A 288358-nucleotide genomic window follows, 5' to 3' on the forward strand; every position below is an offset into this window, starting at 1 on the left:
TATCAAATTACCAATGGCATTTTTTACAGAACTAGAACAAACAATCTTAAAATTTGTATGGAGACACAAAAGACCCCGAATAGACAAAGCAGTCTTGAGGGAAAAAATGGAGTGGGAGGAATCAGACTCCCTGACTTCAAACTATACTACAAAGCTACAGTAATCAAGACAATATGGTACTGGCACAAAAACAGAAACATAGATCAATGGAACAAGATAGAAAGCCCAGAGATAAACCCACACACCTATGGTCAACTAATCTATGACAAAGGAGGCAAGGCTATACAATGGAGAAAAGACAGTCTCTTCAATAAGTGGTGCTGGGAAAACTGGACAGCTACATGTAAAAGAATGAGATTAGAACACTCCCTAACACCATACACAAAAATAAACTCAAAATGGATTCGAGACCTAAATGTAAGACCGGACACTATAAAACTCTTAGAGGAAAACATAGGAAGAACACTCTTGGGCAGAAGACCTAAATAGGCATTTCTCCAAAGAAGACATACAGATGGCCAAGAAGCACATGAAAAGCTGCTCAACATCACTAATTATTAGAGAAATGCAAATCAAAACTACAATGAGGTATCACCTCACACCAGTTAGAATGGGCATCATCAGAAACTCTACAAACAACAAATGCTGGAGAGGGTGTGGAGAAAAGGGAACCCTCTTGCACTGTTGGTGGGAATGTAAATTGATGCAGCCACTATGGAGAACAGTATGGAGGTTCCTTAAAAAACGAAAAATAGAACCATATGATACAGCAATCCCACTACTGGGCATATACCCAGAGAAAACCATAATTCAAAAAGACACATGCACCCCAATGTTCATTGCAGCACTATTTACAATAGCCAGGTCATGGAAGCAACCTAAATGCCCATCGACAGATGAATGGATAAAAAAGTTGTGGTACATATATACAATGGAATATTACTCAGCCATAAAAAGGAACGAAATTGGGTCATTTGTTGAGATGTGGATGGATCTAGAGACTGTCATACAGAGTGAAGTAAGTTAGAAAGAGAAAAACAAATATCGTATATTAACGCATGTATGTGGAACCTAGAAAAATGGTACAGATGAACCGGTTTGCAGGGCAGAAGTTGAGACACAGATGTAGAGAAAAAACATATAGACACGAAGGGGGGAAGCCACAGTGGGGTGGGGATGGTGGTGTGATGAATTGGGCAATTGGGATTGACATGTATACACTGATGTGTATAAAACTGATGACTAATAATAACCTGCTGTATAAAAAAATAAATAAAATTAAATTTAAAAAAGGAATCTGGAAAAAAAAAGAAAATACTCTGTTTGATACCATAATAATGCATTAATTTCTTTATACATTTGTCCAAACCCATAGAACGAACCCTAGTATAAACAACAGACTTTGGTTGATTAGGTGATTATGATGTGTCGATGTAGGTTTTTCACTTGTAACAAAGGTACCATTCTGAGTGGGATGTTTATGGTGAGGAAACCTCTGTGTGGGGGGTGGGATATGGGAATTTTCTGCAACTTCCTGTCAATTTTGCTATGAACCTAAAATTAAAAAAAAAAAGTCTTAATATAAATAAATTGACAGAAACCTGGATATGATGAAAAAGTAGGGGAAGGAGAGTAGGGTGACCATAAAAACACACTCTAGCTGTACACACATCCCTGATATTGTCAGAAACCCGGTGAAGACCGCAGACCTTGGAGAACCCCACTGCAGACTGAGTTAGAACATAGGGAACAAAGCAATCACTGGCTCACACCATATAATACATGCACTGTGGCCTGTGGTTAGTGAACGAGGGTTGGGTGTTCTGCCTATAGTGTAAACTGTGTGGTTTACAGGGCTGGACCAGGTCACTGAGAAGTATGAAATTCATTCATACCGTATAATCATCCCCCTTCATCACACAGGCCAAGGAGCAAAGAAATATGACTTCTCAGAGCTTTGAAACACTCTCTCTCCTTTCTTTTGTTTCTTTTGTTTATGTCCTGGGCTTATTGGTTTGCTTCACACTTTGACTGCAATCCTCATTGCTCTGGGGGTCTCAAGGAGCAAAGTCCCAAAAGGAGAACCTCAATAATGACCCTGAGGGGCTTCCCTGGTGGCGCAGTGGTTGAGAGTCTGCCTGCCAATGCAGGGGACACGGGTTCGAGCCCTGGTCTGGGAGGATCCCACATGCCGCGGAGCAACTGGGCCCGTGAGCCACAATTACTGAGCCTGCGCGTCTGGAGCCTGTGCTCCTTAACAAGAGAGGCCGCGATAGTGAGAGGCACGCGCACCGCGATGAAGAGTGGCCCCCACTTGCCACAACTGGAGAAAGCCCTCGCACAGAAACGAAGACCCAACACAGTCAAAAATAATAAAATAATAAAAAATATATATATAATAATAATGACCCCAAAGACCTCACAGAGACCTTCATCACAAACAGGAGAAACGTTTAAGGGTAGACTTAACTGAAAAGAATCCCAACATGGGAAAGGAGGAAGGCAACTTACAGACAACCTAGCCAAATCCTTTGCTTTATAGTGAGGAACCCAAGGTTAAAGAGGGCAAGTGGCTGAGCCCGAATTGGTCAGCTGGTTGGAGTACAGCCCCACTTGCTGATATTTAGATCAGCCCTGAAACAACTCCACTCACCCACTGCGAAACATGCGTCCACCTCCTTCAACAATTCCACTATGTTCTCTAGGACTCTTTCTGACATGGAGGGAATTAATACTCCTCCAAAATCCAGCAGCCTTTTTCTTCCGCAGAGTGTGTTCCCTGCGCAGGCTCGTGTGAGCAAAACAGAACTTTGACAAAGCCCAAAGTTCCATGGACTCGTGATCAATGGGAAAAAGGAGTTCCAGAAATGAGGAAACGCTAAGGAAAACACCTATCCTACAAGGCTGGCGGAAATTATCGGAAGTCATCATGACAGTGCCAATTGTGATTATACATAAAATTAAAATATGAAGTATAATAAAAAGCTGCTACTCAAAATGTATTTTCAGCAAACAAATGTTTTGTTTACTAGCAGGTAGAATTCCTAAAGAATTCTAAAGGAAGCATTTTCTCTGACCAAATAACACTTTCTAAAGCTAAAACATTTGCTTTTGGGGTAGGCCTTATATTTTGCAAATATTTTCAGAGCTTTTAAGTTTCCCCCGGACTAAACAAGATCCCAAGTCATCCAGTTTGACTAATATCAAAGAAAAGGTGGTGTGGTCTGCTGAATAATGCCCCAAAGATGTTTGGGTCCTGATCCCTGGAACCTATGAATGTGACCTTACATGGCAAAAGGGACTTTGCAGATGTGTTTTAGTGTTTTGAGATGGGAAGATTATCCTGGATATCAGGGCAGGCCCTAAGTGTAATCTCAAGTGGGCTTATGCAAAGGAGGCAGAGGAAATTTCACTACAGAGGAGGAAGAAAATGATGTGACCATGGAAACAAGAGGTTGCAGTGATTCCAGGAAGGGGTTATAAGTCAAGGAATGAATGAGGCCTCCAGAAACTGGAAAAGCCAGGGAAGGTGATTCTCCCCCCAGAGCCTCCAGGAGGACCCAGCACTGCCAACGCCTTGATGTGAACCCAGTGAGGCTGATTTCAGACTTCTGGCTGCCGGAACTGTGAGAGAATAGATGTGTGTTGTTTGAAGCCAAGTGGTTATTTGATACAGTGGCAAAACTTGTGCAAATACAGGTGCTAAACCTAATTAACCTCCACAGGGTGAGCCAAGGCATGTTTTCTTTTTCAGTTGAAATGTAGTTGACTTACAATGCTATATTAGTTTCAGGTATACAACATCATGATTCAATATTTTTATAGATTATACTCCATATAAAGTTACTATAAAATACTGGCTATATTCCCTGTGCTGTACATTACATCCTTGTGCCTTATGTATTCTATTCATAGGATCTGTACTTCTTAATCCCCTTCGCCTATCTTGCCCTTCACTCCTCTCCTCTCTGCACTGGTAACCACTAGTTTGTTTTCTGTATCTGTGAGCCTCTTTCTGTTTTATTACATTAGTTTTTTTATTTTTTAGATTCCACACATAAGTGAAAACATACAGTATTCGTCCTTTCCTGTCTTATTTCACTAAGTATAATACTCCTCAGGTCCATTCATGTTGCTGAAAATGGCAAAGTTTTCATTCTTTTTATGGCTGAGTAATATCCCACTGAGATATATACATATATATTTCACATCTTTATCCATTCATCTCGATGGGCATTTAGGTTGCTTTCACCTAAAGATAAATAGAAACAAACTTTTATCATGTAGGAACTAACAGAACAAACAAAGTAGGAACAAGGCACAGAGGAATTCCACATCTCTGGACTGGCCCTTGAAGCCTCACTCAGAATCCCTTTGCACAGACTCCAGGACATATTTCTCCCACTTCTTTTCTAGGTGCCCTAAGAAAGTTTTCAGGACTTAAGGATTTCCAAATTAATAAATGAGCACAGAATATAATGTTACTGACAAACAATAAACAACAGAGGAACAATTTCTTAGTCACTCCCTTTAGATACTGTTTGAAATAATGAGAAAATTAAAAATATCAACAGTATTCAGCAAAAGTGAATCTTCCCATGGACTTTAGCAGAAAAAGAGTGTCAGAAAATGGCACTGTTCCGCATTTTACAATTCCAGGACTGTCTTTTGAAAGTCGGATATCAGATAGTCGCCCCTGGGAGTAAGGCAGTCTGGTCCTGATCCACGAAAAGCACAAGAGAGTCTATGTTTAGCCAGGCTCTCACCTCCAGCCCACTCTCTGCTCTCTACCTCGGCACCCAAGCCTCAGACTCCAGCCACCACCAGCAGCTATGGAAGAAAGATCACTCCCTTTAGGAAGAATGTGGAGGTGTAGCCACGTGAGCGTTTGTCAGTGGCAGGAGAGTTCGTTTCACCTCTTTATTCTGCTTTTTTTTTTAACACCTTTATTGGAGTATAATTGCTTTACAATGGTGTGCTACTTTCTGCTTTAAAACAAAGTGAATCAGCTATACATATACATATATCCCCATATCTCCTCCCTCTTGAGTCTCCCTCCCACCCTCCCTATCCCACCCCTCTAGGTGATCACAAAGCACTGAGCTGATCTCCCTGTGCTATGAGGCTGCTTCCCACTAGCTATCTATCTTACATTTGGTAGTATATATAAGTCCATGCCACTCTCTCACTTCATCCAGCTTACCCTTCCCCCTCCCTGTGTCCTCAAGTCCATTCTCTATGTCTGTGTCTTTAAACCTGTCTTGCCCTTAGGTTCTTCAGAACTTTTTTTTTTTTTTTTTTTTAGATTCTATTTATATGTGTTAGCATACGGTACTTGTTTTTCCCTTTCTGACTTACTTCACTCTGTGTGACAGACACTAGGTCCATCCACCTCACTACAAATAACTCAATTTTGTTTCATTTTATGGCTGAGTAACATTCCACTGTATATATGTGCCACATCTCCTTTATCCATTCATCTGTCGATGGACACTTAGGTTGCTTCCATGTCCTGGAAATTGTAAATAGAGCTGCAATGAAAATTGTGGTACATGACACTTTTTGAATTATGGTTTTCTCAGGGTATATGCCCAGTAGTGGGATTGCTGGGTCATATGGTAGTTCTAGTTTTAGTTTTCTAAGGAACCTCCATACTGTTCTCCATAGTGGCTGTATCAATTTACATTCCCACCAACAGTGCTAGAGGGTTCCCTTTTCTCCACACCCTCTCCAGCATTTATTGTTTGTAGATTTTTTGATGATGGCCATTCTGACTGGTGTGAGGTGATACCTCATTGTAGTTTTGATTTGCATTTCTCTAATGATTAGTGATGTTGAGCATTCTTTCATGTGTTTGTTGGCAATCTGTATATCTTCTTTGGAGAAATGTCTATGTAGGTCTTCTCCCCATTTTTGGATAGGGTTGTTTGTTTTTTTGATACTGAGCTGCATGAGCTGCTTGTAAATTTTGGAGATTAATCCTTTGTCAGTTGCTTCCTTTGCAAATATTTTCTCCGACTCTGAGGATTGTCTTTTCACCTTGTTTATGGTTTCCTTTGCTGTGCAAAAGCTTTTAAGTTTCATTAGGTCCCATTTATTTATTTTTATTTCCATTTCTCTAGGAGATGAGTCAAAAAGGATCTTGCTATGATTGATGACATAGAGTGTTCTGCCTATGTTTTCCTCTAAGAGTTTTATAGTGTCTGGCCTTACATTTAGGTCTTAATCCATTCTCAGTTTATTTTTGTGCCTGGTGTTAGGGAGTGTTCTAATTTCATTCTTTTACATGTAGCTGTCCAGTTTTCCCAGCACCACTTCTTGAAGAGGCTGTCTTTTCTCCATTCTATATTCTTGCCTCCTTTATCAAAAATAAGGTGACCATATGTTCATGGGTTTATCTCTGGGCTGTCTATCCTGTACCATTGATCTATATTTCTGTTTTTGTGCCAGTACCATACTGTCTTGATTACTGTAGCTTTGTAGTATAGTCTGAAGTCTGGGAGCCTGATTCCTCCAGCTCCGTTTTTCTTTCTTAAGATTGCTTTGGCTATTCAGGGTCTTTTGTGTTTCCATACAAATTGTGAAATTTTTTGTTCTAGTTCTGTGAAAAACGCCATTGGTAGTTTGATAGGGATTGCATCGAATCTATAGATTGCTTTGGAGAGTATAGTCATTTTCACAATGTTGATTCTTCCAATCCAAGAACATGGTATATCTCTCCATCTGTTTGTATCATCTTTAATTTCTTTCATCAGTGTCTTATAGTTTTCTGCATATAGGTCTTTTGTCTCCTTAGGTAGGTTTATTCCTAGGTATTTTATTCTTTTTGTTGCAATGGTAAATGGGAGTGTTTTCTTCATTTCTCTTTCAAATTTTTCATCATTAGTGTATAGAAATGCAGGAGATTTCTGTGCATTAATTTTGTATCCTGCTACTTTACCAAATTCATTGATGAGCTCTAGCAGTTTTCTGGTAGAGCCTTTAGGATTCTCTATATATAGTATCATGTCATCTGCAAACAGTGACAGATTTAATTCTTCTTTTCTGATTTGGATTCCTTTTATCTCCTTTTCTTCCTGATTGCTGTGGCTAAAACTTCCAAAACTATGTTGAATAATAATGGTGAGAGTGGGCAACCTTGTCTTGTTCCTGATCTTAGTGGAAATGGTTTCAATTTTCACTGTTCAGAACGATGTTGGCTGTGGGTGTTTCATATATGGCTTTTATTATGTTGAGGTAAGTTCCCTCTATGCCTACTTTCTGGAGGGTTTTTATCATAAATCAGTGTTGAATTTTGTTGAAAGCCTTTTCTGCATCTATTGAGATGATCGTATGGTTTTTATCCTTCAGTTTGTTAATATGGTGTATCACATTGATTGATTTGCATATATTGAAGAATCCTTGCATTCCTGGGATAAACCCCACTTGATCATGGTGTATGATCCTTTTAATGTGCTGCTGGATTCTGTTTGCTAGTATTTTGTTGAGGATTTTTGCATCTATGTTCATCAGAGATATTGGCCTGTAGTTTTCTTTCTTTGTGACATATTTTTCTGGTTTTGGTATCAGGGTGATGGTGGCCTCATAGAATGAGTTAGGGGGTGTTCCTCCCTCTGCTATATTTTGGAAGAGTTTGAGAAGGACAGGTGTTTTAGCTCTTCTCCAAATGTTTGAGAGAATTCACCTGTGAAGCCATTTGGTCCTGGGATTTTGTTTGCTGGAAGATTTTTAATCCCAGTCTCAATTTCAGTGCTTGTGGTTGGTCTGTTTATATTTTCTATTTCTTCCTGGTTCTGTCTTGGAGGGTTGTGCTTTTCTAAGAATTTTTCCATTTCTTTCAGGTTGTCCATTTTATTGGCATAGAGTTGCTTGTAGTAATCTCTCATGATCTTTTGTTTCTGCAGTGTCAGTTGTTACTTCTCCTTTTTCATTTCTATTGATTTGTGTCTTCTCCCTTTTTTTCTTGATGAGTCTGGCTAATGATTTATCAATTTTGTTTATCTTCTCAAAAACCAGCTTTTAGTTTTATTGATCTTTGCTATTGTTTCCTTCATTTCTTTTTCATTTATTTCTGATCTGATCTTTATGATTTCTTTCCTTCTGTTTACCCTGGGGTTTTTTTTTCTTCTTTCTCTAATTGCTTTAGGTGTAAGGTTAGGTTGTTTATTTGAGATGCGTCCTGTTCCTTGAGGTAGGATTGTATCGCTATTAACTTCCCTCTTAGAATTGCTTTTGCTGCATCCCATAGGTTTTGGGTAATTGTGTTTTCATTGTCATTTTTTTCTAGGTATTTTTTTATTTCCCCTTTGATTTCTTCAGTGTACTCTTGGTTATTAAGTAGTGTTTTGTTTAGCCTTCATGGTTTGCATTTTTTACAGATTTTTTCCTGTAATTGATATCTAGTCTCATAGTGTTGTGGTCAGAAAAGATACTTGATACAATTTCAATTTTCTTAAATTTACCAAGTCTTGATTTGTGACCCAAGATATGATCTATCCTGGAGAATGTTCCACGAGCACTTGAGAAGAAAGTGTATTCTGTTGTTCTTGGATGGAATGTCCTATAAATATCCATTAAATCCATCTTTTTTAATGTATCATTTAAAGCTTGTGTTTCCTTATTTATTTTCATTTTGGATGATCTGTCCATTGGTGAAAGTGGGGTGTTAAAGTCCCCTACTGTAATTGTGTTACTGTCAATTTCCCCTTTTATGGCTGTTAGCATTTGCCTTATGCATTGAGGTGCTCCTGTGTTGGGTGCATAAATATTTACAATTGTTATATCTTCTTCTTGGACTGATCCCTTGATCATTATGTAGTGTCCTGCTTTGTCTCTTGTAATAGTCTTTATTTTAAAGTCTATTTTGTCTGATATGAGAATTGCTACTCCAGCTTTCTTTTGACTTCCATTTGCATGGAACATCTTTTTCCATCACCTCACTTTCAGTCTTTATGTGTTCCTAGGCCTGAAGTGGGTCTCTTGTAGACAGCATAAGTATGGGTCTTGTTTTTGTGTCCATTCAGCCAGCCTCCATCTTTTCGTTGGAGCATTTAATCCATTACACTTAAGGTAATTATCGACATGTATGTTCCTAGTACCATTTTCTTAATTGTTTTGGTTTTGTTTTTGTAGGTTTTTTCCTTCTCTTTTGTTTCCTGCTTAGAGAAGTTCCTTTAGCATTTGTTGTAGAGCTGGTTTGGTGGTGCTGAATTCTTTAGCTTTTGCTTGTCTGTAAAGGTTTTAATTTGTCCATCGAATCTGAATGAGATCCTTGCTGCGTAGAGTAATCTTGGTTGCAGGTTTTTCTCCTTCATCACTTTAAATATGTCCTGCCAGTCCCTTCTGGCTTGCAGAGTTTCTGCTGAAAGATCAGCTGTTAACTTTATGGGGATTCCCTTGTATGTTATTTGTTGTTTTTTCTTTGCTGCTTTTAATATTTTTTCTTTGTATTTAATTTTTGATAGTTTAATATGTGTTTTGGCATGTTTCTCCTTGGGTTTATCCTGTATGGGACTCTCTGTGCTCTTGGACTTGATTAACTATGTCCTTTCCCATATTAGGGAAGTTTTCAACCATAATCTCTTCAAATATTTTCCCAGTCCCTTTTTCATCTGGGACCACTATAATTCGAATGTTGGTGTGTTTAATGTTGTCCCAGAGGTCTCTGTGACTGTCCTCAATTCTTGTCATTCTTTTTTCTTTATTCTGCTCTGCAGTAGTTATTTCCACTAGTTTATCTTCCAGTTCACCTATCCATTCTTCTGTGTCAGTTAATCTGCTATTGATTCCTTCTAGAGAATTTTTAATTTCATCTATTTTCTTGTTCATCATTGTTTGTTTGCTCTTTAGTTCTTGTAGTTCCTTGTTAAACGTTTCCTGTATTTTCTCCATTCTATTTCCAAGATTTTGGATCATCTTTACTATCATTATTCTGAATTCTTTTTCAGGTAGACTGCCTATTTCCTCTTCATTTGTTTGGTCTGGTGCATTTTTACCTTGCTCCTTCATCTGCTGTGTGTTTCTCTGTCTTCTCATTTTGCTTAACTTACTGTGTTTGGGTTTCTCCTTTTCGCAGGCTGCAGGTTCGTACTTCCCGTTGTTTTTGGTGTCTGCCCCCAGTGGCTAAGGTTGGTTCAGTGGGTTGTGTAGGCTTCCTGGTGGAGGGGACTGGTGCCTGTATTCTGGTAGATGAGGCTGGATCTTGTCTTTCTGGTGGGCATGTCCGCATCTAGTGGTGTCTTTTGGGGTGTCTGTGTACTTATTATGACTTTAGGCAGCCTCTCTGCTAATGGGGGGGGTGCATTCCTGTCTTGCTAGTTGTTTGGCATGGGGTGTCCAGCACTGTAGCTTGCTGGTCGTTGAGTGGAGCTGGGTCTTAGCACTGAGATGGAGATCTCTGTGAGAGCTTTTGCCGTTTGATATTACGTGGAGCTGGGAGGCCTCTGGTAGACCAATGTCCTGAACTCAGCTCTCCCACCTCAGAGGCACAAGCCTGACACCTGGCCAGAGCACCAAGACCCTGTCAGACACATGGCTCAGAAGAAAAGGGAGAAAAAAGAAAGAAAGAAAAACATAAATTAATGTTATTAATATAAAAAAACTATAAAAAAATTGAAAAGGAGTAAAAATAAGGGAAAAAAAGAAAGAAAAAAGAGAGCAACCAAACCAAAAAACAAATCCACCAATTATAACAAGTGCTAAAAATTATATTAAAAAAACTAAAGAAAACGGACAGACAGACCCCTAGGACAAATGGTAAAAGCAAAGCTATACAGACAAAACCACACAAAGACGCATACACTTACACACTCACAAAAAGAAAAAAAGGAAATATATATATATAATCTCGTTGCTCCCAAAGTCCACCTCCTCAATTTGGGATGATTCGTTGTCTATTCATGTATTCCACAGACATCAAGTCGATTGTGGAGCTTTAATCCGCTGCCCCTGAAGCTGCTGGGGGAGGTTTCCCTTTCTCTTCTTTGTTCTCACAGCTCCCAGGGGCTCCGCTTTGGATTTGGCCCCGCCTCTGCGTGTAGGTCGCCGGAGGGCGTCTGTTCTTCGCTCAGACAGAACGGGGTTAAAGGAGCCGCTGATTCGGGGGCTGTGGCTCACTCAGGCCCGGGGGAGGGAGGGGCACGGCGTGCAGGGCGGGCCTGCGGCGGCAGAGGCCGGCATGACGTCGCACCAGCCTGAGGCGCGCCGTGCGTTCTCCCGGGGAAGTTGTTCCTGGATCCCGGGACCCTGGCAGTGGCGGGCTGCACAGGCTCCCCGGAAGTGGGGTGTGGATAGTGACCTGTGCTCGCACACAGGCTTCTTGGTGGCGGCAGCAGCAGCCTTAGCGTCTCCCGCCCGTCTCTGGGGTCCGCGCTTTTAGCCGCGGCTCGCGCCCGTCTCTGGAGCTCCTTTAAGCAGCGCTCTTAATCCCCTCTCCTCGCGCACCAGGAAACAAAGAGGGAAGAAAAAGTCTCTTGCCTCTTCGGCAGGTCCAGACTTTTCCCCGGACTCCCTCCCATTTAGCCGTGGCGCACTAACCCCCTGCAGGCCGTGTTCATGCCACCAGTCCTCTCCCGGCGCTCCGACCGAAGCCCGAGCCTCAGCTCCCAGCCCCGCCCGCCCCGGCGGGTGAGCAGACAAGCCTCTCGGGCTGGTGAGTGCCGGTCGGCACCGATCCTCTGTGCGGGAATCTCTCCGCTTTTCCCTCCGCACCCCTGTGGCTGCGCTCTCCTCCGCGGCTCCGAAGCTTCCCCCTCCGCCACCCGCAGTCTCCACCTGCGAAGGGGCTTCCTAGTGTGTTGAAACCTTTCCTCCTTCACGGCTCCCTCCCACAGGTGCAGGTCCCATCCCTAACCTTTTGTCTCTGTTTATTCTTTTTTCTTTTGCCCTACCCAGGTACGTGGGGAGTTTCTTACCTTTTGGGAGGTCTGAGGTCCTCTGCCAGCGTTCAGTAGGTGTTCTGTAGGAGTTGTCCCACGTGTAGATGTATTTCTGATGTATTTGTGGGGAAGAAGGTGATCTCCGCGTCTTACTCTTCCGCCATCTTGAAGGTCTTCCCCTACTCTGCTACTTACTAAATAGAAATAGCTGAGTAGTAAGACTGTGAAGCAAGCTGACAAGGGTTAAAGGCATTTGTTAGAGAATAATCAACCAGTGAGACTCCCATTTCATATGAAAGCTCTTTTGAGGCGTCCCCTATTGTACCTGAAGGCAATAAACATTAATGTCTTATAACTGGGGGGAGTAACGTGAGAAGAGGGAAAATGTTGATATTTCTTGACATTTGAGACCAATATGTCTCATCACTGGCCCAACAATCTGCAGTTTGTTCCGCCCACTTACCCTTTATCTTATTATTATAAAATTTAAACAAAGGTTCCCACGCCACCCCTGGTATAAGCAAACATTGTTATTTTTCAAAACCAGTGGTGAAACTGAACCAAGCAGCGTTCGAAAACCACAAAGCTTATTTCTAGCAAATGTGAGCTAGCTGTGCCTTACCCACGCTGCGTTGCTCGGTGGTTCATTACATCAGGCACACAGGGGTGTCTTTCTCTTTAAAGAATCTTCATCTTTAATTGCATCAGCCTTCTAGACGTTAACCTGCGGTTTTTCTACCTAAAACTGGTATCCCAAAGTTGCAAACTCTTCTTAAACAGTGGCTTTGCCCCAAGGAAAGAAAGTAATGTATTAGAGTCCATGCAAGCTTTCAATGCATGAAGAGTCTGTGAATTCCTATAAGGCAGTTTTCTCTCTGTCCTTCAGATCCTCGTGTGAGTGTGGGTGTGTGCGCGCACGCAGTTTTTTTCTTAAGAATCATTACATACGCATATGTATATATACATATATAATGGTTCTTAAGAAAATGGTTCTCAACAGTCAGCCAGGGGTTATCAGTTAGGGGAAACAGCTCACTTTCACCCAGACAGCACGGTGGGATTTTAGGGGTCAAGAAGGGATGTATGTCTACCTAGGCTGAGACTGTAGTCAAAAGCTGCTGGACAGGGCTTCCCTGGTGGCGCAGTGGTTGAGAGTCCGCCTGCCGATGCAGGGGACACAGGTTCGTGCCCTGGTCCGGGAAGATCCCACATGCCGCGGAGCGGCTGGGCCCGTGAGCCATGGCCGCTGAGCCTGCGCGTCTGGAGCCTGTGCTCCGCAACGGGAGAGGCCACAACAGTGAGAGGCCCGCGTATCGCAAAAAAAAAAAAAAAAGCTGCTGGACAGAGTGAGGGGTCTGCAGGCATCCTGGAGAAGTGGTCCTTCCCCCTCCACTCACCCACCCACACCCCACAGGGGACTTGCAGCACTATTCTTAGAACTGCAGTCTGTTTACTGGCAGTTCACTGCACACATGGTGGAGAAGAATTCAACTCTTGTCAAGAATCCATCCAAAAGTCAGGTGTAAGAAAGGATTTTTCTCCTCCTAGATCAGTTCAATAAGTGATTTTTAAGCACCTGGCCTAGTTGTCCTGGAGGAGTAATAATTACTGCACAGTTATGGCTTCCCACTGGTGTTTGGATAAAGACAAAATTCTGAACAAGTCCCCCAGCCCTGGGTGGCCCGACCCCTGCCGACTCTTCAGCCTCATTTTGCTCAAGCCCCACTCCCGCCTCCGTCCTGAAGCCGTGTGGTCTGTGGAAGAAAACAGCCATCCCAGGGAAAGCCATCTTTTAGTCACTGGCTGATGCTGTACTCAGATCAGGGGGTGGCAAACTTTTCCTGCAAAGGGCCAGATAGTAAATTTTTTAGGCGTTGCAGGTCATAGGGTCTAGGTCACAACTACTCAGCTCTGCCGTTGTAGCACAAGAGTCCACAGATGACAGCTACCTGAATGGGAAGGACGGGGTTCCAGTGAAACTTGATGACACTGAAATTTGAATTTCATATAATTTTCCCATCACAAAGTACTATTTTCCCTTGATTTTCTTCCACCCGATTAAGATGTAAAAACTGATCTTATCTCATGGGCCAAATAAAAGCAGGTGACAGGTCAGATTTGGCCCATGAGCCATGGTGTCCAACCCTTGCTCTAAATGACCTGTCCTTGCAAACTCTGGATGAGGCCTTGACACTGACCGAAAAAGGGTTAATGACAGGAAAGCTCCCTAAGCTACCCCATCAACGGGATAAAATCTTAGGCATTAGATGACCTAGAGTCTATCAGAGAAACTATTCACATTATTCACTCATTAACCCTGTGAGTTATCGTCTCACAAATATGCCTGTATTAATTTGCTTGGGCTGCCATAACAGAGTACCACAAACTGGGTACCTTAAACAACAAAAATTTATTGTCTCACAGTTCTGGAGGCTGGAAGTCTAAGATCAAGGTTCCAGCGTGGTTGATGTCTGCCGAGACTTCTCCCCGGGGCTGGCAGATGGCCACCTCCCTACAGTGTCTTTACATGGTCTTTCCTCTTGGGGTATTGTGTCCTAATTTCCTCTTCTTAGGACACCAGTCATATTGGATTAAGGCCCACCCTGATGACCTCATTTAACCTTAATTATCTCTTTAGAGACCCCATGTCCAAGTACAGTTCTTTCTCAGGGATTAGGGTCGGGACACGAATATATGAATTTTGTGGGGAGGACACAATTCAGCCCATAACAATGCTTTACAGTCATCCTTTTGTCAAGACCCAAGAGCCAAAACACTTGGGGATGATACGCACAGGAAATGACAAGACTGGTCGTTCTCACAGGTCAGCTGGGATTGACCCTTTGGCTCCAAATAAGACCTCCCTGAGCTAATCCCACCCAGAGCGCCCAGTTTCCTGTCTTGGCCAAAAACTCTTGTCAAGGCTACTGATCCACGTGTCCAAACTTGTCGGCCTAAAATAACCTCGTGGAACTTTCAGGCTGGCAGCACATGGACTCTCAAGGTAAGGCTCCCCCTGGCAGCCCCGCGTTAGCCCACCACACTGCACACTCCTCCGAGGAAGCAGGAGAAATAGAGCAGGTGTCACCGAGGCTGCAGTGTGTCTGTGAAAAAGGACAAAGGCTGGGGGTCCTGGGGAGGAGGGTGGATTCTCTTCCATTCACATCCCTGGTTTTCCACTTGACAAAGCTATATGGCACTAAGAATGGGCTCTTTCTCTCCACATTCACGTGCACATTTTCCAAAACGGCCTTCTGTGCCCTGGTAACTCCAGTATTCCAACCTCGTCAGGAAGTTCTGAGACCCTGGGGGAGGGCCGGTTTCGCTTTCAGTCCTAGAAACATACAAGGATCTTCTCCCAAAAGAAAAGGAAAAGATGGGCAGATTTGTCACGTTACCCACGCACGGCGCCTTGACTGTAGCCTTTGTGCCTTGCAGCCTGCTGCTGCCCCTGCCTGGAATGCCTTCCAGCCCAACCTTCCTAATTTCTGCTTCAAGGTCACATCCTCCAGGGAGCCTGCTCTGAAGTCCCCAGGCAGACTGGCGGGGGCACACCTCTATTGTTGCACTTCCCAACTTCAACCACAAGGTGGCAGCACAGGGCTGTGTTTGAGAGCCCAAACTGCCTAAGTTCAACCACCAGTTCGGTCAACTACTAGTTAAATGACCCTGGGAAAATCAACTTATGCCTCTCTGTGCCTTTTTTTTTTTGGTCTGAAAGATGGACGCAAAACAGAATCTGCTTCATAAAATCATTGTGTGGATCATACGAGCTAATATGTGAAAAGTGCTCAGAAAGTCCCACGGTAATGCTCAGTAAGAACTGTTAAATTTCAATTTTCTATTGAGGTGTCTGCCCCTCCCAGCCGACTGTGATTAGTATTCCATGCTTAAACATGAATAGGAGAGAATCTATTTCATAGGAGCTGCTTAATTCTATCCTAGGGTTTTCACATTTTCAAATTACTTGCGAATTTTCCTGGCCGGTTATAATTACCCCCTCTCCTTCCCCTCCCCCCTGCTTCCTTCCACCCTCCGTGAACTGCTTGGTCAAACACTTTGTTTTCTGTTTTGTTTGTTTTTGCGTTACCCGGGCCTCTCACTGTTGCGGCCTCTCCCGTTGCAGAGCACAGGCTCCGGACGCGCAGGCTCAGCGGCCATGGCTCACGGGCCCAGCCGCTCCGCGGCATGTGGGATCCTCCCGGACCAGGGCACAAACCTGCGTCCCCTGCATCGGCAGGCGGACTCTCAACCACTGCGCCACCAGGGAAGCCCCCACTTTGTTTTTTTATTTCCTCATCGGAGGGAACTTTTGAGAGCAGCTCTAATCATGCCACTCCCCTGCTTCAAAGTCCTGTCTGCTTCGCCGTTGCCTGGAGGGTAAAGTCTGACCACCTCAGCTCAGTTTACAAAGGTCCACCGGGGTTCTGGATTAACTCTAGAGAACCATGAGGTCCTTTTCACTTCCCTTTCAAGAAGGGAAGAGGTCAAGTGAAGACAAGAGGCCTGAGACTAGGAGAGGGAGAGAGGCTGGCCCTTCCTGCCACGTGGAACCTGGAGGACCCACTGGCCATCTGAGTGCAACCAAAGGACACAGACATAGGAACCACCAAGCTGAACCCTGCCAGCCCACAGAACTGCAGGGGGTCATAAAGCAGCTGTTGTTTTAAACCACTAAGTCTTGGGGTGCTTCAGTGAGGCAACAGTAGATAATAGAAACATTCTTAATTACTAGTGGGTTTTCTGAAGACTCCCACCTTTGCCTCTTGCTGACTATTCTGAATTTTGACCGAGCAGGGCTGCCCTAGGCTGACGTGTGGTCAATGTCCACGGAAAGCAGACTTTTTAGAAGACCCAGGGTGTCTAGATCTGGCACTAGCCCTACATGCTCCTGGGCGTGGACAGGTGCCCTTCTTCCTTCTCTGAGCTCAAGCCCTGAAAACAATCGGCGCCCATTAAATATGTAATAAATTGAGCTGAATTGAACATAACTCCCTGCAATTTGGCTCTAAGTTCACTATTTCTATTTTCTATGGAAATAAAGAAAAATTGGTAGCCTAAGGATAATCCTTTACATTTAAAAACATGTATTACATTTCCATTAGAAATTGATTGGCTAAAGAAAAAAATAGCATTTATTTGATTAAGCACACTAACAATTTTATGAAATTTTTATTATTTTTTATTTTTTGCAGTACGCGGGCCTCTCACTGCTGTGGCCTCTCCCGCCGCGGAGCACAGGCTCCGGACGCGCAGGCTCAGCGGCCATGGCTCACAGGCCCAGCCGCTCCGCCGCATGTGGGACGCTCCCGGACCGGGGCAGGAATCCGTGTCCCCTGCATTGGCAGGCGGACTCTCAGCCAGCGCGCCACCAGGGAAGCCCAAAATTTTTATTTTTACTCATTTTACTTATTTTTATGCCCCACAGACCCCTGCGTGCTTAAAATCTAAACTTGAGACTTTAGTCAGAGGTGAAATCTAAGTATATGACCCTGACCAGGTAACAAGGTATGATTGTTAAATCTTAGGAGAGAAAGGGAACACAGAAGATTGCCACTTCCTGGTGTCCAGAGGCTGGATGGTGATGGTCAAAATACATGTGTAGACCTGACCGGGGACACCCCAAGCATTACCTACATGGCTGAGAACTCCAGTATTTTGATTCCAGCCATTGCCTACATCAAAGAAGCAATAAAGTCAAAAGCATATAAACGTCATCATCATTTATTCATTCACTCACTCAATAAAGCCTTGTCGATCCTGCTGGTCAGTTTCTACATGCCAAGCCCGGTATAGCTCTGGGCATACGACCTTACTAGCCATGGTTACACATTCAACCAACAGCAAATCATTCTCCAGAGAGATAGTGAACATCCACTGTATTCGTTTTTTATTGCTGCTGTAACAAATTACCACAAACTCTGTGGCTTAAAATACAAATGTATTATCTTACAGTCCCAGAGCTCCAAAGTCTGAATGGGTCTCACTAAAGAAGGTCAAGTTGTCTTCCGAGGCTCTGGGAGAAGATGGGTGCCTTTTAGAAAAGCTGCATTGCCTTGTGGTCCATCTCACTACAGAATTACAGTTACCCAGGAAAAAAATGACAATATGAATTATCAATTCATATTGAAAAATAAATAAATAAATCTTCCCTGCAACCTCTTAGCAAAGTTCAAAGTGGGAAATGGATCACAGAAGCCAGATAAAAACATCCTAAACATCTTCATCTCCTGACTCTCCAGTGCCCTCCACACCAGAGTGTGGCCAAACTTCTCACGTCTCCCCCGTCCCTCAAAACTACCCCCAAATTTCCAAAGAACTCAGTCTGGGCTTTCGTCTCTCATGAACCACCTATTTTCTTTCCTTGTCTAATCCTTCCCTGTTCTCCAGATATAAATTGATTTTGTCTTTTTGAACTTCTTTCATTCTCTGCTCTTAGAACTAGCAGGCAAACTCAAAAACTATGGGGTGGAGGGGAAGATGCCATTTTTACCCATAACTCGCTTTTATCTGTGTAACATATGCGACACCTTATCTAAGATACTGTGCACACCCATATATATGTACCATGATGATCCCACTTCTGTAATTTTACCTAGGAATAGGTGGCATGCAAGGGGCTAAGTGCAAGAAAACAAAGCATCGTCTATGCTTTTGTGAATGTTTGGTTTTAAATGCACACAGAAACATGTTTCCACACATATTCAACAAAATACCTCATGCTCTTTTGAAGACAAAGAACATAGCTGTGACTGTGTTAGTCATTTAAGAAGCTATTTTCTCCACTGTGAAAACAGAGCCTGGGGAAATGTCTGTAAAGATGCTTTACAGCCAATTATGAAACTTGACCCTTTCCTCGTCTGGTGCACTTCACTCTCTTGTGCTGTGTGCAAAGAGTTGACACCCTTATTTTGCATAATTGTAATTCAAGCAAGTGAGCATTCTTTGTGATATCTAGGCAGCCAGCTTTCTTCTGTAGACCAGAACATGTGTGCAGAACACCACAAAAGTGCTCCAGCCCCTAGTAACCATAGCTGATGTTCCTTCAAAGGCAAACCATACCCCATTTAAAGTAAAATGTTCAATGAAAATATACCTGGGACCTGCCACCTTTCATGTATTCACACAGATTTGAGTTGATGACTTCTGCTATCAAATGGTTCCTGGCTGTAGGTTCTGGAAAAGAAAGGGAACATATGAGTCACTGAATACAGGTGAAAGCGTGAACTCTCCTCCTCTTTCACCCCATCAACCTAAAGCACGGAGTGGGGATGGGGTGAGGACACCAAGACCAACCACGATCTTCTTCACCAATTCCTCAGGCCAACCCTCCAAACTACCATCCTGAATGCCAGCCAACTGCCTCTCATAAATCAACATCATTGGGATATAGTCCAGCAACCCTGCACACACCTATGCACGTGGAGGCATCCACATCCTGTGCTCCAGGAAGCTGACTGTCTATATGATTTGCTAAGCAGCTCCTTTGTGCCTTTTCTGTTTGTCCATCCTTGTGTTCCTTAGACCTTAATCATAAAAATGAGATCATTAGGCAACATTCAACTTAGCTCCTGATTTCTGCTCTTCTAAGTATACGTAATACCTCGCCTAACGTGTTGACTCCTTTCCTGGATAAGCAGGAATAAAAATGAAGAATTAAGTAAAGAATGACTGACGCTCTACCCCTAGCTTCCCCTAGGAAAATGTGCAGGCAGACCCTGTGGGTGCAGGCAAACCACAGGGCCAAGAGAACATCCAACTAAAGGTGGACCACGTGAGCAAGACAGCATCCCAGGGAAGATGGGTAGAAGTCAGCAGTCCTGCACGCAATGGAAAAATGACCTCCTGCCTTAATGGTTAACTGAGATTGTTTCCCCTTTTTCTCTTTAAAAATTGTCCTGGCTGAGCAAAATCTTGGGAGTTGGTGTCTGGATGCAAGTCCACCTTCTCCCCAGATTGCCAGCTTGTCTGAATAAAGCATCTTTCTTCTCTACCAAAGCTTGCCCCTCGATTTATTGGTTGTTGAGTGGCCAGCAGCCCAACCTGAGTTCAATTACACTAAGTATCTTCACCTGTAAATTTAGGTTCTGGAAATGGGAACAGTGCTCACTGAATCCCAAACACATCAAGAAATATTGTTGTGATTAGAGTCTTAGCCAAATAATGGCCAAAAAAAGAAAGTTGTCTACTGAATGGAGAATACACATTGACACTGTGGTTGTGAACATATATAAGTAATAAGCTATTTTTTTCAAAACTAATAAAGCTTTGTGTTTCTTTGGTTTTATTTTTAACATCTTTATTGGAGTATAATTGCTTTACAATGTTGTGTTCATTTCTGCTGTATAACAAAGTGAATCAGCTATATGCATATGTATATCCCCATATCTCCTCCCTCTTATGTCTCCCTCCCACCCTCCCTATCCCACTCCTCCAGGTGGTCACAAAGCACGAAGATGAGCTCCCTGTGCTATGCAGCTGATTCCCACTAGCTATTTATTTTACATTTGGTAGTGTATATATGTCCATGCCACTCTCTCACTTCGTCCCAGCTTACCCTTTCCCCTCCCCGTGTCCTCAAGTCCATTCTCTACATCTCTGTTTTTATTCCTGTCCTACCCCTAGGTTCATCAGAACCATTTTCTTTTTTTAGATTCCATACATATGTGTTAGCTTACGGTATTTGTTTTTCTCTTTCTGACTTACTTCACTCTGCATGACAGTCTCTAGATCCATCCACCTCACTACAAATAACTCAATATCGTTCCTTTTTATGGCTGAATAATATTCCATTGTATATTTGTGCCACATCTTCTTTATCCATTCATCTGTCGATGGACACTTAGGATGCTTCCATGTCCTGGCTATTGTAAATAGTGCTGCAATGAACATTGTGGTACATGACTTTTTTTTTTTTTTTTACTTTGGCATGAAACGTATTTTTCACGGAATTGTGTCCTTACTTTTAATAAACGCAAAACTGAAACAAACTTTAACAAATATGGTATGATACCACTTACATGCGGAATCTAAAAAAATGATACAAATGAACTTATCTACAAAACAGAAATAGACTCACAGACATAGAAAACAAACTTACGGTTACCAAAAGGGAAAGGAGGTGGGGATAAATTAGAAGTTTGGGATTAACATAGACACATTACTATATATAAAATAAACAAAAAGGACCTACTATATAGCACAGGGAACTACATTCAATATTTTGTAATAATCTATAATGGAAAAAAATATGAAAGAAAAACATATAACTGAATCACTTTGCTGTATACCTGAAACATTATAAATCAATTATACCTCAATAAAAAAACTAAAACAAGCTTTAGTATTTTGTTTTAATTATCAATGTAAACATTTTTTCAGCTTTACACTTATTAGCCTCTCAATTTCAATATATATATGTCTACATATCTATATATATCTATGTGTGTCTATTCACAACTTTAGCCATTAGGTAATTTTTTCTAACTTTGGTCTGATTAGTTGATGAGGTCCTAATCACAAGACAATGTCTCGTCTTCTTCCTGATCCTAGTGGAAATGGTTTCAGCTTTTCACCTTTGAGAACAATGTTGGCTGTGGATTTGTCATATATGGCCTTTATTATGTTGAGGTAGTTCCCTCTATGCCTATTTTCTGGAGAGTTTTCTATCATATATGGGTGATGAATTTTGTCAGAAGCTTTTTCTGCATCTATTGAGATGATCATATGGTTTTCTCCTTCAATTTAATATGGTGTATCACATTGATTGATTTGTGTATATTGAAGAATCCTTGCATTCCTGGGATAAACCCCACTTGATCATGGTGTATGATCCTTTCCATGTGCTGTTGGATTCTGTTTGCTAATACTTTGTTGAGGACTTTTGCATCTATGTTCATCAGACATATTGGCCTGTAGTTTTCTTTTTTAATGACATCTTTGTCTGTTTTTGGTATCTGGGTGATGGTGGCCTCGTAGAATGAGTTTGGGAGTGCTCCTCCCTCTGCTATATTTTTGACGAGTTTGAGAAGGATAGGTGATAGCTCCTCTCTAAATGTTTGAGAGAATTTGCCTATGAAGCCATTTGGTCCTGAGCTTTTGTTTTTTGGAGGATTTTTAATCCCAGTTTCAATTTCAGTGCTTGTGATTGGTCTGTTTATATTTTCTATTTCTTCCTGGTTCAGTCTTGGAAGGTTGTGCTTTTCTTAGAATTTGTCCATTTCTTCCAGGTTGTCCATTTTATTGGCATAGAGTTGCTTGTAGTAATCTCTCGTGATCCTTTGTATTTCTGCAGCGTCCGTTATTACGTCTCCTTTTTCACTGCTAATTCTATTGATTTGAGTCTTCTTCCTTTTTTTCTTGATGAGTCTGGCTAATGGTTTATTAATTTTGTTTATCTTCTCAAGGAACCAGCTTTCAGTTTATTGATCTTTGCTCTTGTTTCCTTCATTTCTTTTTCATTTATTTCTGATCTGATCTTTATGATTTCTTTCCCTCTGCTAACTTTGGGGAATTTTGTTCTTCTTTCTCTAATTGTTTTAGGTGTAAGCCTAGGTTGTTTATTTGAGATTTTTCTTGTTTCTTGAGGTAAGATTGTATTGCTATAAACTTCCATCTTAGAACTGCTTTTGCTGCATCCCAGAGGTTTTGGGTCATTGTGTTTTCGTTGTCATTTGTTTCTAGGTATCTTTTGATTTCCTCTTTAATTTCTTCAGTGATCTCTAGGTTATTAAGTAGTGTATTGTTTAGCCTCCGTTTCTATTTTTTACAGATTTTTTCCTGTAATTGATACATAGTCTCATAGCGTTGTTGTTGGAAAAGATACTTGATACGATTTCAATTTTCTTAAATTTACCAAGGCTTGATTTGTGATCCAAGATACGGTCTATCCTGGAAATGAGAGGAAAGCTGGTCATTAATCATTAATGGTGCATGTGAAGTTCATCTCTTCCAATCTCACCTAACCTGCCTCTCTTTGGCATTATACACAATTTACTGTTTTGAAGAATTATTGGATCCTTTTCTTTACCATGCATCAAAATAAAATAGGTGGAAGTTTGGGGGAAATGAACATAGAGAAAGGTTTTTCATAAAGTATGCCTTTTTCCTGCAGGAAGAAAGATCTCAGGGTGGATCAGTAGGAACCAATTAGAGAAGCTGAATTCTTCGGAAGCAACAGCAAAGAAAAGTAAACCACCAACATTTTTCTTGGCTCAAGTGCAGATGGCTTTTGTTGATCGCTTATTTTCTTTCTTGCTTATTTATGTTCCACTTTATTTCACAAAGGACTTGAGATAGCTTTCAGAAAACACGCAGAAAGATAAAGTTGAAAAAGTAATGGCAAAGGGAAAATATAGGTGTGTAAATCAAAGCTAAGAGGAGAGATTAATACAGAGAAATATACGTTATTCAGTGCTACCCACCACTAGAGTCAATAAAAAGATTTTAGGCTTCCTTCCAATCAAAGTCAGGCAGAGAGAATTATGAAACCTATTTAACATTGTATCCTTAGTGTTTAAAGTACATACTTTAAAAAAAGTTTTTAGAAGTTTTTTTGGTAGATGACTTTTGCGAGAAGGGGCACTAGACTGTAACCCCTTCTCAATAAACCAGATTAACTGATTCTTTCATGGACCACAAAGACAATCATAAAGTTGCTGTGTCTTTCTGATTTTAAAAATAATTTTTAAAATAATTTTATAGTGTGTATATGTACCCATACCAACGTATAGTAATGTTGAGGAAGGTCTTATATCATTTTGTGAGAAGAATGTAATATTGATTCCAAACTAAGGGTCACGCCAGAGGAGAAATATGCAGGGACATTCCACTTATAAAATTCACTACTTCACTAGATTGAAGGAGAAAATTTAAAAGACTCTCTCAATTTTTTTATGCAGAAAAGAAATTTCATAAAATTTGAAAGCTGTTTATGGTTTATGAAAAGAATATCTCTTATCCACCTAGAAATGTCTAGTTAACTTACAACAAACATTATGTTTAACAGAGAGACTTTAGCTGTATTCTAGTTACTGTCAGAAACGATACCGGGATGCCCAGAAATATTAATAGAACCAACTGATAAATCATTCGATCTACTAAGAGAGCTTAGAAGGGTGACCAGATGTAGGACCAAACAGAAGAAATCAATAGCAGTTCTTTATACACCTCTCTTAAGTGCAGGATATTCAACCCCTATAATTTCCTAGGATTGCTGGAACAAAGTGCCACAAACTGGGTGAGTGAAAACCACAGAAGTTTATTGTCTCACAGTCCTGGAGGCCAGGAGTCTGAAATCAAGGTGTCTGCAGGTCCATGCTCCCTCTGAAACCTGTACGAGAGGCTCCTTCCTCGCCTCTCCCTAGCTTCTGGTGGCTTTCTGGCTATCTTTGGCATTCCTCGGCTTGAAGCTGCATAACGCCAATCTCTGCCTTCGTTATCACCTGCCGTTCTTCTGTGTGTCTGTCTTCATATGGCCATCTTCTTATAAGGACACCAGTCCTATTGAATTAGGGGCTCACCCTACTCCAGTATGACCTCATCTCAGCTAATTGCATCTACAATAACCCTATTTCTAAATAAGGTCACATTCTGAGGTCCTGGGGGGTTGGGACTTCAACATATGGATTTTTGAGGGGGGAAGATACCATTCAGCCCATTACCATGCTCATCTGCAGCAGAATACAGCAAGTGCCCTAAGAGTGGGCCAGGCGAAAGGTAAGAGACGCGAGTGATGCCTTGTACCCCAGCACCCTATGAAAGGCGGAGAGAGCACTTCAAATTGACTTCGTAAGCACTTCCCTGGTAGCGCAGTGGTTAAGAATCCACCTGCCAATGCAGGGGACACGGGTTCAAGCCCTGGTCTGGAAAGATCCCACATGCCACGGAGCAGCTAAAGCCCGCGTCACAACTATTGAGCCTGCGATCTAGAGCCCGCGAGCCACAACTACTGAGCCCACGTGCTGTAACTACTGAAGCCCACGTGCCTAGAACCCATGCTCCACAACAAGAGAAGCCACTGCAATGAGAAGCCCGTGCACCGCAACAAAGAGTAGCCCCCGATCGCTGCAACTAGAGAAAGCCCGCACAGCAACTAAGACCCAACGCGGCCAAAAATAAAATAAATAAATGTTAAAAACAAATTGACTTGTAAATTTGGTGATGGCAGAAAGCATATTCCGGGTGGAGAAAAATCATCGAATTTTTGACATCAGAAATAGTGGAAGAAAGTGTGTGAGTTAATGCAAATATAGATTGAATGAAGAGAAATTGAAAAAATTAAATTCAGAAAAAATGCTGAGGAGGGTCTTGAAGGCATTGGTACTTGAGCAATTAGGAAATCGGACTCTTCCTCGTTTTGGCAGGAAAGAGCCTTTTGCAGGAAAGAGCTCTCTGCAGGAGGCCCCTCTTGTCTCGTCATGAACCTTAAACCAGGCGCCTCCATGCTCCACTCGTCTCTGGCCCTAGCACACCTTTCAGATCTCTTGATCACACAATACCTTGACTAACTGTTAGTTCTTTCCATAGAACAGAGAAGTAGAAATGAAGAATAAGTAATTAACAGATGACCAGATCTCTTCCTTACCTCCTGCTTCAGTCATCTCGTGAAAAAACTGTGTGAACAAAATAGCATCAAATGAAAAATTGCAAGAAGTCGACAAGCCGGCACACTAGCCTGCACACAGTGGGGAACGACAGCTCTGACCCCTTATCTCAATGACTAACTGAGATCACTTCTCTTTTTCCTTTTAAAAACTGTCATGGCTGAGCAGACTCTTTGGAGGTGGTTTCTGGGGGACACTGAGTCCACCATCTCCCCAGATTGCCGGAATTCTGATTAAAAGCAACTTTCCTTTCTACCAATATTTGCCTCTCTTGGGTATTGATTTTCAAGCAGCATTCAGCCAGACCTGAGTCCGGTAACACTAGTCCAATCTCTACAGACATTCAGTTACTCGTTCTTTTTTTCACTCTACTGATTTGTATTGAGTGACCAGCACAAGCTATTCCTGGTTCTGGAGACATAGCACTAAACCAGACTCTCATGACACTTGCACTAAATATGGGAGAGATCAGACCATAAAAGGCAAATTCCTAGCATTTCAGTATGTAAGAAATGCTATGATGACAGTCAAACAGAGCAAGGGCAGAAGGCATCTCTGAGAAAGTAGCTTTTGACTGAAGGATGGCAAGGGGCCAGAAGTGAAAAAATCTAGGGAAAGTGTGTTCTAGGAAGATGGAACAGTAGGTGCAAAGGCCCTGAGGCAGGGAAGATTAACAGACTGCCTGGAGCACAGAGTGTGGGAGAACACTAGAAGCCAGTAGCCAAGGACCAGATCACATAGAGACTTGGTCAGGAGAAGCCTTCAAATGGCAATGAGTTTTAAACAGAAATGCTAATATTCAATTCCCGTTGTTCATGTCAAGGTTTGAGGGGTGTGGAAAAATACAATAATATCACCAACTAATGTCAGCAAAGCTGATCGGTGGGGTGCTCAGAAGAGACCTGACTCTCGTTGGAGTCTCTTTCTTGATTTCACCACTATTCCAAAAAATAAAAATCAATAAGATATGCTTCTGAATGTGAAAATATCTATACTTAAATGAAAAAAGACAGTCGTCTGCTGGGACAGGAATGGGACAGACATCTTGTTTCATACTTCATAAACTTCTATATTGTTTGAGTTTTTCCAGTCTTGTATTCATATACTACCTGTGCCATTTTTTAAAAGTGTGGCTAAGATGGCAACAGCTCATTTTAACTAGTTCTTCAAAGACAGCATCAATTTTAAGCGTCTTATCTGTAAACCCGTCCCAGACATACCTCCCTGAGATTACACCCGTAACTATCTAATCAGATTTCAGGTGTTCCTGAATCCCCTTAATCATACATCCCCAGGCAGTTTCTTGGCTTCGATTACTTCTTCATGAACCGACATCATCATGACTTTTTTTTCCTCTGAAAAAAATGGTGGGACTTCCCTGGTGGCGCAGTGGTTGAGAATCTGCCTGCCAATGCAGGGGACATGGGTTCGAGCCCTGGTCCGGGAAGATCCCACATGCCGCGGAGCAACTAGGCCCGTGTGCCACAACTACTGAGCCTGCACGTCTGGAGCCTGTGCTCCGCAACCAGAGAGGCCGCGATAGTGAGAGGCCCGCGCACCGCGATGAAGAGTGGCCCCCGCTCACCGCAACTAGAGAAAGCCCTCGCACAGAAACCAAGACCCAACACAGCAAAAATAAATCAATCAATAAATAAATTTACTAAAAAAAGAAAAAAGAAAGAAATAGTCACAAGACAAGGCAGCTCCCATTCTACCACGTAACAGCTTAGAATACCATTCACATGTCATGAAAATTCCTAAACATTAAAAGGGAAACACTTTAAAAAAATGGTGCAAAAATTTTAATGTACAGAAAAAGACAAACAGTGAAAAATAAATTTCCCTCTCTCTCCTGTCCTTCAGCCACCAATTCCCCTCCCTTGTCATTATCTTGAGTATCTTTCTAAAACAGCAGTCCCCAACCTTTTTGGTACCAGGTTCCAAGGTTTCCTGGAAGACAATTTTTCCACGGGCAGGGCGGGCAGAGGGGGTTGCTCTGGCCGTAATGGGAGCGATGGAGGGCAGCAGATGAAGCTTTGCTCGCTCACCTCCTGCTGTGTGGCCCGGTTCCTAACAGGTAGCCATCTGTGGCCCTGGGGTTGTGGACACCTGTTCTAAAGCATAAATTACCATTGTGTTCCTCACTTTGAAAGTAATACAGAGACAGCTGCTTCATTTTTGTTCATGGCTACATTTTATTATTTTTCATCTATGTACTGTAACTTAACTAAGTCTCCCTTGGATGTGTCTTTAAAGGTTTCCATTTTTTTCCTTCTACGAATAACGCAACAAGTATCCTGGTACACACATCATTTTGCCCCTGCAGGATGCATAGATTATATCAGAAATCTTCCTAATTTTATTCTTAGAAGTTAATTTTGATTCTAGTTTGAGGCTCCCTTAATACTATGTGTTCTGTTTAAACTACTCCACCTTGGTGGGTTTACAATAAGAGTATGTGTTATGAACTGAATTGTGTCCCCTCAAAATTCATATGTTGAAGGTTTAATCTCCAGTGTGACTGTATTTGGAGATAGGACCCGTTAGGAGGTAATTAAAGATAAAGGAGGTCATTAAGGGTGAGGCTCTGATCCAATATTACAGAGGTCCTTATAAGAAGAGAAAGAGACCAAGGATGTTAGCACACAGTTAAAAGGCAAGAAGATGCCTGTTTGCAAACCAAGAGGCCTTAGTATAGAGAGGCCTCAGGAGAAACCAAACCTCCCAAGACCTTTATCTTGGACTTCCAGCCCCCAGAACTGGAGGTATAAATTTAAATTAAATAAATAAATTTCTGTTGTCCAAGCCGTTCATTCTGTGGTATTTTGTTATGACATCCTTAGGAAACGAATGCAGTATGTACTCTTGACAGATGATGGACTTAGAAGTTACTTAAATTGTTTAGTATGTTACACCATATTTCTTAGTAATTGATCCTTGATATTTATATAATTAAAAACTAAATATTACAATACTTTTTTCTTTATCACTGGAGGCTTAATTCAGTATCACATTATTTTAGGTTAATTAGTCTAACAAATATTAAAAACAGTTATTACTTAAATCAGTTGACAATGTAGGGTAGATTGAGGGCACCATGCTGTTAGTTCAGGTTCTTGGCAAGTTCTAAAGATACTCTCACGTTGACGAAACCTGAGTCACTGATTAATACAGAAAGTCAGTAAGGCTCTGTTTTAACTTCAGGCATCTTTATGAAAATTGGTCTTTTTTCCTTTGACAGCAAAGAGAACCATGAGTCAAGTCCAAAGAGAAATCTAAACAGACCAAATCTCACCTTTCCAAAGTGTAAGGGGTGTGTGTGTATACATATATATATACACACACACACACATATACACACACACACAGTATACAGTGTCTACTCAAACAGTATTTATTAGGAAACTAGAGTATGTGCCAAGCCCTATGATCCGTACAAAGTATGTTTGGGGTCTACAATCTGAATCTAATATTCCTCTTAGAAATGAAGGCAAAAGATCTTGATTAGATAAGTAGACCAAAACAGCGATTTTTTCAAGCCGAGGTCTTTTTTGGTTTAGCCAACATAGCAAATTAAGCAGACCTGCTTCTTCTTGGAACACTCATGCCACTGGAATAGAATAAATACACCATGAATGGGAACAGAATGATTTATGAGAGAATTTCACCTGTAATTCCTTGGACGGCTCTTTTAGGTTGTTATCAACTCCCTTTACCTTTATGCCTTACATAGTGAAACAAACAACCTTAAAGGAAATGGTCAGTCCCTCACCTAATTGTTGTCCCTATTTAATACAAATTTTTAAATGGGTTACCTTGTACAGTATCCCATATCTCTCAGAAAAAAAGAATAAAGACCACCATATACTGTTCCATCACTCTGTCAGTCAGCTTAGGCTGCCATAACAAAATACCATAGCCTGGGTGGCTTACACAGCAGAGATATATTTTCTCACAGTTCTGGAGGCTGGAAGTCTGAGATCAGTGTACCATTATGGTCCGGGTTCTGGTGAGGGCATTCTTCCTGGTTTGTAGACAGCCACCTTCTCACTGTGTTTTCACATGGCAGAGAGAGAGCTCTGGTATCTCTTCCTCTTCTTGTACTGATCCTATCATGAGGCCCACACCTTCAGGACCTCATCTAAACATAACTAACTCCCAAGGACCCCATCTCCAAATACTGTCACATTGAGCGTTAGGACTTCAGCATATGAGTTTGGGGGATACAATTCAGTCCACAGCAATCACCAATGTTATCTCGCCTATGTGTAACGGTAGACACTGTCGACATTTATTGGGGTTTGTACTTGCCCACATATACCCTGGCTGTCCCTACTCTGCCATTGTTTCAAGTCCTTATTGTTTGTCCCAGGATTACTGACATAGCTGCAGTTCTCCCCATGAACCAATTAACTCTGCAGGTTGCTGCACAAAAGTCCCTCCTCGAAAACCTTCACTAGCCTACAGCATTGCTGCATGTCAGAGCTCCACCACCGGCAGCTGCTGTGTGCTTTAAGCAACTTATTTAAGCTCTCTGTGCCATGGGCATAATAATAGTGCTTCTATCAAAACATGTAGTACATTCTTAGAAGAATGCCTGGCTTTTAAGGGCAACATGTGTGCTGGTCAGTGCGGCTATTGTAAATGACAGACCTCGCCTTTTCAGTGCTCATTTCTAACTATTTATATTGATATACTCTGTACTTAGGTCAAACTCATGGCTTGCTAGTTCCCATAGGCGTCTTGAACCTTCCCATCCCTCATTTGTTTGCCCTACTTCTAGAATATCTGCCTCCAAACATCTTCACCTGTCAAAACCTTACTAATTCTTCAAAACACATCTCAAAATGTCATCTCTTTCTTGAAGCTACTCTACCCTTTGCACCCATCTCCCATCCAACCATGAGGAGTCCCTCCTGCCATGATACACAGCATCATGGACTTTTGGTATGTTTATTACTATTCTGTCTTGTGTTCATGGTTATTTGTGTATGGCTGGATTGTAAATCACACCAGGGCATAATTATTTGTGTATCCTTGAGAGCCCCCGCCCATGGAAGACCGTAATTAAAGCTAGTTTAATAAAAATAACTCTAATCATAAAACAAGGGAAACTGTTCAGAATTTATTTTTGTATTTTATTAAGAGATTTTTAGGGCACCATCTAGAAGAAACTCTATGGCCACAGGAAGGACAGAACGTTTATGGTAAAAACAAGAAGACAATGCATAGACAGAAAAGAATTTAACAACAAAGGTGTAAATCGTCACCTCATTTTTTGAGCTCAATAACCAAGATGTTCTCCATCTTTTTTCTTGGATGACATTGAATAAAATATCCACGTGACCATCTTAAAAATAGAAAAAGTTACTTAAAGTCAGAGAGTAAGAACCGAAGAGGGAAGTGTGATAAAGCCCAGGTGGCAGAGAGACAGCGCAGAGCAGACGGACGGATGGAGGGAAGCCTTAGCAGTGGGAGCAATCGGACGCCCCAGCAGCACCTGCAGACCAGCCCGCTTAGCAGCAGCATTGCTTCCAGCAGCAGCTCTCGTGCTGGCAGCAGCCCTTCCACAGCCGCAGCCACACGGGCTGCAGCTCCAGGTGCGGCGATGGCGGCAGACCGCGGGGACGCTGCAGCAGCCCCCAGGGCCGCCGTAGCAGCAGGGGCAGCAGCTGGGGCAGCAGCCGACCCGGGAGCATCTGCACGGGGCGCAGCTGCCGCCACGCCAGCCAAGGCAGCCACCACAGCTTCCACAGCCACAGCTGCCCACGGTGTCGGGAGAGAGGACTCGGGAGAGGCGAGGAGGGAGACCCAGGAGGGGAGGGAGGTCTGATGCCACCTTCTGCTGGCGAGGCTCTTCTATACCATCTTCAGGGGCTGAGCCCAGAATACACAGCTTGTGCCTTGTTGTAGATCCCACTTCCTATAAAAGACCTCACGAGGCCTCTTACGTCCTTCCTTGTTGAGGTCTTGTTCAGTGAATATTACTATTTTAACCTTTACCAGTCTCTTAAGTCTATATTTGAATTAGAACACACTTCTAACAGTGGTGTACCCGTAAGAACTTTAATGTGCATGTACTATATGTTTTGCCCCAGCGTCTAGAGTAGCGCCTGGCCCGTCCTAAGTGTTCAACAGTCAGCTGTTGAATTAGATAAATGCCTGCATTGAAGATTTCAAAACAATCTTCGTTTTGTATGACCATGAGAGTCTGAATCTAGGGCCAGGTAAAGTCCCATATTTCTACATATACTTCTTAGTCATTGCGGGTTAGAAAAAGAAAAGATTGTTTTTCTCTCTACTGGGATTCATTACTAACCCCTAAATTACAAAAACCTCTTGGAAAAATAAGTGAAAAGCCAGACCCAAAAGGGAAAGAGTCAGCATCCCTAAATGTATTGTATCTTACTATACCTCACCTTAGAACACAGCTATGTTTTTTTTCCGGCTCCCTGAGATTCTTTGTTCACCAGAAGAATTGTTTGATCATTAAAAATTACAAAAAAAAAAAAAAAAAAAAAAACTTGTGTGATGTCAGATGCTAAAACTATGATTTTGTGTAGCCTACTCCTAAGTCATCTGCTGAGAGGGAAGTTCCTACTTGTTGTCTGTCTGTTAATTAACTGGGAAAACAAAAATAAAAAAGATTTCATCCGGTGGCTGGCCTTCTCTCATGCCTCTCCAGGTTTAAGAGCTGTGGCCAGCCCAGCGTTTCAGCCCGATCATGGCCCAGGGGAATGTTTATTTGAAATGACTGTCTCCATCTGGCTGGCTCTACCTGTTCAGCATTCTTCTTTCTCCCCAGGTAGCCTGCAGGTGTGAATGGTCGTCCATAGAGATACGCTCTTGCTTGCCTGTCTTGAAAACTGAGGCCTGCCCGGCTGGTCCCAGGGCTCCAGGCAGCTCACAGGGGAGGGACCCACTGCACAGTCTCCCTCGGAGACTTACACTGCAGCTTCTGGATCCGAGATGCCCGGGCTTTGGCGGGTCCGTGCTTCTCCCAGGATGTTGGTGTCCCTGGATTGACAACTGGCACCTCTTTGATAAGTTTACCTTTAAAAAAAAAAAAAATTATTTATTTATGGCTGTGTTGGGTCTTCGCTTCTGTGCGAGGGCTTTCTCTAGTTGCGGCGAGCGGGGGCCACTCTTCATCGCGGTGCGGGGGCCACTCTTCATCGCAGTGCGCGGGCCTCTCACTATCGCGGCCTCTCTTGTTGCGGAGCACAGGCTCCAGACGCGCAGGCTCAGTAGTTGTGGCACACGGGCCTAGTTGCTCCGCGGCATGTGGGATCTTCCCGGACCAGGGCTCGAACCCGTGTCCCCTGCATTGGCAGGCACATTCTCAACTACTGCGCCACCAGGGAAGCCCAAGTTTACCTTTTGAAAGCAAGAGGAAGAAGACTGAAAATGCCCTCCTTTGATCTACTCCTCACCCAACGGCAGGCTGTCAGGACTCTCCCAGCCCTCCAATTCGGGTGCCCGGCATCGTGGAGAAACTCTTCTGCACTTGTGGGAACTCGAACCATCTACGATGGTCATGTCTGAGATGCAGGCAACGTTCTGAGGCCCCTGGGGCTGCTTTTTCCCTACACGTCGGCCATCACTTTTCTACGTCTGAACTAAAGATGTAACACACAACTATTTCATCCCTAACAGAAAACTCAAGGTTATGAGGCTGCTTGCTAAAAATAGCAAGTTATCATGGCACAGGTACTCGAGAAGGAAGTAAATAAAAGGTCTTGGGAGATTCTTCTGTGGAAATTGGGCTAAAAAAGGGGGGGGGCTGTCAGTATATAAGGGCCTCCCCCAGCAGAAGGCGGCACCAGACCTCCCTCCCTTCCTGGGTCTCCCTCCTCACCTCTCCCGACACCGTGGGCAGCTGTGGCTGTGGAAGGTGTGGTTGCTGCCTTGGCTGGGGTGGCGGCAGCTGCGCCCCGTGCAGATGCTCCCGGGTCGGCTGCTGCCCCAGCTGCTGTCCCTGATGCTACGGCGGCCCTGGGGGCTGCTGCAGCGTCCCCGCGGTCTGCCGCCATCGCCGCACCTGGAGCTGCAGCCCGTGTGGCTGCGGCTGTGGAAGGGCTGCTGCCAGCACGAGAGCTGCTGCCGGAAGCAATGCTGCTACTAGGTAGCCAATGGGCTCTGCCTCTAGAGTAAGAGATGCTGGGAGCTCAGCTCACAGCATTTGGTAAGACTCTCCTCCATCCCTCCAGCCCTCTTCCTCCTGTCCCAGGTACCTTGATGCCTTGGAACTGCTCTTCTGCCCCTTATAGGCTTAAGTTTCAGGGCTTGTTCTTTCCCTTCAGTGTGGTGTCATGATGACAATTTCTTCTCCGTGTATCTTCAGAACTTAGCATAAGGAGGTATTTATTCTCTGTCATCTTTGTAATCTTGTCTCCTCTTGGAAAAAAAAAAGATGAAAGACCAGCATACATTACCAACATTAGTGCGTGGGAACACAGCCACTCGTGTCAAAAATCTATTTATATTATAAACATAACGAAGTAAAATCATGATAGGTAATATTTCGTTTTTTTGAAAACATTACATACGATGGATTTTTTGTTCATTCCTGCTGTACATTTACTAACTTTTTCCCCGTTTCTATGTTTTGTTAAAAAGAAAAAGGAACTCTTTCTTAATTAAAAAATGATCTTTCCTTATTCTAATGTGTCTCTCTGTTCTATGAGCTGTATACCAGCCCATGGGTGAGGCCAATGGCGCAAAAGACGAAGAGTGATACTCGAAGATCGGGATAGGTTTCAGTTAATGGGTGATTGGTCCTCTACTGTCCTATATCTGGTTTTACAATAAAGATAGAAATTTGGGGGGAAATCCCCAACCTTTAGTTGTCAATATCGTTGAGGGAAATTCCTGTGCTCTCCTACAGATGCTGTTGTGACGTCTGTGTCTGCACCTGAGTTCTGGTTTTAAGAGTTGACAGCCCCATTGTGGCTGGTCAGAGCTTCACTCTCTCTATGTGTTTTTTACTCACTCATTCAGCCAGCAAATACATACTGTATTAGGCCAGATATTCAGCCAAGCACTAGAGGTCTGAGGCTAAACAACCACTTGCCTTCAAGGAGTCAACATCAGAGAGGGAAATGGAGAGTCAATTACAGCACAGCTTTCTAGTTCAGTTTTCTTTGTCTGGTCACCTTTTCTCAGTGATTGATTCTATATCAGCAATTCAAATAGACTTTTGGGTACATTATTGCTGCCACTTTGATGAGTACCAATGTAAGAGACACTCAATTCACTTCCTGTATAAGCCAACCAAGGGAATAGTTGACACCTTCCACAGGGCTTTTCATCCAGCCTCCCAGCAACAAATGACACAGTTGACCACTCCCTCCTCCCTGGTAACACCACCGTACCCTTTTTTCTCTCCTTCCTATTCAGCCTTTTCTGCGGCTCCTTTTCTAGCATTGGTACCCAAGGCTCAGGACTCTGCCCTCTTCTCCGTCATTCTACACCCTCATCTGATCTCTACTCTTTTTTCTTTCCCATAGTACTCACCACTTTCTAACATACCATAACATTCATGACTTTACCACGCTTACCCTTTGTCATTCTCTCTGCCTCACCCCACACCGAACTAGAATGTACAAAGATTCTCACTCTTGTTCACTGACATTTCTCTAGCACCTAGAACAGTGACTGACATAGTATGTACTCAAGAAATAGCTTCATAATGAACAGATGATTGTTTTAAAACTTTTTTAATCATAGAAAATGTCAAACACACACAAAAGTGGAGAACAGTACAAGAAATTCCTGAGAACCATCACCCAAGACAACAGCTGTTAACACATGGCTCATCCCTTGTCATCTATGCCCTCACCCACCCCCCTCCCACCACTGGATCATACAGAATGGAGTCCTCACATCATCTCCTCAGTAAATATATTTAGGTTTCTATGAATGAAAGAATTCCTCATCATCTCTCTCTGGCTTAGACTATGGCTAAGAGAGATCAGAGAAACACAGCAGGAAACTTCTCAAGGTCCAAGGTGAGGAGGTCTCTCGGGGAGATGTGTAGAGGAAATGCATGATACCCTCACCTTTAAGAAAACTTCAGTTTTCCCTGGGAGGGCCCTACAATTTACTCATTGCCACTCCTGTGGTGCATCCTAGTAATTTATAGGCAGACTTCTTAAAAGTCCCAGGAGGATGAGAATAGAAAATCTAAGCCAATAGGACTTAGTGACCCAAGACACCTGGGGAGACTTTTAATCAATTCCATTCTCACTAGGAGCCTTTAGAAACCAAGCAGTGTTCATCTTTGGAGAGAGTTTTCTATTCCCAGCAACAAATAAAGAGAAAAAGTTTAAAAACAAAAATCTATTTTAACCAATGAGAACTTCATAATGCTTTTTTAAAAATCTCTGCTTAATAAAAAGTATTTAATAAATGGACTATTTGTATTAGAAAATTCTCAAAGCTCCAGAAAACCACCACCTCACCACCGTTCAAAACAAAAACAAAAACAATGGCTATAAACGTTGGCTCTGGAACTAGGATATTCTGACAAAAATCCAGGCTTCTCTATTTACCAGTCTTATTTCCTTCAGCCTCACTTTATTTGCAACATGGGAATCATGACTGAGCCTCTCTCATAAATTTTTGGAATAGATGGATTTATACGAAATGACATATTTGTAAGCAGATGATCGACACTGCATTCTGCTCATCTTGCTTTATTTCGTTGGGTATCAACATACTACTTTCAGTTGGTCTTTTCAGGTACAGAGTTGTTTGCCCGCAGACCGCGGATTCCCGCCTCTAGTTCAAAGGTTCTGGAAGCTTGTAAAGAGCCCACACAAAGCTTTGGGGCGGGGCCACCGGCTCCAAGAAGGGCCGGCCACGCCCTTGCCCCGCCTCCGGGCCCGCCCCCGCTGCTACCTTTAGAGCCTGGCTTCATCATACCCGACTGCTGAGGGTGCTGGTCCCGGGGGCTTGATATCCCGGGCTGCGAGCAAGTTGGCGAGCAGAAATCCCCTCCTGTAGGTAAGAATGTCTCCAGGAGGTAAATTAATTGAAGAAATACCTTCATCCCTCGGCCGCCTCGCCACTCCTTCCCCCAGTTTCGGGAGCTTGAGCGGGGCGGGTACCTGCGCTGTAGCAGGAGGGTTCGGACTGGCCTGGGTTACATCCCTGGGCCTTTGGCGGACAGCTAGCTGCTTCCTGCTGCTACTCGCCCTCGGATCCATAGCTCTGCCATCCACAGTGCTGAGATTTGCCCAAGTAGGTTTGGCTAGAATTGCTACTTTCAACCATCTGGAAAAGCAGATTAAATAAAACCTGAATTCTGGTAAAGGGCCAGCATTTCCCATTGTTACATCCATGGTCACAGCTTTTAACTAAAAAGAAATCTTAGCACACAATTCCAGATCCCCATCCAAGAATGTCGAAAAGGTCCTAGTGAGGAAAAGAAAGGGGACTTTAAAGGTAAGAGATCCGGGACCCTATTGAGACTACTTTAACTGAAATTTTAAAATAATACAGTCGTATCTTACGACAATATTTCTGGAAAGGATACCTAATTCATTAAAATCGTGTAACAATTACTTATCAAGTCCATGTTGCTGCCGTAAATATGCAAAAGGTTTGAGCTCGTGGAGCGCTTAAAATATGAAAAGGGTGAAGGAAATAATGTTTTCTAAAAATACACAGAAGTGTTTTGCTTCTGCAGACAACAGAACATATTGGTGTCTCGTAAGGCAAAATGTATGTCTTTGTTAAGGTACGTGTTTTAAGTAGACCAAAACATAACTTCCAAATACAGACATACTTCCCTTTATGGAGTTTTTTAAATACTTTTGCTCACTTCTGTGTCTCTGCGTCACATTTTGGTAATTTTCACAGACTTTCAACTTTTTTATTATTATTGTATTTGTTATGGTGATCTGTGACTTTTGATGTTACTACCACCACTTGCTGAAGGCTCAGATGATGGTTAGCATTTATTTAGCACTAAAGTATTTTGAGATGCTGTGGCCTTTCCCGTTGCGGAACACAGGCCCCGGACGCGCAGGCTCAGCGGCCACGGTTCACGGGCCCAGCCACTCCGCGGCAGGTGGGATCTTCCCGGACCAGGGCATGAACCCGTATCCCCTGCATTGGCAGGCGGACTCCCAACCACTGCGCCACCAGGGAAGCCCAGCATTAAAGTATTTTTAAATCAAGGTATGTACATGGGTTTTTTAGACAATGCTATTGCACACTTAATAGGATACGATATAGTGTACACATAATTTTTATATGCCCTGGGAAACCAAAAAACTCCTGTGACTCGCTTTATTGCAATACTAGCTTTATTGAACCCACTTACGGTAGCTGGGAAGTACGCTTACATGTTTGTTTTTTTTTCAAGCTGTCTTAGTGGTAGCTGAAATGGACAAAAATACTAATTTCTTTCGGTCATTATTGGTTATGGGCCAACAGTGGTTTCTCAAGGTTAGGTAATGGTAAATGCAATTCAAGCCTAAGTATTTAAAGATGAATTGATTTGGCTCACTGCCCCTTAGCAGTTTAGGTGAAATTAGCTACTGTGTACCTTTCTGAAATTACTGTCTCTGAACTATGAGGGCCCAGCTGTGTTCATTCTGGTTGGATATGCAAGGCGTGTTTGCATGAGGGAGACGGGAAGGAAGCTGTGTTGAGCACCTCATATGGGCCAAGAACCAGATGGAGCAGTTCCTGAAATAACCTTATGGGGTGGGTGTGATTATCCCCATTTTTTTTTAATTAATTAATTTATTTTTGCTGCGTTGGGTCTTCGTTTCTGTGCGAGGGCTTTCTCTAGTTGCGGCGAGCGGGGGCCACTCTTCATCGCAGTGCGCGGGCCTCTCACTATCGCGGTCTCTCTTGTTGCGGAGCACAGGCTCCAGACGCGCAGGCTCAGTAGTTGTGGCTCACGGGCCTAGTTGCTCCGCGGCATGTGGGATCTTCCCGGACCAGGACTCGAACCCGTGTCCCCTGCATTGGCAGGCAGATTCTCAACCACTGCACCACCAGGGAAGCCCGATTATCCCCATTTTTAAGAGGAGGCTGGAAAAAGTTAAATGCCTGCCATCAGCGCGCGGGGCCAGGAGGAACATGGGCTTCAGACTCTAAACCTATGCTCTTTCCACGGGACCACACTGGCTACCGCAAACACAAACCTAGGGAAAAGAATTAAATAAACAAAATATGTACAAAATAGATAACCAATGAGAACATGCTGTATAGCACAGGGAATTCTGCTTCACTTTGCTGTACAGTAGAAACTACGACAACATTGTAAAACAACTATATCCCAATAAAAAAAATTAAATAAACAAGCGTAATGCTGGGTAGTCTGCAGTGAGATGTCAAAAGATCAAAGCTCATTCGGTAATTTAACAACTAGTTGCAAATCATTTAGATTCAGAAGAATAAATTGGAGGTTATTTGCATGGGCTGGAGGCACAGTGAATACTTAAGTATTAAAAGATACTTTTCAGAAAGAGATAGTCATGACTCTCATATAGATTGAAAAATAAACACATGTTAAAAGTTTTATTAACTCATTAATGAGGAAACTGGTAAGGCTGTTAGAACCAGATCAAAGGAGAATCCAAAGAATTGGTAACATTTATAGATCAGGAATGTTGAAATGGAGGTAAAACTGGTTTTCTGTGGAGGTGAGGGGAAGAAGGCTATACCTTCCTTGGACAGCACTCATTTTCATGTCTACAAACAAGAGTTAATTCACATTGCCTCTGAGTTACTACAATTACTGTGCAGAGTTGCAAAATAGCTCAGACGATGCCTAGTTATTCCTTGAAGCACTTTTTCCCTCCACCTCCACCCCACCCCGTGCCTTTGACTAATTACCACCCTGCATTTCAGTGGTTAGATGTGATGGGGTGACTTCGCCAGGGTGATGGTTTGATAGGCATATTCCTCCAGCTGCACCTAAGACCAGATTGATCTAAGCATAGACATACAGAGAATAAACAATCTGGGAGGGGATGATTAATTCCTCAGCATATGTTTCGTGCAAGTAAAAAAAGAGTGCCACATATGATAAAATGGAATGCGAAGGGTATAGTTTAAAGGTCACCTGTATCTACTCTTGCTGTAGTTTTGACCAAAAGCAGAACTATTCGAGCCTGCATATTGAATATCTGGACCTGATTACCTTTTAAAGTTGTGTGGAGTTTTGAAGTTGTGTGCTGCATTTCAGTGCTGATTCCATGGTTTTGGTTTCACTTTGGTTTGGTTTGGGGGAAGGGGGCTACCTGAAGGATTATGAGTGGGTGGTGGGTGATATAGGACTACTTCATAGTTTCCTTAGATTCTAAGTCACTTCATACAAAATTCTAGAGAGACTAAATTAGATTACTTTAGTAATAGCACTCAGAAGGAAGTGTTTTGTTATTTTTACCTCCCTAATTATCTGTGTTTTAGAGAGATCTGAATCTCTTTGTCTGTTTTATTCAATGGCATTCTAAAGAGGGTGGCTACGGAACAGGGTGGGTTCCAGAGTACGAAGCCATCAGAAGGCGGGTGAGGTTTGGTGCATATAAAGCCATTGCTTCTGACAGCTCCATTCTGAAGGAGGAGGGCTTGAAACGCCAATGAAAGGAAGGGGCATTGTGACAGGGACTCGCAGCGGCTGGCAGCAGGAAGGAGCCGAAGCTGGATCTCAAGGCAGGAAACTGGACTAGGTTCAGGGCACAGAAGGAGCAGGTAACTCTGATTCTATCTGTATTACTTTGAAGGATGTTGTATGTGCCCAGACTTACAAAGTTTGTTGGCCTGTCCTAGATTTGATTTATGGTCACTGTTTCCATTCCAATATTCTAGGACAGACCCAGTTTCAAAGATGATGTTCTTTTTTTGGATTAAATAGAGGCCTTGCCCCAATGTAGAATTTGGAAAAACCTTAGTTGTTGCACCAATAAGAAAAGTGCAACTTTTGGGGAGTCCTACACAGCAAAATGCTCTGATGGGGGGGAAGCAGGTGTATTTCTTTTAACTGAGGTATAATGTATACACAATATAAAGTATAGATTTTAAGTTTGAGTGTTTATAATTGTATACACCCATGAAACTATAGCTTATCAAGATATAAGATATTTATCAAGATATTATCAAGATATTTCATCACCCCCAGAAAATTCCCTCATGCCCCTTTACAGACAGTTCCCACCCCACCTGCCCCCAGAGGTGACCACTGTTCTGATTTCTCTCAGTAGTAGAATCATATAAGGGTGTCCCTTTTGTGTCTGGATTCTTTTTAGGCAGCATAATATTTGAGATTTATTTTGCCTTATTCCAAGTATCAATGATTAGTTCTTTTTTTTCAAATTATCTTTATTGAGGTATCGTTTACTTGCGTATAATAAAATGTACATACAATGCAAATGAATTTTGACAAATGTAAGTTTGTAATTGCGCTACAATCAAGATGTAAAGCATTTTCATCACTCCAGAAAGTTCCCTTGTATTCCACTGCAGTCAGTCCCTCCCTTATCATCTCCTACCCCAGGCAACCACTGATCCAATTTCTACCACTACAGATTAGTTTTGCTTGTTTTAGGACTTTATATGTATTAATGGAATCGTACAGTTTTAAGTCTTGATTCTTTGGGACAGCATAATGTTTTCCACATTCAACCAAATTTTTGCAATAGTTCATTCCTTTCTATTGCTGATTAAATCAGTATTGGTTACTTAAATATACAGCATTGTTTATTCATTCACCTTTTAATGGACATTTCAGTTGCTTCCCTTTTTTTTCTTTTGCTATTATGAATGCTTGAACTTTCTTGTATAGATTGCCAAAAGGTTTTCCAAAGAGTTGGTACCATTTCACATTCTCACAAGCTACGTGTACAAACCCAGTTGCTCTAAATCTTTGTGAACATTTGGTATGCTAGTGTTTTTGTACTTAGATCTTCTAGTGGTTGGGAAGTGTTCTCTGTCGTTTTTCTTTCCAGTTTCTTAATGGTATCTCTTGAAGAGTAAATATGGTTTTTTTTGATGAAATTCAATGTATCACTCTTTTTCAAGTTGTGTCCTTGCTGTCACTGCAATGAAATATTTGCCAGCCCTTAGTTCACAAAGATACTAGAGTTTACGAGGTCAAATTCGTTTTTCTGCAGAGAGTGAGACAGAGATAAGTAAAATGCATTTGAAATACAATGAAGTCACAGCTAAAATGCAGTAGCTCACTAGAAACTGCTGCAATCACCCTCCAGCCCTGATTTTGCAGCAGAGAACAGTAACTAAGCGGTTCCCTGGAGTCACTTCCCCGGTCCTTCCTCCAGCACTGCCTTGTCTTGACTTAAGCAGACTGCAGCTCTTTGAGCTGGATGTTTTACTCAAAGTCATATTTTCTTCTGTTTTAGTAGGAAGTAGATTAAAAAGCATAATCAGTTGTTATTCTCAATCAGCAAAAAGCGAATGTTTCAGTTTTCGGTGGTTACATTTTTGATTTGCTTCTAGCTGGTGAGAAGCTTGGCCTGGCAGTGTTGAAAACCCAAAAGGGGAGCGTGAGCTTTTTGGAAAATGTAACAAATATTGGTTCTACCTCTGTTTTTACAAAAGCTTTGGGCCTTGGGGAGTGAAACCTTTTGCAAACGTCATCTACTTGCCCCACTGCCCAAGCCCTTTGGAATTTAGAGGCTGTGAGATTCATAATTATTTTAAATTATCAATCTCTTGCTCTGTTATTTGAGATAGGTGTTCTGACTACAGTGAAGGTTCTGAAAATTATGCCCACTTGTCGGATGCTGGTCGTCTTGTCAAGCACCCTCTCCGAGATGAATGGAATGATTAGTGAGGAGGGGTGGATAGGAACTGGGTGGAGACTGAGGCTTCTAGATAGTTTCCTTCAAAATTATTAGCATCTCATTGAGTTCTGGCAGCATCTTCTACACAAGCATGGAAGAGGATATAATAAAATGAATCCTTTCTGCTGACCCAGTCCCTTATACTCCAGGCCCTCTGTTGTGGGAACCATTGCAAAACCGGTTTTGGGGAAGGTCTGGACCCCTGCCTCAGGGAGCCCCGCAGCTCTGAAAACTTTGGCTCTGGGAGCAGAATTCCATCTTCTGGGAGTGGGTGGGGGGATGTGATCAACTAAGGTCCTTTTTATCTAGGAAATCCACCCAGATCTCAGAGCCAGGAAGCCTACTGGTATGTGTCAATTTCTACAGTTCTTGCTTTTTAATAGCTGCCTGTCCTATGCCACTGGAAATATGTATTTAGAAATTTGTGGCCATAAGAATTTTTATGTATATATTCACAGCCTATGGATTAGGAAATAGGACACTGTCCATGCCTGAAATTTAGATGAAGTCCAAGTTGTCATAGGCCCAATGTGGGTCCCTGTAGTATACAGGAATAATACATGAAAATTTTTATGTGCACAAACATGGAAAATGTTTATTTCACACAATGAGTCTACAAGTTAAGACTAACTGAAGGACATACAGCAAAGTGGAGGGCTCTGGACTCCCTGGTAGAGGAACCAGGAAATGTGCATTCTAGGTTAACCTTGAAACTCACTCAAAATGGGATCCTGGCAACAAAGTCAATATTTTTGTTTGCTTTCCATTAAAAAAAAGTTTTATTTTCCCCATACCATAGAATTATAATGACAAATGAACTTCTTTTGCAGTCAATATAAGAAAAATGGGAGTTTCAGGGATGATATTATAAATTAGGGAAACACTTAGGATTATTCCTAAAGCTATGCACATTCATATAGAAAAGAGTGTTGGCCTGAAACCATTTGGAAAGATTTAAGGATGTGATTAAAGAACAAAAGAAATGGAAAAAGTCAACAACATAGTAATTATTGGAAAAAAAGAGGAGAGGAAAAATTGAACTGATACCAAGACACTAAAAACAGTTAAGAGGTTGCATAGAAAGAAATTTTTCCAAGGCAGATGGAAACAACCAGCCCAACTTGATCATAGTCGAAAGTAAATCTTAATTTTTTTAGGAGATGAAGAAAAGTCTCTGAGCACCTCAAAATGAAGTCAGATTAGAAGGGGATTGTTATGTGAAGAAGGTTACTGTCTCCACATACCTTGAAGAAAGGGAAGCAGCAGTAAAAATGTGGGACCTTCTAGGACTAGATCCAAATTAGAGATTGAGAGATGCTGAAGATTTAACAGTAGAACATGAAGGATCCCTGGTGGGATGGCTGTGGATTTTAAAGAAAAAAAATCATTATCCCCCTGCCAGCAAAAAGAGAAAGGAACGCATAGATCCCAAAGTCATTTAGGTGGGTCGCTTCCCATCACAAAGGTGTTGGTGGTCTTTGGGGTTCGTTCCAGGTCACATGGGCTGGCTGGTCACCCCAGTGGTGCACATGGCAGTGTACGCCCAGGGCCCATGTGATGTGCCCCCCATGTGTGCAGGTAGCACAGCTGGGTCTGGCCTGCGGGGTAGGAGGCACAGGGAGACTGCAACCTGCCTGGGGCCACCGTGGCTCAGGAGTGACGCAGAGGCTAAAGCTCAGGGCTCACCTGCTCCATCTGCTGTGTCAGCTGGAGTTCGCCCTCTGAAGAGTGCGCCAGGGCATCCCAGGCCACCAAGGAAGTCTCTGTGGTCGATGTAGCTGCTCCGAGTCTCTGCTGATTCATACAGCCTCTCATGTTACTTGCGCCGTCTTCACTGTAGATTTTGAGTCACGGTAGCCAGATAGGCTGACTTCTGTTTGGAGACTGTCCTTTTTTTTTTTTTTTTTCTCCTTTAACCTATCACGGTAGCCAGATAGGCTGACTTGTTTGGAGACTGCCCTTTTTTTTTTTCTCCTTTAATCTATTGCCTGCACAGTGTCCTTGTACCTTTTTTAAAAGAGTGACGGAGCATGTGAGTAATATGTGAGAATTACTGCCACAGGAGCAGCTTTGGAAAGGATTATCTTATTTGGAAAATGCAGAAAGGGGAAAGAAAAACATCTTTCAAAAGTGTCAACTCAGAAAATCAACCTGATTCATGTCCTCAGGTTAGATTCAATGAAGCAAAGGGAAGCTTAGAGCTCTCTTTAGAAGGAGGATAATTTTATGGGGTTCAAGTGGAATGATAAGTGGTCAAGTAGCAAAAAACCCAGCCTGTTCCAGAATGGTACGTTGCCCTGAAGGCTGTGGTCCTTCCAGATAGAATAGGTGTTCTATGATGATGTAAACAGGTGTGCTTATGAGGGATGTCATTCAATATTTAGTCTTTTTCTTTCCTCTGAAACTTCTAACCCACTGGCTGTATCCACAGCAATAATGTACAGTGTGGTCATATATACAGTTGACCCTTGAACAACATGGTTTTGAGTTGCACAGGTCTGCTTATTTACAGACTTTTTTCAATAGTAAATACTCCAGTAGTACCCAAGCTGGTTGGTTGAATCCGCGGATCCAGAATCATGGATAGGGTGAAACTGCGAACACAGAAGGCTGACTATTAGTTATACTTGGATTTTCAATGGCAAGGAAAGTAGGCACCCCTAACCCCCCGTGGTTCAAGGGTCAACTGTATTGATATATTCCAAACAGAAGTTTTGGAAAACACAGGCATACTCTGCAGTGCGCTTTGATAGTTAATGTTTTTCTGAAACATTTTTTTTTAATCCTGTTGGCAACCCACTAAAGTTTTTTGATACTGACAATCTGAAAAACACTATTTAAAATAAATTTGAATTGGAATTTTGAGGATATAGTCAGGCACTCTCAACACAGTGTAAGAGGAAAGATTACTGAACTTGTAATTAGAAAAACTGAGTCCAAGTTCAGGTTTTAATGTTGGTTAAATGTGAAAACCGGCACAAATCTTATTGCCTCTGGCCCTCAGTTTCCTTATATATAAAACAAGGACAATACCACCTCCTCTATCTACTTCACAAAATTGTCAAAGAAAAATTAAAATAATTTGCAGCCATTGTGGAAGACAGTATAGAGATTCCTTAAAAACTAAAAATAGAGCTACCACATGATCCAGCAATTTCACTCCTGGGTATATATCCGGAAAAAATGAAAACACTAATTCGAAATGACACCTGCATCCCAGTATTCATAGCAGCACTATTTATAAAAGCCAAGACATGGAAGCAACCAAAGTATCCAGCAACAGACAATTGGATTAAGAAGATGTGGTATGGGACTTCCCTGGTGGCACAGTGGTTAAGAATCCACCTGCCAATGCAGGGGATACTTGTTCAAGCCCTGGTCCCGGAAGATCTAACATGCCACGGAGCAACTAAGCCTGTGCGCCACAACTACTAAGCCTGCTCTCTAGAGCCCGCGAGCTACATCTAATGAGCCCACGCACCACAACTACTGAACCCCGCATGCCTAGAGCCCGTGCTCCACAACAAGAGAAGCCACTGCCATGAGAAGCCTGTGCACCACAACGAAGAGTAGCCCCCGCTTGCTACAACTAGAGAAAGCCCGTGTACAGCAACGAAGACCCAATGCAGCCAGAAAGGAAGGAAGGAAGGAAGGAAGAAAGGAAGGAAGAAAGGATAAGTTAACGTGTTAAAAAAAAAAAAAAAGATGTGGTATGTATATACACAATGGAATATTACTCAGAATGAAATACTACCATTTGCAGCCACATGGATGGACCTAGAGAATATTACGCTTAGTGAAATAAATCAGACAGAGAAAGACAAATACTATATAATATCACTTATATGTGGAATCTAAAAAGTAATACAAATGAATGTATATACAAAACAGAAGCACACTCGGACACAGAAAACAAGCTTGTTTTTATCCAAAGAGAGAGGGAAGGCAAAAGGGACAAATTAGGAGTATGGGATTAACAGATACAAACTACTATAGGTAAAACAGATAAGCATCAAGGACCTACCGTATAGCACAGGGAACTGTTTTCAATATCTTGTAATAACCTATGATGGAAAAGAATCTGAAAAAAAAAAAATATATATATATATATATAAACTTAATCACTTTGTTGTACACCTGAAGCTAACACAATATTATAAATCAACTGTACTTCAATTTAAAATTTTAAAATAATTTTCCAAATGTAAAAATTGTAGAAAGAAATTGCATAAGTGATTTGATTATCATAGTCATAGTCATGATCAGAAAGAGCAGCATCTCCTCAATAAGATAAAAACAAAAGAAGATAACTAGTACTTCCAAGCATTGTGAGGCCAGTAGCCTCAGGCTTCTCCACTAAGAGAGAGGATTTGGGCAGGACCCAGGTTGTTTGGTTGGAATCCTAGAGCCCATATTGACAGCGCTTTTTGGGGTAGCTGGCAAGGAAATGAGAAGAAGAAAATGTCGAGATGGTGGGCATGGTGCCACGGAAGTAGGAGGCATCTACCCCTCAGGGAAAAGTAAGATAAACTTGGAGCCAACAGACCCAACCCTGAACTCAGATTTAACCTTTTTTAGCTGAGTGGCCATGAGCTCTGGGGAGGTTCAGTTCCCACGTCTGAGAAATTGGGGGCCATATATATATATATATATATATATATATATATATAAAATATATATAATATAGCTGCTTTATATAATTATTTGTCTCTAATCCTTAGAACAATCCTAATTTTATGTAAATTTTATATATATAATATATTGTATACAGATCTTCCTTGACTTCCAAGGGTTAGGGTTAGGCCTCAATAAACCCATCAGAAGGTGAAAATATCCTAAGTCAACAATACATTTAATGCACCTGACCTACCAAACATCACAGCTTAGCCTCACCTACCTTAAACGTGCTCAGAACATTTACATTAGTCTACAGTTGGGCAAAATCATCTATTACAAAGTCTGTTTTATACTAAAGTATTGAATGTCTCATGTAATGCATGGAATACTGTACTGACAGTGAAAGGCAGAATGGTTGTCAGGGTCCAGAAAAGTGGTAAGTGTGTCGGTTGTTCACCCTGATCGCCTGGCTGAGCGGAGGCTGCCGCTGCCCAGCATGACAAGAAGGGATGGGTTAGACCACATGTCACTAGCCTGGGAAAGGATCAAAATTCAGAGTGCAAAGTACACTGTCTACTGAAGGCATGTCACTTTCGCACCATCATAGAGTCAAAATATCCTAAGTTGAACCATTGATAAGTTGGGCATTACTGTATTATATAATATATAATTATAATTAATTATATAGCATATTATATATAAATATATTGTATTTTATATGTAATATGTAAATATATTTTATGTAATATATAAACTATATATTATATATAACATAAATATATAAATTTATAAATTTTATAATATATAAATTATATTTATATATAATATAAATATATTATAAATATATAATATAATTTGATATAACATGAATATATAATAAAATATATTAACATTATATTATAATTTAACATAATATATAAATGTATAATAAAAATATGTATACATATTTAAATATATATTAATCGCTGTGGTGACTGAAGGAGCCAGAGCCATGGTGCTTTGTTCAGGGCTGAACACAGACACTGTTGGATAAGCAGTTTAGGTTGGATGGGACAGAACAGGTCACAGACGGAGTGCTGTGTGCGCACCAAGGGGATAGCGGGTGGGGCAGGATTGGAGAGTCCTATCTGAAACGTCGGAATCCCCTGAGGATTCTTCCACTCGTCCTGGACTCTCCAGGGCCTAGAGGTCCAGCAGAGAATTTGGGGGTAATAGGTGTATGTGTAGGTGTGGGAAAGCTCCCTGGATGGTTTCCGCCACCTCCCCCACCACACTGTGGCGTGGAGCTGCTCAGCCCAGTGCATGGATAAGGGAGGAGGGGTTCTTGGGCCTCAGGCATCAGACTCACTCAGCGCCTATAAATGCAGATGCCTAGGCCTCACTGTGCCTACTGAATCACACTTTAGGGCTGGAGTCCCGGAAGCCGTATTTTCACCAAACCCCCTGTGATGATGATGCGAGTCAAGTTCACAGTCGTAGTGACTGGCCAGGGTTGAGAAGGGCTATGCAGTGAGGCAAGTGCTTGACGAGGAGACCCTGGGCAGTGGGTGGGGGGAGGGAGAAGAACAGCCAGATACCAGCAGCCCAGAGTCTCAGAGTCTCCCAGGGGGCAGCAGGCAGCAGGCGGGGACAGGGGCCGTGGCCCTGGAGGCTGAAGAATCGCCAGCAGGTGAGACAGGGTCTCAGAAAGGGTGTAGGAGCTCCTGCTGCAGCTAAACCAGGAGACTCCAGCTGCTCTACTCAGCCCTCCTCGGTTAAAGGACTCCCGCGCGTGTTCGCTTAGATGCCTTCTCTCATTTTCTCCAGCAGAAAAACTAGCTTTGGAGCACGCGTCTGTTTCTGTGGGAAGGGGCTGGAAAAGGAGGAGAGAAGGAAGCCCAGCAACCCCGGGCCCACGTGTGACCCCCCCCACCCAGGTGTTTCTCAGTTGTTTTCAGCTAAACCCAGACACCCTCCCTCATTTTCTCCTCATTAAGCCCGAATCACTGTGGGGCCTGCCACGTGGAGAGAGCCAAGGGAGGGAAAATGACATGTTGGAGCGGCAGCTCTGTGCCCAGCAAGGCGCCAAGTCCCTTCCAGGTATCAAAGCCCTTGGTACGCACAAAAAGCCCACACATGCAGGTAGCATTGTTATCCCACTTTACAGACGAGCAACTGAATGCAAGGTGCTTGTACAGTTGAAAACCTCCTTGGCCTTTACCTGGTGCTACTAGGAAGGGCCCTCAGGAAATCCAGACAGAGCTTTCCTGCTTCTCAGAGGTTCGTCCCCTTCCTTCTACGAGACTTACTGTGTGGAGAGCTCTTCTAGGCACAGGAATAGAGCAATGACCCAAACAGACAAAAGGCTCTGCCCTCCTGCTTACATATACTGTCTTTCTCTGCTTGACCTTCCCAACTAAACCCAAAGGTGCAGCACTATTAGAACAGTTGTGTCTATGGCCCTGGCACGCTGAACGCACCCCATCCCACCTGATGTCGGAAGCTAAGCAGGGTCGGGCCTGGTTGATATCAATACTTGGATGGGAGGACAGTTATCAGATGGAAAGATAGATGAGCCAGGGGTCTCTTCTCAGCCCAGGGGCCACGGGCATAGTCCTAGGTCTCTGAGATGCACAGAGAGAACAATGACTTGTGGAGTTAGTGCACAATCCATGGTCAGCAGATGGAAAGAACGTTCTAGATGTAGAGTCAGCCGATGTCACCCCATTAAGACTACCCTTTGAAAGATGGCCAAGCCTTAGTAATTGCCTACCCAGGATAGCCCTTTCTATAAAAACATTACTCACAAACCCTTGTAGCAACTCAGGAAGAAGATAAATCCCGTGCATTCTAGGCTGAGGCAGGAGGTAGAGGACCGTCAAATCCAATACGGTCTTGGCAAGAAGTTCACATTGTCACATTGCTCACATTAATCCACTTCCATGTCCACATCCTTCCCCTGATCTCTGCGCAGCCTCATCAAGGGTTTTGTTGACAGAAACAAACTCATTTAACTTAAGAGAGGAACGACGCAGCTGTCTGGGACCACCTTGTGAATGGGTCGGGTGGGGGGCAGGCCAGTGGTGTGACTCAGCAGGTCCCCCACCTCCTCAGCCCCTAGCAGAGTTCCCACCCCACCTTGCTCTTGCGGAGTGAGCATCGTCTCCCCTCCCTCTGGCCCACTTTCAACCTGTAATTGCCCCTGGAAGCTCTGGGTATTAAGCCATACTCTTCAGCATGAATGTGTTCATAAAAACACTTCCCTCACTGTGGGGAGAGGATGTCATTAGGTTAATAACAGCAGAGCCAAGGAAGAAGGCCACCAGAATGAGGCTAAGTGGAGCAGGTGACAGGACCCTGGAGCTGGGAGCCAGGAAGACCTGGGTTCAAATCTTGACCATGTGGTTTGAAGCCAGTTGTTGGACATCTTGGATCTCCCATATCCTCACCTGGGAATCTGGGAAATTATTGTGTGTTATAGTTATTATGAGGATTTAGTTAGATTAGATACAGAAAAGCATCATACAGCAGGTTAGTTTCTTTCCTAGGACTTAGAGAACTTAACCACGCGCAAGACCACCAAAAAATGTGTGCCCTTTACAAAGTAATGCTTGATCCAAAATATGAAGGCATGAGGGTGAGCTTTCCCGTTGCACATTGTAATCCCCATGAAAAAGCAAGATGTTTTCAAACGTGGCCACCGTAAAATAAGGGCTTTGCTGTTCTTGTTTTTCTGTGCAGTGATAAATGAAATCCTCTACTGGAGTTTTTGTATGAAATGTGAAGTTCAAGCAATTTTATTTCTGGGTTAGGAAAAACGTATGAACTGAGTATGAACTGTTAATGAGCTACCTGCCCCTCTGAGTGGTGTGAAACTTCAGACTTAGAGATGAGATGGGCCCAGTCAAAAAGAAAAGCGGAAGAACAGTCTAAGACGTGACACCTTCTATTCCCAGCCCAGAGTTAGCACCAGGATGGAAAAGGGGGGAAATATGGAAAAGATGGCAAGTCAGAACTTTATCCAGTTTAAGTTTTTAACTGAAGAATTATAAATTCTCAGATCATAGACACCTAACAAAAATAACTTGGAGGTCTATTATGTGTCAAGCACAATACTAAGCAAGGGAGAGCCTGATGGAGGGAAAAGGTATAAATAAATACAGTGTTTTAAGATTTCTGAGTCAGAAGTTTCCATGCAAAATAAAGTGTGCAGACAGAAGAAGCCTTGAGCAACTCAGTCTCTGTTCTCTTGGTTTTGACCTCCTAGAAGGTCATGTCCAGACAGACCTCGTTTGATTGCACTTGACTTTATTGCCCTTCACAGATACTGCAGTTTTTACAAATTCAAGGTTTTTGGCAACACTGCCTGGAGCAAATCTATCAACACCACTTTTTCAACAGCATTTGCTCACTTCGTGACTCTGTGTCACATTTCAGTAATTCTCACAATGTTTCAAACTTTTTCATTTTTATTATGTTTGTCATGGTGACCCCGTGACTAGTGATCTTGGATGTTAACATTGCAAAAAGATTACGAGTCGCTGAAGGCTCAAATGACGGTTAGCATTTTTTAGCAATAAAGTATTTTTTAATGAAGGTACGCACATAGCTTTGTTAGACATGATGCTGTTTCACACTTAATAGACTACAGTACAGTGTAAACATAATTTCCATATGCAGTGGGAAACCAAAAAATGTGTGCTGTTTGCTTTATTGTAATATTTGCTTTGTTGCAGTGGTCTGGAACCAAACCGGCAGTAACTCTGAGGTATGCCTGTACACCAGTAATTCACTAGCCAATGTTTTACTTACTTTTAAACATCCACTGGTCCATTGTTTACCAATTATTAGTAGCTACTTATTACCATGTTTATGACGGAGAGCACTAAAGAAGTGGGACTCTTCCCACAGCAATAATGAGTAAGAAGTTTGTTGGCAAAGGAGGGTTGACTGATTCTCCTTAGGAATATTTGAAAGCAGTTATTCATCACTCACCTTTTCAGGTCAGCTTCAGATGGATGAAACTTTGTCCTTTCATTAAACATTTAGAAATGAGCTTTTCATGACATCTAGGATGCCAGAAAGAATAAACATCAGTTAATTTTTGTTTTGTTTCCATTTGATCAGCCATGAGTTGTTTCCAAACTTCAGCGAGCCATTCCTGGATTTATCCCACTGTGATCCTCTGCCTGTTTGGATTCTTCTCCACGATGAGACCCTCAGAACCCTTCCTTATGCTGTATTTATCTGGGCCAGATAAAAACCTGACCAGTGAAGAGGTGAGTTAATATACATACATATCTTGATGTGGTTTAATCTTACAGGACTCAAACAAGGACCTAGAGTGACGTTTTCGTTCAACTGGAAATAAGATTAACACACTGACCTCAATGAATCCCATCTTCATAGTATGTGTTATTTTATAGAACTGTTCAAACTACTCTTTCCTCCTCACACTTGCAAAAATGGGAAACCAAAACACATTGCATGTGTAACAAATATTTTCACTTTTGTAGACTTCTAACATTAGGCTTAATGCATGGGAACATGTCAAGTCTTCATTGATTCTATTATACTAATCCTAATTCTATTATACTAATCCTAAAATAAAATCAATGATGCCAGGCACAGGATCTAGTCCTAATAAACTTTTAGCCTGCTGGGGTATAAGCAGAATGTGTTTAAAAATTGTAGGATTTCTTTAGGACACTAACTCCATTTTGAAAAACTATTTATCAGCAGGTGAGACATTAACAGCTTTATCTTCCCCAGAAGTCCCAATTCTCTTACTCAAAGGATCCACCTCTTTTTTTTTTTTTTTTTTTTTTTTTATGACAAGTGCAACAAGAAAGTGCACTGACCCAGTCGGAGAATTACCCTGGGCTGGTTTTATAGTCTCCAGCCATAGCTAAGAAAACACTGTAGAGTGTGTGGCTTCACCTGAAAGGCTCACTGATGCTGCTTTATTTGGTGATAAGGTAGTATGGACGGAAGGGCAAGCTTATTCTATTGTATTGTAAAATCACTTAGGGGCAACTCTGTTTCAAAGTTTCCCGGATGGAAGCATGTCACTATTCAGACAAAGCAAACAACAGATAGACATCCAGAATCAACCAGTGAGCCCCAGGGGTCTGCTTCCTTGACCACTATGGACCAGCTGGACCTCAAAGGCGCAGCGCAGTTACATTAGCCTTTCAAATCACTGAACATTCCCCTGTCATCGAAACAGGAACCACTGAGGTTGCTGGAGAAAGCAGGGGGCACAGAACAAAGTCTAATGCAGCTGACCTGCACCTGTACCCATCACGCCCCAAAGATCAACAACTTCTTCAGTCCTTTCTGTGAATGAACCTTGAGGTGCCGTGCATTTCTGACTAAATCCATGAGATGACCCATATCAAAGTGAGGCCAGAATTGAGTGAGCAGAGACAAATCAGTAGAATTGGAGGCAAACGGGGTTGGGAGCCCAGCAAATTTGGCCAGGAAGGAGAGGAAATGCATTGCTTGTTCCCACACCATAATTCTGCAAGATGATTTACCCTGTGCTGTCTTCATCTGGGTGTTCATCCAGACTTGCAAGGCTGAGATTTTTGTCATAATGATGAATCACATAAAGGTAAAGGTTGCTGGATTATTCTAACACTGTAGCTGCTTTATCTAGTGTTGTTATCTCTGAACAAGAAGAGAATAGTATTTTTTAATAGCCTGAAAAACCCACAAGTGTCTGTTGAACAATTTTTAACTAGTTTACAGGCACACCTCAGAGATATTGCAGGTTTGGTTCCAGACCGCTGCAATAAAGTGAACATTGCAATAAAGCAATCACACAAATATTTTTTTAATTTCCCAGTGCGTAAAACAGTTATGGGGCTTCCCTGGTGGCGCAGTGGTTGAGAGTCCGCCTGCCGATGCAGGGGCCACGGGTTCGTGCCCTGGTCGGGGAAGATCCCACATGCCACGGAGCGGCTGGGCCCGTGAGCCATGGCTGCTGAGCCTGCACGTCCGGAGCCTGTGCTCCGCAACAGGAGAGGCCACAGCAGTGAGAGGCCCGTGTACTGCAAAAAAAAAAAACAGTTATGTTTTCACTATACTATAGTCTATTAAGTGTGCAATAGCATTATGTCTAAGAAAAGTATATACCTTAATTGAAAAATATTTTATTGCTAAAAAAACGCCAAAACAATTACAATAGTAACATCAAAGATTATTGATCATAGATCACCATAACAAATATAATAATAATGAAAAAGCTTGAAATATTGTAAGAATTACCAAAATGTGACTAAGACATGAAGTGAGCAAATGCTATTGGAAAAATGGTGTCAATAGACTTGTTCAATGCAGGTTGCCACAGACCTTTAATCTGTGAAAAACAAAACAAAACAAAACACGATATCTGCAAAGCACAATAAAGCAAAACACAATAAAATGAGGTATGCCTGGGCTCTAGTGTACATACTATTATAAATTTAATATAGCTCAGATTGCACATTAAGCCAATATATTCTTCTACAGAGATGCATGTAAGTATATGAAGTGGGTTTTTTGGTGGGGTGGGGGGAGCTCTCCTTTCCTACTGGGTTCCTTGAAAATCAGTTTTCTATTGTGCTTTCTCATAATATGAAGAATACCCTATTTGATTGGATGCAGACTTTTGTATCCGGCAAGCGACATGTACCTTAGTAATGCACGAATCTGAGAAAGGTAACCCTCTTCACTTCCTGGTGCTTCATGGTCACAGGATCCATTTTTCAACTCTGCAGATCACAAATGAGATCTTCCCCGTGTGGACATACTCATATCTGGTGCTGCTGTTCCCGGTGTTTATCCTCACCGATTACGTCCGCTACAAGCCAGTCATCAACCTACAAGGGATCAGCTTCATCGTTACCTGGCTGCTGCTCTTGTTTGGCCAAGGAGTGAAGACCATGCAGGTCGTAGAGTTCTTCTATGGGTTGGTCACTGCCACCGAGGTGGCCTACTATGCCTACATTTACAGCGTGGTCAGCCCAGAGCATTATCAGAAAGTGAGTGGCTACTGCAGGAGTGCCACGCTGGTGGCCTACACGGCGGCCTCAGTGCTGGCCCAACTCTTGGTATCCCTGGCCAACCTATCGTACTTTTACCTCAATGTCATATCCTTGGCCTCTGTCTCCATGGCCTTCCTTTTCTCACTTTTCCTACCGATGCCTAAGAAGAGCATGTTTTTTCATGCAAAACCCAGCAAAGAAGGTCCTCCAAAGCCACCAGGAAAGGATGCTGTCTTAGAGGAACCTCAAAAGGATCATGAACCAGGTGGACAAGAAGTAGTCACTGTTTCAGGGAACCCATATGATGGTCATTGGAGCAGCCCAAAGCCAGAAAGTGTAGTTTTGAGAGTTTTTGTGCAGTGGTTACAAGATTTAAAGGAGTGTTATTCCTCAAAACATCTTTTTTACTGGTCCCTATGGTGGTCTTTTTCCACAGCAGGTTTTAACCAGGTTTTGAACTATGTTCAAGTCCTGTGGGATTACAAGGCACCAGGCCAGAGTTCCATAACATATAATGGAGCAGTAGAAGCTATTGCAACCTTTGGGGGTAAGTAAACTTTGATCTTCCTTTGATGGGCTACCCCCCACTAAGTTCATTTCTCCAGTTGCTAAATTCTCCATGGTGGTAAATTAGGTCTGTTCAGAAGGCATATTAATCTTTTCCAGGAATAGAAGGCAGTGGGGCAAAAAGAGGGACAGGACATTTCTATTTAATGTGTTGCAGTTACTGGTAACTCAAGAGCTCGGAAGTCAGCACCAAGTGATCACATTCTAGTCAGATTCCCAAGATTCCATTTCATCATCAAGAAAAGTGTTAATAATGCCCCCTGTTCTTTCAGGATTGTTTTTAATATCAAAAAGAAAATAGGCATCTTGTGTATAAAAAAGGTGTTTTTATTATTTTAGAAAATGAACTGAACTTTTAAGACTTCCAAATTATCACTGGAAGGGTTTTTGTTAATAAAGAATTTGATTTAGCTAGTGCCCATCTTTAAGAAATTCCAGGCTCTACACCACAAATTTTCAAAATTAGCTTTCTTATGAGATTTAAATCAGAAGTGGAAGATGTTATGTGAGTCAGGATTCTAATATCAGAGGAAAATCTGCCTTTGAAGTTCCCTCTACAATAAATATTTATATCCTGGTTAATGGAAACTTAAATTCAACTAAGACTTTGAAGGTATTTTTCTAGGAAGTAGGAGATTTCCACACCCTGTTTACATAAATTTTCAGAAACCTCATGCGGTGTCTGTTTTATTATTGTCTCCCTTTTAGGAGATTTCAGTTTAACTCCTGGAAACCAAGACTGTACTAGAGTTAGTTCACTGAAATTATCTCTCCTACATTCCAATTTCTGGGAAGAAAAGTAACTTTATGTCTTTTGCAGTGTGGTTCTTGCCTAGATCACATGTGGAAAAGTTAATCAAATCTCAATAATTTGAAACATAAATATCTCTCACTTTGTTAAAGAGAACTATAATTACTAACTCTAATTACTGTCAATTATTCAACCTCTTAAACTCTGTAAATTGTTCACCCAAAACCTCAAGTAAATTAAGCCAGATCTTGAAGACATTAAGATGGAGATTAGAAGTAAAATTAAGACAGATTAGTTATAAAGACTAAAACTTACTACCTGATGCAACGTATCTGTTACCTATCACTGAGAAAAACAATAAAGAAAGGCAAATATGAACAGGCTAGGTGTACTGCCAGAGCAGTTGTTTCACCTTTATCTATCCCTGCCCTGAGCATGTTGTATTAAGTGACTGAGTTTATGTATCATTTCTCCCCACTCTGTGGGTGGTTAGGAACCTTTCTAGTCCCTCTGCATAGAACAGTGCTTGGCATGTAGTTGATGCTAATTAAAAGTGTGACAACTAAATGACTAAAAGAATAGAAATTAAAGAGAGTAGCCAAAGGAAAACATGCTTGAGACATGGATAAATCCCCATTTAGGTGGATCACACTATTTTCAAGAATTGGGAAAGCAATATGTTTATCTTTCAGAATTACCTGAGACCTGAGTTCTTAAGAGAACATATTGATGTTTCCCGTGGGCAAAGTCAATATGTTGGATCTTTCTTAATGTTTCTTCTTTAGGGGCCCTGGCTGCCTTTGCAGTGGGTTATGTGAAAGTCAACTGGGATCTTCTGGGAGAGTTGGCTCTGGCCATCTTCTCGGTTGTCAATGCAGGCTCTCTATTTCTCATGCATTACACGACCAGCATATGGGCATGCTATGCAGGCTTTTTGTTATTCAAGACCGGCTATATGCTTCTTATCACCATAGCAGTGTAAGTATTACTAAGCATTTCTTCCCAGTCCTAAAACTAAACCATATTCTCTTTTCTGTATTCCTATAATTCTTTTGAGAACTTTGGAAGGATTTTAATCAATTACAATATTAAATGTTGACTACTTCATATTAAATTAGGCACAATTGAGCCACCTTTTCATTTAATTGCTCACCGAATATTGCTAATATTAATCAGCAAGGGAAACAAGTTCTGTAAGTTCATAAACCAAAGGCAATGATACATGGTCAGGTTGTGATTTTTATTTCAAACAGTTTGCCAATTTGCACAGTGTAATGCAATTTGATTTTGAATGATTAAGTTTAGATTACACCTCTGATTTCACTTGGTTGCTTGAGTAATTCCAGGCATATACTTTTGTATGAAACAAAATATTTTCAGCAAGGTGGATACTGAAAAAAGTAGATGCAAAGATTACAAGAAACTATGAATCCCAGAGATCATTTTTTTAATGATTAAAAACATTTGGTTCTATATATAAGTGCAGAGAAAGCTGACTATAGGATATATGCTTTGGTATTAACCAAAAGAGATAAGAAACATTTGAATTTCAAATCACATGAAAGTAGAGCCAAAAGCTTTATAAAGTTTTGAGTTTTAGTCTGTGAAAAATGCTTGATAAGTAATTGACAAAACACGGAAACGCGGACCCTGAGAAAAGATCATGAAACAAAGGAAAGAGATGAAACTTGAGGCAAGTTCATTTTTTTCACCAAAGGGTATCTGTTTAATGTATCAAACTCATGTGTCTTCAGTTTTTTTTAAGGCGAGTATTTTGTTAAGGTAAGATGACATTGTTTCTTTTCATTTTAAGAATATTCAGAACCCAAAGCCTTTTACCTGCATTCCAAGGAAGAACTATAAATAACATATATCTGCCAGTCTTTCGAAAGTGCTTTGTAATAAGATTTCAATATCTATATAATTATAAAAAATAGGTTTCTTATGAGATTTAAACCAGAAGTGGAAGATGATTCCAATTCCAATTCTGGCCTCAGTTTAATATGGGTCATCTCAAAGGAAGAACATTTAGGTTTAATTTCTGGAACCATTAAATTGGATAGGAAGAATTTTGCCATATTTCCTTTAAGTATATTTTAATTCAGCCTTTAAGTATATATTTTTTCCTTGTTCTGCCCGTTTGTCTATACTGGAGGAGATTTAGACAAAAAGTGCTGTTAACAAGACACTGTTTTCTCTTCATTTTCTTTTAAAGATAAGAATCCCATGTACGTTCTCGTTAAAAATCTTATTCTATGTTGAATGACAGGTTTCAGATCGCAGTTAATCTGAGTGTGGAACGCTACGCCCTGGTGTTTGGAATCAACACCTTCATCGCCCTGGTGATTCAGACCATTATAACCGTGATCGTAGTAGATCAGGGAGGATTGAGGCTGCCAGTCCACATTCAGGTAAGCTGCAGTACTTCCATTTTCCTATTCACGCAGTTGGGGGGGGGGGGGATGTAGAATAACCTGGTCATCTCAGAGGGCTTTTTCAACCTTACCACTGGCAGTATTGAATTTCTTGGCTAGGCAAATTTTAAAATAAACCATGCCTTAGGACTTCCCTGGCAGTCCAGTGGTTAAGACTTCACCTTCCAATGCAGGGGGTGCAGGTTTGATCCCCGGTCAGGGAGATAAGAACACACATGCCTCACGGCCAAAAACCCAAAAGATAAAACAGAAGCAATATTGTAACAAATTCAAAAAAGACTTTAAAAATGGTCCACATCAAAAAAAAAAAAAACTTAAATAAAATAAAGTAAAATTAGCCATGCCTTTAACTATCAACTGTAAAACCAAGTAGGTTTTGAGCAGTAATCACTATAGGTTAGCATTTGCCTTTGGTCCCTAAAACCCTATCAGGTAACACTCTTGCCTTCATGTCCCCCTTATGTCTCCTCCTTCCCCCATGGTCCAGTACCACAATATACTAAGATGCAACTGGGAAGGGGTACGTGGCTGCAGAGTTCACCTCCCTTTTAAGTCTCTCAGAGTACTGAGAGACTTAAAATTAGTCCAATTTCACATTTTACATGTGGATCTGAAAAAAAGGGGATAAGTCAAGTAAAAAGTAACCTCAGTGTCGAAAACTCATTCCTGGAGACATTACATATAGCATTGCACTATCCTCCAAACATAGACACGTAAATCAGTGGGATTTAGCGTTTCTTTCACTATTGGTGGCATGTGCTAGAATTTGTATCCAAGCAACCCTGACCCCAGAGCCCACACTCTTAGTTACTGCATTGCTTACCCTTTCATGCCTTGTTCTTCTAAGAGGGGAAAAGAGAGTATTGTGCACATCTAAAAAATCCATATTAAGATCCTGATTCTCGGTTACCCCATCATCCATGTAAATCAACAGCATCACTATGTATTATCAATAACATAGATAGTCATATTTCATGTGTGTCTAACTCTGTTTTTCTCTAGTTTTTAGTTTATGGGAGTTACTTTGCAGTCATTGCTGGCATTTTCCTAATGCGAAGCATATTCATTATCTACTCAACCAAATGCCGAAAGACAGTGCAGAGCTCTGCTACAAGTCAGAATCCATATGGGCCACACCCAGAAGAACCAAAGAACAACTAATGAACAAGGCTCTAACCTCTGTCAACCACTACAGCCTCTGAGCAAGGACTCTGCTGGTCACAAAGTCATGGAGTGCCATAAATTGACACACTTCACAAGTCTGGATTCCAGTGAACCTTTTCAAAGCCAGGAAAGTTCAGCTTTGGACCAGATATCTATGTACCCAGCTGAACTGGTTGCAGCTGTTCAGGTATACCATCTCAATTAAACAGCCTATGTTGGGGAACCCCAGTGAATAACAATGACTGGAAAATTCTGGTTTTGATTGCTTGCAAGGATGTGCAAGTGGCATGGAAACAAACCATGAGAAAACTCCAACCATCCTAGAGTTTGATATTCCTCATTTGTGAGCAGAAATACTAACTGAAGTGACCCTCTTGCTTGGCTTAGATATTTGTTTTATTTTACCCAAAACAGGCAACACAATGGATATTTTTTGTCACATGAGCCATTGCCCTTCTTCTTCCATTAAGTATATTTCTTTAAAACTTACAGTTCCTTGAGAGAATTATAGGGCTTGGTCCCATTTCTAAGGAATCCTTTTCTCTCCTGATAACACAGTATTATTCACAAGCTATTATTTGATAATATCACCACTTAATTTTTTAATCATTACTCCTCACTTTGTGCTCTTCTGAGCTTTGTTGTTGAAACTCTACCTCAGGAATAACTCCAGACACTCCTGTGCGGCCACAGAATGACATTCATGCCAATTCCCAGTGGCCCTAGGAGAGACAATGAGCTTTCTTCTATCATGACCCCAGACAAATGTTTTAATGTCGTGTCAGTGTGATGTCTACCTAAAACAGAAAAACTTAAGTAGAAATTTTCAGGGATTTCTAGAAGTATTCATAAATAAGGAAACACTGATGGGGGGGGGAACACCTAATTTTTAGATGACACAGATTGTGCTAAATAAAATTAATTGGTGCAAAAATATTAAAGAGCTTTTCTGATTTTTTGGTGTATTGTGCTGAAAATTGGCTGAGTTTATCTGTCATTTGAAACTTCAACAAAAATTTCATTGAACATTCTGCCATAGGAATAATGAATGCTGATTCAAGATTTGTGTTTCAAATAGACTTTTCTCCAAATCTCAAAATTCAATCTCTGGACAAAAAATTAAATTCAGTCCAAAAGCCAATACAGTGGAGAAAACTAATAACTAATTACATCAAAAGCAAGAAAAGAATGACTACTGTTATCCTTCTTGGTTATTGTCCTGAAGATATTAGCCAACACAGTTAGATAAGAAAAAAAAATGAAAAATCAAAAGTTGGAAAGGAAGAGGCAAAACCATCACAATTCCAGAGGCTACAAGTATGCACCTAAGGGTCTCAACTAAAAACTGAGTAATATAGAAAGTAAGTAAATAGAAATCAAAAGTTTTCATGATACAACAACCATTTAGAAGATATATGGGAGTAAAAGACCACATTTATAATAGAATAAAAATAAAATACCTAAGATTACATTTAATCTATTTACTCATTTAATAAATGTGTAAGACATATATAAATGTGCCTGAAAACACTTTTGGAGATTATGAAATAACACCTAAACATATGGAAAAGCCTACCTTGTTCTTGGTTAGGAAGAAAAAAATATATAAAGACATCAGGCTTCTTAAATAATTTTATAAGTTAAATCCTATCCCAGAGAAAAAATATATTTTTTTAACTAGTAAAGGTGATTCTAACTTTATTTGGAAATTAACAAAGAAGAATGAGGAAAATGTTTTTTAAGTGGAAAAATGAGATTAAATTATTTGCAAGGAATAAAATCCTACTCTAAATGCTTAATTACAGTAACATAATCAGCATGAAGAGACAGTCCAATGCAACAGAGTAGGAAGTTCTGACATAGTCCCTAATTCATATGGGATTTTAGACTATGATAAAGATAGCACTTCATACAAGAAGGAAAAGATGGAATATTTAATAAGATTGGAACAATTTTTTTCAAAGGAAAAAATAAGTTGGACCCAAGAGTGCTAGAATAACCATCAGTGTGTGGTGTGTATCAATACACAGATGTGAAAAATGAAACTACAAAAGTACCAGGAGGAAACATGCAAAAATTATAACTTCAAACCTGTCTAAAGTAACAGAAAGCCTAGAAGTCATAAAAAAGTGAATTGACAGCATAAAACTAAACTTACGCATGGAAGAAAAAGTAATATAAGCAAAACCAAAAGACAAGTGATAATCTGGAAGAAATACTGCAACTCATCAAAGCTACTTTCCCTAATTTATATAGAACAAATACAAATTGATAAGAAAAAAGGTCAAAACCCTGATGAAAAGATGGGCAAAGATGTGAACGGGGAATTCAGAGAAAGGGCTCAGACATGTGAAAAAATGCTCATAAGAGAAATGTGTACAAAAACTACAATGAAGAAGATGGATTCAAGATGCCAATGTGGGAAGACGTGGAATTAGCATCTCCCCACAGCTAGGGTGCCTGCCAGCTGCTGGTGGGGGACTCTGACATCCAAAGAGATGGGAGGAATCCCAGACTGAACTGGTAGGACATAGTGGGACTGAGGGGGGAGGAGAAGGGGAGGCCAGACAGGATTGGTGCCCCTGAGGTGGGGGAGATCAGGAGAGGCAGGTGGCAGGGACTCTCCAGGAAGAGTGGGAGAGGAGCAGAGGGTGATCACCTGGCCCACTCGGGCTGGGGAGCCTGCTGAGCTCCCAAGCTGGTTCCCCCCCACTCCAAAGGCCACCTGGGTCCTGGGGGCATAGGAGGGAGGCCAAGGGGAGAACAGGAGAGGCAGGTGGGAAGGGCCCTCCGGGACGAGCAGGAGAGGAGCAGAGGACAATTGCCCCACCCACTCAGGCCTGGGGAGTCTGCTGAGCTCCCAGGCCAGTCCCCTGCAATCCAAAGCCCCTTCCAGGTCACATGGGTCTTGGGGTCATAGGAGGGAGGCCAGGGAGATCAGGAGAGGCAGGCAGGAGGGACCCTTCAAGACCCCAAATTGGAGGAGCAGGAGAGGAGAGGAGGGTATTTGCCCTGCCCTCTCAAGCCCAGGAAGGCGGCTGGGCTCCCAGGTGAGGTCCCCTGGGGGGGGCACACCTGGATCCCTTCTGTTCTTTGAGCCTAAGCCCCAACCCCCACAGCCCCCAGGGCCTTTTCCAGCCCTGTGGGTCCTGAGCATTGGCCCTGCCCACCACCCAAACCTCACCCTTGCTTAGTCCCTGCCCTCCACAGCCAAGGCCTTCCCCCCACCATTTTTCTTTTCTCTTCCCTCCTTCTCTTTTTGACTATTGTGGTACTGATGTACCTTCCGGTTGTTGATTCATATATATTTTTATTTTTACATTCTTTCTAACATATCTGTTAGTTTCATAGTCTAATTTTATTTTTTATTTTGTTATTCTTTCTTTTTTCTTTTTCTTTCTTTTTTTTTTTTTTTTGCCACCCCACATGGCTTGCGAGATCTTGGTTCACAAGCCCGGGGTCAGGCAGAAGCTCCTGCAGTGGGAGCTCAAGTCCAAACCACTGGACTAATAGAGAACCTCAGACCCCAGGGAATATTCATCGGAGTGAGGTCTCACAGAGGTCCTCATCTCAGCACCAAGACCCAGCTCTACCCAATAGCCTACAAACTCCAGTATTGGAAACCTCAGGCCAAACAACCAGTAAAACAGGAACATAATCTTACTCGTAAAAAAAAAAAAAAAAAAAAGAGACAGCAAAAAAATATGTAACAGTTGAAGGAGCAAGGTAAAAACCTACAAGACCGAATAAATGAAGAGGAAATAGGCAATCTACCTAAAAAAGAATTCAGAGTAATGATAATAAATATGATCCAGAATCTCAGAAATAGAATGGAAGCACAAACTGAGAAAATACAAGAAATGTTTAACAAATATCTAGAAGAACTAAAGAACAAACAGAGATGAACAACACAATAACTGAAATGAAAAATACACTAGAAGGAATCAGTAACAGAATAACTGAGGCAGAAGAATGAATAAGTGAGCTGGAAGACAAAATGGTGTAAATAGCTGCCCAGGAACAGAATAAAGATAAAAGAATGAAAAGAATTGAAGACAATCTCAGAAACCTCTGGGACAACACTAAACACACGAACATTCGAATTATAGGGGTCCCAGAAGAGGAAGAGAAAAAGAAAGGGTCTGAGAAAATACCTGAAGAGATTATAGTTGAAAACTTCCCTAACATGGGAACGGAAATAGTCACCCAAGTCCAGGAAGCAGAGAGAGTCCCATACAGGATAAACCCTAAGAAAAACACACCAAGACACATATTAATCAAACTAACAAAAATTAAATTCAAAGAAAAAATATTAAAAGCAGCAAGGGAAAACAAAAAATAACATACAAAGGAATCCCCATAAGGTTATCAGCTGATTTTTCAGTGGAAATTCTGAAAAATCCAAGGAGGGACACTACATAATGATCAAAGGATAAATCCAAGAAGAAGATATAACAATTATAAATGTTTATGCACCCAACATAGGAGCACCTCAATACATAAGGCAAATGCTAACAACCATGAAAGGAGAAATCAACAGTTACACAATAATAGAAGGGGACTTTAACACCCCACATACACCAATGGACAGATCATCCAAACAGAAGATAAATAAGGAAACACAATCTTTAAATGACACAATAGACGAGATAGATCTAATTGATATTTATAGAACATTCTACCCCAAAGTGGCAGAATACACTTTCTTCTCAAGTGCACATGGAACATTCTTCAGGATAGATCACATCTTGGGTCACAAATCAAGCCTCAGAAATTTAAGAAAATTGAAATTGTATCAAATATCTTTTCTGACCACAACACTATGAGATTGGAAATCAATTACAGGAAAAAAAATTGTAAAAAACACAAAGACATGGAGGCTAAACAGTGCACTACTAAATAACCAAGAGATCACTGAGGAAAATGAAGAAGAAACTGAAAAATACATAGAAACAAATGACAATGAAAACATGACGAACCAAAGCCTATGGGATGCAGCAAAAGCAGTTCTAAGAGGGAAGTTTATAGCAAGTCAATCTCACCTCAAGAAACAAGAAAAATCTCAAATAAACACTCTAACCCTGCACTTAAAGCCACTAGAGAAAGAAGAACAAAGAAAACCCGAAGTCAGTAGAAGGAAAGAAATCATAAAGATCAGATCAGAAATAAACGAAATAGAAATGAAGAAAACACTAACAAAGATCAATAAAACTAAAAGCTGGTTCTTGGAGAAGATAAACAAAATTGATAAACCCTTAGCCAGACTCATCAAGAAAAAAAGGGAGAGGACAAAAATCAATAAAATTAGAGGGGCTTTGCTGGTGGCACAGTGGTTGAGAGTCCACCTGCCAATGCAGGGGACACGGGTTCGTGCCCCGGTCCAGGAGGATCCCACCTGCCGCGGAGCGGCTGGGCCCGTGAGCCATGGCCACTGAGCCTGCGCGTCCGGAGCCTGTGCTCTGCAACGGGAGAGACCACAGCAGTGAGAGGCCCGCGTACCACAAAAAAATAATAAAATAAAATTAGAAATGAAAAAGGAGAAATCACAGCTGACACTGCAGAAATACAAAGGATTATAAGAGACTACTGCAAACTATATGCCAGGAAAATGGACAAGCACAAAGAAATGGACAAATTCTTGGAAAGGAACAATTTTCCAAGACTGAACCAGGAAGAATTAGAAAATATAAACAAACCTATCACAAGTAATGAAATTGAAACCATAATTAAAACTCTTCCAACAAACAAAAGTCCATGACCAGATGGCTTCACAGGCAAATTCTATCAAACATTTAGAGAAGAGCTAACACCGATCCTTATCAAACTCTTCCAAAAAATTGCAGAGGGAGAAACACTCCCAAATTCATTCTATGAAGCCCCCATCATCCTGATACCAAAACCAGAAAAAGGTATCACAAAAAAAAGAAAATTATAGACCAATATCACTGATGAAAATAGTTGCAAAAATCCTGAACAAAATACTAGCAAACAGAATCCAACAGCACTTTGAAAGGATCATACACTATGATCAAGTGGGATTTATCCCAGGGATGCAAGGATTCTTCAGTATATGCAAATCAATCAAAGTGATACAGCACATTAACAAATTAAGGAATAAAAACCATATGATCATGTCAGTAGATGCAGAAAAAGCTCTTGACAAAATACAACACCTATTTATGACAAAAACTCTCCAGAAAATGGGCATAGAGGGAACCTACCTCAACATAATAAAGGCCATATATGACAAACCTACAGCAAGCATCATGCTCAATGGTGAAAAACTGAAAGCATTTCCACTAAGATCAGAAACAAGACAAAGGTGTCCACTCTCGCCACTCTTATTCAACATAGTTTTGGAAGTCCTAGCCCACAGCAATCAGAGAAGAAAAAGAAATAAAGGAATACAAATTGGAAGAGAAGTAAAACTGTCACTGTTTGGTGATGACATGATACTATACATAGAAAATCCTAAAGATACTACCAGAAAGCTACTAGAACTAATCAATGAATTTGGTAAGGTTGCAGAATACAAAATTAATGCACAGAAACCTCTGGCATTCCTATACACCAACAACAAAAAATCAGAAAGAGAAATTAAGGAAACACTCCCATTTACCACTGCAACAAAAAGAATAGATACCTAGGAATAAAGCTGCCTAAGGATGTGAAAGACTTGTACTCAGAAAACTATAAAACACTGATGAAAGAAATCAAAGATGACATAAACAGATGGAGAAATATACCATGCTCCTGGATTGGAAGAATCAACATTGTGAAAATGACTATAGTATCCAAAGCAATCTACAGATTCAATGCAATCCCTATCAAACTACCAATGGCATTCTTCACAGAATTAGAAATAAAAAATCTTACAATTCGTATGGAAACACAAAAGATCCCGAATAGCCAAAGCAATCTTGAGAAAGAAAAACGGAGTTGGAGGAATCATGCTCCCTGACTTTGAACTATACCACAAAGTTACCATAATCAAGACAGTATGGTACTGGCACAAAAACAGAAATATAGACCAATGGTACAGGATAGAAAGCCCAGAGATAAACCCACGCACATGTTGGCACCTAATTTATAACAAAGGAGGCAAGAACATACAATGGAGAAAAGACAGCTTCTTCAATAAGTGGTGCTGGGAAAACTGGACAGCTACTTGTAGAAGTATGAATTTAGAACACTCCTTAACACCATACACAAAAATAAACTCCAAGTGGATTAAGACTTAAATGTAAGACCAGACACTACAAAACTTTTAGAGGAAAAAATAGGAGAAACACTATTTGACATAAACCACAGCAAGATCTTTTTTGACCCACCTTCTAGAGTAACAGAAATAAAAACAAAAATAAACAAATGGGACTTAATTAAACTTAAAAGCTTTTGCACAGCAAAGGAAACCATAAACAAGACCAAAAGACAACCCTCAGAATGGGAGAAAATATTTGCAAATGAAAAAACAGACAAAGGATCAATCTCCAAAATATACAAACAGCTCATGGAGCTCAATATCAAAAAAACAAACAATCCAGTTAATAAATGGGCAGAAGACCTAAATAGACATTTCACCAAGGAAGACATAGAGATGACCAAGAGGATCATGAAAAGATGCTCAACATCACTAATTATTAGAGAAATGCAAATCAAAACTACAATGAGGTATCACCTCATGCCGGTCAGAATGGCCATTATCAAAAAAACTAGAAACAATAAATGCTGGAAAGGGTGTGGTGAAAAGAGAACACTCCTGCACTGTTGGTGGGAATGTAAATTGACACAGCCACTATGGAGAACAGTATGGAGGTTCCTTAAAAAACTAAAAAACTAAAAATAGAACTACCATATGACACAGCAATCCCACTACCCTGAGAAAACCATAATTCATAAAGAGACATGTACCACAATGTTCATTGCAGCACTATTTACAATAGCCAGGACATGGAAGCAACCTAAATGTCCATCGACAGATGAATGGATAAAGAAGATGTGATACATATATACAATGGAATATTACTCAGCCATAAAAAGAAACAAAACTGAGTTATTTGTAGTGAGGTGGATGGACCTAAAGTCTGTCATAGAGTGAAGTCAGAAAGAGAAAAACAAATACCTTATGCTAATGCATATATATGGAATCTAAAAAAAAAAAAAAAAGAATGGTACTAATGAACCTAGTTGCAGGGCAGGAATAAAGTGGGAAACATAGAGAATGGACTTGATGACATGGGGTGGGTGGGCAAAGCTGGGGCGACGTGAGAGTAGCATTGACATATATACACTACGGAATGTAAAATAGTTGGCTGGTGGGAAGCAGCAGCGTAGCACAGGGAGATCAGCTCAGTGCTTTGCGATGACCTAGAGGGGTGGGATAAGGAGGCTGGGAGGGAGGCTCAAGAGAGAGGGGATATGAGGTCATGTGTATGCATATGGCTGATTTGCTTTGTTGTGCAAAAGGAACTAACATGGTATTGTGAAGCAATTATACTCCAATAAAGATCTATTTAAAAAAAAAACTGTAGGGCTTCCCTGGTGGCACAGTGGTTGAGAGTCTGCCTGCTGATGCAGGGGACATGGGTTCGTCCCCCGGTCTGGGAAGATCCCACATGCCGCGGAGTGCCTAGGCCCGTGAGCCATGGCTGCTGAGCCTGCGCGTCCGGAGCCTGTGCTCCGCAACGGGAAAGGCCACAAAACTGAGAGGCCCGTGTATGGCCAAAAAAAAAAAAAAAAAAAAAAAAAACCCAACTGTAATGTATATATAAAAAAAAAAAAACAACGAAACACTGTTTTTCATCTGTCAGAGTAGAAAGTAATCTAAATGTGTGATGACAGAATTTGTTCTCTCGGAATGAGTCAACAGTCAGTCTCGAAGATTCTTGGTGGGAGTGTACATCAATTTCATTGCTACAAGGGAAAATTCATCATTCTTAAGATTAGAAATGTGTATGCCTTTCCACCTACAGATTTCTCTGATAGAAATATATACTTCTGATATTCTTGCATGCCTGAGAACTGATTTGTTTAAAAGGTTTTTCATTACAGTAAAGTTTCTAAACACAAAGGATTGGAAACTATTCAAATTTCATTAAATGGGGACAGGGAAGATGTATTATGGGACACCAGTATATTCACTTGTAATAATATTAACTAGATAAAAAAATGAGGAATATCTTTTCATAGTGATAAAGGGCTCTAAAATGTATTATTATTATTAAGTAAATAATAAAAATTTATTATTATTATTAAGTGGAGAAAAGTCAAATGCCAAAATAATAATGAATGCAATAGCTCATCATTTGTGTAAAAGTAAGGAGAAAATATCTATATTGGCTTATATACATATACAAGTTTTCTGGAAGTACCAAAAGAAAAAACCAAACACCTAATAATAATAATTCCCTGCTGTGGGGTAATGGGAAACGGAGGGAGATGTCATCTCATCATGGTTTTTGATGTTCACACCATATAAATTACCCACCCCCAAATTAAAATATTAATTTTCAAAAATGCGTTTAAAGTCTTGGGGAATAAATTAACATTGGAGAATAAGGAGCTAGAATTTTTTAGTTTTTTATATGTAACCATTCTGATGTTTTTACATTTTTGGAAATATGCATGGAAAAATAAATGTGCATTTATAATTAAAAGGAACAAACACAGAAGAAAAACATCAAATATTTTTTAAATAAAAATTTTTATTTGGTATCTCATTAAAGAGAAAGATTATTACTCCTTTGAACTAAAACATAGGTTTGCTTTGTAAGGTGTAGGGTTTTGTGACTGGTAAGAACACCTTATGGAGAAATATTTTAAATGTTTTGTTTTGTACATAGAATGACTCAGAAACAGAAACAGAACTCATAGACAAATAACAGAAATAAGGGGATAGAAATGGCAAGACAATAGCCATTTCTGAGAAGAAATAAATAAGGTGATAGTTCTAGCTTGTTTGGACTTGCCCTTTGCCTATATTTAGGCCTTGACATAGGTGAAACCTGTAGATCTGGTTGAGGAAGTTGTCACTGGAGGAATGTGATGCACTTTTGACAGATAAGCAGGGTCACAGGGCCTTTAGGGAAGAGGTACACAAGGTAGCAGGAGTTGAATTATCTTACGGAACCATCCATCTCATGAGATGGGAAAACGGCGTGCGGCTGGGAGGCCTGGACCCCAGAAGCCCTGTGCGTGCATTGCTGTCTCTGCATGTGGGTCATTCAAATTTTTCAAGAAGATGGAAAGCTGTTGCTGCCATAGCAGAATAAAAGCAGAATTCCTGAGGGTCGGTTTTCATGTTTTATTAGGAAATTTAGGCAGGAGCTATGTGATGACTGGAAACAATAGTAATAGGACTAGAGCAGGTAAGAGTAATAGACATAGTGTGCACACAGAGAGGTAGAAGTACCAAGTTGGAAGGCTGCAAAACACCCATCAGATAGAACACTCAGAACTGTGATCCCTTTGGCTGGGTTTACAGCTCTGTAATGGCCATTTCTTGTTTGTTTGGAATTTTTTTCAAACCATTTCTTGTTTGTTTGGAATGTTTTTCAAATAAAAAGGTTTAAGACCATCATTTTGAAAGAGAGGAGCACAGAGTTCAAAAACCAGAGATATTGTCCAAAAGAGTAAGTCCCAGGAGATCCAGGTGACAGCAAGGGGGAAGAGGAAGGGAAGTCTCCTTAACTGCAGAGAACAGCTTCCAGCATCTCTTACCCCAGAAGCAAGGCCGGGCCAGGCCACTTAGAAGCAGCATTGCTTCCGGCAGCAGCTCTTCTGCCGGCAACAGCCCTTCCCAAACCCGCAGCCATACGAGTTGCAGCTACAGGTGTGGCGATGGTGGCAGCAGACCACAGGGACACTGCAGGGAGAAGAAAAGAAAGAAAAATGGCGGTAGAAGGAATGAGTGGACATGTATCTTACCTTCTCCCTGGAGTACTCTGTTCACCTTGAGAGAGTAATGCTAAGTGTCCCCTGGCACTGAGGAAGTACGAGGAGGAGAGCTGGTTGTGCCAGCTGCTGAGGTTGCCAGGGGTTCTGAGGTTGGGCAGGAGTAAAATGATCCTGGAAGTAAGGACTTGAGGGCAGACATCCAGGATTATGGTCAAATGGGAGATACAGCCCATCTTCCAGGCTTTCAGCGGCACCAGAGAGAGCCCACTTGGGGCTGTGTCATCAAGAAAGGACCACTGGGTCTTGACTGAGGCCAGAGAACAGGTTTTACTCATATGTAGGCCACTTATCTTTATTCCATCATCATAACCACAGACTGTATCTAAATCTCCCTATCGTCCTATAAATGTACACCATGGGTTGGTAGGTTGACTTAGGCGAGGAAATGTGTATTACTCAGAGCAAATCATTACCACCTGTAGACGCACAATTGAAAGTACCACCTCTAGACGCACAATTGAAAGTACCACCTCTAGACGCACAATTGAAAGTACCACCTCTAGACGCACAATTGAAAGTACCACCTCTAGACGCACAATTGAAAGTACCACCTCTAGACACACAATTGAAAGTACATATCCTTCTGACAATAATATGGCAATGTCATTCATCCTGTCATCCATATCTGATGTGTTGACTTGCAAACACAAAGATGATCATGGATGGACAAAATAGAATTAAAGAAATTATAAAAATAACTTGTGCAATTGAAATCTTATTTTGTATCTGAACCAAGTTTCCCTTTGAATTTTGAATTCTATGAGAGTCATAATCTCTCTGGTTTCTCCCACTACAGTCTTAAAATGTAAGCCTTAAAAAAATGTAAGCCTTAATTCAGATTACAGGGGAATCTGAAGAAAAAGTGCTAGATGTTTGATCAGTTTCCAAAAATGGGTAAGAGTCTGTCCATGCCCTCAAGATATTGAATGAAAAAGAAAATATATTTATTTACAGAGAGGTACTGTAAGGTTACTTGTCTGTCATACAGAGTCTTTTATCTTTCTTAGTGATAAATGAATGAGTGGTATTTCTTATAATCAATGATGTCTTGGGTTCAATGACATATAGAAATATAAAAAGGTTAATATATGTATAAAGAAATAAAAGAAGCTAATATAAATATGACAAAGGAACACAAGGTTATCAACGATTACAAAATACATTTACAAAAAAAGCAAATTTCTAGAATGTCTAGAAATGAAAAATAACTGACTTTTAAAACCCAACAGAAAGGTTAAACAGATCATTAGACACAGCTGAAGAGAAAACCAGAGACAGAAAACACAGCTTAATAAATTACTTACAATTCAGCACAGAGAGGCATAAAGATTAAAACTATGAAGGTGAAAAGACTTAGATGAAAGAGTGAAGATTTATCACAGTGGTCCCCAAGCAGAGATACTTAGTTTTAGGGGTATTTGGGTATGTCTGAGGCACTTTCATCACAATAATAACATTTAGTGTCTGGGAACCAAGAATGTAAAATGTCCTATAATGCAAGGAACAGTCTCACACAATAAAGAATCTCCTATCCAAATTTACAATAGTACTTTTGTTGAGAAACATTAGTTTAATAAATATCTAACTGAAGTTGGAGAAGACTTAATATTCAAAGGTAGTGGCTGGTCATTTTCCAAAGTGATGTAAGATACCAATCCTCAAATCAAGTATCTCAACAAATACCAAGTTGGAGAAAATCAAAGAAATCCACACTTTCACAAAGTGAAACTGAAGAACACACAAAAATAAAATCTAAACATAGCCAGTTAAAAAAAGAAAAAAGAGAAAATTACCTACAAAGAAATGATTACTAAATCAAAGGCAGATATCTCAACACAATGAAAGTCAGGAGACAGTAGAAGACAAAAGTCAACCAAGAATTGTATCCAAAAGAAACTCCCTTTCAAGTGTTTTTACCACAAGGAAGAAGGATGGTCCCTGTACTGGACAGAATTCATTTGCACGTTCACAGATGAGAATTATTTCCTGTTGCTTTTAGTTATCTACAATATACAACTCTGTGAAATAGCCCACGTGGCAGTGAAAGGCTAGAATCAGGTAACTGGAAGGCATGTGCTCTAGAGCAGCGGTCCCCAACCTTTCTGGCACCAGGGACCGGTTTTGTGGAAGACAATTTTTCCACGGAGCATGGAGGTGGGGGGATGGTTCGGGCAGTAACGTGAGCGATGGGGAGCGATGGGGAGCGATGGGGAGCGGCAGATGAAACTTCCCTCTCTCGCTCGTCCGCCGCTCACCTCCTGCTGTGCAGCCGGGTTCCTAACAGGCCATGGACCGGTACCAGTCTACGGCCCGGGGGTTGGGGACCCCTGCACTAGAGTCTAGATAATGTCTAGTTCTCCACGATGCACAAATTCTTCCCTATATGTCAAAATACCTCATATTCAACTGAAAAGTAAAAAAGCCAGATAAAAGCAACAACATTCTAACCCCACCATTCCGTGTCCCTTTGCTTTGCAGAGGCTGGAAAAACACCACGGGGGGACAGGGAGGTGGGGGGAGTATTCTGGTGGCAGTGACTCTGGGCGGGAAGCTACCCTGGAAATCTTTTCTAAATCTGAGGTTCTAGGAGACTTTAGGCCGCTGAACACAAAATTCCAAAGAAATTCTGAATTAGGTTTCTTTGATCATATCAGTCTGGGGGAAATCTTGGTTTATGCTTTTTTCCCCAGCTACCCATATTTCCAGAAGGAACTGGACCCAAGAATCAAGTTTTTGTGTGACTTTACAAAAGAAGTTGACTTCAGCTGGGTGTGTGCATCGGTGCCCAGACTATGCCCTTACAGTTTAGCAGTGAAGGGGGGGTGGCTACGGGGTCTCAGAAGCTGGGCGATCACAGATACTGGGAGCAGGGGAAGCAGAAATAAGAACTCATCCAGAAAGGAATCAAAACAGGCAGAATTGAGAAAAAGTAACTCCATCCGTTTGCCAACCTCCTGTCTTCCTTGACGACAGAAGAGGGAATCGGGTGATTTGATATGGTATTCTGATGGAGCTTCAAGGGGATTTGTTTTATTTGTGCAGTCAACCTGCCCAGCTTCCCATCCCTGTGCACTGAATGACTTGGGGAAAGATACTCAACATTTTTGTAACTCAGTTTTCTCACCTACAAAATGGGGACAAGAATGATCTTACATCATAAGATTGCTGTGAGGATTAAATGGGTTAAGACATACATGTCATGTACCCAAGAGGGCCCAGGTCACAGTAAGCCCTGGGTAAGTCTTGGCTAATATTACTGTTAATGATTATTTCTCTAAATATGAGATGTTCAGGCATACACGTTTTCTCGAGCTACCCAAGTTTTGACTCAGAGACCGCATTGTTAGCATTTTTCTAGGACAGTCAAAGTTTCAGATATCTCACTGTGCTGAGTAATTACGTAGCAGAGCAGTAGTTTGGGTTTTGGAAACTATTGTCACTGCACTAATGGGAAAATTAGAGGTCTTGAAAGGAGACGGTCTGCTTGAGGTTGAAAATACTGAATTGCTCTGGAGAAGAACCCATCGAAAGTAAGACCTTTTATGTACCAGTAATAAATGGAGTGCTTGATATGAACCAGTCATTGTTCTAGGTCCTGCCTTAATCAGAACCACCTTCCATTTTCCTATTTTCAGCAGAGAAATAGAAATCAAACAGGTTTCTTCTCTTCCCTTAGCATTCTCTTCTGCTTCAACTGGACCAGATTAGATCTTGGCCCAGATTAGGACATCATATGATGGCCTTATCTAAATGGATGGGGGATTTTCCTTGCTTTAACACTAGGAGTAAATTAGAAATTTATTTTATTTGAATGTATATGAAATTCAACTAAATCCTTAAATTTCCATTTTTAGGTATTCAATTTTTGTAGTCCCTACCCCCAGCCCCCAATCTATAACTTTATTGTCAGAGTTTATTCTGGGGACAGTATAAGGAAATAGTGGGTTATGAAGAAGGGTGTAAAACATTGTTGCCAAAATAAGGTGGGCATTTGGGGCAATGAAAATCAATCATTTACAAATTTCTTATCCCCAGCTTAGCTCCTCTAGACCTTTGGAATTAAAAAGGAGGGGAGGAGTGAAAAAATATTGGGGCATTTGGCTGTGTCCACTCCACAGACACTATTATTAGAGGTACTGCGTTTGAGTCTCTCTCCCAGGATGACCCAGAAAGATAAGGGATGAATCTTGAAGAGCAAGGGGAGGCTAAAATTCCCCAAAGCAAATTCTTAAGTGTATTTGGCGGAATGTACATCCCACATCCTGTTCCCTTCTACTTTGCACAAATTGGAATCTTGGCAACACTGTTGTTCCTTTTTGTTTTCTTCATGATCTTTTCTTCCTTCAGATCTTTCAAAATGATTACAGTCAATCCTTCATATCTGAGGGTTTCACATCTGCAGATTCAACCAACCTCAGAGCGAAAATATTTGAAAAAAATTCCAAAAAGATCCCACATGCCATGTGGTGAGGCCAAAAAAGAAAATTCCAAAAAGTTCCAAAAAGCAAAACCTGAATTTGCCACTCCTTGGTCACTATTTATATAGCATTTACATTGTATTAGATATATAAGTACTCTAGAGATGATTTAAAGCATACAGGAGGATGTTTGTAGGTTCTATGCAAAAGTTATGCCATTTTATATAGGGACTTGAGCATCTGTGGATTTTGGTATCCAAGGGGGTCCTGGAATCAATTCCCTACAGATACCGAGGGATGGCTGTATAAAGACAGCTGACCAAACCTAAGAATGTTTGTGGGCTTCAGGGCCATTATATAAAATCCATAGTGCTGACAGGCAAACATCTAGCCCTGTATAGCCATGAGCTATACTCATGTTCAGACAGAGGAATGCTGGCCTGGAGCCAATGCAAATGTCTTAAAGAAGGTGATTCAAAAACAGGTTGTGGGCTTCCCTGGTGGCACAGTGGTTGGGAGTCCGCCTGCCGATGCAGGGGGCACGGGTTCGTGCCCCGGTTTGGGAAGATCCCACATGCTGCGGAGCGGCTAGGCCCGTGAGCCATGGCCATTGAGCCTGCGCGTCCCGAGCCTGTTGCTCCGCAACGGGAGAGCCCACAGCAGCGGGAGACCCGCAAAAAGAACAGGTTGTAAGTGTTATAACAGGAAAAATGAGGCAGCACACTAATAATTGCCGTAAAAGGAGGTAGATGTCTAAATTTTAATCCTAAAAGACCAAAATGCTTTTGCGATCCTGGAAGGAAGACTTTATCAAAGAAAATGGTAGAGGAAAAAACACAACCAACTTTGGAGATAGGAATTAATAAAATGTCATAGAGAAAAAGGACAAGTGTGCAGACTTCTAAAAGTTCAACCCAATTAAATGTTCCAGGAAGAAAACTGTGACTTTAGAAGAGCCCTATGGCATAAGATTAACATATGAAGCTAGTGAAATAGTAAGAATGGGACTGTTCTTCTGGTCACTAACAAAATTAGGTGCTGAGAAAATCCAAAAACTTAACTTCTTCAAGAAGTTGTTAATATAATAGTAGTAATTTATTTTTAATACAAGGAAAAATCAATTCTCTCCAACGCAACTGCAGACATTTCACTAACCTGTGGTAATGGAACTCTGACGTATTGCTCAATAAAGATTTGTGGCAAGTGTTATCCCATCTGCCCTATAGATGGGAACTTTGAGATCGTGACTGATTGCGGCTGGCCTTTGTGTTCCAATGGAGCAGAGTACAGAACTCCACATTCACCTTGTTAATTCTGTTTTTTGGGTTTTTTTTTGGCTAACACTCTCCCTTTGTGGAAAGCCTTCTCTTCCAAGACCACAAAGGTAAGCCCAGACAAGCTTGACTTAATTTGCTGAAAGAGGCAGCTGATGAAAAACATCTTTCTAGTTTTTGCTTCAGACATTGGTTTCACCAAATATCAAACCACTCTTGCTTGATCTTAATACAGTAAAATATAGTACGGAAAAATTATTCATTCCAGAGGGAAGAAAAACTGTTACATCAGAACAGAGAGGGGAATAGCAAAATAGCAGTTTGTATGAATTCTTATTTCTACTCCTCATTGGGTTTGTTAGGGAGAAGGCCTTTACATGAGTCAAATAATGATTTAAATGTCATTGATCTTGTAATTTGCCATAGGTTGGAGAGGGTCTGCAACATATACTCAAAATTATATACCATTAGGTGCAATAATAAAGGCAAAACATTTTCGAAGCAACCTCCAAAACTCTGTTAGTAGCACCAGCAGCAGACTGGAACAGGGGTCCTGGGGGAAGGGAAGAGGCCTGCATCCCCAGGCCTCACAGACACAGGCGGCTCTCAGTGTAAATGCTCCTTCCCTTTCATCTGAACTTTCAATTTAGGAACCCTTCCAGATGGTAATTAACTGTCTTACCACTAAAAGCCTGACAACTGGTAGATGTCACCAGCAGTATAGTCAAGTATCACTTTGGTATAAAGAACAGCTTTGGGGGATGGGGTGCTTAAACTAGTCAAAGATCTTCTATAAATGTCACTGAAATAATCTCAAGAACGCATGCTCCACTTCTTATCAGTTGGGGTGATACATGAACATTTATGATACTCATCATTTTAGATGACAGTCTTAAATTGGGAACTCATCCCAGGTTCAATCTCTAGGAGTAGACAGCAAGGACAGAGGAAGTAAACAAGCTGTGTATCAGCCTGAAAGGAATAAGAGAAAGAAACTGAGATCATCATGTCCTAACCCAGTAGGAAAAAAAAAAGAGTTCAGGCTTTACATACTTACAGAACTGGATTCTAAAATTCTATGACCCTGGGCAAGCCACATTATCTGTCTCTGAATTTCTGTTTTCTCATCCACCGAATGGAGATAATAGCTACTTTGCAAATTTTTCAAAGGATTAGAGACAAGGCATGGAAAGCAAGTGGTATAAATAGCTGTCCAAGTAGGAATTAAGTAAAAAAAAAAAACGGCAATTACCAGCAGTGTTACTTTTATGAGCTTGTTGATAGTATTCGTTAGGAAGAATTGATTTGGGGGTTTTTTTGGGTTTTGGGTTTTGTTCTTTTTGCCACACCTCACGGCTTGCAGGATCTTAGTTCCTCAACTAGGGATTGAACCCGGGCCCACAGCAGCGAAAGCACCAAGTCCTAACCACTGGACCGCCAGGGAATTCCCAGAATTGATTTGGTTTTGATGGACAATTGCGTACTTGGAAGACAAGCTGAACACTCAGAATCTCAAGAAATGTGGACGGACAGGGACAAGCAGACTTAATTAGGTTGCTAGAAGCCATATTTATAGGCAGTTATTAAAATTAAAGAGGTTTTAGAAGAAGACAAGTCGTATTTTACTTGAGGGACTTCCAGGAGGTGTGTAGGTGGTAGAAGTCTTTTGTGGGCTGAAGAGTGTCAGATATTTATGTGCATGTCTCCTTTAGCCAGTGTAGCCCTGCCATACCACTTTGTGCAGCACTAAACCAGGACAGCATGCAGACCTGACACTCAGGTGATCCCTTTCTGGGAAAGCGATCTGGGCAGGGGCGCCAGAGTGGTCCTCAGCTTAGGGGTGGAGCACATCAGAAACAGAAGAATCACAGAGTAGAAGCTGAAACTTGCACATAGGAGATTCTAGTGCCTCCTCTTGGAAGGGCACTCCAGGATCTCCATGAGATATGGGGAAAATGCAAAGTACAATGTTGTAATAAACTCACCTCCTACCTTTGTGAATGGCCATCCTCGTACATACCTCAGGGGCTTGTCTTTGGGAGACCTGGGCCAATGGAGAGGATGAAATGCAGTGTCCCTTGGTCTGCTGCTACAAACTGTGACCACTCCATCAGTAAAATTACTGCTTTGTAAACGTGCAGATTCTTGGACTTCAAACTTTATCTACTCAATCAGAAGCTATAGAGATAAGACCAGGACCTTTATATTTTTACCAAGTTCCCCAAGTGAATACAATGCTAAAAGCTATTCATTACAGTCCTGGTAAATGGCCTGTGTGTGAGAGAATCAAAGGATAAGGCCAGCACATAAATGAATCAACTGGGACAGTCACCCAAACATTGGAATAAAGGTAGAATTGGAGGAGTGCCCACATCTGAGCGTTTGAGAGGCAGGATTCAGGCTCAGAAGCCTCCCAGCAGAACTCAGAGCTGGGGTTGAAGGTCAAAGCCAATAAAATTGCTTCTTACCAAGGAATCCTCTGATGACTGCTGAAAACCTCAGCTCTTCTCTGCAGTCCTGGACTCTGGCCTCTCTGCCCATCCTCCCAAGATCAAAGGTCTGTTGGCTGGTCTGAGCAAATGGTCTTCCTGTCACTTCCCTCTGGCAGAAACACCTGCTCTAGGCACAGTGGACGTGGTCAAGGGTCCGGAGAAATATAGGCTAAGGGAGCCTCTGAATCTCCCCAGAGGTCAACAATGAGCCCTCCACCCCTCCCTAGGCCACTACTCATTGTTTTCATCCGCCAAGACCAGGGTCTGGACCACAGAACACCCACACACTCATGCAGGCAGGTAAACAGTTGCTAGTTATAAAATGGGAGGAAGAAAAAGGGGGAAGAAGGAAAAAGATTGAACGAAAACTATATTGAGCAGTAAATTTATGCCAGATACTGTGTTGGGTTCCTTACATGCACAGATCTCAGTTAATCTTCACCAGCCTTACTCTGAAGCCTATATTACGATCCCTACTTTAAAAAATGAGGCAATTGGGGCTCAGTAGATTTTCCATTCATTTAAAAAATATTTATTAAGCCCATACTCTACCAGACCATTTCCTAGGCACTGCGAATAAACTTGCAAATAAAATAACACACTTAATCCCTGATGTCATGGAGCTTACAGCCTAAGGGAGAACTCAGCTATTAATCCAATAGATACAATAACGAATGTAAAACCACCAAGAAATGGGCTCTGTAAAAACCCCAGAATTGGGGGTTTTCCACACAGGTGTGATCAAAACATTTACAGGCAAGGGAATTTAGGGCATTGGTGTGATTATTATAGAAATAATAAGGAAAAGAAAGAAAGGAGAAGCCTGGGAGATTGGAAGGAGAATAGAGGTATCTTGATGAAGAATGGTGCAATGGAACTAGTTGATCGAGTAATAAGCCAGAAGAGATGAGTGTAGTCAGAGCCAGATGACCGAATTCTCTAATTCACGGGGAATAGGGTGTGGCCATGAGAATGGACAGCTAAAGTAGAATGAAGAAAGAGGTCTTTGCAAATAAGAAGTTCAAGGAACTGGAAAGTCAAGATACATTTTCATGTGGCTGTTGAAGAACTGCAAGATAATAGCAGGACTTGGGATGAAGAGTTGATGCCAAAGAGGTTGATGACTAAGGAAAAGTGGTCAGGAGGTCCACAGATACCAGCAACTAGGAGAAAGTGGTCAAGTTAAATGAGTTACCAGAAAATGAGCTTGTTAATATTTTCTTAAGGAGGTTGGGAATAACTGGAGCAGCAATGAGTAGCAAGGAGAACATCAGTTACCACATGTTAAAAGCCCAAAAGCACAGCTAGAAAAGGGTGAAACTGGTATTTGAACTCAAGAACCTGAACAACCCTGGCAACATTATTGGTCTCCTTATCAATTGGGCAAAATAACTTCCATCTCCCTTCTTCCTCAAGATCATCTTCCTCTATTTCTGCCTGATCCTGACACATTTTCCTATTCAACCTCTCCTCTCTTCAAGGAGGCTCTGGTCCTCTCCCATCCCCATCAAAGTGGGAGATTATGTTTTTTCTATTAGGTTTCTTTCTGATTTTCTCAAGCCAAATTCAGAGGGCAAGAATGCTAGAATCGACAAAAAGATGAGAAAAGACAGAATTTCAGCATCTCCAGGACAGCAGAAATAGTCGTAGGTCCATGAGAGACATGGAGAAGAAAACACAAGAAGTTCAGCTCAAAATTCAACCTTGGACTTGGGCAAACAACTCATGATCAGAATAGATAGAAATATAATGGACAAAAGAAGAGACTGGGCTTCCAGAAGCACAGAAAAGAGATGATCCCAGTAAGGCTCATCAATGACTCATCAGTTACTTACACAAGAAAGACCTGGAAAGCCCCAGAAGCATCCTGCATAGAAGAGCAACTCCCTACTTTCTGTGAAGTAGAGGTAGATGGAAAGCAGTCACCTCCACTTAATCATTGGCAAGTTTTTTTCGTTGTCATTGTTCTCTAGTGACATAATCCTGTTTCTGACTGTCATTGCCACCTACTCTAAGTAAGAGCTTTGTTGATATAAATTGGATCAGTATTTATTTTACCTCAAAGAAGAGGTCAGTTCATCTGATAGGTCCCCAAATAAGACATCTTCATGTGGACCCAGCTTGTAAAAGGGTAGAGTGGGTGGTGAACAATACAGGGTGACCTGGAAGGTCCATCCCACCCAAAGCTCTTCTGCTGAGAGCTGGAACCACCCTCATTCTTTTTTCAGGTGAGTATCATTTTTCACAGTGAACATTATCTCTAACCTCCTTTCAAAGCAAAATTACCAGAGGACTAATCGACTGTCACTAGCAAGTTAGTGTAAATGCATTTATAAAGGTAATTTCATCTCTCATGTAGACAGGATTGCTCCAGCTAATACCAGAAGCTGGGTATTTAACAGGTGAGTTCTTTGACACACCACATCTATTTTCAAGCTTTCTTTTATTTCGGAGACCACACACACACACACACACACACACACACACACACACCTCCACTCCTCAGTTCTATTACTCTATTACCTCATGGTCAGCAGGAGAAGTGTGGGAGGGGTCTTGTGATTCAAGGAGAAAAGATAAAGCCCTCTGAGACTCAGCATGGCGGGCAAGGTAGACCTTATCCCTGTAAGGCAGTTCACCTCAAAAACAACTTGGAAAGATCCTGTGCTTCCTTGTTTGTTGGCAACTCGGCATCATCACTACCACCACCACCTTCCGGGGACCCCTCCCTCCTGCATCGGAGAAGCCTGGAAAGACATTTGCCTGGGTTCACTTCCCTGTAGGGCTGCAGGTCAGTCTGCCCATTCGAGGCACTCCTGTGACGTTCCTAGAGGGGAAGGTTTTTAAATGACCAGTGTTCTCCAAGGCAGTTATCTTTTCTTTTAAGAAAGCTGTACGCTTATTGAAAAATTTGGTGCAGATTTTCCTGAACACATTGTCTTTTAAGGCCACCCATTAAGTCACAATGAGTTCTTAATCCTTTGTCATCTCTTTATTTTCTGTTTGTTAACTTCTGCTTTTAATTATTTCCAACTGTATACTTTCCTTATGTTCATCCTGCCATATATATATATATATATATATATATATATATATATATATATATATATTTTTTTTTTTTTTTTTTCTGTACGCGGGCCTCTCACTGTTGTGGCCTCTCCCATTGCGGAGCACAGGCTCCAGACGCGCAGGCTCAGCGGCCATGGCTCACGGGCCCAGCCGCTCCGCGGCATGTGGGATCTTCCCGGACCGGGGCACGAGCCCGTGTCCCCTGCATCGGCAGGCGGACTCCCAACCACAGTGCCACCAGGGAAGCCCCATCCTGCTATTTTTATTTTTATTTTATTTTCATTGAAATAACACTGGTTATAACATTATTTTTAATCCCAGTCAAACCCGGTGTAGACTTCCTTCTCAGAAATGCCGTTGCATAAATGTAAATACCCATTATCTTAAAAATATTTAAATTCAAACTTCCTGAAGCCTGTAAGAATATTCTCTAACATAACCAGAGGGTATAAAAATTAAATACCATTAAACTAAAAAGTGTTAGATATTATTGGACTTTTAACCCCAGAAATGCAAGTGGAAATTTTCTTATAAATTTAAAGAGTGTTCAGATTATCTGGATCCTGTTAGAACTATTTCATAAAGCACTCCAGTTTTTACCATTTTAACACATTTAACACATAATATTGAACTCCTGTTGGTTCTGTTTCTCTGGAGAACCCTGACTGATACAATAATCAATCTTATATACTTGGATAGCATTAGTTAATTTATCCAAAAAAGGTTAATAAGCATCTACTTAGGAATATAGCAGACACCAAGATGGATAAAGTCCCTTCTGTTAAACAACAAGGATTTACTGTAAAGCACAGGGAACTATATTCAACATCTTATAATAACCTATAATGGGAAAGAATCTGAAAAAGATTATACATATATGTATATAAACTGAGTCATTAGCTGTACACCTGAAATTAACACATATTATAAATCAACTATACTTCAATTTTAAAAATCCCTTCCGTTATAGCACTTCTATTTTAGAAGGAATAAACAGATAAAAACGATTAAGCATATTAATATATAACAGGTGGTGACAAAGCAAGGCAAGAAAACAGAGGATGACATCAGAAGGGCCATATTGAACAGGGTGGTCTGAGAAGTTGTCTCTGATAAGGGGCATTTGAGCACAGTCTGTACCAAGGGATGGGGCATGGCCTGCAGGTACCTGGAGGAAAGATATTCCAACAAGTGGAAATGAAGACCCAAGGGCCCACAGGGAGTTGCATGTGACTGGGCTGGGCACTGTCACTGCACGCAGTCCTGTAGGTGTTTGATCCTGTGGAAAGTCCCTGCCCAGCAGTCATTTTATCTACTGGTCTCTGATTCCTTCTGGAAAAGATGAAGGATTAGGACCAGATCATTGATTCCTGTCCAAAATACCCACAGTCACCCTGCATTCTACAACCCCCTCGCAGTGGTTTCCAGTTGACAAATAAAGGCTCTGAGGAACATTCCAGTAAAGGAACCTGTATAACTTTATTTAACCCAATGTTTCCGAACTTACTTGGTCTCAAAACCCTATTTCCATTGTTAATTGAACTTGGGTTCATTGAAAGCACTTAAGAAATGCTAGCCTCAAAGAGCTAACCCATCTTTCAATTCTAAAGTTGTCTGAATTAGATATCATATGATATCACTTATATGTGGAATCTAAAAGAATGGTACAAATGAACTTATTTACAAAACAGAAATAGAGTCACAGATGTAGAAAACAAACTTACGGTTACCAAGGGGGAAAGGTGCCAGGGAGGAATAAACTGGGAGATTGGGATTGACATATATACACTACTATATATAAGATAGATAACTAGTAAGGGCCTGCCTGCTGTATAGCACAGGGAACTCTACTCAATAATCTGTATGGGAATAGAAAACAAAAAAGAGTGGATATATGTATATGTATAACTGACTCACTTTGTCGTACAGCAGAAACACAACATTGTAAGTCAACTCTACTCCAATAAAAATTAATTTTAAAAAAATTCTTTAAAAATTAAAAAAATAAAATAAAATTGTCTGAATAATGGGACATAAAATCACACACACTCCCCCCAGAGCCCCAGCTCTCCAGATAACAGGACCTATGACTTTACAAAGAAGGGACTGGAGAGAGTGCAGCTTTTAAAGTTATTTTTAGCAGCAGAACCTTTCTTACATATATATTCCAATGTGAAACATCAATAAACAAAACAGTTAAAATCAAAGATGCCTGGGCTGAAGCAGTAGTTTAGACTAGTTGGAAATCACTAGGCTCGATTTAGTGTGTGTACTGTGGTCACACTGCCCTCTAGTGTCTAATCTTCAAAGAAAGTAAAGCTGAAATTAGTACAGAAATCTATTCTTTCAAACTTTCGACCTAAGAGTTGACCAAGATGACTGTCTGCTAAGCAGTGACTCTCAAAGTAAGGTCCCCAAGCAGCAACATCAGCATCACCTGGGAACTTGTTAGAAATGAAAATATTCAGTATGAACCCACATCTCCCTCCCTAAGACCCACTGTGTCAGTTAATGGGGGAGGGACCCAAAAATCAGTATTTAAACACGCCTCCCACATGAGGAGCAAAATCACAACTCAGCCTATCACTCACAGGTGGAGAGCAATTTTTTATACCATGTTGCCTTTAATTAAGAAAAAATGAACTTGGGAGCAGCCTGTTGAAAACCCAAAAGCTCATAAACAGAAGAGTGTCCATACTTAGCATTTGTTCAGCAGTTTTCACTTTATGCCATAGGAGTTGCATCTATTCCAACAAATCACTGGACCCAATTTTTTTGTAGCACTGCCATGAATGACAAAAGAACATTCTAGAATGGATCTGATCGACTTTACTTTGAAAGAAAATTTCTGTGGTGATAACACCCATTGTAAAAAACAGGGATTGCATTGTGAAGTAGTGGTGAAAATCCTATAAAGCTGACCTATGATAAGATGAATAAAGGATGGTATTTCCAGCATAAGTTTTTTTTTCTGGCCGCCACCGTGAATTTATGTTCTGTTCATGACCAGGGAAACCAGATAAAGGTGCATGAATGGATTAAAGCAATTTCACTACAACGACAAGAAAAAAAGTCTTTCTTCCTTCTTCCTTCCCCCAGAGGCTGCCTGAATACTTAGGATGGATGAGGGCTCCGTCGGCTGAAAGCACGAATTCACTAAATGCTCTGGGAGCACAGCCTCCCATACAAGAGGCACCTTCATTGCCACCATGGCACACTTGTTTCCAAGACTTGATTATCTGACAAAGACAACAGAGCCAGTAAAAAGCAGAGCAATGGTTATACACATTAGTCTCACAAGCAGAAAATCAGTATAAGATAACTTTACAAGTGGAATAATGACTAAGCTATAAGTAAATTTATAATTTTTTTATATGAAAATTATGGTTTGCTTAAAAAGGCAGGTCACCTAAAAGGGCGAGGCAGTATCATTTCTGCAATTCATATAACATCAAATTTTAAAAACTAACATTTCAGTCTTTTATGAGAATACTTAAGTTTTCAAACAACCACCATATGGGGTGTAACTGATGTTCATTACTTAGCTAAAGATATTTATCCATAGCTGTAAAAACAAACTGGGAAATTTTACTCCACATATAAATAAAGACTCATTTGTTCTATTTATATTTAACAATAATGAAAGTATGTAAACATGGAAATCCAGGATAGAGTATATTTAGTGAAAATTTTTTAATGTGAAATACATCTTACATTTTGCCCAAATTATCAAAAATTCAAGAAGCCAAACTATACCTTCCACACTGCTTGGAAATCTCCAAGCAAAATACCCAAGTTCATTGCTTACAAGTTCTATTATACTTTCAACAATAGAACAGAATTCAAACATGTTCTCTGCCATTTTATAACAAAGATCACCTTTCCTCCAGCGTCCAATAACACGGTCCTCCTTTCCATCTATGACCTCTACAGAAGCACCTTTACCATCCATATTTCTAACTATTCTGTTCATGATGATATATGTATTCTCTAAGACAGTAGACCCTTTCTCTATAGCCCCTCTCTTCTTCCAAGCCCTCATCAAGAAATGTCTTTAATGTCCATATTTCTACCAACAATCTCTTTAAGGTATTCTAAGTTTCTTCTATCAAGTACCTCAGAACTTTTCTAGCCTTTACCCATTACCCAGTTCCAAAGCCACTTCCACATTTTTAGGTGTTTGTCACAGCAGCATCCTACTTCCCAGTACCAAAATTGGTATCAACAATTCATCAATCCTTGTGATTTCCTGGGTACGAAGGAAACATGCAATTGAAATGAGTCCCTACAGCTAGCTCATAGCATGGACATAGTGAGATGAGTTAACTGAGCATTGAAAGTGAACTAGGAGAAAATCTGTCTAATCACCATTAAAAAATGATGAGGCTACATAGTCAGTGTGTATTAACCAACACTACTGGTTAAAAAGGGCAAGGCAGGGTCCAGACGGAGAATGCTGTTATGGAATGCTGATATACGTAACCTGGGTAAAAAATATTTTTAGCACTGAGTCATGATGAGCTGGAATATAGAGATCATTTCCTTTCAATTCTTTAAAAAGTACATACAGTAAATGTTCATTAATTTAGACTATAAGGAGAAGAATCTAAATGAACTAGTAAAACATCTGAATGGAGAAATATGTGTGTGGACAACATGCATTTTGAGCAGAACCTAACTAAACTGACCAAGTGTTCTTGTAGTGAAAGATCATAAAGATTTGATTAAAGGGCAGATAAATATGACTTACGATTTTTTTATGTAAGTTGGTATTTATAAGGGGTTTTCAGACAAGGTAATTCCTTCAAGAAATAGTTTTTCTTGCAACCTTATTAAACTGTAACTTTACTTTTTCAATCTCTCCTTATTGTCTTAAAATAACCTTGACCTTAATTATACACTTTGTACTAATGATCCACAGTCCAAATTAGCTGGCTCTGATATGAGCTTTTACTTTATCAGCAATTCTTTGGCCCTTGTGATTTCCTGGGTCACGGAGACTAGATCAGATTCTCAAAGAAAGGCAAGGGAAAGACACTGGTATTTATTGTGTTAGGCACTGCTCTGAGCCCTCTCCTATTGAGCTCATTGACTCCTCACAAATGATAAAGTAGATAATTTTTATCTACTTTTTTATTTACCATTTTAAAGTAGATAATTTTTACCTTCTTTTAATCAGTGGGACTCAGAAAGACTAAGGGATTTGAGTAAGTTCAGCCAACTATGATTAAGTACAACAGAAAAAAATATATATATATGTGGTCTGATGGCCCACATCACATAATAGCTGGGATATTTATTTAATTCCCACCCACTCATGGAGTGAGCCAGCTACACAAACAGCCAGGGCCTCCGGGTTCCCAGACTCCAGAGCTGAAATGACGCTAGGATAGATCAGTGTCCTGAAACAGAAGCCCCCCGCTTTCAGTGCACCCAACTTTGCATTTTAACATACTTAGGAGCATATCAAGGCATCTGTTTGGTAACATTTTAACTGATTACCAGTAACCTTTGAAGCAACGGGTTAAAAATTAACTAAAACTTATCACTTGCTTGAAATATTAAAAATTGTACCACTAAGACTATCTGGGATTGTAAATTCAGTATCTGGCCTTTTTTAAAGTTACAACTCCACCCCTAATTTTTAAAATTGAAAAAATAATGTCTTGGAATTAGAAAAAGAGCTCTAAGAAAGGTGTGTTTCATCTTTCAGGTTGAGTTTTTTTGCTCCCTTCAATCTTAGCAGAGACAACAGATCAAGGACTACTGTACTCCTCATGTTTTCAAAGTCCTTCCTAGGGAGCCAGTAGGCTTCCGTAGACCATAGGAAAGTCATTCAATGCAGAGGGGCTGTGCAGGCAGAACATCGATAGGTAAAATAAAAACACACCGTCTTTTTGCAATAAATAAAGATAACAGCAGGGGGCAAACTTGGAGCCTGTCCTTACTGAAGTACTGTAGTGGAAATCTCACATTCGAGAGGATTTGCTGTACTATTTCTCCATGCGATCACTTATTATAGAAGTCTTTTCATGGTGGTGGTAATGGATTCCATAATCTAGTCAAACCAATCCACATTTTGAGTCCAATATTCTGCTTTTACCCACTGGCTGCCGACATGAGGGGTAGAATCGGAAGCTTTTTTCAACATAAAAACCTGAGACATGGTTTCTTTGGAACCAAAGTCCCTGGTCTCAGAAATGACGCTATTTCATCCCTGCCAACAACCGAGGCATAGATTCAGGAGGGGGATTTGAGATTTCCTCGATACAACCTCTATTAGAAACTATCTGATTCTACTCTGCATTTTATTAGTAGTATCACAAGAATTACTACTCTCTCAAAAACACTTTCAAAAACTTCAGTGGGTCTGACAGTGAGAGATTATGAATTTTTATAAAGTGTGCAATTATTTAGTATGTTGCTCTTTCGGGGATTACTTTCTCATGAATAGAAAACTCCCCTGGCTATTCCCCTTAACTGCCAGCAGGACTCATCTGTGTAAAAAACATCTCAATTGCTAAATTCACTCACTTAAAACCTAATTGTCCCAGGTTCTAGAACCTACCCGCAGATTAAGCATGTCCTACTCCAACAGAAACCAGCGCAATGGTGCCAAATGCCACCACTCTCTAGTATTTTCCCTATCCATTGCCACAGAAGTTGGATGTGGATTCTCCAGGTAGAGGCAGGAATCTAGTCCATGTTATGTACCTGCAACAATGACAGGCATTATACCAGGAAATCTCCCCTCAGCTACACTCATGTGATGGACATTACAATACACCTGTGCAGGTGAAGAAAACTGAGGTCCCAACACACTAAGAAACTTGTCCAGAGTCACACGACTCGAGAGGGCAGATTCGAGATTTGAATTTGCTCAACCACAAAGCCGATGTCTTCCAACCAGGAAATCCTCTTTTCCTTATTCCAAAACTGCTCTAAGAGTAGCGTACATATTTTTGAAAATCAAATGGTGTGTAGTTCCCACTCCAGAGAACAACTTTAAATAACTGAACACTTGGAAAACTTCTTGTTCTCATTATTTCGAATTTTTCTGGTCAGTTAGAAACTCCATTTGGTCCAATGGCTGTACTTACAACAACTTTCCAGGAGACCTTCAGTGTGTCAGATCCTGTGCTAGACTCTGGGTGACAAAGATGAACCCCTGCTCCCGAGGATCTCCCAGGCCACGGAGCAGAACTGCACGTCCACACATCAGTGCCTTTCAAAGCTCTCAATGCTACAGACTGTATAGCTCATGCTTATGAACTGGCATTGTTCTACCAGGTACTGATTCATGTAATCCTCACCATATAAGGTAGTTATTATCATCCTCATTTTACACGTGAGAAATCTGTGCAGAGAGGTCCAGGAACTTGCCTAAGATCACATGGCTGTATGTAGCAGCGAAGGATTTGGACCTAATTGACTCTAGAGCCCTGTGTTTGACTGCTGTGCCGTTATGTCTTGCCCAGGGCTGTAACCGAGATGAGACACAGAGTAAGGAGGGAGAGAAGCAGGAAAGAGTCAGGAGGCTTCAGAGAGGAAAACCCAGTCAATGACCAAGTGAGTGAGATTTCGCCTGGAGCTGTGTATTGCCTTTCTTAATGGATGCCCACGGCTTTCCTTTTTGTCAGCCAACCTTAAGGCTTATCATCCAGAACATAAGTTCTCACTTTTCAGTATTAGCAACATAAATGGAAAACAAATAGGAACAGGGCACAGGCTAAATATCAACTCCCAAAAATACTTCTAAGTGTTGTGTTTTCATTTTACCCATGACATGATATTATCTAGATGGCGGGATAATTCTTCTGAAAACAGGTATTAAAAACAAATCAATTCACCTCAATGGATGACAGCTAAAATTAATTAAGGCTTCTTACACTAAATCAAAATCAATGTTCACTTTGAGTTTGATACAGTCGGCCCTCAGCATCTGCGGGTTCCACATCCCTGAATTCAACTAACCTCAGATCCATACCGAGCGTTGACTGAACTGTGCCATTTTATATAAGGGACTTGAGCACCTGTATCCGCGTCCCACCCTTCCCCACCCCCCCGAACCAATGCCCCAGGGATACCGAGGGACGACTGTACTTAGAAAAAGCAAGGGGTCTAACTGCTTTATAAATCCTTACTTCCCAAAGGCCATTTTATTCACCATTTCTAAATACTCAGTAAAATGAATTTCCAGTTTATCAACAGCTACATGTTAATAACCTCTTGATGGGGGGGTGGGGCACAAAGTAGATGTTTTTGCTTAGCAATTATGTCTGTTGGAAACTCTCTTTTCTACCTACATTCTACCAATCTTATCTTCTGTCCATGATTTCTGCCTCAGGAGAAATTTCCTGATTGTTTTCTACCAAAAAGACAAAAGGAGGGTGCGACTTACTCAGGCAAAGCTTGAGAGTACTTTTCTATCAGCGACCCCATCATTCCATCTGAGATGAAATTTAATGTCTTCCAATAATCATTAGTTTTCTCTTTAGACCAAGAAATCCAAAAGAAAAGACTCAAGTTTTGTGTTTTGACCTGTGATACATTCTCACTGTCACAATGGAGCATGGGGAAGAGAATGCAAGTTTCATGAAAAGAAGTCAATTAGATTGATGACCACTCTTCTTACCTGCTTTCCTCTTCTTTCTGCAGTGGTTTAACCATCCTTGAATTGGTGCCCAACGTCACCAAGCCATTCCTGGGTTTCTCCCCCAATCATTCTCTGCTTATTTGGATTTTTCTCAATGATGACATTATCAGAGCCATTTGTCATATTTTACTCAGCAGGACTGGAAGAAAATATAAGCCTCAGTGTGGTAAGTTAGCTACCACGCTGATCTTAGATTTAAGTCCAGTTAGAACCAATGTCTAAAGCCTTGGGTAGGAGCAAAGTATCAGCACTTCCTACATCTCAAATGTGAACAAATGGGCCTGAATGATTTTCATGTATTTGCCATGTAAGACTATAAACTCAAGCTACAACTAAAATAGGGTGGGTGCAGAACAACTTTAATGTTTCAGTTATAAAAAAAGAATACTTGAGGACTTCATTGCTTATTATCATTAACCTAAAATAAAGTCATTCTTAGTTATGAGCACAAGTCTCAGAAGATAGTGTAAGATTTAGAGGGGAAGAAGTTACTGGAAAACCATGTGAGAAATCCTCTGAAGATTTTCCCCTCTTTATTTGCAAACATTAAGGCAGTTTTAACTGTCAGGTGATAGGATCTAATCTCAAGAAGCCCATTAGTCAGTGGATCTCAAAGTATCGGCCTCGGACCAGTACATCAGCATCATGTGGCAAGTTGTTGGAAATATAAGTTCTTAAGCCCCACCCAAGGTCTGTTGAATCTGAATATCTGTTTTTAGCCATCCCCCCAGGTAAATCTGAGCTATGCTGAAATTTGAGAACCACTGCTTTGAACCATTGAGCAATAAAACGATCAGACAGGGCTTCCCTGGTGGCGCAGTGGTTGAGAGTCCGCCTGCCGATGCAGGGGACACGGGTTCGTGCCCCGGTCCGGGAAGATCCCACATGCCGCGGAGCAGCTAGGCCCGTGAGCCATGGCCGCTGAGCCTGCGCGTCCGGAGCCTGTTGCTCCGCAACGGGAGAGGCCACAACAGTGAGAGGCCCGCGTACCGCAAAAAAAAAAAAAAAAAAAAAAAAAAAAAAATCAGACAAGGAACTCAATCAGTTCACTTTTCTTTAGGGAAAAAAAAAAAAAATCACTACCATCTGATTTACATCCTGGTGATTCAGCAAACGGGGCATGACAGTTTTATCTCCCTTTGCTTCCTTGCCCTGCCGAGCCACCATCCGCATCCCCCCACCCCACACCAAGGAAACCTCGCCCCCTAACCCAATCCACCATTTCTTCCTCACACCAAACACAAGTACATGTCAACTTTGAATGCCGTTAACTGCAAACTGGTTTAGCTGGGAGATATCTCAGCTAAATTTAGATTCCAAACTTAGACTCCAGACTGTCATAAAAAGCAGATCTGGAATGCAGCTTTTCCCAGGTTGGTAATTACACCTAAAGGCCAGAAAGAGGAAGAATAACATTCTACCAAACTTTAAGAACACTTAGACAAAAGTCTACCGGGGAGGGCTGCCCTGGCGGTGCAGTGGTTGAGAATTCGCCTGCCAATGCAGGGGACATGGGTTTGAGCCCTGGTCCGGGAAGATCCCACATGCTGTATAGCAACTAAGCCCCTGCACCACACCTACTGAGCCCGAGTGCCACAACTACCGAAGCCCGCGCACCTAGAGCCTGTGCTCCGCCACAGGAGAAGGCACCAAAATGAGAAGCCCGCACACCCCAACTGGAGAAAGCCCACGTGCAGCAACGAAAACCCAACACAGCCAAAAGTAAATAAATTAAATTAATTAATTAAAAAAAAAAAGTCTACCGGGGAACTCAAGAGGTGAGGACACAGCTTCTGTCAAAACAAAGGACATTCTCAGGCTTAGTAAATCAGTGGGTTTATTTCAGAGGTCTGAGAAACACTGAGATTCGAGAGGGTCTACCCCAACCTCCTCTACGTCATCTCCCCTCCACTATACATTACTCTTATGGAAATTGAAATAATCATGTGCTATTGATGGGGTCAGATAATTTGCTAATACAGCCAGTGTTCTGTGGGAAACTGTGACCCAAATTGACTTAAGCAAGAGAGCTACTAAGCAATTTCTCACGGCTCCTCCATCACAGCCCAGTAAAATAAGGCCAAGAATGTGGAAGAGCAAGATACACAAACATATTTCTTTCTTTGACTCTCGATCTTGAACTGACCATTTGTTTTATATTTGCGCGATCACCACGGTGGCATCTCGATGGTCTGTCCTTGCACACTGATGCAGATCAAAGGTGAAGATGTTCAGGTTCTTCAGGACTGAAACCTCCTTTTTACCCTTGTGTTTCTGACTTTGAAGAAGAGTAAACTATTAAGTGTTCACAGGCAACAGTACCTGAGCAGCCCTGAATTGCCCTGGAAACACCATGCAGTGTGGAAGATGAATGTATGCATCGTGGACTCTTTTCCCAGCCTCCATAGCTTATGCAGATCAAATTACATGTTAAAATGTAAGAAGCAGATAACAACTAAGAGCAATAGCTGCTCTTTCTTTATACCTGGAGGAATAAATCCACATGTGATGAACATCTATCATCGTTGCAGTTTGTTTCCTTGAATTTCAGTTTTCCTTTGCTTTTCATTATACTGTCAGAAATGCATGTGAGGTAACAAAGTGGACCCACTTTGGCAGGGGCCATGCAATGTGTCCTCGGATTGATACATTCCATCCGGATAATGCATATGTCAGAGAGCCATGGCACATTTCTCTTCCTGGGGTTTCATCCTCACGTCCTGCCCATTTGTTCTTATAGATCACAAAAGATGTCTTTCACTTTGTATTCTTACCTGCTGCTGTTCCCGGTGTTTAATCTCACCGATCACATCCAGTACAAGCCAGCCATCAACCTACAAGGGACCAGCTTCATCATTACCTGGCTGCCGCTCTTGTTTGGCCAAGGAGTGAAGACCATGCAGGTCGTAGAGTTCTATGGGATGGTCACTGTCACCGAGGCGGCCTACTATGCCTACATTTACAGCGTGGTCAGCCCAGAGCATTATCAGAAAGTGAGTGGCTACTGCAGGAGTGCCACGCTGGTGGCCTACACGGCAGCCTCAGTGCTGGCCCAACTCTTGGTATCCCTGGCCAGCCTATCGTACTTTTACCTCAACGTCATATCCTTGGCCTCTGTCTCCATGACCTTCGTTTTCTCACTTTTCCTACCGATGCCTAAGAAGAGCATGTTTTTTTCATGCAAAACCCAGCAAAGAAGGTCTTCCAAAGCCATCAGGAAAGGATGCTGTCTTAGAGGAACCTCAAAAGGATCACAAACCAGTCTGCCAAGAACGAATCACTATTTCAGGGGACCTGGATGATGGCTAGTTGAGCAGCCCAAAGCCAGAAAGTGTAGCTTTGAGAGTTTCTGCAGTAGTTCTAGGACTTGAAGGACTGTTACTCCTCAACACACATTTTTTTTTTTTTTTTTTGCAGTACGCGGGCCTCTCACTGTTGTGGTCTCTCCCGTTGTGGAGCATAGGCTCCGGACGCACAGGCTCAGCGGCCATGGCTCATGGGCCCAGCCGCTCCGCAGCATGTGGGATCTTCCCGGACCGGGGCACGAACCCGTGTCCCCTGCATTGGCAGGCAGACTCTCAACCACTGCGCCACCAGGGAAGCTCCTCAACACATATTTTTTACTGGTCCCTATGGTGGGCTTTTTCTACAGCAGGTTTTAAACTATGTTCAAATCCTGTGAGATTACAAGGCACTGTCCCAGAGTTCCACAATATATAATGGAGCAGTGGAAGCCCTTGCAAACTTTGGGGGTAGCTATAGTTTATCTTTAGGGGTATGTGTAGTTTTATCTTATCATTGTGCAAGAAATGTATTCTTTCAAATTGTATTATTGGATAATCTCGTTGTAGTGATTTCAACATTGAATACCAGATACTTTGAAAAAGAAACGAGTTCTTGTCACAAAATTTAAAAGAAACAATATAACAAAAGGCTTTGATGAAGCTATACATGGAAGATAGAGTTTCACTCATTGCTAAAAACAGGGGCTGCAAATTGGTGTCCCACTGGTCAAACATGGTTTGGCCATGGCGAGTTGGGTGGTTCAAAGTCAAACTACCAAAACTCTTTCCTCTCTCTAACCTTTTAGTAACTCTAGTCTTTAAACTGTGATTTGCAAACCATTAATATGAGGTGGGCAAATGATGGCCCACGGGCTACCATAGCTAATAGTTTTTACATTTTTAAAACACTGTAAGGGGGAAAAAAGAATATATGACAAGGGTTTTAAAAAATAAATACATAAAAAATAAATACATAAATAAATAACTAGATCCCGCCAAACAACCAAATAAAAACAAAGAAAGATATGTGGCCCACCAGCCTGAAATATTTACTCTCTGGCCCTTTATAGCATACAGATCTTGAAATCAGTTTAGTGGATTTCTAACCAGAATAGAATGGAGTAGAATAGAGAGCGTATCAGCCTGTAAGGATAAATTCTGTTCTGTGAAAATTAGTTTACACACACATATATATGTACTGGTCAACATATAGAAGATATTTCTTTCTCAGGCTTTAGTCAAAGAGGTTTGAAAGTTACTGCTCTAGAATCTGTCTTATCACTTCAAAGTTTTCCAGTTGAGACAACTTAAATATCTGTATCTTTCCTTAACTATACATGTGGGGATTTGCCAAAGTTTGTTGCCTTCTATGAAGACTATTTTCCATACCCATTTACCCCATTCCCTCCCATATCCAATTATCTGCTAGAATAAAAGTACATCCAGACCGGATTCTAACAACCCTCCATCCAATCGTCTCTCCACAACCAAGTTACTGTATTATCCCATATAATTTTCTCTCTGGCCTTTCATGCATATAATACTTTCATTCAATTGTCATTAGTAAGAACTGAGGACATAGTCACCCTTAACAAATAAACAGTAATCCTTGATTTTGGTGAAAATGGCAGCAGAGGACAAAGAGCCTTCTGGAAAGGGAAAGGCCCTCTGAGAGGATATGGTGTCCCTGAGCATTTATGGCTTTTCCTTGAGTTGGCTGGTATGTGTCTGTTTCATCCTTATTTACTATAGATTTCTGATATTGCATCTTGTCCAGTAGGAAGAAGGCAGGGAGACTGAGTGGCCTGGAGAAGCCTTGAGAAGGTCTCTAGGGGATGGAGGGTATCCAGCTTCTGCTACAGGAGTCCCCCTTCAACGCTTCCTGGGCTTTCTGTTTTGGCAAAACTTCCCTCCCAGCTGAGAAGCTACAGTCTTTGGGGTTTTTTAGATGCATGTCCAAGCACTCTTCCTTTTTCCCAGAACATATTTTGTGAAATTTGAAACACTTTTCCAAAAGGAGGGAACTGCAGAGAGAGAGGGAAGATGGGCTGATGCAGAAGTTAATACTCTACCGTCAGAAGGCAGAGCCCAGAGCCATCTTTGAAGTTAGCCCAACAATGCACACGGATCTTCCTGATGAAACAAAGCCTTCACATCAAATAAGACTTTGAAGATACTTACGTTTGAAGTCGGGGTGTCCCACACCCACGTATTTATTGAACATATCAGAGTCCATTGTTGAGCTCATATTCTTCTCGTTTCCCTTTCTGGAAATTCTATTTTGACTCCTAGAAAACTGTTCTAGGAATTGGTTCCCCTTCACTTATTTCCTCTGTAAGTACTTGCTCCTGGGGAGAAGCAGGAAAAATTCCTCTTCTCTCCAGGTAATGTGCAGAAAAGATAAAATTTTCATAAAATGTATTCTTGACAAGCCCTTTAAACACAAGTAGTCTTTAGTCTCTTGGTGATAGTGAAGACCTTACTTAGTGTCAAATTTTTAGGCAAAACCAGGTGAGGTAGGATTGGGTTGCTGACCTAAGGCCTCACGCAAATTAAACTATGTCTTTAAGAAAGAAAGCTGAGGGTAGTAAGAAATCTGACAATTGGCTGCTTAGCTCCCAGCACATTGTGGGAACACACTGGAAGTTTGTCTATATTATGCACATTATAAAATGGCTTGTCCTGTGGCCGCATATGCTCCCAAGCACTCCATTAGTTGGATCAGGGCTTGGGTCAGGGTTTCTCATCCTCACACTGTTGACATTTTGGGCAGGGTAATTCTTTGTCATGGGGCCTGTCCTGTGCATTGTAGGATGTTCAGCAGAATCTCCAGTCTCCAGCCCACTAGATCCCAGTAGTCAGCCCCTCCCCCAGTCATGACAACTAAAAATGTCTTCGAATATTGCCATCTGTCCCCTGGAGGCAAAAACACCCCTGGTGAGAACCACTGGGTTAGGGTTACGTTCGATTTGAGTTAGGATCAGAACTTTTACAATCTTTGTCACACTCTATTAAAACCACAAATTGGGCTTCCCTGGTGGCACAGTGGTTGAGAGTCCGCCTGCCGATGCAGGGGACACCCCGGTCCGGGAAGATCCCACATGCCGTGGAGCGACTGGGCCCGTGAGCCATGGCCGCTGAGCCTGCGTGTCCGGAGCCTGTGCTCCGCAAAGGGAGAGGCCGCAACAGTGAGAGGTCCGCGTACCGCAAAAAAAAAAAAAAACCTACAAATTTATTGCCATATGATATCACTTATATGGGGAATCTAAAATATGACACAAATGAACTTATCTACAAAACAGAAACAAACTCGCAGACACAGACTTGTGGTTGCCAAGGGGGAGGAAAGGTGGGGGAGGGATGGATTGGGGAGTTTGGGATTAGCAGATGCAAACTATTATATATAGAATGGGTAAACAACAATGTGCTGCTGCATAGCACAGGGAACTATATTCAATATCCTGTAATAAACCATAATGGAAAAGAATATGAAAAAGAATATATATATGTATATTTGAGTCACTTTGTTGTACAGCAGAAATTAACACAACATTGTAATTCAACTATACTTCAATAAAACATTTTTCTTTAAAAAAACTACAAACTTATTTGTCTCATTTCTTCAGTAGGGTGTATTATTTTTCAAGAGCAAGGATCCATAGTTTACTACCATGTTTTCCCACAGAGAAGCTCAAAAATGCTTGGTGGGCAAGTAAGTCAATGAATGACCAAATAAAGAAGGGAATGAACAAACACACAAATGGGGAAGAAGTGTGTAGAAAGAATTCTGGAAAGGAAGTTTGGTACCTGTCAGGGACCTTGAAAAAATTTTTAAACAATGTTACAGAGAAGAAAGAGAAAAACAGAGACAAGGACAAAGAGAGAGGCCGTTCTTACTAGGCCGTTCTTCCATGGCACAGAGAAAGGGTGTGCTAGAAAGAGCTAGTGTTTGTGTTGAAGAAGTTGGTACCTCACTCGGTCACCAAGGGTTAACAATTGCCCATTTCTTACCTATCGCCTTGTCTTGACCAAACTTCAATCAGGCTCCTCTCTTTCCTACAGGCCTCCACCCCCTGCCTTATCTGTTTCTCCTGGGAACTGGCTGACCACAGAGGGACACTTTCCTGTCAGACTCTATTGGTCACTTCCCCTTGCTTGTCCAACTTCCCCTCCAAAGATCCTGTATATCTCTGCTTGCCCAATAGCAAAGGGTTATCTTTTAAAAGAAAAACATTTTTCAGTTTGATTTTAAGATACTTTCAGATTTGGGCAATTGCAGCATTCTCCAGATTCCAATCGTTTTTCTTATAAATAAGCCTCTCCCTGTCGACGTCTGGATTTGCTTTTGTTTGACACCAGGCTTCTGAGCCTGAGTTTTACCTTCTGCAAAGGGAAGAGGAAAGAAAAAGTGACCTCTAGGGGTCCTTTGCAGTCTATGATTTTTGGAAACCCAAACATAGTTGGTCTATTTCAAACGCTGAGAGAAAAAAGATAGGTACAGTTTGCAGAGCTGGATCAAGTGATTTTTCATTCAATCAAAGTTCACAATAAGTCAACCTTATTTACCATAGCCTGGAGATGCTTCAGTGCTTATGCAATGTAGATTTTAGCAAAACAGTACACTACTTTATTATGCATAGAATAACAGGATGATTGGAGTTTCCTCTCTTTTCAGGGGTACATGGCAGTGGGCCATGTAAACGTCAACTAGAATCTTCTGGGAGAGTGGCTTTGGGAATCTTGGCTTTGGGAATCTTCTCTGCAGCTGATGCACGATCTCTATTTCTCATGCGTCCACAGCTAATAGCTGGGTGTGCTCTGCTGGTCTTTGATATTCAACTCAAGTTACATGCTTCTTATAACTATAGCAGCTTATGTATGTATCATTTCTTTCTTTAACCATCTAAATCTCAAGCAACAAAATATGTTTCTTTCTTTATTCTTCCAGTTCCTCTAAATAGCATTTTGCATCGTTATATTTAATGCTTTGTATAAGAGACAATGGAACTATATTCCTATTTTAACGAACTTTCTCTTGGGACTTAAAATTATTAATCAGGCAAAAAAAAAAAATCAGAGTTCTCACAATTAATAAACAGTGATATATTTTTCAGTTTTGATTTTTTATCTTTTTGGTATTCCATTTATTTATTTAACAGAATCATTTTATTGATTTTTTTCATTCATAGTGCCTCCCTTTTCTTTCTTGGTATGAACACGTAACATGAGATCTATCCTCTTAACAGATTTTTCAGTGTACAATACAGTATGGTTACCTATAGGCACAATGTTGTACATCTGATCTCTAGAACTTATTCATGTTGCATTACTGAAACATACACAATTTTACAGGTTGATTAGCAATTCCTCATTTTCCTCTCTACCCAGCCCTTAGAAACCACCACTATATTCTTTGTTTCTATGAATTTTATATTTTAGATACCTTGTAATAATGGAATCAGGCAGTATTTGTCCTTCTGTCAGTGGCTTATTTCACTTAGTGTAATGTCTTCAAGGTTCATCCATGTTGTCCAATATTGCAGAATTTCTTTCTTTTTTAAAGGCTGAATAATATCCCAGTGCATGTATGTACTACATGTTTTTATCCATTAATCCATCAATGGACATTCAGGTTGTTCCCATATTTTGGTTATTGTGAATAGTGTTATAATGAACATGGGAGTGCTAATATCTCTTCAAGATCCAATCTCTGTAAATTCACTCATATCTAATTACTACTCTAACTTCTAGGCAAATTTTAAAATAAACTTAACAAGTGTGGAGTAAATGTATCTATAATGCAAAAGGTTAGTGTTCAGGTTTGGAAGAAATTCTAAAAATTATTGACCATGGTTTCAACCACCATGTGATATAAAACGTTCACATAAAATGATTGTGATTCTTCTATAAAAATATATTTATTCCTATTTCTTTTTCATAATACAGAAACTGATAAAATTAATTAAATATTAGACAAAACAGTTATCTAGTACCAATTACTTACTCTCTGATGGAGTGCAAGCTCTGTGAGGATAGTGTCACGCTTGTTCATGATTATACACCCAGTACTTATCCTGGTCCTTGCTCTATGGCGAGCACTTGACCAGCCTTTCTACAGAAAAAAAAAGAACGAATAAAATATTTTTAAAACTTTGGGCTATTGAATTTTTTAAAATTTAACCATTCTATTTTCATATAGGTACAAATTAATGTTCTTTAATGCTTTAGAAAGTGTTCCTATTACTTTCCTTTAGGCTACAGGGTAAGCTGGTAAATGCCAATCCCATGATTCCATAATACATGGGGCATAAACAATTAAATAAAATTTCAAGGTGGTTCTATCTTTTAAATTATAGACTATCCCAAAGGCTCACCTGTATTTAGTGTTAAATGCCTAACAAAAGAACATGAATACAGTTCTTTTCCAAAGAACTTACTAGCTGGGGCCATGTACTCTGCATGGTAGCTTTATGGCTCCAGAGTGAACAAGTGGATGCCATTGAGAAATGACCCAGCAGGAATTCTGAAATAAGGTCTTAGATAATATGATTACATGTAATTTCAGGTACCTGGGAAAGTAATTTCTGGGTTTAGACTGAGAAATCTTAGTAGTCAATGCCACTCTCAGTCTGCCATCAGAATTGTGGTTTCATCCGAAACCACCATGTGCATAGGTCTTATCCAAAACCAAGTCATCACTGACAAGCTGTTTAAGCATCTGTACAAATTAAATCAACATTCCAGCCTGGAATAATTTACACACTAAATGGGAATCTGCCATTTGATTTAATCTAGGTTTCAAAACATCAATCTAGTATAACATTTGTTCAAGGGAAAAATTTTTAGCTTAACAAGAAATACCTGAAATTATAAGGCTCATTTGGACCACCTGTTCTGTTCTCTTTGTGGGACCTAGGGTTATTTTTGGTTTTAGTTATGTTTAGTTGGTAATTCTTTACCCTGAGGTAGTGCATTTTCACTGAATCACATAATTTTTAAATGCTTGCATTTGTTGTTTTTTTTAAATGTATATATATATATATTATACATCTTTAATGGAGTGTAATTGCTTTACAATGTTGTGTTAGTTTCTGCTGTACAACAAAGTGAATCAGCTATATGTATACATATATCCCCATATGCCCTCCCTCTTGAGTCTCCCTCCCACCCTCCCTATCCCACCCCTCTAGGTGGTCACAAAGCACCGAGCTGATCTCCCTGTGCTATGCGGCTGCTTCCCACTAGCTCTCTATTTTACATTTGGTAGTGTATATATGTCCATGCCACTCTCTCACTTCGTCCCAGCTTACCTTTCCCCCTCCCCGTGTCCTCAAGCCCGTTCTCTACGTCTACGTCTTTATTCTTGTCCTGCTCCTAGGTTCATCAGAACCTTTTTTTTTTTTTTAGATTCCAAATACATGTGTTAGCATACGGTATTTGTTTTTCTCTTTCTGACTTACTTCACTCTGTATGACAGACTCTAGGTCCATCCACCTCACTACAAATAACTCAATTTCGTTTCTTTTATGGCTGAGTAATATTCCATTGTATATATGTGCCACATCTTCTTTATCCATTCATCTGTCCATGGACACCTAGGTTTCTTCCATGTCCTGGCTATTGTAAATAGCTTGCATTTGTTTTTAATGTGAGGATTTTGGAAGGGATATAAAAGTAGTTAAAACTTCTCATTTGGTTTTATGTTTTTAAAGAGATTCAAGTTACAAATGTTTGAGTAAATTGCATGGAAGAATTCTAGTTGGTATATGTTAGCTTGGCCTGACTAAATTTAAAAACCAGTAAGATTATTTAAAATGAATTAACTGCCAGATATTATCACCTGTGAAAGGAAGTAATTTGTGACTTTTCCAGAGAAAAATTCACCTATTAGACTCTGAAACTGCTAATTTAGACAATCAGTGATCCAGTGAACAATCTCCAAATAAGTACAAGTTCATCAATGGACCTGTGTTTTCACTCACTGATACAGCTCCTTTAAAAAGTGGTGGGAAAAAAAAAAAGAAAAAAAAAAAAAGTGGTGGGAACGTAAACTGATACCGCCACTATGGGGAACAGTATGCAGGTTCCTTAAAAAACTAAAAACAGAACTACCATATGACTCAGCAATCCCACTACTGGGCATATACCCTGAGAAAACCATAACTCATAAAGAGACATGTACCACAATGTTCATTGCAGTACCATTTACAATAGCCAGGACATGGACACAACCTAAGTGTCCATCGATAGATGAATGGATAAAGAAGATGTGGCACATATATACAATGGAATATTACTCAGCCATAAAAGGAAACGAAATTGAGTTATTTGTAGTGAAGTGGATGGAGCCTGTCATACAGAGTGAAGTAAGTCAGAAAGAGAAAAATACCACATGCTAACACATATATATGGAATCTAAAAATTAAAAAATGGTTCTGATAAACCTAGGGGCAGGACAGGAATAAAGACACAGATGTAGAGAATGGACTTGAGAACAGGGGGAGGGGGAGGGTAAGCTGGGACAAAGTGAGAGAGTAGCATTGACATATACACACTGCCAAATGTAAAATAGATAGCTAGTGGGAAGCAGCTGCATAACACAGGGAGATCAGCTCAGTGCTTTGTGACCACCTAGAGGGGTGGGATAGGGTGGGAGGGAGGGAGACGCAAGAGGGAGGGGATATGGGGATATATGTATACATATAGCTGATTCACTTTGTTGTACAGCAGAAACTAACACACCATTGTAAAGCAATTATACTCCAATAAAGATGTTTAAAAAAAAAAGGTGACCTCTGAACCTCATCTACATCACATAATATTCAATATCCTCTAGTTGCAGAGTAGTTGGAATATTTGGCTTAATTTTAGAACAGGTTAACTAGTTTTAAATTCTTATCATAATCTATCACATCCCCCCATGTAATGCTAAAATGCAACATTTCACTATTCCATTTGTCCTTTCCTTCTTCTCTGCTAAAAGAGCTTTTAGCAAAAAAGTGGCAACAAAAGGCTTGGCTTCCTGAGCAGAGCAACTCGATTTACGGCTCTGTATTTAAAAGCCCACATATGTGCTCTTTTAAAACTCTTCCCATTTGTACGATGTCAGATTTCAGATCGCCATTAATCTCAGCATGGAACCCTCTGCCCTGGTGTTGGGAGTCAACGCCTTCATTGCCTTGCTGACCCAAACCATCCTGACTGTGGCCGTGATTGACAACCAGGGACCAGGGCTTCCAGCCCACATTGAGGTAAGTGCATTGCTTCTGTGCCTGCACTGACACAAAGGCATATCTTTAAAAATATATATATTTTTACAATCAGATTTATTGAGACATAATTTATATACAATAAATTTACACATAAATAAATTTATGTACAGTTCTATTAATTTGAGCAAAGATACAACTGTGTTGTCACCACCACAGTGAAAATCAAGAACAGTTCCTTCACCCCAAACAGTTCCCCATGCCCCTTTTTCGTCAGTCTCCTCTTTCAACCTCCCTCCCCAGCCCACTGATCAGTTTTCTATCCCTATAGCTTTGTCATTTTAGAAAGTCATAGAAATGGAATTATAATAGTATATAGCCTTTTGTTTCTGGCTTCTTCCATTTCTCATAGTGTCTTCAAATGGAATAATTCTGTATTGAGAAATAGAAATATAATGTAGTTAAGATGCATTCTATTTCTTAAGAAACTTTTTCATTAAACAGATGACCTTTTTATTAAACAGGTGGAAGAATGAAGGAACTACCTAAAATAGGACCATAAAGTCATGCCCATCTAAGTGGTTCCCATTTCCCACAGCTAAAGGTTTTTCCTTGCCTTGGCTAAAGTTCATTCTCATTAAAGCTTAGTTCACAAATTCCATAAGCCTACTCAATCTCATGAACAAAATGGTCAATTTTACATAACTCTATAAATATGTAATACAAAATATTTAGAATATTGAACTATCTTCTTTGAAAACAAAAGAAAGAAATCATTTCACAAAACACAATTAAATAAAATAACACCGGGATATTTAAAAAATCTATTTTAACCTCCCACTTGTTCAATAGAAGGAAGGATATCTGCATTTAGTAAATATTAAAACTAAGACTCATATAGATTCAGTACTTTCTGAGATAATAAAGCAAGCAGTTTTTACTCTCTAAAATTAAATTTGAATTCCCGATTTATTATCTGGCTTGCAATTCTCTCCCCGTTTTTCAGAAATTATTAAGTGTGTGATGGAGAGAATACAAGCTTAAAATCAGAAAAATATAGATTTGAATATTCAAGTTTATTAGTAACTATTTTAAAACTTCTAATTTTGGAAAATTTCAAATACACTTTAAAAAGTAGAATAGTGTAGTGCAACTTCACCCAACTTTAACAATGATCATTTTGTGGTCAATCTTGTTTCATCTGTACTCCTCATGCAATTCCTCATCTTTTTTAATATTTAAGTTTATCATCAATAAAATGGAGAATATAACACCTACTTCATGAAATTTTACAGAGACGGAATACCAGCCTGTTAAACACATGATTCCTGGCCCATAGTGTATTCAATACATGGGTGTGTTTCTCTCTTCTCCTAATTGAATAAATATTCACATTAGTCACACTGTTAGGATGTACTTATTTTTTCTAAGGACTTTTACATTAATCATCTCCAGATAGTTCCTTTTTTTTTTTACACAAACCCACTGTGTCTTAATTTGAAATGAATATATTCCTATGACTGAAGTAGGCAAAATAGAACTTGAGATGAAAATTATCCATCAACCTGTCTATCCTCCTTCTGCTGCTATTTTGTATAACCTGATTTCAATGTCTGCTTTGCCGGCAAATCATTTTGACCTTTCTGGGGAGTTTATGCAAATATCAAAGACTCAGAAAAAAATTAAATTTGGCAGAAAAAGTCAAGCTTCATCTTGTTTCCCTTGACGATACAAGATTTTTCATCTTTTTAACTTCTCAACCAAGGGAAATCTAGATTTAAGAAACTTCTCCAAGATCTTTCTTTGTATTTCTATATTTTCTCTTCTAGTTTCTGCCAACATCCTCAGCACTAGGAATAACTTTCATTGAGGTTCTTTCATTGAAAATTGTTTTAAACCTCAGCTCCCAAAGGACGGACTTGTTTACCCAGGGGCCAGAGCAGAGTAAGCAAAAAAACACACAATCCAAAGGCATAATAGAAGATAAATCCTATTTCAATAAAATATTTCCCTAGACAAAAATGTGTTATTGCAAATCCCTGGTTTTGAAAAGCAAACTTCTTCAAAATTGATTTTTGGTAGGAATCTAATTAAATATGCTTGAATTAAACTTCTAAGTGCCAAGACTGTAAAGATATATTGATTAATAACTCCCTAATCTCCATCATAAACGTTCATTTATCATTGATTATGCACTTATGACATCCCATGAGCTCTTTAATGTAATGCCATTTTAAAAGATTGGAATCTAAAAAAATAGAAAGTACCACGTCAGCATTTTCCACATGACACAGAGATTTATCGGAGAGAAGACTGCATTGAAACATCCTAAAGTAATTCTATTTTCTCAGCATTTCTCAAACCGTTATGGCAACATAGGCTATTTATGAATTTTGCAATTTTAAAAAAGCCATGAAGAGCTTAAAAAGATGATTCAAGCACATCTTCAAAGATTACTGAAAAGCTAGGGGGAAAAAAGGCCCATGAGAAAAGCTAAAAGAATCTTTTTACCTCATCTAGAAAGAGTTAAGGAGTAATTTAATAATAATCTTTAAATACACAGCCAATTAGGCAAGGAGTGGTAACTGTAAAGTCTCTATCTTTACTAAAAGCATAAGAATATGTTGTGATATATAGATGATATAACATAATTTCCTGGGGGGAATCTTATTTTTAATAGATGAAATTCCTCAGTCTAAAATATGGGGGGTGGGGCACGGGGTGTTAGAGGAAGTGGGTGAATAACCACACAACCTCTCAATAAAGGTTAACTTCTTCAGATAACCCTTTAGCTAAGTAAATGAAGTAATAACACCTCACTAGTTTCACACCAAACACCCAGCTATTGACAAATTGGTTGCCTGTTACTCTCTCTCTCCACCTCTCTCTCTCTCTGTCTCTCTCTCACACACACACACACACACACACACACACACACACATCCTTCCACCCTCCAACTTGCAAAGATACTCTTTTGAATGGGGAACAGATTGGGTGAACATCCGTTCTTCCCGACTGAGGGAGTTGACAGTTAGGACCTCCTCTCATTCACGAATCTCATTGCCTTCGCCCTCCTCCTCCCTGGATGGTCTGGAGGCTTAAGATATGAAAAGCAACTCTGTAATTTTAGAAGAATATTTTTTCCTCCTACCGTGTTTGATTCTTAGCTGGGTCTCTGTAACAAAAGACAGATTAACAAGAGAAAAGCATACGAATTTATTCGATCTAAGTTTTATGTGCCACAGGAGCCTTCATAAGGAAATGAAGACCCAGAGAAATATCTAAACCTGTGTGTTTTTATCTTAGATTTGATGAAAACTGGAAAGTCATGAAAAAAATGTGATAGGACAGAAAGGATATGAGCTAAGAGTAGTAAACTGGGGGAAACTTAGCATAGCCTGCTTATTCAGGTTCCTTTCTGTGTCCCTTTGTCTTTGGAGGTAAGGATGCTCCTTTCCTCTGGGTATAGGGAGGGCACCTCTCACATGAGGGTCTAATGACCTGCTTCAGGGGAAGGTCAGAAAGTCCTTCCTGCAGTGTCTCAAATTCCTATTAAAAATATTAGAGGGGCTTCCCTGGTGGCGCAGTGGTTGAGAGTCCGCCTGCTGATGCAGGGGACACGGGTTCGTGCCCCGGTCTGGGAAGATCCCACATGCCGTGGAGCGGCTGGGCCCGTGAGCCATGGCCGCTGAGCCTGCACGTCCGGAGCCTGTGCTCCACAACGGGAGAGGCCACAACAGTGAGAGGCCCGCGTACCGCAAAAAAAAAAAAAAAAATTAGAGAAAAACAAATATTGTATATTAATGCATATATGTGGAATTTAGAAAAATGGTACAGATGAACCTATTTGCAAAGCAGAAATAGAGACACAGATATAGGGAACAAACATATGGACACCGAGGGGGGAAAATGGGGGTTGGGATGAATTGGGGGATTCGGATTGACATATATACACTACTATGTATAAAATAGATAACAAATGAGAACCTACTAAAAAAAATATTTAGTATGCCAAGATGCATATTTGGGGGTAGCATTCCTAAACCCCATTACCACCAAGTTTGGGAAGCACACATGAAAAAGAAGAGAAGAGTAGTGGTGCAAAGTGGTCACTTGATGTCATGAAAATCACAGTGCCATGCTGCTCTGTCTTTCCTGTCCTCCCTGGGGAATGCACAATGATCCTTTCTAGCTCTCCTGGCAGAAAGCCATTGCACTCAGCTACTCTAGGACCTGCCAGATGGACCCTGATTACATAATCCATTAGGTTATCTAGCTAGGATAACTGGTGCCTTCGTCTACCCTAAATTAAATAAAAGTAGGATCATGAAAATGGATTTTTAGTTATAACCCCAAAGGGCTTAATTAAGGGAGGGACACTCTAAACAGAAAGATTACCTCACAGAAAGTAGAGCAGTGATGCTGTTATTTTAAGTGCATGAAATAGGGTTGTGTTCAAATTGGGGGCAGCCTCACATACACCAAAACTGAAAATTTTCAGATGTGTTTAAAGCATGTAATACTTGCCAGCCCAGGTAGCTCAGATGAGTGTTTTCACTTCACATCCATTAATCCAAACCTGTGATGGGTACAGCTGCTCAGTCTTAGGCTTCACTATTTCATAAGCTATTTTGGAGTCAACTCAAAGAATAGCTGAAGTTGAAAGCCAGATTTTCAATATCAAACAAAACAATGACTTATATGGATTTCCAACATGTTTGGGCCCTGATCATTCGGACAACTTTTTTCTTACCTTTCTATTCTCGTGGAGATGGCCTCAATGCAGTTATCTTCAGGGGAATAGGATTGAGGGATTGAACTTGAAGAAGGAGAAGAGAGTGATGTTTGACATTTAAACAAATTTCAACAAGTGTTTTTAAAAATATTAAAGGCTTACTTCCATTAAAGCAACAACAGACTAGATATCAGGAAAATCCTTACACTACAAAACACCTAAAACTTGTGGATATAAATTTAACTTTTAAAAATAAATGTCTGAATTGGTAATAAGTAAGAAAAATTCCTCAGAGGCCAAAGCAGGATAGGAAACCAGATAGAAAAGGAAGCGCTGTGTCTGTCATGTGCTCAAGGCATCTGCTGATTCTCCCAGTGACCTGGAGTTTGGGTTTCAGTGGTACCCCAAAGGGCTACATCCTCAGTGAGTGGTGAAATAGAATAAAACGGGGGGGAACCCTAACAAAGAAGACTAATCTGGGTGGAATTGGAAGAATTAACTCTAAGAATTTGTCTTCATAAGCCAGCACTCACATAATTCTAGAACCCAATTCCTGCAAGCTAATTTCTTTTTTAAACTGAGAATTTAGTTTAAAGTGGTCTGGGGACTTCCCTGGTGGCGTAGTGGTTAAGAATCTGCCTGCCAATGCGGGGAACACGGGTTTGAGCCCTGGTCCGGGAAGATCCCACATGCCATGGAGCAACTAAGCCCGTGTGCCACAACTACTGAGCCTGCGCTCTAGAGCCCGTGAGCCACAACTACTGAAGCCCGCGCGCCTAGAGCCCGTCCTCTGCAACAAAGACAAGCCACCCCAATGAGAAGCCCGCGCACCACAACGAAGAGTAGCCCCTCCTCGCCCCAACTAGAGAAAGCCTGTGTTCAGCAACGAGGACCCAATGCAGCCAAAAATAAATAAATAAATAAATAAATTTTTTTAAAAAAGTGGTCCGGATTGGCAATGGTTGCAGGCACATATATGTATTAAAGCAGATGCTCTCTAGAAGAGTGTCCCTCAATACAAGAATCAAAATATTGCCACAGATGAAATTCCACCAAATATGAGTTTATGATTACAAAATCCAAAATCATATAAGGATATAAAATATCATAAGCAAATCAACTGAAATAATAAACAGCATAATCAGACCAACAAAGGTTTTAAAAGAATTATCAGCATCATTGTGTGGAATTGCTGGATCATGGCAATAATAAAATGCAAACAGAGTTTTAATCAGTTTTATTATTGCTTTTAAATTCTCTACGGACAATTCTCCCCCTTACTGACTGCACCCAGGACAGACAACTCCTACCACCAGCATTCTTATACACCCCCGCTTTGTTTAAGGGTGAATATGTCAAGTGTAACTACTAAAAAATTAGAAATAGATTACATAATTTATATACAGAAGAGAGGAATACAACATATTATGGAAAAATGATAACCCTAAAGAATTCAAGAAAGGAGAGGAGAATTCAGGAGCATGAAAAAATACGAAAAATATAGTAGTAAGAAATAATAAACAAGCTCCTAGACTGAACTACCGATTTACAGAAAATAGAGGAGGTACAAGGACTCATTAAATAACATCCAGGGATATCACTCAAAAACACCAGAATCTGGGAAGCTATGGTTCTTTTCAACAAATAAAATTCAAGGGGATAAGAAAAAGAAGTTGATAGTATCTTAGGGGATCTATCAATCAATTGTCATGTGTGAATTTTATTTGAATCCTGATTCATACCAAGAAACTAATCAGGGAAATCTGAACACTGACTAGAGATATTAAAGAATTACTAATGTTTTTAGGTGTGATAGTAGTTTGTGGTTATGCTTTCGTGAGTCCTTATTTTTAAAGATACGCACAAATATTTATTAAGCTATATGATACAGGATTCAAATTAATCTATGAGGGGAAAGGGTAAGTGCTTGGGGCATTGATGAGACAAGATTGGCTCTGAGCTGGTAATTGATGAAGACTGGTGATGGATAAATAGGCATTTGTAAACTATTCTGTCCACTTTTGTGAACGTTTATAATTTTCTAAAAATTAAATTCAAACAATTTTAAGTTAAATTACCCAGTAAAAAAAAGTAAAATACTAAAAGGTATTGCCAGACAGGATTCCAATTATAAATGGAATCATTATAAATGATTCCAAATATATTCTATTTATAGAAAACACATCTAAAATACAAGGACATCTAAGGTTCAAGGGGGAGATGGGGGAAAGAAAAAATTCACACCATACAAACAAAAAAATTTTTAAGTTACTATAGTTAAATTTTTAAAATATAAAATATAATTAAGGCCTCTTGATCTAGACATATAAAAGAGTCATTAAAACAAGGGTTCAATTATTTCATTAGAAACATACATTAATTCTAAACTTTTATAGGTCTATTAATATAATTTCAATGGTTCTAGATGGAAACACTGCCATTTTTTCAAGTATATTACATTCTAGGAAAAGAATAAACTATATATACAGATATAGTAAATATGTATTATATCTGTATATATAACTATATAGTTATAGTTTTAGAATATGTATATATTTGGAGAGTTTCAGAAGCATACAAAGTTAAAATTTACTGAATTCATACTATATAGGCACACTTCTATATGCCTTACATGTAACAACTTATTTAATCCTCACAACAAGTGTGTGAGTAGGTATTGTTATTATTCTAATTTTACAAATGAGAAAACCGAGACAGAGAATCACACCTGTGGAAGCTCTCTCAGCTTGTAGTAAAATATCATTATATATATTCAGTGTCAGACTTATGTGACTCATTGTCCTTTTCTTTTCCTTTCATTCTTTTTTTTTTTTTTTTAGTTTTTAGTTTTTAGTTTTTAGTTTAGGGGAGTTAATTTTCTGTCATTGTTGGACTTTTCCTAATAATAAGCATTTACATAATCTATTCAGCCAAATACAGAAAGGGAAAATGTAGTTCTACTATGAGTCAGAAACTAAACGAATCAGAGGACTCAACTCCTGACAGGAGCCCAGTAACACAGTTTTAGTCTGGTCTCTCCCACCATGGACTCAGAGGACAGGCTTCCTGAATATGTGTGGTGCTAAAATACATGGTTCTTTAGTGTTTTATCCTAGACTAAGATACCATGAAAGACAGGACCATCATGAACCTCATCAACATCACATTAAAGCCTCAGCTATTGGCCAGTAAACAGGATACAACCAAAAGATGGAGCTGATGAAACTGAAACAAACCATCTGTATGGTCTCAGTGAGCAACTGGGACCCAAAATACCATTTCAATACTTTCAAGTCTGTCCCCAAAATAACATGGAAATCAGACAACTTGGATCATCCAAGAGCAGGAAGATGAAATATCCTAGAGTGAATGATATATATTAGCTGTCTGTGCCTTACCTCATAAAAGTGTGATTTGTTTTGATTTGGATAATAGATAAAGAAATACAGAGCACAGGTCCAATACATATTAAGTGATCAATGTGTGATTATTATTATTATACTAGTACTGTATACAGGCATAGTTCAGAGATATTGCAGGCTTGGTTCTAAACCGCTTCAGTAAGGTGAATATCAAAATGAAGTGAGTCACATGAATTTTTTGTTTACCAGTGCATATAAACGTTATACTGTATTGCACTGTTGATGGCAATGTAAACTGATACAGCCACTATGAGGAAGAGTATGGAAGTTCCTTAAAAAACTAAAAATAGAATTACCACATTACCCAGCAATCCCACTACTGGGCATATACCCTGAGAAAACCATAATTCAAAAAGAGTCATGTACCACAATGTTCATTGCAGCGCTATTTACAATAGCCAGGACATAGAAACAACCTAAGTGTCCATCGACAGATGAATGGATAAAGAAGATGTGGCACATATATACAATGGAATATTACTCAGCCATAAAAAGAAACGAAATTGAGTTATCTGTAGTGAAGTAGATGGACCCAGAGTCTGTCATACAGAGTGAAGTAAGTCAGAAAGTGAAAAACAAATGCTGTATGCTAACACATATATATGGAATCTAAAAAAAAAAAAGGTTCTGATGAAGCTAGGGGCAGGACAGGAATAAAGATGCAGACGTAGAGAATGGACTTGAGGACACCAGGAGGGGGAAGGGTAAGCTGGGAAAAAGTGAGAGAGTGGCATGGACATATATACACTACCAAATATAAAATAGCTAGCTAGTGGGAAGCAGCCACATAGCACAGGGAGATCAGCTCTGTGCTTTGTGACCACCTAGAGGGGTGGGACAGGGAGGGTGGGAGGGAGGGAGACACAAAAGGGAGGGGATATGGGGATATATGTATATGTATAGCTGATTCACTTTCTTATACAGCTGATTCACTTTCTTATTACACCATTGTAAAGCAATTATACTCCAATAAAGATGTTTAAAAGAAGTTATACTGTAGTCTATTAAATGTGCAATAGCATTGTCTTTAAAAATAATGTACAAATCTTAGATAAAAAATACACTATTGCTAAAAAATGCTACCATGATTGTGAGAAATGCATTTGTGAGGGGAGCTCAGCATTCTTGAAGAACTCTGTGGTTGCTTTTCTCTGCAGGTCAGAAATTACAGTAGGAGCTGATACCATTGAAATGAGATACTTAAATGCAATGGAGATAATGGGGTCCTGGGGTAGCAGAGGCCAAGTGCTGTCACTTAATTGCCAAAGACAAGATGGTACGGTTACCACAATGGAGCCAAAACAGTGATCAGAATAGCCTAACTCACAGAGACCTGTGGTGTTGGCTAGTTAGCATCCCCAGAAAAGAAACAGATGCACAATCTACTAAATTCTTACTTGATCTGTCTAAGCAGAGGTGTTCAAATTAATTTTAAGCAACTCAATATTCACTCAACGTTGTAATGGAAAACACTGACATTTGCTTTGTGATAATTTAGAGTCTGATGTTTTTAGTAGAGTAAAAGCTGCCTGGAAACTAATCCACCCAAGGATAAAAGATGCCTGAAATTTAATCCACCCAGGTGTCTTTAATTTAAGTCCAAGGCGAATGAGTTTAGGGGTAGTGGGAAGAAATGCTTGGGCATAGGAGGCAGCTCCACTGGGAAAGTTTTCAAAATGTTTCTTCCCAGATTAGATAGAATGTTGAGACAAATGACTTTATTCTCTACTATAGGCCTTGATCTCTCCCTGCTGTGTGCTGAGTAAACACCTCATATCAATTTTACAATTCACAAATTCTCTCTTTGATGGTGCCCACATTTATTTTGTTGCTTGAGTTTTTATTTCAACTTGCATATTTTTATTCCCAAGATTTCAGATTGGTTGTTTTGATATCAACCTATTCTTATTTCATTTCTACCTGTATTTGCCTCCTAAATTCTTATTCTTTTTTTATGGAAGTCATCCCTTTATTTATCGCCTTGAAAATCCAAAAAAAATATTATTTAAAAGACATTGTCAAGAAGAAGTAAAGCTGTCACTGTTTGCAGATGACATGATACTATAAATAGAGAATTCTAAAGATGCTACCAGAAAACTACTAGAGCTAATCAATGAATTTGGTAAATTAGCAGGATACAAAATTAATGCACAGAAATCTCTTGCAGTGCTATACACTAATGATGAAAAATCTGAAAGTGAAACTAAGAAAACACTCCCATTTACCAATGCAACAAAAAGAATAAAATACCTAGGAATAAACCTACCTAAGGAGACAAAAGACTTGTATTCAGAAAATTATAAGACACTGATGAAAGAAATTAAAGATAATACAAATAGATGGAGAGATATACCATGTTCTTGGATTGGAAGAATCAACATTGTGAAAATGACTCTACTACCCAAAGCAATCTACAGATTCAATGCAATCCCTATCAAACTACCAATGGCATTTTTCACAGAACTAGAACAAGAAATTTCCCAATTTGTACGGAAACACAAAAGACCCTGAATAGCCAAAGCAATCTTGAGAAAGAAAAACGGAGCTGGAGGAATCAGCCTCCCCGACTTCAGACTATACTACAAAGTTCCAGTAATCAAGACAGTATGGTACTGGCACAAAAACAGAAATATAGATCAATGGAACAGGATAGAAAGCCCAGAGATAAACCCACACACATATGGTCACCTTATCTTTGATAAAGGAGGCAAGAATATACAGTGGAGAAAAGACAGCCTCTTCAATAAGTGGTGCTGGGAAAACTGGACAGCTACATGGAAAAGAATGAAATTAGAACACTCCCTAACACCATACACAAAAATAAACTCAAAATGGATTAAAGACCTAAATGTAAGGCCAGACACTATAAAACTCTTAGAGGAAAACACAGGCAAAACACTCTATGACGTAAATCACAGCAAGATCCTTTTTGACCCACCTCCTAGAGAAATGGAAACAAAAACAAAAATAAACAAATGGGACCTAATGAAACTTAAAAGCTTTTGCACAGCAAAGGAAACCATACACAAGATGAAAAGACAACCCTCAGAATGGGAGAAAGTATTTGCCAATGAAGCAACTCACAAAGGATTAATCTCCAAAATTTACAAGCAGCTCATGCAACTCAATATCAAGAAAACAAACAACCCAATCCAAAAATGGGCAGAAGACCTACATAGACATTTCTCCAAAGATATACAGGTTGCCAACAAACACATGAAAGGACGCTCAACATCACTAATCATTAGAGAAATACAAAGCAAAACTACAATGAGGTATCACCTCACACCAGTCAGAATGGCCATCAGCAAAAAATCTACAAACAATAAATGCTGGAGAGGGTGTGGACAAAAGGGAACCCTCTTGCACTGTTGGTGGGAATGTAAATTGATACAGCCACTATGGAGAACAGTATGGAGTTTCCTTAAAAAACTACCAATAGAATTACCATACAACCCAGCAATCCCACTACTGGGCATATACCCTGAGAAAACCATAATTTAAATAGAGTCATGTACCCCAATGTTCATTGCAGCTCTATTTACAATAGCCAGGACATGGAAGCAACCTAAGTGTCCATTGACAGATGAATGGATAAAGAAGATGTGGCACATATATACAATGGGATATTACTCAGCCATAAAAAGAAATAAAATTGAGTTATTTGTAGTGAGGTGGATGGACCTAGAGTCTGTCATACAGAGTGAAGTAAGTCAGAAAGAGGAAAACAAATACTGTATGTTAACACATATATATGGAATTTAAAAAAAAATGGTCATGAAGACGTACTAGAGAATGGGCTTGAGGACACGGGGAGGGGGAAGGGTAAGCTGGGACGAAGTGAGAGAGTAGCATGGACATACATACACTACCAAATGTAAAACAGATAGCTAGTGGGAAGCAGCCGCATAGCACAGGGAGATCAGCTCGGTGCTTTGTGTCCACCTAGAGGGGTGGGATAAGGGAGGGTGGGAGGGAGATGCAAGAGGGAAGAGATATGGGAACATATGTATATGTATAACTGATTCACTTTGTTATAAAGCAGAAACTAACACACTACTGTAAAGCAATTATACTCCAATAAAGATGTTTAAAAAAAAAAGACATTGCCAGTTCTATAAAGTCAATTTCATCTGAAATGAATTCATGTCCTAAGTTTTATTTCATTGTTCTTTCTCAGCATTAGATGTTTCCAAATGTGCATTAGTTATTTATTACTGCATAACAAATTACTACAACACTTTATGACTTAAAAAGCACACGTTGATTATCTCACAGTTTCTGAGTCAGGAATCTGGGTACAGCTTAACTGGGTGCTCTGCTTCAGAGTCTCTTACAGGCTGCAGTCAAGGTATTGACTGGGCTGTGGTCCCCTCATGGCTTGTCTGGGTCAGGATCCATTTCAAGTTCATGTGACTGTTGGCATAATTCAGTTCTTTGTGGGCCATTGAGCCGAGGTCTTCAATCCTTTGCTGGCTGTTGACTGAAGACCATCCTCAATTCCGTGCCATGTGGGTCTCTGCAACATGGCAGCTTGCTTCATCAAAGTGTACAAGACAAGAAATCAAGAGTCAGCTTGAAGATGGAAGTTACAAACTTTATGACCTAATCAAGGAAGTGACATCCTACGATTTGTGTGGCATTGTGGTCATTAGCCATTAGATCCAACCAATACTCAAGAGAAGGTGATTTCACAAGTGTGTCAACACCTGGAGGCAAGGATCATTGGGTGCCATCTTAGAGGCTCCTACTACAAAGAGTGTTTGAAACTTGTTTGCAGACTTACTTAAAGTGAGAGGTGTTGTGGTTTTGTTTTCATTTCTTTCTCTTCTCACCCCAACTCCCCACACCTTGCTTCTTCCTGTCTGGAAGTTTTGTAGTTATCTTTCCTGCCCCACCCCCAGGACCTTTCCCATAGCAGTCATGGGATATCATAGATTATCCTCAAACCACAGATGATTTAAGTCAATCTGTGGTCTCAAATGCGGCATATACACTAAAACTGGAATGATACAGAGATGATTAGCATGGCCCCTGTGCAAGGATGACATGCAAAGTCATGGAACATTTCATATTTAAAAGAATAAGAGGGGCTTCCCTGGTGGCGCAGTGGTTGGGAGTCCGCCTGCCAATGCAGGGGACACGGGTTCATGCCCCGGTCCGGGAAGATCCCACATGCCGCGGAGCGGCTGGGCCCATGAGCCATGGCCGCTGAGCCTGCGCGTCCGGAGCCTGTGCTCCGCAACGGGAGAGGCCACAACAGTGAGAGGCCCGCGTACCGCAAAAAAAAAAAAAAAAAAAAAAAAAAAAGAATAAGAGGGGGAAGGGGAGGGGAGAGGAAGAAGAAGAGGAGAAGCAGGAGGAAAAGATTTGCCATCTCAGGACTGTGTCCATGCTCCAGTCTCTCTGGTGGACAATAATTTAGAAGCCACAGCCCCAGGCAGCAAGGAGCAGTAGATATTTTTCAAGACCCAAGAGGACCCACCCTGGCACCTAACCTTGAAAGTGAGCGTGGCTCTGATCTCCCATCTCATGTGGGATATCTAGTCTCTGCTATCATATCCCCAGTCTCTTAATAGCCCATTTTCAGGCCCAGAACCCGACAAGGCCACGGCTACAGCCTTGCGTTCTGCATTCTCATTCTGTGTCTTCTCCATGGGGATATTTATCTTGATTTTGAGTCCAGCTATACTATTAACTTATTTTATGTTATCCATACTAGATCTTTTTTTGCTTTTTGAACATAGAGGTTGCATCAATGTGAAAATACTGAACCACTGCTATCCAAAATCTCAGCCTACGATCTCTACTCCTTATAAAACAGCAAAATCTCCACAATTGGAGAAAGTTGTAGAGAAGAACCAGAAAAAGAAAAAAGGAAAGGAAAAGGAAGGGAAAGAAGAGGAGAGGGAAAGAAGAGAATAGAAAGGTAAGGAAAAAGAAAAGAAGCGGTTACCCTGTTGCTTTTAATTAAATTGAAAGAGTGGGGGAAAAGTCTTCCTCCTGGAAAAAATGCATTGAAAACCCCCTTTCCCCTTGGCTTCCTTTCATCAGGCCTTCATTTCACTTATTACTTTTGCTAAAGATAGCTGAGAAGACAGAGGCATTGGGAGAGTTTGTGGCAATCTAATGTGTTTTAAAATGTTTCAATATCTTTTATTGAATGTTGCAGTGTACTGAAAAAATTGAAAACTTCATACACAAAGAATCTCTGCTCCACTGTGCTGCTCTCCCCTGAGCAGCTGAAATGCTCTTGGTCCACGTACCACAGAGATGGTTTAGGATCACTGACAACACCACAATCAGCCCTGGGGACGACACCGCATTTCCTCTCACTCAAATTCCTGAAGAACAATCTTACCAGATTGGCAAAATGGGTTCTGAACAGCAAGCCTGTTGCAAATGAAGCTTGGGGTAAAGTCAGCCACCAAACATCCCCACCAAGGTCTCTGAAGTCTCAGTGATGGCTAGAGATGCTCCTACACCAGCCTGTGTGATGAATAGCCCACTTGCACTTCCATTTTTCCTACCTTATATTTTTACAGCTTCCATGTTGGTCACCAACCCTCAAATCTCACCAGGATCCACAACTACATGCTTTACCTCATAGCCAGAGTTCTTTTTTTCCCAACTTCCCCTGCATCTCTGGCCTCTGCCCTGCTCTCAGAATCACCTAAGTCAGGCTACTTAGCATAGTGTTTCTCTCAGACATCAACTGATGTCGTATCATCAAAGACAAAATTAGTTCCTCATCCAAAGCTAAACATACCAAGAACTACATCATCAAAATTCAGACTCGTCAGACGATGTATTTCTGTTTTTAAAATAATCATTACAGCCTGGGTGTGAGAAGACAAATCACAATGGTATGCTTCAGATGAAGAGGTAAAGAATAAAAGCTTCTAGCCTCAGCAGTTCCTACTGGTCACAAAGCATAATCATGGCCTCTGGCCTTGGCGGTGGACTTTGACTCTGTTGCCATTTTCACATCCCCATCTCCCAACGTCACTTTATTGCAAACTCTTAGAGGTCAAAGATTATACCTTAAACTTCACTGTACTGACCCCCTTGGAAGGTCACAGACCACCTGGCCTAGGGGCTGTCCAATGATGGGTATGGTCTGCAGACCCCCTGACAACCCACACACAGAGTAATGTTCCCTGGGCAGTGAGGGATGATAGAGAAGTCTGCCCATTCCTGTTGACAGCCTGGTTCCCAGCATGCTTCCCTAAAACTTTTAGGCCTTTTCAAATTGCATTGGAATATAGTTTTATGAAAAAATTATCAAAACTGAAAATGTGATGAAGACAAAGATATCTAAAAGGGAAGTAATAAGAGATGATGGATTCTTCCATGTAAATCAAGCCAAATAGCAACAGGGAAATGGTCATGTGTCTTCCCTCTCCTGTCCCCAGAGTCGGTATATAAGGGTCTCCCCCAGCAGAAGGTGGCATCAGACCTCCCTCCCCTCCTGCATCTCCTTCCTCATCTCTCTTGCGTCCTCCCTACTTGACACCGTGGGCAGCTGTGGCTGTGGTGGCTGCCTCGGCTGGGTTGGCGGCAGCTGCGCCCCGTGCAGATGCTCCCGGGTCGGCTGCTGCCCCAGCTGCTGCCCCTGCTGCTACGGCGGCCCTGGGGGCTGCTGCAGCGTCCCCGCGGTCTGCCGCCATCGCAGCACCTGGAGCTGCAGCCCGTGTGGCTGCGGCTGTGGAAGGGCTGCTGCCAGCACCAGAGCTGCTGCCAGAAGCAACGCTGCTGCCGGGTGGGCCAGCTCAGGTGCTGGCGGCGTTTGCAGGGATTGGGTTTGTCTGTTGGCAAGTCTTTCCTCCAGCCCTCCCCGTCTCTCCTTCCGTGACCTGGAAGTCACTCCTGTGCACTCAAGGGTTGTAATCTCTGCCACATCACAAATTGATAATTTCAAAAGACCCTGCTATTGAGGTGAACAATAAGAACTGTGCAAACAAGACAGCCCAGCTGCTGTAGACAATTCACATATTGAACAAACTTGAAAATCAAATCATAGTTACTTTTTTGCTTTTCTGAAATTCTTTTACACAACTTCAATACCCGCACTTGTTTTCACTGTGCCCGTACATTACATGCCATTTCTTCTGTATTCTGCCCAGCAGTGCTGTACTGCTAAAAATGAAATCTTAAATAGAATAATGCACCATACATTGATGGCTAAAGACCTTTTTTTTTTTCCTACTTTTATTAATTGTCTTGCTACGAAAAGACCTTCTGTGGTCTCTAAATTCAGGAAAGCTAAATAAAGAAACCCTTGCTGGGAAGGATTTCCCCAGTTGTAAGATTCTTTTCTTTTACGATCATCAGTTGCACTGATGCGTTATGGAACAATCACAAGCAGGTCTCAGAGCAGCCTGATTTACCCACATTCTGTCTCCTTATCTCATTGTGACACTCATTTCTTTGAAGTCAATGGGAATGTTATTATTCTTTCCAAAAATTCCTACATCTCACCTTGGTTTGAAAGAACACGAACCCAGCTTGAGTTGTTGCCACTCCAGAATAACAGCTGGCGTTTCACCCCAAATCAGCCTACCCCATCCCTGAAAAGGATATTCTTAAGACAAATGTAATACATTTCCAAATCTGCCTTAAATCTTTTCTTTTCAAACCTCAGTTGGAAGTATATGGCCTCTGACACAAAACGCTTATCACAGAGAGTGATTTTTGTAAGAGGCCATGACCATGGATGGCCTCTGGCTCCTACATAGCAATGGCTCGGTGCCAGGATGTGTTGCGATGGATTGGGAACAGGTGTATGTAGGTGCTACCAAAGTTCACTGACCCAAGGTTAGGCCTGCACCTGAAGATTTAGGTCCTAATTTCTTTTTTACTCTGGTACTACTCTTAGAAATGGTGAAAATATTTTAATTCTGCATTTGCCAGTTTCTGAGAGTGATTCTCTGCCCCATTCTTATGAGAAGAACAAATATATGAGCAAGACAGATCTAAGATGTTGATCAAGGCCCCTCCCACTCATTTTATGCACATTAATGTGCAAGAGGAAGAAGATTTTTGAAATTTCTGTGTGATATGGGGATAAGGATTACAATGACTCTTAGCCAAGCAATGCCAGGAATATACCATGCGTACCTGACTGTCAGGACCCAGGAAAATTCTCCTTGTGTGTAACTAAGTGAATGCAAGTCTAACATAGAGAGAAAACGTCTACAAAATTGAAGGATCCAATTACTATACTTAGTAGTTTTAGAAACTGGGAAGAATTCATCTACACTGACTTGTGCCATCTCCTACATTTTTAGAAACTTAATCATTTGCCTTTAAACAAGAGACTTTCTCAACAATTCAGAGCAAAGGATGGCCTCTGGCCTATTTTCTTTAGAAAGACTCCAGGTATAAAAAATCCGTGTCCTCCACTGTTGGCCTATCCCAATGCACCCTCACCCTGGTACTTCACATCTTCCAGCTGTACAACTGAAACCTTCCCTGCTTTCATGTTTCCCCTGGTCCACTGTAGACTTAGATGAGAGTCTGCTCATCAGAACTCTTTATAGACCTGAGGGCAGTCTTCAGTCTTTTTTTTTTCCCCAATAAGCAACAACCTCAAATTTTTAACCTTCAGTAGAGTTAGAATATATTAGTCTATCTCAAAGTGTAGCCCCTGGAGCCAGCATCATTGGCATAACCTGGGAACTTGTTAGAAATGTAAATTCTCAGAGAGTCTGGAGGTGAAGCCAGTAATCTGTGTTCTAACAAGTCCTCCAGGTGTTTCTGATGCATGCTTGAATTTGAGACCTTTGGACTGTATCAGTATAGGAGAAGAAGCTTTTTTCCATTTAGATTTAGAGAACCATCTCATTATAATACGCATCTAGTTAACTATTTCTATTTCATTTTTCCAGGGAAGTTTTTTTTTATAATAGAGAAGATGATCTTTGGAAACTAAGGCTAGATGAAGAGTTCTTAGATTTGACAACAAAAATACGAACAGTAAAATAAAAAATTGACAAATTGGACTGCATCAAAATTAAAAATGTTTGCTCTGTTAAAGACCTTGTTGAGAGGATGAGAAGACAACTATAGACTTGGAGAAAATATTTATAAACCACATATCCCACAAAGGACTTATATCTAGAATACATGAATAACTCTCAAAACTCCACAGTTAGAAAGCAAGCAACCAATTAGAAAATGGGCACAAGACGTGAACAGACAATTCACTGAAGAGGATATACCGATGGCAAATGAGCACATGGAAAGGTGTTCTACATCATTAGCCATTAAAGAATGCAAATTAAAACCACAATGAGATATCACTATATACCTACCAGAATGACCAAAATAGTGACAACCCAAAAGCTAGCAAGGATGCAGAGAAACTGAGTCACTCATACACTGTGAGCAAGAATAAAATATGGTATAGGCGTTCTGGAAAAGTATATGGCAATTTCTTACAAAACCAAATGTGTTTACGATACAATTTAGCAATTGTACTCTCAGACATTTATCCCAGAGAAATGAAAACTTAATGTTCACAAAAAACCTATACATAAATGCTTATGGCAGCTTTATCCATAATAGCCCCAAACTGGAAACAGCTCAGAAGTCTTTCAATAGGTGAAGAGTTAAACAAGCTATGGTATATCCATCCCCGGAATACCACTCAGTCATAAAAAAGGAACGAACTACTGCTCCATGCAAAACGTGGATGACCTCGATGGAATGATGCTGAGGGAAAAGCCCAGCTCAACAGGATACATAGTGTATAATTCCATGTGTATAACATTCTTGCCATAACAAAAGTACTGAGATGGAGAACAGGTTAGTGGTTACTAGGGGTTAGAGAGGAAGAGAGGGAAGGGAGTGAATGTGACTGGAAAAGGGTAATGGGAGGGGTCCTGGTGACAGAACAGTTGTGTCTTCACTGCACTGGTCACACACGTCTACACGTGCAATAAAATTGCATAGAGGTAAGTACATGCAAATGAGTGCCTGTAAAACTGGTGAAATCCAAACACAATGTAATGTCAGTTTCTCAGCTGTGATTCTCTACTACAGTTATGCAGGATGTTACTATTGGGGGAAACTGAGTGAAGGGTGTGCAGGACCTCTCTGCATTCTTTCTTTCAAGTACATGTGAATCTACAACTATCACCAAATAAAAAGCTTAAAAAAAATTAAGCTGCAAAGAACACATCTAGATCAAGATGGCACCTAGGCTGACTGAGATCCCTAAAGCCCTCCTTTCCAGCTCCTCTCTGGCAACTCCGTTTGCTCATTCTCAGTCTAGCCTGTGAAGACTATGCTCCTCCCCCACTTCCTCCTGTGTCTGGATTGTCCTACCTTCACCATGTACACTGGGTGAATTCCTCTTTCAACAACATCCAATTCTTTCTCCAGTACCATCAACCCCGCCACTAGCCACTGTCTCTTTTCTGAACTACAGGTGTAATCTCCAAATTACTCTCCACGCTTCACCCTTATCCCCGATAAATTCCCTTTTCCACACAGCAGCTAGAGTTTGGACCACATCATGCCCGAGCTGACAACCCACCAATGGCTTCCCTTCATGCTCTGGGTTTGTCTTAATCCCTTACCCCAGCCCACAAGGCTCTACATGATTGACCCCTCCCCTTCCCTTCATCAGCCCCACCCACCAGCCACACTTGCCTTCTTTCCATTCTCAAATACATAAAGCATGTTCCAACTTGCACACTTTTGCCCTTGCTGCTTTCTATGCCTGGAATAAAGTTTTCCAAATCTTTGCACAATTGATTCCTGCTTAACTTTCAGGTAGAAAATTAAACCTCACCTCTGTAGAGTGATCTTTTCTGATCACTCACTCTGAAGTAGCCCTTAGGGTATGGTGTTTGTAAACACCAGAATTTTGCTTCTCCGTTGGCCCTTATTGTTTTTCTCTCTCCCTCCTTGAGAGTTGAGTCCTACCTGCCTATCAGTGTTGTGTGCCTGGTGCCCACCACAGTGCCAGGCACACCCTCAGTCAACACCCACTCAGAGAAAGAAGGGGAGCTCTGGAGGCTGACTCTGACCAGCTGGCTTCCTCCCCATCCTTCAGAGTCAATTACTCCCTTACCTGTGCAAGCAGCTGCCTTTTACATGATCTCACTGGTACATCAACACAATCACGCACGTGCTTGTTTACAAGACCTTGCAGTTCTAGAGAGCAGGAGCCACATGTTTTGATTTTGAATTCCCAGGTCTTTTCACAGCATGAGGCATCAATTAATATTTGATGAATGAAGGACCATCCTCTTTCCAGGGGATGACACCAGGTGGTCACGACCCCAGGAATCCATTTAAAGCCATTTACAAGGCCAGCGAGGATGGGTATTGAACAGTGTCTCACGTGAGGTATAAGGGTCAGACACCGATGACCTGACAATTCCCTTCTCATTAAAGTACGCAATTCAGCCGTGTCCTTAAGCTTCTGGCCAAAGACATTCTTCACAGAAAACTCACAAAATAAAGGAGGAAAGCTGAAAACCAAAAGCACAATTGCATCTTCTAGAAAGATTTTAAACTGAAATGCTTTTTAAAAAGGTACCTCATCTAAAACAGTAGGGAAAGGAAAGCCCCATAATAGTCATACAACAAATTTCATTCAAAATTAAATCAGTGATTCTCATAAGGGATGTCCAAGTGACCTTGCTTCTGGGAGGTCACCAGAGCGGATGATGGAAACTCAGAGAATAAAGTCATCTTAAAAGCCAAGTGGGTTTTTTAAACCCATGCTAACGTAAGATCATGCTAATGCCCTTTTAAAAAGACATTAAGATGATCTCCCAATTCATCTAGAGGTTTTTTTTTTGTGGTTTTTGTTGCTTGTTACAAAAAAGTGTCAAGCAAAACTGAGCTACCAAAAAAATATATATATATATATAGGCCCCATAGTTGGACAATAAAAAGAAAACCTTTGGAATGAGGAACCTAAAATGTCTAATCTATGTGGATACTTCTTAACACCCTCCATCTAAGTGTCTCAACAGGCCAGAAACTCGGCTTCCAAAGAGAAGACTTACCCCCGGTGCTTCCCACCAGCTCCACACTTGCAGAGGGAGCTTCACCCAGCCCCACCTAGCCCCAGGGGCAGAGCCGCCGCTCAGTTCCATCACCAGCCTCTTCATCCTGGGGTAAAAAGACTTACCAGCAGAACCAAGGCAAGACCAAAGAGATATGCCTATTTCCCTGGGACCCAAGATCTTCAAAATGACTTCTATTTTTCAAGGAGAGTATTCGCGGATATTCTTTTCCCTTTGAGCTATTCTGACACAGGACAGAATAAAGAAATTAGAAACTAAGAGCCACTGAAAGGAACAAAAAAGGGGTGTCTGGGACACATCACTAACCCACCAGGAGCCAGCAGGTAGGACCAAATCTTCATCAAACACTTCTCAACGAGACCATAGAATATGGGGCTGAGTATTTTTACCCAGAAATCACCAGCTCTGTAACTGTTCATAAGACTCTGGGAATAGAGGGTGGGAGGCTATAATTACCACTGGTGGCTCTACGATGCCTTTTAACCTTGAGGTCAGAAAAGAACCTGAGTGTTTTAAGACTGATGGGCTAGGATGGGTCAGGAGGCTGTGATAGATGGAAGATGTACATTGATTGGGGAGTTCAAACAGGTAATTGAAGGGATAACATAAAGTAAGGCCTTAAGGGCAAGTGACCAGTATCACTATTTGTCTTTTTCTTAATACAAGAATTGGTGCCTTGGAACAAGCGTTGAGTGGGCACGGCAGGCAGAGCCATCTGGTTTTGTCCATATCGCAGTGCAGCTGTCTGCCTGTCAATAAGTCACTAAACTTCCTAAACAGCCATTTCTTCCCTTGTAAACATTGGGCTCAGGCTCTCCCAAGGACCCGTCCAGCTCTTAATTCTTCTGTGAGTTTAATGATAATACAGAATGATCCATTTTAAAAATTATTCTCTAGATATATGTTCATAAAGGGAATTACTGATTTATCTAAAGAGGGCAGAAGTTACTTTTATTTGATCTGGATTGATGGTTTCATTTTTTTTAACTTAATGTATACAACTATGTAATTGTGAAATGACTTCAGTCAAATTTACTTATATGATGAGGTTAAGCAGATGATGCTAGAATTGTAATTTAATATAAGCATATAGACCCAAATTTTATTCTTAAAAGTTAGACCAGACCTAAAAGAAATTTAGACTCTGAACAAGTAAAAACTTGAAAACAAAACCCACGATAATAATGAAGGTATAATAATAGTCACCACTTACGGAGAGCATACATACATCAATCTAACTTAATTCCGATGATAATCCTGACAGATCAATATCATGATCTACATTTTACAAAGGGAAAAACTAACGTTCAGGGAAATTAAATAAGCTGCTAAAGGTGCAAGGCTTTCTGAGGTGTGGAGCTGGAATTTCGATCCAGATTTGAGAGTTTTTATAGCCCATGTTCTCAGTTACTGCACTGCCAACACCAGCAGGGTCACAGAAACAGTGGGTTGCTGGATAAACTTGGGCAAATGGTGGGGCAGGGGTGACCAGACGCCTCCATATATTTTAGCAGTAACTACCAGCACTGTTCATTCTCTCTGGATAAGGACAATCAATTTATCAGGAAATATTTGAGGCCAGCTAAATTCTTTCTTGATTTGAGCTGTGTCAGTGCTCTATCACATTAAAAGCAGCAAAGAAACACAGATATCAGGTTCTTTCCAAGCCGAGGACAGGACGATTTTCCCTTTGTACCTTAGCTAGTCCATCCCTTGCTTTTCTCACTGCCGCTTGTAGCTTCTCTTTCGTGTCCCATGCCACCTCAACCCAAACGTGACCCGGTAAAAGTCGTGAGCTTCTTTCATCACAGACACAACCCACCTGGTGTCTTCAACCATGTTATCAGAGCATCTTATATGAAGTCTGAGAATACTCGTCAATAAAGTGCTGAAACAATCAATTACGACCAGACTGCTCATAACATCACTTGAGCAAGTGGATAGTATTTGCTAAGTGGCTGATGGCAAAAGCCATTCCAGGAAGGGAAGCAGTGGAACCGCCAGCCACATCATCATTCGGAAATGAGTCACAGGGACCCATTTCATCGCCCCTGGGAAATGAGTCAAAGGAATTCAATTTAGGATGACATATGTATTTAGTTCACTTGTTGAATTGCTCCAAAAAAAAAAAAAAAGAATGAATGAGTGCTTACTACTTGCTAGCACTGGTTTGGTGCTAGGGATACAGAGGAAGTCCCCATAGTCCAGTTAGGGGAGATTAAACATTTGAATGACTTACCCAGGCATAGTTATTTTATTTTTGCATTCTTAATTGTGATATCATTCACATACACTTTTCCTTTTTAAAGTATACAATTCAGGACTTTCTTGGTGGCGCAGTGGTTAAGAATCCACCTGCCAATACAGCGGACACAGGTTCGAGCCCTGGTCTGCGAAGATCACGCCGCAGAGCAACCAAGTCCGCGCGCCACAACTACTGAGCCTGTGCTGTAGAGCCCGCGAGCCACAACTATCCATTCTCTACAGACTTGCATAAAATGCAGATTCTGATTACTGTCCTGGGATGGGAATTTACATGGCTAACAAGCTCCCAGGCAACGTCCAGGCTGTAGGTCCTCAGATCACACATTGAGTACCAAGTGGCCATAATCATCTTTAATGCAATAGGTGCAATATATATGCTTTAGAGCAGTGGTCCCCAACCTTTTTGGCACCAGACACGGGTTTCGTGGAAGACAATTTTTCCACGGACGTGGCTGGGGATGGTTCAGGCGGTAATGTGTGCGATGGGGAGCGGTGGGGAGTGGCAGGTGAAGCTTCGCTTGCTTGACTGCCACTCACCTCCTGCTGTGTGGCCCGGTTCTGGTCCACAGCCTGGGGGTTGGGGACCCCTGATTTACAGAATTCCAAACTAATACTATTTTACACTAACTTTAAATACAATTATTATTATTGACTCTTACACTGCTTTCCATGTTCTTCATGCCCTAGGAACCTGGAAGTGTTTGCAACAAGTACTCCTACACACACATACCCCATCCTTTATTCAAATGCTGGGAGGACAAAGCTGTCCAAAGTGCAGCAAATAGCAGCTTCTCCATCAATACGGAGTTCCCACAACATAAACGCCTGTCTTTCCTGCTTCCTTCAGCTTCTGCTCAGCCTTAGCCCTCAGTCTTACATTCTACTATCCTTTCAAGGTGGCTACTCCTTTATATGTCTGCCTTAGGCCAGACTGAGATCCCCCCTACTCTCCAGAGCCCTTTTCCCTGCCCTTGGCTTGCGTGTTTGCATACATCAGCCTTCCCCTATCTACACGATCAGTTCTTCCAGGGCACTGTGGTGGAGAGGTTCTGAACATCTGTTTGGAGAGTTCTGCCACCTACTTTCCTTGAGCAAGTAAACCGCCATATTAGCCTTAGTTTCGTCTGGTAAAACAGAAGTCATATAAGGTTGTGATTATAGGAAATAATGTTTACAAAACATTTAGCAAAGTGGCACCAAATTAACACCGACTAAATGGAAGCTACTATGACAATGACGTACAGCATTCAGTATAATCTTTCACATGAGAAATTCTCAAACGTTACTTAAAAAGTCAAAATTGTTCTGCATTTTAAAAGGTATTATTTCTGAATAGGGGAAACTGAAAATATTGGAAGTCTCTGCATGGCGCACTAGGATTTGCAAGGTCCTCTAATCTAAAATTTCCAGTTTAGGGGCTTCCCTGGTGGCACAGTGGTTGAGAGTCCGCCTGCCGATGCAGGGGACATGGGTTCATGCCCCGGTCTGGGAAGATCCCACGTGCTGCGGAGCGGCTAGGCCCGTGAGCCATGGCCGCTGAGTCTGCGAGTCCGGAGCCTGTGCTCCGCAACGGGAGAGGCCACAACAGTGAGAGGCCCGCATACCACAAAATAAATAAATAAATAAATAAATAAATAAATAAATAAATAAATAAATAAATAAATAAATAAATAAATAAATAAAAATAAAATAAAATTCCTAGTTTAGGATACTGGACATCTTATCTGGAAAGCCTGGTAATTCCTCTCTTTTCTGAGGGAGCTACCCAAATATATTTAGTAAATGAAAAGAACAATAAGGCTTGAAAGGAACTGTACGGTTCTAAAATCGTTAACTACTGTATTCTATAAGTTTACAGTATTCTTCGGTGATAGCCTTATAGAAATTTAGTCTGAATTGTTATTTATAACCATAAGCATTAAAATGTTTGAAATTCTATGATTCCACAAAATCTTACTTAGTTCCCTCATCAAAAATTCTCTTAAAAACCTTAAAGGTTTTTAAGAAGAGCATACTGCAGAGATAACATTTGAAGATAGAACAGTCAAGAAACTTGCAGAACTGGTAAAAAGAGCGATCCAGACTCAAGAAGCACATCAAATTCCAAGCACAAAATAAAAATAAACACCCACATCCAGACACATCGTAGTGAAACTAATACCCTGCCCCCCCAGGCCCCCACCAATAGCCATTTCTAGGTTGCTATGTGTCGCAACTACAGGGTAGGGAGAAAAGATGAGCTTCTGAGCCTGAATAATGATCAGTTCAACTAGAGTATCTGAATACATTCATCCTTCTCTAACTAGTTTAAAGGGGAAAAAAATTATGGAACTAAGAGGAAATTTCTAGATTTGAAATTCCATTACAGATGACATTATTCAGCCTGAAAGTTAAATGACATTATTAACAATAGAAAAGTCCTTGACTGTGCCTCTGTAATTTCATAACAATATACAATGTAATAAATAAAAATACAGATTTAGGTGATCCAATTAATAGTTCCAAGTTAACTTTTAGAACAATTCATAAATGAGAAAATTCAACTAGTAAACTATGGTAAAATCAACCCCACCAATAAATAAAGGCATTATTTCATATGCCTTAAATTAGCAATCATTAAAAGGAATTCCCTCTGACAACTGGAGATTGAAGAAAGAATGGCCCACATGTCTTTTTTGTATTTATAAATATTAAAATAATCCCTTTAAACAGTAATTTAGTTGAGAGGATAAAATGTTAATCCTTATAAGCCATCAGTGTGATTTTTTTTTCAGAATTTATTCCAAGAAATAACACAAATGAAAGGTTATATACAGCAAGGTACTCACTTAACATTAAACTATGAAAAATGTTAAATGACCATGAAGACTACATAGCAATACAGAAAGTATCTGAGACGTACCCAAGTTCTTAAGATGTACACTCTTCACTCAGCAATTCCATTTCTAAGAAGCACGAGGCCAAACCCCAAGTGTGCAGAAGTATAGGTAAAATTTCTGATGTTGAAAAATTGGAAACAATCTAAATGTTTATCACAGGGATGAAACATCACTGTAAGAGAATACAGACCTACATTTGAAATTGAAAGAAACCCATGATATACTGAGGAAAATGTTACAAAGTAGTAAGCATAGCATAATTCCATTCTGGAAGAAGTCTTTATATTCCCTTATACATGGAACAAAATCCAGAAGTACTTACAATATACCTGCACAGGATTATAGTTTTTTAAAAAATAATTTTCTGTATTTTCAGATTCTTTACAGTGAGCATATATTATTTTTACAATCAGGAAAAATAATAAATGTAGTTCCAATTTGGAAGAAAATTATCTGGGAAAAGTACAATATTAAAAATTAACCAGCTATGATCACAATGCAAAATTTCACATGGGCAAAAAGCAAATACGGAGAGAAAAAAAAACAAAATTAGATCGTTGGGGATAAGAACGCTGAGTTTGAGTTCCATTAAATGTTTGTGAAAGTTTTTTTTTTTTTTTAAACTCACACTCTTCTTATTAAAACTGCTGGAACTAAGAGCTTCAAGGGGGGAATACAACATGAGAGGATGAATCTTAAAGTCAGGTAGACTTCTAGTCCTGCCACTTACTAAACAGCTGTATAATCTTGGCGAAGTAGACACCTAAATGCCAATTTTGTGACAAATACTGCCTGGAAGTTGTTGTGGCCATTAAATGATATCAATTATATGAGGTGCACCTCACTAAGTTGGTAATTAACAAATAGTGGCCATAACATTAAACTATATGATGTTGTTGATACCTGGTACTTTCAACCTACAAAAACACAAGTTTCTTATGTTCAACCGAACAGCTGTTATTCTGAAATGTCTCATTCCAATCTCCAAAGCTTAACTGTTCTCTAAACATGTATACCAAACGACTGACGTTCTACCATGTTTTACCATTTGGAAGAGATCTCACTTTAAAGCTGGGGAACCGGCATCTAACTTACCTGCTTGAATGCCAGTTAACGGCAGAATTTAAGACTGAAACACAGGAAACTTGACTCTGGTTTAGTACTTTCCAGAGTCCCAATCCTAAAGTTCAGTTAAAAAAAAACAAAAACAACCATTAGCATACTACTGAAGAAAAAAGTAAGAATTTGAATCTTTCCTCATTAAATAAGTGAGACTAAAATAAATATTAGTTTCCCCCTGGTGGGAGGGGAGGGAAGAGTGGTGGGAGTGGTGGTGGAATTACTGATTCTAAGGAAAGTAAATTTTCTTCTGGGTTCTGGTGATGATTAATGAAAATAATTTAAACAACAAAAATGATAGAATAACTGAGACGGATATAGAAAAAATAATGGTGACTACTACCAGGAAATAAGATTAGGGGTGTGAAAAACTAAAACTAGTTCACTATTTGCCTTTTAAATTTCAATAGGTAGTAGAGTAACTAAAATCCAATTACAAAAAATACTGTCTTAAAACCAAGCTAGACCAACATGGACTTCAAGAACATCGAAATACATGGAAAAATAACCAAGTTAAACAAAGAGAACCAAGTTATAAAACCATACATTTAAAATAGGGAGGACAGTGAGAGGCATTTAGAGAAAGAGGTATATAAAATAAATGTTAACATTTCTGAAAGACTATATAAAAACACAAGAAACTGTATTTCTCTGGGATGTGGGAATCAAGTCCCAGGAAGGAGGCATACTTTTTCACTTTGTATACTGCATACTTTTTAAACATCATAAACATGTATTATTCTATGGTAACATATAAAAAAACCTTTAAAGTCTTTAAAAAACCTGATTGTACCCACAGCATTCTATGAAACACTGTATAACATCAATTCGCAATCCTCTGCTGCCTTTTACTTAATGGTCATTTAGTCAAAATTAGAAGGCTCCTTGGGGTGTTTGCTTTCTCTGTCCCTCCACTCAAGATTGAGGGAAATGTTGAGAATTCAGTTTAAGTTTTAACTCTCACTGCCTAAACTGTAATTAAAAAATTAATCAATGGACATCTGAATCGCCAATTTTATCTAGGATCACTTTTCCTTGTTACAAAAGCCTGAATCACTGCACTGTTTTCATTAAACTCTACAGCCCTGTGAGTTGGACAAAAGCACAGATTTCAAAAATATAGGTAAATATATATTGAGTTTTTATCCATTGGCATAAAATAAGCAAAATACATAGAGGTTATCAAGTTTGAAAGAAAAATACATTTTTGGCAAGAGTCTTCACCAGAAAATATCATCATAAATTCAAATCCTACAGGACTGACTCCAAAATTAGAACAGCTAAGAGGTGGCATAAGAAGAGCCCTTTTATGTCTACTCAGGATTTGCCAATTCAAAGGCCTTAAAACACGTTTGAACGTTTGAGGCTCAGAACACTGTGAGTGGTAGGCTAGTGGCCACCTTGAGAGTGTGAATACCCTTCAAACTATATAAAATTGGAGTTTTTAAAACACTGTGATGGTCAAACAAAACCCAACTGCAGACAGAATTCAGAGTATATGCCATGAATGTGCAACCTCTACATTAGCACAGAATTCACAATACTTGGGTCTTTCCAGATTAAATACTTCAGTGCCCAGTACACTTCTAGAAGTAAACTAGTGTTCAAATATTTTCTGGATTAACAACATAAAACAAAAGGTTCTTCAAATATTGGATACAATCACCAAATAACCAGTATATTTAATGAACTGGGTTGTGGGATTACACATCAGTGCTGTGTGCACTTTGCTGGCCTGCAAAGAAAGACTGGTGTGTGTCTCTTTCTAACACCAAATTTAATGATATCAGATTGGAAGGTGAAATCAGCCATGGTGAGAGTATTTATAACCACAATGTCAGTAAACACTACAAAACAGGGCACTTTTTCATAAGAGAAAAGCATTCACCACCACAATGTATGACCAGTACATCTTGGTCATATTTTCATTTGTTCAAATATACTACATAAAAATTTTAATGAATGACGTTTTAAAATATACAAAGAAAAAATTTTAACTAATGAAGATAAATTCAATACAACAGGCTAATGTAACACAAATGTTAGTAACAGCATCCTTTCAAAAGTAAATTTTACTGTCTAGGGCACAGACTTTATCAATAAAGTTGAAATGTTTCACAAAATAGGAGTCCCTGTGATACTTCAGATGTCTCTTTAGTTTAAAACCTGATCCACTAATTATCCCATTAATTTACTTGTGAAGTTTAAATAAAACCCTAGAGAATAAACCGTACTGATATCAGCAAATTATGAAGAGAACCCAAATTAAAAATGATTAAGTTTAATTAGGTATATAGGATATAGAAAGCAATTCTCTCAGAATTTCCTAAGATTTTGTAAAAAATTGACTTACACATAAATGTAGACAGCATTTTAATCCAACAATATAATATTTGCTCCCCAGAGCAAAAGCTCTGTCATTAGCCTGTGCCTTGCTTCTTTCATCCTTAAAGTATGAGTCCACTTTAAGGACTGTATGAGATAATACACGAAACGCATTTAGCAAGTTTCTGAAAGAGCTTAATAAGCCACACTCTGTAATACCACCACCAGGTTCTTTTCAAGTCATTATTTTTGAAGAAATATATCTTTATAAACTCCCCTAGAGATTAATTTTCTGATGTAAGCCTGAGACTACAAGTGGAGGCCAAACATGAGGTGAGTCATTCTGAACATGAGTTCAGCAGAGGAGCACAAACGTATGGACAAGGAGGCCCCAGAGGGAAGGCACAGGCCGGCCTGAGGACGGCAGCGTGTTCTGCGGTGTGTGCCAGCAGCAGCAGCAACAGAGCCAGAGCTTTCTGTGGTGACTATGTACCGTAAGTTACCTTTTACAAAGTCACTCTGTCTTCAAAAGAATTTTAAAACATTCTGTTTCAATGAGAAGCAACAAGTGCTCTCTCTAAAAATGGACAAGGTATAAAAAAAACACTGGGGGATAAAACCATAGCAAACCTCCTTCTTAAGAAGTAAACACATTCCTTTAATTGTAGCCAACTTCCTGGAGGGTAGTGATTTCTGTTAGAGAAATCCAACTTTCATTTTATATATATACATACATATATATATATATATATACACACACACACACACACACACACACACAAACAAAGCTAAAATTCTTTGTTAACTATAAGCATAGGAGAGAGAAGAAATTATTCTTCGTTTTGAACTTTCTTTAGCAAGGTGTTTCAATTTTTAAATAGCTATTTGATACCCCCCCAAAACAATTTCAAAGTGGTCAGAATAGTAAATAATTCCTAAATAAACACTCATAACCAGGAGTCAGAACTTGTAATATCCCTTTTAAAAAGGAGCTATTCACTAATTTCATCATTATTGAAATACGGTCAAATAAAAAAGAAAACCTAGAAAACAGTGTTTAAAAAGTTTACAATTTCAAATGAAATTTCAATTCTCCCCACCAAGCCAACAAAAACACTTAGAAGTTCAGGGAGTAGTATATTTACCCTGAAACTAAACACTGTTGTTCCAGAAAATATAAATGTAAAGTGTAGTGTGGTCTCAGGACCCTTGAGGGTCCTCCCAAAACGCAAGGTCAAAACTATTTTCATAATACTAAAATGTTATATGTCTGTTTCACTCATGGTTCCACAAGTGCACAGTGGAGTTTTCCAGTGCCCACATGCCATGTCACATAAAAAGAACTGTCATGCAGAAGTAGTATGAGAATCCCACTGCTTCTATTAGGCCAGATATTAAACAGATGTGCAAAATGTAAAACAATGGTCTTCTAAATAACATTTGTGGAAAACAGTAATTTGTCATCAAAAAGGGTATTTATGTTAACATGTAATGGGTTTATTATCATTATATTTAAATGAATAAACATGTTTTTAAAATATCTCAGTATTAATTTCTAATACAACAAATTCTGAGCGATATAAGTTACATAAACAAAAGCTCTTTGGGGATCTTCAATAACTTAAGAGTTAATAATAGTCCTGAGACCAAACTGTTTCAGAAGTCTTGGTACTGTGACAGGAAAGCAGCCAGTTAGTTACTGCTTCCATTTTACCAATTGACAGGAACTGTACCAACGAGGACGTGTACTGGGAGCAGGGCAAGTCACAAGTAAAGAAAGCACCGATGTGCTTCTTCACATTTACAGAAAGAACTATTCGACACAAGAAAGTGATTACCTAATCTCTATTTTCACAAAAATGAGAGAAAAATATGCCTTTAAACTTATCAATGAAGTTTGTCACCCTAAAAGAAAAGAAAATTTTCTTTCCTCAGCAAACACAGGAGAGAAGACCTGATTCAACTAGTAAATCAGGAAACTCGAGTCTTCATCCTTACCACCTCTGAGTATTTTCTCCTCTTCAGTGCTCAACACAATTCTGACGGTCTGTGCAAAACCAGAAGCAAATCTGAAAGTCTAACTGAAGATTTTAATCCACATCAAATCTGGATCACTTCTTACAATAAGCATTTCAATTTCACAAGTTTTCATTTAAAGTCAACAAGAGTTCCCACTTAATTACAAACCTCAAGATTTACCCAGAAAAAAATAGTCTTTAAAATTATTTTATTAACAACTGTTTAATTTACTTGTTTCTCAGATGGAAAGCCTGGGAGGTTAATTGAATAATGGCCTACAATTTTATAGCATAACTTTGTACATGAGTTGATTGGGACCCAATACAATCTAAAACACAGGAATTCAAAGACATTTCTTAAGAATTCCCTCCATGAGAAGGGGTCTGGAAGGACACCCCAAAAATGCAGACATTTCAAGTATACACCAAGACACACCCAGACCTTTGCAGCATTCATTTAATTCTAAGAGGCATACTGCTCAGAAAAGGGGCAGAGATTTCCCAATTTTCTTGCTTATCAAAATAGTTCAGATAACCATACGTTCAGCTAGATATGCACTGGACAGCAATGTTTCAAGAAGTCTGGAACTCTACACAGATTTTAACATAGTATGAAAACAACTCCTGTAGTCACCATTCGAAAAGGTATTCAACATGAATAAATAATGTTTGAGGAAACTGATGTTCACCTCTTTTAATACCAAGCTTTAGAAACAATTTAAATCATCATAAGAAAATTTTTCAAACATGTATCACATATTTATATGTAACCTCACCTTTTCTTGATGACAAAGAGTCACAGTAATAGACAATTATCAGAAGAAGATGTAATATACTGATGCCCTCTAAGCTGGGCTGGCTGTCCCTACACTAACTGGTCTTTGACAATATATGCTCTTTTGGTCTGGGAAATCTATTAATCAAAACTTCACATAAAGACAAATGCATGAGCTCTAATGTATAGACATTGTGACTTATATGGGCTGCTCAAAGGCATTTTTTTAAAAAAAATATTACAAGTTTCTCAGTTGTGTTCTGTTTTGATGAGATTGCCAGATTATCGCTGGATGAATGAGGCATTATATAAATATTTAAACAAGTTCATTTGAATATTAACATAAAGCTATAACTAAACATTAGTATTGTTGCCTTTTTAAACAAAGTATTCTATAACTTTAAGGTAACACTGGGTTCCAGTTTCTTTCCCCCTAGAAATGAACATAAACAAATGTCCTATTAATATCAGTTTGTCCAAACAAAGAAAACTGAGGGGCAATCATGTCACAGTTAATGCATGTCTGCTTCCAATACATTCAAAGACAGTATTTAAAAAAAAAAAAAAAAACAATAGTTAAAATAAGCCTTTTGCAGTCTGAGAATTCAAGATACTTTAAAAAATTTGTAAATACACATACATGCAAATTCTTCATATATACAAATTTTCACAAAATTAAGAAGTTGCAAAGAAATCAGAAGGATTACGGTGAATCTAACAAGCTACATTTAAATGCTTTACCACTGACATATTCCTGAACATAGCAGTTTTAATAAATTTTCTACATGGCCTTTTTATAAAATTTTCTCTTTTAGACATAAAAGTTAGTCACTAGAAGTCTTCTGAAATTCTAATTTAAGAATTCAAGATGTTCTCAATTCACTACTGATATTTAAGGCCACTTTGGTAAAGGCATTGCAGCAAGAACACAAAAACAATAGCATATTTTCTAGTATTTATTTTTTTTCACCTGCAAACTGTAGCAAAACATGATCAGCTTTATTCTGCAGACAGGTATCCCTCTACATTTTTAAAGAATTTAGGCATGTATAAATAGAAGAGCTCTTTAGAAAGGAAAAATTCAAGAATGAATAAAACCTTCCAATTCTGACTCTGTAACTTTCCAGAAGCAATGGTTAAAGTGAGTTTAGGTCATTCATTCCAAGATATATGACAGCACCTTAAAAGTGGCTGATCTATTTCCCCAGTAACATTTCTCACATAACAATGTGTTAAAGTTACAAATACTGATATGCACAAATAACTAATTTCTAAGAAAAATATGTACAGTACTGCAGCATAATAAATGTGGTATCTGCAATAACTTAATATTAGCCAATTTTTAATATACATGATACCGCTACTTTTTTTGCCAATTCACAGGTTAAAAGTTGTTACTGGAGCCCTCTGTTTTGCACATATTTCCTGGTGTTTAATACACAATGCAGGCTTTTTAAAGACTTCTCTTGTGTTTAAAGCTAAAATCAGTGAAACAAGACAACAGTGCAAGAGGCGGAGAGATGTAATGTGACCATGTAAAAGTTCGTTCCAGTAAAGTGTCTATATAAGGCTATAAGAAAGGATTGGTTGATGAGCTTCCTGTTGGAAATTGTCCTGTCGGTGCACCAGTCTAAAGGAAAACATAAGACAAAATAAATAAATAAGAGTGTGTGGAGAAAATATGAAAATATTTAATGTTATTTAATTAAACTAGATTTAATTAAATAGTATTTAGATTAGGAATTATTTCATAATTATTGGCAATCATATTTATTCATTATTGTTATTAGCAATATACTGTAATAAAGCGATAGGTATCAGGCACTGTGTTGTGCCTATTTATATCCATTATTTCATATAATTCTCATAACAGATTCTAAGAAGGGACCTGGCCCTAAGAAAATGCATTTATGATTCAAACCAAACCTGACTCCAGGATTCCTTTTTCACATTGTTCACTAAATCTACAGCCCCTCATAAAGCATTATTTTGACTAGAAAGCAGACAAGTTTCATGTCTAAAATAGCTTATTAACTGTCAGTGCTTTGATTTGCAACTGATTAATGTGTTTTCTGGGGTATTTTTTTGAATTTTATTTTTTTATACAGCAGGTTCTTATTAGTTATCCATTTTATACATATTAGTGTGTACATGTCAATCCCAATCTCCCAACCAATTCATCACACCACACCCCCAGCCCGCCACTTCCCCCGCTTTAATGTGTTTTCTTAAAAAGGGACCGTGCACAATGGCTGCCTCGGATCTGTATAATCTTGCAGAATACCAAAGAGCATCTAGGAGGAATCACATCCTGCTTTTCCCAATTTGAAAACAATGCAACAACTTAGAAAGTGCTTAAAATTGCCTCTCACTTACCATAAAAGGATTACTAGATACTCCAGCAGCTGCAACTTGACCAAAAGGGGTTACCACTGGCTTTGTTTGTCCAAATGCTGCAAAACCTGCACCTTGTTTAAAAAAACCCACCAATTATAACCATACCTCTGAGACAATCTGATGCTTATAAAGCTTCATAATGAGTTTCAGAAAAATTCCTACCAGAGCAACAATAATAAAAAAAAATCAATGTTAAACTGTTGAGTCTCATGCTCTTTCAAATAGCAGTTAAACTTCCACTGGCATGTCTTAAAGAACTTACATGGACTCTCCAGAAATGGTTAATTCCAGTTTGTCTCAGCTACGTAAACTGCTGACAAAGGATTTAATGAAGAGATAAGCTTGTGACTATTTGAGAAGGGCTGTGATCCAGGTATTTCAAACTTTAGCAAATGAGTGAAATGGGCTCCCCCCCCACCAAAAAAAAACAAAACCCCCCAAAAAAACCCCAAAAACAAAAACTGGTCTCTAGTGAATTTTCCTGAAAACAAGTAACAAACTCCAACCACAACACAGTCACCTATTTAGAAAATGAGTTTATGTCACCAAAAAACCCCCAAAACAACAACAGAAAACGTACACAAAATGGAACAAAAACAGTTCTCCAATGCAAAATAAACAAAAACACTCTAGGTCTATAAAGTTTCCTTTTAAAATCAAGAGGCATATTAATAACACAGAAGATATAAGAAAGACACTGGAGATTCTGAGTAAGAAGAGGTACTCTTTAGTCCCTGATTTCTCCTAAACCTATAATCTGGTCACAGAAACTACGAAATCACTCAATTTTCTGTGGCCCAAATCACCAAAGGCTTTTCTATATTTGTGTAGTAAACATTCAGCAGATAATGCTACAGCATTCTCTAGGTAAGTCTTTTTGTCCAAACATTCATATTATGATACATAAAGGATACCTGCAGTGGACCTACAGCTAGCCAAATGTTAGATCTTACCATTGGGCTGTTGAGAAAAGGCTGTCTGCTGAGGGAAAGCTGCTTGGGCTGGGAAGGCAGGCTGCTGGAAGCTGCCACTAAAGCTGGTGGGAAGACTGTAGGGCGTGGGAGTCCCAAACCCCGCAGGCATGCTCATGGATGCCGTGCCGAAGGTCGCCGCTGGCAGGAGAAAAGAAAGGCTGGTCACTTACGAAGGGTAGGTTTTCGTATATATACGCATTCTCAACGTTATGAAACAGACATCATTTACCTTAAAAACAGTATGATGTATTTTAAACTCCAAAACTCCCAACAAACTTAATAGTAAGTTTTAGCTCCAGTTTAACATAATCTATATTTGTTCTCCTGAAACCAATGACCAGAATGAAACTAATAAAGCTATCATTTGAAATCACAAGAAAACTTCTCAGAGTAATTATATACAGTTTGAGTCTAAACAGCAGTCTACTTTTTAAAGTCCATCATCATGCTATTCACATGTATACTCGTATATACATTTTTAAGTTTTGTTTTGCTATATGCAGTAAAATAGTCAAACATTTAATTGTATCCAGTGAATTGTCTGCTATAATGTAATATATGTGTTCCTGGAAAAACATTTAAAACCTCTGCAAAATAATTCACTATAAATAAAACTTACAGGAGAAATGGGGTCACAGGCAGGCCACTCAAAACCTATGCAGCTTTCTAACCCAAGGCAAAAAAAAGGGGTGGGGCGGGGGGCGGTCCTAATAAAAACACTAACACAATTAAACTGAAAACATACGGACTCCCATTCCTTTTTTGGAAAGTAAATGAGCACTGCTTTGGACAAGGGGTATAAGGAAGGTTAGGTTAGGACTGATGAGTTATAGAAACTGGGGCAGAGTACATAAAAATTGAACAGAAAGTGAAATAAGCATTCTTATAAGAGACAAAGAATGTAAGGTGAATGACACTATGTCTAATAACTTCTCCATGGCTTGCCATGTCCAGCCACTATAACTCGATGGAATAAAGCATTCATTCACAAGTTGGGGAAATGCGCGTGTGAACTACAGCTATATATATACATGGTATGCTGCCATCACTCCCCCCATTTACGAATTACTTATGAACTAATTCACATTATTACATTATCATGTTATTATTTATATTATCATGTTATTATATTATATATTATTTATATATAAACACACATAGTAGCAGAACAGTATATTACTTTTTGCTAGTGAAGATTCAAAATGGAACCTTCCAACTCTATGTTGTAGGAAAAGCCTAAGTGAAATAAGAGCCAATAATGGTGCTTTTAATACAGAACACTAGAAATTACATACTGAAATATTTTCAGCATGATGCTATCAAAAAACATAACTCACTGAATTTCCTGATTTTAAGAAAAAATTACCAACTTGATTGCTGATTTAAGGCACAAGAAATTAACACTAAAAGTGCTACACATAATTATCTTTTATTTAAAAAAAAAACTAAAGATCATGTTATGGATGTTGCCCAACATAATTCTCATAATCCTAGTTTTTACAACAGTGCAATTCTCCGCAATGAACCTAATTAGATTTTCCAATTTTAAATATTACTTTCTATTATTGATAAGAAAAAAGGGGAACTAAGCCACTGGGAAGCAAGTGAATTAAAGAATAATAAGCACACTGCAAGGGAAACAGGAGGGTTTCAGAACAGACAACAATGCACTGACATAACTTTGACAAATCACTTTTTAAGAAAGCAGTATAAAGCAAAAGTTGGATGCAGTTAAGCAAAACCAAACTCCATGGAATAATGTGGTAAAATGGTTTGGTGCATCGAAAAGGTGTGTCACTCAAAGTACTATGAATTCAAACTTAAGAAAAATAATTGAGAAAGCCATTAACATTCTAATGTTACCATGGAGGTAAGCAATATGCTTTTCAGTATTAAAACGTCACAGAAGATTTTCATGTAACTTTAAATATAATGTATTCCCAATGCCACACATCCATGACCACTCCATTTTAAAACATGGAAAAAACTTAATTCCACATGCAGGGATCCAGAACACCAGCAGAAGCTTCCACAAGCAGGTAGACAAATTGCCACACAAATCTAGATATTAGTTGTGGCCACCTACCAAAATGAGCGTGAGGAAACACTTGAGAATGCATTGCTCCAGAAAGGCCTTATGGAAAGCCATAAAGAGACCAATGTCAATTAACTTATGAATAGCTACTGGCAAAATAAAAGTAAATTTGTTTCATTAAAATGTTCTAAAATTAGAATATACTGTTACAAAGTAGATAGCATAAGAATACATAATAAAGACACATCCAACAGAGTCTTTTTATTTCAACTATATTCATGACAGTAGTATTTACACTGTCTGAAATAAAGGGGAGATTAGAATACCAGAAAAACAAAATATCAAATGAAGAAACATTTAGGAAATCCATCTTTTAAACAAATAACATTTTTTTCATGTGAAGATACAATAATATCCATAAAAAGACTTTCTAGGCCTCACCACTTACACCCAAAAATGCTATTCATAGGATCATCTAAAATGATCTAGCATCTACCTTTAGCATCTAAAAATTCAAATCTAAAAAACTAAAAATAAAATAAAACTCAAATCTTGGAGAAAGCACTTGAATAATGTTTGATTGTTTTATTTATGACTCCATACATTAACTAGAAAAGCCTAATGATAACTCAAGTGAATTAAATATTACGCAGGAAAAATTATTCAATGTAGTTCATTAGAAAGGCGAGCAGCACTTTCAGTTTAAAATATGATGGCTAAGAAGAGAGAGAAAAGAAAAATACATCTTGTGCAGATCTTACCTGGCATGACTGAGGTCAGACAGGTTACATATAAATAAATGTAATTAACAGAAAACAAATTTAGGTTGTTAAGTACCAGAACCGCTGTTTTAACCATCTGGAGTGGGCTTGTTTCTAAAATATATGGCCATGCATTTTAAATTAACATACTTAACACCAACTAAATTTAGGGAAACAAGGCGACTGAGAGATTAGAGTGGTTCTGTCTCGGTTCTGTAGTTTTCTACTTACAGGATACCACAACTTCTTTAAGCCTCAGTTTCGTCATTTGCAAACAGGGGGTGGAGGGACAGGGATAGTATAATACATATCTACTTTACAAAGCTGCTGTGATTAAAAGTGCTACAGGGTAAATATCCAAGGAGTGTTATTTTTTCTTGCTAACTTAAAAAGATGTTTACAGCGTGTTCTAAATTCAACAAAAGGCTGATTGAGGGGGAAGGGTTTTGAAACAAGCTTGGTCACTTTATCTCCTTTCTTAGAGCACTTTATAAGCTCTGAGAAATCCTGCATTAATAATACTGGTTAAATTTTGTTTAACTCAGCATTTCCCATATATATTTGGGCGTAGAATCCCTTTCCATGAAGCACTGATAACACCATCTCAGGACACATGTTCTACAAAATAGGCTTTGGCAAAAACTGACTTTTAGTCCACAGTGATTGTTAACCAGTATTAATTTCTGTACCTCAATCTGCAACAATGATGCCTAGTCCTGGGCTGCTATAAAAATATTTTAGACTTGTTTTAACAACTTTTTGATAATATAATTCACATATCATACAATTTGTCCACTTAAAAGATAGAATTCAGTGTTCTTTTTTAACATTATTCACCAGGTGTACAACCATCATCACAATCTACTTTCAGAACATTTCATACCCCCCTCACTAAAAGAAATTCCATACCTATCAGCTCTCCATTTTGCCCCACCTACTTTCTGTAGATTTGCCCATTCTGGACAGATTATAAATGGAATCATACATTATATGTCACTCTGTGACTAACTTCCTTTATTTAGCCTAATGTTTTCTAGGTTCATCCGTGTTGTACCGCGTATCAGTACACGTCATTACTTTTTATTATCAAACAAATTCCACTGTACGGCTATACCACATTTGGTTTATTCATCCATCAGTGGATGGACACCTGGGTTGTTTCCACTTTTTGGCTATTAGGAATAATGCTGCTGTGAACATTTGTATACAAGTTTTTGTGTGGATATATGTTTCATTTACTTTCTTATGAGTGGAATGAGCGGAACCAGTGGAAACAGTGCTGGTTTAGAAGCACTCTGGGTACTAACACTAGATTAGTCATTGATTAATTTTGGACCCTTAAGGTGGGGCGGGGGGGGGGGGAAATCTTTTAAAATCATTTTTTCATTAAATGAATATTAGAAAATAAAGGTACTCATTCAGGGACAAAGGAGAGATTTAAGAGTTATAAGAGAATTTCCTAATAACCGAAAATTATATTAACTTTATTAATTAGATTTAAGGGCTCAAGTGCTCTGGAAAAAGAATGCTAATTATAGAATCCTAAAATAAAAAAGGTCTTAGGCCACACTGGCTAGTCTACTGAAGGTTCCTATATAACATGGTAAAAGAAAGCCCAAAAGCTTTGTAAATGCAGGAAAAAAGTTATTACTAAAGTGTGTATTTTAAGAATGAAATACATCAGTATAACTTTTTAAATAGTTCACATTGAACTATTATCAATACCCTCTTTCAAAAGCTACCTCAAATGGAATTTAACAATACTAATATATTTAAGAACACAAAATATTTCTACAAAACTAATATTAATTTTGATGGTATGAAAACACTGGAAATACCTAAGCACAGTGTATTTGTCAAAGTGTTATTTATATTTCAGCTTCAGCAGAAACATGTTATATAGTTAACATTTACTTTGACTTAGTCAATTCAATAATAACCTAGTAAAGATGATCAATGTGCTAAATCAAAATGGTTTATAAGGGGAAAAAAATTTTTACCTTGAAATAAAAATTTGTGGACACAGTAGGTTTACCTTTCAATAAATTTTGCTTAGGCTAATATTAAAATTATATCATCTGAACATACTTTGTACACTTTATATTATTTCACATCCCATGTAGAACCTTAATTTTAAAGGACTTTCATACTCCAAATAATTGGAGCGGGGGGGGTGGGGGGGGTGGGCCCTTAGCTCTAATAACAGAACCAGTCTGGAGGTACAGTCTTGAAAGGAAAATAATAGGAATGATTTACCAAGTATACACAATAATGCAAAGACCATGCATGGTGATTTCCATCATCTAATTCTCACAACATCCCTGCCAGAGAATAGTGTTCACATTTTACAGAAAAGGACAACAATAAGGTTCTGAGGAGTTACATCAACATAACCTTGGTCAAGGTATAACTTGAGTTTCCATCCTTCAGTTGTCAAATGGGGTTATAATAGCTATAAACATCTCAACGGTATCTTGCAAATAATATATCTTCCTATCACTTTTCCTCCATTCATTAAAAAAATAATATACAGAAAGCATTTTTAGGATTACCTAGCAAGTAAATCTAAATCAGCATTTGAACATAAATCTGGCTGTACCCAAAACATACGCACTTAACTTTTCTGAGCCTCAGTTACCTCAGCTGTCAAAGAGTGATTAAAACATTTATTTGATGAGAGTTAAGAGGACTAAATGAGAAAACGTAGAAAACCCTGTGTCATGAGACATTTTATAAATTCATTCCACGAAGTCAAAATAATATGCTGAGAAACAGAAATATTACATATATCACAAGTGATGTATAAATATTTTGTCCAAAACACAACAGAAATTTGAAACAATCACTGATTATGTATATTTGGATTAAAATAAACAATTTTTAAAAATCAAATTATGTGCAAAATTCAAATAGTTATTAAACATCTACTGTGTGAGATATCAACAGATTATGACTGAAGACATTTATATGAAAAGGAAAGTTATGGTTCAAACTCCCAATATCACATATTCTCAAACCTTGCCAATGACAAAAAGATATGCTAGTAATTACCAATTCTAAATGGTGCAAATTTATTGTGATGTTACAAACACCTTATTCTCTCAAAATACCACATCAACAAAGGCTATAACTGAAGTTCAAAGCTTTAGTTGTAAAATTATCTAAATCTAAAAACAGAACTGACAAATTCAGTTTAATGGGTATTGGGCCATACCACATGCACCTGCTAATATTCCAAGGTACTGGCAAATAACTCTGGTGTTCAGGGCAATAAGACAAAAATCAAAGAGGTACAATACAAGAAATATGTAGCTGGCTTACACTGTGAACCAAAAAAAGGGGGAGCGATAAAGAGGATTTTTAAAAAATTATCAGAAAATACCCAAATGTTATACCACAAATTAAACCAGTTTCCCACAACCTAAAAAAATGTGAACACCTAAAAGAAATATGTACTACAAAAAGACCTCATTATTAAGATCTCATGTTAATAATACCCATCTATTCCTTGCAATCCCATGAAAAGGAAAAAAGCAAAAAACCTTACACATTTTTTTCTACTAAGATTGAGTTATAACCAATAATTGTGAAACCAGACCAACAAATAAGTCAGAATTACAATGTTCAAGTACCATCTCTGTCATATATTGGCTGTGGGCTTTAAGGCTTTAAGTCTCATCTCCATGCTTGGGCTTCTGCACCTGAAAAACGAAAGCTTTGAGTGGTGGGTGCTAGATAACTTCTCTGGTCCATTTTCAAATATTAAATTGAAGGATTTTATAAACTTTCAGCTACTATATGTCTTTACGGACAAAACTAATCCACTTTACAGTCACTTCAGTAAGAAAGGAACCTTATTTTCTGATGCTCTTCACATGGTGTCTTTGCAATATATACCTTTTCCAAAGCTTACTGTTCTATAATTTATATTTATTTCTTACCTGTTGCTCCTCTGGCATTGGTCTGAAATGGATTTGTAGAAGATGCCACAGAAGGACCAGCAGCAGCAACAAATGGATTTGTGGAAGGTGTAGCTTTAAAAAATTATAAAATACACTATAAAATCCTAACGCATTTGTATTCAATTATTTAAAGTATTTGTTCATATATTTATGAAGATAGAAAACTAGAGCTTTCTGATAATAAACTGGTGCTTTGATTGTCTTCTGGTATCCCTACGAAAATGCGATACAATATATATTAGGGTTCTTTATAAAAACCAGTATATATATACCAGAAACACGTACCTCCAAATGGAGCAGGCACACTTGAAGAAGCAGGCTGTGTCTGTGCAGAAGCACCCACTGGCACTGTTCCAAAAACATTACTGAAAACAAGTATTGAAAGAATTCATGTTTTGAGGGGGAAAAAAAGCAACGGTAATCTATCTACAAGGTTGCCATAAAATATGGAAACAAATAATATTGAACATATCATGTATCACATCAGTTCTCAAACTTTAAGTCTCAGAACTCATTCACATTCTAAAAAATTGAGAACCCCAAAGAACTTTAAATTGCTATATTTACCAATATATATTGTACATCAATTAAAACAAATTTAAATAATTTTATTCATTTAAAAATAACAATAAAGCCATTACATGCTAACCTAAGTAGCATTTTCATAAGTAACCATATTTTCTAAAACAAAAGGAACCTAATGAGAAGAGTAACACTGATATTTTTACAAATCTCTTTAATGGCTGGCTTAATATATGATCAATCTCTTGTGATATGTTGTTTAGGTTGATGCATATGAAGAAAAACTGGCCTCACATGGTAACATAGTTGAACAAAACAGGAGAATTTTAACACCTTTTCCAGATAACTGTGGATATTTTCCTTGACATCATACAAAAAACACCAGGGATAGTTTCCTAAAGGTTAGTTGCAATATGGAATTTGAAACCATATCAATGGACTTTTATGTAAAGTAACATCCACTAGTCTATCTTACACTTTAAATGAATCTTTTACTAACTTTATATCATTTGGAAAATAGTTGATGCAAATCTTCAAAATGTCAACATATTTCCCTATGCAAAATGAAAAAATTACAATCATTAATATCACCATCCATCTCATCAGAAAAGTAATGGGAAGTTTAATTTTAAGCCCACGGTGGCCCCTAAATTTTCCAAAATTCTACTATTTGCTTGAGAGTATGTATTTTAAGTAGTTATTTTCCTTAAAGTGACAGACTTAAAATTTCATTTTTGAGAAAATGTCTACCAAATATCGAAATCTGAATAACCATAGTTTGTCTATCAATCATACTTTCAAGAAAAAATGGTGTTCCATAAAACAAGTGGCTGGTTTATTCCACAACTCAAACAACCACACAAACTGATTTTACTCAAGACAGCTTTATACTTCAGTACATAGCAGAACTACCTGATGCATACCTTACTTCAACACACAGAAAATTAAGAAGACATATTTAAAGGTCAAGACTTAAATTCCTTTACTGCTTCATACAGCATATTCATAATAAAAACTGCATCAAAAATATTCCTAAGTAAAACTGAATGTGTGGTGGTAAGGAATATAATGACTATTAGATGACTATTTGTACAGCTTGGTACCAAAGCTGTAAATCAATGCTAAGGCACCAGCAAGTTTTACCTGTCATAGTTTTTGCACCATCAAAACAAATGTCAATTACTGAAAACACAAATAACCCTCAGAATTATTATGAATTTAGGTTTTAACCTCACAGACCTTTTGAATGGGTCTCAGGTACTTCAAACATTCCATGGGTTACACTCTGGGGGACCACTTATGATTATAATGTAATACCAATAAACCATTTCATTACATATACCTGTCTATGTTTCCAGACTTTACGACCACATTGCTATAGTCCACTATTATATATGTGTAATGTAGACAACATTAATAAAGCAAAAAATATATAAATACTCTAAATTTTATTCTTTGGATTCAATTTTTCCCATCTGCCATACAGAAAATTTGTTACTGAAGAGTGAGCCAAACTAGTTAATGTTACAATCCTACCATTTCTCTCTGGAAAAGGTGCTAAAGGGAAATGAAAAGCTACTCAGATAACAAAAAAGAAGAGACAATCTGTAGGAATGGAAAACTAAGAGATGGGTAAGACACTGTACAGGTAAGTCACCTGTACTTCTAGGTCTGCTTCCTTGACCCAAAGGTGAAAAAGTCAAAACTAGGAGAGTTTTTAAAGACCGAACACTGTTAAAATGCAGTAGACTTTCTGCTGCCAAGAATTTCTTACATCCGATATATCTGAACACAGTAACAGATATGTCTGTTTATAAATACCAGTATGACAAAAGAGATACAGAATTGGTCTTGGGTTCTGGTGCAAACATTTCTAAAACTGCTTATTTACAACTAAGGCTATAACATGCTACTTTAAGTGTTTAATCTTCATGACTAAGAACTGTACATTAAAAGCAAATAATTCTGTAAATGGAGTCTCTGCTGAGTACAATTAAATTTGTATATGACTATCCATTTCAAGATGTGTATATACTCTAAATCACATTTTAGTGTTCAAGGGAAAAAAGTAACAAAGCCTTCGATTAAATACAAAAATAAAACTATGGCACTTAACTCAAGGATTATATTTTAACTAGAAAATTTAAACACAGTTTCCTCAAATTTACAAAAATATTCAGGAATCTTTAAGCCCCAAATGGTCATTACTTAACAGCATTATTATTCAGCGTTGCAAAAAAGTTTAAAAGATAAAACACAAAGCAGGAACACAGACTAAGACAAGCTACCTGCTAGCATTACTTGTGGAAGAATATGCGTTACTGGAGGTGGCCGCGGAGCTGAAAACGCTGTCCAGTTCTGCCAGGGCTGCATACTTGTCTGAAGATGCACTTGACTGACTGGGAACTGAAACCACAGAACCAACAGGAGCTTTACCTGTGGTCCCAAACCCACTACCCTGATCACCACCTGTGAACAAACAAAAACATACTACATCAAAACTTTTAACTGATGCTTAACTTAATGCTTTCAACTTACAACCACATTTGCCATGAAACACATGTAAATTTAAAACCGATCTGGAGCTTAGCAAATAAATGGACATGATTCTAGAGTCTTATCCAATAAATAATCCAGAAAATATTGGACAAGATTAGTGCTATACATACCACTCTGATAAAGACAGCATACTGTTTCTGTAACAAAAACTAAGACCCAGTACCAATAACATGTCTAGATTACACATAAAGAAGAAATTCTCAAAGTGCTACATTAAATCTGCAAGACGGGGACATCTCATTCAAGTGAACATATACACTCATAAAATGCTTGAACTATGTGAAGAGTCTATTAATAATATCATTTTCCCAGGGTTGTTCATGAAAAAATTAGAGACAGTAGTAAGAGAAAACATTCACAGAGGACTTACGATGTGCCGGGCACTGTTCTAAATGCCTCCCATGCAATAATACATATAATACAACTTTTTAAGTTCAATGCTATTACTATTGCCCTCGTTTCGGAGGGTAGATGAGAAATCAGGCTCAGAGATTAGGATGCAGAATCCAGTCTGAAAGTAGACCCCTGCTGTTCCCCCACTACACTACGCACTTTGAGAGGCAAAAATACTAGCCTTAAGACCAAAACTAGGTATAAAAATACACTGTAAATATCTTGTTTCTTTAAATAAATACAAAAATATTAATAGAACGTAGTTCAAAACAAATATATCACAGAACCTACCAAATAATCCTCTAGTCATCTCTATTAATAGGATTTCTTGGCCCTTTATGGCCTTAGAACAATAAAGCATGCTTTCTAAGAAAAAATTAAATTTTTGTTAATTATTTTCTTTTAAATCTAGACGTTTACAAGTAGTTTCTAGGCCTCCCATTGTGTAGTTATTTCAGATCCAAAATGTGCCAAATAGTCATGAACATTTAGTGTAAACTAAACATCTATACAACTAAGAAAAGCACATCCTCAGATTTTAATAAATACAACCAAATTTAGAGGACTGTTTAATATACAAATTTGTATTCGTCTGTTTAAAGGTTGATACCTTGCCCGGCACTGAAGATATTGTCTAAATTAGCAAGTGCCGCATATTTGTCTGTAGTCTGTAGACCAGCTTTGTTCGCTGAAACTTTACTAACAGCTGATGCTGTTTGATGACTCTGGGAAGTATTGAAGGTTCCAAAATCAGCACTGGAGGATTTGGGGAAGTTATCAAAATGAGCAAAATTAGCATTTACTGATCCAGCACTTCCACCTGTAACAGAACAGACAGAAAACTTGAAATTGCTAGATTTTTCCCAATATCCTTTGATAAAGATTATATGATCATTTCTTCCTAAATTAAGTGTTCTATAAACAATCCTAAATTCTTAAAATTAAAAACTGGCAAATGGCATTCAACTTTTATTATCTACACGTGACTTTCCATAATTTACAAAACTAGATTTTCAAAGGCCCTGGCAACATACAGGGCAACAAGTTTCTGTGTGTAATTTTCTATCCTGGAATGAAGAAAATAATTCACAGGAGAGCGTCTCCATGCTACCTAATTTGAAACTCAGTTACTTCATAGAACATTCAGCTATGTATACTACGACCTTTTACTAATTCTCCCTAAACAAACTCTGTAGGCAAGATGCAAAATATCTTACACTACAGAAGTTTTGTAGTTCCAACAGAGACCTGGTTGAAACAAATCCCAGGGTAGAGATTTAAAATGTTTACAATGTACTACTTTGATCCAAATTTCTTAAAAGGTGGTTTTTGAGCTTTAGACTTATTTTACTTGAAGAGCTATTACTTAATTCCACATAATAATTTAATGTACACACAACACCACAATGTCTTCAGTAAAATTATGCCCTAATATATAGCTCAAGGAAAAAATTATTACATCAACTTTATCCTGCTAAGATTTTAAAGACTGTTCTGTATTCTAGAGAACTCCCTAAGGTACTACTAAAATACTGAAACCAGTATATATTCATTCTACACTGTTGGTGCTACACTTTTGATGTTGATTCTTTATGCCTAAACATTAGTCTCAGCAATCAAGATAGTAGATAGATATACATATTTATATATTAAAGTGAGAGCAAAGCACACTTATAGGTATTTCAGAAACAAAGGTTACACCCTATTTTTTAAAAAACCACAAACACTTTCCATCAATCAGTTTTTTATGCATTCTAAAACAAATATATTTCTTTCAGGAATTAAACTCTAGTTGTTTTCGATTAAAACTAAGTAATGTTTGTATTTAAAAGACTGTGATCTGTTACAAGGAGCTGATGAACAAAGTACATACTGAGCTTTCAAAATCTGTATGAAGAAATTTATTTCAAATTAATAAAAACTGAATTATTAAATCAACTAACTCTGTTATGGTATACTACTATGTTCTCTGAGTTTAGCAATAGTGGAGAGAGTAAAAGTGAGAATTTCTGAAGGATTATCGTTAAAAGATGATTAACATTCTATAATTGAAAAACCTAAAAAATATAGCACAAAACATACAAATTAGTAAAAGATGCCTACGTGACAACAGAACTTACTGTTGGAAGCCTGGAGAGGAAAAGCTGAAGTAAATTCACCAAAACTGCAGCTAGATGAAAGCATTCTAAATGCTGGACAGCCAGATATTATGTAAATGATGAAATTTAAAGAAAAAAAAGAAAGAAAGAAAGAAAGAAAATTGAAAGAAAAGGCTTTAAGACAATACAGAGTTAAAAGCTGAACGAAAAATAATCAGCCAAAGATCTAAACAAAGGTTCAATGAGTTTCTGAAAACAATACAGTTTATGGGAGAGTATTCAATTTTTAAAGACCAATTCCTGCACAGAAAACTATTTAAAGTTTATTAAAATGACTGTTAAATAATCTACTCAACTAATAATATTTATTTTCTGAAGCTTGTTGCCCTGAAAATTACTTAACGTTTTTAGTTCTATGGAAGCAAGCAATCAACTAGCTTCCTTTATTCAGAATTAAATCGTAATGTGTTTTGTGAACCTAAAAAACTTTTAGTACTTTAATACCTCTGTGCCTAAGAAATTTAAGGAAGATTCATGTGCAGGAAAAGGAAAATAGATGTGAATTAGACAAAATACTAGCGTTCAGAAAAACGAACAAAGAAAAATATAAAGATTTCAGGTTTCCCCAGAGCTTTGTAAGACAGAACTAATTTAGAACCAGATAATCACAGAATTTAAGTTTAGAGTAATGTTCCAAAACTACCTCTAGAGAGTTTTTTATTTTTTGAAGTAAACATTTAAGCATAATGCTGGAGAGCTCTACCTGTAGATTGGGGCTGAAAAGAAGAGTGGCTTGCTGTGGGGAAACCTCCAAAATTACTCGAACCACTAGACTGTCCAAATGCATCAAAGTTTGCAAAATCTGCATTTGCAGAATTCTGAGCTGTAAATGGTAAGGAACAATATATGTTAATGAATATGAAAATTATAAATGAAAAATATGATAAATGAATTTAAGAATTTTATGAAAGTTTCTATGTCTCACAACTTACTTTAAAGAAAACTCATTTAGAAATCAGATTTTAAATTCTACCAGTGTTTATTTCACCCAACTTCAAGCAATTTATTAAAGGGTATCCAGGAATTTCCAAAAACGCTTTGTACAATGATAAATTTGTACACAATAGCCTTTGAGTGACCTCAGGAATAGTAAAGTGCCTCTATTAAAGGAAACTCTGAATTAAGAGCACTAAATATTTAGTTACAGTAAAGCAGACAGAGATGCAGGATACAGGATACATTTGGAAAATTCAGATTTAAAATAGTGATAAGTGATTCATCAGTTATGTGAACCTAAAATAATGATACAAAGATGGCTTAATTACATTAAATCTTTTGGTTGCTTTTTGAGTTTACAACGATGTCACACCATAGCATATTTAAAAAAAGAAAACTCGAGTGTATAAAAAGAAGGACATGATCACCAAATACATTGAAGATACTCATATTTTATTAGGACGCTGCCATTTTAAAACACATATTAAAACTTAAGAAATGATAAAAACGTAAAAATCATAGCATAAATGCACCTCATACCCAGTGAAAAAGACCAACTGGCATTTCCCAACTGGTCACCAACCTAAGAGCAAAACTCCAGGCTTCCCTAAAGTTAAAATATGTAAGTAAAACGAAATAACTCAAAAGACTTTTTTTAAGGCAAAACAGATGCTGGATAAGATTTTTATAGAGGATAAGATAAGAATAAGAAGTGGTTGGTATGCAGGAAAGGGAATGCTAAGTGGTAAGAACAAAAAGCACGTCCAAAAGATGGAGAAAGATTATAATATGTCACCAACAAAGTAAGTGAGCCACTTAAACCCTCTGCAGGCAATTCTACTTCTAGGTAGTTTTTGTAAAGAGATAATATTGCAAATGAGCATGGCTGAATCTAACAGCTAAACAATGTGTTTTTTATAATAATGAAAAACTTAGAAACTCAAATGGCCGACGAGAGATCACTTAAATATATTATGGAACATCATACAATGGAATATAATGCAGCCATTTAAAAAATTCATGTAAAAGAATATTTAGCCCGATACAAAAATACTTACAGCTACGTAAGTAAGATAAATAGGTTAATAAATTCCAGATACATTATCATCTGCTAATTTCATTAAACATGGCATCATGTGCATAGAAAATCTGCATTTTAGTTAAATCAAAGTAGTGAGATTTCAGGTAGGTATCATTTCCTTCTTTGTTTGCCTGAGTTCGCTAAGCTTTTTCAATGAATATGTACTCTACTTGTAAACAAACCAAAAGAAGTCACTAAGCAAAAAAATTTTCCATTAACAAAGTAAAACATTATTGTAGGAAGAAAATCAGGAAAACTTAACAGTATTTCATGTAATTGCTGTTTTATCTATCTAAATGGATATGACGGGGGCGGGAGAGGAATGTACCTAGAGTAACCCCCTTTTCCTACACAGATGTGCCACTTCCCTTCTAGTGTCTTCACACCTACCACTTCTGACGAGTGGAGTGCTATCCCCACATGTCACTGCTCACACTGCGTTCTTGAAAACCTTTTTGAAACACATCTGACCTGGCCCTTAAGCACTACACACTAGAACCTAAATTAAAAGGCTGCTTATTGCTTAACAATATAAATTCTGTATTCTGGACTCCCTACAATATTTTGTCTGTTTTTACTTAATATGATAAAATTCAACTTTTTTACAGGCTGAAATTTTACTTTCCCCAAAAGAAATATAATGGAAGAAATACTAATAGATAAATAATAAATTTTAAAAATTAATTTCCTAAAAAATATTTTGAAAGGAATATCTATACCAGTTTAAATATAAGTTTAAATAGTTACCATTTAGCATTGCTGAGAACACCAGTAAAAAAGTACAGTTTAGTGAAAAGGGAATCTAAGATAAGAATCAGGGAACTACATCCTAACATAAGTAACTGTAAACCATTGGACAAGTCCCTCAATTGTTCTGGCTCTACCAGTATTCTCACTAACAAAATGAGAAGATTTGCTAGATGGTCTCTACTAGCAAAACCAACAAACACTATAATTCTACAACTTATGAAACAACAGAAAAAAATTTCTTAAGAGCTTTGAAATACTAAGCCAAAGAGAAGAAAATTCTACTAAAAGACAAAATAAGTTTATTAAGGCCAAAATAGGTAATAAATAGATAATATAACTATAAACCAAATGAATAGAGAACACGATATAGGAAATTCTCAAATTTAGAGTGGATTATATTCCAAAATGCAAGTTTCCAAGTTTTTTGAACACTTAGCTGTACAGTTGAAAACAACAAATGAAACATCTGTCCCTTGTAGAAACAAGAATTGGGTCCCTAAGCTAGTTTGTGGCTTATAACCTCGAACATATGTGTAGCCTATAATAATACATATTCTACATGTAACTTGTATTTAGAACATCATATGGGAAAATTTTACATTTAACATGTTTCAACAACATCAGGGGAAAAAAATCAGTTCAATGCAGGCTTCCCTGGCGGCACAGTGGTTGAGAGTCTGCCTGCTAATGCAGGGGACACAGGTTCGAGCCCTGGTCTGGGAGGATCCCACATGCCGCGGAGCAATTGGGCCCGTGAGCCACAACTACTGAGCCTGCGTGTCTGGAGCCTGTGCTCCGCAATAAGAAAGGCCGCAATAGTGAGTGGCCACCGCTTGCCACAACTAGAGAAAGCCCTCGCGCAGAAACGAAGACCCAACACAGCAAAAATAAATTAATTAATAAATAAACTCCTACCCCCAACATCTTCTTAAAAAAAAAAAATCAGTTCAATGCAATCCATTTTGTTGAGCAAGCCTATTTTATCACATTTATATTTTCCCAATGATTTCCCACCAGAGCACCAAACACACTCATCAAATACCTATTCACTATAGCAAGACAGGGTTTTGTAATACTTCTATCCGTTTTTATTTGTAGACACTGAATCTAGTGTCTTCAACAACTGATTATAGTAACTTTTTAAATCTGTAAAGTGTTGCGGAATGAAACTGATAAACACAACTTTGGAAATTAAACACTAATAAATTCAGTAAACAAAAATTACTATCTGGAACCTCAAACAATCTCTACACAAAGAAATCCAAACTAAAAAGAATGTGACAAAATAATAAAGATGCTTTTTACACAGTCTTATTCAAAAAGTACAAAGGAGTCAACTCAGAATTTAGAATTTAAGGCACCAAGTTAATGAGCCTGAATCTTGCCAAGAGTTGTCTTTACTCTTCGGTGAGCAACAGATACTCATGAGAAAGGAAAAAAAAAAAATGTAGAGGCCAGAGGATGGAAACAGGCAACCCTCATCAAATTCAGCTGACAAACAGACTTTGTTTCACCTATATGATAGTTTATTTTCATTAATTCCTAACATTTAAAAAGAGAGCATTTCACATTACATAACAAGTTTTCATACTTCTCTTAAAAGAAAATCGGTGTATTTAGTAATCCTGAGCCTGTATTTTCATGTGGCAACAGGAGATTATAGACCATCCCCCTTTGAAAGGGGCACTGCATTATATTATTCATTTGTGTTAACTGGGTGGCAAGGCAATTGAGTTTGACATCCCTCATATAAGGTGTGGCCAAAATCAATTACAGTTTACAGTTCACAGGTTTTGTGATACGTTTATTACCAAGCAAAATAACTATTACATGCTGTAGTAAATTATGTTTCTAACTGCATGCCTATTTCTGTAGAAGATGACTTTTCCTGAACATAATACTGACCCCACCACTGACACATATCCACACACACACCAACTCAGCCAGAATGTTCAAATAAAGAAGGGTAAAGACTTCTGGCTTTTAACCCACTGAACTATCTGCAAAAGAACAGTTTTCCCTTTAAAACAATGCCGGCCAGATTGGCGTATCTGAATAATTACTGTTTGCTATTAAAAGTTCCATTTGTCACATCAATGTGTTCAGGAGAAAATTTTCACCTAATGTATTTTTTTTTTTAAATGATAAGTTCAGGGTAAAAACTCAGCTATCAATGACTTTGTATCTATGAACCATGTATGGAAAAGTAAAAATTCAGAGTGCTTGCAAAGGCTCTGGAAAAAGACATTTCAGATTGAACTGTGACACCAATTTAAAACTTACTTAAGGTAAAATGTGAAAGATGGCATCAACTATACTAGAAGGGAAAATAAATGAGTAATTTTATTAGCTTGTTCTTGCAATATCCATATATATTTTATGCTCCTGGGATCAATCAAATGAAGTAAGAAAAGAGTGATCTGAGTAGTCATCTGTAAATACAAAAGAACTTCAGGCTAAAAAACTATTACTCTCAGGCAACCTGACCTAATCTACATGGTTATTCAACTACTTCCTCACAGACACATCTGTCCTACCATTTCTGCCATATGTGGAAAAGAGACAAAATAGTTAAGATTTACTATCTTCTATCAATCTGATAAAATCATACATTTCTCTCTCTCTTAACATTTTCTACAATTAAATAATGACAATTATTTTCAAAAAGCATTTTAAGGGGGTTATTAAAAGTATGAGGGTAATCACGGTACAAATTAGTCTGTGGAGCTGCACTGTCTTGTCTATTTTTGGCTAATATGATTACACAGAAAAGTGTAACATCAATTCCCTGACTTGCAAATATTCACAAATTGCGTTTAGAGACAAAAACACAAAACAAAAACACACATACACACACACAAGGGAAACATGAAATAAGTCATGAAATAAGCTGAAAATTTACAAAAGAGTTTGGCAGTTACTTTTCCATCATTTCAAATTACATTTCCATAAACCTAAAACTGAGATAAATGCAGAATACTCATAAATTACAGAAGGTTCACTCTCTATTCACTGAGTCTTCCACCACCAACTCTTTTGGCCACCATTCGAAAACCAAGAGGGGGGACAGAAGCTAGGGCTCCTGTCTGCTCAGAGAGGGAACTGGCTTCCCACCTAGAGTATGAAGGGAAGAGTCTCCTCAGCCTCCTTCTGGACTTCTGGGCTCAGCCAATGTAAAGCAGATGGAAACCCACCACAGCCCTAACAGCGCGAGCCTCCCGATTTCTTACCCTTCTTAGTACAATCTCTCCTGAAAGAAATTCTCATCCTAGAATCCCTTTTGAAAAGCAAACACACACACACACACACACACACACATACATAAATCACACCACAACTTCCTTCTGTAGCATATTCTTAGAAAATGTTTCCACTGGTATTTAAAACAAAAAATTCCTTCAATGCTTGATAGAAATAAATGTGGCTGAAGAGCAGGTTTTCCATAATTTTCCAAACTATCTCAAAAGGCACATTTCTGGATGCATATATACATGACATACTTTGTACCATTATTATCCAACTATAAGCCAGGACGTGAAATTGAATGGAAAAAAAATAAGTGGGATAGCATCGCAATTTCATAGGTGAATAAAAGAAGGTAAAATAAATCCCAAAGTACTAATAGGAAATCAATTCAGTAAGCACTGGCTTCAGTTATGCTTAAAAAACAGTGAAATATATATATGCAAAAAACAGAAAGCAAAGTTTCAAATTATCAAATAAAACTGCTTCAAAATGACCAAATCAATTCTTAAATTAGTGTACAATATTTAATTTGACGATTATTCAATCACTCTGGCAAAAGCTGCTGGGAAAAAACTTACCTGCATGACTGTTGAAATGTGCAAAGTTTGCAAAATTGGCTGTAGCTGTTGACTGAGGTGCTGGAGCAGCAAAGATGTCTGAGCCAAGATCACTTAAAAGGTCAAACTGCTTCTTTTCCTGCTGCTGCCCTTGAGAGCGACCTACAACAGGAGACTATAAACCACATATTAACTATAAAGAACTTCCAGTCAGATCTGCTGAATTTTTATACCACTACTTCCAATTCACCAAGCTTAAAACACAGTTTAAAGATTACATAATCTTCCATTTGTAGAGTTTTGAGTTCTTTGATGTTTTTTGAAAAGCACAAATTTTCAACATCTATTCCCATATTATCTTTCAATGTTAAGTACAGAGTCAAAAGCAATGAAATATAATTACAACAGTTGTTACACCTCATGACACGAGACAGACTTACTGCTAAGACAGTATGATGATAAGGCTTTCATAGGACAAATCTTTTATCCATGGGAAGAGTTACAATATACTGACTTTACCCTTCTCTTCATTTTCTACTCAGACCTTTGATGAAAGTGGAGCAACTTATCTAGATGCCCTAGTATGTGCATTATTTTAAAAGGTGGAATTTAATTCAAATAGTACCATGCCTCAGAATCATTCTTGTGTAGGACAGACATTATAATGCCACACAGTAACAGATCTGTCACAGCTCGCTGACTATCATGAAGTACAGAAGCATAAACTCTAGACACCAACTGCTGAAAAGACTTCAGTTTTTTAGAATATGCTATGTAATGCAAAGCCACCTGCGTTTCAACGATAAACATGCTTCACAATCAGGATGGAGAAAAAATTCTATGCTTGAGAAATCCTTTCCTGTAAAAGAATATCACAGAGGCCATACTGTTCTAACTCTGATGGTCACCACAGATTCATGTTTTACCACTGCATGTTATATGATACGTATGATACATGTATGTTGATAGATAGCTATAACAATGTTCCTGTACAGCTTTACAAACTCGTATTCACAATAGCATTCGCAATAGCAAAAAGAACAAACATAGACACATTCCAACCACTTAACCAAGTATCTTTTAATGTATTATAAACCATTAGGACACAATGCTACTGGTATATAAGGTTATGCAACTGTCTTAATGAATTCCCAAATTAATGGTACTCAATCCTCCTTAAGAAGAAGCCTCTACAAAGACTTAAAAACTACTCACCTGACTAGGTGTGCCCTTATTTAAATGCAGTGCTGGTGCTGAATCTCCTAAAAGAGATTTCAGTGGTTTGACCTCAGGTGTGCTGCTTGTGCTACTGGCAGAGGACCCTGAAATAGATGCATGAACTGATGCCACCACTTTGGCTTGTTCTGGTGGGACATACCTAAAACATACGAAAAGTTAAACAGGCAGTTAACTAAGGAAGATGTACGGAACACTAAGCTCAAAATGATAAGCTTAATTCTAATTTGTACAAGACTGTTTTGATATTAATCTTATTTCAAAACCGTCTTAGAACTGATAGCTTAAGACTACACTTAATTAAAATATTCAGAGAAAGGGTAATAAAGACTAACCACAAAACTTGTTTCGATTATTTACTTACAGTTTTTCTAATAAATACAATATATTAAATAACTGCTTTTTTAAAAAAAGAGGACTCGTAGTTAATCATGATGATAGTTAATAACTCTAATTTTTAAAAACCAAAGTATCGTATGCTCATAAATAACGTTTGAAAACAGAGAAGGAAGGAGAAACATTTATTATATTACACTTAGTAGCCCAAAATATAAAGGTCTATTACAAATCTATAAGATTAACAACACAATTTTTAAATGGACAGAAGCAATTCACCAAGGGAGACAAAGAAATGAAAATACTTGTAACCGAATAAAAATGTAAATTAAAATGACATTCGCATTTGATCTGAGTATAAACTTTACAAACTGTGTTACTCTCTATTAAAATACATAAATAGGTATACTCTGTGCCCCAGAAGTGCCATTTCTAGTAACTTATCCTTAGGAAATAATTGACTAACTGTACACACATAAATGTATACATAGGTTATCACAGCACTCCTTAAAATTTTAAAAATTGGACAATAAACCAAAATCCACCAGGAGAAAAATGCTTAAAAGGATTATACTAACATCTATATAATAGAATAATACATAGCTACTCTGTCTTGACATGCAAATATGTCCATAAGACTTTACAGGTCTTTCACGTTTGATCTCAGTCATTTAAGAATTCACAGGATCAAGGGAGTAAAGGAAGGAAAGAGAGGTAGTTAAGAATATAATGCCCAAATATTGGCAACGCTAATCTCCAGCGCTGGGATTATGTGAGAGCTTTTGCTCTCTGTATTTCTAGGGTTTGTTCTACCTACCCTCCTTCCCCATATTACACAGGTGGGAAAAGTAGAAAAACAGAGCTTTTCTACTCTGTTCCAGAATCTGAGTTCAAATCCCAACTCCATCACTCGATAGCTATGAAACGTAGGGCAAACTACTTCAACTCTCTGTGCATCCAAATTTTCTTCTAAAACACTGACATATGGTTGTTATGAGGTATAAACAAGTTAACATTTATGAAGTACTTAGAACAGTTTTCTGGTACAGGTGTTAGCTACACAAGTGTTGGCAATTATCAAATTATATAATAATCACGAACAATAAAACTGCTTTGTTTTTTCCAGTATATGGGAGAAAACAGGAAGTCACACTTTCCCATAATTTGGCCTATCAGTGATAATGCCAATTTCTGAGTATAGCCAAGTCTTATTAACGGATAAAATCAGATAATAGTCTTTGGCTCAAAGGCTTGCTTAACTAAAAGTAAAACAGCTAAGCATGTATAGCATAGGAATTGAGTCTGAAAACTGGTTAAAAGAACAATTTCAAAATCCCTTTAGATGACAGCAACAGTCTCAATGTTCTAAGTGCAGTTGCCCAGTGAGGCTTTTTAGGGAGAGTGCATTTGGATAGTGCTTATGCCCTGTTAAAAACCCACTGCCCCACTCCAGTGACACGTCACAGGTATGCAGGTATGCAGGAGTGTGAGTTTAAAATGCACAGGTCCCAGCCTAGCTGAATGTTGGTCACTCCCTCTCCCCTACCCAACAACTGAAGTTTTGGGTATTTCTCTTATTAACTATTCTTATTTGTATTGTATTTCTCTTATTAACTATTTCTCTTATTTATTAACTATTTCTCTTATTCTCTTATTAACTATCCTGTTTCTCAGGACAGAAAAGATAACACAAATTATAATTATTTGAGGTTTACAATTATTTGCTTACTGTTTGAATGAATTATTTTTATTTTGTTATTATTATTAATGTGGGGGGGGTTCCTGGTTTTAATTCTATAAACCTTATTCACACACACTTTTCTCTTAGTAGTTGAAGCTAAACTATCTGAAATCCCAGCTAAGTCCTATTCAAACTAACTCTGAGCTGGTAAAAGTAAAACTGTTGGGAAAATCAAAAGTTAGGCCAAGGCTATCAAGCAGAAATGTCTTAACTACAGGAAAGGGTCTAGGAAAAGGTCTAAGAAATTAAGAACTAAAATGATAAAAAGATAATTATACACTTCATTTTAAGAGAATCATTTATGGCACCATGTTTTTTCTATCACTGCATCTTCTAAGTTTTTTCTTTCCTGAACTAAAATCTTACTGATATGTTTTCTTCTACATTCATACTTAATGTTTCTAGTAATGCTGAATATATAGCCCTGGCAAAAATTAGTCTCCTCTAGGGAATACAAAGTTCACAGAACATACAAATCAGAGCCACTTCTTTCTACCATGCTCACTTAATGTAGGTAGAGATATCTCACTCATAACCATGGCAAGTATTCCCTCAACCAAAACAAGCTCTTGAAGATATTCTCTGGGTTCAAATACAGCTCCTCAGGGAAACAAGAGGCCATGTACTTCCTCATTACCTATTCCTTCTATTTGTGACTCTCTCTCTCATCTTCTTAACGTCCCAAGAAGGAAAATATACACTACTGAATACTGATAAAGAAACAACCAAGAATTCATCACTGAGTTTCAGTAAACTGACTTAAATTGTACTCATACAGGTAAAAATGAAGAGCTCAAAGTAATTGAACACTACTAGTTCTATGAATATACCCCCTGCTCTGCTTTAAAAGGCTTACTAGCCAATACATACCTGTCTTAATTCCTTTTTAAAAATTAACATCTGACAGATTTAGTTAAAAAGGTATAAAATCTTCCTTCTTAAACAGGTAGAGTAAAATGACTTCTTGGTTGGGCAGTGAGTGATATTTTGAGCAAAGAATTACTACAACATGCAATTAAGTGAATGAATAGATTGCTTCATGAGTGCTTTAGCATAGTGCCTAGTATATAAAAGATAGTAAATAAACACTTGCTAAATGAAGGAAGATTTCCGCCCCCTCAGTGGAGCAGGCAGAACATACACATTTATTAATTTTGCTCTTACATGGATGCAGTTCGTGGTGCCCAAAAAATTACAATATTAAATCAAAGATCACTGATTACAGATCACTGATTACAAAACACCATGACAGATATATAAATAATGGAAAAGTTTGAAGTATCTGAAGAATTTCCAAAGTGTGACAGAGAGAAATGAAGTGAGCAAATGCTACTGGAGAAACAGCACTAAGAGACTTGCTCAGTGCAGGGCTGCCATAACCTGCAATTTGTAAAAAAAAATCTGTGAAGTACAATAAAGTGAAGCACAGTAAAATGAGATATGCCTGTATATTGCACTTCCGTCATTCCCAGAATTGTGCCTGTGTCCCTTTTCAACCAATCTTTCCCCATTCGCCAACTGAAAAACATTTGAGTTATTCCCACTTTTTTTTTTTTACATCTTTATTGGAGTATAATTGCTTTACAATGGTGTGTTGGTTTCTGCTTTATAACAAAAGTGAATCAGTTATACATATACATATGTTCCCATATCTCTTTCCTGTTGTGTCTCCCTCCCTCCCACCCTCCCTATCCCACCCCTCTAGGTGGTCACAAAGCACCGAGCTCATCTCCCTGTGCTATGTGGCTACTTCCCACTAGCTATCTATTTTACATTTAGTATATATGTCCATGCCACTCTCTCACTTTGTCACAGCTTACTCTTCCCCCTCCCCATATCCTCAGGTCCATTCTCTAGTAGGTCTTTGTCTTTACTCCTGTCTTACCCCTAGGTTCTTCATGACATTTTTTTTTCTTAGATTCCATATATATGTGTTAGCATACGGTATTTGTCTTTCTCTTTCTGACTTACTTCACTCTGTATGACAGACTCTAGGTCCATCCACCTCACTACAAATAACTCAATTTCGCTTCTTTTTATGGCTGAGTAATATTCCATTGTATATATGTGCCACATCTTTATCCATTCATCCGATGACAGACACTTAGGTTGTTTCCATCTCCTGGCTATTGTAAATAGAGCGGCAATGAACATTTTGGTACATGTCTCTTTTTGAATTATGGTTTTCTCAGGGTATATGCCCAGTAGTGGGATTGCTGGGTCATATGGTAGTTCTATTTTTAGTTTTTTAAGGAACCTCCATACTGTTCTCCATAGTGGCTGTACCAATTCACATTCCCACCAGCAGTGCTAAAGGGTTCCCTTTTTTCCACACCCTCTCCAGCATTTATTGTTTCTAGATTTTTTGATGATGGCCATTCTGACCGGTGTGAGATGATATCTCACTGTAGTTTTGATTTGCATTTCTCTAATGATTAATGATGTTGAGCATTCTTTCATGTGTTTGTTGGCAGTCTGTATATCTTCTTTGGAGAAATGTCTATTTAGGTCTTCTGCCCATTTTTGGATTGGGATGCTTGTTGTTTTGTTATTGAGCTGCATGAGCTGCTTGTAAATTTTGGAGATGAATCCTTTGTCAGTTGCTTCATTTGCAAATATTTTCTCCAATTCTGAGGGTCGTCTTTTGGTCTTGTTTATGGTTTCCTTTGCTGTGCAAAAGCTTTGAAGTTTCATTAGGTCCCATTTATTTTTGTTTTTATTTCCATTTCTCTAGGAGGTGGGTCAAAAAGGATCTTGCTGTGATTTATGTCATAGAGTGTTCTGCCTATGTTTTCCTCTAAGCGTTTGATAGTTTCTGGCCTTACATTTAGGTCTTTAATCCATTTTGAGCTTATTTTTGTGTATGGTGTTAGGGAGTGTTCTAATCTTATACTTTTATATGTACCTGTCCAGTTTTCCCAGCACCACTTATTGAAGAGGCTGTCCTTTCTCCACTGTACATTCCTGCCTCCTTTATCAAAGATAAGGTGACCATACGTGTGTGGGTTTATCTCTGGGCTTTCTATCCTGTTCCATTGATCTATCTTTCTGTTTTTGTGCCAGTATCATACTGTCTTGATTACTGTAGCTTTGTAGTATAGTCTGAAGTCTGGGAAGCCTGATTCCTCCAGCTCCGTTTTGCGTTCTCAAGATTGCTTTGGCTATTCAGGGTCTTTTGTGTTTCCATACAAATTGTGAAATTTTTTGTTCTAGTTCTGTGAAAAATGCCAGTGGTAGTTTGATAGGGATTGCACTGACTCTGTAGATTGCTTTGGGTAGTAGAGTCATTTTCACAATGTTGATTCTTCCAATTCAAGAACATGGTATATCTCTCCATCTATTTGTATCATCTTTAATTTCTTTTATCAGTGTCTTATAATTTTCTGCATACAGGAGGCTTTATAAGACTAAAATGTCTAGAGAAGCTAACAGGGATAGAGACGGTTTATAAGGAAGAATCCCTAACTTCCCCCAAAAGGGTAAGAGGCCTGGTGATAAGAAACAGGCTACTGCTAGGCACAGATGAGTTAAGATAAAGCAGAAGTAAAGGTCTGTGGAAACCAAATTCAATAAAAAGCCAAAGTATAATGAGTATCTACCTATTTCCTTATTCCCTATCTACCTACCTACCTACTTATTTCCTTCCTTCTTCCTTCCTTCCTCTTATACTAATCTTATCCATAATTAATGTGATTTGGGGAGGCTTTGCTCTAAATACAAACTATTCACTCACCATCTTTTCTTTTCATATTTTTCTTGTAGGAACTCTTTCACTTTTTGTGGATCCCTGAAGTCTGGAATTGCTGAAGATCTATCATCAAATAATCCTAGCCAAATCTGTTTACAGACCTTTGGAAAGAATTAAAAAAACAAAAGTGTTAAATTCGACATCTTAACTTAATGAAATTTTAAGATAATTAAGATTCTCTCAGAAAGATAACCTACTTAATTTTAATAATATTGCTTTCAATGAGGATATTTATCACAATGATCAATGAAGAAGCAACAAATGAAGGAACTAAATTTATTTTAATGTTACAGCATGCAGTAAAATCTTATCAACAGTATCACAAAGAACAGCTCCTCACAGGGAAACAAACAGTGAAATGGCATTTCAGAGGACCTCAGATTGTTTGGTCTTAAAATAATCATACACTGTAAACAATCAGCAAAGTCATGTAACCTTTATGAACCTCAGTTCCTTCACCCCGTAAAACAAAGGAATTAGACCAGTGAGTGGCAATTTCCTGAATCCTTGACAAGTTTAAAAATCAACCAAAAAGAAATAAAAAGTACTAGAATCATAAGTAATTTGCTATTAAAGTATAACAAAACACAAATACAAGGCAGATACAACTCTAGCTTTATAATTACCTCCTATTCTATTCTATTTACCTATTCTATTCATTTAAAATCTTAGAAAATGTAAACTTATCTATGGTGATGGAAAGCAGATCAGGAGAAGCATTACAAAGGGGCACAAAAAACTCTTGGGGATGATGAAAATGTATGTTATCTTGTTACTGTAATGACAGTTTAACATATGTCAAAACTCAAATTGTACACTTTAAATATTTATTTATTGTAATTAATTATTCCTCAGTAATGCTATAAAAACACATCTGCCAGTTTCTAAAATTATATTACTTTAAAAAATAACCAGTTGTAACACTGTGAAAAGAAGGCAGTATCTAACTTCAAAAGCCTGACAAAGATTTGAGAAATCAGAGACAGAAAGGTAGCACCCTTCTCAAGCTTATGTCCTCACTGAAGTGGGTAAGAGAGAAATAAAGATAGGAAAAAAGGATTCACCCTTTTCCTCTCTTATTATGTACCCCAAGCATGTTTCAAAACAGCATTTCTTGTGGTTCCTTCCTACTCCAGGCTCAGTACAGATACTACAAAGTCATTAAGGCAGTACAACTGACATAAGTGAGGCCTAGGTGATGGCACAATCTCATTATAAAAACATTTCAGTGGCAAAGCTCAAGAAGTTCAGATACCCAGGAACGGTAATGCAACTTACGCTAGAAATTCTATATAAACCCTGTAGAGGGCCAGCTTCTCCAATAAATATTTAGCTACTTTTAAAAAACCACATGATCCAAAAGTACACATGCACCCCAATGTTCACTGCAGCACTATTTACAATAGCCAAGATATGGAAGCAACCTAAATGTCCATCAACAGAGGAATGGATCAAGAACATGTGGTATATATATACAATGGAATAATACTCAGCCATAAATAAAGAATGAAATAATGCCATTTGCAGCAACATGGATGGACCTAGATACATGTCTGACCTCATACTAAGTGAGGTCAGACAGAGAAAGACAAATATCATATGTCACTCATATGTGGAATCTAATTTTTTAAATATGCAAATGAAGTTCTTTACAAAACAGAAACAGACTTACAAATATTGAAAACAAACTAATGGTTAAAGGGGAGGGGCGGATAAATCAGGAGCTTGGGATAAACAGACACACACTACTATATATAAGATAGATAACCAATAAGGACCTACTGTACGGCACAGGGAACTCTACTCAATATTCTATGATAACCTATATGAGAAAAGAATCTAAAAAAGAATGAATATATGCATATGTATAACTGAATCACTTTGCTGTACACCTGAAACTAACACAATGTTGTAAATCAACTATACTCCAATAAAATTAAAATATTAAAAAAAAAACCAGGGCTTCCCTGGTGGCGCAGTGGTTGAGAGTCCACCTGCTGATGCAGGGGACACGGGTTCGTGACCCGGTGCGGGAAGATCCCACATGCCACCGAGCGGCTGGGCTGGGCCCGTGAGCCATGGCCGCTGAGCCTGCGCGTCCGGAGCCTGTGCTCCGCAACGGGAGAGGCCACAACAGTGAGAGGCCCGCGTACCGCAAAAAAAAAAAAAAAAAAACACAAAAACCCACATGAGACTCTCCTTAGGAAAAGATTCTGTGGCTTTACAATTACATTCATAAAGCGAGAACTGGTAGTTTCTAATTCTTTTATTTTAAAAATTCCCAAGTGAGAAAACAAGAGAAATTTGCTCAAAGACTTATTGACTGTAATTGACAGAATTAGTTTAGGACACTTCATGACATTTAGTCTTTGTATTCCAAAACCCCTATTAACTAACATATACAATTTTAACTAAAAACATTAATGAATAGTAAATAATAAACATATTGATACAAACAAATAAAAAGGAGATGGGTTAAAGACATCATAAAGTTACTGTCTTGGCACTCATCATGGGAATACAAAGCAAAGATGGAGTGCTTGATGATAAATTTTATACATATATGACATTAGCAGCCTGTAGGAGTCACTCAAAATTCTGTACTAACTGCTGGTGGTTCTGATCCTTCTCTGACAGGTCAAACTGCTAGAGAAAATCATTAAAACTCACTGCTTGGGTCCACTACAAATTCCTGCTATCTTACTATCAAAGTTCCGTGATGTTGTTAGTCAGCTCTTATTTCTTCTGACTATGCTATCCCATAATAGCTATTTGCTATATTGCTCAAAATCCTAACTGTACCTGCCACTCTTGGCAGCTGAATTCTTACTCAAGTGAAGTGACTCTCAAAATGGGATTCCCCAATTTCCTGGACTGGCAGCATCAGTGTCACCTAGACACTTGTTGTAAATGCAAATTTTTAGGAGCCACCCAAGACCTATGAAATCAGAACCTCTGGAGGTGCTACCCAGCAATCAAGCCCTTCAGGTGACTGTGAAATAGGCCGAAGTTTGAAAACTAATGATTTAGTAAAATCTAGGCCAGCAAATGGAAACTTCCTTTCCATATAAATACTATATATAGTTTTCAGCACTTCTCAAATTTACTTAGCCACTAAACCTCTTCTTGAACAAGATTCATTAAATAAAAACAGTGTTCCAGAGATACATCTGGGAAAATGTCACAGTCCCTATCTCTTCTGATCCATTCACATTTTAGTCCCTGAAAAGTTGGCTTCTGCTCCTACCATTCTCCTGAAACTGCTCTTTCAGGTTTGTAGATCTGCTGATAGGAAAGTATAAAGTTCTCCTTTCTCCATGTTTGTTTTGGTTTTTTTTTTTTCTTTTAAAGTAAAATAATAAACACCATCAACTGAAAAGGGAGGGTTTTTCAGAACTGAATAAAAATGGGAGAGTGAACCAACTAAAACTGCAGGCAGCACTAAGGTTTTGAGGTCACAAGTATTTAAAGTGAAACTAGTCAAGACAGTGGTGTGTTTTCCACCAGTCTCATCTGGTTGTTTAGGTACAAAGTAGGTAGAGTATTGGCTTTAATCAGGTAAAATACAACAGGAGTTAAAGTGAGTGGTTATAACAACAGAACACAGAATCAAAGTTAGGTTAAGAAAAATGAAAACACAGTAAGGATGATACACAACAAAGAAATTTAGCGTCAGTGGACTGGAGGTCTCTTATGGTTGTCCCAGAACTGTTGGAGTACGAAATTAGAGGGAATGAGCTGGGAAGAGAGAAGCAATGATGGTCAGAGAACAGGATGCTTACACTTGAAATCTGAGAAGTAATACAGTTACTGATAAATAAAGTCTAAAACAGAAGGAAGGATTACTGGACATAAGAAGTCAAAGAATTCCAGAGGCTGAGTTATCTGTGTAGACACTGGGATTGGCAGAAATGGTTAACACTAGTGGAAGAAAGACACTCACTACGTGAAGTGCTGAAATCTATATTGAATGAGGGGGGCTAACTGGTATGACTGCAACAGGATGACAGAGCAAGTGATAAATTCTACTGGCAAGAGGAACACAGGGCTGCAGGCCTTGAAACATCACTGAGGAGCAACGAGGATACCTAAAAGCCATCATGTGAAAGGGCTGCATATATGATGGATTCATTTTGATGATCTCTCTGGAGAGGTGGATAATTAGTTTTAATTAGAGAATAATATTGTAGGTATGGTAGTTATGAGCCTAGACCAGGAAGTAAGACTGCCTTAATGTGAATTCCAACTCAGGTAAGAGAACCTGCTTCACTGAGATGTTGGAAGGGTTAAATGAGTTAATATGTTGTCTACTCAGAACAGGTATATATAAGTGAATTTTAAATAGTATTAGTTATTCTTACTTTGGAGCCTGGTATCTTATGTGGTTTGCATTGTGTGTTATGGGGTGATGAAGTAAGCAAGGACTGGGAAATACAGGCCTTACCAGAAACACAGGAAACTGTAGGTCTCTCTTCAGTCCTGCTGCAGATGGAATCAAAGTGGTCTTAATGGAACAATCACCCTCTCTGAACTACTATAGCACTTGTAATTCTCACATGAAACTTACCACAAACTGCTTTTTATTAGAATTACTGAGCATGTGTCTCACCTACTTCTGAATTCCCCACAATGCTTAAAACAATGGGTTGTGCCGTATTAAGTGTTCAGTAACCAGGCCAATGCTACCCAAAACCACATCTTATGGAGGAATTAAAAATAAAATCACACATCAACCAACAGAATAAGTTCATGAAACTGTCAGAATAATTTTTTCCCTTATTCTAGTGCTAATCCACTTTAGAATTGCAATCACAATAACCACTGACAGAATCTAAAATACTTTAAAGTACATTTATCAGTCAGGGTTGCCTTAGGAAACAGATGGCACACTCAATTTGGGTAATTTGAGAAGTTTAATAGAGACTGTTTAAAGCATAGGTAGGCTGTAAGGAAATCACAAGTGAGAGTATAGTGTCCAAGGGTTAGCAACAGGAGGACCTACCACCACCCGTTGGCAGTGAAGGTAGAAGTGGTTGGCAACCTTAAAACTAAGAGGGCTACTTGATGGGAGTTTTGACCTTCAATGAAAGGAGGCAGCCAGGCTACAGAAATCCCACATGAAAGAAGTTAAGAAAGTAAATATCTTAACCTTTCCCTCCTTCCTTTCTTTGGTCTGCTGACAACGTTCTCCATCAGCTTGAATGAACCCCCCACCCCCACCCTGCCAGAAGCCAGGAAGCAAGAAAGCCCATTTGCGTATCCAGACAAACCAGGTGCTTGGAGACAGAGCTAGAAGGGCAGCTGAAAGCTATGCAGCACTGAACCTAAATCATGATAGTAAATACATGCAGTGCAAGCAGTTTAACCAACTCAATTATGAACACCAAAAATAGGGAACATCCATACTAATTCTCAATTACTCACATATAAAAGGAAGAGTGAGAAAACAGTGTTGCATCCATCAGACAAATAGATATGAATAGAGATAACATGTTACAGTTTTATAATCCTCTCAGGAACAACAAAATAGAGTGGAAACTTGCTGGAATGGATACTTACCTTTAAGATTCAGACAACCCCTTATTTTCATAAAAGAGATACAAAGAATACACAATGTGACATGACCCTGCTTGCAACCTCTAGGTCCAAAGATATAAAAATAAGGAAAGGACAGAAAGATTCTCTGGAAGTAGAGACTTTTTTCATTAAGCCAACCTATACACATCAACTAGAGTTCAGACTCCTTTCTGTCCTTTCTCTCCTCAGTAGAGAGATGGAGTGCCTTCTTCTGTAAGATATAATTACAGCACTTAACAGTACTGTCCATAAAATATAGGAACAAATAGGAGACTTAAAGAACTGAAAAAATTCATGAGCAAGGAACTAACATCCACTTTTTGGAAGCAGAAAGAAAAATTTAACAGAAATAAATATTAACATTAGAAGTTCTCTGGAGAGTTACGATAGACCTACACAAATTCTATCAGCAACATAACATTTTTCCCTAAAAGGGAAAACAAGGGTTTTTTTTTTTTTGCCTTATCTTGTCCTAAAAACTAACAATCAGAAACAATATCTCATATATATGCCATGATTTAAGTTAAATACTGAAAAAACAAGTACATTATTAAAATTTTCTACATTCACCCAAGTCTACATGAGCATGACTATGCTAGTATTTCTAGGTCAACAGCTGACAGGTATTTCTCAGTGATGACCTATCTATAAAGGATTTATACTCATTAATAGTGTTTAAAGAAATAACACTATCCATATGCCTTAAGCAAAGAAACAGATAGTCCTGCAATTATTTACATCTTTTGAGGACTGTATGGTATATTCCATCTTAAAATTTGGTTTTACAAAACGTTTTAGCAAGAATTAGAACATATGCAACTGAGTCATTGAAAACAGGCATGCACAAGCTGCATGTGCAGACCACCGAGACACCAGAGCCTTTGTGAACCAGACAGATAATTTGGGTATGTGAGGGAGTATCAGATTTATGAGACATCAAATCCAATTTATTTAATCCTAGTTTGTTGTTGTTGTTTTTTAATTTAAGCACAAACTACTTTATAATGGCTTCCTCAGCCTAAGAATCAAATTCTTCATCACCACCTGTTTAGGCCCCATAGGATCTCACGCCTGATTAACTCTCCAAACTCATCTTACATCATCGCTCTTTCCAGCCACAAAGGCCCCCTCATAAAGTCTTCCCTGACCACCATTCCAAAGGGGTAACATTCCCCACACCAAAACTAATATAAACGTTATCACAATGTATTATTTATTTTCACAGACCTTTATCTCACAACTTCTAAATGTAAATTTCACGTGGCAGGAACCTTCTCTCCGATTTGCCACTATCTGTATTCTCAGTGCCTGCCAAACATAGAGCAGACACTAAATAAATATCTGGTGCATGGGTGGAAGCAACTTCCTAACAGCCCAGAAATATATGTACAGTGGAAATTATCTTTTTTTCCCCTTCGTTCTGTCTAAAATATACATGCTGACCTAGAACATTCAGCTTACCAACTTACACAGAAGTAATAAATTCACTGATCCAAATTCTCAAATCAAATTTAGGCCAAAGGTTAGCAAATTACACCTCCCAGGCTAAATCTGGCCTACAGCCTGTGTTTAAAGCTGAAGTTTCATTGGAACACAGCCATGTCCGCTTGTTTATCTATTGTCTAGGGCTGCTTTGCTAGGTAGCTGCAACAGAGACTGTATGATACAAAAGCCTAATATTTACTATCTGGCTCTTTATAGAAAAAGCTTGCCGATGCCTGAATTACATGCAACGTGGACTTACTATGATACCATCCCAGCATCCAAGAATAATAATGATTTAAATAGTATAATAAATAAAAGCCTGTTTTTGAGGTCTGTGTTATAATGTGCATGGGGAATAACAACAGAGAGATGAACATAAAATGAAAGAAGCCCTTCCCTGCAGGAAGAACTTTCCAAGAGTGAGGACTATCTAAGGGCCAATTTATTATACAAACCCATTCACTTGAGAATAAAGGAGAAAAGTACCAGAGTTTGAGTTTCAGGGAGAGAGTAACACTTTTCAAAATAACTGATAATTGGGGCTTCCCTGGTGGCGCAGTGGTTGAGAGTCCGCCTGCCGATGCAGGGGACACGGGTTCGTGCCCCGGTCCGGGAAGATCCCACGTGCCACGGAGCGGCTGGGCCCGTGAGCCATGGCCGCTGAGCCTGCGCGTCCAGAGCCTGTGCTCCGCAACGGGACAGGCCACAGCAGTGGGAGGCCCACGTACCGCAAAAAAAAAAAAAAAAAAAAAAAACCTGATAATTACAAAGAAATAGAAAAGATAAAAGAAGAAAATATTTAGGATACTAGAGAGAAATTAAATGAAGTGGAAATAGCAATAAACCTTAACTGCAAGTGTTTGTGAGTTGTGAAGGAGACCGGCAGATCTAATTCAAACACCTACGGTAAGTCAGTATATACAACTCACAGCACACTCCCATGCCTTGTTTCATTTAATGTCTCTAATGTCAGAATTGCATTCCAGGTAGGTTGCAAAGAACCAAAACTCAGCCACATTTGATCAGATAAAACAAGTTTATGCAAAGTGAACAGTAACACTTAAAACATGGGAACCTGCACTGCAAACAGGAAGCCATCTGGGACCTAGGCAGTCTGATTACCTGTTTCCAAAGCCCTTCTCCACACCCCACCCCCTGCAAACATATAGTTTATCACTTTTGTTTCTCATACTATGTCTAATCCCTGCTCTTGCTTATCTTAGTACATTTTTTTTTTCCTGTTTACTTGTTAAGACTGCACATGGCCCAACTACATACTGCCTTTTCGGTTAAGTGATTCACCTTTTCAGTCCAGCCTTTGTGAACCTTAATTCAATTTCGTAAAAGAGAGGATCTGATTAGTCCCTGGCCCCTAGGGTTAGGCATCCATTCTTAGTCCAAACAGCTGTGTGTTTTGTGTGTTGTGTGTGTGTTTTGTGGTTTTCCCAGGAGAGGGAGCCTTCCCGCCTTTCTTCAGTAAGGAGCATGAGCTTGCTAAGCTGCCCCTCGCCTCCTAAACACACATCTATTCATGAATGTGCTTTATAAATTATAAACAGCTTTAAAAATGTAAGATTTAGTATATTAGCAAAGGGACAAGTAGTTTGGGGAAAGATTATCAACTGCCCTATTTTATCAAACTAAGATGACATATGTAAATTACCCTGTACCCGGCATTGCTGTCTTTCAATTTTGTATGCCATGTCTTTAGTAAGTTTCCATGTTTTAGCTAAATTTGCCATTTTTACTTTTGTGATTTCTTCCATTGCTTTTAGTCTATAAAGTCTCCACACATTTAAATGTTAAATATGTAGTCAGCTAACCTTAAACACTACCATTTAGTTTTGCCTGCCTTTTAGTTATGAAATAATCTGTTATACAGAAAAGTTGCAATTGTAGTGGAAAGAAGTCCCATGTACTGTTTACCTAGAGTCTCTAAGATTAACATTTGCTTTATCATTCTCTCTCCAAAAAAAGTTTTGGAACCATTTAAAGGTTCAGACATGAACCTTTTACCTCTAAATGTGTACCTCCTAAAAATGAGGACATTCTTTCCTATAACCGTAACACAATTATCAAAATCAGGAAATTAACACTTTATACTATTACTATCTAATCCACAGACTAACCATTATCTTAACAGTATCCTTAACAGCAAATGGAAAAAGTTCTCCTGGTACAGTATCCATAACTGTCTTGTCTCCTTTAATCGGGAACCGTTCCTTAGTCTGTTTTTGTCTTTAATGACCTTGACATCTCTGAAGAGTACAAGTCAGTTATTTTATAGTACGTTCCTTAATTTAGGTTTCCTCATAATTACATTTATGTTACGCATTTTGGGAAGGAATACCACATAAGTAATGTTGTATCCTTCCCAGTGCATCATATCAGGAAGCACATGATGTCAGTTTGTCCCATTCCTGGTGATGTTAACTTTAATCACTTGGTTAAAACAATATAGGCCAGATTTCTCCACAGTAAAGTCACTATTTTTCCCCTTAAGATTAATAAGTATCTTGTAGGGAAATACTTTGAGACTATTTTCTATATTTTTATGGCTTCCTAACTCTAAAATTTTTCTGAAACTTATCTTGGCGTACCATGTCAGTTAACATTCTAATTGATTCTCCATTTATTGAATAACGAATTCCTTCCACAGCAGACTGATGAACTTAATTTATTTTATAATAACTTCATATACATATTTAATATACATAAGGATTATAGTATATCTCAGGATCTATTCTACAGATCTAGTCTACTAGGCCCTGCACTAGCTTCAGATTACTGTAATTAATTACTTCAAGTTTACATTGCAAATTACTGCCTATAAACATAGAGACACATTTAGTATCTACTAGAGCCAATCCTATTTACTCCTTGCTTTATAAATTCTTTCCAGCTAGTTTTACTTTTTTTGAGCTTTTGGATAAACTTTAGAACCATTTTCTAAAATGGTATTAAAAAAAAATTCCCACCAACGTTTTGGTTCCATTTGTTCTAAACTTAATTTGTGAAGTCTCTTAAAGCAAAGCATTCTCATTCCCTAAGACGGTATGAATCTGATAAGCAAGCTTGCCAAGAAGGAAAAATTACCAAAGGTTTATGTTTCTCTCCCTACAGGGCAAGTTTTACATTTTTTACATTTTTCAGAATATAACAAGAATAAACACAGAGGTGAGCAAGGGAGAATTGGGCAAGTTGGTCTGATACTTCATTTAGAACTGAATATTAAGAAGTTTTATTTACTTGTCTTGATATGAAGAACTGTTCGTGGATTATCAATGGTTTAGGGATAGCATCAATACCAGAGCACCACCTCTAGCATGAACACTACTCATCCACTGTTTAGCTTCATCTAAGTCTCAATAATAGTGATTGATTTGGACTGACATTCTATTGTCTGGTTGTCCTGGTGACTGAAGGCATGCATTTGCCAGGCACTTGACTAAGGTTGGGAATGTAGCCCTTGGCAAATGAACAGAGAGATTAACTGGCCCAAATGCAAAACAAGTCTCTGAAGTAAACGTGATCTGTACCATATTCTACATAAATCAATCATGAGAAGAAGAAACATTTAGTTTTCTTTGAATATTTGAAAATAGACAGATGGTTCACAGGTTAATATAAGAAGAGGAAAAGGAAAATTTAGGGAAAGCTCTTCTAAGTAAAAATGAGATTTGCAGAAGTTATAGTAGGTTTCCAAAACAGATTATCTCATTGTCCAAAGGGGACAACTGAACATCAACAAGAATAACTGCTACTGACTGAAATAAGTCAAATAAACAATTTCACAATGATATCTATACATGACCAATTTATTGTATACACACACACACACACACCCTGACTGGTCACTGTGGGAGATGCTACAGAACTAACTCATTTTGAAAACAGTTAAATGTTGAGGACCATAAATGGCTTTGTTTATGTGCACTCTACTGATACTTATGAGAAACAGTTTTAATGTACTTTTTTTTTACTTTTTAGAAGCTTTATTGAGATATAATTTGTATAACATATAATTCACCTATTTAAAGTGTACAATTTAATGTTTTTAGTACATTCAAGAGTTGTGCCACCAGCACAGCTCAATTTTAGAACATTTTTATTATCGTCTAAAGAAATCCCATATCCATTAGCAGTCACTCTACATTACCCCTACTCCCACATCCTAGGCAATATTAATGTACTTTTAACAGCAATAAATCTATTGTATGTTAATGTAACTAACTTTTAATTGTAAAAATAGCTATATTTTCTAGAGCAAAAATTAGTGAGAAGAGTGGCACTGCTTTATATTTTTGCAAATTTCATTAATACCTGTTTAAATAGAAGACAGCTGATTTCTGATCAGCTTCTGCATTGTTATGTTATGTAGCTTCTGGAAAACTCCACTGTATAATCATGAGACTGGGAGTAAATACAGCAAATCAAGTCTTAGAATTATTATTAAAAAAATTTTGACCTCAGAGAACCCCTGTAAAGGTCTCAAGGATCCCCTTACAGGTTCCCAGACTAAGTTATCACCATTTTACAATCCCTACTAATGGACATAGTATGGCATAGAGTATCAGCCACCCCCTCTCAACACAGACAACAACACGAAAATGTGTTTCTCCACAAAAGAACACACCATCTAACCTATGAAACACTGAGTCTTCCCTCTTCCCCCAATTAAATGTGAATCTTAGGAAGCTACTAGATCCGACTATCAATTTATAGGCAACTGAGATGACAGAGGAACACTGACACTGCATGGATGTAATCAGCAAAATCGTGATAGTGGGACACTACTGAAAAATGACTGAGCTGAGAGAAGGAAAAAGGGAGGGGGAGAGAGAAGAGAATAACTGAAGGGGAAACTTATAGAATAAAAAAAAAAGTTAAAAGACAAGCAGAGCAGGTTCCACTTCCAGTAACGTCAGTGTAGCTCAAATTAAAACCCAGCTCCCAGAAATTAACAACTATAAACTCAGCACACATTATAAGGATTATCAGAAGACACTAGAAAGCAACCACAAGGTAAACAGATTCTGGAGAAGAGTCAACACCTGTAAGAAAGAAACAGCACTAAGTATCTACTCTTTTTTTAAAGATCATCATTTGAAAGCAGACCTCTGCCAAGCAGAGCTGCCAAAACTCAAGGAGAAATCTACAAATCTAAAAGGTTAAAGACAGAGTGCACAACCACAGCAACTGTAAAGTGAAGGGTATGTCCAAGAAGGGAGAGCTGCAAAACTTGCATAACAACTTTGCACAAATCTCTGGCTCACCCTTGATCGAGGAATGTACAGGGACAATTCAAAGCAGTTCAATTAAGGACTAAAAGAACTAAACAGAGATTTCAACTGGCTCCCACCAGGAAAGGCAGAGTTTGCTAAAGTAAAAAGTGAACAAAACAAACAAAACGAATACTTTCTGGACAAACAAGACAGAACCCAGAGGCTCTACAACCTACCATTTGCTGATGCTCTAGATATAATCCAAAATCACTAGATACACAAGAGAGTGTGATCCATAATCAAAAGAAAAGGCAATCAGTAGGTCCTTGTTGATTATCTATTTTATATATTGCAGTGTGTATATGTTAACCCCAAGCTCCTAATTTATCCTTCCCCCTCACCTTTCCCCTTTGGTAACCATAAGTTTGTTTTCTAAGTCTGTTTCTGCTTTGTAAGTAAATTCATTTGTAACATTTTTTTAGATTCTACATATACTTGATATCATATGATAAGTCTTCTGACTTACTTCACGTAGTACAATAATCTCTAGGTCCCCCATGTCTGCTGTAAATGGCATTATTTCATTCCTTTTTATGGTTGAGTAGTATTCCATTGTGTATATGTATCACATCTTTATTCATTCATCTGCTGATGAACACATGTTGTTTTCATGTCTTGGCTATTGTGAATAGTGCTTCTATGAACATAGGGATGAATCTATCTTTCTGAATTATAGTTTTGTCTGGATATATGTCGAGGAGAGGAATTGCTGGATCATAGGACAACTCTATTTTTAGCTTTTTGAGGAACCTCCATACTGTTTTCCATAGCAGCCGCACCAATTTACCTTTCTACCAAGAGTGTAGGAGGGGTCCCTTTTCTCCATACCCTTTCCAGTATTTTTTATTTGTAGAACAAAAAAAGCATTCTTAATTATTTTCTTTATATGAGTATGAATAAAAATCAAAACAGTGGTTGCCTCTGGAAAGGGGAGGGACTGAACAGGAAGAGATGTTAGGGGAACTCTGGGGGAATGATGGTCATGTTCTATATCTTTATAGGACTTTGGGTTACCAAACTGGATACATTTATCAAAACTCTTCCAAAGGTACAATTATGACTTTTACATTCACTGTGCATAAATTATACCTCAAAAAAATCTTAACAAATATCGAATTCTAATTAATGATATATATAAGATTTTAGGGGTGATATGAACTAATGTTTGCAAATTACTTTGAAATGCAAGAAAACTATAAGGTGGATGACCAAATGGAGACACACACAGATATTTGCTAGCGCAAATACAGCACCGTGTTTAATGTGCCTGCATAATTTTTAAAGTTTTATGTATTTCTCATAATAAAATGTTGAGAGGTGAGGGGGCAGAAGACAGCCAAATATGGCCATTGTGTTGTGGCTTTGAGCAGCCTCTGCCGGGGACAAGATCTTGCTATGGCCATCCATGAGAGGGGGGTATGAGAGACAACTTAGCAGATAACCCAACCAGGCCCCCCTCAAGCAGAGCAGCTACAGCGCTCACACTACCAGGAGGCCTTGCTCACCTTCAGTAAGACTTATGGCACCATACTGCAGTTAGGTGGCACAAGGCAGGACAGGTTCCAGTGCCAGAAGATGACTGCTCACACCCACCCCATCCTTGGAAAAATCCTAGCATCACAGGCCAGTAAGAGATCATCCCTGGGGAACTGGTGGAGCCCATGGTCTAGGAGAAAACTGACGAAAGATACCATCTAAATCTCTAAGAAGTTCCTGCCGGGCATGGCCTATGGCTACTACTACCCAAAGATGATCTTGCCTGTGCAGGATGGCTTGAATTTCATGAAACAGAACCAAAAAACCTTCGATGTCATCACCAATTCGTCAAAACTCTATGGCTCCAGAGCTTTTCTTAAGTTCCTTCTTACCAGCTCATTAAGCACCCTGCATCCAGATGGAATCTTCTGTTGCCAAGATGAATGCCAGTTGTTGGCTGTTGGTTGGTCCTAGCAACCAACTAGCATTCCTGCTCTATAGTAAGAACCCAACATTGATTTTCAGCAGCCTGGTAGCAGGTGATGCTGGAGCAATGGAAGACACATGTGAAAGACTACAACTCAGATATGTACCGGGAGAACTTGTACTATGAGTTTGACTGCAAAGCTTGGAATTCACCTCAACTGCTATGTTTCCCAGGGACTTGAGCTGGAAGGGCCCCCAGTTACAGTGTATCCAGCCCCAGAGTAACCACCTGGTCTGAGGCCCCCACTGTCCTGGCACAAACCTGACTCTATCCCACAGACCAAGTGGTTGGTACAGGCCCCAGGAAGTTGCCTGGTCCCAGCCAGGCCTAGGCAGGCCAAAGTCTGACCCATCTAGCCTCCAATCCTTTGTCAGAGTTTCAAAACCCATATTAACCACTCATAACATGTGAGCCTTACTTGCATCTCTATTCAAACATATGCTTAAGGGAAGAGAAAAAAGGAAATTTATGAAATAAAAGGAAACTTGAACACTGGCTATGTAATTAGATTACTATTAGTTTCTATGGATATGAAAACGATATGGAGTTATATATTCTTTTAAAGTCCTTTTTTAGAGATAACATCTAGTTCCTGAATTTACAGAGGAAAATTGTATGTCTCAGATCTGCTTCACATAATAAAAAAGGGACAGGAGTTTGGTACATTATTCTGTCTGCTGTGTAGATATATGAGCAGCTCCACAACAAAAAGTTTAAAAAAGAACAAAAAGAATGAATAATTTTATTTTTAATTAGATTCAAGTAAGATTTAAAAAAAAAAAAAGATAACATACTTAATGGCAAGAAAGAAAGAACCAAAAGCTGAGAGATGAGAGGAAGCTAGAATGGCTGAAGCAAAGAGTTAGAAGGAAATAAATAATATGACCTGGGATACAAATGCAATAAAAAGTTAAATAAATGCTCAGAGTAGTTACAAACTACCGTCCAGCTCCTTCTACAATACTCTTGAGTTTTCAGTCATCACTCAGAAAGATCAACAAGCTACAATATGTACAAAACAAAGATAACATTTCCAACATTCTTTTTGTTAATTAGTATCATTAGATATTTCTCTGAAAGCCAACAACTAATATCGAAGAATGCAATCTGAATATTTTAAAGATTACTATGTCATTACTGATTTGATTCAGCAGAATTTTTAGAAACTTAACACCTCGCCTTTCTTTCAAAATAGAGGCCAAACTTTAAAATATGTGTTTCTTCATAAATATGCAGGAGTTAAACAAATAGCCTCTTTAATACAGAACATGCTTCGATATTTTAGCTAGATGGTTTTAAACCTCAAATATCTCACTAGGAAGCTAGTCTCTCAAATAATTACATATTTTTAGTTAAAATTTTTTGAAATGTTACTATTATTATTGAATTAACTTTTCATACTGATTAATACCATCATATTGACTGTAATTCTGCAAAAATCTCCCTAAACTAAATTCAGTTCAAAGCACACCATTTTCCTATATACTTTTTTCCCCCTGAGCTTAGAAGTCAATGAAAAAGTACATTTGCACTTAAAACTGACATCTTACATCTACATAATACATCAGTTTTCAAAATGTTTTCACACGTACTACCTTCAAATCAACCTCATCAAATAGGCAGGACAGGTACTTCCCATAGTGTACAAAGGAAAATGAAGCTCAGGGAAAAGTAGTTTCCCCAAGGTAACAAGGCTTATCAATTAGTGGTGCCGAAACTAGACCACAGATTATTTTGAGTCTAGACTGGATGGAGCCTTTAGTTACTGTACTGGTTCTCTCAAAAGGTGGTCTGTAGCCATCAGCAACAGAATCACATGGGGCTTCTGGCTGAAAATGCAGACAGACACTCCTCTGCCCCACCCCACACCCAGGGTCAGAATCTCTGAGGAGTAAAGCCCAGGAATTTTTACAAATATAATAATAATAAAACAAATAAAATTAAAATAAAATTTAAAATAAACACATTTACATATATGTACACACAAACACACACATTCATACATTCTCACTGCTCTAGGTATAATGAAGAAGTATATAAGATTATGCCATGGAAATGTCTGTAATGTTTTGAAGGTAATAAGACCAATACAGAAGAAACTATGAGAGCAATAAAAAAAAAATTGTGTAAAATCTTAGAGTCAATGCTATATTAAAAAAAAAAAAGCTTAAAGTATGGGGGGCAGGGGGGTGTTAGTCCCTGTGGGCTAAAATACTCCTGAAAGACTTGATGGAAGGGTAAAAACTTTGATAGGTCTTGAAAAACAGATTCAGGATAAATGATTCAGCTTGAGCAAAATGGCAAGAAAAGTGGGATACAGAAACCACTGGCATTCAAACATTTCTATTGGTAATGAAGCAAGAAAAAGATTAACTAGGAAAAGAAGCAAGGTTATAAAAGAATTTATATTGAGAACTGAAAACTTTGGAATTCCATAGACCAAGGAGTCTATAATCAACCACCTGCAGATCAAATTTGGGTCACTGGCCTATTTTTGTACTGCCCCTGATCATTTGGTTTATGCATATTTAAAGGGTTACTTTTTAAAGATTTTTTCTAACAAGAATATACAACAGAGACTGTACGTAGGTGGCCTTCAATATTTACCATCTGGCCATTTACAGAAACAGTTTTGCCAACCTCTGTACAGACAGCAAAGTAACTGTAGACCCTGGATTAATGAGTATGTAACTTAACTCTGCCACTCAATAATGACATTTAATATGCTGTTACTAAAATAACTGCCAAATTTTACTAATATTATTTAAGCTCAGCATATAATTAAAATGCTCCAAGAGTTTAAATACATAACCTAAAATTAATGTAAATGATGCTACTGTATTCTAAGAAAACTGAAAAATTCCCCTAATGAAACCACTCTGAACAAAAAGTCAAAAAAAAAATATTGATAATCCTTCTATACCTTCTACTATCTTAGATTCTGATTCAACAAACATCTGAATATCTATATTATTCTATAAGAAATATGCTGGGAGGGCTTCCCTGGTGGCGCAGTGGTTGAGAGTCCGCCTGCCGATGCAGGGGACACGGGTTCGTGCCCTGGTCCGGGAAGATCCCACATGCCGCAGAGCGGCTGGGCCCGTGAGCCATGGCCGCTGAGCCTGTGCATACGGAGCCTGTGCTCCGCAATGGGAGAGGCCACAACAGTGAGAGGCCCGCGTGCCGCAAAAAAATAAATAAATAAAAAAATAAGAAATATGCTGGGAACTTTCACAGGTTGCTTGAGCTCAAATTATTCTAGCCTTTCTATATTAAGATACTGTTATTATTTTACATTTGTAGAAACTGAGGCTCAGAGGCATCTTGTCCATCGTTCTCAACCTTCCAAGTCCAAATCCAATCCTTTCTGCACAAGACCACTGCACTTCAAGTACTCTTTTAATAGGCCCAGCCCAAATTTTATCAATTTCCCTAGAGAGCTGCAGTTGGGTTAGATTGTTTAGTTTTTAATCAAACTTAAAAGAAATGAATACAACACTTTGAAACTACCTGATAGCTCCATGCCCTGATTCAGGATTAATTCAAAAGCTCATTGTCTTTACTATGGTAATGGCCTACGGGCTCTTTCTGATATTGGTCTTCTACTTTACAGAGTCCACTGTTCCGTATTGAGAATGACCATCACTTATTATAAGTTTATAAGACAGGATGATTTAGGAAATAACCACTAGTGTCCTATTTAACAGCATAATAGATTGAGTATAACATATCATAAAATGATACCTGAATATTCCAGCAAAACTGTCACAGCATGTGAATTTGGAACTCTAAATTTTTTAGGTATCAAAATATTTTTCTTTGTGGCAATGCTTGTTTCTGATTATAAAATAACTCCAATCTTCCCAAAGATGCAATTTAACTACACAAAAGGCCTAAAGAGCTGTCTCATAAAATAAAGCCTATTTAAGCCATAAGTATAACTTCTTGAAAAAAACTGTCTGCATAATCCCAAGCATTTACAACTCTAAACTGAAGCCCCTTCTCACTCTTATACCAAAATGGAACTGAAAAAAACGATTTTTACTGTCTCTCTCCCCTAGTAGACTGTAAACTTTACCTGAGGGCACGAATCATAGACAGTATCCCTAGCACCCAAGGACAATCCCTGGCACATGGTAGATGATTAATAAATCTCTGCTTCAAGAATGAAGAATGGGGCTTCTCTGGTGGCGCAGTGGTTGAGAATCTGCCTGCCAATGCAGGGGACACGGGTTCGAGCCCTGGTCTGGGAAGATCCCACATGCCGCGGAGCAACTAGGCCCGTGAGCCACTACTACTGAGCCTGAGCGTCTGGAGCCTGTGCTCCGCAAACAAGAGAGGCCGCGATAGTGAGAGGCCCGCGCACTGTGATGAAGAGTAGCCCCTGCGCACTGCACTAGAGAAAGCCCTCGCACAGAAACGAAGACCCAACACAGACAAAAATAAAAAATAAATAAATTTAAAAAAAAAAAGAATGAAGAATGAATCAATTATGAATGTTAACCAGGGAAAAAGCACACCTTACCTTATGGGTCTACTGTTTAAGAAGGATTTTTTTAAAGCTTTAGCTTCTGGGTTGGGGGTTATTTTTTTTATCTAGCATAAAGATGATCAAATACTGTCAATGAATGCATGATTTTATTTCTACATGTAGATTTTATGCCTGTGGAGCATCAGCAGTAACCCTTTTACTCTCAGTCCTGAAACATAATTAGGAAGATTAATTTATTACTAGAAAAGAAAAACTGTATGGTTCAAAATAAAATTACTTCTACGTTTTCCTTTTACTGAATTATCTATAGCACTGTTAGCCAGCCTTCCTTCCATTAAGTTTGATAATCAGAAGTTAACCCAATAGTGAAATTCCCTCAACTAGAGGACCATGGTTGACCCACAACATCATAAAAGAGGACATATGGAGCAAACCACTAAAGATTTTTTTTAAGTAACATCATGATACAAAAGAAAGCATTACAAGATAAATATGTGGAAATTTTTTGTGAAATATCTGACTTTTGGAAAAAATGTCAACACCAATAAACACAAAGTGCTTTGTTATAAAATATTTTACTAACATCTGGCAAGTATGTTCTATATCCTGATAATGTACGTATCTCCTCCAATGAACACACTGTAGGAGTCTAAGAATTCTAAAGTAATATTCAAGTAACTTGTAAACTACATCTGTAGATACTAATGATATGTTATAAACATCAAGGGTGTCCGTGATACATATTTATAAATACTAATAACATCATCCGCTTACCAGTTACCAACTCAGACCAATTCAGATGTACTTTATTAATGACTCAAATGCCGTGAGTAGTGCTGCCATCAGTTTTGTGACTTGCCAGAAACAGTGAACAATTCTTAGTAAAGTTCTCAATGAAAAGTGAAATCTTTCCCAGATATACAAATGTGTCAAGTCACTGCATCGACAGTCTCAATTAATGGCTTCCTGTATCCAAGCCCTCTGCCCTGTAACTTGGTAGTCCCCTCCCACACTTGACTCTGGACTTGGCAGCATGACTTCTGGGAATAAGTTGTTCATGGCTATTAATGAAAGCATATAAAACAGATTTAAGTTATACATGCAGACCGACTGTGAAAAGGTTTTTCCCACTTATAAAGGTCTGGAGGAACATCCAAAGCATATGGAATATAGGTTAACTCTATTCAACACCTTGTGAATCATCCAGCAACCATGGTGCTTGTCTGCTTAAGCCAGCAACGTTCCCTAATCGTAACAACCAAACATGCCCCTCAGAACGTTAAAACTTCCTCATAGGGGTAGAAGATCCAAGACTTCTGGCAGTTAATATACTTTTTGATCTTTTAACTTCAGGCATGAACCCATTCATGCACAAGATGTATGACAGTATCTTCTTTTTAATCCAAAATTTATATGATTGAGTATGGTCCTTTTCAGACTACTGAGAGAGAACACACAGTGCAAATATGGCAACATAATTTGAAACAAAAAATAAAGATCTGTATTTTTTCTCTATGCATGTTATACTTAAGATTTAAATGTTTAAATAAGATAAACTGATAATAAAGCACTTGTACTTCAAGTCTATAGTTTTTTATTAAGTTGTACCAATCATCCTGCATTTCATGATATCAATCTTCACCTTCTATACATCTCTTGAAATTTTAAGAACACAGATATTGCTAATATTGTAAAGAATCAAATATACCTAGTCCAATACTTTGGTTCTAAGATGTCCTTAGGGACACAAGAAAGTATGTTTTTCTCCCCTAACAAGTAATTAAATGGTTGGTACACTTTCTGGCAGTAAGAACCATTGCAAATTTCTCTTTTTCTTTGTGCACTGTGTTTGCTCTGCCTGCAATATCTTTTCCTGCCAGCCTAAGTCCTAGTCACCCTCAAAAGCCAGCAAATGTTCAGCCCCCTCTGTGAGATCTTCCCAATCCTCTCCTTTTCACCAACAGATTGAGTCCCTCCTTCCACATTACTTCTGAAACTTCTTATTCTTTATCAGTAATTATCTAACACACTGTTGTAATTATTTGTTACATACCTGTCTCCCGAACTAGACCATGAGCCCTATGTCAGCTAAGCCTATGTGACATTTCTATAACTGTATCCAAGTACCTAGTACAGTGACTGCCATGGTGAGGGCTTTAAATGGCTTATTAATTTGCATGACTCTTTTTAGGATTTAAGATTCATAAATCCATTCCAGTCATCTCTATTGTTTGTATTTTGTTTCTACTATTTGATATAATGAGTTACCTAAAATTTCTTTTCATATATTCTAAATTTATTTTGATATTACAGCCTTAATAACTTCCTTCAGAAATCCTGTCATATGCAACAGTACGGCTGAACCTTGAGAACATTATGCCAAGTGAAATAAGCCAGTCACAGAAGAGCAGTACTACATGACTCCACTTAAATGAGGCATCCAAAACAGTCCAACTCACAGAAGCAGAAAACAGAATGGTGGTTGCTTCAATGGGTATAAAGTTCAGTTATGCAAGATGAGTAAGTTCTAAAGATCCATTTACAACACTCTGCCTATAGTTAACAATACTACATTTTACACTTAAAAACTTTTTAAGAGAGTACATCTCATGTCAAGTGTACTTACCACAATTTCAGAAAAAAAAGGTCCTTCAATCGTAGTATTCTGGAACCAGTCTCAACCTAATCTTATCTACTGACAGGTTTGAACGTTTTTTACTTACTTCTCCAATGCATTGTTTGTTACCTTTCCAGTTCTACTACTCTGACTTTATCTACTGTCAGTTGATTTTTAATCTAAGAACAGATAATATTTTTTCATTTCTGACTCCATTCTGATGTCCAAAATTTTGTATAGAAGGCCAAAATTCTAAGGAAGTAATTTAAAATATGCACTACTAGGCTAATCCCAAACTTTATACAAATAGTTCAAATTGTCTTTTAATCCAAAAATACATTTCTACACTTACTGTCATTACACACCTTCTGCCCTTTATCTTGCTTTAGATTTTCCTGTAATGTACCTACATCAGTCTGGAACTTGATTACTCAAGATAATTTTTTATCGGCAAAGTCTGGAAACTTCAAAGTGTGTGCTCAATTCTCTAAATCATGTATTTAAAAATATTTCATAATCTTAAATTTATACTTCTTTACTACTTTAGAACCATATACACACATGAATCACAAGTAGACAAGCAAGTTTAAGATGCTACTATCAAAGTGTTAGGGAAAAAAAGAGGCAGAGTACAAAACGCTTGCATATATCTTCTGAGGGTGAAAAAGAAGATTGAAATTAATAAAATCTTAAGACTTAAATTCTTTTCTGTGTCATATCAAAAACATGCCAAAAAAACCCAAAAAAAACATGCAACCACTGTAGTACAACTAAAATAATATTTCCTTTCTAGGAAGTGATTAAAGTGTATATTAAATAATAATGGCTATTACTGATCAATTGGGTTGACTGGCTCATCCTTGCCCCAAGATTATAAAATATGCTTGCTTTCGCTGTTAATTTTATAGTTTTTTTTTTAAATAGTAGACCACCACTTTTACTAAGAAAGCAAACAAAATGGAATTCCTGAAAGCCCATTAAAGCAGAGTAGAAAGAAAAGGCTCCCCTGCTAATCTTTACTGAGTTCCTCATGACGCTAGGCTGCCCCCTCAGCACTACGAACCTCCTCCCTACTGAGCACTGCTCAATATTAAACATCACATACATCTAAAGTTAAAAACGTAAAAAGCAAAGAGGGGTCCTCAAGTGAAAGCTGATCACACAACAGCCTAACAAAAGTTTACTACAATACCACAATGTTAATTCCCTTTCTCCCTCTCTTATTTTATCTTTTAAAGCAAAAACTAACAGTTACTCCAATACTAGATGTCCTCCAAAAATGCCTTTTATATTCAATAGTGACAAAGTTTACACACAGGTTTCATCTCAGGTTTAAGGTAAAATATTTATGTAGTAGACATTAATTCTAAACACATTATTAAATGAGTACTTTCTACAACATCTAAATATAGAATACAAAAATAACTTTTTAGACAGTGAAAATTCACCATTCTAAGCAACTTATTAAATCTTATTAAAATGACTACCAACAAAAAAGTTGAAAATTGTAAAAAACACTTACTTCATTTCCATGTTTTTGAAGGAATTCAATTTCCTGTTGTGTGAATGTTGTCATGGAGATGGATTTCACCCTGTGTGGTGGATTTAACCCTCGCCTGAAAGATAAAATATTTTACAGATTTACTATTACAAACTATAGTATTTTAAAAATTATGTATCAGATAATTCAAAACATTTTTAATTAGCACACTTAAACTTGGAACAGTGTTTTCATTCCATAAACTACAAATATTTAAAAGTTATCTTAAACTATTAATCCCCACAATAGTTATGTCAATGTAAATTTAGTCAGACCCACACTAAATAATATATTTAAAGATAAATTCAAGTAACCACCTAGTTAGAAGCAAACAGTACCTGTAACACATGAGCTTCTTGGAAACACAAATATTGCTTTAGTGTATGTCTGATGGAAGGAGAATAATATATATATGAGGGGCTCAATGGTAAAGAATTCAAAGTTATTACTTAAATATTTTCATATTTCCTAAGAAAGTGACAGTGATATGTCAGGTTTGGACGTTATCTGTTTCACATTTCGAAGTGGAGAAACGTTAAGTTAGGTTTTGTTGTTTTGCTTTAAGTTCTAAACTAATAAATTACTTTCCTTCCAGCTCTTGGTAAGTTATAAAATACAGTTATGAAGATTGCACAGTAGGAGAAACTGAACACAGCAATTTCATCCTAGTAAAACTTCCAAACTTAACTATGAAGAAACAACTACCATATGAATTACTTTCAAGTACCTTTACAACTAGCAATCACAAATTAAGGCTTTAACGATATCATCTAAATTTCCAAAAGTGAAAATTTAGCAAAGTCATTATTATTCCTTTAAAGCAGGACATTTTGTTTTCCAATTCATCTGTATTATGAGAATAAGACTAAATTCATCATATTCACAGCTTATTCATTTATGATATTTATCCTAACAAGTCCTATCTTGTTCCAAAACAATTTGAAAAGGAATTAACTTATTATTGTTCTCTCAGATTCCTCTGCTCCCTCCCTCACATTTAGCAACTTTGTCTCTCCTTATTCCCTAATACTGCCTCTACCCTTGTTCCAGCCAACCCTCTACCCTTCCATCTCCCTTATAGTATCCTTTCAATAAAAAAAGCAAAGGAATAACTTTCTAACAAGGAAATGTCAAACACTGCTACAAGGGTGTATGTTTGAATAAGAAAGTTTGGAGCAATGAATTATATCCCTGTACTTCTCAAATCATCAAATGAGGGAACCCCTGACTCCTAAAGTTACATACAGATGTAATCTCATGAAAGCACTGCACTGTATAGCTTACTCTCTCATACATCTCAAGGCCCTACCATACCACAATGCCCATTTTTGCATAAAGAAGGTATTCATATTACTTAAATAAGTGAACAAATTTTCTCACTTATGAAACAAACAAAACCATAACATACTCATAACCAAAATATGACAGGACATTTTCCCACTTAACAAGAAGACCTATTACAGAGCTTCTTTAAATGCGCTCTCAGTGCACTTAAAATAAGATTCAATTTACAAAACTGGTAGACACAATTTTGCAGGTCAGCAGATTACTTACATAAATTGAGTAACTCCAAGGAAATTTTACATTTGTTCATATTGGTTTCTCTAATTACTCTTTTATATTCCATTAATTCTGGTAGATTAACTGTATCTTCAGTGCAAAAATTTTTCCTTTTTTAGCTTCCAAAAGCTTTGTATGTGGATATAACATGACTATAAAATAGTTTGGTAAAAAAATAGAAGGCTGACTCTATCAATTTCTTAAGAAGAATGCAGACTGATGAGGCTGTAGTAAAAAATGTAGTCTCATACACCGATGACAGTAGGATAAATTCACCAACCTGTGAATAACCTTATTCATGCGTTTTGACCCAGTAATAACCTTTTAGGAATCTATTCTAAAGAAGGAATCTGAAACTTAAGTATGTACAAGATGTTCATCAAACATCACTCATACTAAAAAAAAAAACAAAAAAAAACTTCATTATCAAAGGGGAAGTGATTAAGCAACAATAAAACTGTACAACTATGCATACTTATGCTTGGTTTTAAGATGAAAATTATATAGTATTCTCAAAGCTATATTAAAAATATCTGCAAAGAAAACAAACTAAATACCCCAAAATGTTAACAGTCTTTGCTTATAGATTATGGAACTGAATGATTTTTTTTCTATTTATAATTTTCTATTCTCTCCAAGTTTTCCACAATGAAAACTTGTTACTTATTCTGTAACAGAAAAAAAAGAAACTGCAAGAAATAATAAACAATTCAATTAACTAGTAGTAGTCAAAAAATTTGGACTTTTAGTCCTGGCTTTATGGATGTGAATGTCTGTGCTGAAGAATTACAGAAAGTAAACGACAGAACAGTTGTTAAGGCTTTCTTTCAGTTTTTCTAAAAAACCTGGAAAACTTTCCTCCCAAATATAGCCACCAGCATCAACAATTTATCTTTACCTCATTTCTCTAAATCAGGCACTACCGACATATTAGGCAAGAGAATTCTTTACCATGAGGGGGCTGTCCTGTGCACTGTAGGAGGTAGGGCAGCATCCCTGGCCTCTACGCACTAAATGCCAGAAGCATGCCCAACCCAGTCGGAATAATGAAAAATGTTTCAAGATACTGATAAATGTCCCTCAGGGGTGTGGGATGGGACAGCAGAGTCCTTCTACTTGAGAACCACTGCTCTAAATATACCAAATATGTTAACTACCAAGTGAAGAAAGAAGCAGAATTCTTTTGGATCACTACTGAGATATAAATTCTACCTAGGTTCAATCTTCTACAGAACATTCTACACATTTACCTCATATACAACAAAACACTTAAATTTTCCCATAAATTTACTATTTCCAGAATAGCAGAAAATAGAAACCCTTAGAAGAGATTAAAGAAAGTTTCCACAAAAAGTAACCATATGATGTCAAGCACACTTATACAAATTGGTAGGCAAAATATAATTTAATAAGACAGAAGGAAATTAATATTTTTAAAGTAACCTAGATTGCCACTTTGCATATCTAATCTCATTAATTTCTACTTACAATAGTAGAGTAGACTAGATATTTTGACAGGTTCCTCTGCTAAAATATGACACCCCATAAATTATTTAAAAAAATAAGAAAACCCTAATTGTTAACGTTTCTAGAAAGTAAGGGGGCTCTCAAAGAATCCCCCCTTCCCAAAAGAAAAAAAAAGACCAAAAAAAAAAAAGAGTGAGCTGCAACCAGAAGAGTGGCCCATGTCATACAAAAAATTCAGTGTTGCTCAGAAGGCAAATACCAACAATAACTAAGACAAGATGAGAGGTAAACCTGAGATATCCCTGTTAAACCCAAGACCCTGGATGGAGAATTAAGTAGCTTCAGGGTGGTAGTATCCCTAGATCACAGGAGAAGAATATACAAATCCTCTCAAGAGAAATGCATTTCTGGACTTCCCTGGTGGCGCAGTGGTTGAGAGTCCGCCTGCTGATACAGGGGACACGGGTTCGTGCCCTGGTCCGGGAAGATGCCACATGCCACTGAGCGGCTAGGTCCGTGACTCATGGCCACAGAGCCTGCGCGTCTGGAGCCTGTGCTCCGCGACGGGAGAGGCCACAACAGTGAGAGGCCCACGTACCGCCAAAAAAAAAGAGAAATGCATTTCTAATTTATAAATTATGCTATCAGGATTTGAAAATATTAATTTCAATAAAAGATGAGATTATAATAAAAATCATCACACAACAAAAAAACAAATCACTGAGCTTGAGTCAGTAGAAACAAAAGCTTTATGCCACCTCTTCCCAAGACTTTAGCCATTGGATTTATCAAATACAAAATACAAAGTAAATATAGCATGTAGGAAATGTTAAAACAAACAAAAGATGGAATAAAAATGAACAGGAAATTGTGTAATTATCAGAATAACAGTTAAATTTAAAAGTCAGAACTTTCAGAAATGAAAAATTATAAATGTGGAAATTAAAAATTCAACTAATTAGTTAAAGAGCAGATAAGACACACCAAAAGAGAGATTTGGTGAATTAGAAAACAGAAATAAGAAATAACCCAGAAGGCAGCACAGATACTTAAGGAGACGGAAAAAAGCAAGTGTTTTTAGAAAAGGAAACAAAACAGGGGTGGGGGTGGCCTTGCTTTTGAGAGACAGAATTGAAAGAATGAAGGAGAGGCAATATTTGAAGAGCTAACGGCTGAGATTTTTTAAAATCCAATGAAAGTCATGCGTCTACAGATATAGGAAGCACAGCTTATCAAAATCAGGACAAATAAAATTCATACTTAGAAACATTTGGGTGAAACTTCAAAGATAAACAGAATATCTTAAAAGCACTCAGGGGCTTCCCTGGTGGCACAGTAGTTGAGAGTCCGCCTGCCGATGCAGGGGACAGGGGTTCGTGCCCCGGTCCGGGAGGATCCCACATGCCGCAGAGCGGCTGGGCCCGTGAGCCATGGCCGCTGAGCCTGAGCGTCCGGAGCCTGTGCTCCGCAACGAGAGAGGCCACAACAGTGAGAAGCCCGCGTACCCCCCCCCAAAAAAAAAAAAAAAGCACTCAGAAAGAAAAGACAAAGGAAACAAAATCTGACCGAAAGACTTTTCAATGGAAACCAGAAAATAGTGGAATGTTATCTTTAAGTAGTTAAAAAAAAAGTTGTTAACTCAGCAAAAATATCTTTGAAGTCTAACATCAAAATGACATTTCCAGATAAACAAAAACCAGAGTCTACCCCCAGGAGATCTTCACTAAAGAAACATACAGTTGGCTCTCTGTGTCCCTGGGTTCTACATCCAGGAATTCAACCAACTCCAGATCAGAAACACTGGGGAAAAAAAATTCCAGAAAGTTCCAAAAAGCAAAGTTGGAATTTGCCATGTGCCCAGCAACTATTTACACAGTATTCACATTGCATTTACACCTATTTACATAGCATTTACACCTATTTACATAGCATTTACATTGTACTTATGACCATTTACATAGCGTTTACATTTTATTAGGTATTATAAGTAATTAGAGATGATTTAAAGTAAACAGGAGGATGTGTATAGGTCATATGCATCTTACATAAGGGACTTGAGCGTCATCAGATTTTGGTATCTGTGGGACATCCTGGAACCAATCCCCCAAGGATACTAGCGGATGACTGTATACACTTTAAGAAAAAAAATAACCCCAAGAAGGTTGTGCGATGCAAAGGGGTGAGCAAAAAAACTGGGAAGCACATTGGCAAATCTAAACAAATAGCATCTGATTTCAAAATATCCTATGTATGGTGGAGAGGAAGGGGCAAATTTAACATTTTACCAAAAATAGCACTTAAGTGAGAGTACTCTGTATTTTTAAAGACTTTGTATTATTAGGGGAAGGTTAAAATACTGATTAAGTCTAGAATGTTAGGATGGATAATAAAGTTTCAACGGTGACCATAAAATAACATAGAATTTACAGCTTCCTAACCAGTATAAAGGGGAAATCAAATCAAAACAACCAAAAACACTGTCTTTTTTTTAAAAAAAAATTAAACATACACTTACCATAAGACCTAACAATTCCACTCCTAGGTATTTACCCAGGTGAAATGAAAACTTGTGTTCACCAAAAAATCTGTATATAAATAACTGTATGAAACAACTGGGTTGTTTCATATGTAACAAAAACTGGAAACAACCCAAGTGTCCCTCAAATGAGGAACAGGTAAACTCCCAAGCAATGAAATACTACTCAGCAATAAGGAGAAATGGACTACTAGAATATGTATTGGGTGGGCCAAAAAGTGCCTTCGGTTTTTTAAGTAAAAATAAAAGACACATTTTTCATTTTCACCAAGAACTTTATTGAACAACGTATTCACCCTTTTGTTCCACTACCTTCTGCCATTTTTCAGGCAACTTAGTAATTCCATCTTCCCAAAACTCTTTATCTTTTTGAGCAAAGAACTGTTCCAGGTGCCTTTTACATTCTTCCAGGGAATTGAAATTTTTTCCATTAAGAGAATTTTGTAAAGACCGAAATAAATGGAAATCCGAAGGTGCAATGTCTGCTGAGTACGATGGATGAATCAGAACTTCATAGCCAGGGCTTCCCTGGTGGCATAGTGGTTGAGAGTCCGCCTGCCGATGCAGGGGACATGGGTTCGTGCTCTGGGCCGGGAAGATCCCACATGCCGCGGAGCGGCTGGGCCCGTGAGCCATGGCCGCTGAGTCTGCGCGTCCAGAGCCTGTGCTCCGCAACGGGAGAGGCCACAACAGTGAGAGGCCCGCATACCGCAAAAATAAATAAATAAATAAATAAAAATTAAAAAAAGAACTTCCCAGCCAAGCTGTAACAGTTTTTGCCTGGTCATCAAAGAAACATGCAGTCTTGTGTTATCCTGATGAAAGATTACGTGTTTTCTGTTGACTAATTCTGGACCCTTTTTGTCGAGTGCCGCTTCAGTTGGTCTAACTGGGAGCAGTACTTGTTGGAATTAACCGTTTGGCTTTCCAGAAGGAGCTCATAATAGTGGACTCCCTTCCAATCCCACCATATACACAAAGTCACCTTCTCTGGAATGAAGACCGGCCTCTGGTGTGGTTGGTGGTTCATTTCGCTTGCCCCACGATCTCTTCCATTCCACATTGTTGTAGAGTATCCAATTTTCATCACCAGTCACAATGTGTTTTAAAAAAGGAATGTTTTCATTACATTTCAGTAGAAGATCGCATGCGGAAATATGGTCAAGAAGGTTTTTTTCACTTAACTTATGTGCAACCAAAACATCAAAGTGATTCACGTAACCAACCTGGTGCATATGATTTTCAACACTTGATGTGGATATTTTGAGTATGTCAGCCATCTCCTGCGTGGTATAACATCAACTGTTCTCAATTATTGTTTTGATTTGATCACTATCAACTTCAACTGGTCTACCTGGCCATGGAGCATTGTCCAATGGAGAAATCTCCAGCACGAAACTTTGCAAACCACTTTTGACACGTTCAATCAGTCACAGCACCTACTCCATACACTGCACAAATCTTTCTGTGTGTTTCAGCTGCATTTTTACCATTCTTGAAATAATAAAACATAATATACCGAAAATGCTGTTTTTCTTCCATTTTCAATATTAAAATGGCCAATTTTGATAAGTCTTTTTAAATGCATGCTGATATGACAGCTGCCACATACAATCTAACAAAATTGTGTCAAATGAAGTTAAAGACAACTATGTGCTACTAGAGCCATCTTACAGAAAAAACGGAACAAACCTTTTGGCCCATCCAATAACAACTAACCTGAATTAATCTTAAAAGTATTATGCTGAGTGAAGAAGGTAATCTAAAAAGGTTATATACTGTGTAAATGACATTCTCAGAAAGAAAAACTATAGTTGTTGGAGAATGGATCAGTAGAGGCCAGGGGTTAAGGAAAGACAAGGGTTAGAGAGTCTTGAGGGGTAACTGAACAGGTCCATTCCATGTTCTGATTGTGGTGGTAGTTACATGAATCTATACAGATGTTAAGACTCCTAAAATTACACAACAAAAAAGTTGGTTTTAATGTATGTCAACTTAAGAGTCCATGTTACTATCTATAGAAACCACAATTTTTACACAAACTAAATTTTTTTCATCAGCAGACTACCTTCTCCATCTACCAAATTTGATCACTTAAATGAATGAAATCCTCAATCAAATCTGAATTACTCATTTATTTAGTTATTTTCAAGATATATTCCTGGAAGCTGCTGCCACTTCCCCTTTTCTGCTAAGCCAAGTTTAGCTATCATGTGAATCCAGTGTTTATAAAACACTTTACTGTAATGACATTAGTCATAACTATTGGATGAAAGTGTTAGGCAAGTAAACCACATCATTTTTACAGTGCCAATATTGAAGTACCACCCATTCTGGATCCTAAAATACACGTTTTAAGTCTCCAGTTTAGTACAAAAGAAATTTTTTTAATGACTCATTTAATAACAGCAATACTGATATTTTGAAAGCATGTTTGTCACTTAATTGGTTTCAAGAAGTTCCAAAGTCATCTACTGGTGGAGCCCAACATGCTTCTGCAGTATAATTAAGTCATATGCAGATTACCAGGAGTTTTAGTTTTAACGACCACCACCCAGGTATGACTGCAACCAGATGGTGTGACTCATTCCATATGTCCATCAGTATGCTACTCTTAACTACGCAGCAAACAATCTTCCAAATAGCCATTTGTCAACTCAAATTACAATGTATGCTAGATGAATAAGTAAGAAAACTTATTTAGCTAGTTTTATTAATTGTTTTTCTCCTGCTGGGGGAAAAGCTGGTTAAAATATTTTACTAGGCTGTGGAGATTTAGGTGGTTGTTAATGTTGGCATAAAGTAATAAAGCTAATCTGGCATTTAAATCTATTCCAATCTTAGTTATTTAGTAAAAATATTATATACAATGTTTCATATTATAAAAATTATACATTTAAGGGCTTCCCTGGTGGCACAGTGGTTGAGAGTCCGCCTGCCGATGCAGGGGGGTCCGGAAGAATCCCACGTGCCGCGGAGCGGCTAGGCCCGTGAGCCATGGCCGCTGAGCCTGCGCGTCTGGAGCCTGTGCTCCGCAACGGGAGAGGCCACAGCAGTGAGAGGTCCGCGTACCGCAAAAAATTAAAAATTAAAAAATTAATAAATAAATTATACATTTAAAATCTACAAATGGAAGATGCCTTTAACAGGTTATCAAAAATCTACAGACTTTTGATACCAAGATATGTATTAGATAGTCCAGAATGTTAGTTTATCCAGAACACAACTTTAAAACACTGAAAATACACACACACACACACACACACACACACACACAGTGCAAACTATAATTGTTATTTTGGGTTTTTGTTTTTGAAAGCCAGAAACACTACACTCTCTGTAAGGTCCTTGTAACATTTAGGGCAAGCACCTAAAAAATAACACCCAAGTAACAATTTAAACCTAATTAAGGTATTCTTGCTAAAAGTGGACAAAACCCAAGTTTTAGAGAGTTTACTACCTCTCTAAGCTCTACTGAAATGACAGCAAAGGAATAAAAAAGCATTAACCCACAAAGAGAAGAACAGAGAACAAAGAAGGAACCCAAAGGCATACCAAAATCTAGAAAATTACCAGCAGTAACTGACTGTGCAGACTAAAGAAAGCCAAAACAGATGCTCCTGTAGAGGTGGGAGAAGCCAACTAAAGATGATTCCCACCACAGAACCCCTGGAAGATTCATGAAAGGAATCAAGCCACAAGTTGGGGAATTTACATAGGGTCAAAAATAGATTCCCAGTTTCCCTACTTCCATAAGACTACCCCTAAGAAGTCCTAGGCAGAAGTCTGAAGGAAAATCTGATCTGGAGAGGCTATTCCAAATAGGCTCTGGACTCAGGCACAGCTGAGGATCGCTACTGGGTACTATGCTAAGAAATGGAAGCCAAGGGGACAAGCCACGACGGCGAGAGGCCCGAGTACCGCAAAAAAAAAAACAACAAAAAAAAAACAATTCACTATAGGTTCAGAATAGTAGGGATAAAAAGATCATACATACTCTCAAAGAGGGAGTGGAAAATAGGGCACAAAGAATGAGTAATAAGAATAGAATCAAACTTCTCAATAGCAGTACTGAAGGATTAAAGACAATTAAGCGGGACTTCCCTGGTAAGAGCAGTGGTTAAGAATCCACCTGCTGATGCAGGGGACACAGGTTCGAGCCCTGGTCCGGGAAGATCCCACATGCCGCAGAGCAACTAAGCCCGTGAGCCTCAACTACTGAGCCTGCGTGCTAGAGCCCATGCTCCACAACAAGAGAAACCACTACAATGAGAAGCCTGCGCACCGCAACAAAGACCCAACGCAGCCAAAAATTAATTAATTAATTAAAGACAATTAAGCGATGCCTTAAAAATTCCAAGGGTAAAGTATTTTCACCTTTGTGAATGTGAGGGCAGAATAAAACACTTTCAGCCATGTAGCTCTCAAAAATGCTCTCCCATTAACCTTGAATCAGGAGGCTAATGGAAATGCGGGGGTCCTGGAAAAAGAGGTTGCAACACAGGTTAGGCATGACGGGAATTTCCACAATGAAGGCAGGAGAAAGTCCCAGGATGACAGCTGCGGAGCAGGCCTAGAGAGCAGCATTTCCAGACCAGAGGCTGACAGAAGTACCCAGGAAAAAAAGAAGTACCTGACATATCTGGTCATATTGAAAACAGTTATATACCTCAGCCAGAGATAATTTATCTGGGGATATAATAACGATACACACATGGAAAACAATGCAAATGAAGTAACCTAGACAATTACAAACTTCAGGGGGAAAAGGTTGTACAAGAAAGAAAATGTAGTAGTAATATACTGTATGACTTAGCTGAGAACAGTATGTATATAATGCAATAAGGTAAATACTAAATAGTGATTTAACCAAAAATTGTGATGTTATATTGAAGGAGTAGAAGCAGAGTATAGGTGGAGAGTGAGAGGAGTGTTAAGAGGGCCAAAGCCTTATCTTCCCTCTTGTACAGTAGAGAAGTCAATAGATAAAAGCAAAAATTGAAAAATTAAAAAAATAGCTGTAAGCATGCTAGCCAGAAATACTAAGGTAAGTAAAGAGAAAAAGAACCGACTGTCTATGGTAATCAGAAACAGAGAAAGGGAAGAGACGACTGCTGCTGCTCGTTATAAGTCTTGGCCTTTTTAAAACTATGTGCATATATTCTTCCGATAAAAATTAAAATTCAATTAAAAACTAAACATAAAAAAGAATGGAAAATAAATGGTTCTTTCCCTTCAAAATCAAATTTAACTGACATATATGTAGGCTGGTTTCTTTGATGAAAAAACATTCCTAGAAAACATGAGGAATTCTTAAAATTTTAAATCCCTCCTATTTCAAAAATGCCAAGTCTCTTTACTAGACACTAGCAATCTTTTTATAGAAGTACCTACTGAGCACAACTGTTCCAAGTTAGAGCCACCAAGATTCACAGAGTAAGAGATAAAGATTAGAAGAGAGAAATGAGGAAGTTTTCACATCTTCCCACATTATTAGTTCTGCTGATTTTCATACTTCTCCCATCAAAGATCTTGCAAAATTTAACCAAAAAGTGGGGGAAGAAAAGAATTTTTAGAATCTGACACTACAAGGAAAATTCCTCTTCCTTTTCTAAACATGTATGTTTCTCTGTAACTTCCATACCTGGTCTTGTATCTCCCCCTACAGAATAAACCTATTACCTCTTCCACATAAATGCCTTAATTTACCCAAAGACAGTGACTAAGTGAACAGCTCCCTACCCTCACTCTCTAGTTTTTTCTTCTTTAAGCTAATAACACTTCTGGTCCCTGCAAATATTCCTCTCATACAGAATTTCAAATCTCCTTATCCTAATCAACTGCCTTACACCATGCTCCAGTTTAATTCATCTCTTAAAATAAGCAACTAGAATAAAAGCAAAGTGTTAACTATGACTTCCCGCCCTCTAAAAAGCAGTTATGGTACCAATCAAAAAGAGACCATGTCTTACTCAGGAGTCTTTGGAAAAATATGTTCTAACTTAAAAACAAACAAAAACTCACTCCCCATACATAGAACAATTCAAATAAGGTTCCTATCCCTCCTATAAGTTAATAAATTTCATTCTCATCATGTCTAATCAGGTGTCTTTAGGGCAACAGCTCTAATGTGTGAGGCTGTAAAGGATGTCCCAAGGAACCTATTAACGAAGTACCCAAAGTTATGAATGATTTATTTTAATATACATTAGAAGAACCAAAGGTTTATATTCCTAGATAATCATCGATTTGACCATGTGGATTGGGAAATGCATTACTGAGTGGAGGAAAAAACAGGAAGGGTAATGGCACCTAGTCCTGAATATCTCCACAGAAGCTTCTCAAGAATGTAAGCATTATGCATGTTGCATAGAGAAGACTGAAAATTGTCAGTCTGAGGATTTGCTTATTTTCCAAAGAGTGTACTGAAGTTAGATACAGAGCTTTCTAAAGAGGCAATAAATTTTAAATTGAGGTCCAGAGATCAGCAAGTTCCTTAAAAGAATGTTTTAATTCTTTTTATTTGTAATCCAACTCACAAAATTTTAATATAGATTTAATCTAGATAAATTGTACAACCAATACTTTGAAACTGACTAAAGGTCAAAGTGTTTACAATCACATTGATCCAAATTCACAGACAAATGAGAGAAGAACAGATACGAACTTGATATAAAAATGCCTTGGTAGCAAGTTATAAATGCCTTGGTACCTATGTGCCAAACTCAAAAAAATCAGTATCAGAACCAGTCAGCACCATATCCCATTACACTCACAATACACAACAACAGTTTCTAAATAAGGCAATGAACAGACATTTGAAGCTAACTAAAACTATTTAAAGAAAAGCATGACATAACTATAAAACAAAAATGTGTGATACATCCATAAACTACCTGTCCTGCCTCTTAAAATCCAATGAAGTAAAATCTACCATTTAAATCCCTCTAATATAGAATTCACAACAATTTACAGCAAGCATTAAGAGTGTAAGCTACATTTTACAATTTAAAGTTGTGGAGGGTAACAGTACTTTCCTTATATGATTGTTACTAGAATAATGCCTGACACAGAGTGAGCAGTCAGTAATTCTAAATAGTAGTTATTATTATCTTATTTTTCATTTCTTTAATTTTTGTTTCCCCAACACATGTACTAGTGCCTGGACTTAATGAATATTTGTTTAAAAAGGGGGAAAAAAAGGAAAAAAAAAACTCTGCCCTTCACAATTGAAAAAGTTATCAGTTCTCCCACTCACACTAAATTGAAGTTGTACTACACTGTCAAAATATCTCACTGAATGTAGCCATGTTAGAGTACTAAAAAAAGTGAATTAAGGATATAAATCACCGCCAACTGTGAGCTCATGTGGTACTGAATATTATAAACAGAGTTCCAAAAGGGTATTTGATTGCAATCCACTCAAATATTAATGAGTGTATAAAAACAAATGCCTCTTTTCATCTGTCCAACTTTAAAGTCAAAATTCTTATAAGATTCACCAAAAGACTCAAAATGCACACAAAATTAATAGAGTATAAGTTACTATCTGTCTACATTTATCCTCCTGTGAAATTCCAAGTTTAAATGCACTGTTCACATAAAAGGGCTGGTATTAAGTGGGACACGGTGTTTCTCAAATGTTATTTTTTATTTTTATCTAAACTCTCTCTGAAAAGTTTATGAATCATTTTTAAAGGATAAAACAACTCTCATATTATTTACTGATTACACAAATGCTAAAATTCTCCACAAAATAAATAATTTGGTCTAAAGCTAGTCTTTAACTGTAAGTTCTTTAACATGAAGGTAATATTTTATGTTGGCTGTAATAGAATGCCATTCATAATTCTAAATATTTCTGTAGACAGAAGCAGAAAGAGTGACAAATCAATCTGTTAGAACAACCCCATTCTACCTCAGTGACAGTTTAATACATCTATCTCAAGTCTATTTTAAAGTTTCACAATCGGAATTCAGTTACATATTCTAAATAAGCATCATACAAGCACAGAGTGCAGTCATCTGAAAGAAAAAACAGGAAATAAAAGATCAGCTCTGGGCTTCCCTGGTGGCGCAGGGGTTGAGGGTCCGCCTGCCGATGCAGGGGACACGGGTTCGTGCTCCGGTCCGGGAAGATCCCACATGCCGCGGAGCGGCTGGGCCCGTGAGCCGTGGCCGCTGGGCCTGCGCATCCGGAGCCTGTGCTACGCGGCGGGAGAGGCCACAGCAGTGAGAGGCCCGCTTACCGCAAAAAAAAAAAAAAAAAGATCAGCTCTGAGTCTAGTAATATTAACAATAAGATACTTGTTCGATTTATTTAAACAAAGATACTGCTAAATATATGATAAAAGGCATGTGACTATCCCAAAATTTTAAATTCATGATAGTAGATACCCTTTACTGTGTATCAGCATTTTTTAGGCACGTCAAGGTTTCTGACCGGCAGCTAACATGACTCAGTTCATATATGTACATCCACTGCTTAGCCCCATACTCAAAAATAATATATGTTAAATAAATATTCAATGAATTGTACCATTTAATCCTCAGAACAACCTTAAGCTATATATTACCATCTTTTATCACAAATAAAGAAACTGAGGCTGAGGGGATGGGTTCAGGCCAACCTACACATAGTGGCCTTAATACTTTGCCCTAAGTCACAAAGCTAGTGGCAGTGTCAAAATCTGACTTCAAAATTCATATTCTTTCAATTATACCATGGCATCTAAATAGCAAAGACATTATTATTAAACTCAATAGTTATATTATTCTTATTTTCCTATATTATTGCTTTCCAAAGAAAAAAATCCTCAGGAATTACTGTCCTTTCAATATTTCTGCAGCAGACATTTGATTCAGGATCCATTCTTTCCTTCACAAGTATCCCAGATTTCTGAGTTGGGAACCCTATCTTGGAAATCCTTGTTGTTCCAATAACGTCATGATAGAACGCATCCAATGAGGGCACTGGTTCTACTTAGCCATATGACCTAAGCTAATCCAGACTGAATCACAACTTCTGGAAAAGTTGTAACAATGATATAAATTAAGGCAGTATGTAGCCTCAGGAGCTGGGAGCAGCCATCTTTGGATGAGGGAAATCGAGGCAACATCATTAACCACTGGATAAAGTCTTATTTAAAAACACACAATAAATTCCCCTCATATTTTCAAAGATTTTTTGATGTGGACCACTTTTTAAAGTCTTTATTGAATTTGTTACAATATTGCTTCCGCTTTATGTTTTGGTTTTTTGGTGTGGAGGCATGTGGGATCTTAGCTCCCTGAGCAGCGATCAAACCTGCACCCCCTACACCGGAAGGCGAAGTCTTAACCACTGGACAGCCAGGGAAGTCCCTCCGCTCATATTTTTAAACCAACTTGAGTCAGGTTTTGAGTTACATCTAAAGAATCCAAACTGATAGATTTTTTTATAAAGCTGCTTCTCATTTCAGCATCCTTCACATATTGTTCCCTACTCATGGAATATCCTGTCCCCCTTGTTAATAATGCCCCTCATATATTGGGGAGCTTTCGATATTATATATCCCAGGCATCATGTGAGATGTCAAACATACACTATCTCTAATATTGAAAACTAATCTACATCCCAAATGTATAAGGTAAACCTTATCCTCACCTTTTCATAGATGAGAAACTTCAAACTCAAAGAGACTGACATTCTCAGTACCACACAGTAAGTGGAGCCAGGATTCAAAACCAGGTTTATCTAGCTCATAAGTATTTGTTCTTTCAACTACATGAAGCTACCTGCCATGTGGATCTTGTCTTTAAAGGTCTTTGCTCAGGCATCAAATCTTCTGTGAAGCTTTCCCTATTCATTTACGTATTTCAGGGATAGCTCAAAGCTATGAAACATTACAGTGTATCATAACTATGTTTACATACTTAGAATGCAAGCTCCTTAAGGATAGTGGGATCCAAGTAGGACCAGTGCCTCCCACAGTACATGACACAAGCCAAGTGAGCAATAAATATTTGCAGAATCACCCCTAAACAGAGATATGGAGTCCTATCTGTTACAGATTAAATTCCAATAAAATAAACAATTGTTATGTATAATGAGATATCCTTTCATATATAATGTTTCGGAAATGTGACCTCTAGGAAGAAATTTGTAAATATTTTTCATATTACACATTTGCTGCAACAAAGTAAATTTATACTTGCAAACGGCTACACAGAAATGTCAGAAATCCAGAAGAGTAAATATATACATACTTCCCAAACTAAATACTTGAAATGTATCAAAGGACCTTGTGTTTAGTAAAAACACTGGCATACTTATTATGCACATAATGCAAGTATACTCAAAACAAATTGGACTACTGGCTTCATTTTAAAACCAAAAGTTGCCCACAAACTAAGTCTTTATTTGTAAATGAAAAGAATGAACCAGACTATCTCCTAAATACTACCTAGCTCTAGGATTGTGTTGTACTTCAATAACAACACTATCAACTTCTCAGAATGCTTTCTTGACTCTACAATCTAAAACTAACCTCTCCGGCTTCCCTGGTGGCACAGTGGTTAAGAATCCGCCTGCCAATGCAGGAGACACAGGTTCAAGCCCTGGTCTGGGAAGATACTGAGCCCTCTGGCCACAACTACTGAAGCCCGCACGCCTAGAGCCCATGCTCTGCAACAAGAGAAGGCACCGCAATGAGAAGCCCATGAGTTGCAACCAAGAGTAGACCCCACTCGCCGCAACTAAAGAAAGACCGCGCGCAGCAACAAAGACCCAACGCAGCCAAAAATAAAATGAAATAAATTTTAAATATATATATATAAATAAAAGTGACCTCTCAGAGAAGGTCTCTCCTATCATACTATTTTAGTGCATACTTGCCCCTGACATTTTTCTCATTACTTATTATGTGTTCCCATCTCCTCCACTAGAATGTAAGCACCAAGAGAACAAGGATTTTGCTCTAATCATCAGCACAGTCCAAGGCTTTACAAAGAACCTAGTAGGCACCCAATAAATGTTTGTTGAAGAAATAATAGTCATGGAAGAGTAATAATGCTTCTTTGCCCAACTTAAGAAGAAAACAAAACAAATCATACTCTACTAGGCATACCTTGCATTTTCCAAGAATGAGTTTTCTCATATACCCATTGCCTCAGTATTACTCTTACAAAGTTTTTTGGGGGAGAAGTGGGGTACCAAATTACTTTATTTCAAAGAGTGGTACAAGTGAAAGAACTTAAGTAGATATTTGGTAGACCAAAGGTTTTACGAACATTTAGTAACTACCACTTCGTCAATAACTTAGTGAATACAAAATAATTTAGCATATAAAAGCAACTTATTCAGTTCCAAAATCATCCGCAAACTCTCCAAAAGAAACCTTCAATCACAGCAACAAAAGTCTTATGAAAACGCAGCTTAATGGAGCAAAGAGGAAGAAATACAAACCATCCCAGTAATTCAAGACGGTGGTCTCCCTTTTTCTGAAACAACGCTGTCTTTCCATCTCTCCTCATTTCTGTACACAGCCAGGACACTTAGCTATTGACAGAGAAATCTTACAGATACCACCACCCTATTTACAATGACACAGCTCCGAGTCAATTCCTTATTTCCACTAAAACTTCCCCCAAACTCCTCAAGACTCTCTTTGGACCACAGAGCTAAAGCCCCGCAGCCTCACATCTGCTTTCTCTGCCTCCCTCTCCCGCAATTAATCTTCTCTAACTTTTCCCTTGGGAATCACATCTCTGCCATCACGACATTTTAATCCCGCTACTATTCCTAAGTGCCGGCTTCCTCCCACTGACCTAGGTACTCTTGACCCGAGGAAAAAAAACCCAAGCTAAGCGTCCCTGCTCTCTCCCACCCCAGCTTCTCCCCCACCCCCCAACGGCGCCCGGCAGGTGTATTGCTCGGGACCGCCGCGCCCCGGAGGAGAGGCGGGGCACACAAAGGACCCGCACGGCCGTCCCCAGCCTCCTCCCGTCTTTCCCCTGCAGTCCCGTCGGGTCAGCGCCCGGGAGAGCCGAGACCCGAGGGAGGCGGCGCCGGCTCCGCGAGGACCAGAGATGCTCACGCCGAGCGCCCCCTCCGGACCCCAACCCCGCCCACGCCCCACCCACAAAGGCTGCCCCGGGCCTGGACCCTCGCCCGGCGAAATCGAAAGCGCATCCCCAGCCCAGCGGCCCGGGCCCAGCGCATCCCGGCCCCTGGCCTCGACCGCCCCGCCCCGCGAGCCCGCGCCCCAACCGCCGCCGCCGGCCGGACCCCCACAGGACCCCCCACCCAGCCGCCCGCTCCCCACGCCCGGGGAAGGGCCCCCCGCCCGCCCGGCGGCCCCGCACTCACAGGCTGCCGGAACAGGAGGTACAGACGAAGGAGCCGACCGTCATGTTCACGTAGGTGGGGCCGCGCTGGTCGCAGTCGAAGCACTTTCGGTTGTGCGGGAGGCCGGTCATGTCCCGCAGCATCTTCAGGTGCTTCTCCTCCTGCTTCCGCTTCGCGCTGGCCGCCATGGCTGCGGCGCCGAGAGAGGAGGCCGGCAGGGCCGGGAGCCGGGCGGCGCTGCGCCGGGGACCCGCGGTCCCACCGGCCGCCCTGGCCGCGGCCGCCGCCCTCCGTCAGCGCGCGCCGCCCGCGCCGGACCCGGCCGCCGCGGCGGGACTCGACTGGGCTGGGCGCGGCGCGGACGCTGCGGAGCGCGGGCTGACTGGCCACACCAGCCGGCCCACCTGGGACAACCGCCACCACCACCACCGCCGCCGCCGCCACCGCCTCCGCCACCTTCCCGACTTCTCCAGAGGGGAAAAGACGAGGAAGGAGGACGGCAAGAGGAAGCCCGCCCCGGGCGGCCGGAGGCCAAGTGTCGGCCGGCGCCTTCTGCTGGCCAGGAGGAGTTACTGCGGCCACGCTTACAGGGCTAAGCGCATTACTTGGGTTACCTTCCCCCGCTGCCTAAAGCTCTCCAAGGGCTGCCCACTGCTTTGGGGATAATTCCAAGTTCCTTACCGTGCGCCCTAAACAGCGCTCCATCATCTAGCCCAGGCTGCCTCTCTCACTTCATCCTGGGTTATTCAGCCACAATGGATTTCCATTTGTATCCGAACACAGCAAGCTCCCTCCTGACTCAGGACCCTTGCCCTTGCTGTTCTCTCTATAGCGGGGTTTCTCAACCATGCCACTGTTGACGTTTTGGACTAGTTAATTTTTTGGTGTGGAGGCTATCCTGTGCGATGTTAGGATATTGAGCATCATCCCTGGCCTTTATCCACTAGATGCCAGAACGACCTCCCCACCCTTCCCACAGCTGTGGCAACCAAAATTCCCCGGACATTGCTGTATGTGGAGCGATGATAGAGGGAAGTGAAATCAACGGGACTGCGGACCATTGCTACACGTGAAAGACCACGGCATCCATGCATCCATGCAGCCTGGAAAGTGCAGCATTTCCATGTGAATATTTCCACGTTCCTGGAAAGTCACTTTCCATGAAATGGCTGTGTTTTATTGTCTTCAAGGTTCTAGCTGTTTAAAATCCTACTCCTTTAGTGTTTATTATGTTTTATCTGGGATCTCCCTTTAGGCTCCAAAAACAGCCTACACCCCAGTGTCTTCTTCACTACTCCACCCTCTGCCCCTCCCAGAGCTGGAGCTTAGGTGCTCAGTATTTATGGAATGAATGCATTAAGTACCTCATTTAATCTTAACAAGATCTCTTGTTAAGGTAAGCATTATTGTTCTTTCCATTTTACAAATCTGGAAGCCAAAGCTCTGGAGGATTAAGTAATTTACCCTAGGATACATGTGGGTTGGCCCAGATAGTCAGACTGTCGGACTCAAATCTCTTAATCACTCCAAAAATCCACAACCAGCAGGACGTTAAAAATCATCCCTGCCCCTCATTTTCCAAAAGAATACAGGGAGACCCAGTGAGTCCAAAGTCATTCAGCCAGTGAATGACTGAAAGTAAGATTAGAATCCAGGTTTCCTAATTGCCAAGGCCAGCCTCCAGATCTCCCATGAAAGTGACTGGATAAATCAACCGAATGAGACTTCATATTAATATAATACTGAGAAATGGAATATTGCCTGCCATATCAGTAAACAAAGAATGTCACTGTCATCAGTGATTGCAGCCACAGCCGATGGTGGGCTGGTGACCCCTGAGGAAACTCAGGAAGGAAAGAATACCTGCCATCTAGCAGCCATCAGACGGCAGCCACTCCCTGCGGTGAGCCCTGAGGGAACTCAGGATGTGACAACATGGGATGTCGGGCCCCAGATAGCTGAGGTGCCTATCAAAGGAATGATTTCAGTGAGCCCAGACTCTTGCATCTTCTCATACATAGAAAAGCGCTAAATTCCTTAACTTGAGATGTCTGGTTTTCTTTAACAATAATCTTTTGATGTTCTGACTACCTGCCCTTTGTTGCAAAACTCCTATATAACCTGGTTTCCCCCCCTCACCTCACCTCCTTGGAGCAGTTCTCTCAGGGTTACTTGAGATGCTGCCTCCCGGGCTTGAAGTCCTAAAAATTCCCGCTGAATAAAACATAACTCAGTTTTAGGTTGTGAATTTTTTTTTCAGTCAACAATACTATTAAAAATAATCTTTTTTTTTTTTTTTTTTTTTTTTTGCGGTACGCGGGCCTCTCACTGTTGTGGCCTCTCCCGTTGCGGAGCACAGGCTCCGGACGCGCAGGCTCAGCGGCCATGGCTCACGGGCCCAGCCGCTCCGCAGCATGTGGGATCTTCCCGGACCGGGGCACGAACCCGCGTCCCCTGCATCGGCAGGCGGACTCTCAACCACTGCACCGCCAGAGAAGCCCAATAATAATCTTTTTAATATTAAAAGAAAGGGATCAACAGATTTTGGATTGGCCAATGGATTTTTAAAATTTATTTATTTTTTGAACTTATTTATTTTATGTATTTATTTTTTTGGCTGCACTGGGTCTTCATTGCTGTGCACAGGCTTTCTCTAGTTGCGGCTACTCTTGGTTGCGGTGTGCGGGCTTCTCATTGCGGTGGCTTCTCTTGTGGCAGAGCACGGGCTTCAGGTGCGTGGGCTTCAGTAGTTGTGGCTCACGGGCTCTAGAATGCAGGCTCAGTAGTTGTGGCACATGGGCTTAGTTGCTCCACGGCATGTGGGATCTTCCCAGACCAGGGCTCGAACCCGTGTCCCCTGCATTGGCAGGCAGATTCTTAACCACTGCGCCACCAGGGAAGCCCCAACTCCCAAGTCTTTTTGACAAAACCCTTGAGTTAAGGTCAACTGGAGTGTCATTGCCGCAGGATCCCTGGCTGTTTAGGAGAGGAGAGTACTGAAATGTTCAATCCTGGACTGATCAAAACAAGGCTTACTCAGCCCCCCTCTGACTAAACGTGACACCCAGCAGCCTGTTATTCACCACCAACAAATGCACTCAACCCACAGCCAATGGCTTACTTGTTTCTATGTTTATAACGCTCGCTTGTCATTTGTATGTTTTCTGTTTGTTCATCTGTACATGGTCTATCGTCTGATAAATGCCAAAATCAGAAGGCGCGACTGTAGCCCTGTTACAAACAGTTTAATACATGGTTGTTGTATTATTGTGTTGTTGTTGAGTCAGGAGAAGATACTTCCAGACTGTCGTTCTATAGGAAGGTGAAGTCCAAAATGTTTTCTCCAAATAAAGCCGAAAGTGGTTATGACCTGCTGAATTTTAGCTTTCTTATACCCCATATAATATCAAAGTAGGCTTCTACTTTCTCAGATCCCAAGGAGAGTTTGCAGCGTGTCAAGCAAAACTATTTATTTTCTTTAATTTTCTTAACCCTCAAAACAATGCAGAAGGAGGTATTATTATCCCCATTTTATATACGAGGAAGCTGAGGCTCTGAAATGCTGGCTGGCCCAAGGCCTCGCCATAAGTGAAGCATGAAGCGGCAATGCAAACCCAGATCCGGCTGCAAGGCTCCAACTTCTTCTTCCAATAACTGAATACCGATCCTGCCTATTGGATTTGCAAAGCAGAAGTTACCTTCAGAGGAGTTAGCTCTGCAGCCAGAGTGATCTTTCCAAATGCAAATATGATTCAGGCATCCTCAGTCTCCTCCCCCTGCCTTTCAGAGACTTCCCATTGCTGATAGGAAGATTAGAGACCCTAGGAGACCCAGAGGCCCTGTGGTCCAACCCCAGTTCTTGTGCCTGATGCACAGTGAAGCCAAACAAACTGAAACGTTGAAGTCTGGAGCAGAGAGAAGTTTATTGCAAGGGCCACGCAAGGGGAATGGGTGGGTCATGCCCAAGAGACCTGAACTCTTAATGGTTTACAGGGAAAAGTTTTCATAGGCACAATTTGGTGGGAAGTCTGCAGGATGCATGATCTTCCTCTGATTGGTTGGTGGAGAGGTAACACAGTGGTGTTCCAGAACTCTCTATCATCGGCTTTCTGGTTCCTACCAGCCTGGGGTCCATGTGCTGTATTCAGCCTGAAGTTACCATCCTCCACGTGGGTGGTGGCCTTAGTTCCTGTAGAAGAACTCAGAGATTCCTATCAGATTGTTGTGCATATCCCTTAAGGAGGAACTAGGACCCTGCCCCATCACTGCAGTATTGTTTCTGACTGCCTTTCCCTTGTTTCTGCATTCCCTCAGGCCTCTAATTAATAACAGCATGAATTTGCCCTTTGGAACTCAGGAAAGGTCTAGGAGGCTGAAACCTTTTCCCTACAAACAAGGAATAGGGGACAAGCCAAGGCTTTTGTGCCCCGTAGGGCCCCACAAGGTCTTGCTGGGTTTCAGCCCTGCACAGGCAGCCTCCTTCCTGCTACCCATGCTGGTCTCCCCGATCATGCCCCAGCTCCACCCTAAGTCTCCACCAGTCTGCTCCAAGCCCTCTGCCTTCTAAGTTTTTTATATTCTCTTCTCTCCCACTGCAGGGCCTTTGCAAATGCCATTGATGCGTCTCAATCCCTCTCCTCTTTCCCTTCCCATTTCTCAGATCCAGCTCAATATCTGTTTTTCAGAGATCCTTCCCTGTCCTGCCTAATCAAGTCAGACCCCATAATATGTGCTTATGGTACTGAAACAGGAGGGCAGGGCACAACATCTAAAAGAGTGACATAGCTCTTGAGGATACGACATAAACTGGTTAGAACCTACTAGGTCCAAGATGGCGGAAGATTCCACTTCCAGTGGACCTTGAGCCGCATTATGCGCTCACTGCTATACATTTGCGTCTAAATTACATGCCTACAGGTGCCATGACAGTTCCTAGGCTAACCATAAAAGGTCAAAAAGTGGGCAGGAGCCCAATTCCTGGAAATCTCCGGCCCTTCCCCAAAACAGTTGGAATACTCCTCCCTGTCGTTAGCCTGTGAAATTACCCAGCCCATAAAAACTAACCACCCCATACTTCAGGGCCTTTTGCCTTCTGAGTGGCCCATACTCTGCGGAGTGCGTTTCTCCCAGGACCGCTCTTGCGTTTTTAGACAGACTACGTTCTCTCTATAGAATGTATATCTCTCTAAATAAATCCACTTCTTACCTATCATTATGCCTCTCGCTGAACTCCTTCTGTGCTGAGACATAAAGAACCTGAGCTTCATTTAGTCCTGAGACTAGGTGTGCGATTTTAATTAAAAGACAGTGGGCGGCTTCCCTGGTGGCACAGTGGTTGAGAGTCCGCCTGCCGATGCAGAGGACACGGGTTTGTGCCCCGGTCCGGGAAGATCCCACATGCCCCGGAGCGGCTGGGCCCGTGAGCCATGGCTGCTGAGCCTGTGCATCCGGAGACTGTGCTCCGCAGCGGGAGAGGCCACAGCGGTGAGAGTCCCGCGTACCGCAAAAAAAAAAAAAAAAAAAAGACAGTGGACTTGGGCTTCCCTGGTAGCGAAGTGGTTAAGAATCCGCCTGCCAATGCAGGGGACACGGGTTTGAGCCCTGGTCCAGGAAGATCCCACATGCCACGGAGCAACTAAGCCCGTGCTCCACAACTACTGAGCCTGCATGCCACAACTACTGAAGCCCACGTGCCTAGAGCCCTTGCTCTGCAACAAGAGAAGCCACTGCAATGAGAAGCCTGCGCACTGCAACAAAGAGTAGCCCCCACTCACCGCAACTAGAGAAAGCCTGTGCACAGCAACGAAGACCCAGTGCAGCCAAATATTAATAAGTAAAAATAAATAAATAAATTTATTTTTTTAAAAAAAGACAGTGTGTTCAAGTCCCAGTCTGGGTTTCGGCTGGGTTCAAGTCCCATCTGAGTTGTGCGGTTTCAGTACCACGTACCTCTCCTTTAAAGTGTTTGCAGCTGTGACTGCTTTGGGATTTTTTTTTTTTTTTTTTTCAGGTAGGGTTCCTAGCCCCCCTCTCTCCCCAATACACTGTGGGCTTCATCAGGATGGGGATCCGGTCTGTGTTTGCTCAGCACTATTTCTCCAGCTCTTAGCATGGGGCCTGGCACTTAGAAGGGGCTCAAGTCAGTATTGGTTGAATGAACACATAAATGCAGCAATGGGAGTCAGAGAATAAAGCTTCCCTCAGTCTTATGCAGTGGGTTCCACGTTCTATTTATTGCTGTCTCCGCTGCTTTGGCTCCCAGAATGACTACAGTTCTGCCAAAGCTACAATAGTTTTGTTAAGGAGCTTGCACATTCTGAAATCAAACCTCTGAGGGTAAGAATCTAAAACCTGACTTGCTTAGAGGCTCCCGCCTGTCTTATCACCAGGGGTGACTCAGAGAAAATGTCCTGAACAAACCCTGGTGTTTAGAGAGGCCCCATGGAGCCAGCGATAGAGCTGCCAACTCATCCTAGGCCGCCCCACCCTCAGGGCCTGTAGGCAAGGCCCAGAGAGGAGGCCCCTCTGAGTCTTCTTGGGAGCAAAGCAGGACAAGCAATAACAAGTATCAGAACAGCGGTGGCTTGGTCGCTCAGGGTATCTGAGTGAGGAGAGAAGAGTCCCCCCATTTTTATGTGAAGGACTCAAGTTTAGACTACTGACAATATACCTGAGTTACACACAGTGTCGAGGAGACCTACTGACAGAATAGAAAGAAAATGTTGCCAGAGACACACGCATGGCCTGTGTCCCTCTTCACAACCTGCAGCGCACTCTGAATTCATACTTTTAATAAGTCCTGGATTTACCTTGTGAATAACACAATTGCTTTGTTTGCTTGTATATTAAAAGTGCTAATCTGTTGCGTGTAATTATTTAAAAATACGCTGCAGTTTTTGTGGTCCTGTTTGTTTTTGTTTTGTGGTACGTGGGCCTCTCACTGTTGTGGCCTCTCCCGTTGCGGAGCACAGGCTCCGGACGCTCAGGCTCAGCGGCGGTGACTCACGGGCCCAGCCGCTCCGCGGCATGTGGGATCTTCCCGGACCGGGGCATGAACCCGTGTCCCCTGCATCGGCAGGCAGACTCTCAACCACTGCGCCACCAGGGAAGCCCTATGGTCCTGTTTGACAGCTTTCCATGTTTTGATATACTGGGAATTTTGAAAAACTTGAAGCGGACGTGAACCCTCCCTGAAGCGAGCCCCCTCTCTCTCCAAAGCCCCCAAACCCTCAATCGGCTCTGCCCAGCCCCAAACCTCAGAAGCTCCCCAATCCTCCCTCAAGGCGGCCCATTTCTCGATGCTTGGGGTCTTCTGATCTTCCTTCCCCTCAGGATCCCTTGATGCCTGAAGCTGATTTTCTTTATGCAGAGGAGTTCCCTGATAGCTGTGATCATTTCCAAGGTAGGAAACTGGAGCTGTGGGTCTTCCCCTTTTATTAACATTCTTCCCTCTCCAGAGCGTGACTTTTTCCAGCTTGTGACCGAGGAGCCAATGCTAATTTTTATGGCCCATTTAAGTAATGGCAAAGGAAAGTCACATCAGCCCATTAACTCCCCCAGACCTCGGCAGGTTTCACAGAGTGAATAATCACAGGGTCTGGGTACAAAGCACTGTGGAATAATACCCAACTCGATTTTTCCCCCCTTTTCTTCTTTTGATACCGCCTTCTCTTAGCTGTGGTTTGATTATTTTTACATTGCTTCCTGACTTGCTTTTTAACTTGCAAGAAACAGCAACACAGAAAGGGAAGAGGGAAAGAACCTACAGAGAACAAGCAGTTGGTGCCTACTTCCTGGAAACATCGGCGTGGTTTCTGGGTACACTCTGCACAGAGCCCTGGGAAACCACGCACCTGAAGGGCAATGCTGTGGAGCTGACAGGCAATCGGTCACCTGGCCTCCTTCTCCCGGCAGATCCGCCCCCCAGCTGTCCCCACCACCATCGAAGCCCTGCTCCTCTGCCTGGGTTCATTTTACTCTGTCCTTTGTGAGCTTTGTCTCACCAGCTGAATGGCATCTGCCCATACAGCAGGTCCTAAGCTCTGTGTTCCTAGTTTGCCGGGCCACAGAAGGACTGTGCCAGTTGGTTGACCGCTCTAATCTCAGGCCGCTCTGGAAACCCAGAACAATTGCAACTAGACTTCAGTCATCCGTTTATCAGAAAGTTATTTTCTGGATGTTAGAGAGAAACCAGAGGCAGTTTTCAGACATCATTCACTTATTCATTTATTCATTCAATTAATATTTCTTGAGCACCTACTGTGTGCCGGGCACTGGGGACTCAGCAATGAATAAGACAGAGTCGCTACTCTTCTGAAGCTTGTGTTGCCCATGAGAGGGAGACCAGACAGTATCTATGTTAATAGAAATGGGCCAGGTGATGCTAAGTGCTCTAACCCAAAGTGAAGCAAGGGAAAGGAATAGGGTGTGAAAGGAGAGGATGCTGCCGGGTGGTGGGGCAGGCCCAAAGGTTGGTGAATCAGGGAAAATTCTAGGATGTGCCCCTGTCAGAAATCACAGGACGAATATCATATGATATCGCTTATATGTGGAATCTAAAAAAAATGGTACAAATGAGCTTATTTACAAAACAGAAATGGAGTCACAGATGTAGAAAACAAACTTATGATTACCAAGGGGGATTGAGGGGGGAGGGATAAACTGGGAGATTGGGATTAACATATACACACTACTATATATAAAATAGATAACTAATAAAAACCTACAGGGAACTCTACTCAATATTCTGTAATGATCTGTATGGGAAAAGAATCTATAAAAGAATGGCTATATGTATATGTATACCTGATTCACTTTGCTGTACACCAGAAACTAACACAACATTGTAAATCAACTGTACTCCAATAAAAATTAATTAAAAAAAAAAAAAGGAAACCACAAGTCATAGGGCCTGGTGTGGAGACCCCGCAACCGAGCAGCCCCCTTCCCTTTGTCAGTTTGTGCCAGAATCAGGAATCCTGGCCTCCCGGGGGTCACCTACAGAGAACATGAGTCTTCGGAAACCAAGGGAGAGAAAAAAGGTCCCTGCGTCTGCAGCAGCAAGAGAGTCTGGGGTAAGAAACGCTCCATTCATGGCGTCAATGGAACGTTGTTCTTGCCCATTACTGAAAAGAGAAAAGGGACCTTCCCTTCTGGTCCAGGGTAAAGAATGGGGCTCCTGTGGGGAGAGAAACCTGCTCTGGCTTCAGAAAAGAAACACCAGCAGGGCTTGCAGGGCTGCCCAAGAGGAGAATGGACCCTAGCTGCAGCCGTCCATTTTGAAGGGGTCAGACGGAGATGTTGTAAAAGTGGGTCTCTAAAAACACTCATCTTCTTCCTTTTCCTTTTCTCACCAAATGCCAGCAGACAGGTGATGGCTCCTATGACACGGGGTGATCTGAGCACAGAGCATATCTCTTGAGCCCAGCTGACTGGCGTTGCCATCACACCCCAGCCCCTGAGAAGGGAAGCGATCGCACAGAATTCCCTGTTGATGCCCAGTAACGATGACGAACATTTCCTGGGACAAAGCACCAGGCGCTATGCAAAGCACGCTCTGTAGAGTGACTCCATTTATCCTCACACCAGCCTTCAGCGGTAGGCTGTATTAGTTATGCCCATTTTACAGATGAAGAAACTAAGGCTGCCGAGTGGAGGACCTTGCCAAGGTCCTACGACTGGGAAGTGATGGAGCTGGGATTTGAAGGTCAGTGGGGTGACTTCAGAGCCCAGGATTTAACGTCTACAGTCAGCACTTCGCTATCTGTTAGATGCTCTTGTCAATCAAACCTGGCCCTACGTGAGAGCAGGAAAAGACAGGAGTGTGTGCCTTCCTGGTCTTGATCTGGCCTCTGGGGTTACAAACTCCCTGGAATACAACGGGGCTGGTTTAGCCCAAGGTTTCTGCTTTGGGAGGATGCCACCCCACCTCCAGAGCTTCAGGCTGTGCACTTGAAGGACCTATTTTCATTCAAGAAGTTATTCAGATGAGGGAAATTACCAGAAAGTTAGACACACTAAGCTTCCCCCAGTGAAAATGTCCCAAATATTCATTTAGGTAGTTGTTGCAGTACAGATTTGTCCTCACAGAATGTGCAGACAGCCACAGAGCAAAGTTCACTTCAGCGGTGGGAGAGCCCCTGGAGCAGGTTTACAGGAACAAGCCTATAGTCATTTTTACCATAAAGAAAACCTACTGCTTTATTACTAGTCACCCTCCCAGACCTGGGGCCAGCGATGATTCAGAAGGTTTTGGTAAGGATTGAATGAGAAAAAATAGTTAGCCCAGCACCTGACATTTTAATGTAAGTACTACAGTCATTCTTATTATTTTAAAGATGCCTATTAATTCCCTTTTCTTCACTCAGTGAGTATTGCTTGTAATGTACAAGTAATGCAGTTTAGCTGCAGTTCGCTAGAAGCTACTGTAAAACCGTAAGTGAAACCCCCTTGGGTACTTGGCTACTTTGACCAGAGCGACATTGCACTCTGACTGGTTGAAATCACTTGCGGTCTGAGTGGTCTGCAAGGCAGTCGGTGATGCTCATGAACGTCTATATTTCATTCAGTTCATACTAGTCTTTGTTTGTTCTAAGTGAATATCTGACAATGTCTAGTTCAATGGATTCTGCAGATGCAATGCTCCAAACACATCTAACCATAGAAGCAACATGTTCCTTTATTATTATTGGATTTGGAGGGAGATGGGGAGGATGTGGGTCTGTGTGTGTTTAGGTGACTGGTTTCTTGAATCAGACCCCTATCTCCTAGGTCTGTCTGCATGTGAAGAGACAGTACAGCAAGGGCTGTTACAAGCACAGCTTCCGAGTCAGACTGTTTGGATTCCAATCCTGGATCTCCCCTGGGAGTTTAGGCAAGTAACTTAAGTCTTCTGTGCCTCATCTGTAAAATGGAAATGATTGTATCACCTATTTCATAAGGTTGCTATGAGATGAGGTGATTTAGTATATAAAAAGCACCTAAAATAGTGTCTGTGTCTGTCAGATAGTAAGCACTCTATAAGTGTTAGCTGTTATCATAATATTCCTCTCTCTTCCCATCAAACACCTTCCCTACAATCCAGCCAGAGTAAGCAAGCAAATGTGTGTGTGTGTGTGTGTGTGTGTGTGTCTTCTTATAATACACTTTGCTGTTGTTGTTTACTTTTGTTTTTTAAATTTATTTATTTATTTATGTATTTGTTTATTTATTTTGGCTGCACTGGGTCTTCGTTGCAGCACGCGGGATCTTCATCACAGCATCTTCAACGCGGCACGCAGGATTTTTAGTTGTGGCATGCCAACTCCTTATTCGCGGAATGTGAACTCAGTTGCAGCATGCATGCGGGATCCAGTTCCCCGACCAGGAATCGACCCCGTGCCCCCTGCATTGGGAGCATGGAGTCTTACCCACTGGACCACCAAGGAAGACCCTCCTTTTGTTTTTTAATATCCTAAGTAATACATGGATACAACCTCTTTTTTTTAAAAAAAGGAACTTCAAACATTACTGGTACAGTGGTTGAATAATGTCCCCCATTCACCCAGAAGCTCAGGATGTGACCTTATTTAGAAATAAGGTCTTTGAAGATGTAATTAATTTAGGATCTCGAGGTGAAATCATCCTAGTTTAATAGAGTGGGCCCTAAATCCAATGACTGGTGTCCTTGTAAGACAAGGGGACACACACAGACACACAGGGAAGAAAGCCATGTGACAACAGAGGCAGAGATCGGAGTCATGCTGCCACAAGCCAGGGAATACCCGGGACCACCTGGAAGCGAGGAATGATCCTTCCTTAGAGACTTCGGAGGCAGCTTAGCACCGCTGACACCATCATTTCAGACTTTTAGCCTCCAGAGCTGTGAGAGAATCAATTCCTGGTGTTTTCAGCCACCTCGCTTGTGAACATCTGTTACAGCAGCCCTAGGACATGAATACAGCCGGCACAGCAAGCGTTCTCCTATCTACGGCACGTGGCCCCCACCCACGTCCCTTCTCCCAGCGCAGTGTCATTTTGTTACCTTTCCAGACCTTCTCCCATGCCCTTACACACGTAGCCAACATATTTTGTCTAATTGACAACAACATTTGGCAACTGTGGCTAACCGTGTTCATAACATTCTGCAGCACTGATTGCAGCCGAGCAGCTGGACCACATCCAGGATGAGGACTGCTGCTGTGCTGCCTCTCCCAGGGGACCACAGGAACCATCTCCTGTGTCTCCCCTGAGCATTGCCTCTGACTGACAATCATTAAAAGACAAGGGAATCCTCTAGAACAATGTCTCCTTTTTCCTAACTCATGAGCTCTCAGGGAAATTTTTAACAACCTACTTCCTCTCATGCCGGTTACATTTTTGTCTACCTTAGTCACCTTCTACAGATCTGATGAATATGGGTCCATTAATATTAATATGGGTCCGTGCTCTGTAAGAACTGGAAGTTGCCGTTTGAAGAGTGCTTTGCCATATCTTCAGCTGTGAGCATGATACAGAGTTATCAATTACATGAAAAGGGATCTTCACATACAAAGTTTCAAGTTAAAAGAATATTCCAAGTCTCCTAACTCTTAAGAATCCTATAGGGATTTCCCTGTGGTCCAGTGGTAAAGAATCCGCCTTCCAGTGCAGGGGACGTGGGTTGGATCCCTGGTCAGGGAACAAATATCCCAGGTGCCGCTGGGCAACTAAGCCTGCGTGCCACAACTACTGAGCTCGTGCGTCTCAACTAGAGCCCGAGGGCCGCAAACTACAGAGTCCACGTGCCCTGGAGCCTGTGCGCCACAACTGGAGAGAAGCCTGCATGCCTCAACGAAGATCCCGCGTGCTGCAACTAAGACCCGACACAAGCATAAATAAAATGAATAAATAAATAAATCTTTTAAAAAGAAAAAAAAAATCTGATAAAGATGCCAACCCCCTCCCCTGAACTGTGCACCAAACATATAAACTAGAATCTCAGGCCAGTCCTTGCGCCCAGGTTAAAGTCCCCCTCATTTTACAGTTGAGAAAAATCAGACTGCGAAAAAATAAAGCAAAAAAGGTCTCAGAGGGATGTGGTGGTAGAACCAGGATAAGAACCCAGATTCTGCGTGACCTACCATCTCCCTGTGACTCTATGTTTCAGTCAGAAGACCCATTTGCCAGCAGACAGGACAAAGGTGGGGAAGAGGGTATTGTGGGAAGGAAGACCCTGATTGAAGGAGCCAACGGTCAGAAGCAGGAGAGAGAGTTCAAGGTCTCCACACAGATGGTGGCCAGGACACCACGGTGGGTTCCTCAGACATGGCATTCTTCCAGTGTCCACCAAGGCCAAGTCAAAAGATAAGAACTTTACATTAAAGCAGCAAGGCCTTAGCTAACACAAGGAAATTTAATTTTAAGTAACTATCTTTGCATTTCTAAAAGAAATTTATATGATGTCCTCTGCAGGCCTCAAAAATAGAATAGCATCTCCCCATCTATCTAAGATGATTTGAATGTAGATAGATATGGAGACAAGAGGCTGGTCAGGAATGTTAAATACATTGTCTGGGCACACCATTCCTACCTCCTTAGCCCCAAGCGGACATCACTCACCCTCGTTGTACTATTTCTAAACCAACACCAGCTGTGGCCTCGAAATCCTTCACAACTCAGTTCCTCCTAGTTGGCAATAAGGTCTACAACCTGTATGCCATCCTATGGCTAAATGACCTTCCAATGTTCTTTCTAGTCTCTTGTGATTAGGGATTTCCCTGTAGGGATTTCCATTTAAACTTTCTGATGGCTTTACTCAGTTCAGCAGCGGCCTAGGGACCTCCCTTTCTAGGGCAGGAATCTCCCCTAGGATTTCTTCTAATAGCTGTACTCCTACATTATCAGTCATGTGAAATAATTAAGAGAGCCCTAAGAATCCTTGCTTATAACTTATGTTTACCTAGTCTACAAAGGCAGCTCTTTAAAAGTTTCAAGTTCAATATTATTATTGCCCGTAGAGCTTGGGTCTTGATTTCAAAACCCTCTTTTGTATAAGTGCTCCCTGTCTACCTCTCTCCTCTCTCTCTCTCTCAACTACATCCCTTATGTTAGATTTTGAAAAAGAAACAAGTAGACTGACACAAATCTAAGCTGCATCATGAAGTTCAAAGACAACGACAGGGTGAGGTACAGTGTAGGATTTTACATCTTGTCACCCTAAACATTAAAAGGGAGCTCTCTGCATACATGACATTGATTAGATACATAGAGGGTAGAGCCCAGTGCTGGGCCCCTTTCTTGCCTCTTTTCTTTGCTTGCATCACCAAGCATTCCAGAACTACTTCTGGAACTTTCCAACCTTGTGTTTTCCTCAGTGTCCCTTGACGTGATGATTTGTCTTCTGCAACACAGCAGTACTGCCCTCAAAGGGAACAACCAGGCTTCCCTGGTGGCGCAGTGGTTGGGAGTCCGCCTGCCAATGCAGGGGACACGGGTTCGTAGCGGCTGGGCCCGTGAGCCGTGGCAGCTGAGCCTGCACGTCCGGAGCCTGTGGTCTGCAACGGGAGAGGCCACAACAGTGAGAGGCCCGCGTACCGCAAAAAAAAAAAAAAGGAACAACCAAGTTAACTTATATCTCCAAATTGGAAGAAGCCACGTGCCAGGAATGTCGCAACCTGTGATGGGAGGGTGGTCAAGTTCTCTGTGCAAGAGAGGGACTGAACAGGAGGTCGTGTTGTGTTGTGTTTGGTTTAATAGTTGTAAGTCTAACGTAAACCAAGAAGGTTTTAATATTTTATGATGTGACTTTGAGAAATCCTTTCGTCCCCCTGCTTCCACACTCATGTTCCTCTACTGTCCATCCTCCACCCAGTACGTGGGCGGGGGGGGGGGTGTCCTTTTAAAACCGTAAGTCGTACCACGTCACGTTGCTACTCAAAATTCCATAATGCCCGCCTCCACGCCTGGCTTCCCCTTCTACAAGGCTCCTCTTCTTCCTCTCTCTGCCCAGCCATTCTGACCTCTCCACATGGGGAAGGCAGCAGGCTCCTGCCTGGGGCGTTTCCTCTAGCTGTCGCCTCTGCTTTAAGCCAGATGTTTGTTTGGCTAACTCACTCATCTCCTCTCTCTATCTCACTTTCTCAGCAGGGCGTGTCTCGATGACCCTATTTAATATGGCAACCAGCCTCACACATACACACCCCAGTTCTCCATCTCCTTAAACTTGCTCGCCTTTATTTTTATTTTATTTTGTTTTTTTCCAGAGCACTTACGAACTTCCTAAATACTATACTGTTCTTACTTACCATATTTATTGCTTATTATCAACTATCTCCCATGAGAATGTAAGCTGCGGGGGGTGGCAGGAATATTTTACGCTAATTGTCTTTTTCACTAATGTATTCTAGGTGCCTTGAATTGTGCTAGGTAGTTTAGGTGCTCAATTAATAGTTGATAAATAAATGATTGAATGAATAAAGAAATGAATCAATAAAACCTTTGTTCTGGGATGACTGCCAATTAGTAGCATCTAGAAACATCACCTCTAACAGCGTTTCTAGAGTAAGGAAGGGGTGGGGGTGAAATCAACATTGTAGAAAAGTCTGAACACGATGAGATGATCGATAGCATTTATTTCTCTGCGTAATACATACTCACTGGTGGTGGTGACCTATTTTTATAGAAGCAAAACTGACACAACTTCCAGCAGGTACTTTTAACAGTAACTTTTTTATAGAGTAGTGATTTTAATATTTGATTTTATTTTATAAAAGACGGCTGCAGCAGTTCTCTGGGTCTTTCTGGCAAAAAAAAAAAAGGTAGCCTGGACTACTCTAATAGCACTTCAGGTTTTCCTTCATTGGACAGAAAGCAGAAATGCATGTGCAAGGAAGTTACTTAAAAGGCATGAATATTTTGCCAAAAGAAAGATGCTTTTGTGGTTGAATGATGGGATAATTTATGCTAACTACCTTTCAGCGACTCTATTTTTGCATGTGGAGGTGAGCTCATGTCACCAGGAGCCAAAAAGCCTTAGTAAGACATGCTCTCTGGACTGTTAATGAAATGACAGGCCAAAGGGTACCACCAAGGCAGTGCAATGCATCATTATCAAATAACCATCATCCCATCCAATTAACTTTTACAGAGGAAGCAACCTTGAATCTAAATGCTAACAATACTGGGCTGTATAAAGACAGCATGATTCTATTGAAAAGAAAGTTGACACTTGAGGCCCAATGAAACCGTGTCCATAAGACTCTGAATTTGAGAGAGGAGAGGAAGTATGCAAAATAAGATGACAAGGTAAATGTACCCTGAGTCTGTATGCTTCAGAAGGAAAATGTGCATTTTTATGGCAATCTGGGTTTTAAAGACTAAAGGGTGTTTATTGTTTCCTTCCATGTACTTTGCAGAAGTGCTTTTCACAATCTAGATGCCGACATGATTGATTAAACATGCACACAATGACACTCTACTGTGTGAGCTTAGAAAAATTGCAAGGCTAACCTTTTTAAAAAGTGCACCTAATGAGAGGCGACACCAATGAAAGATTTTCAGATGAATCTCTGGTTGAAGTCAAAAGTCACCAGCGTTCCGTGGGCAGAGAAGGGATTAACCTTGGTTTCTTAGACAAGAGAGCTTCCTAAGAAAACCTAATGCCGAAAACTCAGCCTCTGTGGACCAGTGCCGAATCAATTCCTGCAGACAGATTCTCAGAGACAGGTGAAGTAGAAAAGAAGAGCTTTTTTGCTTTGCCAAGCAAAGGGGGACACAGCGGGCTCATTCCCTGAAAAACTGTATGTCCCAACCTGGGAGGATTTGGTGAGGAGTTTTCTAGCTATGGTTCAAGCTCGGGGCTGCTGAGTGTGCAGGGCCTGCACTCCTTTAATCTGGCCTCAGGTGGTCTCCGAATGAGCTTCTCAAGGTTATCAAACCGTTCCTTCTCTCTGGAACATCTTCCATTTGGCGGGGGTTTTAGTTCCGCAGAAGAGCTGAAAGATATTGTTAGGTGTGTCCCTTGAGGCCGAACCAGGACTCTGCCCCAAGGCTGCACTATTGTTTCTTGACTACTCCTCCCTTTTCTCTGTATCCCTTCCTGATTAGCAACTGTTGAAAGGCTTCCACCCCAGGAGCCCCACAGCATCCTGCTCGGTTTCAATACTAGCCACTTGCTACCATTTTCTTCAAAGGCAGAAATCGATTTATCCTTCAAGCCTCAGACCCGATCTTAATCTTCTGTAAAACCTTGCCAGATTTTTTTCAACCAGATGTAATGGTTCCTGTTTAGTTATTTGAACCCTTGTAATACTAGGTTGGCGCTTTTCCTATCCCCTTGGAAAGGTACCCCTTACTAGGTAACTAGATATGTCAGGTACTGAGCTCAACACTTCATGTGTATTGTCTTATATGCTTTTGAAGAGTATGTATTACTACTTGCATTTTACAGATGAGGAAACCCACCCTCACAGAAGATAAGCTACTTTTCCAGATGCACAAAGCAAATGTGACTAAACTTATGTGTCTCCTTAACTTCACTTCTAGATTAAATGCTCTCTGAAGGCAAAGTCAGCATCTCTTACTCAACTTTCCACACCCTGTGCCTCACTTGGAGAAGGGGTTCATAAACACCAAGCATTGTTGATTTGAAGTGAATGTGTGGTTTGGATACCAGAGTCTAGTGATGTCGTAAAAAGACACAGCAAACATAGCATTGTACGCTTTCCAGTGCATTTTCACATACATTATCTCATTAAGACCTCTCAACAATTCTGTAAGGTATGTATTGTCTCCATTTCTCAAGTGGGAGACTGGGAAGCTAATTGGCTTTCCTCAAACCAAACTGTCAGTTGTGGCAGAGCAAGGACTCCAATTCAGGTGTCTGTCCATATGCCATTCACTAGAGCAACATTACCTCCCCGCTAGTCCCATCTAAAACCCAACCAATGGCACAATATCGTGGAGGCAAAAGAACCTTTATATGAATCTCAAATACTGCAAAAGAGGCAATGACCACACATTAGCAGAAAACCTGAAACTGTTTTGCCACGTTCAGTTCTTTAGAAGGAAGAAGGTAGATAAACCCAGAGCCAGGCCAAATGCAAGAAATCTGATTCTCATTCTGTGGGAAGAAATAGCTCAAATAACTGCTTTAACCTAGCTATGTATTTATATAAAGGAACAAGACAGCAGGTTTTTAGGAACTCTGAATGTTGAACATTCTCATTTTTAAGAATTCAGGTCTGGAGCATTCTTCCTTTTCTTTCAGGAAGGTCAGGCGTGTCATTTCAACATGTCCCTGGCAGTGGTAGCCTTACAAAGGGGTTGGGCTAGGTGATGTAACCATTTTTATACTTCTAAATATGAAAGCACAGGTTGGCGTGTTATACAACAGTGAAAGGAAAAGAACGGCTGTGTCTTTAGTAATGTGTCCCATTTCAAGAAGCAGCCAGGGGGCTTCCCTGGTCGCGAAGTGGTTAAGAATCCGCCTGTCAATGCAGGGGGCACGGGTTCGAGCCCTGGTCCGGGAAGACCCCACATGCCACGGAGCAACTAAGCCCGTGCGCCACAGCTACTGAGCCCGCGTGCCACAACTACTGAAGCCCACGCACCACGAGTCCGTGCTCTGCAACAAGAGAAGCCACCGCAATGAGAAGCCCGTGCACCGCAAAGAAGAGTAGCCCCAACTCGCCACAACTAGAGAAAGCCCGCGTGCAGCAACGAAGACCCAATGCAGCCAAAAATAAATAAATAAAAAAATAAATTTATAAAAAAAAAAGAGAAAGAGGCAGCAGCCAGGGTTTAGTGGGGAATTTGTTCACCATAGAAAGAAAGAATGGAAGCAAAACTGCTGACACACATTTGCAAAGGGAACGATTGCAACATTAGTCCAGGGAATTGAACTATAACTGGACTTTGTCTTTCTTCAACCTGATGGGGCTGGAGAGGAGCTTGATTGCATTATCTTGCTGTCCAGAAAGACTTCCTCGGGGTAGAACAAATATCAGACGTGGACTCTGTATCTAAAAAGTCATTTACTTAACGTGTGATCTGAATGCCGTGTACAAAGTCCTAAGTCACATGGTATAGGAAATACAACAAGGAAGTAGAAGCAGATCCTCCCCTCAAAGGGTTTTCTGGTTAATAGGAAGGGAGCATAAATGACCTCAAAGCAAGACAGAAAGGGAAGTGTCACAAGAGCGGTGAGATACTGTGCTAACGCAGTTCAAAGGAAGGTGTGATTCCCTCAGTCTGGGAGAAGAAGGGAAAGGAGACTTCACAGAGGGGTTGGCAGTTGAGGTGGGCAGGATTTGGAGGGCACGTGGCCCTGGGAAGAAAGAACATCCCAGGCAGAGGAAACAACCGGGGCTAAGGCTGAAAGTAGGAAATACAAGAGGCAGAGCCAGAACAGAGAATTGACTTCGTCCGTGATGTAGGATGCTTGAAGGCCAAACTTCTTCTAACAGTAATTTCTGTTAATAAGGCTTAGAAGGCATGATGAGGCTGTCTTTCAATAAAGTGAAAGTCTTCTCAATTACCCAGTCACTTGTCTGACCCTCTCTTAGCAATCCTAGTAGAAGAAGATTTTTTCACACATTTAAAGCTACATGGAAGGAGTAGCCAGGGGGCCAGGCACCCACTAGGAAGCACTTCATGGAATAATATTTAGATTTTACAACCAAGTACCTGTCCTTGGTTCGTACAATATGAAAAGCTCTGCAAGGTTCAAGGAAGCGTGTAAAATCCACACTTCTTTATAGAACTTGCTAAGGCAGCGGTTCGATTTTAAGTGTTCAATTGAACATGAACACTGTGCAATACTTGTACTGCACATCCATGCCTCATGCTTGATTTCATAATCCAGATGTGTTGAATCAACTTTTCTGTTATGCATGAACACTGTAATAAGAAAAAAAAAAGGGAAGGAAGGAAAGAAGGAAATAAAGAGGGAGAGAGGAGAAAAGAACATTGGCTTCCTTTGTATTTCCAAGTCTCAATTTCTGCATTTCATAATTCAGCTGAATCTAGGAAGCATAGTGTGATGTCTTTCCCAAAAAAGAAAGAAGGTATTTTCCTGCCAAATTGAATATATAGATTTGGATATGATGTTTAAGCCACGTGGTAACATATTTCAAGAGTTCTCCTTTTGTGACTGTATCTTAGCTCCATCTATACACAAATGTGTACTGGACTTCACTACCATAAAAAGGATGCCTTTTTATTTCATCCTGAATCTCTAACTTTTTCTACCTTATGAAACATGTACACTGCAATGTTGTGTTTGGCTCAGTCTACTAAAAAAAAAAACAAAATCTTTCTTCAGGAGAATCTGACCCTGTTCCCCCTGTTTTCTCAGCATGTTTTCAGCATCAGCACATGGATTGTGCTGTCATTAGCCAGAATACTGAGACAGGAAAGAGATCTATTAGATCATCAAAGTCCATTCCTGGAGTGGGCCTAGGTCTCCTGGGAGAGCCTGTGACCATAGCATCTTAAGCAGATGACCAAGGAGAATGTAGAGGCATGTAACATTTTACCTGCTACAGTTTTTAATTTGTGAAAGTTTCTGAAATAACTCCCAGAGACTGAAACAACAGCTCAAGCTGAATTTAGGTCAGTGGTTCTCAAGTGGGGGCCGTTGTGGCCCCCAGGAGATATTTGGCAATATTTGGAGACCTTTTTCGTTGTCACAGCTGGGGTGGGGGGTTGCTACCAGCACTTAGTGGGTTGAGGCCAGGATTGCTGCTAAACTTCCTACATTGCACAAGACAGCCCCCCTACGATGAAGAATTTATCCGGCCTCAACTGTCAATAGTACCCAGGTTGAGAAACCCTGGTTTAGGTCCTTTTCTAACTCTTTTTTCCCTGAAGTTTAACTGTTCACTCAGCTCCAAGCAAGTCAGATTGCTTGACTCCGTGGCACCGAAGAGCACACACTATTCTGAAATAAACTATTTCAAATAAAATCCCTACTAATTCCTTCTTCTTCAGCATGCAAGCAAGTATTAAGAATCATACGGAGAAAACAAAAGCACCTTTTCTAGTTATTTCAAGAGTTAGACTGTGTTGAATTTCAGAAGGCTCCAGATCTGGTAAATAACATTCTAGAAACTTGAGGCAAAGGAACAATTACACGCTTTAGGAAAAAGAAACTATCATACTTTCCTAAATCATTAGAGCCTTATTGTTCATCAGAAGCTTATATTTTTGTTTCTACATAGTCTTCAAATGTTTATAGGCAGAGTAGATCTTTAAACTCAAAACCTTAGGTGAAAAACTTTTGGTAACAAACAAACAGCTCAGAGTACTCGACAGATACCCTCCTGCCCTTACCCCAAATCATGTCCATCATTCATTCTTTTTTAGGAAGTAAAGAAAGGGAAAGAAAATATAAGATAGAATGGAGGGATAGAATAAGGGCAAGGTAAGGAGAGGAAAGGAGAGAGGTAAACCAAAGTTTTGTTTCTGCAGGTTCAAATGGACCTTGGCTGACAGAAACTTCCTGGTGGGTTGTTCAACACCCAACTTTCTGTGCGACGTAGCACCGGCCTTGGCCTTACCTGTAATGTAGATTTCAATATTGCACATCAGGGAAGTTTGTAAAAGGAAGAAATGGGTAAAACATTTAAAACAGTTATGAATTGTTAACGAAATACTAGCATCGAAAAAGTAAGCAGTATTACAAATATATCAGCTTAAGCTTATCCCATGTCATAATATTTTCGCTTGCTTTGTGTTTCTAGTATTGAGAATCTAATTTGAGTTAATATTTTCAAAGACCGAAGGAGTTGTTACAAATTCCAGATTAGCTCAGAGGCTTTGAAAGTGTGAGAAGCAAGCCAGATCCACTGAAAATCCTTTTTAAATACATGGGGCTTTGTTTAGCTCATTGATTTCAATAGCAAAATGACACCTGTGCATTTGAAACATGAAAGCCGTTTACTCTTTGCCTATTATTCCTTTTTTGAAACTGTGCCTTGACTATGACATTCACCCTCCTCCCCTGCCCCAAACAGAATCAAGGTTGAACCTTTCTGCACTATTAGGATAACTTGAATTAAAATCTGTCACTTGTGTTCAGTTACAATTCTGTTGTATTTCCTAATGAACTGTGTCTGATCTTCCTGCATTTCCTAGGGCATTTGTGAGAATGGTGCAACTAAGGCTTAGGAGAGACTTCATGGTGCTATTTAGTATGTGAAGCATCTTTACAAAGCATACAGTCTAGAATCGTCATTCTTTCTTGTTATTAAAATCAGTCACCCACACTCCTCTCCTACTGAATGAGTCATGCCCAGGATAGCTCAAACACGAATTCTTCACAGGGATAGGACTGATCGTAGCAGAACTGGGAACTGATAAATCCAGTCCTGACTTTCTCTATAAACCAGGAATACATTTAATAAACTCTTTTCCTTTCCTTTTATTTTACTGAACTTGTACAAATTACAACAGTCATATAAGCTCATGATAAATGAAAAAGTGTCTACCACACAGAATGGTAGTGAAAACAAAATTTCCTTTCTCTATCTGCCCAACCTCCAGCCCCATTGCTCAGAAATAGGCACTATTAATAGTGCTTCTTCATGTGTTCTCCTAGAAGTTTTCAGAGACAAGAATAGAGAAAAAAATTTTTTTTCTGTGCCCCAATTCCTTTTTTTTTAATTTAAAAAAAATTTTTTTTTTTCAGAGCTCACAGTACTTTATATCACCACTAACTCTTTACCAGGTCAGTCCCATAAATATCTCAGGCAATTCTAAATAAATTAGAGAGCTAATTAAAGAAAATAATTTCTTAATATTAGTGGCAGACATTAAATAACATTTTCCCCAGCCTTCAATGGTTTCTCTCTCTGTTTATCTGTTTTGTTTTGATTTTTTTTGCGGTACGCGGGCCTCTCACTGTTGTGGCCTCTCCCGTTGCGGAGCGCAGGCTCAGCGGCCATGGCTCATGGGCCCAGCCGCTCTGCGACATGTGGGATCCTCCCGGACCAGGGCACGAACCCATGTCCCCTGCATCGGCAGGCGGACTCTCAACCACTGTGCCACCAGGGAAGCCCTTTCTGCTTTTTAATTCAAGTCCCCAAGTTCATTTTGAATTTTGTAGCTGTTTTCTTTCATTACACAAAGGGCTTCATTTAGTGAAATTAAGTGGAGACAAACTAACATTGATCCTGCAAACCCATGAAGACAGTGTGGAAATAGGGTACTCATTAGCAGGCCCACAGATCTGAATGTGGTGCTCTGATAGTCCTGAATATCTTGTTGCTTCAAGATGCTGTACTCTCACTATTTTTATTAAATCCTGAAACAGGAATGCATCACGCTCCTGGTCTGACTTCCTGGCCGATTTCCTGTTCTCCCTGGACATATCTTGAACCTTTTATGTTTTTAAAACACATACCACTACTGTATCTAGGTTTGACCACAGCCTTTTTGTTGAGTCATTCTGGCCTCGAGACTACTTTTAGGGAAACTCACCAACTTCCCCCAAGTCACTAAGGGGCTGCCACTAGGTGATAGGCCCCTGTCTTTCTATTACCTGCAAGGCACTCGCCACAGCATGAGGGAGAGCTGACAGGAAGATCAGGATGTATTTTATTATTAGCCCCCATCACCCCTCCTGAAGAACCCCAGTTTTGCTCAGGACAACCCTCAGGTCCTTGGGAGCAGCTGAGCCTCCAGGATGGGAGAAGGGCCTGGCTGGTCTGTCAGGAATCCCATCCCCTCCTCCAGCAGTTGGTTCAGTGATGGGCTTGTGAGAGGAGAGGTTTCCTGCAGCATCCTGCAAAGTCTCCTTAGAGTGAGAGGAACTAAATACTAACTAAACTAAATACTAACTAAACTAAATACCAACATTGCTGTTCTGGTCTTTCTCTTCCTCTGGAACGTCTCAATATTCGCCTACAGATGAGTTCAGCCCACAGGGGAATGCAGAGCCCGAGGGAATGGAACTAGAGCCTGTGGATTCAGTCAACCCTGACCGTGTCCTATCAACGCTCCAGTTGTGGGAGCCAAGACAGTTTCTCATTGTATAAGCCAGTTAAGTCCAGTATGTGTTACCGGACACCGAAAGTGTTCTAAATGATACAAAAATAGGGAAGCCAGCATCAAAGGAACAAAAACAGAATTTCTACCCCACAAACCATATTTTGTCCTCTTGGGCAAAGTAACGGCTTTGGAATAAAGCACACTGTGGGTACTTTTTAATACCCTTATGGTTTCTTTGAATTTCTATAACATGTATTTGTTTTGGCCTGCTGTGTTTTGTTTTCTTTATGAAATGAAGACCCAAATTGTGTGGATTTTTTTTCTTTCTTTCTTTCTAATTTAGAACCATAGGACACAGCTAAATGTATATATATATTAATATCAGTAAGAATAATAATTGCATTTAAAGCACTGGACTAAATATAGTGGTTATGGAAAGAGGTATAAAGAAAGATAAATAACATTGTGCTAGACTTAAGATGTTCTCATTCTAGTCCTATCCCCAAAGAATCATGGAGAAAGAGCAGTTAATGTAATTCTAACTGACAATAGCCTTGAGCAGAGGTGACATTTGACCTGAGCCTTAAAGCTTTTTTTTTTTGCATAAAGGAAATTCAAACATAAAAAATACAGAGAATTACGTACTAAGCACTTGTGTCCTCAATAAACTTTTTTTTTTTTTAATAAATACTAACGTTGCTGTTCTGGCTTTAGATTCGTTTTTTAAATTAATTTTTAAATTTTGAGATAATTGTAGATTCATATGCAGTTGTAAGAAATAATACAGAGATTGATGGGGTAAGTTACACGTTAAGCTTTACTAACGACCAGGGAGATTGGCGAAGAATACCATTCCCCAACCTCGTGTCTCTATGTAAAGGGAAACTGTTGGAAATTATAAGATGCCTTGTTTTAACAGTTGTGATACCTTTAATAAGAAATAAAACAAATTCAAATTAAAAAATAATAATAATACCAAGAGATCCCCTGTAGTCTTTCCCCAGCTCCCCCAATGGTAACATCTTTTTTTTTGGAGGGGGGAGGTATAGTTGCTTTACAATGTTGTGTTAGTTTCTGCTGCACAATGAAGTGAATCAGCTATAAGTATACATATATCCCCTCCCTCTTAGGTCTCCCTCCCACCCACCCTCCATCCCACCCATCTAGGTGGTCACAGAGCCCTGAGCTGAGCTCCCTGTGCTTTATAGCAAGTTCCCACTAGCTATTTATTTTACACATGCTAGTGTGTGTATGTCAATCCCAATCACCCAGTTCATTCCACCCACCCACCGCCCCCGCCATGTCCACATGTCCATTCTCTACGTCTGCGTCAGTAGTGGGATTGCTGTGTCATATAGTAGTTCTTTTTTTAGTTTTTTAAGGAACCTCCATACTGTTCTCTGTAGTGGCTGTACCAATTTACATTCCCATCGCAAGAGGGTTCCTTTATCTCCATAGCCTCTCCAGCATTTATTGTTTGCAGATTTTTTGATGATGGCCATTCTGACCAGTGTGAGGTGATATCTCATTGTAGTTTTCATCTGTATTTCTCTAATAATCAGTGATATTGAGCATCTTTTCATGTGCCTCTTGGCCATCTGTATGTCTTCTTTGGAGAAATGTCTAGGTAACATCTTGTAGATGTAGGTAATACATTACCACAACCAAGACATTGACATTGATACAGTCAAGATATAGAACATTTCCATCCCCCCAAGGATCCCTCCTGGTGTCCTATTATAGCCACACTAATATCTCTCCTATTAGGACCCTCTCCTTAAATCCTGGAAACCACTATTCTGTTCTCCATTTCTACGCTTTTATCATTTTGTAAATGTTATATGGATGGAATCATAAAGCATGCGACCTTTGGGATTTGCATTTTCACTCAGCATAATTCCCTGGAGATTCATCCAAGCTATTGTGGGTGTTAGTAGTTCATTTCTTTTCATTGCTGAGTCATATTCCATGGTACAGATGTGCCACAGTTTGCTTAACCATTCAGTTTTTGGTTATTACTAATAAACTTTATTATTATTGCTACAAATATTCATGTACAGGTTTTTCTTTTACATCTTTATTGGAGTATAATTGCTTTACAATGGTGTGTTAGTTTCTGCTTTATAACAAAGTGAATCAGTTATACATATACACCTGTTCCCATATCTCTTCCCTCTTGCGTCTCCCTCCCTCCCACCCTCCCTATCCCACCCCTCCAGGAGGTCACAGAGCACGGAGCTGATCTCCCTGTGCTATGCGGCTGCTTGAACATGTCTTTATTTCTTTGGGGAAAAATGCCCAGGACTGCAATTGCTAGGTCATAGTACTTGCATGTTTAATTTTTTAAGGAACTGCCCAACTGTTTTCTAGAGAGACTGTACCATGCTAGATATCCACCTGTAGTGGATGAGTAATCAAGTTTCTCTGCATTCATACCAGCACCTTGAGTTGTCACTATTTTGTAGTTTAGCCATTCTAATAGGTGTTTAGTGATATCTCATTGTGCCTTTTTTCATTGAAGTATAGTTAATTTACAATGTGTTCGTTTCAAATGTACAACAAAGTGATTCAGTTATACATGTATATATATTCTTTTTCAGATTCTTACCCATTATAAGTTATTACAAGATACTGAGTACAGTTCCCTTTGCTATAACAGTAGGTTCTTGTTGTTTACCTGTTTTATATATAGTAGCAGGTATATGTTAATCCCAAACTCCTAATTCTCATTGTGGTTTTGATTTGCATTTCACTAATGAATAATGATGTTGAACATCTTTTCATATGCTTATTTGCCATCTGTATATCCTCTTCTGTGAAATGTCCCTTCCTGTCTTTTGCCTATTCTTTAACTGAATTGTTTTTTGCTTGTGTGCTTGTTTGAGTTTGGAGAGCTCTTTACATATTCTATATACCAGTCCTTTGTCAGATATATGGTTTGTGAGTATTTTCCCTCATTCTGTAGTTTGTCTTTTCATCCTCTTAACAGGGTCTTTTGCAGAGAAAAAGTTTTTAATTTTATGAAGTCCAATTTATCCATTTTTCTTTTCAGGGATTGTGCTTTAGTTGTCAAATTTAAGAATGCTTTGCCTAGCCCTAGAACCTGAAGACTTTCCTATATGTTTTCTGTAAAAATTTTTGTAGCTTTATGTTTAACATTATGTCCATGATCCATTTGGGGTTAATTTTTTATAAAGTTTGAGGCTTACGTTAGGTTTCATAGTTTGGGCTATAGATGTGCTCCAGTACATCTGGAGCTCCAGCATCATTGGTCCAAAGGGCTATATTTCTCCGGTTGTACTTATGTCAGACATCAGCTGAGCATATTTGTGTGGGTCTATTTCCGTTACCTTGATCTCTGTGTATATACTTCCACCAATACCACACTGTCTTGATTACTATAGCTATATGATCAGCTTTAATATCTGTTAGGCTTCTCTCTCCTACTTTATTCTTCTTTTTCAAAACTGTTTTAACTAATCTGGTTCCTTTTCCTTTCCATATAAATTTTAAAATAATCTTGCCTCTATCTATAAAAAAATCTTACTGGGATTTTGATAGGAATTGTGTTAAAACAGTATATAAATTTGGGGAGGATTGATATCATCATCTTTTTTTTTTTTTTTTTTGACCGTGCCACACAGCTTATGGGATCTTAGTTCCCAGACCAGGGATCGAACCTCAGACCCTCAGCAGTGGAAGTGGGAAGTGCAGAGTCCTAACCACTGGACCATGAGGAAATTCCCCATTATTATCTTAAGTATTCCAATTCATGTACACAGCGTGCCTCTCATTTTTTTTTAGATTTTTAAAATTTTCTTTCATTAGCAGTTTTTTCAGCATGCAAGTACTGTACATGTTTTGTTAAATTTACATTTTTTAATCTATTGTGAATGGTATTGTATTTTTAATCTCAGTGTCCATGTGTTCATTGTTAGTATATGGAAATACAATTGATTGTTGTAAGTTTATCTTGTATCCTATGACCTTTCTAAATCCACTAATCACTTCTAGGAGGTATTTTTTTGTTTGTTTTTTCCCTGCAATTTTCTACATAGACAATCGTAGGATCTTCATGAGACAAATTTTGATATGTTGTTTTTCCATTTTCATTCACATCAAAGTGTTTTTTTTTAATTTCCTTAGAGACTTCTTTAACCCATGGATTATCTAGCAGTGTTTAGTTTCCAAAAGTTTCAAGATTTTCATATTATCTTTCTATTTTTGATTGCTTGTTTGATTCCATTGTGGTTGGAAAACACACTTTGTATAATTTTGATTCTGTTAAATTTTTGAGGTCTGTTTTGTGGCCAGGACATAATCTATTGGTATGTGTTCCACTGGTACTTGGAAAGAATGTGTATTCTGATGTTTTTAGGTGGAGTGTTCTATAAATGTCTGTTAGGTCCTATTGGGTATTGGTGTTGAGTTCTACATCACTGCTGATTTTTTATTTAGTTGTTCTATCAATTGTTGAGAGAAGAGTGTTGAAGTCTCCAACTATAACTGTGGATTTGTCCATTCCTTCTTCCAGTTCTAATGTTTTCTGCTTCACGTATTTTGCAGCTCTTTTGTCTGGTGTGTATACATTTAGGATTGTTATGTCTTCTTGGTGAATTGGTCTCCCCCTTTCTTTTAATTATATAATGCCCTCTTTATCTCAGGTGATTTTCCTCTGAAGTCTATTTCATCTGATATTGCTATAGCCACTCCTGCTTTTCTTTGACTAATGTTTGCATGACATATTTTTTCCATCTGTTTACTTTCAATGCTTATATCATTATATTTCTAAGAGCATACAGTTGGGTCATGTTTCTTAATTCAAGCTACCAATCTCTGTCTTTAAATTGGTGTATTTATATCATTTATTGACATGTTAGAGCTTAAATCTGGCATTTTGTTGTCATTTTCTCTTTGTTCTATCTGTTTTTGTTTTTGTTTTCTTTTTTCTATCTTCCTGTGGGTTACCTGAACATATTTTAGAATTCCATATGTTTTTGAGTATGTCTCTCTGTTTAGCCTTTTTAAAGGTTTCTCTAGGTGTTGCATTATATATAGTAACTTATCACAGTCTACTGGTGTTGTCATCTTACCAGTTTGAGTAAGGTGGAGATCCCTAACCTCCCTTTACATCCATTTCACTCGCTGTTTACGTTATTATCTTAAATATTTTCTCTACATACATTGCAAATATTAGACAGTGTTATAATTTTTGTTTCACTTGAAAAACATAATTTAGAAAACTCAAGAGGAGAAGGAAAGACTCTTATATTCACCCATAGTTTATTTACCACGTTCTTTCTTCCTTAAGTTCCAAGGTCCCTACTTTTATCATTTCCTTCCTTTAGTCATTCCTTTAGAGTAGGTCTGCTGACAATAATGTCTCTTAGTTTTCTCTCATCTGAGAATGTATTGATTTCCCCTTCATTCCTGAAGGACATTTTTGGTGGATATAGGACTTGGGGTTGACAGTTCTTTTCTTTCAGCACTTGGAAAACATTGTGCCTTTTCTTCTGTCCTCCATGGTTTCTGGTGACAAATATTCTGCCTTTCAAATTATCTATCCCCCTATAGGTAATGTGCCATTTTTCTCTGGCTGCTTTCAAGATTTTTTTCTTCATCTTTAATTTTCAAAATCTTAATTATAATGTGTAATGGATTTCTTTGGGTCTATCCTATTTGGGATTCAGTCACCTTCTTGAATCAATAGGTTTATGCTTCTTGCCAAATTTAGGGAGTTTTCAGCCACTATTTCTTCAAGTATTTTTCAGCCCTGTCTTCTTTCTCCTCTCCTTCCAGGACTGCAATGACATGAATGTAGAAACTTTTGTTATAGTTCTAAAGGGTCCTTAGGCTCTGTTCATTCTTTTTTTTCAATCTATTTTGTCTCTGTTATTCAGATTTGGTCATTTCAGTGTTCAATCTTCCAGTTCACTGATTTTTTCCTCTGATCCCCCCATTCTGTGGTTGAATCCATGCATTTGGGTTTTTACATTTTCAGTTACTGTAATTTTCCCTTCTAAAACTTTTATTTGGAACTTCTGGGTGGCATAGTTGTTAAGAATCTGCCTGCCAATGCAGGGGACACAGGTTCAATCCCTGGTCCAGGAAGATCCCACATGCTATGGAGCAACCAAACCCATGCACCACAACTACTGAGCCTGCTCTCTAGAGCCCCACGAGCCACAACTACTGAGCCTGCGCACCACAACTACTGAAGCCCGCACACCCTAGAGCCACATCGCAACTACTGAGTCCACGCATTACAACTACTGAACTAGAGAAAACCCGTGTGCAGAAACGAAGACCCAACACAGCCAAAAATAAAGAAAGAAAGAAAAGAGGTAGCACAAGGCAATGTGTGTGTGTGTGTGTGTGTGTGTGTGTGTGATGAAACTCTTTTGTATCTTGATTGTAGTTGTAATGATATAACTGTATGCATTTGTCAAAACTCAGAACTGTAGGGACTTTCCTGGCAGTCCAGTGGATGAGCCTTTGCACTTCCAAGGCAGGGGGCATGGGTTTGATCCCTGGTTGGGGAACTAGGATCCCACATCCCAAATCCTGCATGCTGCATGGCACAGCCAAAAAACAAAACCAAAAAACCCCACTCTGAACTGTATACCAAAAGAGTGAATTTTACTATATGTTACTAAAAAGTAAAGAAAAAAGTTTACATGAGTGTTGTCATCCTTCTGCAACATTCTTATTCACTCAACATTGTTTTATATCCAGATCTACCTATGTCTTGGAAAAATTCCAGTATGTAGAAGAATGCATTCCAAGTGGTAGGACTATTAGGAACAAAGATTCAGAATTGATGTGACCTTGGAGCCATCTATGCACTTGATTCTAAAATGAAAAATATCATTAAATGGAGCAGGTTCAGATGATCCCCTGGGGAACATCACTTTGACAAGAAGGTTGACAGAGGTTATCCATCATAAGCCATTGACTCTAAACTTAAAGGCTGTTATTCTCAAAAGGTGAATTCTTCCAGGGATCTCAGCTATTTCAACATTAAGTAAAAAACATGAGGGAACTAGTCTCTACATTTTCTCTCATTTGTTTTTTTCCAATCCTGTAAAAATCAAAGTTATTTATCCATACTGCATTGGAAAAAGTACCCTATAAGTTCTAGTCCTATTTTACCAGCTAAATAGTTGGTGATGTTGGCAAGTCATTTAACTACTCAGAGTCGCTTTCCTCTTCCTTAAAAATTTGCATTGTGCTAGATTATTTTAAGTCTCTTCCACCTATAAAATACTATAGGATATTAATCAAACCTCTGAAGTATTCAATTGTCCAGTCAACTGCCTGATGTGTCTCAGGAACTTATCTAGGTGCCCTAGATACAAGTAAGAATAAGGAAGAGTCCCCAGTTGAGTGTGGACAACAGCACAGCCATAGAACAATGGGTTGGTTGGTCAAGGTCTTGGGGGAGAACCACGAAGAGAGCAGTTCATGGCCATTTTGAGAGTGGGGAGAGGATATGAAGGATGAGAATGCGAAATAAGTATCCAGACACCCTCAAATTCACTGCTGCTTCTCTGCTCTCCACCTCTGATTTCATTTGAGAAAGGAAGAGGACTTTCCTCTGCTTCCATTGGTCTGTCCATGGATGTAAAGGAACAAGAAGCTACAGACTTTCAAACTTACTTAATGCCCAGATGTATATCCTCTCAAATCTTCATTTCTTATTTAACTAAACATATAATGAAAGCATCTGAAACTGGAGGACCTAGTGCTTCAGTAAATGTAAAGCTCTAAAAGCTTTCCCAGTGATGAGTAAGCATTTAGAATCTGGTCATTTTGTTGGGGTTTTTTTTGTAAGTGGTAACAGCCTAGCTTTGAGAAATGTGTGTAGCACATTTTCCCACACATCTTTTAAAGAAACAACAAAATAAATAAATATTCCGGAAGATGATTTTAGAGAATGAATATAATTCCTGCCCTTTAATTACCACATGATTTGACACCAGGAATGTTCATTTAAAAACAGTTAACCCAGAAGCTTAAGTGACAAGGAAAATTATTGTGGTAAAAATCTAATGGTCCATTAATACAATCTCACATGAATGTGGAAAAGCTTAAAAAAATTAAATATGGAATAAATGTTACATTAATACTAGGAGTATAGTTGTCAAAGATTAAACAGGGTTTCTGTGCATGCTAGAGAAACTCCGTTAATCAGAAAGCTTCCATTCAAATTTAAATAGGAAATGGGAAAATTTTTTCTACCACTTTTACATCTATTGTTGAAACTCTTTCTAAAATATAAAAGCTTTCCTTACTTTCTAAGCACAGAAAAGTTATCACCGTTGAGTTAACCCTTGAAGATTGAGATATTGAAACATCTGTGATGATGGCTGACTACAGCAGATGCCAGGATTGAAGACCAGCCCTCAGACCCTCAGGTGAATCCTAGAGAATCCTTTTGGAGAGATGAATTCCTGATCCCAGCTTTAAAGCATTAAGTTCTCTCCTTTCACCAGGGTGTAGGGATCCAAAACCTAAAGTTTGGCAAAGGAAAACTTCCACTTCATCGACCCTGGCCAACTGAGATTTTACTGTCTTCAGAGAAGAAAAGCTCATGAGTTGAGATGCTGAATAATGTACTGGATCTCAAAGAATAGTCCCTCCAAATATTTTTTCATTATAAAGGCTAAAATAGTAACTTTACAGTGGGGAAACCTGCAAGATAACACCTTAACCAAATGACCAAAGATAACCTTGCAGCAATGGAACAAATGTATAGCATGTGTCTCCTAATAGGATACTCTAAGAAGAGCTCAGTATCACTCCTGTGGGATTCTTGTCCAAAGTATGTTACCTGAATCTAGTCATGAGGAAACAACCAACAAACCCAACTGGAGGGATGGTCTACAAAACAACTGGACTATACTCTTCAAAAATGCCAATGTTGTAAGAAAGAAAGACTCAGGAAACCATATCCGATCCCAGGAGACCAAAAGAGACAAAGAGACAAGATGACTGAATTCAAATGTTGGATAGTTTTTACTATAAAAAACACTGTTAGGGACAATTGACAAAAGCTGTGGATTAGATAATAGCATTGTTTCACTGTTAATTTCCTGATTTTGATCATCATCCTATAGTCATGCAAAAGAATCCATGTCTTTAGGAACTACCAACAAATATTTTGTAAAAATAGGGAGTAAAATGTCATCATATCTAAATTTACTCTTAGGTGGGTGCAAGAAAACTTTCTGTCTGACAAAAGAGTTCCATATCTTTTTTTTTTTTGCGGTATGCGGGCCTCTCACTGCTGTGGCCTCTCCCGCGTGCGGAGCACAGGCTCCGGATGCGCAGGCTCAGCGGCCATGGCTCACAGGCCTAGCCGCTCCGCGGTATGTGGGATCTTCCCGGACCGGGACACGAACCTGTGTCCCCTGCATCGGCAGGCGGACTCTCAACAACTGCACCACCAGGGAGCCCAGAGTTCCATATCTTGACCGTGGTGATTACAACGGTTACATGAACGTATTTATTTGTCAAAGGTCATCAAACTTAAGTGCATGAATTTTATTGTTTGTAACCGTATCTCAATTAAGCTGACTTGTTAAACTGCTGTTCATTTTGATATTGTATAGTATTGTTCGTGAAGTAGTTATATAGGTAATAAGTCATATGAGCTAAGTTTCTGGTTTTTTATGTGTATGGTTTCGTAATGATTGATGATTGGTTGCCTAATCTGATGCATGAAATTCACTAAGATTGTCACTGAACTTTTTACAAGCCCACCCTCTCCATTATGTCATTTTGTCTGATCTATTTTAAGAAGTTTGCAACTACACATGCAAGTTCTCATTCAAATCTTGCTTGCTTTTTATTTATTTAATATATTTATTTATTTTTGGCTGTGTTGGGTCTTCGTTGCTGCACACGGGCTTTCTCTAGTTGCGGCAAGAGGGAGCTACTCTTCACTGCCGTGCACAGGCATCTCATTGCAGTGGCTTCCCGTTGCGGAGCACGAGCTCTAGGCCCATGGGCCTGGGCTCAGTAATTGTGGCACGGGGGCCTCAGTAGTTGTGGCTCGCAGGCTTAGTTGCTCCGTGGCATGTGGGATCTTCCCGCACCAGGGCTCAAACCCATGTCCCCTGCATTGGCAGGTGGATTCTTAACCACTGCGTCACTAGGGAAGCCCTTGCTCCCTTTTTAAAGATCTGCAAATATTTTCTATCTAAAAACATGTCTTCTTGTCAATAAAAGTTATCTCCAACCTAAAACAATTCCTTTATTTTGTTTTATATAAAAGTGAAAAAAGAAGAAAAGCATGTTGGCTGCTTCAAAGGAAATGAAAACTAGGATTGGGGCCATTTTTGATCATTAAATAATAGGCACAGGAACTTAGCTATTAACTCAACTTAGGAAGAGGATTGCAGAGCAGACTGCTTCTTGTTGGGAAGAGATTCTGATGTCTTTGCATGGCAGCACCAAAGGCTTGAAGAAAGGTGAACAGCCAGGGTCAGCAAACACCATAGAAATTGGCTCTCAAACCTCAGGAGGGAAATACCGTGAGCACAAGTTGAAGCGATTCTGACCGACACGTGGATTTGGACCTGACCCACATTAGCAAGGCAGGGGGAGGCTGCAGGCTGCCTCCAAGGGCCAGAGCTTAATGAGAAGTGAGCTGAAAAGGTGAAGGCTTTCCTTTGTCCTGGCTCTACCGGATTAACTGAGCGTCCTTGTACCACGTTCCCTCTCTGTGCCTCAGCTTCCTCATCTACAAGATGAAAGGCTGCAGCAAACGTTCTTCACAGTGAGCATCCTTTGATTCTGAATCCCAGCATCTTCGATGTGGAACACAGAGGCTTTTTTCTGCTTCCTAACTTCTGCCTCTTCTCTCCCCTTGCTTACCAAATCTGACAACATTGTTCATGCTCATTGTCTATAGTGCTGCTTGGGACATTCTTGGGATAAGAGGAGACATTTAAATTGTTTCCATTGTGGTTTTTGCTTACTGGGAGATAGAAAATATTTCTCTCTTTGTTTTTTCCCACTAATTCCTGGGAATATCCATAAAACCCTCCACAGCATGTACAGACATGCTGAGGAATGGGTACAAACACAGCTAAGAAATGGAAATAATTTATGTTTGCTTAACTTGCATCTCCCGGAATTTCTCAGTAGTTGCATAACCTTAACCGGCTGGTAATAATATTATCTATGTGAAGGAGCCTATAGGTTCTCTTATCATCATTTACAAATTAACAGATTCTGGATTTGAAATTGAGGTACTGAATGTGGGAATATTCTTAGAATACAATCAAGAAACGCATCGAAAAAACCATTCCAGGCAATGTAAGAGGCCAGTTCAAGATCCAGCTTAGACTTCACACAGCTCTACCTTATGGTGAAAATGGCTACTTTAAACATGCACCAGCTTTTGAAGCTGAAAAGTGTTGAAGGGTACCGAAATCTGCCACCCCAAAATATGACTCTTTGGCATGTGGATTATTTTAAGAACCACAGATGCAGGAAAAACAGGGCACACAGCTTTCTTTTGTAAAGGAAATTTACATTTACAAAGGAAACTTCCATTTGTAGAGATGTTTCCCTCTGCTGCACCAGGAAGAAGAGGACTCAACTTGTATCGGTGGAGAAGGCACCATAATAAATGTCACAGCCCTTGTTTTTGCCTCTCCATAACTTGTCTCCCCTACCCAGAAGCCCAAGACCCCTTTTTCTCGGTTTGGCCTACAATGCTTTATACGTCCAAGTTCTAATCACCCCTTTGGGTCACTCAGCACTGGCTGCTCCCCTGCATATGCGTGATGCGCACGTTAATAAATTTCTGTTTGTTGTCTCGTGTTAATCTGTCTTCAGCCAGTCTAATTTCCAGGCCCCTGTGGGAGAACCTAAAATGGGTGGAGGAAAAGATTTTTTTCCTCCCCTACAGTGCTAAAGTATTAGACTAAAATATTAGAATAAACATTTTTAACCTTAAAGAAGAGAAATGTGCCCAGACTGATGGAAGAAGCCACTTTTCGTTCCTTTTGTGATTGCACTGGGGCACTGTTTGTCAAAGTGTCTTCCTGAGAACAACAGCCATGGAAGATAGATGTGCAGAGAAAAAGATTCTGAGATCAAGGAGACAGAGAAATACTGCATGCTCTACCCAGTATGGGAGAGTCACAGTCCACACTGCCCATGCAAGGCTCTGAGATGTTCTGTATTCATTAAAATACAATTAACTTTATCATTAACTTGGAGCATTTCAAACCTAAGTGACCTCAGAACCCTTTCCTGTTTTGCAGAACACACTTTGGGAAACCCAGCATCAGGGTTCATTTTACTGATAAGAGTCCACTCGAGATTTGGTAATAAAATAGGGTTGCTCGTGGAATTTGGGGTTGGACCCTGAGTGGGTTCTGCTTTTTCAGCCTTTTGAAAGTCATATATTACAATCAGGGAATATGTCGAAAACTGAACTCAATTTTCTTTGCAATATTGCTTCTTCTGTTCCTCCCCCGCTCAAGCCCACCTGGTCCCCTTTCTCACCTACGTCCTTATACACATATACACCTGTTAGAAGTTTTTTTAAAAAATATTTTTATTTATGTATTTATTTGGCTGTGCCAGGTCTTAGTTGCGGCATGCAAACTCTTAGTTGCAGCATGTGGGATCTAGTTCCCTGACCAGGGGTCGAACCCAGGCCCCCTGCATTGGGAGCGCAGAGTCTTAGTCACTGGACCACCACGGTAGTCCCAACCTGTTAGAAGTTTTACCGATAGGAAGAACATGTGGCACACAATTTACAAATATAATAAAACACGCAATAGTTTTTACTGTAGATTCCATGTGGTCTATCTATTCTTAGCAAATGCTTTCATTGGCTTTTACTGGCTTCTTGTAACCACAGCCCTCCTATGGTACAACTGCTGAAGGAGTATGGCCCTGTCACCCATGCTATGCAACCCAGGCCCCAGGCGCAGAAATGGTGTTGTTTTTTTTTTTAACCATACAAGCTAGTTGTGTTTTATCAACAGGATGCCACAAAGGCCCGTGACAAAACCAGGCTGAACCAGCTAGATCCAAGATGGCGGGCAAAGCAGGCTAAAGGTCCCTGCTTTCCTTGTCTTGATTTATCTCTGTGTTTCCATACCAACCCCTGAGAGCTAAGGGACACTTACCCTGATTTATTTCTGCGTTTGTTTTCAAAAGTACCTGGTGTCTGGCAGAGATGCTTTGCAGCTGTACTTTGAGACACATGCATTGAGAGATAAAGGATGGTCAGCTGCCTCAAACCACATCTGACTTGACCACAGGAACGCACCTGTGCAGATGAAAGCTGGAGGTGTCCGAGAGTTACCTTTGCTTCATTACCATGTTACGATCTCCACCCAAAGCGGGCATTTGCACTCTGCTAGGCACAATTTGTGCCGTGTGCAAAGAAGTGTGGAAGGCTGTGCTTGCCCCTTTCCTAGAGCCCTGATGACCTGTCTGCCTCCTCACCCTAAAAATTCCCTTATTCCCATCCCGTTTGGGAGAAGGAGCTTCTCTAGAGCATGGGCTCCCCCTCTCTATCCTCTGGCCATTGAATAAAAGCCTGTCTTGCTAGCACCAAACTCAGTTTCATCCTTGGCACTGCAAACCTGAGAGGGAAAGAACTTCGTGATGGAGCTGACGGCCTTCAGTCTAATTTGGTAACAGCTCCAAACAAATGTTGGCTAATATTTTTGTTTATAACAGTGAATATGAAGCAGAAGGCGTATATTGAACTTCACTTGTTCATCAGTGATGCAACTCACTTCTTAGCTGAATCATTTAATAGATCTAAACATTGGAAGAATATTTCAAGTTTTTACACTATTATGTCATGGCTACAGACATAAAACCCTTTAAAGTTTAACTTACATTATTAACACTTTCTGTATCACTTTCTAGTCTAGAGCAGGAACTGGCAAACTATGGTTTGTGGGCAAAAAACCAAAGCAAAGGGCTTCCCTGGTGGTGCAGTGGTTGAGAGTCCGCCTGCCGATGCAGGGGACACAGGTTCGTGCCCCAGTCCAGGAGGATCCCACATGCCGCCGTGGAGCGGCTGGGCCCGTGAGCCATGGCCGCTGAGCCTGCGCGTCCGGAGCCTGTGCTCCGCAGCGGGAGAGGCCACAGCAGTGAGAGGCCCGCGTACCACAAAAAAAAAAAACAAACCAAAAAAAACACCAAAGCAAAAAAACTGGCTGCTGCCTGTTTTTATCAATAAAAATTGATTGGAACACAATCAAAGTTATCTTTTATGATTGTCTATGGCCACTTCCACACAACAACAGCACAGCTGAATGGTTATGACAGGGACTGTGGAGCCCAGAAAGCCTAAAATATTTTCTATCTGGCACTTCATAGTAAAAGTTTGGTGACCCCTGAGCTAGAAAATCAACAAAACAACAAATTGAGCCCTAATTTGTAACTTTGACCAACTTTTGTGTTTATATATTCCCACCATGGCAGATTTCAAGCTACTAGGGTGACATCAGTGATGGAGTCAGGAAGAGAGACGCAGAAGTGCACCATGAAATAATAAGTCCATCAGACAGATATGGTAGATGCACGTGACCTCCAGAGCTCGGAGAACAGTAAAATCTAGTAAAATAATTGAGGCGATGACTTCTGAGAACGTGTTACCATTGCTTTTAATAAAATTAATTTTATTGGGCTTCCCTGGTGGCGCAGTGGTTGAGAGTCCGCCTGTCGATGCAGGGGACACGGATTCGTGCCCCGGTCCGGGAAGATCCCACATGCCGCGGAGCGGCTGGGCCCGTGAGCCATGGCCGCTGAGCCTGCGCGTCCGGAGCCTGTGCTCCGCAACGGGAGAGGCCACAACAGTGAGAGGCCCGCGTACCACAAAAAAAAAAAAAAAAAAAAAAAAAAGATCAGACAAGGAACTCAATCATTTCACTTTTCTTTAGGGAAAAAAAAAAAATCACTACCATCTGATTTAAAAAAAAAATTAATTTTATTGTAAATGTATTTAATGTTTAGTGACGGCAATGTAAACTTACAATTGGATCACCTGCTGCTTCCGGCAGGCCACTGCTGAAAGGACACGTGAGCACCCCACCTCCCTCATGCCAGCCCATCAAATTGGTCCCCAAGTCCTGTAATTCCATCCCCTAAACCTCTGTAACATCTGTTCTCCTTCCTCGGTGCTAATGCTTTTTACCTCTGGGCATCTTCGTCTCTTGCCGAGACTATTATGATACTTTCTGAAATCCTCTCTTGAGTCCAGGAGGCACGCCTCCAACCCAGCTTCTAGACAATGCTTCTTAAACTACGATATGCGCCTGAGTCATCGGGATCCTTGTTAAAATGCAGATTCTGACTCAGCAGGTATGGGAGGGGCCTGAGATGCTGCATTTCTAACAAGCACCTCGGCAATGCTGATGTTCCTGGTTCTCAGATCACACTTTAAGGAACAAGGCTGCTAAACACTCCTGCAAAAATGTGAATCTCACCGCATTACTCCCCTGTACAAAGCTATGTATAGTTCTCCAGACAGAACAGGCTGTTTCACACCTCTGTGCTTTATTAATATTGCTCCCACTGCCTGAAATCACTCTGCTCCCTCCTGCATCTACCTGGGAAACGCCTTCTCTCCCAAAGCACAGCTGTTTGGCAGCCTCTTCTGATGAGCACCCTGCCCTCTGTCCCCCTTCCCCATCCCCGTTCCAGTCAGTGCATCCATCTTCCTGACATTGTTGCATTTATTTGTTTGCATGAGTCTCTCCCTCATTAAACTCTGTCAACCAAAATTCCCTAAGCCATATTCTGACCTCAGCTCAAATGTCATTTCCTCAGAGAGTTTCTCTGACATCCCCAAGAAGCCCTCCACCCCCTACCTCGTCACTCTTTACACCCTGCCTGTAGCTTTTAGAGCGCCATTCAGAGCCTGTGATTATTAGTTTTTAGTAGAAGCAGCCTTATTTGACACAATTGATACCAGTAGTTGGTAAGTTGATTAAAAGTTAGACACTAAAATTGGGGAACCATAAAAAGTGACATATGCGTATGTTAAATATTTTTGTGAAAATATAAATAAAGGCACGTTCATTTACCGTGGTTTTAACCTAGAGCCAAGACCATCACCCTGGATGGAAGTTTGTTGATTCAAGTTCAGCATCATCTTTCTTACATAAACTATATCCATAAAGCATTATCTACAATTTCCAGTTTCAGTTTCTTTAAAGTGGAGCATGAACATAAGGAAACTTGTAAAGCAAGACTGAAAAAAACATTTCCATTAATTTCCTAATTTTACCAATTAAGTCTTGCCCACGCCTAATTTAACAGCATTGTTTAAAAGCAACCCATCATTATTTAACCTTCCAAAGCGTGTAATTTAGTACTTTTTTTTAAACAAATATTTTATTTGGGGATAATTTTAGATTTACAGATAAATTGCAAAGATAGTACAGAGAGTTCCTGAATACCCCTCACCCAGTTCTCCCGGTCTTTACCGTCTCCATTTGTCAAAACTAAGGAACCAACATTGCTACATTATTATTAACTAAACTCCAGGCTTTCTTTGGATTTTACCACTTTTTCTATTGTCTCTTTCTGTTCCAGGGTCCAATCCAGAGTGCCACATTGCGTTCAGTTGTCATGTCTCCCCAGTCTCCTCTGGTCTATGACAGTTTCTAAGTCTTTCCTTATTTTATTTTATTTTTAATTAATTAATTAATTTATTTATTTAGGCTGCTTTGGGTCTTCTTTGCTGCGTGCGGGCTTTCTCTAGTTGTGGTGAGCAGCAGCTACTCTTCGTTGCGGTGCACGGGCTTCTCATTGAGGTGGCTTCTCTTGTTGCGGAGCACGGGCTCTAGGCACGCGGGCTTCAGTAGTTGTGGCGCATGCGCTTAGTTGCTCCATGGCATGTGGGATCTTCCCAGACCAGGGCTCGAACCCGTGTCCCCTGCATTGGCAGGCAGATTCTTAACCACTGCGCCACCAGGGAAATCCCAGTCTTTTCTTATTTTTCATGGCCCTGACAGTCTTTAGAAGTACTGGCCAGGTATTTGTAGAGTGTCTCCCACACAAATATGATATCTAAACTAGTAATTGTGAGAGGAAGAGAGTACAAATGCAGGATGTTTGAAATTCATTTGAAATTAAGAGATCAGCAACTTAAAACAATCATATTTATTTATAGACAGCTATATCAAAACCTCATGGTAACCACAAACCAAAAAATCTATAATAGGTATACACACAACAAAGAAAAAGGAATCCAAACACAGCACTAAGGAGTCATCAGATCACAAGAAAAGAGAACAAAAGAGGAAAGGAAGAAAAAAATACCTACAAAACCAAAACAATTAACAAAATGGCAATAAGAACATACATATTGATAATTACCTTAAGTGTAAATGGATTAAATGCTCCAAGCAAAAGACATAGACTGATTGAATGGATAAAAAAACGAGACCCGTGTATGTGCTGTCTACAAGAGACGCACTTTAGGGCTTCCCTGGTGGCGCAGTGGTTGAGAGTCCGCCTGCCGATGCAGGGGACAGACACGGGTTCGTGCCCCGGTCCGGGAAGATCCCACGTGCCGCCTAGCGGCTGGGCCCGTGAGCCATGGCCGCTGAGCCTGCTTGTCCGGAACCTGTGCTCCACAACGGGAGAGGCCACAACAGTGAGAGGCCCGTGTACCGAAAAAAAAAAGAGACCCACTTTAGATCTGGAGACACATACAGACTGAAAGTGAGGGGATGGAAAAAGGTATTCCATGCAAATGAAAATCAAAAAAGGAACCTGGAGTAGCAATACTCATTATCAGACAAAATAGACTATAAAATAGACTGTAGAATGTCTCCCAATATCTGATGTTTTTCTCATGATTACACTGGAGTTACGGATTTTTAGAAAGAACACACAGAGATGAAATGCTCTTCTCGGTCACATCATACCTTCTTGCATCACTATTGCTTGTAACCTCCACGTAATTTAGTTTTTATAAAATAATTCTCATCCTTTGAGCACTTACGTTTTATTGGTTTACATGTGATTTCATTGAATAATGTAATCAGAGACATAAATAAAAATGGCAGACACAGGATTGGGAGCAAACACAACTGACTCTGGATCACTGTGGTTTCCACAAGTGGGAGCAGAGCGTTTGGCATCGTGGCTGTCAGCCTGACAAGGGTATCCATCAGTGAGGTTTATGATGATGTGGAAAGCAATGGCTACTTCAATTTTATAAATTCATTGAGAAGCTAAAGGAGCATTAACCATTTACATTAGAAATTAAGAGTTTAAATCTCTCCCTGCGGTAAGTGGAAGTGCGTTAAGAGATTCCCCATGCTTGTTAATTGCGTTTATCTCTCTCCCCACGAAGCCAAGGAGCTTGTCTGGGTTATTCATCTCAGCATCCCCAGGACTTAGCACAGTACCTGGCGTCCAGTGGGAACTGATTACATGCTTGTTGAATGAATACACGAACAGAGCAAACTTTAAGAGTAAGTCAGTCAGGTTCCAGTTAAGAAATATTTGAATTGAGAGGGCTTAATTGTTAACAAAGTACAAATCTGTGGACTAGAAACCAGAAATGGCAAAAAGATTGCACCAAATTATCAGGGAAGTAGCAACTGTAGGAAACAGCTATGACCCCTAGGGCTTGGAGAACAAAGAGACGAGGCTGAAATGATCGAAACTTAGATGCTTGGAGGAAAAGCCCCACAGAGCTGCAAACCAACCCTCAAAGAAGGACGCCAGCTGGCTGGTGCTGATGTCTCTGAGGGCATGTGATGAGACCAGCTCTGTAAGTGTTGAAAATACCGCAAACTGGATTTGGTAGTTGCCATGGGCAGGAATTGCTGCTGCCGGGGTGAAGAAGCGTCGCCGAGGTGCTGCCCCCAGGAGCAGGAAGCAGTCAGGAGGGAGCATGACCTTCTCCATCCTCCTTGCAGTAGCCCCCTAGAATTCCCCCATAGGCACAGCTTTACAAGAAGCCACCTCCAAAGCAAAAATGTGGTTTGCAGACACCCAGCCCCAGAATAACAAAGCAGAATGGAGGAGGTTGGCTTCGGAGCCGAGAGAAGATAGCTTTAGTGATCACCTCGGTACAAATTAGTTTGCAGTAATTTATTTTGGGGGGGCGGTGGGGCATGCCGTGTAGCTTGCGGGAAGTTCCCTGGCCAGGGATCGAATCTGAGCCCTCCACAGTGAAAGTGCCTTGTCTTAACCATTGGACCACCAGGGAATTCTCACAGTAATTGTTAACACAGCATTTCACTACCTCAGTTGCCCCTTCCTACCCATGCCAATGCAGGGCATCAACCTTATTTCTTGGTTCCTCTCCCTTCTGGTATCTTGGGGGTCTCTAGACGTGTCTCAGCTACTGTCGGAAGATTTCAACCCTGCCCTTGTCTCCAGGTCAATGACCAGGGTTATGATGATCCTGGCCAGTCTCATCTCATTCCTCCCATTACAGAGCCATTCCTCCTCTTCTGGGTTCTGCTGCCTTATTTAAGGCAGCAGAAATGAGTTACTTGGACCCAAGATGTAACGTGGTTAACTACACTATTCTTTTTTTTTTTTTTTTGGCGGTGTGCGGGCCTCTCACTGTTGTGGCCTCTCCCGTTGCAGAGCGCAGGCTCAGTGGCCATGGCTCACGGGCCCAGCCGCTCTGCGGCATGTGGGATCTTCCCGGACCGGGGCACGAACCCATGTCCCCTGCATCGGCAGGCGGACTCTCAACCACTGTGCCACCAGGGAAGCCCTACACTATTCTTTTAATTTTATATAAGGTCCTTTGGTCCCAGGCCATTGACACACCTCCATTTTCTGACTGGGTCAGGTATAGGCTCAAGGACAGGTGACTCCAGATTTAGGACCTACTTTCTTTCTGGATAATAGTCACAAATGGAACAGGCTGAAGTCAAACCTTGACTATCTATCCCACTTCTGGAAGCCCATTCAAACCATGAATCTATAGACATTTATTTTGACAATAAAATAAAATCCAAGTTGATGCATTTGTAAACAGTTGAGAATGTGAACCCACACATTTAATATAAAAGCTGTTTGGCAAATGTTTTTGGAGGAGATTTTTCTTAATTGAGATCTCCTAAAATATAAATCCAGTAGACTTTGGACTGAAGATCCCTTTTCTTCCTGGTAAATCAGCTCAGCAAATATAGCTGTTACTCACTGCAACAAGGACCTTCCAATTGAATTAAAAATTAGGATTATCTTTCTTGAAAAAATATAGGATTGTCAATATGTTGAGCACTAAGGCTTCCAAGTATTTTGAATGGTAAATGCTGGGAGAAGGGATGGGAGGGGAAGTACTAATTCCATGAAGTTCCATGGCTTCACTAATCCCTCGCAAGCTGTTTCACAAGGTTAACTGCCTAATGCTATTCAATAATTTTAGTAACCTTTGGAGGAAACCTTCTTTGTTCCTATATCAGAATCTGCAGTTTCTCCCTGAACTCTGCTGGTGATGCCAACTAGTTCACTTCCTAAAATGATCAAATCATTCTTTACTTGGGCTACAAACATTTTAATGAGCCTCTTCTTAACCATTTCAAAGTTAAAAAGATAATGCCGATAGGCAGAGCACAGAAGATCTTTAGGGCAGTGACACTATTCTGTATGATGCCATCATGGTGGATACACATCATTATATATTTTTATAGAATGTACAACACCAAACGTGAATCCTAACGGAAACTACGGACTTTTGGTGATAATGCTGTGTCAGTGCAGGTTCATTGATTATAACAAATTAACAAAACGGTGTGGGATTTTTATAGTGGGGAAAGCTGTGTGTATGTAGGGGCAGGGGTATATGGGAAGTCTCTGTACCTTATGCTCAATTTTGCTGTAAATAGAAAACTACCTTAAAAAATAAAGTCTAGGGAGGGATAAATTGGGGATTGGGATTGACAATATGTACACTACTATATATAGGATAGATAACTGAAAGGAACCTACTGTAGAGCACAGGAAACTCTACTCAGTACTCTGTAATGACCTATATGGGAAGATAATCTAAAAAAGAGTGGATAAATATATATGGATGGATGATTCACTTTGCTGTACAGCAGAAACTAACACAACATTGTAAATCAACTCTACTCCAATAAAAATTAAAATAAAGTAAAATAATGCCTTTGCTGAAATCATTTCTTGGTTTACAGGTATCCACCATGATGAATTTTTCTCCTAAGGAACCCCATGGTTTCTCTTTTCCTTTTAAATTGTTATTTATCCTGTTATGCCCTTTGAATAAAGCTTTTTAAATTCCCATGAAATCAGTAAGTATACGTGTTTTAGAGAAACTGAAATGGGAAGGTGTGAGGTCTACTTCGTGCTGCATATTGGAAGCCACACCTTCATGAGGAGACATGGTTTCCCTTTCAATTTAGTGTCTATTGTTCACCTCCACCCTTCCAAGCCACATTTATCAGACCTAGGAGGTAATGGCGAGGGAGAAGGGTCATGTATATAGGAGTTGTGGTCACCAGACAAACTTTAGCTTTTGACATCTGGGAACCCATGTCACCATAGGCCTTTCAATGGTAGAGGCCAGGTCTGATTTATCTTGGCTTTCCCAGCACCTAACATAGTGACCAGCACATATCACTTGCTTAATAAATGTTTAATGAGTGACCGAATAAATGAACAAACAAGAAAAACAAATGGAGATTCAAGAGTTGAGTAGAGGCATTTAGTGGAGAAAAGCTTTGAAGGAAAAAGAACAGAGAGATGACAAAGTTTATATTTTTAGTATCCTTTCTTCTGTTCCTTGGCAACTCTGATGTGAAGAGCGACAGAGATTGAGTCAGGAAACCTCACTCCAGGTTTAGAAAACATTGTCAGGGTGACAGAAAAAATCTAGTCGCATCCTTCCTGCTGGTCTAGCTCAGCCTGATTTCTTGCTTGGGAACACGCAGTTCAGAAGCTGACATTTCCTGCGACAGCCGCTTAGAGAACCCCAAGAATTTCAGTCTCCAGAAATAAAGGGGAGAGAGAGAAATTGGGTATGAGGCTGGATGGGTCAGATACAGCCACAAAAACACACACGTGCAGACCCCACCCAGAAGCAAGATTTTGAAATTGGTAATGACGAGCACACGTGAGTTCAGAGCAGTTTTGACCTTCAACTTTGCAATACAGCCTGGCCAGGGCAGGAGTTGCAAACTGGGAGCCCATGGCTGGATCCAGCCCATAGACAAAAAAAAAAAGTCTGGCCTGAGTGGTTTTTAAAAAAAAATTGTAATACATTGCCAAGATTTAGACATTGGGAAATTTCAGATCAAATCTGGATTTCCGGCTTCTTGTGAAAAAGCAGATCTGGGAAGAGCTGGCCCGAGTTTCCTCAGGGCCTCATGTGCTAGTGGGGGAGGGAGCGTTCACCTGACTGGCCTTGTTCTTGACCCCAGCAGCCTGGCCTTGTGGACGCTGGCATTTGTGCGCGCACACACACACACACACACACACACACACACACACCCCACCGCCCCTGCCTCTCTGGGTTCTTCCAGGGAATGAAGCTGGTGGTGAGGGCAGACATGTGTGATATATTCCTGAAAGGATAATATTACACTGATGAGCCATTCTGTTTAGTAGGAATCGAAGCTTCCTGGAGGCTTTCAATTATAAGCTCAAATAGAGGCTGTCACAGGGTCATAAGTGTATTGGGTGATTTAAAGATACAAAGGTCAAATTCTGTAAAGAGGACCCATGGCTCCTCTCTTTGCTCTGGTCCATTTGACCTGTTCTAAATGGCAGGAAGAATGCCTTCATTTTTATATCACATCTATACCTGGGCCAAAGGTCCAAAGGAAGGTAAGTTTCTTCCACATTCCACATTCCACCCTCTTTCAAATTAAGGCAAAATTGCTATGAGAAATAGTCTAAGAAATTGGCTGAATTACGAAATTTGCACTTATTTGAAATACCATTTCCTACTGACATTCCCCTTCTGGCTGCCTTGGCATTAATGTAAGAATTATTTATGACTCAGCATTTCCCCACAGCAGCTGCCCATGGGACAGAACATGAACTGAGGAAAAGGAAAACACGGCTGACTCCACTCTCTTGACTGAGAAGAGACAGCACCCGCCGGGGGACGGGGTACAGACTTCAGGGGGGCCAAGCTGGGTGCAAACCCTGACTTGGGAACGGACCAGTTCAGTGTCTTTGAAACTGCTGTCTACAACAGGGGTCAGCCAACATTTTCTGTAAAGAGCCAGCTAATAAATATTTTCCACTTTGCCAACCTTTGTAATTTCTCAACTCTTAGCAACTATCGTAGCCCCCAAACAGCCAGACATAATATATTAATCTGCTACTGCTGCCATAATGAAGTACCACAGGCTGGGTGGCTGAAACAACAGAAATTTGTTTTCTTACAGTTCTGGAGACTAGAAGTCCAAGATCAAGATGTCGGCAGTGTTGGTTTCTTCTCAGGCCGCCCTCTGTGGCTTGTATATGGCCATCACCTCGCTGTGTCTTCACATGACCGTCCATCCCTCTGTCTCTGCGCCCTAATTTCTTCTTTTTATAAGGACACCAGTCATATTGGATCAGAGCCTACACTAATCAGCTCATTTAACTTAATCACCTCTTTAAGGGTCCTATCTCCCAACGCAGTCACATTCTGAGATACTGGGGGTTCAGACTTCAACATATGAATTTTGGTGGGGGGGAATACACACACACAATCCAGCCCACAAAAGATAGCAGTATATCCAATAAAGATGTTAAAAAAATTAAATTAAATTAAATTTAAAAAAATAGCAGTATGCGGTTGAGTAGGTGGCTGTGTTCCAGTGAAACTTTCCAGAACCAGGCCTGTGGCCAGATTTGGCCTGTGGACCCAGGTTTGCAGATGGCTGGTCTCCACTGGCTTCATTCCCTCCCTTCCCACCCCCTCTTAGCCAGCTTTCACTGGACTCTCACTCACATCACTCCATCTAAGACCTCTCCTAAGGTCACCCATGGCCTCAGCTTTCTTGTCCCTCAACAGTGTCAGTTCACGCAGGTGACTTCCTATTGAGCCTTTCCTCCCTGGACTCTAGTGAGGCCGCACTCCATGGACTCCCTCTTCTTTCTCTGGCTGGTGCCTCCTCCCCTTTCCAGCCACTCAGTGTTAGACTGTCTTAAAGCTCAGTGCTGGGCTCCTTCCCTTCTTGCTATATCATTTCTTCTAAGGTGATCTCATCAACACCCCCAATTTCAATTACCCTCTATAAGATGAAGACTTCCAAAATATAGCTCCAGCCCACACCCCTTCTCTGAGCTCCTGCCCATGAATCTAACTACCTCCTTCACATTTCCTCTTGTCACTGTTCCTGTAATTTTTTTTTTTTTTTTTTTTTTGTGGTACGCGGGCCTCTTACTGTTGTGGCCTCTCCCGCTGTGGAGCACAGGCTCCGGACGCGCAGGCTCAGCGGCCATGGCTCACGGGCCCAGCTGCTCCGCGGTATGTGGGATCCTCCCAGACCAGGGCACGAACCCCTGTACCCTGCATCGGCAGACGGACTCCCAACCACTGCACCACCAGGGAAGCCCTCCTGGGCCTCTTAAGATGCCCCCAGTGACCAAGAGTCCCCTCTTGGAGTACGATCAGGTGAATCTCCAGCTAGCTTTTTCCCTAGATTTCAGTAACAAAAGAACTCATCTTAAAAAACTCTATTCCTTTATTTTTGAGAATTGAGGCTTTTCCCTCCATTTCAAAGGGGTATGACTAATAGCCATAACTAAGAAGTGATGAATTGGATATTAAGGGATAAGAAACATGCTGTATCAAGAGGAAAGGGGTGGGGAGGATAAATTAGGAGTTTGGGATTAACAGATACACACTACTATGTATAAAATAGATAATTAACAAGGACTTACTGTATAGCACAGGGAACAATAGTGAATATTTTGTAATAACCTATAAGAGAAAAGAATCTGAAAAAGAATATATATATTATACATATATATAACTGAATCACTTTGCTGTACACCTGAAACTAACACAATATTATAAATCAACTATACTTCAATAAAATTTAAAAAAAACAGGAAAATGCCGTATCAGACTCCAGAGTACCTAAAAGATTTCCAGACTGATTACAAGTTCAGTCACATTTCTGTTAAAGCAATTAAAACAAAAACCAAACAAATTATGTGGTCTAGCCTCAGGGCTTTCATTGGACAAACCATTTTGGTACATTCATTGTATTTTAATGTATCTTTTATACATTGCTTGCAGAATGCACCTGAATTTAGAAAAAGATACTTTCAAAAGCCATACAAAGAATATCTCTGCTAATTTATAAAGAGATCATCTCTAGGAAGATTTAAGACGCTGCTTCTATTGAGGAACCAGGTTCCTGGAAAACAGGCGATGGGAATGTGGAGGTTTCCCCCCATACTCACAGTTGAACTTTTTGAATTTTGTACCATGTACACAGATTACCTACTCAAAAATAAGTAACTTTTTATTACACATGAAGAAAAAGCTATATATTTATTTTTGTCAAGAAGTCACTCTCCCACCGCTTTTCTTCTAAAGAAATTCTCTCAAAGACTGAGGAAAATGATGAATTAAACTTTCTCTGACAGGAAAGGCAAAGTCTGAAAATTATGCCTGATGGAGAGAAAGAAGAATCCTGGCAACAGACACGGTGCTGACAGACGAAAAAAAGCACGTCTGACAGAATTTGGACTATACACAGAAGCTGAGCTACAGCCAGAAAGCGACACGTGTTTAGAATGACATCGTCCTTCTAAGTGTCAGTTTACTCAAGTAACCAACCCACTTTTGGGTCATGGCACCTAGTCTTCATCCTCTTCCAACTAACTGTGTCTTTTTTCATTTCTTCCAAACTGACGGACACAAAAGTTGAGTCCCATTTTTGGTTGGAAACACAGTGCTGTCGGGATGCATTTTTCACTGCACGGTGGTTCCCAGTGCCCCAGGGGTGAGCTGTGAATGCCGCTGTCCCAAAAATTGGAAGATCGAGAGATGCGACAGAAAGTAGAGGAAAGGATTAGCAGCAGAACTGCCCGCTGTAACACGTGGCGGGAGGAGAGAGGTGCGCTTTCCTAGGACTGTTTGGCAGAAATGTGCAAGGTTTATGTATTAGGTCACAGCTAATGCGTTGTTTTTGCTGTGCCCTTCGATCCTTTTTGGAAGGTGAGCCACATGCTATCAATGACACACCCCGAACTTGAACATGCACACCCCGAACTTGAACTCAGAAGAGACAGCGAGGTGCTGGGCATCACAGGGCCCTATGGGCTTTGGGCTTGCACCACTCACGGTACAATGACAGGGTTTTCATGGGGAGGGTTCATGGTATTACCATCAAATGGGTGTTATCTGGGTAAGAGACGGGGGATGGTTTATGTAAGAGATGTAGCCTGCTTCTCATTTCCTCAGATCCCAATTTTTCAAAGAGATAATGGCCGAGCAGACTCCAGGACACGAAGAAGCTGGCAATGTACTAAAACAGGATGCTACGGGCTGGGATCTGAAATAGCCATGATCTCCCCCAAAAGTTCCATGTTGTATGGGATGCGAGGCGTCAGAGTTTGCTGCTGGATAAATAGGTTAGGGACAGCTCCATGCAAGAGGGAGTAAGCATTGTTCACTTTGTTGAGTGAACCCTCAAATCATTTGACTGCAAATAGGGGAGGCCAGAGACCACCTCTACGGCAAACACTGAACACTTCCATCATCCCCTCTCATTTGGTAGAATGTTGTCGCAATCCCCACTCTCCACTAAACAGTCAGATCGACTGCAGCCAGATGGTATCTCTAAAAATGTGGCCCGCAGCCATGCTTGGGAGTCGAATGTGTGACTTGCACTCTCTCTCAGAATAAGAATACATAATGTAACCTCATTAAAAGCTTTTGTGCAGCAAAGGAAACCATCCATCAACAAAATGCAAAGACGACCTACTGAATGGGAGAAAACTTTTGCAAATGGTCTGACCGATAAGGAATCAATATCCCAAATATGTAAACAGCTATACAGCTCCACGTCAAAACCACGAAGAAGCAGATTTAAAAATGGGCAGAAGACCTGAAGAGACATTTTTCCAAAGAAGACACACAGATGGCCAAATAGGCACATGAAAAGATGCTCAAAATCACTAATTATCAGAGAAATGCAAATCGAAACCACAAGGAGGTGTCATCTAACACCTGTCAGAAGGGCCACCATCAAAAAGGCCACAGCTAACAAATGTTGGCTAGGATGTGGAGAAAAGGGGACCCTTGTGCACTGTTGGTGGGAATGTCAATTGGTGCAGCCACTGTGGAAAACAGTATGGAAGCTCCTCAAAAAACTATAAACAGGGTTACCATATGACCCAGCAATTCTACTCCTGGGTATATATCTGAAGAAAATGAAAACACTAATTTGAAAAGATACATGCACCCCAATCTTCATAGACGTGTTATTTATAATTGCCAAGATATGGAAGCAACCTGTATGACACACAGACACACACACAATGGAATTTCAAAAGAGAATGAAATTTTGCCATTTTCCACAACATGGATGGACTTGGAGGGTATTATGCTTAGTGTCAGACAAAGAAAGACAAATACTGTATGTTATCACTTATATGTGGAATCTAAAAAATAAAACAAACTGGTGAATATAACAAAAAAGAAACAGACACACATATTGAGAACGGTTATCAGTGGGGAGACGGCCATGGGGAGGGGCAAGATAGGGATAGGGGATTAAGAGGTACAAACTGTGTGTAAAATAAATAAGCTACAAGGATATATTGTACAGCACAAGGGATATAGCCATTATTTTATAAATGAAGTAGAACCTATAAAAGCATTGAATCACTCTGCGGTACACCTGAAACTTATATAATATTGTAAATCGACTATACCTCAATTAGAAAAACAAAAACAGATAATGTAGACAGCGCTGGTTGGGAGCGGCTGAGAGAGAAAAGAAACTACAGGATGGGACACTATGTGACTGAGGTTACTGATTCGTGCCCTGGTTTGCTCATCCCTCCCTCCTATTGGAAAGTAAGCTTCAGGAGGGCAGGGCTGGCACTGTCTGACTCAGGGCTGCATTTGAGCCCCTTGACTCATGCCAGGCACATAACACGTGCTCGGTAAGTTTTCCTCAAATGAATGAGGGGCTTTCTCAGAATGTTTTCTGTGATCGGGGACAAGACAGCGGCAGATTCTCTGCAGTCGTGAAGTCTATCTTTTCTGAATATCCCCACAGAGGCCGTGTCTTGATTACAACCATCGTGAGCCTAGATTGCTACGCAGACGGCCACGGTTTCAAACACAAGGATGAGAATTCCTCCCAGCTCCTGCCAGGCTGCCTCCTCACGCTGACTTTACGTTCGGGCCTCTTTGATTAGGTCTGGGGCCAATCTTGCCCCTTGCAAACGTTATTTTATGGGTCCCTTCTAGGTCCAGGAGTTAAGTCAGACATTCCTGCAGAGGGTGGATGGCTCACCCTCGCCCAGGTTGACTCCTGAGAACACACCGCCCTCTTGTGTCTATGATGCATTTGACAACATAGCTTCCAAGGGCCGCTAAAGCGCAGCCAGATGAAGCCCTTTATGGCTCTTGGCAGAAAGACCTCAGTATTAAGGGGGAGGGAGAACAAACATGCCCAGTTGCCGTGAATGTCCAGAATGTTTTGAAGATGCTACTAATTCAGAGCTTTGAAAATGAAAACAAAAATCAGGCATGAGAAAATTCAAATTCAAGAGCTCATAGACAGAAAATTCTACCTTCTAACGGGCCGGGCATTTCCGTAAACTGACACTTAGACTATGAAGTAGAAGCATGAAGCTGCCCTCTTAGCATCTTCATATGCCAATGTATTGCCTTTTGAACCATTTTCCACATATTTTGTGTGTGTGTGTTGTCCATTCACACCACACACAAACACACACACACGCTCACATATGCAAGCTGTGTGAGGGTACAAATATACCCATTCGATGGGTCCGTACACCCAATCACAGGGTAAGACTGTTCATCTTACTCGCACACCTTGTCTCGGGGAGAGAGGACCTTGGATCTCTACTGCAGCCTGTCCTCTTCACTCCAAGCCTTTCAGCAGGTGCAAGGGGGGCTTCTGGCACAGCCAGACAAACACCTGAATCTGAAATGCGCATGTTCACTGCCCAAGTGTGGTCTGGGTGAGACTGGTGAACTGAGCCTCTATTCTATTTGTTTTTAAAGTAGAGGCTAGAATGAAAGACACTTCCATCGTTGACATTATAAAAATCATCTTCTGAACACTCGATGGTATGTGGTCTTGGGTTACATACTGCAAAAAAAGAGTAAAAAAGACACACTTTGTGTTGTAGGAATCTGCATTCTACGGCTCCACCCCTCATACAGGTGCACCTCACCTTCAGAAAACTGCAGTTAGGGCCTCTGCAGGAGACCCTGGCTGCGAAATAAACACCCCCGAAGGTGTGCAGTGCACAACCTGAACATCCTTACAAAGCAACCCTGATAAAATACCTTCTCTAACAAAAGAGCACGAATGTTTAGACTATGCCTTTAAAACCCTGTTTTGCTCACTACTCAGAAAATTCAAGTAAGTCAGGCCTGGACTTTCCTACCTCCCCTCTTGGATTCTCATCCCACCGGTACTGTGTCTTTCCTTATCGATCACTATGCCTCCTCCATCCTTTGTCTTTTTTTTTTTTTTTTTTGGCTATTTACCTTCATTTAGGTTACAAAGGAAGCCCATAGTTTTTCCAAAATGTTCAGGAAATATAGTAACGTAGGGCTTACAAAGTAAAAGTCTCCTGTGTTTTACTTCCAGAGAGACTCTATTTATATCAACAATATGGCATATATTGCCCAGACCTGAGAGTACTAACGCATGATATACACATAAACACAACAAAAATGCTGCTATTCACCTTCTCTTCTACAGATTGCTTTTTCACTTAACAATACTCACAACTGACTATACAACCTGATAATTTTGTAAATTATACATGCATAGAAAAAATAATAAGGGGAAATATAACATAATGCCAATAGCAATATTCCCTGGGTGTTAACATTATGGAAGAGTTTTTTCATTGCATACATTCTTTGCCTTCTGAATTTTCTTCAATGGAAGTAGTACATTACTTTTTTTTTTTTTGGAGTATAACTGCTTTGCAATGTTGTGATAGTTTCTTCTGTACGATGAAGTGAATCAGCTATATGTATACCTATATCCCCTCCCTCTTGGACCTCCTTCCACCACCCCCATGCCACCCATCTAGGTCATCACAGAGCACCAAGCTGAGCTCCCTGTGCTTTATAGCATGTTCCCACTAGCTAGCTATTTTACACATGGTGGTGTATATATGTCAGTCCTAATCTCCCAACTTGTCCCACTCTCCCCTTCGCCCCCCCGTATCCACATGTCCATTCTCCACATCTCTATTACTGCCCTGCAAATAGGTTCATCTGTACCATTTTTCTAGATTCCACATATATGCGTTAATATACAATATTTGTTTTACTCTTTCTGACTTACTTCACTCTGTAGGACAGACTCTAGGTCCATTCACGTCTCTACAAGTGACCCAATTTCATTCCTCTTTATGGCTGAGTAATATTCCACTGTATATATGTACCCCATCTTCTTTATCCATTCCTCTGTCGATGGACATTTAGGTTGCTTCTATGTCCTGGCTATTGCAAATAGAGCTGCAATGAACATTTTGGTACATGACTCTTTGAATTATGGTTTTCTCAGGGTATATTTCCAGTAGTGGGATTGCTGGGTCATATGGTAATTCTATTTGTAGTTTTTTAAGGAACCTCCATACTGTTCTCCACAGTAGCTGTATCAATTTACATCCCACCAACAGTGCAAGAAGTTTCCCTTTTCTCCACATTCTTCCAGCATTTATTGTTCGTAGATTTTTTAAAAAATAAATTTATTTTATGTATTTATTTTTGGCTGTGCTAGGCCCTCACTGCTGTGCACAGGCTTTCTCTAGTTGCGGCGAGTGGGGCCTACTCTCCATGGCGGCGCACAGGCTCTCACTGTGGTGGCTCCTCTTGTTGCGGAGCACTAGGTGCACAGGCTTCAGTAGTTGTGGCATGTGGGCTCAGTAGTTGTGGCTCGCGGGCTTCTAGAGAGCAGGCTCAGTAGTTGTGGTGCACAGGCTTAGTGGCTCCACGGCGTGTGGTATCTTCCTGGGCCAGGGCTCGAAGCCACGTCCCCTGCATTGGCAGGCAGATTCTCAACCACTGCACCACCAGGGAAGCCCTGTTTGTAGATTTTTTGTTGATGGCTATTCTGACCCATGTGAGGCGATACCTCACTGTAGTTCTGATTTGCTTTTCTCAAATAATTATTGATGTTGAGCATTTTTCATGAGCCTCTTGGCCATCTGTATGTCTTCTTTGGTGAAATGTCTATTTAGGTCTTCTGCCCATCCTTTGTCTTTCAAGGTGCACCCTGCTTCTAACAGGGCACAATCCCTTACCTCAGAGGAAAAAAGCTCTGCTGGTGACCAGCAGGTAAGGGAGGTATTTGGGGTAGCATGACATTTCCGATAGCCCTTTAAGCAGGCTTTCTATGCCTGTCTCTGTCATCTCTGTGAAGAGAAGCCTCTCTTTCTCTCTCTCTTTTTATTCTCTTATCCCAGTCTCACTGATCAAAGGACAGTTGGCCCAGTTGCAGAATAGATCTGACCTTTCCCTCCAGGGGCTCGAAAAGGCAATAGTGATCACACCAGTGTACCTAGGATAAGCGGAGTGTTGTTTGCTCTGAGCTAAATTATTCCAGGAATTGTTTTTTCTGATTTCTCTTTAGCGTAAATTGAGGCTAATGGTAAAGGGCAGGGCCCTTGGGTTCATAGTTTTCTTCTGTAAAAGGGATTAGATTAAAAACATAACAACAATTCCGTCTCCAGGCTGGCTCATAAGGTGTAGGGTGCCCAATCGGATTGGTTGATTGGCATTTCAAAGTGGTTCCTGAAGACAGTTCCCTTTTCTGAGGCCTGAGAGGGGGCTCTTGTTGGGTGAAGAATCTAAGAGAAGTCTCAATATACCACTTGTCTCCATTCTTCAGCCCACACTCGTCAAGCCCACCACACCATCCCACGGCTCTTTCCTGGTCTCCACATTGCTAGATGCTGTGCACCATGTCTGGCCTGCCTCACCCCTGTGCTCTCAGCGTTGCCCACCATCTCCTGAAGACTTTCTCTTTCTTTGGCATTTGCAGCCTGCCTGCCTGGTTTTCCTGCCACCCCTCTGCCTCTTCTTCTGTGGCTCCTATGAAGCCTCCTTCTCTTTGGTTCTCTTCTGGTCCCAGGCCTGACCTTCCCGCAGCCTGCTTGATATCGTCATGCAGACGATGCACAGGTATTTCCAATCCTACGTGACTGGCTCGAACGTCACAGTCTTGCCCTCACCCCAAACAACCCCAGCAAGGAAACGGTCTTCCCACACCTGGTCACTCAGAACCTGGAGCAATCTTGACCCTGCCCCTCCCTCCTTTACATGTCCTCCTAAACATATACTAAACCCATTCACTCCTTTCCAGAGCAATTTCCTCCCCTAAATCTAATCCATCCCACCTGCCTGCCTATCGCAATGGCTTCCTTTCTCCCCATCTCCACCCTTTTCCATCCCATTCTCCACATGGCAGCAAAGGGGCCACTCAGTGCCAGGCTGAGAACATACCCGCTGCCCCCAGGAGAAAGACCAGGATTCTCACCGATCCTGCAGTGCTGGGCAAGACCTGCTCCCCACTCTCCCCCTGCAGTCTCACTGCAACAATTGCCCCTTCTTTCTCCACAATCCACATCCTCCAGCTTTCTTTCAAGTCCTCTAATTCCAGAATGTTCCTACCTGAGTCTCTGAACCTGTTCTTGCCTTTGCCTGGAATGCTCTCACTCCCACACGTTGGTGGCCAGCTCCTGTTCAGACTTCAGCCGGCAGCTGTCTCTTCCTGGGGCACCTTCCCTGACCCACAGACTTGGTTAAGATCCCTCTGCTATAAGCCTCTCCTTCCCAGCACCCCTCACCATTGGAACCAAAATATATCTTTCGTTCTTTGTAACCACAATTGCCTTCCAAGGAGGGCAGAACCTATGACACTGCTGGATATCTTAAGGAGTCTGACTGTGAGAGTGTACGGGAAAACTAAAACATTCTACCTAATACAGTAACAATGACAACGCTGGATTTCTCGGAGGTATCCAGAAACAGGAGCAATGAGGGATGGAGGGGTGGATGCTATGGGACAAAGGGTACAGAGAGGGCCCAAGTGGAGTGACTGGAAAAGCCCTTTGAAGAACAGAGTTAGCATGCTCTTAAAACATTCTATTTACCCAGGACTGCATCAACAGATCTACCTGTCTGTGTCAAAGACTTCTCCCTGGGTAACTTGACTCCTATTAAACTTGAGTCCAGAAAGAATGTTTTTTCCAAGTAACAAGGACAGCTGTGGCAGGAGAAATGTCTGTAGAAGCTGACATGATCAAGACAGACTCTGTGGGATGGATGTCCACTCTACCTGACCATCCTCCTGCAAATGTCCACACGGCAGACTTGGTGGAGGAGGGTGGGGGGAGGGGTGGGGGCAAAACAGGAAGTAAGATAACTGGGGCGTCCGGGTGCAGAAGTGGCCAGCAGGGAGGGGCAGGCAGGGCGGACTCCAGCCTGTACCCCGCTTTCGTCAGACAACAAAAGCTGTAAATATTACCTCGGAAATTCCCCAAGATCAATGTTAGCTGAAGCTCCATCCAGTGTTCCTGAAGAGCTGCTGTTAAGGCCTATATGTAGCTGATTTATATGTCCCCAGACACACCCAGGTGCAATAAATCCCAGGACGACGACGGAGGTGAATACGGTATCGATCCCACGTCAGTTTCTCAAGACCTATTCGACTGGCTCACGCGTCCCTGTTTTAACAGTTTCTGGAAATTCTCCCAGAACAATAATCATGTTTTCTTAATTAAGAAAAACGTTTCATTCTAATCAATCAAGTAAACCACACAACAGTGTAAGGGAGATTAGACCTTTAGAACAGCATCACAAACTTCTCCTGTCAAGGGGCAGGTAGTAAATTAGTCAGGCTGTCTACCATCTCTGCTGCATATTTTTATTTTTTCTTATTTTTACAACCCTTTAACAATGTAAAAACTATTCTGAGCTTGGGGACAGTACCAAACCAGACCAAGGACAGATTTGGCCTGGGGCCATAGCTTGCTCTTCCTTTCTTTAGAGTAAGGAGAAACGGTGACAGGGCCATTTCACACTTTTTGATGCCCTGGGAGGGAGCTCAGATGGAGAAGCTGAGCTCAGAGACGTAAAACAACTCCTCCAAGTTCTATAACCTGAAAAGACAAAACCCAGATTCAAACCTCATCTCTGTGCTGGCCTATACCTTCCAAGGCTCCTCTCGCCATGAGGCTGTGAGAGGCAGGCCATAAAAGGTGACTCAGCCACCACAAGCACGGGCAGAAGTCTCACTTGTGAGCAGCCGTCCACACAAAGGAGTCCTGAGAACACGGCCTGAGGCACTCAAAATCCACACTCTTCGCACAGTTCGTCTACCAAGCTTGTGCATCTTGGAGAAGTCAGTTCTGACTATGTGGACTGCCTATAGAATCCTCCAGATGTGGGTCTGAGTAGGGGCTGGGAGGGGCACTGTTTATCCTGTTTCTGCTCTATGTCAGGCACTGTTGTGGGCACCGGGTCTACACAGTGAGCTCAGAGTCTACACTGTGTGCACGATCTAAGGTGCGTGCGGAGTCTACAGCTGTGAGGTGTCCTCTATCACTGCAGGGTAGATATACATATGTATGTATACGAAAGGCCCATATGCTTCCTCTATGGGGCAAGGGGAACGCGTGGGCTTTGGCAAATGCGGGGCTTGGCCTTGCATGTGTTGTGGCTCAGTTTCCCTGCCGGTCCGCCCCCCCCCGCACCCCACACTTGGCAGTTGTGCCCATCAACAGCGGTTCCCTGACCCCCCGGTACCTGATGCTCAGCTGTGGCTACAAAGCTAAGAGCAGCCATCCCCTTCCAATCCTTTCATCTGACGCGTCGAATCCTCTGAAGGACATCTTTCTCTCCTTCAAAAACAATTGCTAGAGGGGCTTCTCTTTTCCTGATTCGATTCCAGCTGACAAACACAGTGAGTGCAAAGTCCTGAGGTGGGAACACATGTATTGCAGAGAGAGAGAGGCTGGCAGGGCTGGAGGAGGAGAAAACGATGCCGGAGTGGGGAGAAGCCAGAAGTAATTTACACCCACCCGGAGAAGGGCCCCGTGAAGCATCCTAAGAAGTCTGGATTTTATTCTGGAAGCTCTGGAAAGGCACTGCGGGGTTAAGGCAAGGGAGGGAATTAAACAGGAAAGGGGAGAAGTGGGCAAAACCAGACTGAAGAAACAGAACTAAGGAAATATAAATAAATAAAATAATGAGACAGAATAACATGTTCTGGAAAAGAAAAAAGTGACTAAAAGGTACGTTAGTAATTATTTGTCAACATCTGACGGGCTCTTTTTTTCTTTTTGCGGTACGCGGGCCTCTCACTGTTGCGGCCCCTCCCGCTGCGGAGCACAGGCTCCGGACGCGCAGGCTCAGCGGCCTTGGCTCACGGGCCCAGCCGCTCCGCGACACATGGGATCTTCCCGGACCGGGGCACGAACCCGTGTCTGTCCCCTGCATCGGCAGGCGGACTCTCAATCACTGCGCCACCAGGGAAGCCCTGAAGGGCTCTTTTTGATTTTTTACATTTGCCCCATGTTTTCCATCTATTCCAAAGACAGAGGAAGGCCAGCCAGCCTCAAACCATAGAAGCATTTAGGTTAGTGACACGGGAAAAAATCCCCGACTGTAGAAAGAGGTTGAATACCCTCTTTTCTTGAGAAAGTACACAAATAAGATAGACAACTAGTGATTTTTAGCTGGGTGAAATCTAATTTGAAGACAGTTGTCGCATGTCCCTAGCAATTGGATCCACACAATCATGGATCATTTGGTCTCATGTTTATATTCACGCTTGGAAAATGTAGCCTTGCTTCTAACACTGTGTGTTGGTTTACTCTCTGTGTGTTCAGAAAGGCTAGTTCCTCAGTCTTCCATAATAGACAATCTTCATGTTAGGGAAACAAAGTCTGGAAATTACCTTATAACATTGTCATGACTATGTTATGAACTGTGTTAACAGTGATAAGAAATCATCAGTCATTGCATCTTGAACATGTGAGAGGTCTGTGGCAGGAACCCAGGTAATGGGGTATTGGGACCCAGAGGCAGGCAAGGATCAAGGGAACAAGGTAGCCGCAGTCGTCAATGACCAGTCAGCTCTCCCACTGACGCAGGCGCTCGGCTGAGGTCACAGCCTTAAGCTAATCACGATGATGTCACAGGAACAGAATATGGGACATGACATCCAACCCTCACACACCCCTCATCTGTCAGCTCTGGGCCCAGAGGGAGACTGGCGCATTCGAATCAGGTCCCACCAGACTAGTGGTCTCCACCCGGAGTTGGGAGGGGTGGGACTTGAGAGACAGACAGAGCATTTCTGCCCTGAAGGTAGAAGCTGGGAAAGCAGACCTAAAACTGGACCCCAGATCCTGAGGCCAAATGGGGTGGGAGGCACAGGTCTGGGAGAGAGGATGAGAAACAGGAAGGGGAACAAGTCCTAGAGCAGGTGGGCTGGAGCAATGCCGCAGGTGCCGGCCACCCCGCCCTGGCTTCACGCCCAGAATGGACAGAGCCTGAACCTGACATCACTGAGACCTGGCCTAGAACCCCGGCTCTAAGTCAGCACTTGGGGGATGTGGGGCAAAGTACTTGACCTCTTTGAGTCTCAATACCCTCCTTTTTAAAATGGGAATACTGGAGGTTTTCATTATCTAGGGATAATTGGTACAGGGGGAAAAAACTTGAATCTATTTAGACAGGAAATAAAGTTTCACAGCAAATAATTTAGTAACACGATTGATTGCAACCCTATCTTTAAAAATGAGGCTAAAAATGATGCATATAAATTATTTTGTTTCATGGTTAATAAAATATAGGTTATGATTACCACTGTGTGCTCATTTCTAGAATGACAAATAACTCAGATTTGATTGCAGGGTTTTGGCATATTTTTCCTGACAACATGTTGGAGGGCTCCATCATTTCCTCTAAGCATTTCTCCTAATATTTTGATAGGCAAAGAATTCCCTCCCCATGAAATTACAAAACCACACCACGTTTGTAATATTCTTTTACTTTTCCATTGAACTTAGCACATTCTAATGTACTCAATATTTATCCATTAATATTTATTTTCTGTTTCCTCCCATGAGCATGGAAATGTCAGGTGGCAAGGATTTGTGTTGGGTTTATTCACTGCTGTATCCCATGTGCTTAGAACAGAGCCTATCACACAGTAGATTCTCAAGTAAATACTTGCTGGATGAATTGAATTAAGCAGTGAGTTATACTTCAACCAATTCCCCAATGACTTATACGCTTTCATGACTCTAAAGAATACGACAAACATCATCATATACGCTTCTACATACACAAAACCGCAGTCAAATCCTCTACATCTAATCTACGCTGGTTTAGAAACTGTATGGAAAACTACCTCTATGGGCAAAACAGCTCGCTGTTATTTTGCTCGTGACTATTTATTGCAGATACACAATAAACAACTCTATTAGAACTGCTTCTCAGATCTTGTCCTGGAGGTTTTCCATTTTGCTCTGCCACAGTCGAGGCACACGACTCTAAAAGAGCTACTCATTTATTCCCGTTTTCCCCTTCGCTCTAATACAGAGCTATGTTCCTCTTTCCTCTGGGATAAGAAGGTGGAGAAAGCAAGCTCTTGTCTGCTTCATTGTTATCGCTCCAAGTTGAGCCTATGGGCAGAGTGGAGCACTTTAGGAAGTTGAATGTCAAGGTTCATGGTGACTGTGGACTGAAACCAAGATCCCATTAAATTAACAATGTTTATTTTAGCTTTCTGTTTTATAGATAATAGTGTGTAAAATAGGTAACTGATAAGGACCTACTGTATAGCACAGGGAACTCTACTCAATACTCTGTAAGGACCTATATGGGAACAGAATCTAAAAAAAAGTGGATATATGTACATGTATAACTGATTCACTTTGCTGTACAGCAGAAACTAACACATTGTAAATCAACTACACTCCAATAAAACTTTTCAAAAACACACTGTTTATTTTCTGTGAGAAAATATACCACATCATAGCAACATAAGACATGAAGAAGAAATTGTTTGTGAGAAAGACACATGAAGCAGAGGGACCTGCATAAGCCAGACGTCTGGAGGGGCCGCCTTACATCACCAGTGCATTTTCCTACTACGTCATGACTTCCTTCCAATTTCACCTTCCACAACATTTCCCCGAAGGGTGTTCTACCCGATAGCATCCCATGAACAAACAAGGAATGACCAGATATTCCGTTTGAAAGAACACACTCTCTTTTAATATTTTTTGTTGCCTCAGGTGATGTAGGGAAGAACAATAATCAGTCCCCACTTCTTTACGGGGCGGGGGGTGGCAACTCCATATGAAAGCAAGATTTGCAATGAACCTTTCCAAACCCTACCTCCCATCCTTCGACTGAAGGGCACCTTTGGGTTTCCCTCCCAGTAGACATGGTTTTGAGCATCCTAACTGACTGCTCTGCAGGAAGAACATCTCACCCATCCCCTGGACTGCTGGGACTTCCTCCTCCCACGCCTAACTTTCCAGGGCCGCCAGTCCCCACGGGATGAGCACAGACAGTTAAGAGTGGCTTTCAGGCCTCTCTGGACTGTGACCCCTGCCACCCCAGCCCCTCACTGCTCCTTGGACTCCAGCCACACACACCCTGACTATCCCAAGCCTGCCCCATTCTCCGTGTGCCTATTTTGTACTTTGGCTCGGATGCCCTCCACCTTTGTTTGCATGCACCCCAGCCCTAACGTTTGCAGGGCTGAGACTTGGGTACAAATGGAATTGCAGACTGTACAGTCTCAATACTATAAAGCAATAAATTATGTTAACAGACTGTTAACGATGTGCTCTATCCTTTTGCCTGGTCAGATATACCATCATAAAAACCATATGAAAGGGCTTCCCTGGTGACGCAGTGGTTGAGAGTCCGCCTGCCGATGCAGGGGACGCGGGTTCGTGCCGGGGTCCGGGAAGATCCCACATGCCGCAGAGCGGCTGGGCCCGTGAGCCATGGCCGCTGAGCCTGCGCGTCCGGAGCCTGTGTTCCGCAATGGGAGAGGCCACAACAGTGAGAGGCCCGCGTACTGTTAAAAAAAAAAAAAGAAAGAAAAAAAAGAAAAAAAAAGGAAAAAATATGTATAACTGTGTGACTTTTGGCAAAATGCCAAAGACAACTGAATTTAATCACTACTGCATTGTGTCTGGGTATTATGTTGATGGGTCAGGATGTCGGATGAGTAGTAAAATAGAGATACACATAATTCATAAATTATTATATGTTTATTACAGAGTGTTTTTCCTTACCTTCATTTCAGCAAATTATTAACTATTTGGAATAATAAAGATTAAAAAATAACTTCTAATCTATTGACAGTAATGATCTAAAGGTTTAAAAATGAAATGTAAAAGTATTCAAACTGTACAAAATTTAAATATATTTTCATCAAAAAAATAGAAAGTGTAAAAGTAAAAAATTTAAAGTTTTTTTCACATGCTTAAAGCTTAACTTTCTTGGAAAAAAATCTTCAAAATTACCTATAAAGTTAAAAGATAAAAATCAAATTATAATTAATGAACATTTTAAATTAAAATTATTTAAGTAAAACTAAAATATTTCTTTCAAAAATATGTAATTAAATTTTAGCAGATACATTATGAGAGTAAAAGCCATCACAAGGCTAGTGTTTAATGTCCATGTAGTGCCACAGTAAAGAATCAATAGCCCATTTCATGCATGTAAACAAATGTAGGGAAAATATGTGTTGTTTAATACTGCAAACACTGCTCAGCAACCACATGCAAATGTTGTGGACACCACAGGGACATGTGAGTATCTCCAGGACAAGGAATTAGAACACAAAAGAAGATGCAAAAAAATGGATGCTTGCCACTCCTTACGGAAATGATACTTTATGATACAAGAATATTCTGAGGAAGCATTTGACAAGTCAGTCAGACGCTTCTCTTGCCTAAGTGTCTCTCCATCCCACAAATCCTCCTCCATGCTTTCTGAAGCAATCAGCCCACAAACCTCCACAGCAATCGTGAGCCCCTGTTTCCAGGATGTAGGGCAAGGGCTGTGGACACCATTGCCCCAGGGCCCGAACAGTGTGTCATCTCGCAGCAGCGAATGTTGAGGATTACGGGCCAAGTTCTGGATCCTACGTGGCAGAGGGGCCCTTGTATTCTTTAATAGATTTATGTCCATATGCTTTTGGTATGTGGGACCCTAACATGCAGGGCCTCAGGCCTCTTGCCCAAATCTAAGGGTGCTGCTGGGTGCATGGAAAACTCCTGTGATTATTGACGAATCACCCCCATGGAGACCTCCTCTGGGAAGGAGGGACCACCACTGGGACTTGACTCTAAAACAGGACTCAGCATGTGGCACTGAGATGGCTTGTTTGTACATAAGCTCTCATTCCCCTGCAGTCTCCTTGAGGGCCCATAGCTTAAAACCAAAATTTACTGGTACTTTGCTGTGTTTCCAAGGTAACACATACTCAATTTGCCAAATACAAAATTATACTGAATCTGTTTTTCTAGCTCCTCCTGCCATCCTGTTTATGTGGCCGGGTGGAGAGCCACCATGCTCTTGGAAAGAGGGTGTTTCGTGTTCCGGGGCCGACAGGTCCAAACGTGGGTCTGTCTACAGGATCTGATTCATGTTGTGGGATTGCGTCTGGTTTCTGTCCACCAGCTGGTTCATCTAAATATCAAGTTTACAATTGAACAGAAAGACACCCGACTGGAAGTTAGAAGTCCCAGCCTAACCGTGAGTGAGTCACCTTAGCTCCCCTGAATCTGACTGTCTTACTTCTCATCTATAAAATACTAAGGTTGAGCTGAGAATCTCTACAAGCCTTTACAGCTTTAGCAGCACAGGAGTCTACTGAGTTCTCAAAATTAAATTCACAGGTTCTCTAGCCCACAGACTCTTGTATATACTTTGGCTACAGTGGGCATTAAAATTTTTTTATGTATATATAAACAAATCTCAATCCAATATGATCCAGCGGTCAAAATCTGCCCTGCAACACAAATAGGTCACAGCCTGGTTCTGAGGGTGCAAAAATTCCCACCAATGGGGTCAGCGGAATGAAATGATACTTTTAAATGTATTTCATTCTTTTGAAACATTTACTTTTCTGTTTGTGGAACTTCTGCACTTGTATTCCTACTTATATTGGTTATATACAGTAAGTATATAACCAGTACAGTATATTTCTTACAGTTTCTAATGTTCCCTAATCTTCCTAATTTCTGAATAAAACTCTAGGAAAATATGGTATCTCAGTGTCTTGTTTTGATTTGTTTTTTATTTATCTTTGGCTGCATTGGGTCTTCATTGCTATGCGCGGGCTTTCTCTAGTTGGCGGTGAGTGGGGGCTACTCTTCATTGCGGTGCACGGGCTTCTCATTTTTTTTTGATGTTTTTGAGGAGGGGTGGAAATGATGGAGTTGACTTTCAGCAATATGTTGCAAAGGTCTGGAAGGTTTTGAGGTGAAAGACAAGGGACACACTGAATTCACTGGGGTAATGCTAGCTACTCTAACATTGACACAAAAACATACAATGAAAAACATACAATGACTTAACATAATAGACATTTATTGCTTGTTGATGTCAACTATCCTGAGCAGTCCTAGGTGGGCAGAAGGGGCAGGGGTTGGGGCCTCTAGCTGGTACAGATTTAGGTCCGTGGAAGCTGATATTTTCAGCACATGACTTCCAGAGTAGCTTGGTTGTCTCCAAACTATAGATGGAAAAGAAGAAAATGGATGACCTCCATCACTTTGTTATCTCCTTAGATGAAAATAACTTCCCATTGGTTAGAAATAGTTACATGGCCCAACCCAGAGGCATGGGTAACTGGGAAATGTAGTCCGGGGCTGGGTGGACACTTCTCAACCACTCTACATGAAATGTAAAAACACAAATGCTAGTGGACAGTTAGCCATATCTGTATATAAAGCCCAAGTTTTTCAGTCAAATCAGCCTCAACTGATTTGACTGAAGTGTGTTTAGAAGAGGACGCCTGACATAACATGGGTGAATGTTTAATACCCATTCATATCACATGAATTCCTCCTGGGGTAGTACTGTCAGGCATACTCAGTGCATGGTTGGAGCTACTTAACTCCAACCATGGAGTGAGCAGAAGACAGTAAAAGCTAGAGAATTTTAGGAAATGTGGTCCCTGGTGTTTGACTACAATCCTTACTGCTCCTAGGTCCGTGGTGTGCAGTGGGCTAGGAGAAGAAGCATTGGGTCGGGCGGGGGGAGGACAAAACAGAGTGCTTTTGCTTTACCTCTTGTTTTCACCAATGGCACAAATATGACTTGGCTGTGACTCCATTCTCTCTCATATATATAAGTCCTATCCCTTGAAAAACCATATTTTTCTAATATGTTTTCTTGAGATGTGTTCTCATGTGAATCAAACAGGTAGTTTTAACTCGTTTTTAAAATGTTACATGTCATCCTAGACATGTAAGTATATCTAGACATTCTAGACATCTAAGACATGGAAGAAACACAAACATGACTGAAATCACTTAAAATGGTACATAGTAATGGTAATCCCAGCTACTCTAGAGAAAGATTTTTCCATACAATTTAAATGAAATCACCCTGGTGAATTGTCTTCCTCAATATTCATTTCAATGTCATTCTAGTATAGCTTTCGGTACAGTAGAGACTGGAATGATTACCAACTACATTTTCCAGGGACTTCCCTGGTGGTCCAGTGGTTAAGACTCCACACTTCCAATGCAGCGGGCATGGGTTCGATCCCTGGTTGGGGAATTAAGATCCCACATGGGTGGCAAAACTACATTTTCCAGAATACTCTACATCTAAGTCTGGATATTGCAATAATTAGATCAATCCTTGAGCGATATTGAAACGGAGCAGGACCCTGCGGTCCTTGCCTGCCCCCCACCCCATGTCCTCAGCCTGCATTTTGTCTGTAGAAAAACTTTAGAAAAGAGTAAGAGTAATCAGAGAAGTGAGAACATGCAGCAACAAAGGAAAAGAGTCAAAGGAGACCAAATAATAATAGTTTGGTCATTAAGCAAAGTCAAGGACGTTTAGTTCCTCCTCAGGGGCTATAGATAATATTCTGAGCCGTATCCTGTGAGCTGTGTTATAGATACTGAAAGCCCCATCAGGTGGAAGAAGTTAACTACGTGATGACCAGACTGTAGCCACGACATAAGCTGCCACAATTCCGAGAACAGGTCTCAAGGCAATGGGAACAAACCGACCCTGGAACTGAAGATTAACTGTACTTAAAACAATCAAGATGACCCTGGTCAGACCACTGAATGACCAATTTCAAGATGACTCTCAGAGCTGACTGTGCTTTTTCTGCATGTAGCCCCCAGCCTCCGTCTATAAAAGCTCTTGCCCACTGATTGTCAGTGGGGTGGGGAGTCGGCCTTTGGACAGGAGTCCGCCCTCCCCTCGGCAAATTTTCCTTTCCACCAACATGCCTCTTTATTGGCTTCTGAGTGGCGAGCAGCCAGACCCCACTTTCAGTAACAATATGGAAGACAGCAAGGAGGTAGAGGCCCTCTTTCTGCTGCTTCTGTCTGTGGCTGTGAAGGAAGATGGGGGGCAGGGGTTTTGAGTTTTCTGCACAGCCGCAATGTTCCTGGGTCCAGATACTACTTTCACGGAAGCTAAGAAGAAGTTGCAGTGGCAGGAGAAGTCAAATTCAGCGTTCCAGGGTCCTGTCTACCCTTGAGGTTGTGGAGGGGCAGTGGCAGCAGCAGTGGCGGTGGGTTCCTGGACTGCGGCTGCCGTGGTGTATGCATCCCAGAGGTGGCTTCTTGATTTCCCTGCCTTTGTGAGGACTGCAGAGGCAGAAGTTCCCCTGGGGCCATTCAGCAGTCATGTCCTGGAAGGCATTCCTGGAGACTGCCCCTCCAGCCCTCCCAACAGTTTTGTACTCGATTCCCCAATTATCCTTCTTCCAGCTTAGCACAGCTAGAAGAGTTTGGGTTTTCTGCAACTGGCAGTGGTACATGAAATACCTTTCTGACCATCTTTTTGTGTCAAATTCTAGCCATCTTCCAAAGCCGAGAGGAATCCTGCTTCTTTGCCCATCTTGATAGAATCCTTCCGTTTTCTTGACTCCTTTTGCTATTTTAGTATGGCAAGTTATTTGTATACTTTTCTATCCTTGGTTTTAGTAACTTTGGCTTTGTTTTCAAAAAAAAAAGAAGCCCACTTAAAGTACTAATAGGGGGATAATTTATTATGAGAATATAGAGGCATCTCACAGTAAACAGACACAGGACCAGCAGTCAGTCTTCATAGGGTAGAGACCAAGAAGTAGAAAGCCTGTTTTGTGTGTGTGAGCATACAGCCTGAAACTGAACCCTAACATTTTGACTAATCAAGAACATTGGCAGTAGAGAAAATGTTTTCTCCCAATCTCATATATATTCATTTTCTTGTTGAACCATTTCAAAATAAGGATCTTCCATAGCTGGTAATAATATCAATACAACAAGAAAAATAGGTTATATTAACTGGATATTCTTGTTTTTACTTTTTATATGGCATACTGGTATAATGTAAAATATGTTAGAAGGGTGTATTTTAAACCCATTTTTCTTATCTGCTGATTTTCATGTATAAATTTACCTAGTAGCAACCACAGATTTTTTTCCCACCTACCTTCCCCACCCCATGGTAACGTAAAATCGTCCTTACTTCCTGCAATACTCCTCATAATAATGTCCTGCCCTACTGGACTCTGAACTCATTTCTGTAATTTTTTTTTTTTTTTTGTAAGTGCTGAGCTTTAACTAGAAAGCTCAGGATAAAAGGCGAGACAGTGCCACAAAAACAGCCACCCTGACAGGGTTTCTCCTCGAACCAGGGGGTGACCATGACCTGCTGTGAAGGATGGACAGCCTGCAATGGATTCAGCCTGCTGGTTCTACTTCTGTTTGGAATAACTCTCAATGCAATACCTCTAATTGTCAACTTAGTGGAGGAAGACCAAACTTTTAAAAACCCCATCTCTTGCTTTGAATGGTTGTTCCCTGGGATTATTGGAGCAGGTCTGATGGTGAGTGAAATTTATTTGACTTGATTTGGAGCTATTTTACTGAACACGGTCTAAAGACCATCTTGCAGCCTTGCCGTGAGCTATGTCTTGGCTTAGGATATAGTGAGGATCAGTGAGTACGGTATTAATTTATATTGGCATCAGTGAAGAACAACAATTTAAATGAACTGTGGTACAGGCTAGGGAGCTTGGGCAAAAAATAAGATATTGATAAAAATTGGGCTTCCCTGGTAGCGCAGTGGTTGAGAGTCCGCCTGCCGATGCAGGGGACATGGGTTCGTGCCCCGGTCCAGGAAGATCCCACATGCCGCGGAGCGGCTGGGCCCGTGAGCCATAGCTGCTGAGCTTGCGCGTCCGGAGTCTGTGCTCCACAACGGGAGATGCCACAGCAGTGAGAGGCCTGCGTACCGCAAAAAAAAAAAAAAAAAAAAAAAATTGGTTGGGTAATTACGTATCATACTTCTTCGCATATAAGGCTGCTCTTCCAAGCTTCATAGTTAGTGTTCGGGACTTTTTGAATTTATTCCCTCAGCTTTCCTTTGCCAAAACCAGCTCTGAGTATTCACAGGGAATACGGCAAAAGCGAGAAGTGCTCAATAGGAAGGGCAAGAACATTCCATGCCCGATGAGTCTCCTGGATGATGATTGTGAGGCACGAACATGGCATTGCCTGCACCGAGGGGAGTTGGCCCAAGAGGCTGGGGACTTGAAACCCTGGCTTTCTGACCTCAGGGATGTTTTGATTCAGATCTTTTACAACCCGTACATCATGGTGCTTGTTTAATGTTCGATCATTTTTAATAGGGCTATCTTTGTTGAAGTCCGTAGCAGAGCAGTGTAAGATAGAACTCCCCAAGGTACCTGGTCATAAGTCACCCGAGGCACTTGTAATACGTGCAGATTCACAGACCTTCTGGGAACTCTGATTCAGCAGGCCTGGGTGGTACCCATGGTGTAGAGCAATAAATCCTGTTTTCAGACATGACAGGATATTGAGATATTCTGGTTGTATATTCTCCAATATACTACTGTTAGCAAATCATTTATCCTGTGATTTTGTTTCCGTATCAGTCAAATGGGGATGTAATTGAAGTTTGAAAATTCAGCATTCAAGAGCCTTGTTTTTGTGATACCACTTGGGTGCTATAACACCCACTTGTGGTCTCGTTAATGCCAGAGAAATGCGCCTTTGCTTGGATGTATGTGTGTGTGTGTATGTGTGTTACAATGATGATCAGTTATTGCTTCTAGTCTTATTCTAGTCTTATCTCCAGACTTAACATGAAAACACTTGTAGGTCATTATATATGAAAGAGAGACCACTGTTAAGTGCTAACCACTGGGTTCATACATTACACTATCTTATTTAAATGCTATAATAACTTGGCTGAGTAGTTATTAACATTTGTATTTTAACAGACCAGCAAACAGAAGGTTAAGAATGTTAACAAGGTCACATAGTAGGTGTGAAACCCAATTCCAGATTTATCTGACTCCAAAGCTCTGTTTTCCACCAGTATTAGCAACATAATCCTCATCACCTGTCTCAGGCTGACAAAGGGGAAAGACAAGATCTATAACTTAACCCATAAACTTAAGTGACCAGGAAACTGAAGCATAGAAAAATTATATAAATATGAAATCGTTTCAGAGAATCTGGACTTTTTTTTTTTTTTTTTTTTTTTTTGCGGTATGTGGGCCTCTCACCGTTGCGGCCCCTCCCGCCGCGGAGCACAGGCTCCGGACGCACAGGCTCAGCGGCCATGGCTCACGGGCCCGGCCGCTCCGCGGCATGTGGGATCCTCCCGGACCGGGGCACGAACCCGTGTCCCCTGCATCGGCAGGCGGACTCCCAACCACTGCGCCACCAGGGAAGCCCTGGACTTTTTTTTTGCAGTACGCAGGCCTCTCACTGTTGTGGTCTCTCCTGTTGCGGAGCACAGGCTCCGGCCCGGGGCATGAACCCGTGTCCCCTGCATCAGCAGGCGGACTCTCAACCACTGCGCCACCAGGGAAGCCCTGGACTTTTCTTGTTCCAGGATTAAGTTTGCTTTATCACCTCAATAAATATTAACAATGTGCTGGTATCACGCCAGGCTCTTACTATTACTCGGTATTGTGGAATATCTTCAAAGTATCACACAACCCTTTGAAAAGTTCAATAGACATTTTATAGCTAGAGCCTCAAACTCTAGACTAGGCTCACAAGCAAATAAGTGGGTGATAGAAAGGTTATTTTCTTGATCCTTGGCTATATATAGAATGTGGAAGAATATCTTTTTTCAAAGGGAATTGTGTCCTTTACATCTATCAAAATACTGACTCAGTTCAAAACATTGAACTCTCAATATACTTGTAAATACACAGAAAAGTTAATGAAGAAATCACTGTTGTGATAAGCACTTTTGTCATAGTTCTTGAAATCTTTCTAATCTGTAGCATTTTAAATTAGTATTGTTTCAAAAACAGGGAATTTTGCAGGAAGTAGTCAATAATAAAAACTATGGAATTCATTATCAATTACTCCATAAAATACAGTCATTTTATGGTTTTATGATTTACCCAAAACAGAGGTGAACCTTGTCATCTTTGAAACCATAACTAAGAGTAAAAATGTTACGTAATTACCTTCACCTATTATCTGCTAAATGGAAAAATCCATACACATTCTTTTTCCAAGTCCTGAAAAAACGACTTGAAACGTTTCCTTGAAATGTTTCCTCTAAAAAATAAAGACCATTTTATTTTATAGATTAATTGTAAGCCTAATCTTAATCATGCCTATTTACTGAGTTCACTTATTGTGTAATAATTCACCAATTATTAAAATCTTAACAGAGAAGAAATTGTTGAACGTTACATTAGAAAATATTATGTCTAACAAAAATTTTCAAAATAGATTTTATATAATGAGCCACTGTTTTGTTACTTTCATGTTCAAGTACTTAGAGGAACCCTGAAAGTTTGAATTCTATTAGAGTTGTAATGGTCTAAAGCTCTTCTGTACTTCACTGATGAAATCATATGCCTTATTTCTAAAACTGGATGAAAATATGGATTTCTGTAAGGAAAAATAAACAGTGCTACTTCTTTATAAAAACAAACGACTATCAAGAAAGTTTCACAAAAACTCATGCATTCAAATGTGCTTAGGAATTGAAGAGAAAGATTATTCTCAAGATTACTTACTTGTGCAGGAGATTATCTGGAAGACTTATAATTCAGTCACATACACACACACACTTTCACATTTTAATGTTCATCCTATAAAGAGCCCCTCTAATTTCCAAAGCTCTGAATAAGCAAAATGGTTGAAATACAGAGTTATCAAGTTACCCATAATGATGTAACAAAGATGTGTCAACATGCCATAAAGTCAACCAGGTGAGGATTCATACATGAAAAGCTATTATTACTTTATAAAATTCCTTTGCAAGAGAAGCGAACTATGAAAGTATCTCTCAGCATCTCTGAAATAAATTAACCTTCAAGAAAGTTAGCAGAGTTTAATTTACATCAATAAGGAAAATGGAATGATTTATCCATTTTAATTATAATTTAATGTTGCTCTTTCTTTTAACAGATTAATTTTCTAAATCAGGGGTTAACACGTTTTTTTCTGCGAAAAGCCAGGTAGTGAATATTTTAGCCTCTGTGAGCCAGTCTCTCTCACAATAATTCAACTCTACTGCTGGTGCGCCAAAGCAGCATGGATAATAAGTAAGCGAATGGGCATGTCTGTTTTCATAAAAGTTTATAAAAAAGAGGCAGTGGGCCAGTTTGCCAGTTCCTGTTCTAAATGATTTGTTCCTTAAGCTCAGAAGGCAGTATCACTTCTAAGTACAACAAAAGAAATTTAGCCCATGAACACTGACACCTATTTGGGTACATACATTTATTTTCCCTTTTCTTCTGGGCTCTCAGCTATGCCTTGAATGGCTAGGCTGCCATACATACACGTGCCCTTTGAATTATAAGAGTGTTGGTGGTCAAGGCAGTATGCAAGCAAAGCTTGATAACAATACAGTGTTTTCCATACGTGACACGGAGTCAGCACATGGTCAGAGTGGGGTGAAGTCTGTCAGGAAAGCTGCCTTGTAAGGCTGTTCAATCCGAGACCTGCTCTGAAAGGACAAAGGTGGACATGGTCTTGGAAAAATGGATTGGGGAAGGAGCAATTAGGAGGAGGACAATGAGATGAGTGAGGGGGTGATGGTGGTGGGGAAGATGAGAAGGTGCAAGCTCTAAGGAGGAACAGAGAATTGCTAGAATCGGCCAGTGTGACTGGAATAGTGGTTGAGTCTGGGCTCTGGAACCCTAATGCGCAACTGTGACTCCCAACTCTTCCACTTTCCTAGGCAAGTTACTCAAGCTTCCTGTGCCTCAGTTTTCCGACCCAGTAAAATGGGGATAATTGGCACCTACCTCATAGGATTTTTTTTTGTGGTACGCGGGCCTCTCACTGCTGGGGCCCCTCCCGTTGCGGAGCACAGGCTCCGGACGCTCAGGCTCAGCGGCCATGGCTCACGGGCCCAGCTGCTAGGCGGCACGTGGGATCTTCCCAGATCGGGGCACGAACCCGTGTCCCCTGCATTGGCAGGCAGACTCTCAACCACTGCGCCACCAGGGAAGCCCTACCTCATAGGATTTTTACGAGGCTGTGAATGAACTAAAACACGTATAGCACCTATAACAGTGCCTGGTATGTTGTTAGAACTCAGTAAAATGTTAGAAAACAAGAGTGGAAGGAGAGAGAGAGAACTACTCAAGGGCAGCTGTGCTGAGACGGCAAAAAACTTATGGCTAAAATATCTTAAGTGTAAGGAAGTAATCGACATTCAACCCTTCAATGATACAAAACTTCTTTCATGAAGAATTTCTAGTTATAGCTGCTGACTAGTTATTAGTAGAAATTTTAACCTAAGGCCTGTGAACATGGCATCATTTCTTACAGCTTTCCCCAGCAATGTGTGTTCCCTTGACACAGAATGTAATACAAGATTTCTAAACATCAGTGTGAAGTGAGATCATTCCATACCATGGATACAGGAGTAGAAAGGAGAATGTAGAACTAAAAGTAATTCTCAAATCATAAGTTTGGGGAACTACTGAGCTGGTGGTGACCCTGGGAGTGAGAGGAAAGTTAGGGAAGTGGGAGAAGGGTAGTGACAGAATTCTTAGCTCCCAACTACCAGGCAGACAAAACCATCGAGTTCCTTTCTGAATCCTTGCCAGATTAATTCACACTATTTTGGGGAAATTGGGTAAGTGGTTGCAGATTATAGTAAAAAAAAAAAAAAAAGTGAATTTTGGATGATGCAGCCATTCCTTCAGAAACATTCCTCCAAAATAATGAATAAATAACTTTATTTAAAATCCAAGTCTCTCTAATGACTCAAAGTAAAAATGTAGATGGAAGTTTTAAATTGCTATACTGAAATCCCCCATCCTTTCCCCCTTTTTAATCTTTATGGTCCAAATGGGGATCGTTAAGGGTCACAAGATCAAGGATATTGTCACATCTCCTTTTTATTCTCTTAAGCCTCTTGGCTTCCCACAACTGCTGGCAAGTAGAAAGTGAAGATTATTGCTTTATCAACTGATGAGAAGTAATAATATTCTTTGTTCCTGTTGATGTAATTTCCAGGTCATTCCAGCAACAACGATGTCCTTAGCAGCGAGGAAAAGAGCATGCTGCAATAACAAAACCGGGGTGAGCACAGCACAGCTGGTCTGGTGCATAAGCAGTTACCGGCATCTCAGCAAAGCCGCCGAGGCGTCAGCATCTCCTGAATCACCGTGTGGCTCCAGTGGCAGGGCTGGTCCTAGAAACACGTTATTTAGAATAATTTATATGATAATGCTGAAAGTGTGAAGTTTGTCTTTTTGTTTTCCCATAAAAATTTGGTTTTGGAGCGAGCTTTCAGACCTCTCCTCAATCTTCGGTTTCAGTCTAAAAGTTTTCAAAGAAAGGAGATTTATGTCTGCACTCAGGGCTGTAATCAATTTCATAATACTCAAATACTTGTTACTTTTGTGGTGTGTATAAAATACTTAGGGAAAAAGTATCCTCAGTTCTCTTATGCATGTGAAAGACTGGTTTACTAGGAGCAGAATGTTAATTGTCCTTATCCAGTTAAGTTAAAGGAGACAACACTTATTTTTTCAAACATTTGGCATGTATAAAATTGTAACTATGTTAAAAGTAAAGGAAATTAATATTTATTAACCTTCTCTCACTATACTCAGAACATTTTCAAATACGCTATCTTATTTTTCTGAAAACCCATACGTTTTATGATCTGTTTTACTGAGAAATTGATCCTCAGAGAAAGCATATAACCTGCCAGTGTAGCACAGTTATTAGGTAGGTTTGTATCCAAATCCATCAGACTCCAAAATTCCCAGTCATCACACTTTTTATGCCATGAACATTGTTACGAAGTAACACTGAGGGCTCTCATAATTCTTTAAGGAAGCAGGTAGATCAATAAATAAGAAATCACAGTAAATATTCCTGACTGAGCTTGAGGTTTTAAAGCAATGGTTCTCAGCCTGATGGGAACATTAGAATCACCTGCGGAAAATCTTAAAAATACCAATGCCTGGTGGTCCCCCTGAGATTCTGCATTAGTATCTTTCAAAAGCACCTTGTGTGATTCTCATGTGCTCCCAGGGGTGAGAGCCACTGTTTAAAAGGGTACATATTTATAGCCATGAGTTTGGTTTATTTATTTTTTAAATTACCTTTTCCTGACATTTGGTATTCATATAGGATTATAGTTACTTTGCTAGTTATTTACAGTCTATCTTTGTTCCTGACACACTGTAGTGGTCCGTTGAAATGGACAAGGTTCACGTAGAGCATAAGAGTTCAGGTTTTTCAGAAACAGTGGCAAGACCAATGATCTTTTAGCAAGTCTAATGAAATGGCAGGCACTCTGCCCTCTGCCTTCTTGTGTAAGTCACACCTAATCAAACTGTGATCTTAAGATCTAGGACTGTAAGGTGTCAGCAGAATGGCAGCAGCTGATGATAAAGCCTGCATGTGCTGCTGAAACTAGAAACAGACAGGCAACATGTAACAACATGTGCAAACGTGCCTACTTTATTTTTCAGATGTTTCTTTCATCACTTCTGAACGTGATCACAGTCACTGGAGCTGCATACTGCCTGACGGTGTCCATCCAGGCTCTCGCGGAGGGCCCTCTCATTTGTAACTCTCAAGGCAACAGAACTTCCAGTTGTGAATTGTCATTTGAAAACTTAACGTGAGTAACCGTTTGCCGTCTTACACAGCTGCAGCTAGTTAGGTTAGGATAGTGTGGTGCTGACCCAGTGCCATGTTATCTGGCGTGGGACAGATTCTTAGGTATTTAGCACATTAATCCCAATTGGCCCAATCGCAGAGAAATGGAGGAATCACTGCATTCAGAGTGCTTTGGGTATGGTCTCGTCTAAAAGGAGTAGTTGACTTAGATGGATTATCCTTGTCCTTTAAAAATCTACAGCTGCATATGTGCATGTATATTAAAAAGTTCTGGAAATATACACCAAAAACTTAACTTTCATCTTTGGAGAATGGTAATGGAGGATGCCCTGGGGGAAGGAAGGGAGCACTGACTTTCTCCACTTCTGATCTAATTTAATCTGTAGACCCTGGGACTTCCCTGGTGGTCCAGTGGGTAAGATTCTGTGCTCCCAAGGCTGGGGGCCCGGGTTTGATCCCTGGTCGGGGAACTAGATCCCTCATGCATGTCCCAACTAAGAAGTCTGCATGCCGCAACTAAAGATCCCGCGTGCCACAAGGAAGATCCTGTGCACTGCAGCTAAGACCTGGCGCAGCCAAAATAAATAAATAAATATTTAAAAAAATTGTAAGCCCTAAGCATATATTACCTTTATAATTTGATAAACTGAATAAAAACACAATAAGTAAAAAAAAAATCTAGAGGCTTACCTATAAGCCTTAAGAAAGAAACAAAGCAGCAGCCAATGGAATCATGCAAACATAATAGAAACACAGTCAGCATGACAATGAATCAAAAGTTTAACTCACAGAGTAACAAATAATGCTGAAGAGTTACATGGAAATGGCTCATTTCAGTCTTGTAAGATGGTTCTGGGCCTGAATCTAGGCACAATTTGTAAAACTGGAAGAAAAGAACAACCTAATTCATTCGTTACCTATATATTGTTCAGTATGGAAAATAACTAGAATTCACTTTTGTAGTTACATGAAAAATTTTTTTTCACTTTTTCCTTATCTCGCTGCATTAAAAAAGAAAAATCTCTCAAAATTTGCATACCACAGCTGTTGTGGATCAAAATCCAAAGAAACTCCCTTTACTAGTAGAGCTGGAGTAGAAAATTAGAGATTTCAACCACACATGCTATACACATTCAGTCCTCAGCGCATGGCTACTCACCATGTACCAGGGGCCAGGCCAAGCTGGAGGTCACAGCATCAAGGTATTCCCACTCTAGTTGGGGAGACAGACAGTTACGGAGAGTAAACAATTACAGAAGAGTGACCCTACGCTTGCTGCAAACTGCAATGAGCATACTCATATTCCACGTGCTGACATGCTGTTGTTCTTCCCAGGCTGCACATCAGTTGCTGGTATGCAGAAATGCAAACTCTCTAAGAACACTTAGTCCTACTGTAGAAAACCAAAGATAAATCATGTCAGGACAGATGTGTTAGGGCTAAAAGTTTCTCATTCTCCATACCTTGTTACAACAAGGTTTTAACCAGACATATTTGAAATGCCTTTTGTGAGTAAACATTGTACATCGGGTTTAAGAACAGACGCAACACACCAGTTTTGCACTAAGAACTGAGCTCCTTGAACGGGGGAGCTTGTTTTAGTTTCTTTAGCCAGTAGAAGAGTGCCTGCATGAATAGGTGCGACCACAGGAAACTTAATATTCAACCCTTTCTGACATAGAAAATTTCATACAGTTCAACCTAAGAGTAGATCCTCTGTAGATGCTTGTTGAGTGATGGGATATACGATGTCAACGTTTTACAACTGTTAAGAGTACAACGGCACATGCTCAGAAACCCTCATCTTAGCTATAGTTTCTGGGCACGATGTTTCAAAAGCACTTTCTGTTTTACCATACATGTCCTTTTCTAGGCACAATGCTGCATTCTTCAGACGGTCAGTGGTATTCCTGAATATCTTATCTTTATCATTTCTTTCATTTTGTCCAGTGCCATTCATCCAGAATCCTTCAATCTGCAGTGGTTCTTTGACGACTCTTGTGTTTCTCCTACGGATTTCAATAATCCCTCCAACAACAACACAACAGCCAGTAACTGGAGAACATACAGCTTACACTTCAATTCTATGGAAAACAAGCATAGGATTATCCATTTCTCAGTATTTTTAGGTCTACTGCTTGTGGGCATTCTTGAGACCCTGTTTGGGCTCAGTCAGATACTCATCGGCTTCCTTGGCTGTCTGTGTGGAGGAGTCTCTAAGCGAAGAAACCGAATTGTGTAGTTTAATAATAAAAAAATGGAAATACTAGTTTGAACCATTTTAGAATGACATTTAAAAGACATGCTTTTAGAAATTCAATAATGGAACATTATCTAGAAAGCTGTGGATGAGTCAGTTTAATCCAAAGGTTGTTTTTAAAGTCACCTTTGATGTACTTAAAAAACAAGTCAAGCTTCCACACTGAAGCATGTTGGTAAATGCACATTTTCATATGGAAAGAAAAATATCATCAGTGGTTGACTTTGGGGAAAAGTGGAGAGAAGCTTTCAATTTGTTTTGTGTCTTTCTGTACTATTCGGATTTTCTAACTATGTTCTCATATGTGGAGAAAGGAAGGGAGGGAAGGAGGAGGGTAAGCAGGAACAGAAGTTATACTGGAAGCCAAAGTATGGGACCTTTTTATTGCATTTCTTTATACTTCAAAAAGGTTAAATATATACAGTTGACCCTTGAACAACACAGGTTTGAACAGTGCAGGTCCACTTATAATGCAGATTTCTTCCAAGAGTAAATAAATACTAGAGTACTACACGATCTGCAGTTGGTTGAATCTGTGGGTGCAGAGTCCTGGATACAGAGAAACCCAGCATATGGAGGCCCAACCAAAAGTTACATGTGGATTTCTGACTGCGTGGAAAGCTGGCGCCCCTAACCCCTGAGTTATTCAAGTGTGAACAGTAATCTAAATACAATCAAGTTTTTAGACCTAATTCAGCTTACAGAAAATCCAGGGAAAGAGGACATTATTCAGACAAATTCAAAAGGTGGGAGAGTAAACAGTCAATGGTCCCCTGTTTTCAACAAGAAAATGTAGTATAAGAAAAATAAAAGGTTGGATGGGTGGAGGGAACTATTCTAGATTAAGAGAGCAAAGAGACAGACATGATTCAACCAAATAGATTACGTGAACCTCGTTGGGGATAACTGGGGGAACCTGCACAAGGACTGGTTTAGGTAATATTAAGGGCTTACTGTTAGTTTTTTTATGCCTGATGATGGTTTTATGGTTATGTAGGAAAATGTCCTTATTTTTCAGAAATGCATATTTATGTGTTTGGGGGAAAATGCCATGTTTTTAAGACATTTCAGTTAAAAAATGAAGCAACTGAAAAATGTTACGTTTAGGTGACAGGCATATGGCAATTCATTACACTCTTCAATTTTCCTATGTTCGCATTTTTCGCAATAATTAAAAAAACAATAAATATCTAGGGAAATAAAATCAGTCTTTCGAAATCTGGCTTATATATATGCCACACTTTAAGACAGGATAACGAAACAGCATATTTACCATATTAAAATGTTATAAAATAGACAAAACTCAAAATCTACAATTTTCTGAATATGATCATTCCTGCTTTTTTTTCAATTATTTATATTCACTGGGCTTAAGATTTTAGAAATAATTTACAATACATATATTATAGCTGTCCCCCTCCCCCCAATCAGTAACATCAAGAACTTATAGGCATTTTTTTCTGAACCCATTTACTGTATAAAGACCTTCTTCCTATACTCCTATAAATACCTATTTATCCTTAAGGTCTAGCTTAAAAATCTACTATTTGAAAAAGCCTTCCCAGAGTGCATGATTTCAACAAACTAAGTTAGCACTTACCCAAACCACGATTATCATACCTGTCACAATGTAACGTAAATATTTTTGTTTATAAATCCATCACTTTAACACAATTTAAGAGAACAGGGACCATGTCCTTCTCATCCATTTATTCATTAGCTCTTTCCTTCTTCAGGTCCTCAGCAAGGCCTCTTCTCTGCCCAGCTCCCACCTCTCACTCCCACCTGTCTAAGCTCTGGCTAAATCCTCTTCATCTTTCAGACTTCAGCACAAGTATCACTTTTTCTGAGGCTTTCCCTAACAGCCTAATGGAAGGCAGGCTTCCCTTTACTCTCCCCTTTAGCGTTCTTTCATTTACAGCAGGGGTCCCCAACCCCCGGGCTGTGGACCGGTAGCGGTCCACGGCCTGTTAGGACCTGGGCCGCACAGAAGGAGGGCAGTGGGTGCGCGAGCGGAGCTTCAGCATCCGCCGCTCCCCGTCGCTCTCATTTCCACCTGAACAATCCCCCACTACCCCGTGGAAAAAACATCTTCCACGAAACCGGTCCCTGGTGCCAAAAAGGTTGGGGACTGCTGACTTAACAGTACTGATCACAATGGCAACAGCATTTTAATGTGTACTTGTTCCTTAAATTTCACTCTCCCCCATAAGACCATAAGCTGCATGGGTACAGGGATATTTTTCTTTTATTCACTCCCGGGAGAGTCAGTACCAAGTACCGTGCCCGATACAAAGTAGGGCCACTACGAATATTTTGTTGAATGAATTAATCCTATCTTTAGTACTCAGCTTTTAGCCAAGACTCAACACTTACTAAATGAATGTCAAACTGCCAAGAGCCACAAAATTAAAACACAAGTAAAATAAACACGACAGCTCACTGTATTTGACTGAACAAGTCAATGACAGTGCATATAATCTTCATTAGCCTGGAAATGGGCGAGAGATGACCCCAGTTTGCTACAGGGTCATGAACAGAGGCGTGAGCCTCTCATTTCAGAGGGCACAAGAAAGGATGGTTGGCAGTAGCACAATCAGCTGAAATAGCTGGCAAGGTAGCTCTTTGCAATTTTGGTCTCGTGGAAACTGCAGCCTTGATTAAATGCCGAAAGCCGATGGGCCACTTGTGGTGAGGTGGCTTTTGGGGACATGCCATCTCCACCCCGGTACCTAAACTTACAAATGCACGTCTATACACCCACCCCCCCACACACATACAACATGCACCTAATCATCTACAAAGCTCATGGTTTTTTATTTCTCACTTCCATTCCCATGTTCAATCTCACTTTGGAATCTTTATACTTTTTTTACTGCATCCACCATCTGAAACACTCTCTCCCTGTTCTTGGGCATATATCTCAAATTCCTTCTCCTTCATAAAATTATTTTTATAATCCTCTACTTCTTTAATAAGCCTTATTTCCCTCCTCCTCCATTAATGTCAATTCCTTAAGAGCAGGGCTTGTGGTGCATCTGCTATAACCGCTTACTACTGAGGTCAGTGCTGTGCACACATGACTCTCTACTTACTGACAGGATAATACATTGTATGTAAAAGAACAAGTTACGGTAGTTACATTTTTCCAAACTTGAGGCCAGAAGAAGTTCAATTTCAGTGTCAAATATGATCAAGAAGCTGGATAACAGACATTCATGCAGGAAAAGAAGGAAAGCTCTCTTGCAAATATATTTTCATAAAATTATCCCTCAAAGTGTCAATAACCAGCAAATGCTTCAACAAGTATTCCTAGAAGTGAAAAACGCCCAACCTTTAAAGAGTTCCGAAAGTAGTGGCACAATGTACTTGCTACACTTGTACTTGCTACTTAGTTGTATGGCACTAGTGAGTATGGTAGGTTGATTACTGTTACTGGCCCTGACTGTATCCTTTTCTTCCACTGTTCCCTGCATCTGGAATCTTTTCTTCATTCTCTGCTTGTTGAAATCATATATTTATTTATTTCAAGGTTCAGCTCAAATATCTAAGAAGTATTTC

At 40.1% G+C, this 288358-nt stretch overlaps 3 protein-coding genes, 1 non-coding gene and 1 pseudogene across 15 annotated transcripts; 4 read left to right on the forward strand and 1 right to left on the reverse strand.

The window, feature by feature from the left end:
- Nucleotides 1-36377: 36377 nt before the first annotated feature.
- Nucleotides 36378-60768, forward strand: SLC19A3 (solute carrier family 19 member 3). 3 transcript variants are annotated; one of them, XM_060301440.1, is made up of 7 exons: nucleotides 36412-36487; nucleotides 37500-37666; nucleotides 52027-52178; nucleotides 54663-55476; nucleotides 57033-57225; nucleotides 58517-58658; nucleotides 59685-60768. In XM_060301440.1, the coding sequence occupies exons 3-7, from the start codon at nucleotides 52029-52031 to the stop codon at nucleotides 59841-59843; spliced, it is 1458 nt and encodes a 485-aa protein (XP_060157423.1). In that variant the 5' UTR covers nucleotides 36412-36487; nucleotides 37500-37666; nucleotides 52027-52028; the 3' UTR covers nucleotides 59844-60768. The 3 variants fall into 3 exon arrangements, with proteins under 3 accessions (XP_060157424.1, XP_060157423.1, XP_030733505.1); XM_060301441.1 differs by lacking the exon at nucleotides 37500-37666 and having other exon boundaries at nucleotides 36378-36487; XM_030877645.2 differs by lacking the exons at nucleotides 36412-36487; nucleotides 37500-37666 and adding an exon at nucleotides 40057-40195.
- Nucleotides 60769-89546: 28778 nt separating this feature from the next.
- LOC115852543 (thiamine transporter 2-like) lies at nucleotides 89547-119251 on the forward strand (annotated as a pseudogene).
- Nucleotides 116337-116440, forward strand: LOC115852926 (U6 spliceosomal RNA). The gene has a single exon (XR_004039314.1). It is a non-coding gene; the product is annotated as a U6 spliceosomal RNA (small nuclear RNA).
- A 17483-nt stretch (nucleotides 119252-136734) lies between the features above and the next one.
- On the reverse strand, nucleotides 136735-206319 carry AGFG1 (ArfGAP with FG repeats 1). 10 transcript variants are annotated; one of them, XM_030883341.3, is made up of 15 exons: nucleotides 206056-206318; nucleotides 188126-188219; nucleotides 165170-165285; nucleotides 159339-159501; nucleotides 158145-158298; nucleotides 152257-152376; nucleotides 151515-151586; nucleotides 150005-150214; nucleotides 148731-148911; nucleotides 146206-146285; nucleotides 145900-145992; nucleotides 141249-141296; nucleotides 139142-139300; nucleotides 138168-138253; nucleotides 136735-137421 (listed from the first exon to the last, which is right to left on the reverse strand). In XM_030883341.3, exons 1-15 carry the CDS (start codon nucleotides 206220-206222, stop codon nucleotides 137362-137364), a joined length of 1803 nt encoding a protein of 600 aa, XP_030739201.1. In that variant the 5' UTR covers nucleotides 206223-206318; the 3' UTR covers nucleotides 136735-137361. The 10 variants fall into 10 exon arrangements, with proteins under 10 accessions (XP_030739201.1, XP_030739118.1, XP_030739362.1 ...); XM_030883258.3 differs by having other exon boundaries at nucleotides 138168-138259; nucleotides 206056-206317; XM_030883502.3 differs by lacking the exon at nucleotides 141249-141296 and having other exon boundaries at nucleotides 206056-206319.
- Nucleotides 206320-275084: 68765 nt separating this feature from the next.
- On the forward strand, nucleotides 275085-284779 carry TM4SF20 (transmembrane 4 L six family member 20). The gene is made up of 4 exons (XM_030830827.2): nucleotides 275085-275267; nucleotides 280915-280980; nucleotides 282387-282538; nucleotides 284488-284779. Exons 1-4 carry the CDS (start codon nucleotides 275085-275087, stop codon nucleotides 284777-284779), a joined length of 693 nt encoding a protein of 230 aa, XP_030686687.1.
- Nucleotides 284780-288358: the final 3579 nt, after the last annotated feature.

Source organism: Globicephala melas, chromosome 7 (genome assembly GCF_963455315.2).
Source record: "Globicephala melas chromosome 7, mGloMel1.2, whole genome shotgun sequence".
NCBI lineage: Eukaryota > Metazoa > Chordata > Mammalia > Artiodactyla > Delphinidae > Globicephala > Globicephala melas.

Coding starts and splice junctions, on each gene's coding strand:
- SLC19A3 (XM_060301441.1), top strand. CDS start 52,029: ATGAGTTGTTTCCAAACTTCAGCGAGCCATTCCTGGATTTATCCCACT. Junction 55,477..57,032: donor AGCTATTGCAACCTTTGGGG/GTAAGTAAACTT, acceptor TTTCTTCTTTAG/GGGCCCTGGCTGCCTTTGCA. Junction 57,226..58,516: donor CTTCTTATCACCATAGCAGT/GTAAGTATTACT, acceptor GTTGAATGACAG/GTTTCAGATCGCAGTTAATC.
- AGFG1 (XM_030883258.3), bottom strand. CDS start 206,222: ATGGCGGCCAGCGCGAAGCGGAAGCAGGAGGAGAAGCACCTGAAGATG. Junction 150,215..151,514: donor TCCTCTCCAGGCTTCCAACA/GTAAGTTCTGTT, acceptor GTTCTGTTACAG/GTGGAAGTGCTGGATCAGTA. Junction 139,301..141,248: donor GTTTCCTCACGCTCATTTTG/GTAGGTGGCCAC, acceptor TTCTCCTGCCAG/CGGCGACCTTCGGCACGGCA.
- TM4SF20 (XM_030830827.2), top strand. CDS start 275,085: ATGACCTGCTGTGAAGGATGGACAGCCTGCAATGGATTCAGCCTGCTG. Junction 280,981..282,386: donor GCTGCAATAACAAAACCGGG/GTGAGCACAGCA, acceptor TTTATTTTTCAG/ATGTTTCTTTCATCACTTCT. Junction 282,539..284,487: donor TTGTCATTTGAAAACTTAAC/GTGAGTAACCGT, acceptor CATTTTGTCCAG/TGCCATTCATCCAGAATCCT.